The sequence below is a fragment of the Apus apus genome, chromosome 5 (genome assembly GCF_020740795.1).
Source record: "Apus apus isolate bApuApu2 chromosome 5, bApuApu2.pri.cur, whole genome shotgun sequence".
Lineage (NCBI taxonomy): Eukaryota > Metazoa > Chordata > Aves > Apodiformes > Apodidae > Apus > Apus apus.
Window position 1 is genome coordinate 41,762,906 of NC_067286.1, and position 243,213 is coordinate 42,006,118.

Sequence of the window (243,213 nt, forward strand, 5' to 3'; positions counted from 1 at the left end):
GGCGTGCAGCCCCCGGAGCCCTCCCGGCCGCCCGGCAGGCAGCGAGGCACCGACTCCCGCCGCGGCTGGAAGCGCTCCGGGGAGGTGGAGCAGCCCGGGTGTGGGGTCCACGGAGCAGGAGACACGGATGCCGGAGGAATACAGGGCTCCCCTCCCAGCAGCTGTGAACTTCTGGAGCTGCGTCGGCTGCACCAGCCCTCTTGCCGCTCTTGATCGTACCTCCCAGGAGAAAAGCACAGCAAGTGGAAGAGCCTTGTTTGCCATCCCACCCCAGCTACAGAGCTTTCAGATCCCCTCAAACCCGACTCAGGACTTTATACGCTTACTTGCATAGGTCCAGGCTAGAAAAGGACCTACCTAAAAGCTCCAGGTCTTTCAGCTAAGCAATCTTGCAGAAGGCGTTTCCCACCAGCTTAGAGTAGATGTCCCTCCCTCTGCCCCTCTCTCTTTGTGGGCACCTGGAAGTCGAGGGATGACTTGAAATAACTGCTTTATTCACCCTGAGAAAGACTAAGGGAAGAGTAGGAGACAGGAGGGGCAGAAATCCCCTCTCAGCCACACTCCAGCTTGGCCTTGTCCTCTGCCACATCTCTGCTGCTTTCTCCCACCCTTGGCCATCTTGGGCAGGGAGCAAATCCTCCCAGAAGAGCACAGGCTCACTCCCAGCTCAGCAACACAGTGTATTTGGGGCGGGCTTATTCTGGTGCACAGCAGCATCTGTGAACTTGGTGGGTAGCTAAAGACCTCTCACTGCATCTCTGTGCGCAAGGAGGCAGAGGAGGGCACCGTGGGTGCTCATCGGAAGATGCTCACTAGCATGTGCTCCTGCAGTGGGTCCTGTGGCCAGTAACACTTACCAACCCATTTTCATCATGCCAAGCTCAGGCGGACAAAAGGTGCACCTCACTTGACATCCCAACCCTGAGCACAGGGGCTAGATACCTGTGGGAGAAGACAAGTTGTGTGCACAGAGTGATCTTTGGGTGTTCCCTCAGCAGCCTACAGGGTAGGGGCTCCTTCAGCCAAATGCTGCAGCTCAAATACAGTGCTCAAGAGGCAAACTGTCATATCAGCCTGTGAATTTATTTAGTTTATTTTGTCTCTTTGATGCATAGAGTGGCTGCAACATAGAGCACTGGCTCTCCTTCCATGCCTGCTGCTCCCTCACCCCCTTACAGCAGCCTGTCCCACTGACACTCCTCTCCCTTCAGCCTCTCCCACTGCAGGTGCCACCCTCCTCTAGGCCTTACCAAGCCTTCTGCTTCCCAAAAGTTTTGTGGCAGAGAGGCCCAGCTCCCCCAGTGCCTCCCCTCTGGCCGTGAACAGTTGCACTCCTAAAGCCTCTCTCATTTGAAGCCAGTGGCTCTGGCTACATTCTTCCCACTGCCCCTTGACTTTTAGGCCCTCTTGGACAACAGCCATCCCCTCCTTTAGATGGGACCACTGCTGCCTGCCCTCTGGGGTGTAGAGGAGCTGGGAAAGAAGTCAAAGGACGGGGAATCCATCCCCTGAAAGCACGCTGGGTCTGAAGTGGAACCGAACCCCATCACATCCACTATGACTGGGGTCCTGAAAGTGAGAGGGAAGGTTATTTGGCAGGTAAATGCGACAGCAGCCAAGTGGGTTCAGCCTTTGACCTTGGTGCTGGCAGCAGGTTTATGGGGCAGCAGTGCTAGAGGAAATACCAGCGTGTGCTTTGGCACTTCCTGGGATGCTATCAGCTCACCCACTTACTCGGGCAGAGCTGCTGTTCGGGCAGGAGCTTCCATGGCCCTGGATGCCATGAGAAGTGCCTGATAACAGCAGTGGCTCATTTCTTTGTTCTGAGGAAGAGGAATGTCCTTTCCATCCTCACCTAATTACTTTCGTATGCAGCAGTGGAAAGAATGCTTCTGCCTAAACCTGACACGAGAAAATTATCAACACCATAAACAAAACCATAAACAAAAGGATCCAAGAGCTAGGACAGTGCTCAAAGCTAGAGCAAGCAACCCCAGAGCTGGCTCACTCAGGCTGCAAGTGGATTCCTCCTCCCTGGAGGTGCCAAGTCATCCCACGGAAGAAGGACACACAGCATCCCTGGGGAACTGCACCTCCACAGGCCCTTGCATTCAGGACCCCAGTGGTGGTGGGGCTGCAGGAGCCTGTGCCTCCCTAACAGGGCCAGGCAATGAGATGTGCAAACCCAACAAAGCCATCAATGGCTGCCAGTACCTCCTGCAGCTGCTCCTGGCTGCAGTGGAGTCTGGCTCAGGGAGCTGGCATGCCTTCTCAAATGAGACTCACTCCATGTTTACAGTAACCCCCCAGAGCCGGACATGGAGCTTCTTCCAGCCTTGCACATGCGAACACTTGTTTTCTGTTGCAGGAATGTGCTAGTGCCATTTGACCCCACCTAAGTGCTGCGACAGGGCAGGGCCTGGCACAGACACAGGCTCAGATGCCCTGGGAGGGGAGCAATTGCACCCCTCTGGGCAGGTGGGTGATGTGCAGGTGCTCTGGCATGGGCTTGGCTGCCCCCCAGCACCATGGCTCGTTTCATATTTGGCCATCCCTGAAAACAAACCCCTTAGAAAAGGGGAAGCACAGGGTGCATGGGGAAGCATAGCACAGGCTGGGCTTAAGTATGCTGTTCAGTGGGGGCTCGGCAGGCAGACATGAAATACCTCATTTCTCAGGAACTCATGCAGGCAGAGCACAGAAAGATCAAATCCATACCTGGGAAGAGATAAGAGAGAGGACGGAGTAGCAAGCTGGCAAGCAGGGCTTGACACCCCAGCCCCCATCCACTGGGAGCATAGGGCTCCTCCAGGGGAGTGAGCTGCAGGTGGGCAGCTGGAAGTGCTCTTTGCTGCCTTCACTTCCTCTTAATTCACTGCATTAGCTTCTAGGCAGCAGAGACAGCCCCAAAATAGAGTCTGGGGGCAGGCACAGTTGCAGCACCTCTCCACATCCACACTTTCCAGGGTCAGGGCACTGAAGTAAACAAGGCAGATCTGAGAGCCAGCACAGAATGGAAGGAGCTCCTTGGACCTTGCAGAGGAGTGGAGCAAGGGCAGACTGTGCAAATGACATGGCCCTTCTTGCCTGCTGCTGCTATGGCAGAGGAGGAGGAGTGCATGGGCAGCTGAGGACCAAAGCCACAGGGCCAATGGCCAAGGGGTTAACGTGGGCTGTGCCCTGGAGAGATCACAGGTCACATCTCCTTGAGCCCTCTCAAAGGACAGGGAGAAGGAGTTCTTCAGGACTGTGCTGATGGGGGTCTCTCTGTGCCAGGACCCCTCCCTCACACCCTCATTGCACTACCCATTGGGACCACACCACCTCTGCATGACCCCCTTGGGGGAGTAGCACCTGGGAGCCATGCTTCTAGGGCCAGTTGGCCCCCAGATGTGGCTCCTGGCACCATATCCCTTAGATTAATTAGCCCATTTTCTTCTTCTTCAGAAGGGTTTGCAACACACATGTGCTTCTTCCTCCACTGTAAGCAGAACCCTAACGTGCTGCAGATGGGACACATTCCATGGATTCAGGAGCTGCTTGCAGCTCCCGCAGAGGAAGAAGGAGCACACTCCCTGCTTGGGGCTGAAGAGCAGGGGAAGGTTGGCCAGCCCTACTGCCTTAAGAATCAGGGTGTGGAGCCAGCATCTTAAACAAACAAATCACAGCCTCTCTGAAAAGAGCCATCTCACACTATGAGGGAGGACACGGCCGTTCTGGGGAGGTAGATGAAGAAACAACTTCGAGGCAGGAGTGCAAACAGACCTCTGGAGAGGACCTCTGTAACCATGGGCGTCAGAGAGATAGGAAAAGCAGCTCCTGAGTTTGTGAACTCAGCCAGCAAATCCTCCGTAGACACCATTTCCTCCCCCTGTCTTTGCTATGTGACACAGACAGCTTGGCACACTCATCCTTACAGCACCCAGGAAAGGAGATCTTCACCCCAGACAGAAAAGCCACTCCAGTTAGACACACACCTTGGCCCTTGAACCACCTCCACCCACTCTTGGTGTGTCCCTCGGAGCCTTGGGACACATCCTGGCTTCTCCCTGTGAGGGGGAGGCTAGCAGGCAGCCAAGCACCATGTAAGCCATGGTTTGTTGTCAGAAAACAGAAAAGAAACTGTCCAGCAGCTTGTAGTTAAAAGCCAAGGTTTGCTAGTTTTATTGTTCCTTCTGCTTTCATTTAACCAGGACCATTCCCAAAACGGAGGAGGGAGGCACAGACCAGCCAAGTGGGTGTCCCACAACTGGACTGCGTGGTTGTGTTGTTGTCTAAGCATATGTCTGTGCGTTACCTAGGGCCGAGACCACACGCTGCAAAAGAGGTTACAACAAGAGACGAAAACATGCCTCTAGGAAGAGGAAACCTGGAGAGAGGACCAGACGGCAGAACCCAAGGGATGTGAGTGCAGAGTGAGGCAGATAGGAGGTTGCTGTGGGCTGCTGCTGCAGAAAAGCTCTGGTGAGTCTGGCTGCAGAGCACAGCTGGTTCCTTATTTATCCATCACACTATCTGAAGCCCGTTCAGCAACTCTTCAGGAAAAAGTAAGTCTACCTCAGCTAGAATGTGACTCATGCAGAGCTACTGCAGCTCAGGGGAACCTGTCCATTTATAATTAATGAAGTCTTGCTTGCAGTGATCTGACTTGCAATCTCCCCTTTCCCTAGGAGGCTGAGTCTGGCCTCTCTGCTTCTTCAATACCTGTAGCTGGAACTGCAAATGGCAGGGAGAGGGGCCTGGAAACCAGGAAAGCCTGAGTATCCCCCAGGAGCACAGAGGCTGCCCTGACCAGGAAACCCATTCCATCACACATTCCCTACAGAAGGGATGCCTGCTCAGGACATCAACCTGATGGGGGACACTTCAATCACAGCACTCATTAGGCAGCTGTCCTCGCTAAGGGAGTGAAGGAAAGAAGAAAACAGAACTTCTTGCCATTTGTAAGGGCTCTGACCCACAAAGAAGGAAGGCTCCCCATCTGATTGGGGCACTGCTAAGAGGAGTGTGGAAAGGGCCTCAGTGGTGTAAATTTCTCTAACCTTCTCTTCCCCTTTTCACTGGAGTCTTCACACCAGGAAGCTTTTCCCAAGGTGGCCATCAAACATAAGCTTATCACAGACTGGAAGGGAGAAAGGAAGTGGGAGTGACAACTTGAGGATATGCAAGGAGTGCGAGGTGCTCTCCTCAGTGGAAAGTCTCCCTGGTGTCTGGTACCACTTCACAGGCAGCACATCCCAAGGAGCCCACCACCTGGAAAAGAGAAAAGATAGAGATCCAAGCGAGAAGACCCAACTTCTAGAACAGAAGAAACCAGGCAATTCCCAGACTGTGCTGAGGAAGCTTGTCCAGGGAAATTCCTCCCACACTGAACTTCTCTCAAAAGCACTGCATTTCTTTTGCATTAGCTTAAACAACAAAAACACAAGTAAAACCAAACCTGAATCAAACTTTTAATCCTACTGAGTGTTTGGGGTTAAAGAATTTCATTCCTCCTTCTGATTCCAACACAGTCTTACTAAAAATAAATTACTCTAATTTCCTCCAAGTTGCTGTTACTTCCTTGAGACCCTCACCTTGGTTGCCCAGGGTACAGGAAGGTTGGACTGGAAGTCCTTCAGCCCATCAGCATTTCAAGTCAGAGGAAAATTGATAATGGCCACAGAGATCCTGAAATGGGAATGATTGGTTGGGCTGATGTTATATCTGTATTTTGGTTTGGTTACTCTGCCATCCTGAAATTGCAGGCCCGCTACCCATCACAGGATTTTAGGTGCTTTCCTACCAATTTGGGTGCTGGAATGGCTGTGTGAGCAGTGATCTCAGCTCATTATAATGCAGTGATTTCAAGTGGATGTTTAATAGCTTATTAATAGGCAAATCTTGGGGAAAGGCAAAAAGTGGCAATTATTAGGTGGCTTCTATTAGAACTAAAGTAGTCAGTCATCAAGCAATAGACTAGTTCATTGACCCTTTACAGTACCACTGGGTAACTGTTGGGATTAGGCTGAGTACCCAATTTCCCAGCTATGATTTCACAGGCTGGGAATCCAGCTCTCTGATGACATCACAGCTCCAGAAGTCTCCCTCACCAGTTGCCACGCTGACTCTGCTGTCACCCACTCTACACATAGGTGTGGCACATAGCCTTAAGAGAAGGCCCAGACTCTTACAGGAAGTAAGAATAATGAGGAGCAACTGCAGAAAAGAAGAGCAAAGCCCCTTTCCATGCCACACAACACCAGGTCATAATCTTTCAAGAAGAGCCCTTGCTCTTGAGATGGGAAGCATCTACTTCCTACCCAGACAGGGATCACACCAGGCACAGAACTAAAGTCTGTAACAGGATGATACTCATGATCTTCCTGCCTTTCCCAGAACTGGGTTTGGAGCTCAGGGCAGAAGCAGGGACAATGCAAGCCTGCCCTGTCTGCTGATGAGTACTTTCGCCCCTGAGCCAAACTCTGCCATGTACTTTCAGGCCATGCCTCTGCCTTTGCTCCCTCTCCCCTTCTCCTCTCTCAGCCCAGCTAAGCAGACAAGGCAGCCTCACACAGCTCAAGTATGCAGCCGTGCCAAAGGCCCAGGTGGCCATCTGGAAGATGGCCTGGTCTACAGGCAGGTCCTGCCACAGATGAGCAGGAGGAAGGCAGGCATGGGCATGGAGCAAGAAACGTATTTGCACAAGCCAACAGCACAACCTGGGAGCAGGTGAAAATTAAATAACAGCACCGGCTTACCTTATGCCCCCCAGAAGAGATAAGGGGATGCTGAAGGCTCCTGGCTGGGCACAGAGCAGAGACAGGAGAAAGTGCTGTCTGTGGGGTTCCCTCTCAATGTCACTTTGGTCTCTTGTTCCTTGAAAGCCTGGGACTGATACAGCCCTTGGTTTTCCTCAGCACTGCCTCTGGCCTGAGTTACCTCTGCCTTGCTGCCCACTTTCAGCAAAGCCAGCGGCCCATACTTTGCTGCTCTCAGTCAGGCTCTGCTTCCCCACAAGCTTGACCACCTCTGCAGGGGCTCTGGAGGGTACAAACACTAGTGACAAAGCCTTTAGGTTACACAAATCACCCAGCCATACCAGTGGAGCTAAAATCTCATGAGAGAGCAAGTTGGGGTGTTTGTGAGGTAGGGGAATAGACCATCAGTGTGGCGCTCACCTCTGAGCCTGCAGTCACTACACGTAGCTAAGGTGGTGTGGTATCAGCACCTTGTGCCCTGCCTCATCCCCACTATCCACAGGCTTCGTGACAGCCTGCACACAGGGCTGGCTGTCCTCCCTACACCAGAGGGCTGGTGTCCTCTCTGGCAGTCCACTGCTGCCACCTGTCCTCCCATTGGGACTGCACTTCTCAGCACAACTTTCAGGAGCCAGATCCACAACCAGCATCAGGACACCTTCCCCAGCCCAGGAAGAAAGCCCACTTTTCAGGTCAAAGGCACACATGAAGTTTGGCCCAAGGAAGCAGCTGCCCCATTTCAGTTCCCTGGCAATGCTGGTTAGGAGCTGCTGGGACCTGCAGTGCCTCCTAGACCAAGAGCTGCTGTAAAGGTCAAGGAAAACCACAGAAAATACCACAGATGCTGGTGACCAGCTCTAGTCCTGTGCCTCTACACCAGGACAGGTCCAACCAAGGCTGATGCATGCCATGGTTTCCCATACAACCAGGGTAGCCTCTCCTGAGACAGCTACAGTGCTGCTAAGCAGAGGCTGAGGATTAAAGGATATTCTGTCATGCCCTTTTTTTCCCTCACAGTCTGACTTTGGGTTGCTGTGAACTACGGCTGACCTACGTCTCTCTGCCTCACCTGTCCCTGCCCCCATATCCATATCCTATATGGCACCAGCTCCTTGGCCCCTGCTCAGCTCAAGCCTCCAGCTGGCTTTGGGGCCACTGCTAGAAACATTATAGCACACCTGTTCTTCAGATGAGGGTTTACAGCCAAGGCTAGCACATCTGGATTGTAAAATAGACATTTGGAAGTTTATCAACATTTCCAAACAGTCTGAGTATGGCAGAGACTCTGTCTCAATGCTTCAGTGGAGGAAGCAGCTGGGCTGGAAGGATGGTTCAGTGCCCTTCTCACGCCCCGTGCAGGCTGGGCTGAGCCCCACTCACACATGCACACCCTAGAAACTGAACTGCCTCTTCCTGACACTAGTGCTCCAGGAAGTAGTGTCAGCAAGGTTCTAGGAGGGAAATGGGAAAGTGAAATCCAGTGCCCTTCCCACCCCAGAACCCACTGCTGCAGCTGCACTGCCTTTTGGCTTTGGCCAAACATCTCCCAGAAACACCGCCTGCTCCGAAAACTGGTTGTGAATCTGCACCATATGTGCTGGCGGGGAACTCGGGGGAGAACTGACTCCATCAGCTTGGTCCTGTGCAAAGCTCGGCTGCCAACAGCCTCCAGGGCTTTTGCTCTCAGCAAAGTCCTGATCAGCAGCAGAATCAAGCTGCCACTAACGGGTTTGTCAGCACCAAGCAGATCTAAAGACGGAATGTGGCCTGCTGCCGAGTTGTTTCACGTGCACAGCTCCCCTCACCATATTAGTTTCTCAGATGTGCAGCTCTCACACCCGTGCTAACAACAGACCTCCCACACAAGTGTTCAGTAACACACTCTGATTTTGGTTCCTCCCAGCCATCCCTTGCCAACAGAAACACAGCTGATACTTTGAGGTGTGAGTGACACAGTGGCAAGAGATGCAGAAGACCTGTAAAGCTGATGAATCAGGAGGTAGCTCTGCCCTCAGCATGCAGGACAGCTTTGGTAACATAGTGGTGGTTGCTTCCTGCAAGATCTTCAAATCACCTAGGTCTAAGTTCACAGCCAACTGATTCACAAACCTTCTCCTGATAGTAAAGCAAAGCGACACTAGATACAGATGCACTCTCCAAAACTGTTCCTCCCCTCATTCTCACCCTGCAGGAGCCTAGCTGGCAGGGTCTCCATCTCTTCTCATCTGCCATTTTGCTGGTTCAACTGCAGGTGAAGGCAATTTTCCTGTCCTGCAGTAGTGACTGCCATGCTGTGCTCTCAGCAACCTTGAAGGGAGAGACCACTCTGCTAACCCTGTGGCTGACCAGTGTATAAGTATCTACAGGAATTGGCAATGGTGGCACAAAAGTACACAGTTCTTTAAAGCTGGATCAGTCTCTTCACTTCTCTGCAATGAGGTACATTATAAGTGTATTTATACCTATTTTACAGCCCTTTAGAGTTTTGAGCAGACCTGGATTCTTTCATCAGCTCCACCTGAGTGAATCTCTTCCTTCTGCAACTCATGTTCTCTCAGTAATATTAAACTACTTCTTCAGAAGCTCTAATTCAAAGTGGTTCCAAGCTCAGAGCACTTCAGTGGAGGAGGCTGGGGAGGGATGAGGGTGTGAAGGTCAAGGGTAACATCACATCTTCAGACATAGTACCTGCAGTGATGGAGATGCAAATGCATTTCTAGAGCTATTTACGCTTGGCCAGATTCTTCATCCTTATGTATCTGTTTCAAAAGCCTGGAGCTGGGTCTGTGAAGCTCCCAAAAAATCCTGGAAATCCTGAAAAAAGAGCAGCCTGACTTAGGTAAAAGCATGGAAGAGCATCAGCATAGAGAGACATGACAACTTATAAACAGAGCCCATGACTATGGGGCTGAGGCTCTGCCCCGCAGTGCTGGTGCCGGGACCAGAGTTCAGTTCTGGCTCTGGTGCAAGCTTCTTCTGTGATCTCATCTAGCTTCAGCCCTCAGGTACAAAGTGGAAAAGAGATCACCCCACACACCCACTCCCTGTTTGCCCCTATCCTCGCTGGGCCCTCTGGCACTAGTGTGAGTCACACTACACAGAACAAAGGGAATACTGTAGGAGAAAACATCTGAATGAATGTGAGAGCTGTACACAAACCACTGCTTAGGGAAAGCAGGCATGTTTAGCAGCACCTACCACCAGGCATGTATAATGTTATCTGAAGTCCACGTTAGGACCAAGTTCTCCCCTGAATCCTTCTTCCATAGGAGCTGGAGAACCTGCAAAGATGCTAGCAACAATTCAGGGTGAGAGGCACTGTGAGACATGACAGAGGACACCAGGTTGGAAAATAAGGAAAGGGAATTCAAAACATCATTTGGCTCTTACTAAGCATTCCCCTCTTGCATCTGGATATGCCAGTGAAATCATCTACCCAGACCATCCCAGATGGTGTGTTTTTACTGACAGAGGAGGAAACATAGTTTTGCATTTCTCAGTAAATTGAACTGGTAACCTCTAAGCTTCCAGGTCACCTGGTCTTCTTCCTCCCCCCCACACCCCCCAGAGCATAAATCTGACCCCCACCCCAAGGCAGGCAGGTCCTGCTCATGACAGCCAGTGCTTTGTTCAGCAGCTAAGCCAACACTTCCTCCCAAGGGAGAATGTAATTCTGCAGAGGCAAAGGTCAAGTGTGCTCTACCCAAAGCTGAGGATTTCCCTTTGCCACTTAATCCAGGCATAGTTCTCACAGCTGGCAGAGACCTTCTCCTAAGGCTGGGAACACAGCCTTCATGGGCAGAGGAAGGAAAATGCCTGGGGCACAGGCAGGTATGAGGGGACAGATGGAACATCTGCCCTTCACCACAAGCCTTCAGGGCACCAACAAGGAGGCAGTTAGAAAACCAACCCTCCATAGATACTTCATTGCTATTCTGCAAAATAACCCTGCCACTGCCCCCACTAGTTCAGGCCTAAGGCTCTTCGTGGGTAACATCCACGTTGCTTTACAGCCCTGCCTCCTTTAGGGATGACTGGAGGCAAGCCAGCTTCACCACAGCAGTGCCCAAAGGCAGCAGCTCAGACGCCTTTCAACAGTGCCCAGCTGTGCCGAGAAGTGCTCCTGCTCTGCAGGGCACAGCCACAGTCCTGCAAGGACCAGTGTGGGCAAGGGAGTGATGAAGAGTCCCACCACTCTGGTTTTGCAGCGGAGGTGAGGAGGAAACTGACTACCACTGTCCTCACCTCAGCCAGCTGTGAGCCTTCCAGCCATGGCCAAGCATGCAGGTGGTCCTGGCAGTGCAGAGCATCCCTTGGTGTTCTCTCACACAATCACAGGCTGGTTGAGGTGGGATGGGACCCCTGGAGGTGGTCCTACCCAGCCTCCTGCTCAGGCCAGGACGCTCAAGGCCTCGTCCAGTTAAGTTTATTGAACTCCTTTCAGGATGGCGGCTCCACAGTCTCCCTGAACAACCTGCTCAGCATGTTTCACTCTGATCTGGTGGCCATCAGCCACATTCACTGCAATGGGTTTGGTTGCCACCAGAGGAATTGTGGGAACCTCTCCTGCAGACATGATACCCATAGACCCATACAATGGGCTTGGTTGCATGCCCTGGCTCCAGTCCTGAAGGGACTTCCTCAACCCTCAAGTTACAGAGCCATGTTTAAGAGATGAAGCCCAGAGCAAAAGTGGGGAGTCCGCCTCATTTGCGCTGACCACACAAACACAGAGATAGCAGATCTAGCCCTTGCTATTTTCCTTCATTTCTTGCTTTTTGTTCAAGGCAACTGAAGAAGCAGGGGGGGAACAGGACACAACAGACAGACACATCTTTTGGCAGGAAAACCTTCTTCTTTCAGAGCTCATTGCCTCTGAGATCAAGGAGGATTAACCCCTTCTGCCCTTCCATAAACACCAGACTCCCCCTTGGCCATCCCCCCTGCCAGCCCCGCAGTCAGTGTGGATCCACAAGGATCCCAGGCCCACAAGCCTGTTTTCACAGATCTATGCCATTTTACCTCCCAGTGCTTTTCTGGTTCTCATTATCTCTGCAGAGCTGATGACACTTAGACATTTCATCTCCCTGGAGGCTTTTTCTGGTACTTTGAGTCTGATTTATGCAACGTAGCCGATCACCCATGCTCACCTCTGGCTTGTTAACACCGTAGCTGGCCAAGGACCCTTCCCCTCCCACAGGCAGAATCCAAACAAGGCTGATCCTCTGCACCGACTGGAGTTAGAGCCTTGGCAGCTTTCTCCTCCTATCCCTTTCCCCACATTCATTGCTGGTCATTAATCACAGCAGCCTCTTTTCATGGGGGACCTGCCTCCACAGACCCAGACCTGGCCCTGCAGCTGCCAGGGGAAATCCCAGTGGCAGGCACCAAACAAGGGCAAACCCAATTAGCAGCTGTCAGGTAACACTACCAATAACCTTAGCCCTGGTTTGGAGGGCACCACCAGGACCAGCCCAGCAGGATGTTTTTCTGGTGGGGGAAGCAGTCTCTTCCCCAGCCTCATGTCTTCTGCCTTTGCTAGAAACCAGTTCAGAAACACAAAAGTTTGGGATCTAAACAGCGCTTAACACTTATCACTGTCTGTCCCCAGAGGCAAATCCAAATCCTAAGTACAGCTACAACACATGCATATCTGTTTGCAACACCTCATTGGAGGAATTAAAGAGTGACAATGATACTGTACTTGGGACATGATGACAACTGCTTCCACGTAGCCAAACAAGAGCGAGGCCAAGGCTGGTCCAGCCTACTAAATGGTGCTAGAGCTTCAGGCTGGGCTTGGTACCAAACATTACAACGGAGCCCCTCTACATGGCCCCCACACATCTTTGCATTTGCAGGCCTGGCGACCTTTCCAAGCTTCTCTCCACCATCCTGCTATTTCGTTTCAGGCTGTTTCTTGCTCCTTGTCCACACTGCCTGTGCAAGTTATTTTGCAGGAGGAAGGGTCATCTCTCATGAGCCGTGTTGTACCTAATGCAAGGCAGGGTGAAGTGCCTCTGCAAGGCAAACCTTGCACCTCTGTGTTGTGCTTGGACACATCTGTCTCGCTTGTGTTATGGGAAGGGCCCATCCTCTGTTCCAGTTAGGTGAGGAAGGGTGATGATGCTATAACCTGGGTACCTCACACATTCCTTCTGAGACCTTTGCAGCACTCGCATCCAGCTAAGCCTGCCGGGGAGGAGGATTGAATGAGGGCAGCTGGACAGGAACCCTGCGAGCCAGCCAGGCCTCTACGTACTGGCCACAGAATTTGCATCTGAAGCTGCTAACAAATGAGGTGAAGGAAAAGCCTGGAACAGGGACCAAGACTGGTCATGGTTTGAGTCCTGACTCCAGAACAGCTGGTGCAGCCTGGCAGGCAATACACAACTCAGCTATCCCAAACACCCTTGCTGAGCTGATCCTCCAGTGTGGCCCAAGCGTGCTGTTCCACCTCCTTGAACTCCTGCAGCCTGATAAAATTACGGGTAAGGAAAGGGCCCTCTGACCCCCTCCCAAAGCAGACTTTATGCATCCAGGGTGCAAAGAGGGATGGAGTCAAGAGAGCAGCTGCCCAGAGTGGTTTGCAGTGATTCACCTCAAGGGAACATCCCCCCATCTGAAACTCATAGGGACCCAGTCCCCAACAACACATAATTTAGAGCAAAAGTGTTCCTCAGCTCTCGCTGTGCCATGAGCTCCCCTCATAACACGGGTGCCCCTTCCTTCTCTGCATGAAGAGCTGGGACAGGCTCTCTTCCTACTGAATGCCATCCAGAGCCTCCAATGAGGTTCAGAGAAGGGAACAGGAGGTGCTCTTGAGGGGTGGGAGAGGGGACATGGAGGCCAAGGCTCAGGGGTTAAGTGGCATTGCAAGAACTCAGTATCTGTGAGTGTTGGGGTGAGAGGTACCATGGGGTCAGACCTTTCTATTGCTACAGCTTCAGACATTTCCCTCTTTCCATCTGCCTTCCCATCTGCTGAGACGACTGCAAGGGAGAGGAGGTTTGCAAGGGTCACTCTGGGGCCAAAGCAGATGGAAAGGACCTGCTGTGAGTATTATATTAGAGATGGGACGGACAGCTGCAACTTACTCCTCAGACCCACAGAAAGCTCCCTGGATCATCCAGCACATGGAGAGTACCAGGGCTGAAGGAGCTGGCTCACAACTGCACATGCTGCCTGGAAGGCTGGCTTGCAATGACAAAGGGTCTGCAGCTGGACAAAGGACTGAATTAACAAGCTGTTTAAGTCCTTCATTGCAGGCCTGAATGAACAGATGCTGCCAGGAGCTGGTTTCTCCCCCACCACCCCGGAGACTGTCCTTCTGGTCAGAGATGGTTTTTCACAGTGCTCCCCAAGGGAAAGAACGAGCAGCACCTTTGTTTGCTACACAACTTTCTCCTCCCCCTGCACCTTTGAACGTGCTCCAGACTTCTCAGCCCTGCAGGCCTCCAAACCTGGCCTGCTGTGGGCCTAATTAACTCCCTTGTTCATTTATGGTCTTTTGCCGCTAAAGCAAGTAATTGGTGCATAGGCAGCAGCTCCTCATGTGTGCTTACAAGGACCTGACTGCTCCCTTTCGTCTGCTGGGGAAGCCCTCTCCTGCTCACCAAGGGTGCCCGCAGTCCCTCTCTGCAGCCAGCCGCTTCAGGATCATCTACAGAGAGCACACTGCCTCCCTGTTTCCAGCAAGCTCCCTCAGTACCTCTGAGACCACCAGAACAGAGTGCTCTCGGGTAAGACACCTTCAAATTCAAGCAAGAAAGTTTGCCTGGACTGTGGACTGCACCCGAACCCCATTTCCCTCACCAAGACACTGCGGGGGTTTCTCACCACTCCCTGTTGTTCACATGGGTGCACACACGCAGGCGCAGGAGCCTCCAGCTCAGCGGGCAGGCACGGACACCAGGCCTAGCAGTGATGCTGCCCCTCTAGTTTCTCCCCCCCATTGGTACTCACTCCAGTTTGCACACAGCCGGATGGATTTAAGAAGAACATGACCCCACTGCTCTTTTAGCCACTACCCCCGCCATGTTCCCTTTAACCCCTGGCACCACAAGGATAGAGAGCAGCAGGGCCCTCTCACAGGGGGATATCTGGGCAAGATTATCCCAGGGCTCCTGGACCAAACAAGCAGCTCCTCAGCATTTGGAAACCTCCCTTGCCTTTGTTCCTTGGCCTTCTAGGGTTGGGGGAAGGGATCCCAATGAACATGTTTGTGCTGTTCTTCTTAATAGGGTGTTGTGTAACACAGAGGGAAGTGACTGCACCGGGGACCCCAGCTGAGAACAGAGACTTTAATCCTGCTGCCCAGGGAAAACTTGGAAAAAATACTTACATCTGTTCTGTTGCATTAGGCTCATGGCTCAGAGGCTGACAGCTGACCCTGGCTGCTCACGATGCCAAGGTACGGCCCCTGCCAAACAGTGCCAGGGTAAATTACCATGACTGATTAGAAAGGCAAAAGGCAGACAGAGAAAACTGGGGAGGAAGGTGTCCCAGTGCAGGTTTTCGGAGAAGTGAGAAGGCCAAGCCAGACTGCGTCAGGGCACTTTGTCTCCTCCACTGCTACACTGGCTAATTAAGCAGAGTAGGAGTGACACTGGAAGACAACAGGGCAGGGGATGAGATGCAATGAGAGGGATGAAGGTGAGCAGCCAGAGAAGAAACCACAGCTGTACCTACCTCTTTCCATGGGGTTCACCAAGAACGGGACAACCCTCTTCTGCCTCATTGGATCTGTGCTAGGCTGAAACTATGGAGAAAAAAAAAAAGTGCTCTACAAACAGGCTTCATGGCTCGAGAACGGTAGAGGGCAGATGCTGGCCTTGCATAGCAGTGCTCCCCGGGCCGTGAGTCTGCCAGCTCTAGGGCATGTAAGGACACAGGTGTGGTGCTCCTTGACCCTGCACAGCAACACAACTCCCTTCAAGGCCTAAGGTCTGTCATCACATCTATCCAACAGCTCTGAGTAAAGTATAAAGGAAATAAGCTATCCAGAGAACAGAACGTTACCACTAAGATTTGGCTGATAGCAATACCTAGATGCACTGGAAACATGTCAAAGACTTCTCCCCATACTTGGCAAGGCTCTACATTGATACATCCACTGGGAACATGGTAGGTGCTGCACTGGGACCACAGGGCACAAGGGAGAGCCCCTTCTCTTTGCAGCCCCTCTTACAGGCACAGAAGGATGCTGTGGGTGGCCCTCCTCTAGACAGGAGAGGGTTTCTGGAAGGCCATTAACACTCAGTTCTGAGAAGGATCTGCCTGTTCCTTATTCAAGTATTAAATTAGCTCAATCCTAATTAGCATGACATCTCTGACAGGATTAAAGCAGATTCTGCCTTCCTCTTCCTGCTTAGGGCCACCAGCTGCCAAACATTCCTCCAGGTCAGCATCCTGCACAGGAGAGCAGCTAGCTTCAAGAGAAGCAGAAAGAAAGCTCCTTTCTAACTCCTGTCAGTCAGAGGCAGCTTTGGCCCTGAAGCAGGAAGGTTTGTTTGCTTTAAATCTTATTTAACCATGGATGTTTTCATTATCCTCATCCATGTCACAGTCTTCTATCTGCCTTCAGGAGGTCAGGGAGGAAAGCTCTTGCTTTTCTCAGTCCATCTGTGGAGCAGACAGCTTTGATTAGCCACGTGCTTGTTGCCTTTCGATCCCTGCAGGCTCTCGTTTTGACCTTGTTCAACAAGGCAAAGGGATCAGGACAAGCTGTTTGTTTTCTCAGCACCCTTCAGCCTTCTATAAACTTCTACTTCAACACCACAACCTTGTATCAGAGTCTCCACAGGCTACCTCTTCACACAGTCCTAAACCTCCAGTGCTGAACTGAGCGCTGAGGAGCAGGGATCCTGCTGAGAAATGCAGCCAGACGGCTGCCTTCTAATCTGTCAGCATTTCTGCTCTAGAATCTAAAGATGCCTTTTGGGCCCAACACCACCAGTCCTGTGACTCTCTATCACCTTCCTTCCCAGTGCTGTTGCTGTTTGACCTGAGGCCTTTCCCTCTGCTCTTTACACTGCTGGGGAGCAGATATGTCAAGGTCAGAGCCGCAGGCCTGAGCTGGCTCGGCAGCACCAAGTGCATCACACCTCACTGATGTGTTTGGTTCCTGCCACTTTGCACTTCAACCACAGCTCAGCCCTGCTCAGGAGAAGGATCCAGAGGGGCTGCGACACAGCAGAACCAGCTCCTAGAAAGACATTCCCACAGCACTTTCTGAAACCACTTCCAACAGGCCACTGGCACCACTCACTGCAAAGTGTGAGGTTAGCTGGGTCAAGCCAGCTCTACTCAAAAACAACCTGATGCAGAAAATGTCTAAAGCAGACACTGCCTGTGCAGGGACCACTTCAGGACACTTGCCCCGAGAGTAGTAACAGGGTCCTTTTTTCCTTCTGTCCCTGGAGCTGCTGCACTGCTCCAGTCACCTACTAAAACTCATCCAAGTGCATGTCAACTTCTACTTCCTCAGGCTCTCTGGAAAGACTAGTGGTTCCTGCAGTTAATAAAGAGAGCCCATTTTGTTATAATGAGCCCTAAAAAGAGAACATCAGTTCTCTCTGTGCATCAGTCCAATTCTGCTTTTCTGGTCCATGCATTAAAACACTCTCTCCCCTTGCAAACTGGTGAGTAATCCATGTCTCAAAGCCTGAGGGAACACAAGTAATCTGGTTAGTGTTACTGCTGTTGTTTGTTCACATTAAGAACATTACTCTTACTAAGCTGTTTGTCCTAGGTCTCCTGAGAGAGTGCTGCAGGTTAATCATACATATGTAAATCCAACTTCCTTTCATAATTTCAAATGTGTTGCCTGTTGGAAAACAAACAGACAAGGGGGAGCTGTGCAAAAGGGACTTGTGCAGAACCGGGGGATGCTTCCTAGACGCTCACTTCTCATACACTCCAGTTTAGGGATGAGAAGCACAGCGAGAGAATCTGCCAGCTAACTTGTTTGCTAGACTAAGAGCTCTGCTGAGCAAAAAACCAAAAACCCTCAGACAAGAAGAACCCAAACTGCAGGGTTTCAAAAGAGCTGAAGTTGGCCACTCTCGAGCCTGACCAGCTCAAGTTGACTGTCGGTCCCCCTCTGGCGGCCAACCGGCCGCAGTCCCCTTCTGTCGGCAGGACAGGGCTGCCACGTTGCTGCTACCCGTCCGTGCACCGAGGCACCTCGAGCACCCCCGAGCCCGGAGGACTGTCGAGGAGCATGACTTCAGAACACGGATCTGGGTCAGGGAGCATGGCAGATACGGAAACCTGGCCAGATGTCATGAAAATCTAGAAAGTTCTACCAGAAGAGTCACCATCTGCCCAGTCCCTCCAACTTGATAGCCTTAGGCTATCTACAGCTAGCCCCCTGATTTTTAAATAGCAAGACTGTGTAGCACTAGGATCCCCCATCTTGAATCAGCGCCCCCATCGTGCAAGGGGCTAGCTATACAACATCTGGACGCAGACTATCTGCTCTTTGGGATGGGGAATGAGATGAAGAGAAAGGACAGAAGATGAACAAGAAAAGAATGAGCAGAAGGAAACAAGGTAATACAGGTCAGCATAAGAGATTGCAATCAATGAGATGCTCTCAAGGGGCAAGGACACGAAGCACAAAGACAACAGTTCAATGTCTTACTAGAAGACACCAAGGTGACATTTTTGTACTATAATTTTTCATTTCAACAACGACTACAGTTGCTAGCAGTGTATTGTGAGTTGTTCCCAACATAAAAGGGTCTAAATGGGGGAAGGCTGTGTACTGCTCCTGACCGCTCTAGTCACAGACAAGAAGGGACTGCCAGTTTTCAGGAAGTAGGAAACTGAGTCTGTGCCACACCAGCAGTAAGGACCTCTGCAAATCTGTGCTAGCCTCTACACAGCAAGCCACTTCTCTAAACAAATCTGAAAACCCCCGAGTGAGCTTCATCATCTTATAAGAGGACTGCAGATAATTTTATTTCCTTGCCATAAATGGCACTATCTCATCTCGAGGCAACCTTGCACTTCAGCTACAAAAGCACAAGAGAGCCTCAAACAGCTGTTCCTTCCGGTAAGAGATGAGATTTCATCAGAAAAACTCAGAAAACTTCATGAGTTTACAGGCCTTCAGAATTATGTTAACATAAATCCCTAAATTAAGGGGTGGGTACAGGCCAACACACTTCTTGCAGCTTATCAGAGAATTGCCTCAAGATGGAGAGAAGAATTTGGTTTTGGCCACTTCAGAGTCACTCCCCCAAAAACTGCCCAAATACACTCTGGCTGTAATGTGCCTCAAAGAAAACTCTGGAGCAGCCTTAGGCCAATTCCAGTTTCTCCATCCCTCATATGGTGCAAGAGCTCTGCTTCCTTCATCTGTATTCATTGCCGCTTTATACCAAGGCTGAGAAGGTTGGCTGTCAGCCTCACTCCCCACTTCCAACCCCATGTGCAGTTGCCCATGCCTCAACATACTTTGTAGCACACCATCCCTTCAGAAGGGTAGCTGGAAAAGACTGATCAGGAATTTTGGGTCAACTTCAGCTGCAGCTGTTTTGTTTTACTGCAAAAAAAGTTATAGCAAATTATGTCAAAAAATGACTACATTCATGCAGTAACACCTCCCTCCTACAATCAAGTTTCATGCTCTGGAGAGCAGAGTTTAAGGTTTCTCACGCATTCAATAAAAAATCCAAGCAACTAAATCAAAACAAGGAAAGAGTTTAAGAGGAAGACTCTAAAATCTCAGATTCTGCACTATACAGCTGTTGCCAAGACAGGCTGAGGTTCTGGTGGACTTTGCTGCTTCCCCTAAGTGTCTTCCTTCTATAGTTCCCATAATGACATGTTCAAACTCTCTCTACTGTCATGTGCCAGGTCAGAGACAAGATGGCAGCAAACCAGCCAAAATGATACACATAATAGTAATTCACTAATGGAACCAGGAGTTACAGCCCGTGTCAACTGACCAATGCAGCCATAATGCTATGAAAGCAAGAAGAAAGTTTGTCCAAATCAAGTACAATTTCTCCATTTTGTCATTGAGACATCTGAAGAAATTTCTTCTCTGTAGTTCAACAATTGAGGCAAATAGAAAGCTGAACAGAGGAACTGAATGCACAGAAATCCAGTTTCACAAACAGCACATCTTGACACATGTCAGGCCAAGTGACCATGTATGGAATCAAAGATCCTAGGACATCAGACAATTCCTTGCTATTGCTGGAGACGCAAGATGGGACATGTAGGATTTCAGCATGAAGTACATGGGCATGTTGTCTCTCCCAGCCAGGATAAACAGAGGCTGTAGAGTCAGCAACAGGTCACTGTCACCACTCTGTCTGCCAAGACATCACAAGAAACTGGTGATCAGGACAGACAACATGGGCACCCAGATAGTATCATCCATCCAGGAACGAGAAGCAGAAACTTTAGAACCTACTTCATGCTGAAGTAATTCAGCACACTGTGCTCTCTCCTCCACAACCAAACAGACAGAGTTTCTGAAACTTGGCCCCCTTCCAATGAGTAATACTGGTCACAGTACACACAATACAAAGTACCCATCCACATGGTTTGCTGTGTATTATTTTGCTCATGCCAGGTTTGCAGTCACCCACCTATTAGTGCCCTGACCCTAACTCTGGCACCTCTAGACTCACAACCTCTGCAGTTTCCAGGGGACACTGGACTTCAGATTCTGGATTCCTCATTATGCTCACTACTGCTTTATCTAACCTCTGTCTTCTCCAAGTCCAGCATAATACAACTTTGTTCCCACAGGGAGCTTCTCCACAATACATGGCCCAGCACCATGCTGCAGAGGAAATCCCTGAGACTCACACGCACTGCTCACTCTCTTGTTTAGCTACTGCTCATGGCTTGAAAGCCAGAATCAAGACTAGATGCTGGTTTCACAATATGTGAGAACATCTGCCTAATTTCAAGGTGGAATGCATGCAGCCAGCCAATGCTATGCTGGCTGAAGACAGGCTAAAACTTTGTACAGCCCAGGAAACTTTCATCATTCTACAGGCAGCAATGTTAATGGACATCACATCATGCTGCAGAATCTTCTCAAGCATTTATCAGTTAATTTTTAGTTAGTTTTAGAGTTACTATGTTAATATGTTAATCCCTAGGCTACAAAATTTTAAAAAGTCCAAGGAAAACCAGTGATAAATGGACTGCCTTTTGTCAGAGCTAAGAACAGCTCAAAGCTCATAGAACCACAGAAACTGGCTATTGCCCCTGAAGGCAACAGGCTGTCAACTTACCAGTTACTCTATTGTTTGTTAGCAGACACTCGCAGGTGCATTGTTTCCACCCTACAATTTCTGAAGTATTTTGTACAACTTAAAAAAGGTGCAAAAGACTCAAACACTCCCTCTTCTCCTGGCTTCATCTAACCCTCCTGTCAGTACAGTGAAGCACAAGCAGTACAAATACCCACAGCTCAAAGAGTCAGGAATACCCAGTGAGATGAAAAAGTAATTGAACCAACTGCACTATTAGTTTACATGAAAAAGTCCTTAAAATACTTTCTGGCATTAACAGCTGCTTCAGCCCATTTTCCAGCCTACTGCAGAGATGCCTTACAGTAGCCTGTGAGCCTCAGGCCAGAGTTGTGCCTCTTCCCAGAAGCTCAGTCAGACAGCCTGAAAGGCTGCCTGGAGAATCATCCTCTCCCCCCTGCAGCAGACCTCACTGAGACACCTGAAGACCTGGAGATGCTCCTCGCCCATAGACAGGACTAATCTGTTTGATTCCCTCTGTACAGGCCCAAAAGAATGCCGAGCTGAGAAGGCAGCATTTTTAAAATATTTTATTTATTATACAAACTATTTACAAAATCAGCTACTACAACCACAGGCTTCCAAATTTTGGCTGAGCTCTGCCATAAATTCACCAGTGGGAACTAAGATTTGACCTTTATCATCCACAGCTCCTGGTTTTTAAAAACATGCAACATGGCCCACAGGTGCAGGCTGAAGACAGGCCCTCTGCACCTCAAAGAAGCTTCAGGAAACCCGGAACCTGTCTGAGATGATACCAGGATCCTAAAGAATGGCCTCTATTAAGTGGGAATAAATAAAGGGTAAAAAGAAAAGTAACGAGCCTCTGCCAGAAGTAACATACTGTATGGGTGACCTAAGCACATCCCCATTGCCAGTGTTAGGGGCAGCACAAAAAGTGATTGCACTGGGAAAGGGGTATAAAGCCAGAGACAAGTTTAGAAACATTGTGATGGATCTCAGGAACACAGGACCAGCTAGGAGCCTGTGGCACCTGTGATGTGTAGCACCCATCACAGTCTGACTGCACTTGTATTAAGAAGAAAGTCCTTGGCATCTGCACAACTGCTGGGAAGCATGGGGTGCTGACTGCAATGCAACGAGAAGCATTTAGAAGCTCTTTCCAGCAGAGGAAGACTGCCCAATGTCCAGCTACTTTGTCCTTAGAATAAAAAAGTCCAGCTCAAGAGAAGGGAGAAGATTCCTGAGGAAGATGTCACTGGCAGAGTTCGCCCATAGTTACAAAGCTGGAAACACCCTCACCAGGTGAAACTGCAAGACAAGGCTACAATGTGGGAACAGCACCAAGCTACACCTCCCAACAAACAGGAGTTAAGCTAAACACCACCACTTCCTTTGGGTCCCTGGAGAAAGCAGTGAAGTGGTGGCATGGGGAATACAGGAGCTGTAACTCTGCTGACCATGGAAACCATCTGCAGTGTAAATAAAATGGTACCATAGTCTCCACCCAAAGGAGTTCAGGACCTTGCAGAATGGAGCCTGCACTAAAAAAGGGAGAAGAGCCACTACTCAATTGATCTGTCAGAGCACAACAGTGGCAACTCTCAAACTGGCAGCCTCCCAGCATCTCAGTGCCAGGGAAGGAGTGAATTCACAAGGCAAACAAATCCCCCTGAGTAGTCTCAATGCTCAGCTGGCTGCTTTTTGGCACCAAAATGGCTTATATTTTTCTGTATAGAAGTAACACACTCAGCCCAAGAATGGCTAAGATGCTGCCTTAAAAACATTTTCTAGATGCAGAATGTTTCCCTTCAATTCCTAGACAATTCAGCTAAACTATACTGAAAAAGCACACACATGTACTTAAAATATCCACATCATGCAGAATTCTGCCCAGATCAGCTTGAGGACAGCAGAAAGGGACTGAAGAGGATGATGTGACATTTTATCTAATACAGCCTTCTAAAATTAGCTCAGGGATGCCAGTTTGAGGCTCCATTCTGAAGAAATCCAGCAAAAGCTTACCTTGCTGGCACTAGCAATGCAGGTTTCTCACACTTGGACACCTGCATGCATCGGACTCCTGACCTGAACTAAGGGACTGCTTAGAACTTAAAGATCTTGAATATTCCTTCACTGAAGAACTCAAAGATTCCCAGATTCCACTTCCCTTTATTTCCCTGGGAAGGGCTGAAGGTTCTGCCAGCAACAGCAACGCCCCAATCATAAGCTTACTGCCATGCTGGCCTGCCCACTCCTCTCTCCACAAGCCAGACAATGCTTAGTGCAGGTTGTTGAGTGATCACTTGAGTGAAGTTCTAGTTAACTTTTTGTGCTTTCCAGCAGCACTGAATGAATGGAACAGGAGGAAAGGAGAACTGAAGAAAGAAGGGAGGAAGATTGCAAGGACAGAAAGCCAGCTGCTGCTCTCCAGGCATCAGCACCCCTCTGGAAATTCTGTCTGAAATGCAGTAGAGAAAGAGAAGACTCAGGCTGCTGCATGATAGAGGTAGAAGCCAAGACCCTGTGAATGCTGGGCTGGAGGTACCATGTTCTGCCCAATACTGTCATCCCAACAGCAAACACAAGCTCAATGCACACTGTAGCTGCTTACTGACCTGTCACTGTTACCATATAACATACATACCCTCAAGGTGAATATGGGATAGGCATTGGTGCTCAGCATTGAGGGATCACACACACACCCCTACTTTCTCTCCTGCAAAGGGAAAAGAAGGCAAGGGCATTGGACAACTTCCTGTGCAACATCAACTGTTGGAAACACTAACTGGAGGAGAAAATCCTCTTCCAGTTCATTTGCAGAGGCTCATTACCAGCCACTGCTGGAGAAGGATGCTTCTGCTGCTGGACCCTGGTGGAGGTAGTACAGGATCACTGTCAGGGCCAGCACTTGTGCTCCCACAAGATTGTTCTCCTCTTTGAGTTACTCCCTCAGTGGATACTGCCCATTTTTCTCTGTGGCACAGGCAACAGCAGCATCCAGAGCAAGATGTAGAAAGAGAACCAGAAACCCTTCTGGGTCAGGTGTTAAAAAGATGGACAACCCTATAGTCTTCATAAGCCACAGAGTTAGATGAGCATCAGGGAGCATCACTGGGGGAGTTAAGCCAAGACATGGAAAGTTACTAAGGCTTTCCACGAGCCAGGCTTCCAGCAGACCTCCATGCTGGTCTTCCCCCTTCCACAGAGCTATGTAAAGGTAGCCCAGCAGATCTTCATTGCCTCACTGAAACTTCTGTTTATGAACTTCATCTTCTTATTGAAGGATGGGTGTGCAGGGAAATCAAGTGCAATATCTTGATGAATGCATCACAGTCCTTTTCCTGTTTCACATTAAATCAAAGGGAGTATGAGGGAAAACTCATTTTTTTAATGAGCTTTTTGATGACATATCTGGGATACAGAAAGGCCACGTGACATCTTCTGGATGATAAATTCCTTTACATAGAGTGTTTGCTCTGCCTCCATTGCCCATGTGAAGGAAAGGAAAACAAGCAGAGGACTAAACCTGGGTCTTGCCACGAAGAGTCAGGAGGCTAACTGGTGTCCTGGAAAGGGGAAATCACAGCATGCCAAAGCCCTCACAGCCCTCACTGATAGCTAGCTGCAGCATCTTGTGCACTTCTTCATAGGAGTCATAAGTAGGGAGGCACAGCTGGTTAAAACTGTAAAACAAACAACAAAAAAAATCCATTCAGACTAGATCTGAGAGGAGACCATCCCCATCAGATGCTTTTAGATGGGTTGACGTGAGTGTCACACACACTACATGTTGCAGGTGGTGTCGCTCCCAAAAGCACAATGCAGAAAGTCCTTCCACCCCAGGATACTTGCCAAGTGTGGGCTGTTGGCAAAGTGCTGTGAGTTGGAGCTGCGATGATCTGGAAAGATGGACAGAGTGCAGCAAACCCTCCTGGGGGCAGCTGGGAGGAGCCAGTTGTGAATTGAAGGAGCCTGGCCAGCTCTTCCTGTGTGAAACTGGAGACCACGGTCCAGAACCACCTCATGACCTGTTAGGAAACAGGAAAGGTAAAGCTAGGTCAGCCAAGCAAATGAAATAAGCATATAAGTAAGTGGTAAGAAGATCAGTCAGTTGTCCTTGCAAGCAAGTGCTCTGCTAATAGTCAGAACATTTTTGTTTTACCAGGATGACACATAGAGGCAAGTATTACATTCTTATCAGTTAAGAGATGTCCCATGCTATTACCTTCCACCAGTCCTTTCCCTTAAAGCAGAAAGACTTATGCTCTCCCCACAGAAGTTTTATTTTTAGAAATACCTGAACAGCAACAAGGTAGGTTTACAAGACAGAAGCTCATTCTCTTCTTGCACTATGCTAATCTTCTGCTTTTTCACATCCTCTGGTACTTTTGCAGGAAGGTAGAACCATCCCAATGTCACAGCTAGAAGCTTCTACTCCCAATCTCTTTTTATCTTGGGTGCTTTGGCAGCTTCCATTATTTTTCTAAATGAAGCTGATACCATTCCCATACCCCTCCCACCAGGAAAGGCAGGAAGGGATGGGAACAATTACAGGGTACAAATTTAGACTACTACATCAGTAGTCTTTGCCACAGCACTGAATTCCAAACACTTGACATGGGCTTCAAATACAATCTTCAAGCATCCCTTAGAGATAAGTATATCACCATGAACATCTTCAGTAGCAGTTATTCCCACCAATTCCTCCTGATTTCCTGCTAAGCCACTCTTACTTAGTGTTTTGTTGGATTTTCTCAAAAAGACCACTGCTGGTGACTCTTACCTGCTGATCAAGCATCATTTCTAGTCAGCCAGGCTGAAGGATCTCTCTTGGGGGAAACATAATTTTGTAATGTGTGCAGTTCTACTCCTGACCCTCAAATATTTCAGTTTGTCCTTCTGGAAGCCTAATTTCCAATCAAGAAATCTCTTCCCAGTTTAAGTTGTCCTCTGCTGTAGCTGTGATAACTGGTTTCAGCAAGGAGGAGGGAGAAATCTTTCCACTTACCTTCTCCCGGAAGTGCCAAGATCCTCCTACCACTACAGCGTGTGCCTTGAAGTCACAGACACTGATATCTCCAGTACCACACATAAGCAACTGGAAGGCAAGAGTCTGCAGTCAGAAAGTCAGGAGCCAGGGAAATAAGGCAATAGCTACTGTGCAAATTACAAACATTTCAAGTGTTTAGAAAAGAAATATTTTGGCCTTATTCCAGATCCAGAAAGCACTTTGTTTGTCAGAGAGGAGGGAAAGTAAGGGTAGAGATGCTTAGGGAGGCAACAATTACCTCAAGCTCATTCTCATCAAAAATAGCCAGAAGGTTCTCAGGAACTAACTCGTTAAGACCTGGAAGAGATGATGAGAGAAGAACAGCAAGTGCCATCCCCTGGGAGATAAAGATAGCATGGAGCAGGAAGTAGATGGCCTGTTACCTTTCAGGAAGTGATCCACCTCTTCTCTAACCTGATTGGCCAGCCTGTACTGTGCAAGCAGATTTAGATACAAGATTTTGTTCTCATTGGTCACTGGTACTTGAGCCCCTCCTGTCACCAGTTCCACAACCTGAAAACAGGAGATCACTTGATGTGAGTATGACCAGCAGCACTCCCCAAACCTTAACTCCCAATGAGAATAAACCCAACCAAGGAGCTACTGCTCCAGAGTAAGCTCAGTTTTCTGGGGCATAAAGCAGAGCTACAGAATCAGAATGGTAAGGGGTTGGAAGGGATATCTGGAGATCATCTAGTCCAACCTCCCTGCTAAAGCATGTTCACCTAGAGCAGGTGGCACAGCATCACATCCAAGCAGGTTTTTAGTATCTCCAGAGAAGGAGACTCCACAACCACTCTGGGCAGCCTGTTTGAGTGCTCTGTCACACTCAAAGTAAAGAAGTTTTTCCTCATGTTCAGATGGAACTTCCTGTAATCTAGCCTGTGCCCACTGCCCTGTCCTGCCACTGGGCAGCACTGAGAAGAGTCTGGCCCCATCCTCTTGATACCTGTAGGGGGCGGTAAGCATGAATAAGAGCCCCTTTCACTCTTCTCCAGACTAAACAGACCGGATCTCTGTCCTTCCTCGTAAGAGAGATGCTCCAGTCTCCTGATCATCTTTGTAGCCTTTCACTGTACTGTCTTGAGTAGTTATTTGTCTTTCTTAAACTGGTGAGCCCAGAACTGGATACAGTGCTCCAGATGTGGCCTCACTAGGGCAGAGTAGAGGATAAACTCCCTCAATCTGCTGGCCACACTCTTCTTAATGCATCCCAGGTTACCACTGGCCTTCTTGGCCACAAGGGCAGATTGGTTAACTTGCTGACCACCAGGAGTCCCAGGTCCTTCTCTGCAGAGCTACTCCCCAGGAGGTCAAACCCTAACCAGGTCGCTGATGAATGTGTTGAACAGGACAGGACATAGTACTGACTCCTGGGGGATACCACTAACTACAGGCCTCAACTGGATTCCATGCCACAGATCACAGATCAACTCTGAGCTCTGCCGTTCAGCCACTTCTCAATCCACTTCACTGTCCCACTCATCTAACCCCCACTTCCTAAGCTTCTCTATGGGAGACCGTGTCAAAAGCCTTGTGCTAGTCAAGGTAGACAACATGCACTTCTCTCTCCCTATCTACCCAGCCAATCATGCCATCACAGAAGGCTATCAGATTGGTCAAGCACAAGCTCTTCCCTGCTACAGACAGAAGGGGTTAAACTGTTCCATGTTCAGGAACTGACTCCCTCACCTTCTCCAGCTGTCCTGTTTTGCTGTACTTCTCTTCAGCGAAGACCAGATCCATCTCACTCACATCATTGTTCAGTATGAAACAAACTTTGGATTTATAGAATTCTGGGTCATCTGTTTCAAAATACTGTGTGAAAGAAAAAGAAGGCAGAGACATAGAGGGGAGGAAAAAAAAACCAACATACATAGTTAACCAGGATTCTGGATGTACTTCTACCAGACCAACTTCCAACCTCTCCCCACACCAATACAGGCTTCAGACAAGGCTGGGAAGCTTTACCTTGTAGTGCATACGAAGTCCTATGATCTGAGCCAGGAAGGATCGGGTGAAGCGAGCTCGAACCAGTTGCTTGTAAGCACCTCCCAGAGATGATTCATAAAGACACTTCCCTACTAAGCGGCCTGCAAATTCATACAGTTTGAGTCGTAAATATGTGGGACGTCCTGGATTTGGATGCACCTGCAAAGAGGATGCAAAATGACGTATCCAAGTAGCAGGCAAGACTAGCACAAATAGCAAGTCAAGTCACTGCATCTCTCTCAGGCTGCCCCAGGAGCTTTAGTGCAATATCCTCAAAGCCAAGCAACAGAAATAAAATGCCTGAGCCTGCCTAGGAAGAATAAAAAATATATCCCATGCCCAGGCTAGAAGCTGTATGAGAGGAGAAATAGATTCTGAAACATCCAGAAGCAACAGAACCTCTAGACACTCTGATGCCACCTCCTCTTGCCCAGAAAAAACAGCCTTTCCTGCTGACTGGCTAACCTCTGCTGTTCATCCAGCCAGTTCTTTGACACTTCAATGGGTCAATTAAGTAAAGCTTTGAGAAAGGCACCGGAAGTGACTGTGCAGGCAAGCTGAAGAATGGCTAAAGTCACACACCACTTACTAAATTCAGCAGCAGCACAGCATTATTTAACCAGCAGCATGTCAGTGCACACAGTTCTGCGCATGCAGCATAGGAACTGCAGACTCACCAAGGCCTGGTTGTTATCACTGAAGCGGGTAAAGAGTTGATTGGTGGTATCAAATAATGCCTTACAGATGAGCTCAAACCACTCTCTGCGTGGACCTCCCCAGTCCAAAGCTACAAGATAAAACAAGCTTGGTCATCCATGGGTCATCAATTCAAGACAGTTTCATGCATGCTGCTTAGTATGACCTGACATGAGAGCTCATTGCAGTGAGCAGCTCCATAGCAAAAAAGCAACAGACAGGGATTACGGAACCCTAGGTTCTGCTCCCAGACCTAGTCCTAATACTTTTTATTTGGGCTTCAGGTATCTGTGTAAAGTAGGAATAGAATAGAAAAGTACCAGCAGGATAATTCACTAACATCAGTGAGAAAGTGCAATGGCTGGAAAGCCACAATGGATAGTCCTACCACAAGAAACCAGAATTTCAGACTGAAACTACTTCAGAGTAATTTGTTTCTCCTCAAATATATCCACAGGATGACTCACCTTCTTCATCCTGAAAAATAACTTCAAAGTTTTTGCTCCAGTCAGAAACAGAAAAATTCCGTGTTGCTTTAAAAGACTGCAAAAAAAAGAGAACAAAATAGCAGCAGCCATTAGTGCTTAGCACTCTGTAACCAACAGGCAATCCTATGCATATGTACAGGCAATTTGAGCAACACAAAAACCAAAATACAGTCTAGTACTCTGAAGTACAAGTTACGAACTCCTGAGGTCTAATTCTTATTTGTCCAAAGCCACAGAAGCCAATTCCTCATTTTCTATTATAAAACACATTATCCACATAAATACAGCTCATCCTAAAACCAGGGTGAGGTCTTAGCACAGCACAGATGTATCCCTCTCAAGGCTGCAGTACAGCATTGTTTAAAGTATTAAAATGCCTGTGGGAAGGAGCAATTTCTGTAAAGCACTGTCAGCCCACGAGTCAGATTTAAGAAAGGAACGTTCCAGAGAGCATCAGAAAATAGCTTGGAGGGTTCACAGAGTTCATACCTAAAGAAAGTCACGATGCAAAAAAGTAATAAAATATTTCAAGTGCCTAGAACTTGTGTGTCCCAATTCTGGATTGCAATTAAAGAATATTTTAAAAGCTACACAACAAGTCCTCAGTCATACCAGCAGCTTTTGCTCAGCTCATCTTCAAACAGCTTAAAGCACCACACTAGTAACACCTCTGGGCTAATAAACACATTGGTCACGTTCACTTGTGCCTGTCAATGTTGGACACTGAAGTTTACATTTATTATGATGGCATTATTTTATTTTGTCTTACTAGGCTGTAACACTGATGCTCTTGACAGCACAGGAATTTCCAAAATAGCAGAAAAAAATAGTCATAGGAATACCATTTAGAAGTGAAGTCATTCTGTAGCAAGCTATTAACCAAAACATAACCTCGTAAACACTGCAAACTCATACGTGCAGAAAATATTTCAAAACAGATTTACTGAGAGCAAAACAAGGAAAATCCCAGCCACTCCTGCTTTCTCCAGAAATGTTCTTTTCCATCTTCATAACATTACTGTTGTGAAACACATATGGAAACAATAAGCCAGGATAACTGCCTGCCCTGTGTACACAGTATTTAGAATGTCAGTGAGAACTGTATAATATGCATGACTCTTTATTAAACTCTATTTCAGAAACACATCAGCTCAGGTCACCATCAGTGAAGACTTAACTCAAGGACTCTACAGAGTATTTTATCATCACACTGAACCACTACGAGAAGCCTGTTGATGCAAGAGTATCATGCATGCAGCTCAGTACCCCAACTTGTCAGCTTATCTCATTTAATGGCTTTGTACCACAACAACAGTAAATACTCAGAGCTTCTAGGTTCTGCTTCCAAATCTGGTCCAGGTAGACAGTCTCTTTCTGGGCCTCAGGTTCCAATGTAAAGTGGGGACACGCTAAGCATGCATTTACCCTAGACAATCTCAGGGCTTGATTTACTTTGAGGATTTCCTTGAAAATTTATCAGAGGTGAAGTTTCCTAATTACTTTAGAAATTGATCTGATCTTACTGTCTGTAGAGAAGGAACACAGCATCCCACACAATACCAAACCTGAACACAGAGCAGCTACCTTGAGATTACTTTTTTTTAATTTTTCCCATCTGAAGCTGTCTACTGGTATCTGCCTTGAAACAAATGGACTAATAGTTTTCAGCATGGTTGCCCTAGCACATGCCAGTTTGGATCTCTTTAGAGTCTGAGCAGAAGAAAAGTGATGGAAGAAGCATTGGGCTTCAGCAAAGTGACCTGTACACTCACCGACTCCAGCAGGCAGTGACGGCTGACCTTCAGTGTGACCTTTGAGTGAGGTCTTTTCATATGCACCTGACGTAGCTCTCGCTGAAAGAAGTTCACTTTGTCCTGGAAGGTCTCCGAGCCTCCTGAAAATAGGGAGAGTTTCAGTCAAGCCTTAGCTGTCAACACCTTGAACATCCAGAAGGCATTCCTAAGACTAACTGCATAGGTCAGCTTAACAGCCTAAGGATGAGTTTATTACAGCAAAGTTTGGAAAAAGAACTCTAAAGGCAGTTTGCAGGTAGTCCTGCTGACATACAGATACTCACAGGTGCATTTTTTAAGACCCTGACAGAAAAGCCAAACTGAAAAGCAACAGCTAGTATGATCATAGAATCATAGAATGGTTAAGGTTGGAAGGGACCTTTAAGATCATCTAGTTTCAACCTCCCTACTATAAGCAGGGACACCTCACACTAGCCCAGGCTGCACAGGCCTCATCCAACCTGGCCTTGAACACCTCCAAGGATGGGGCATCAACAACCTCTCTGGGCAACGTATTCTAGTGCCTTTCTACCCTTACGGTGAAGAATTTCTTCCTAATACCTAACCTAAATCTACCCTCTTTCAGCTTAAAACTGAAAGTTCTATCACTATACTCTATGGTAAAAACTTTCTCCCCAGATTTCCTGTAGGCCCCCCTCAGGTACTGGAAGGCCACTATGAGGTCTCCCTGGAGGCTTCTCTTCTCCAGGCTGAAAAGCCCCAACTCCCTCAGCCTGTCTTCATAGCAGAGGTGCTCCAACCCTCTGATCATCTTTGTGGCCCTCTGCTGGACCCTTTCCATGTCTTTCCTGTGCTGAGGGCTCCAGAGCTGTACACAGTACTCCAGGTGTGGCCCTCACCAGAGCAGAGGGGCAGAATCCCCTCCCTGGCCCTGCTGGCCACACTTCTTTTGATGCAGCCCAGGATGTGGCCGCCCTTCTGGGCTCCAGCGCACACTGGCGGCTCATGTCGAGCTTCTCACCTATTACCACCGCCAAGTCCTTCTCCTCAGGACTGCTCTCCAGCCATTCTCTCCCCAGCCTGTATTTGTGCCTGGGGTTGTGCTGACCCAGGGGCAGGACCTTACACTTGGCCTTATTGAACTTCATGAGATTGGCACTGGCCCACCTCTCCAGCCTGTCAAAGTCCCTCTGGATGGCATCCCTTCCCTCTAAGGTGTCAACTACTCCACACAGCTTGGTATCATCAGCAAACTTGCTGAGGATACACTCAATCCCACTGTCCATGTCTCCAACAGAGATGTTAAATAGCACTGGTTCCAATACTGACCCCTGGAGAACATCACTCATCACCTCTTTCCACTTGGACACTGAACCATTGACCACAACTCTTGGTGTGGCCATCCAGCAAATATTTATCCACTGAGTGGTTCATCTGTCAAGTGGACCACTGTCATGATGAAATACATGCATTGGAAGCACCAACAGAAACAGAACATGAGACTCCAGGAATTAGAGTTCTTCTCATTGAGGTCATTCAGTGCTGACAATCTTAATTTCCAAGGGAAACTACAAGACTCAAGTGCTAACTGCCTGACTAATGTACCCACCTCATCACCCCTTTACCTATGTTTTTATGCAGAGAGCGAATGAAAGTGGCTGCCAAGATGTTCCTCTCCTTGCAGCTGAGCTCCACAGGGGGCTGGATCCCATCATCCACCACCAGTGTCAGTAATTTGTGCACAGGGTCAGGACCAAGGTACGAAAACTAGCAGCAAAAAGATGCAAGAAAGAGTAAACCCACCATGCAGAAGGCACAGCACGTTCAGTAAACAGAGCAACACCACTTGCACTCTCAGACTTTCTCTGCTCACCCATGCAGATACAGATAACAGGAACTATGTCAAGCATCAGGATTCCAGTTAAGAGCCTGCTTCAGACTTCACACCCTAGCCTCGGGGTTTCAGTAGACACAATCACAGCATTTTAGCACAGTTAAGAGGAAAAAAAAATAAAAGCAAGAGAAATGCAAAAGAAATCTAGATTTTTGCCTAGGATTGGGACAAAAGGCAGGAAGAAGTGATACAACTGACTCCTATTGATACATATTAGCAGAATTTAGGCACTGAGAGGGAATTCTGAAGTCTGAATTTTGTGCAACAAAAGGTTGCTCTGTGGGTGGCAGCCCCTCTCTCTAAAAGCAAAAATCAGACTGTCATTCACAAGGCCCACAAGCTAGTAAGGTGGAGATGCAGTGACAGCTACAAAGAAAGATGCTCACCTTTGTGCCAGGACATACTCTAAAGGTGAAAAGGCGCCATGGAATGATCTTCAGGTAGAATTCTTTCACGGAGAATTGCTGAGTAACCACAAAGAAAATAAAATATTAATGGTCATGCATCTATTAAGGGTTGTCCCTGAAACACAAGGCACAAGACAGATCCAAAAGACCAGACTTCCCTCCAACCCTGGGGATGGGTTTCTGCAACATTTGGTGACATCCCCCTCTGGCAAAATACATAAAAACCTTTAAAGCAGTAAAGAACTGTGAGCAGTTTATCAGTAAGACCTCACTGCATGCATTTACAATGCATGTGGCATACCAACATGACACAGTTTACAGCAGTAAGCCATTGTGTTCAGTAGAACATTTCCAGTCTAACTGGCAGGTAATTTAAGTACACTTGAGAAGCTGAAATCAGGACAAGACTGCAATGCACTGAATAAAAGGTTTTGAAAAGTCCCACTGCCTAACAGAATTATTATTGCTACTCCCTATTTTTCACAACCATTTCAAAGAACTTTTAAAAAGCACTTTCAATTGCTAAATCCAGAAGAATGCAGAAATTTCCTCTCAGTGTATTTCTGCCAGAACAAATGACTACTAACTGTGGAACTGTCACCTTCTGGAGAGCTAGTTAAGATGAAATTTTAGCATCCTTAGACAAAACACAAAACCATTCCTGCACAAGCCTATTCTAGCTGCAGCAACTGGAGCAACATTTCTCCAGAAACAAAGATAACAGAACAGTTACAGCTATCTACTGTACAGAACAGATGCTCTAGGTATATAGAGAGATATCCAAGGATACAATTATGCAAGCATCAGAATCACTTTAATAACTTTGGCACCTAACAGGAATGTGTAACAGTACTCACTTCTGGTGACCTCCTTTACCAGGTAATGCAACAGAAAAGAGTACAAAAGTCCAGAACAATGCCTCAGGGATGACAGGATGCTGAGGTCATGAGGACCTAGCTCAGTTCTTAGACCCACATGCAGCAGAGATTTAGAAATCTCTAGCAACGTCCTTCCATCCTGTAAGTGTTGCTCAGCCCTCTTTTTCCATTTGTCAGAAAAGCAATTCCTGGATTAGTCTTTCATTTGGGTATCTATCACTGCATTTTTCAGAATGCATTCAGATTGGTAGATTAATCATACAACAGTGGAAGGGACCAGGCTGGAAGGGACACCTTAAGGATCATCCAGTCCAACCTTTCTTGGCAAAAGCACTGTCTAGACAAGATGGCCCAGCACCCTGTCCGGTTAAATCTTAAAAGTGTCCGATGTTGGGGAATTCAGCACTTCCCTGAAGAGATTATTCCCATGGCTGATTCTTCTCACTGTGAAAAATTTTCCTCGTGTCCAAGTGGAATCTCCCTAGGATTAACTTGTACCTATTACCCCTCATTTTTTCCATGTAATTCCTTGTCAAAAGGGAGTCTCCATCTTCTTTGTACCTACCCTATAAATACCAAAACATGGCAATAAGGTCTCCCTTAAGCCTTCTTTTCTCAAGGCTGAACAAACCCAATTCTCTCAGCCTTTCCTCATACTACAGGCTTCCCAGTTCTTTGATAATCTTTGGAGCCCTTCTCTGGACCCTCTCCAGCCTGTCCACATCTTTTTTGTATAGTGTGGACCAGAACTGAATGCAGTATTCCAGATGTGGCCTGACAAGTGCTGAGTAGAGTGGGATGATGACTTCTTTATCTCTGCCGGTGATACACTTGTTGATGCAACCCAGCATCCCATTAACTTTCTTTGCACTGCAGCACACTGTTCCCTCATATTGAGCTTGTCTCCACCAGGATCCCCACATCCCTTTCCACAAAGCTGCTCCCAAGCCAGGCAGATCCCAGCCTGTTCTGCACTCCTGGATTATGTCTTCCCAGGTGCAAGACCTTACAATTCTTCATTGAACTTCATAAGGGTCTTGTCAGCCAACTCTTCCAGTCTATCCAGGTCTTCCTACAGGGTGGCTCTTCCTTCTGAAGTGTCCACTTACCCACTCAGTTTGGTATTGTCGGCAAAACCCATCAGGGTACACTTGATTCCATCATCCAGATCACTTCTGAAGATAATATACAGCGATGGGCCCAAGTAAGACTGACAGGCTTGTAATTACTTGGATCCTCGATTAAGCCCTTCTTGTAGATTGGGGGTCACATTAGCCTTCTTCCAGTCTGCTGTGATGTCACCCAATCTCCATGACTTCTCAAGGATTATGGAGTGCAGACTTGCAATGATGTCAGTCAGCTCTCATAACACCCTGGCTGAATATTGTCAAGGTGAATTTAAATGTATTAGTAGATTTCATGGAATCTTCTTTCTGGTTTCTCCGATTGCAATAGTCAGGCGTAATACTTTCTGTTAACATATTATTACTACTAGAGAATCCTCAGTTTCTCTTGACTTCCTTGAATCCTGCTTCTTCTAGCCAGACATTTACCCTGTCCACTGACCATTTTTTTTCCTTTTCTTTTCCCTGAAACCTTCAGGAGATATGACATAGACCTAAAATCTGAAAAGCATTTTCCTCTAAGTTCCAATCTACAAGTATCAAAAACTGAGAATGGGAACTGCAGGTCTGACCTCACCAGAGCAAAGAAAAGGCAAACAGAGATCTATAGAACAAACAGTGAAAAAATTCCCAGTAGGGTTTGGATCAGACCTAGATCTCAAGTCCTAAAGCTTCTAGAAGCATTTTAAAATTATTCTCAGCCATGAGCTCCTAGCCTTAGGCAAACCTTTTTTAACCAAATCTGAGACACCTAAATCTGAAGCTAAGATATAGGGCCCAAGAAGTGTCTTCAGCCGCAGCGAACTTTAAACACGCATTCAAGAGTGGTTACTTTGTGACATCTACCTTAGGTGACACATAGCAGTACACTTTTTTAGGTTTCTTGACTTTCTCAGGGGTTTGGCTGTCAGAGGGAAAATCTTCCTCTTCATCCTCAGTTGCAGTAGAAGGACGGCGCTGGGAGGAGCTCAGGTGCATTGGTGGAAGTTGCCACTGAGTGTTGGTATAACTAGGAGCATCATAAAGGTAGGCTTCAAAGTAAATACTGACACCTGAGGTGGATACATTGCGTTCTACAATGTTCTTTTCATTCTCTGAGGGGAACAGATAAAAGAGAGTTGTGTAAATCTTAACGGAGACCAGAACCAAAAAGGAAAGAATCCACAGACCATCACCAAATTAGTTACTATGATTTTTAAAGAAAAGGCTACACACCCAAAGAAAAACCTGGTCAAGTGAAACTGATAAAGAGAACCTAGGAATGGGATTAAAAGATTTCAAGACAGCAGTTGGACTGTCCTGACTTCAGTTGACTGGTTCAAGAAAAAAATGAAAAAAGGCATACAGAACCTCTGCCTCAGAGCACCAGCCTGAAGGCATAGACAGTCACATTGCAGACTGGCTCACTCCTGAGGAAACCAGGCATTATAAACTCGTAAAAAAGCAGTGCTCTTTACCTATATAACTTAACATAGAATACGTGACTGGCTCACTTATGGTATGGCTCAGATGCCAAGTACTAGCAAGCAATAAAAATTGCCTAATTTCAGAGGTCTGTCTCTTGTGCTTTTATCTGCTGATGGAACAGAGTATCAGCCTTCGGAGATCTCCCTCGTCAGCAGCAAATTCATTTATGTTAGCATGTTTAATGAATGGGCATTCCCTGAGCAATTAAGCAAGGGCAGCCTGCAGGGAAGCCACATTTAGCTCTGCTACGCAAGTATGCAAACCATCTAGCAAAAGGACACCCAGAGAACAAATACTGAGTAGGTCTTGACTCACCACTTAGAACAATGATGTCAAAATCACCATTGCTTATGGGCTGGTTCTGGTAGGAGATGCAAGCGTGGAAACACCCCCGAGAGTGCAAAGTGAGTCGGAAGAACACTTCGCAAGTCTGCCGATTGGACACCACAGACTTTTCAAACACAACGTCAGAGCTCTCTTCTTCTTGAGGACCCAGCTAAACAGAAAACAAATTTATAGAGGGGGGGGCTCTCTAGCTCACCTGAAGTCAAGCAGCAGGGGATGAGGTTGCACTCACCTCATGGATGGAGAGGCTGTAATTGTGCTCATCTATCAGGGACACAGAATTGCTGGTGGGATTGTCATACTCATCTCTGGGAACTATCTGCAGAGTGTGCTGCTGCCCACATGTCAGCACCAGAGTGGAGAAATGACAGACAATTTTGGTTTTGGAGGGAACCACCATCCCTGAAGCAGACAACAACAGTTTAGAGTCAAACAAATTCCAAGGTGAAGCTACAAAGTTAAAAGGAAAAGAAACTAGGGGCACAATATCCTTGAAAATGGATCAAAACATATTCTATGCCCTTACATTCAAAAAACAAAGTATCTGAGCACTGAATTACATAGTGTGGTGCACAGGGGTTGCCTTGGGTGAGAAACTCAATACTGGTAAAGCAAACCCAGTTACTAGCCTGCTAAAGAATGCTTTTTCCACCATTCTAACCTTAAGCTCCAGAACTTGCTCCCCTTGCACATACAAAGTACAAGTCAGCTGATATCCAAGGAAACCTCCAAATTCAGCTTACCAAACAAATGCTAGCCTGGAAAGTACCTGAGTTAAATCTGAGCTTCCTCTTTCTGAAGGGGTATCTTAGCAAGCTTCACATCTATTCACAATGTAATGGAATAGGGGCACTTTCAATGAACATGCACATGAAATACAAAATAAGCTGACTGGGATCAAAAAACAAAAGTAGAAGGATACAAGTTTAAAATGGATAAAAAGGGAATGTTTTTTAAGTAGTGTATAATCAAAGGTATCAGCTGCTCCAGGAGCTTAAGGGAATAGAGTAGGGTATTTGAAAAAGGAAGAATCATGACAGCATTTCCAATTCAGATACAAATAACTCAATACTTTCACAAAAGGCATCCTCTGACTAGTAGATGGATTTTGAAGAAGTTAATACAAAATGAAGAGCATTTAAAAAGTGGTTAGGGAGTTTAAGGAGCACTAATGACTTATTTTGTAAGGCAGTTTCAATTTTGCCACGTACTGGTAGTCACAACTAAGTTTTAGTCATGTGTCAATTGCTGGGATCTATACATGGCAAGAGGAAAATGGTGAAGGGTAACCCTTTCCCTGTCACCTACCGATTTTAGCTGGAAACACATTTATCTAACTGCCTCCATTACCTTCAAATCTACTTTGCATCAGCAGAGGGCCACTTAGACCTTACCTGGCTGGAACACCTTGTAGTAGGGGCTGTAGGCAACATTCAAGCCACCGAGTTTTACAGTGATCTCATATCTCCCAGCCCTGCGCACAGTGAAGGCCACTTTCACCACATTGGAATTAGGCTCCTGAAGAACTTCCTGGGTTACAGGAATATCAATTGCTAGCTCCACATGGCAGATGTGAACTCGCAGCCCCACAGGCCGGTGAGCAGGGAAGGGTTGCCCATTTTTATAGAATAACTGCATGGGAAATGGAAAAGTCCAGGTCAGCAAAAATATGCAGTGCACAGAGGAAGAGAAAGCAAGTTGCCTTGGGGAAGCAAGGGCAAGAACCCCAGCTTGGCAAAGGAAAAAAAATACCAGCCAGCTCTGTCACACAGACTGTGTTCTCCCAGGAGAACAAGTCACAAGTGGGCATTGAGCTGCCTCATTCTCTTTTGTGCTGGGGTTCTAATGAGTGCCCTGAAAAGAACATGCCTCCAGGCATTTCTTCTCTGCAATGCCAGAGCAGAAATCAAGACAATCCACTCGTGAAAGGAAAAAGCGAAGCCACATCCTTTCAGAGAAACAAGCAGATCTTGTCCATTTGTACAGCTGAGCTCTGGAAAAGCTCTCATCAGCTTGTGATAGAAAGCAGTGTGGAGAAGATGCTGACCTAAGGAACTGACAAGAAGCATGAGCACAGAAACAACGTGTTAAGGTAAAATCACAGGCAGCTCAATCACAGAAATGATGTACTGGACAATTTCAGAAGGTAGCATACTTCAACAAGTACTTCCTTACAAAGAAAGAATCACAGCTTGAAACCCTATGTGCATGGCTCTTCAAGAGCCAGCAGCTTGTGGGCCAGATCCTGCCAGCCACCTGCACCAGCCTGCAGTCAGCAAAAGGTTACTATTATCCCATTTCTAAATAAGGGAGGGTGCAGGGCCTGGAGGAGTATGGATCTTGACTGTCAGCGGGAGAAACTAATGCACGTGACAGCTACTGTTGATGAGTCAAGGGATAAGCAAATGGGAAACAAGCATGAAGTGCAAGGGCACACTGCTGGAGCTGCCATGAGTGACAGTCAGTAAGGTGAAAGGAATAAATTCAAACAGCAGGAACAGAACAATCCCTTTCCCCTCAGCTCTTTTTCCACTGCCTGCCCTGGAGTTAGAACTCCTCACTCACGCTCAAGCAGAAGGATTTTCCTCACCTTCCCAAGAGGATGGGTATGGCAACTTAGCTGAACCCTTCTTATTTTGACACTCTTCTGAGTGTGAGGAAGGTGAGGCAGAAAGGTGGACACATGAGCCCAACAAAATTTGTTAAAACTTTCTCCATGTAGCTCCACTGCCCTAGACTTGGCCTTTTGGGATTGAAGGGAACCAAGAGTCCTTAGTAGGTTTTTCCAGGTCAAGCAGAATAACACGCAATTTTGGAAGAATGGGGAGCAACCATGAAGCTTTACAGCTCTTGGATTGATAAAATGCCCACTCCCAAATTCAGCTGCACAACCAAAACATAGCACCAAGTTTGTTAAAGGCAAGGCTCAGCCCACTCTCTCCCCTGTAAAAAAAACAGTAGATAGGTCAAGCCTGGTCTCCAGTTCTTCAGAGGATTCTAAAGAGAGGCAGATAAGATTTTAAGGAGTGCAAACCTAAGATATGCACTTGAAGTTCTGCAACACAGTCACTGGAAGCAGAAGACATAAACAGATAGCTTTCCTACTCGTAAGTTACATTCAGCTTAGCCCAGATACAGAACATTTGAAGAGCCCACCCCTACATCAGACCTCTACTCCTGCCCCCCAAATTGCATGGAAACAGAAATATTCCCTTACATGCACTCGGAAGGCCATGCTATGGCCCACCTCATAGGGGTCCTTCCAATCCCAGGAGATTTTGCAGGACCGGGGATCCAGGTAGTTGCCTCGCACGTAGTCATAGATAGTTCGCTCCCCTCGGCGCTCCCGGTCCTCATGCTGAAGGAAGCTGACTATACGTGCGGCAAGCTCAAAGAGGAACTTAATGGTGAAGAAGAAAGCTACCACAGATACCGTGATCCCACCTGCAGCAAGGAGAGAAGAGAAGGTGGTTGCAGCAGCACGGCAAAGTCAGGCACCAAAATCCCCTCTGCATCAGCCCAAGATGCTTTTGATTAATGACATTCTACTCAACTGCAAATTAGGTGTTAAAGGCAGAAGCTATTCAGTGAAAATTTACGGTTTGTGTTATGCTACAGGTAAGGTTAGAGAGTAACAAGTCCCTTAAAACACTGCAAACAGGTGAAATAGATAAAAATGGTAGAGTCTCAGGTATTGCTAGCAGACAACCCAGAAGAAGCACAGAATTCCCTTGGAGCTGCAAATCAGAACTGCAGAGATTCCTCTAAGGGAAACAGTCATAGAATCACACAAACCCTGCATATCACATTAAGACTCAATTAAGAAGCACCACGGAGGCAACAACCCTGCACTAATTCTCAAAAGAAAAAGTAAGGGGATGGCTTAGGAGTGAGGTCAATGGAATAGGAACAAGAAGAATGGTGGAGAGGCAAGTCTGCCAAGTGGTGGGCACAGTGTGGGGTGACAGCAACTTCATGTTTGTTAGGTGGACTCTGAACTAACCTGAAAGCATAGGCTTTCACGAAACCCTTCCAAAGTCTATGGAGAGGTCAACAAATACAGTGGCAGCCTTTCCTTCACTTACCAATAATGTAAAACATCAGGTCCCTTCGGTGAGACACACAGCCGAGGATCACAGCTGCATCTAGAACACAAAATAGGCCAAGTCCAGTCCAATGACTCTTCCTCACACACATTGGCCTAAATTTAATTAATGATTCCTCAGACAAATACCTATCAATCATCTTTCTTCCTCTCCAAGGACATCCCTAAAGCATTATTCCATAACACTGTAAAAAAAGCAAACAGCACAGCATGCTTCAAGGAACAATTCTCCCTCCATCACAGATTCCCATTCAAATTCAGGAATCTATAAGAAGGACAACATATCATCCTCAGAGATCAGGCTCTGGGTACTGTGAGAAGGAGCTATTATTTGCAAGATGACCAGCTTCAACAGCAGTGGCAGAAAGCCACCCATCCAAACTCTCACACCTACTTGCTTCTCCAAGTCACAAAGTTAACTTCTAGTCTTCCGTGAAAGCACATCACAGAGTCACCACTAAAAAATGGACAGAAGCTGACCCTCAACCAGCAACCTTAGAAGAAAAGCTATGGAATGGAAGGGTTGTGGACAAGATCATCCCCATTTGTTCAGAACAAATGAAATCCTTCTAGGGCAGAGCTGTAACTCTACTACAGAAAGTATGAATGCAACCAGAACACAGTCCATCTCTATTTTCCTACTCACTTCTGCAAAGTGGATGGTCTCTGCTGAAACTCTTGCTCATCAACACATAAGCTAAAATCTTGGCTTTGTACACTATTAAGATTACAACCATTTTTAATGACACCAATCTAGAATCAAGTTGTCACTGAGGGGACTGCTAAACAAACATGTAGTAAAACAACCACACCCAGAAAAACAACATGCTGTTTGGTTGATAAGACACAACTGACAGATGGAACAAGAGCAGCAGCCAGGAACATCTGAGACAATTAGACAAACAATTTGGCATACACTAATGCATACAATATAGCTCGCTGTGTCACCATTCAGTTAGTGAGGAGCTACGATGTGCATTGAAGCCGCTTTTTCTTTTTTTAAACAAACAAAAGGGGACTTATTAATCAGTCATCTCAACAGCAGCAGCAATGGATATCAGCATGCAGGAAGCTTAAATGTGGTATTTCTCCCCAACAATAGCCATGACTTTCCAGCCCAGCAAATCCCCTTTGTTGGCCTCCACAGATACTCCATCCCTCCAGTCAAAGAGCAATGACATACCTTCACACAAGTGCCCATGTTCTAAAAGCCGAAAGGGAGGTGCCCATTCTCCAGAGTTCTTCGTCTTTGTGCCCAAAACTGGGGCAAACGTCAGCAAGAAGAGGCCATACAGGAGATTATCAGAGAAGGAGAAAGCTGCATCACAGAATCACTGCTGAAAGCTAAGGACTTGAGCAGAACAATTTATTCTTTTTTGTGGAAAAGGGCTGGCCTGCAATGCTGCTCCCTGAAACCTGTTGTTCGCTAGCTTTCCTGGAAAATGAAAAAAAAAAAAAGGAGAAAGAAAATTTAGATCTTCTCTATCTAGCAAGTTGAAACACATGAAAGCTGTAAGATGCAAGAGGACCACTAGATGTCAAGTCCATAGGAGAGGTGCTATAAAGGTACTGCTGTTGATGAGGTGCGAGGCTGCAGTATATCCTCAACCTCCACCTGTCACAGTCTTTTCATTTTATGACCCCCTGAAACCAGCAGGTTCAAGATCCATCCTGCCTCCATAGGCTTCATCAGGTTCATGGTTTTCACATGGGAGCAGCTAAGAACCTGTGTGCTATTCAGAAGTGCTAAGGATCAGCTACCACTTCAAGCCTTCACACCCCACAAAATGCCATGTAGTAGTCACAAACTGATTTTGCCCAGATCTAGAGGGCTGTTTATAGTCAAGCCTGAAAAAAAAAAAAAAAATCTTTGAAAGTTCTTGGACCCCAAAGCAAACTAGATTTATTTATTTATTTTGCTGCTGCTGCTGTTTTACATATTCAGGAAACTGGTATCCTCATTAGGTAATTCAGTTTCAGCAGAACTAGCCACTAAATGTCAGTTTACTGTCAGGATTGAGATAAAAAAATAATAATATAATAGCAAGGATAGATGGAGCCCACAAAAATCAGGAAATACGCCAGAAGAAAAGCCACAGAGCCTACACAGTCAGTATCTACTCATTCAGAACACAGATTATATAAAGGAGTGAGAATGAAATGAACAGGCTCACCAGAGCAGCTGTCTGCAAACAGTCACCTCTTCTAGGGATGTAAGCAATGTGCTTCTCCCACCTGTCATACCACCACCTCAGATGCCACCTTCTCCTTACTGCCCTCTCATCTACCTTCCTCTTCAGATGTCTCTTACTTCCCTCCAACCCAATAATCATACAGATCTGGTTTCCTCTGCACTTCCACTAAGCTCTCTAACACATATGAAAATGGACAGGTAAATGCACAGAGCTCTCTGATTGCACTGCAGAAGCGACCAGACTCTCCCTCTTTCCTCTGTCACATCTCAAGGAAAATCCTACCCACTCAACTATTTTCTTTTTTTATCTGCTTGAGTAAACAGTGTTGCAGTCCCCAGGGCATAAATTCTCATTCTGAGAGTCCAGCGCAGAGCCACAAAGATGATTAAGGGAGTGGAACATCTCCCTTATGAGGAAAGGCTGAGGGAGCTGGGTCTCCTTAGTTTGGAGAAAAGGAGACTGAGGGGGGACCTCATCAATGTTTACAAATACGTAAAGGGTGAGTGTCAAGAAGATGGAGTTAAGCTTTTTTCAGTGATGACCAGTGATAGGACAAGGAGTAATGGATACAAATTGGAGCATAGGAGGTTTAAGGTGAATATCAGAAAAAAATTTTTTACTGTGAGAGTGACAGAGCACTGGAACAGGCTGCCCAGAGAGGTTGTGGAGTCTCCTTCTCTGGAGACGTTCAAAACCCGCCTGGACGCCTTCCTGTGTGATGTGCTCTAGATGACCCTGCTCTGGCAGGGGGGTTGGACTAGATGATCTTTCGAGGTCCCTTCCAACCCCTAGGATTCTATGATTCTATGATTCTAGATGAAGCTTCAGGTTTCTAAACTCACATCTCTGTGTATTAAGAACCACAGACCTGGTCACTTCTCTGATATTTTAGTTCTTTAACAGACATATCCAAGATGTTCTGTAAATGCCTGTTTGAAACTCAGCACCAGCTTGGCCTGGCTGCGGAAGGTTTCTGGCTCCTCCCCACAAAGCTAAGGAATTTTACAGAAACTTACCAATGTTTGGGAATCTACAGATCTCCCACCAGCATCTTACCCAACCAGTCTCTTCCTGCCACTGAAAAAACATCAACACTAAACTGGCCCTGCAGGTTCATCTACCAAATCTATTTCTGCTTCTGTCTTTAACTTTTTCCCTTCCATAAAGTGTACCACAAGTCACACAGCCTCTCTCTCAAAAGCATAGAAATCCCATAATTTCAGCTACAAGGGTTTTTTAAGTCAATTGAAGCCTGAGACTCTTGAGGTGGGTTGCAGAAATGCAGAGCTCACTGGACACAGGGAAGTACTTATCTCCCTCAATCAGCACATCGACTTCTCATTTTATTATCCCTCCATGAAGTGGTAAATTAGACATCCAATCAGGTGGCCACCAGAGTGGTGGCTGTTACACAGTCAACTTTCCCCTAGCATACACAGTGCCAGCAGCTTCAAGGATGCTCTTGCAGCTGGGATATATTGGGGTAAAGAACCTAGTTGTAAGTAGCTGGTATCCAAGATATGTTGCAGCTCACTTACCAGAATACAGATCTAAATTAAAACAGTATCTGTGCTAAGAACTGCCAGCTAACAATCTGGGAAATTAATTCTGAAAATCAGCAATAAAAAGTGCCATTGTAGCTAGGCTGGGAAAAAAAAAAAAAAAAAAAAAAAAAAAAAAAAAAGCACTGAATTGTCCTACAGGTCTTAGTGATCTTGATCCAAGGACAGCAATGGTCTCCTGCCATCTACAGGGAAAATGGGCATGTGGAAAGCCTCACCTTGGTTTGACTCTGGCATAATGGGGATAGACAGCATGGACTCATAAACTATATTAGTGTGATTGCTTTTCTCAAGTCAGCAAGGAAAGGAAGGCCAGTAATGGGAACACATTTTGTTTCTATCACTGCTGCTGTGAAGCCAGAGGAAACACAGTGCAAAGCTCCAGAAGGAAGTACAAGTGTAGCTGCATGTCCAAAAGGAACTATAACACAATAATGGCACACTCACATGGCTACAGCTGCAAAGCCAGGTGGGGGCACGCTACACAGAACTGATTTACTGAAATCTGCTGTGCCCCTTGAGGATTTCTGGTGTACTGGCAAATTTATCTGCCTTACTTCTCTCCCTTGACACGTTCCAAAATTCAGAAGAAATATGGGTTTAAAACCTTTCTGCAGGTTGACACTACCTCACCCAACCACGTGGAAAGAACCCTTCATCTCTGTGCAGAACATCCTCTGATCCACATGCACAAATGTCCACCACCAATGGAACGATCATTTCATGGCATACACAAGATTACAATTGTCTCTTAAGTGAAAAGGCTTGGTATTTTCTCACACAGAGTAAAGCATGCTCAAACCAAAAAACAGGAATGCCCATGGGGACCTAGCTTTAAAATACACCCACAGAAGACTGAACAGTCAGTGCAAAAGGCACTGAGCAGGCTCCAGTATCAGCTGTCAAGGACAAAAGCCACATCAATGGTCCATACAAACCAGTCATTCTCTCATAAGGGCTGGAGTCTGTCATAGGCATTTAGACACAAGCCAAATAAAACAGCAGCAACAGAGGAAAAAAATATGGGAGAATTTTGCCAACTGCCTAAGTCTAAGGCCTTCTCATTGCAACTGAATCACCGGCAGGGCTGTCAGCTCCTCCCGACACAGCAATTCAGCCAGATGGCAGCTTTCAGGCCAGTCTTGTCTTGACACCAGATCTGCTTCCCAAGGCACAACATTCAGCCACTTGTCACCCTAGAGACCCGTGGGGGAAGCAGATCATCCTCTTCCTCCTTGATTATTTCCTTCACCCAAACCACTCAGGTCACTTAAGCAGCATAAGGGGACTCCACCAACTGTTTCCTCAACCAACAATTAAGTGTGGCACAGTCACCCAGGCGGAAAGCTCAGCCGCGGATTGCCTAACAAATCCAGTTCTCCTTTCAGTTTCAAATTTCTCCCTGTTAGAGCCTCAGCCACATTTCTACTGAGGGCAGTGCTTCAGGAAAAATCTCCTGCACAGTACCTCATTGGCTGCACAGCTGCTTTTCTGACCAGCACAACAGATAAAACTGGTTGCATCTGGAAGATACCAAGAGCCACAAGCTGTCTCTGATCCCAGAAGCTTGCAGGAGAAACAGAACAGGGAGGCCTCTCTCACCCTTCCCCACACTGGGTGCTAGAAACCAAGTGCCTAAGAACGTAGAGAAATGTTTCCTTACCTCTGCAGAAACAGTGTGTTAGGTCAGACCACAGCATTACAGCTGCAGAAAGCACAGCTGAAAAACACGCTCGTTTCCTAGGATTTCAGGTCCCAACCGCTGGTGAGATCTACAATGACAGCCCACTGCTTTTCGTGCCGAAGCTCACGAGCTGGAGCGCAGCAGCGTCACAGCAAATCCTCCCAAAACCCCGGCCCAGCCCGCCTCGGACAGCGGGCTGCAGACCCCCCCAGCCCCGCAGGGCAGCCAAGAAGGGGGCGGGGCGCCCTGGGTGCCGCGGATTCTCCCCTCCCGCCCGCACCGGCTGTGCCCGGGGCCGACAAACCCCGCGGCTCTTCCACAGGCGCCGGTCCCCGCCGTGCTGCGCCGGGAGAACGGCGCGGCCGAACCAAAAGAGACGACGGGAGGCGGCCGCGCCGAGGCAGGCACCGCTCACCGGGAGCCCCGGCCCCGCCTGTCCCTGCCGTGACCCCCCACCGCTGCCGGACATCCCGCTCCGCAGCGGCCCCGAGCTGGCCTCGGGGCACCACCCGCGCCCCTCCCGCCGCCGCCCGCGGCCGGGCCGCGCCACCGGCCCCCAGGGGACGCCCGAGCGCTGCGGGGCGGCCGGGCTGCAGCCCCGGGAGCCCCGCCGCCCCGTCCCGCCCCCCCGGGGCAGCGCCGTTACCCAGGGCTCCGGTGGCCGCCGCGGCGTCTGGCCCGGTCCTGCGCGCGACCAGCGCGGCCCCGCTGCCCCGGGCCGGCGTCCGGAAGTGACGCCGCTCCCGGAGCCTCCCGGGGGCGGCGGCGGAAGCGGCGGCGGCTGCAGCAGCAGCAGCAGCAGCAGCAGCAGCAGCAGCAGCAGCAGCATGGTGAGGCGGGCGTGGGCTGGGGGTCCGGGCTGGGGTCTCTCCGCCGCTGACGGCGGCAGCGTGTCCGTGTCGTTGCAGGGGAAGCAGAAGAAGGCGCGGAAGTACGCGGTGATGAAGCGCATGATCAGCCTGCGGGACCAGCGCATGTGAGTGTGGCCGCGGCTGGGCCTGGGCCGGGCCCGGGCGGGACTGGCGGCCCCGCGGCCCGCTGGGGGTCCCGGCCCCGGCCTGCCCGCCGCCCCAGGAGTGCCTGTGTTTCCTTGCAGCAACGAGAAGGACCGGGCGAAAGCCCGCGAAAAGAAGAAGGAAGACCCGAGTGCCATCAAGGAGCGAGAGGTGTAAGTGCTGCCGGCTCGTTAGGGATGGAGGGCGGCTCGGGAGGCCACTGGTGGTGTTCCTGAGCAAAACTGTCCGAGTAGGAAATGGTGCCCCTCAAATCAAGGGATTGGGGCTTGGAAGGCAGGAGGGCTGACAGGTCACCGTCCCACGCTGCCTTGTTTCTGCTTGTCACCTTTCTTTAATTCTGTGCAAGTTGTAGGATTGGATATGTTGTTAAATGCAATTAACTTACTTTAATTTTTTGTCTTCCTGGCAGCCCCCAGCATCCCTCTTGTTTGTTCTTCCAGTATAATACCCAGTTGGGCCCCCCTTACCACATCCTGGTTGACACTAACTTCATCAACTTTTCCATCAAGGCCAAGCTGGACCTGGTGCAGTCAATGATGGACTGTCTTTATGCCAAGTGTGAGTGTCTGCATTACTTGCAGCTTCTTCTGGACTGCATAGTGCTGCCACGTGCTTGTAGTGTGCTTTGTCAGCCTCATACCACTTGCTGATGCTCACAGAAAATCTTAAAAAAAGGACATGTCCTTTAATGGTTGAGCTCATTGTTCATGGCTGTGGTAAAGCTAGATCTGTCTATAGTTTCAGTCAAACAACAGTCTTAAATGATAATGTCAATAAATGTAAAGTATTAATAACTTAAAAATCTAAAATTATCATGGCATGGTCAAATTCAGTGGGTCTACATTCTGTAACTTCACAACCTCACCACTTCTTGTAAGCTTAAAACTTTTAAGTTACATGTTACAGAGTTCCCTGATAGTTAACTGTTCCTGGGCAGATGGGCAATACTGTAGAGTTCTGTAAAGAAACACTGCTTGGTTTTAACACAAGATTTTTTTGCATGTAGGCATTCCATGTATCACAGATTGTGTAATGGGTGAAATTGAGAAGTTAGGACAGAAGTACCGTGTGGCATTAAGGTAGGTGCAGGGTGTTCTCCATTTCTTGAACTGAATGTTTTAATATAAATAAATTAAAGTATTTCAGTGATGGTGCTCTTGCACTAGCCAGTACTTAGGTTGTTACAGAGTCCCAAACTTGATTTTGTTTCTCCAGCTGTATAAGGTCAGTGTGATGGCTCGAGTTATAGATTATTTTTTTAAAAAACTAAATGCTGGATATGAGTGCACAATATTGATCTGTAAATAATTTTTCCCCCTAAGAATTTCAAAATAACACTTCCTCCTGTTACTCAAAATAGTGTGTTTCTTTTCTAATTATAGAAATTTATAATAAAGAAGTGACACAAATCTTACAGAAACTCATGTTATTCCTGTAGGAGTAGGTAGCACATACTGATAATCTAGAGCCAGGTTATTGTGTGATCTGTACAAAACCACTCCAGTGTAGTTTCTGCCCTCCAGATGTACCAGTCAAATGTATTGTTCTTTACTTTTACTTTGGCCTGTTGTCTTGTAAAGTATCTGAGTGCATCCCCTAAACAGCTTTGATGTTCCCCTTCAGAGAGGAGGTGAAGTGTTCTATATACATGGTATGAAAGATGAGATACCAGAAGTTCTAGTTCTTCCCACAGATAACTTGTTTCAGGTGACTTTGTTAGGCAAAAGCCTAACGTTGGGGATGCTGAATAAAACTAAAAAGTACTAAGAAATACTTAACCTATAATAATTAGCCAGACAGATTCCATTCACTTTTTGTTCCCCGTTTCAATTGATTGTGGTGTACCATCCACTCCATCCCTTCAGCCCTTGTTTTGAGAGGAAGCTGCTGCATGTCACAGGCAGGGTGTTCCTGTTCTCTGTACTGTGTTGCTGCACACTGTGGTCTGACTGCTGGCATGCTGCCTTATCTATCCCCTCAGAATTGCCAAGGACCCTCGGTTTGAGCGCTTGCCATGTACACACAAAGGAACCTACGCAGACGACTGCTTGGTACAGAGAGTCACTCAGGTATTTCTGTTTCTGAAAGTTACTGTGCTAACATACTAAAAATTCCTGAGCCCTCCTTGTTACTGATGACTTAAATTTCCGACGAAGTAACTGTAAATACTCAGCAAGGGGAAGTTTCAGTCCCTAGAACAACTTTATTTGAAGGTACAGCCTTCCCTCGGTGTACTTGTTGTATAGGACAGCATCAAGGAGCGCTTGGCATGGGAAAGCTGTCAGCTGGAAAGGCTTGACAAACTTTGGATTACTATTTTGACAAGCAGAAGTCTGCTGTGGAGTTCCATACCAGTCCTAGTAATGCGTCCCTAAGGACTCACAGGCCTCTTGCATTAAATGAGCTCACTGAGTAGAAGCTTTTGCTCAGCTTTGTCTCCTTCTGTGGTTTCACTGGTGTCTAGTCTGACTCGCCTCTTTTTTTTGCAGCACAAATGTTACATAGTGGCCACAGTGGATAAAGAGCTCAAGAGGAGAATACGAAAAATCCCTGGAGTACCTATCATGTATATTTCCAGGCACAGGTAAGGGACCTCCAACAGGAAGGAGTGGTGCCTGGCAGAATCCTTGTCTGACAGGGACTCTGCCACCGTGTACTTCTCTTCTGTGCTGTCTGTAGTGGAGGGTAAAGGGCGAAGTGTTTGCACAACAGGAGAAGTGTAGATGCTGCTGGGAAGAGACTGGTCATAGATCCACTTTTATTGCAATCTACATGCTCACTTGCTTTTACCTGGAAAACTAGTTCCTTTGAGGCCACTGTCTCTATAGATCAGTTTTGTTTACCAATAGCAGCAGGACTACCAGACAAATGCATTTACAGGTTTGTGAGGAAAAGAACCATTCTTGTTTCATGTAGTATTTCTTAGGTTTGTTTACCCTCAGCTATGAGATTGAATTTGCTTCTTAGATAAAAAGCAAACCAACTTGGAAGTATACAAGTGCAGCAATTTCTCCAGTATCTACAAGTACTGGTTCACTTTGTTATTTTTTTAATATGCAGTAGGACCAGTGATCCCACTGTAAAAACATTTGCTTAAATTAATTTCCTGCTCCTTCCAAAGCACTCATAAAGCCTCTTCTAGGAAGACTTTACTTACTTTTGTTTATCATATCCAGTGTTTTAATATTTCTTTTACATCATGTACAGCTAGGAGATTTATCTTGCATAGAACCTGTGCTAAAACGTTTCACAGTACTCTAGCTTTGTTTGGTAACATGGTAAGGATAGAGAGAAGTCAGAATATGGAGAGGAAAGGACGAAAGTCTTCAAATGAGATGGAAGAGATACTAGAAAGGAGGCAGTTTTGCTAGCAGCAGAGACAATGAGTCTAGTTATACACTGAGAGAGCAGTATATCAGAAATGAGGAGGTTGATTGCTATAAACTTGTCAAGTCTTAATTGGTCTAGAATTAGAACATGTCTCGGAAGATTTTTTTGTCTCAATACATCTTTGCCCTTACTCAGTGTGGCCATGAATTGTAAGTTGAATGGACAAGTGTTTTGTTGTCCATGGTGGTTTGCATTTAAATCCCAAGTCAGATCTTATAAAACCACCATTTTTTTCCTTCTCTGGAGATTGTGAGTTTTAGATATGCCTGATAATCTGAGTTTGAGGTAAAGGATAACAGTGACCTTCTGAAGGCTTTTTGCTTTCAGAAGTAATTTTTCTTCCTGGGGATCTGTGCTGCAGATAGAAATGCAGCAAAGGTTCTTGCTGTTCATTCTGCCTGAAAGCCTGTTGCTGTGTCGGGAGGGGAGCAATGTGGAGTAGGTCATCTTCATAAGTTTTCCCTCTTTATTTCTCAGATACAATATTGAGAGGATGCCGGATGATTACGGAGCTCCTCGGTTCTAACCTGCCTGGCCAAGCCATTGATGCCAGGACTCTGAGCCAGGATAAGGGTCCTTCTGGTTCCAACCCTCCTGCTTTCTTACTTGCTGAGACTCTGCTCAAAGGACTGTGGGTGACATTGGATTTCATAGCCTTGATCCTCTAAGAGAAAGCCACTTGGAAGAGTCTGTGTTTATTCATCCTTATTTTGATTCGGCCTGGTTACCTACAGTTGGGAAAAGCATATGGGAAAGAGGGGACAGCAGTGCTCAAAACATGCCTAACTCCTTCTTCATTGGGATCAATGGAAAAAGTGATTTCAGCATTCTGAATTAAATATTGGAGATGTAACTCTGCTTGAGAATGAAACCACAGAAATTTTAGAAGTTTCATATTGCTGACCCTGCAGCAGGACAAGTGTTCCTCTGGGAAGCTCCCCCACGCCTGTCCCACAGCAAATCAGAACCTACGTTCTGGAGAAAAGCCTTCAAATTTGCAGCAGTTAATGCGCCTTTTCTGGACCAGTGGTCTTGAAGATTTTAATCCAAAATTAATGGGTTTCTATTCAACTGTACAATGAATGGAACTGAGTTCAGTGTCCTGGTCAGATTCCCATGTCTGTACTGGGTTAGCTGGCAACTTGGTCCTTTTGCTTGTATGCAGAGAGTTGGTGGGAGGGCTGGGCTGCTGGGTCAGGACAAAAGTCTCCCTCTTGTTTGCTTGGCACCTAAGCACCTCAAAGCCTCATCCCCTTCCTTAGGTGTCATGGAAGAGAAGGAAGGTATCAGACTTGGACAGAAAGGAGTCAAACTGTGAAAGTCATTACTGTGGGCTGGGAGCAGAGTACGTGAGGGGAATCAGAGCGATGACTGCAGATTTGTGTGAGTCTCAAGAAACCAGCAGCATTTGCTGTAGGGAACTGGTCAGAGGATGGGGGGGAAAGAAATCATTAAGCCACCTGGAGAAGTGCAGTGGAAAAAATATTTCAAAGCTGTAACTGCATTCTCATCTCTTCTCTGTTACTCTTTAATTTTTAGCAGTATAATTTGTTCTGATTTCTGCTCTGGAGTGAGAAGAACTGAGAGATAAGAGACTACATGAGGGTCACCAGGGGCCAACATGCTGTAGGATGCTTCCTGGCCAAAATGCTGGAGCTGGGGCAAAGGGGAAGACTGAAAACTTAAATTCTTGGTATAATTAAGAACATTTCCAAACTTTAATAAAGCTTTTATCCTGTGGTGCCTTACAGTGGCTCAAGCTGCAGAGAACAGCTGAACTCTGATGTCTATGCTGGGCAGCATACAGTGGAGAGTAACACCTCTCCTCTGCTAGTCATTTCATGTCCTTGTGAAATGCCCTTACATGCTAATAACTTTCATGCTAGCATTGTGCCTCTGCAGATGCTGCAGGAAGCTTTGGGAAGATACCAGTCTTACCCTTGCACTATCTCTTAGCTTGCTGCAGGCACATCTACTACACTCGTCCCTGAAAGAACAGCATACTAATACTTTGAAAACAAAACCCTTTCCGAGCTATCACCATTGAAGTTTATCTTCACCTCCGCCCAGAAAGAGGGTAGCCAACAACCCTTGGATTTTATACTTGGTGCATAACTCTACATTTCAATAATAGTATCTGTAGTTTTCTTCTCTCAATCCAGCTCACATTTCTTTAAGCTAAATATTTAAGCGAACATGTGAAGACCATGTTTAGTCAAATGAGGACTGAGAAACTGTTGTAGGATTAGATCTGTGTAACTTGGTTTTCAGATAATTCTGGTTTTGAAAGACTTCTTCAGGTACTAGAGTTAGCTCTAGTTAACTCTAATTAGTAACTCTAGTAGAATTGTTCCTGTGCAAATAACTTCACTTGAATTAACCTTAATAGGAGACCAGAGAGGAAAGAAATGGATGCTCATAGTAATATTTGATAGAAGTCTTTCTGGTGCTGGAGAAGAGGTGAAAGGCACAGCAACATGATGAATTTGGGAATGTCTGTCTGCCAGCAGAATGCCTATTGGAGGGATTTAACAAAAATAAGTGTGTAGCATGAACCATGGGTAGGAATCAAAGCAAATGTGCCTGTTTACCAGTCCTTTACTCCTTAAATTAACATTCCTTGTAATGTGCCTTGCTTGTTTTAGTAACAGGCATAAGGCCATTGTGAAGAAGTGTTAAGAGGGTCAGCGGATGAGCAGCAGGAAGAAAACATTGGCAGTGAGCAAACCCTTCAGGAAATGTACAGAAATTGAGTATAATTGGCAAGACAGAAAAACTTGTGTATTAAGGCAAAGAGCCTGATCAGAAGAGAAATACAGGACAGGGAAGAACCATCCCAATTATCAAGTGCTTCTCCTGCTGTCCCAGGGAACCTGTGTGCCAGACCCTTAGTTCGCAGGGAGGCATTTACTCCATGCACACCATGGCATCCCAACCTCAGATCCAACTTGCAGTGTGTCAAAGGAGGAAAGTTTGTTTTCTGTATTACAGATATCGAAAGTGAGGAAGCTTTGATGTTCCTGTGAATACAGAACTCTGCTAGTCGAAACCAGAAGAGAAATTCCTTCTGACCTGACTCTGGCAGTTGGTTTAAGCCTGCACACGAGTTAGGTATCAAACAAATGCCTGCAGTGTTCCTCAGTAACTCCAGGGAATCCAGCCTCCCCCTTAACATCCTGTCTCCTGCTGTAGCCAGTTTCCATAGCCTCAGAAGAGAGAGAAAACAACAGAAAAGCCACCAAAAGCAAAGTCTGAAGTCATGCAAAGAATAGGAGAAAATCATTCCTGCCTTTCTGGGGGCCACCTGAAGGCTCAAGATCACTGCATGTTATCACCAAAGTGAAGAAACTTAAGCTGCTGATCCAAGATGTGACACTGTTTAATTGGGGGGTAACTGAAATGTGCTAGAATAGCATTTAGAGGAATGAAAAGCATTAGCTATTTGAAAATAGAATTAAAACCAGCAGGATGGCATACTTTAATGTTACAAACTGTAAAACAGTAAGAGTGCATAATGCAGACATGGTTGCTTTAGGACAAGGTAACATTGAGTAAAGCCAGTGTCTCAGGGCTGGCAGGAGCCAACTCTGCTGCTGCCCAAACGAGATTTGGGTATTGACAAAAGCATATGTCAGATTATTTGGAAGTTACTCTTCGGCCACCTCAATGTAGGCTGGAAAACAATTGCCACTGAAAATGGCTAAGTACATGTATTTCTTTGTAAGAGGCTTAACAGATTAATTTATAGTGTTAAGTAACCACAACAAATAGCAAGAATATTGGCAGAGACCTGCAGGCGTGAAATAACCTTGAGTAAACTCACCACAGGAGAACTTGCTTTGAGTGAATCAATCAGGAGGATAAATGAAGTTTGCAAGAGGAATTCCCTAGTTTGAAAGGACAGACTTTCAAAAACTTAATCAGTGAGTAAACTGGCCCAAAGACTTTGGTAATATAATGTTAAATAAGTGTACAGTGTGGGAGGAGATGGGGGCTGGAACTGCAAATGTTGTCTGGAAGTCCAGTTCATGGTGACAGAATCTTACAGAGCACTGCCCTAGACAGAAAGGGATCAATAATCGCCTCTAGATGAAAAGAAAGTATATTTATAATAGAAAAGACAGTTATGTGTGTATTAAATTAAGGTGTTTTTTTTATTGTGCTCATAATGGAGTTCACACTCTGCTTGAAGCTTGTTGTAGATTCATGAGGTGTCACATCTGTGGATTCCCTGGAATTTAAAAGCAAATGAACAAGAAGTCCCACTGATGGAACATCACAACAGGCCCTAGGTTTCACTGCCCAGCTACTAGAATGCACATGCACAAGCCCTTGTGTATTTTCTCTACAATTAGAGTTCAGCACCCTGCAGAAATCTTTGCTACCTGGCTAAAGAATATATCTGTGTGTTTAACTCCTGCTTAAGTGGGGAGAGAAACACAAGGAAAACAGCTTTTCTGCTCCTCAGGGCAGTTCCTGCTGTAATGGATGAGGCAACTCGCACATCCGCCGCTCCAGTCTTTTCCCTCTCGAGGTTCTCAGCAGCACATTCGCTAGACCCGAACCAAGAGCGTTCACATCCCTTTTAGGCGATGGAATTGCTGGCACGGCCCCTGGCCCCGCGCAGGGTCTGCACTGCCCCTCAGGGGGCTGGAGCCCGCGGCGCCGGTGTGCCGGCCCCGGGCCCGGATCGGCTGGGCTTGTGCCCACGCTCACTTCACCCTTCGATTCCCGCGGTTACTGAGCTCCGCCACGGCACCAGCGCCGAGGTGGCCGTAGCCCTGCGGGGCTGAAGCGGCACGGCCACGCCGCCGCGGGCCCGAGCCGCTGCCGGCAGACGCACAGCCCCTGACAAGGGCGGCGGAAACGTGGCCGCGGCTGCACCGGGACAACTACGGTCACCGGCGCCGCCGCCCCGGTAGCACCCGCGCCTGCTGGAGGCTGCCGAGCCAGCCCTGCAAGGGCGCTTGCGGGCCCGCGGAAGGACCCGGCGGCACCCACCTGCTCGTCGCCCCCCTTGCACAACATGGAGCCCCATTTCCCGGGTGGCTCTCGCCCGTGCCCGCCTGTCCCCCGGCGGGACCCGGCCCCGCACCGGCCCCGCACCGGCGCCGCCGCCCCTCCTCCCGCGGAGCTTGCCCGCTAGGCGGCGCGCTGCAGGTGCCGAGCAGACGCTCTAGCGTCCCGCTGCAGCTCCACTGCCCGGCGGGGCCTCGCGCCGCCCCGCGCAGGCGCGTTAGGCCGCACGCGCCGCCGCCGCGGCCTGTGGAAGCGCCGAGCTCCGCTCCGCTCCCGCCGCCGCGGCCCCGCCATGTATCCGGCCTGGGGCTTGTACGGGGCGGCGGGTTACCCGCCGCCGCCCACCTCCATCCCGCCGCCGCCGCTGCCGATCCCTCCCCCCAACGTGCCGCCTCCCGCCGTCCCGCCGATGCCGCTGCCCAGCTACCCGCCGCCGGGCCCCGCGCCCGCCACCGCCCCGCCGCCGCCGCCGCCGCCCACCGGGACCTCGGGATTCCTGAGCCTGCAGGAGCAGCACCTGGCGCAGCTGCAGCAGCTCCAGCAGATGCACCAGAAGCAGCTGCAGTCCGTGCTGCTGGGGCCGCCGCCGCCGGGGCCGCCCCCGCCGGGGCTGCCGCCGCCGCCGCTGCCCGGCTCCTTCACCGACTGGCAGCAGCCGCCGCCCCCCGTGCCGCCGCCCGTCCGCAGCTACCAAAAGCAGTTCGCCCACCGCGAGCCGCCGCCGACCCGCAAGCCGCCCGCCGCCATCCGGGAGCGCGACGGCCAGGAGCTGCCGGGCGGGCACGGGGACTGGGGCGAGCCGGTGCACTCCTCGCCGGTGCCCATGGACATGGAGCTGTCCTCGCCGCCCCAGTCTCCGCAGCCCGCCGCTCAGGCCTACCTGCCCCCCGCTCAGGCCTACCTGCCGCCCCCCCAGGCGGAGTCGTACCTGCCCCCGTCCCAGTCCCCGCCGCTCCAGCCCTACCTGTCACGGGCGCAGGCCTCTCAGCCGCCCCCCTCCTTCTCCGAGCCCCCGCCCTCCTACCTGGAGCCCCCGCCGGCCTCCGCCGCCCAGCCCTACCTGCCGCCTCCTGCCCAAGGCTACATGGCGCACCCCCAACCCTACCTGCTCCCCTCCCAGGCCTCCCCTTCCCAGCCGACTCAGTCCAGCCTGGCCCCCTCCATCCCTCCTCCGGCCAAGCCATCGCAGGCCCATTTTCCCCCGCCCCAGGCCTCCTTGCCCCTGCCCACCGCTGCCCAGCCGGAGACCTCGCAGGCTGCCGCCAAGGAGGCTGGTGGCACCGAGCAGCCGGACCCCTCCACCATGACCCCCCAGGTAAGGCAGTGCCGCCTCCGCGCTCGCCCCTGCGGCCCCGGCAGTCGCCAGGGCAGCGGTGGCGATTCATGAACCGCTGGCGGGCACCAGGTGTTGCAAAGGTCTCCGGGTCAGGGCAGTTAATAAACACTCTCTATTCGCTTCAAGGGTTTGGATGCAACTCTTTGAAGTCCGGGAACGGCATGGCTCAGGCGAGGCTTCATAAATGCTTCTTTATCCGGTGGCACTGGTTGAGATATAACAAATTGTCGTTTTTCAAGAGCAATGTAGTTGTTTAGGGAAAAGTCCAACTCCTGACTGAATTTAATTTGATTGAGGAGCTTGTTGGTCTCTGAAGAGTTTTCCAAAGTACAGCATGTGGGCAACCTGCGCTGAACCTCTGCTGGTTTCATCCAGCCTATTGTGGGATGTAAGCAGTCGGTTTGCATTTTGCACGTTGCAGGAAGAGTGCCCCTTGTCTTCATTGCTTGCTTCATTTAGTTTTCTCATGGGCTGTGTTTCAGTTGTCTGATCAGTGTAGAATTGAGACTATTTTAGTCTTATCACACATAACTAAAGCTGCAAAAGTGTTTTTTGTCGTAGTACGTAGTTGCCCTTTACTTAAACATTTGGTGCTTCATGTGATTGCCATTCCAGTATAAAATTGTATGGGCCGTGGGAGAGAAGAACATTGAAGATGTTCTGAAATGCTTTTGAGATGAAAAATATTATTAGTGTTAATGCTGTGTGTGCACGAGGACCAAAATGCCTGTCTGTATGTGACCTGTTCCAGTGAGCTTCACATGACCATTCCTATGCATGGAGCTGGAGACAGTCCAGTTGCTTAAGGTTAAGTGTGCACAGAGACATGCATGTTGAGGTCCATCTGAGGTCAGTCAGATTCTCTGAGGCTTTTACATGGGTTTAGAGGTCAGCCTGTAGAGATCCAGATGCAAAAGCAAAGCTGAAGTGCATGCCATAAACTGACTTAAGTTTAGAAGATATCTGTTTGTGGCAAATTGATCTTAAGGTTCTGATTTGAAGCTGAGCTTGTGAAAATCTTGCTGTATCATATTGAAGTCACCGACACTTCAACTTGGTTAATCGTATCCATTCAATTTCATAACAATATCTGATATATTTGGGATTGTATATTTTAAAATTTTGCACCGTAGAATTTAATCACTGCCTAGCAAAGTGGGTCTTTCAGTTCAGTAATTCAATTTTACAGAGGTTATGGGCAGTGCTGTTTGATCATTTGTAGTGATAGCAAAGGGACTCATTAAACTTCTTAATGTCAAAACCAAAATCTTGAAAAATTGCACGTAGAAAATTATGTTAATTTGGTAGTGAGGCAGCTTGCTGCCAACTTCTTAAATTATTGAACTCAAAATCAAAAGGTAAGCTGTAATTCCTGCCCCCTTAGGTAGCCTAAATTGTCAATAATGTTATTAAATTATTCCTCAACTACTTTGTCCTTTCCACAAGAGTGGCAAGTAATTAGTTATTGTGGTGCACACTTAGAAGAAGCAGAATACTGCTGAAGTTTACAGTGTCAGGTTGATGAGTGTTTATAAAAGCAACTTCCATCTCCAGTATTTTGTTTACTATCATGCAGTCTTCAGTGTTAATTCAGAAGGAATATGGTGCTGGTCATAAATTTGTTAAAACAGATTGAGATTATGTTGGCTGTCCTAGGCTGTAAAATGAGACAAGATTTGGAGCAACAAGTCCTCACACAACAGGAATAAGAAAAACCAAGCATAATGATTCTTTTTTGCTAATGATCTTAAAAGACAATTAGAGAAATACTCTAATTTGTCGTTTAAAAGATCCTGTTAAGCCTTTGTTTAAACTGGTAATTGAAAACAATTCTTTCTGTTCTCATCCCAAGGGAACAGTGGCTGCAGCCAACTAGATCAGTGTTTGTGTCTTAACATAGAAAATATTATGCAATTTGCCATGAGTTAGTGTTTCATTATTTCCCTTTCCTGTCTAAAAATAAGATACAGCTCTTTACCTTGACAACATTTGAGTTTAGCCTAGCTTCTTACATAGGTGTACAGTTGGATTAAATTGCTGATTCTTATGTTTCTCTACAGTCAGATTCATCTTTTGTCAAGTCCTATTAAAATACCTGTGGTGTTTCATTAATACTCTGATTAAAGCAGTCACAGGTTCTTGGTGGAACTGGCATAAGGGCACAAGAATGGTTGCAGCAGGTCAGACCAAAAGTACAGAATTGTATCATTCTGTCTTTGACAGTGACTAAGAGCAGATGCTAAGAGAATAATAGCAATACTTCCTAAAATATAGGAGCTGCCTTAGCTGCAACTGCTGTCTTTATTTTTTAAAATATTTTTTCTTCTGTGAGCTTATGGAGATGTATCTTAAATCCACAAAATTTTAGCCTTTGCAATGTTATCTGGCAGGGACTTTGGAAGCACAAAGCCATCTCAGGTGAAGAGCTGCCTCCCACGTTTCAAATCTGTGTCCTACTAGCCTGATTTGATGCTGGATATTTCTTGTGTTGAAAGAGATACTGAACTGCCAGTTCCTATTCTGGTCTCTTTAAGAGGCACACTACTTGAGTGTTGAGATAACTTACCTTTAGTCTTTTGTTCATTATGTTGGTGACATCTTACAGTGCTTTGAAGCTACTGTCATCTGCCTAGAGTACTCTTAATTCTATCCTGAAATATTTAAAACTGAAAGCTTGTTCCCTTCTTAAATGGTTAATTTTTTGGGTGCAACCATATCTATTTACCTCTTCAACTCTTGAGTTAATCAGAATTAATGAGAATTGAAATGATAAATAATCCTCCCTAAATGCTGGTTCTGATTGTTCTTTTTGCTTTCCGCAGCCTTTATGTGAATGCCTCCACCACAGTTTCTCAGCTGTCATTTTCACTCGACTTGATGCCTGTGTTCTCTGTCTGTCCTCTTCAACATTTTTGCACATTTCCTCATTTTTCTCTTTACTGCTCTTCTATTCATACTTGTCCTCCACTTTCCCTTCATTTTACCTAAGCAAGTCTCATAATAAGTACCTATAGTTGTTAGGAGTAATAAGCACTAAATAAGTATGGTACTTAGGTCTAGTAATTTGGCTTATTATTGGCCATCTTTCTGCTTTTCATTATTGTTCTCTTTAGTTGTAAGCTCCTTGAGGTAGGAAATAAATTAATCTTTGGGTACTGTGCCTCACCATAGTGGTTTCTGAATTTTGATTCCATCTTCTGACATCTATTGCCATTCTGTTGATGAAGTGAGTTTTCCCTCTAAACAGATTTGAAAACTTTATTCTAGAGTATCGTTCTAGTGGCTGTCATGAATTAATCTTCATTATTTTTCCTGTGAAACCTGTCTTAGAAAATTTCTGTCTGTTGTAGGAACAGCAGCAATACTGGTACCAGCAGCACCTGCTTAGCCTGCAGCAAAGAGCAAAAGCCCATGCTCAAGGACAGCAGCAAATGAAAGGTCCAGTGAAGGATGCATCTGAGCAGAGAGCAAAGTCTGAAGAAGGGAAAATGAGTGCATCAGCTCAGCAGTCTGAACCTCCTCCACTTAATGAATCCCTGCCTTCAGCTTCCAAAGAAGATGAGTCTTCTCTTATATCCACTGAAACTCAGGTAGGCTTTGTAAAGTGATGTAATTTCATTTGTTGTGGTAGATAGAACAAAGAAACAGGAAGATAATGCCATCAAATTCTCATTTATATTGTGTAACAATAACTAAATATGGTAAAGCAGTATTAAAAGAGCATTTGCTAAGGCTGCACCAGTTTAAAAAAAAATTACAGTTCTTGTAAATAGACTTAGTTACCCACACACGCACAAAGTAAGTCTTACTTGCACCTTCCCCAGCATTGTCATACCTAAGTGCAAAATCAGGTGCTTGGTAGATGAGGAATGCTACCCCTAAGACACTATTTCTTAGTTCCTCTCTGGCAGTTTTTCAGTTCTGGCTCCTTCTCTGTGTGTTATAGTTTGTCTGAAAGTCAAGAACTTTGCAGAGAATGTTTTTTTTCAGCATGTTTAATAACAATTACTGTATAATGGATGGAAGTAATGATTGCTGTTTGAACAGATTACTGTAGGGTAGTTGATTACCCTACAGCATGTGCTTTAAGTTAAAAGTGTGTGAGTTCCTACCAAGTGGCAAAAATAAGACACTTGAAGTTACTTTACCTCATGAAAAAGCACTGTTGTCTCATATTTGCTGGGAGTAACAGATAACAGATCTGCATTATTCTCTTTCCTGTAGGTGGTTTCTCTGTGTATGAATACCTTAATTGCCATCAACCTAACCTGTTGACATTAAGAATAAATGAACTAAAAATCCACATTCCAGAATCTGTAGGTGGCCAGAACACCGAAATATAGAGTGATAAAATAACAAACAGTGAAAAAGTTACTGTAAAATGGGTAGTGGTCAAGTACGTTTTTCTAGTGACAGAAGAAGCTTTCCTTAATTTATAGTATTTGCCTTTTTCTCTAGCTCAATATTGAACCTCCTGATGACCCTGAGGAAGATTTGAGATTGCAGCAATTGCAAGCAGCAGCAGCTCAGTGGCAGCAGCATCCCCAACAGCGGGTTGGATTTCAGTATCAGAGAATAATGCAGAAGCATGCCCAGCTACAGCAGATAGTACAGCAGTATCAACAGATCATGCAACAGCCTCCACACTTACAGGTGAAACATTAAGTGTTTGACTGCTAGGTCAGCCAGGAAGTACATCATAGTCTGCTAAAAAACAAGTAGTTGACTAATTTGTCATGGTTGGCTCATTTGTCTGGCTACTTTTTTTTCTGGGGTAGAAGTCTATATCCCCTTTTCCTACTGTCACTCAAGTTCAGAATGTAAAAAGAATTGATGGATGGTGGTGAAGCTTCACAATGTTGTGTAGTATAAAAATAAATATGTACAACAATGAAGTAAACATAGATGTCAAAAATACACAGTTAAAGTAATTAAGAAAAATCACTGCCTCATGTTATTTTTCATTCAATCAGTGAAACAAAATATGAAGTCTTAATAAGTTTGGATAACTTTATCAGTGTTGTAATCTTTAAGCCTTTAAGTAGAAGTTGATTACTGTATTAGAGATTTGAGTCAGCTTTTTCTGGGTTGCTGGAGTTTGTACATAAAGCATTTCTTTGTAGCTTGGGCTGTCTGCTTTTTTAAAATAAATCTCTTAAGTGTAAACCCTAAAAATGTCAGACAAGATCAAGTGGTGGATGTTAGAACATGTATCTACACATAATGAAAGACAGTACCACTTTGAAGGAGGCTTCATTATGCAAATAAGAATATCTGGCAGAGGCCTGTTGAAGAATAGTTGCTGACAATTGAAGGTTAATAGCAGAAACTGTTACCTTGAGAGATAGCCATGTACTGTATATATTGAAAGCATGAAGGCTGATCTGGGCTTTAGCCATTGTTAGTGTCCAGGAATAATACAGCTGAGAGGCCTTTGATTATAGCTTTCATCATCTGTCATGTTTATAAAAAAAATAGTGCCTTTTATACTGAAATGTCCTCTAGTCGTAAAATGTGTAAATTGTCACAATTACTTTAGAAATCACAGTTGGTGATGGCTTTTGTTTCAGTGTAGATCTTCCTCAAGCTTCTGCCCGTCAGAAATTGTGGTATTACAAGTGATACTGAAATATGTGGCTCTGAGAAGAACTAAGATGGTGTTTTGAAGCTATTCTTGTCTTCTCCTTGCAGACAATGTCGGTGGACATGCAGCTGCGACATTACGAGGCACAGCAAAAACAGTTCCAGCAGCTTCATAAAGATTGGGAGCGATCAATGAACCAACAGTGGCAGCATCAGCTTCAAACCTACCCTCATAAAGGCCAGCTTCAGGAGTATGAGAAACAGTGGAAAGCATGGGATGAACAGATGAAGGTCACTCAGTCCCATCTGCAGGAGAAAGTGAGCTCACTCCAAAATTTGAAGAATCAGTATCCTGCAAATGTGTCACTGCCACCTCCGTTTGTTCCATATTCTCAAACCACTCAAGGTGGCATTCCTATTATGCCTCCAACTTTACCTTCAGCCACACCGCCACTGGTCCCTCCGCCTCTCTCTTCTGCTTCCCAGCTATCTAATTCCTCTGTCCCTTCAGGATCCAGTTCTCAAAGCACTCAGTCTACTGAGACACCAAGGCCAGCTCTGCTTCCTACCCCTGGTACCTATGCATCAAAAATAGGTAGTTCAACTGTCTATTCACCTTATCATTCTCAAGGAAGTTCATCCTTTGGCTCGTCGGATCACGGAAAGTCTCAAGTTTATCTTGGTAAACAAACTGTCTCTGTTTCATCTGAGCAAGGGTGTGGGGAACTGAAAACCACTTCTGCAGTGTCTTCCACGCATGCACCTACCATGCAGGATAAACCAGTGAGGTCAGGTGGATTGCTTCCAGATCCTCCCAGATCAGCACGTTTTGAAGGCCCCAGAGGTCCTAGGTAAGGATGTTTTTGTTGGTTTATACCAGTTCCATGATAGAAGACTTCCAGTGAATATATTAAGAAATGAAATATGTATTTTGTTCTCAGATCTTCCTGAGGTCATGTGAGGTGTGCTGCTTTGGTGGTGATTTTGTTTTTAATGGATGTATACCATGCTCTGCATTTGTCTTATTAAAGCAAGGAGAGATACATGCCTTTCATCTGAGCATTATCTAGAGTAGAATTCTTTTTTTTTGTAGTGAAATGCTCCAGCACACTGCACCCTTTTCATTCCCAGAGACATAATATCCCTTTTGTGAGAACAGGAAGGTTGTTGGAAATATTTGATATCTTTGCTGTCCTTAGCTTGAAGATGGTAACTCACATTTGAAAGAGTGATCCTATATGAAAAGTTATTTAAATTCCTGGCATTTTGTCTGTAGTACTTAGAACACAGTTTAGGAAAATCTAAAGCAAAAATGTTGAAGGATTGTTTTTCAAATTGTTACTATATATGGTAGCACTTTAATGTAGGCATTGTGAAAGGGATTCAGATATATATTCAGTGGAATGTACTAATGTAGCAGTTATTGGCAATTTAGATGCTGGTTGTTTTTTTTTTTAGAAATGGTAAAAAGTACTATTTGTAATCCAAGTTTTGTTGCGGAAATGAAGATTTTAAGCTGTTCACCAGTACTCTTCTAGTGTGAGAGAGTTGTGCAGCTGTACAATTGTCTTATTCAGTGCACTTTTCAAAATGGCCATTTGGTATGAGAGGTGGTGCTTGTCTTAAGTACAAATCAGTGGTTGCCACTAATTCTTTTGCATGACATTGTGGTCTTAATTTTGAAGGCTGCTGCCTTTTATCTTTTGGTAAGATACAGTTTTTGTCGAAGTGGATGGCCTGCTGCCTTCGTGTAAAGCTACCCTAAAAATCAGTGTTCTGTGTCCTTTACGTAGTTTTATATCTGCTGTATGGTTTGATCCAATAACTTGGAATGTTTTTCTTTCTTACTTGACATGGTATCAGGTTGCAAAAACATCTGTTCTCTCTAGTCCTTAGTTCAAGACAGGTTGAGATGCCTACTGAATCAGAGAACATAATTGTTCTGTTATGTTTTTCTATCCTTACATACTTTGCTAGACTTTACAATCATATCTTCATGTTTGTTTCCCTTCTCTTCGCTTCCAAGGTTATATTGAATAATAATTCATTAATTTCTAGCAGTGTAAATGATTTTTTTTATTACTTAGAATAATTTTCTACTTCCTAATGTTTTTTAAGAAGTCTTGTTTCTGGTCTTGGGGATTTGCTTGATGTACAGTTCTGAACAGACTGTTTTCATTATTTGTTTTTTGGGAGGGTTGCTTTAGAGCTCAATAATGTGTGATGATAGGCTATGGATAATCACAGATACCTAGAATGCACATGCAGGACCTCTGGCTTTGAGCATACTTACAGGATTTAATTAACACTGGAGCTTTTGTGCATTCCTGTGTTGTGTTTGCATGACTACGCTAGGGTTTTATCAAAGCTTTCCCAAAAATATGTTTATTTCTTCTCAATATAGTTAGTAGTAGTTACAGTTAGTAGAACAGAGAGTCCAGAGACACAAAAAAACACACACAAACCCTCCACTTCTTTTCAGCAAATAACTTTGCTCAAGAAACTCTAAAGAATGGACTTAAATGAATTTTCAGAATTTTGGAGATGAAGTGTGGCTTACAATATCCAACCTTCTTGTAAAAGCTGATCCTTGCAATCTAAGTTATCTTGCCACTGCACTTTGTAATTTCTTATTTTTTCTCTTCCTGTGCATCTTGACATGACCCTACTCCCAAAAAAAGGCCATTTACTATATTAACTTATTAGGATTATTAAAATTCTTTGAGGTTGTGTAGATGATCATTTGGTAAATTGCTTACTGAAACAACAAGTTCTGCAACAAGTCAGCCATTGTTGGTAACCATACAGTAATTATTTAACATCCACAGAATCATAGAATAGTTTGAGTGGGAAGGGACCCAGAGGTCATCTAGTCCAGCCACCCCTGCAATGAGCAGGGACATCTTCAATTAAATCAGGTTGCTCAGAGCCCACTCCAGCCTGACCTTGAATGTTTACAGGGATGGGGCACCTCTCTGGGCAATCTGTTCCAGTGTTTCACTACCCTCGTTGTATTTTTTTTCCTTACATCTAGTCTAAATTTATGCTTTTTTAGTTTAAAACCCTTTAATTTAATACCCCTTGTTGTAATGCAACAGGTCTTACTAAAAAATCCCTCCCCCTCTTCCTTATAAGCTCCCTTTAAGTACTGAAAGGCTGCAATAAGGCCTCTTCAGAGCCTCTCTTCACCAGGCTGAAGAACCTGAACTCTCTCAGCCTTTCCTCACAGGAGAGGTGCTCCATCACTGATGATTTTTGTGGCCCTCCTCTGGAGCCACTCCAACATGTCCATGTCTTGGGTCTCACAAGAGTGGAACAGAAGGGCAAATCACCTCCCTTGACCTGCCAGTTGTGTTTGTCGGGGGGGGGTACACTTTCTTTGACCTTCCTTTTCTACCCACAGAAGCCCTTCTTATTACTCTTCACATTCCTTGCCAAGTTCAGCTCCAGCCATACTTTGATCTTATTTACCCCATCCAGTGAGAGACAACTATGAATCATTCAAGCAACTTGACTTCAGAGTTTATTTGTGTAAAAATGAATTTGATTTGTTGTAGTCTATTCTGTAAACCAGTATATGAGCAGATGCCTAAAGGCTAGATCAGCCTCATTAAATATGGTTACAAAAATTATTCTTCATTAATTTGTCTGACCTGTTTCCTCATATTAAAGCAATAGCAGTTGTACGTGCTTTCAAAAGGAATTTAAAAAGTAATGCAAAAATAATGTATTTGTTTTGTAAATATTATCTTACATGAAACTGGGTGATACCACAGTTTGTTGCACTTTTCTAAACAATCTGTATTTAAAGATTTTTGTAGATGGCATTCATCAGTTAAGTAGGCTTGTTGCGTACCATCAAAACAAAAGCTCAACAAGAGTTGTTGATTGCACCAAAACTTCCATTAAACAACAGTCAAAAGTTGTTTTTCAAGTGAGTTTTTTAGCTTTCTTTGTCAGTCAGATTTCAGTCCTGAGATATTGAAGCCAAATTTCCCTTTAGGGTTACATAATCTTCATGTGTCTTAAACTAGTCTTCAGTGGACAGTATTGAATTGAAGAACATACCTCTTTGCTTCTGCACTGGTTCAGTAGGATTTGCTCCTAAGGCATCCTAGGATTCATCAGTTAGAAGTGACTTTTGAGGGGGGATGAAACACTCTCTCAGAGGATTTTAATTTGACGTGTTCATTTGAATAAAATTGCCATTATGTCATCTATAGATTTGATGGACCTCGAGGAAGAGGATATGACAAATTTGAAGGCTCAAGACAGAGAGGGCCTCGTTTTGACTCCCAGCGCTCAGAAGGATACAGATCACGTTTTGACAGACAGAATACAGATGGACAGTCTTCAAGTAGATGGGGGACTATCCCACGAGGACCTGCAGCACAGTTTTATACTTCTTCAAATGCATCACATGGACATGGTTCCCGACCTAGTGGTCCACAATGGAGGGGGCCCAGGCCTCATTTGGGACAGCAACAGCAGCAGCAGTCACAGACAGAGTCACAGTCAGAAAACAAAGAAACTTGTACAGACGCAGGTGATGATCAGCAGGCTGTAAGCGGAACACAGTCTGCTCCCGATGCAGAGAGTGCGGGTCCCATTGAGCCAAACCAGGACCTGACAAGCACTCAACAGGAACCATCCAAACCTGAAGTCAAAGAAACTAGTTCAGACCCTCCTAAAAAGTGGACATGGAGTTCACATGATCCTAATGAGCAAGTAGAAGAGTCCAAAGCACCTACTCCACCTATTCAGAACCAGAATTCACCATCCCTTTCTAGCAATCCTATAGCTTTGCAGTCAGGTATTGCTAGAACAGGTGGTGCGGTAACCCCTGTAACAGGAAATCAGGATTTGGATTCACCAGACAGCCAGTTGGTTGCCTCAGATAACACTCAGGGCGTACCAGGACCAGAAAGCAGAGGGAAGGGGCCTTTTATGCATGAAGATAGAGGCAAGGGACCAGTAAGCAGGGGAAGGGGCCAGGGCAGACTGGATGATGGCCGTGGCTGGGGAATGGGCCGTGGCCGTGGGATGGGAAGGATGGATGGTGGCAGGGGAATGGGAAGGATGGATGGTGGCAGGGGAATGGGAAGGATGGATGGTGGCTGGGGAATGGGCAGGATGGATGATGGCCATGGGCGTGGAATGGGCAGGATGGACGAGGGCCGTGGCAGAGGGTATGTATACAGGAACAGAGGGCAGGCTAGGCAGGCATCCATCCGTGGCAGGGGGATGTTCAGGAGAGCAGGCAGCAGGGAGAGGATGACAGATAGGCGGTCAGGCAGCAGGGAGAGAATGCCAGATGGACGGTCTGGCAGCCGAGAGAGAGGACTGGGTGGACGGTCTGATAGCCATGAGAGGGTATTCTCTAGCCGAGACAGAGAGCTAGCTGGGCGGGCAGGCACCCGAGACAGGGGACGGGCTGGCAGCCGGGAGAGAGGTCCAGTCAGGCGGGCGGGTAGCCGGGAGAGGGAGCCCATGCGGCGGGCGGGTAGCCGGGAGAGGGAGCCCATGAGGCGGGCAGGTAGCCGGGAGAGGGTCCCCATGAGGCGGGCAGGTAGCCGGGAGAGGGTCCCCATGAGGCGGGCAGGTAGCCGCGAAAGGGGCCCAGTCAGGCGGGCAGGTAGCCGGGAGAGGGGCCCCATCAGGAGAGGAGGTAGCCGGGAGAGGGAAGCAGTTAGATCTGAAACGGGCAGTATAGATAAACCCATTCACCTGGGAGATGACCCTGACAAATTGCCTCCATACCATCGAGATGAGAGGGGTTCTTGGAGTCATGAAGATGATATAATGCAGGAGGAATTTCCTTTAGATAGTCAAGATGGACCTTCTTTGGAGCATGAACGATTGGGTGATTGGGAAAGAGATCGATACTGGAGAGATCACAATGATTATCAGGATGATTCTGTAGATATGTATGACAGAGATGACAGGTTGCAATCCCACCATTCATTGCCTCCACTATCTCCCCTACCACCACTACCTCCTTTATCATCTGATCATGACAGACGAGATACATGGTGGGATGACTGGAAAAGGCCAAGACAGAGGGAACTAGAGAGAGATTTGGATAGGACTGGAAGATCCTCAGATGTGTATGATCAAGATTTAGACAGAGAATGGAACAGAGACTGGGATATGAGACCGATGGATGACAGAGAAATGGGGAATCGTGACCTGGATATCCCCCCTCTACCGCCACTGCCACCTCTTCCACCTCTGGACAGATACCGTGAAGATAGATGGAGGGAGGATAGGAGCAGAGATCATTATGACAGAGACCTCCGAGACAGGGGGGAACTGAGGATTCGAGAGTATCCAGAGAGATATGACACGTGGCGGGAGAAGCAAGACTACCTTCCTGAAAGGACTGACTGGGAGAGGGAACGGTTATCGGATAGGTGGTATCCAGATGCTGGAGACAGACTGCGGTCTTTGGATGATCATTCAGATTCATCGCTTCCTCCACCTTCATGTTCCTCTGATATGCTGGGAGCAGATTCAAACCTGGACTCTGACCAGTCCTTGGGTGGAGTGATGGTCCTTAGCCAAAGACAGCATGAGATAATTCTGAAGGCTGCCCAGGAGCTCAAAATGCTTCGGTGAGTTGCCCAGTTCTGTCACTTTGGGTGGGAATCCCATTCTGTGGAGATCATGCTCCTTTCCTAATTCATTATTTGATTTATGCACTAATGGCTTAATTTCTGTTTGGTACAACATGATGGTAGGAACTCATGTGGAAAAAATATTTGTAGTTATCACAGCTTTTGTAGATGGACTTTTTTTTCTTCAATAGGTGGTTGTCCCTTTCCCGATGAATATGGCGTTCCCTGTTTGTTACTTTGCAGGAAGAGATCTGTCCACATCACCTGACCAATCTTTTTGTTATCCTTGAGTGAGCTTGTTGGTAATTGTTTTCAGTCTTTTTGCTAGTGTCAGATGAGCTCGCTGATGATTTTGTTTTAATACTTAACCTGTCAAGATCTACATTGCTATGGTTCTTAATTCACACAATAGGTCCTATTTAATTTTTAGATACTCCTTTTAATTAAAGCATATGTGTGTTGTTGGGTTTTTTTCTTTTTACTGTTCTCCCTTGTTTGAAATCCAGCATTGTCAGTGAATAATTTTGTACAGTTTTTTGGTTGATCTTATTTCTGAGGATCAGCATAAAAGCAGTGATAACAATCAGGATTTGAATGCAAGAGTTCACCAAGACCACATCTTAGGAAGCAGCTACTAAACTTCCTAAGGCTTTAATAGGTGTTAATTTCAAAATAACTACAGGAATATCATCTTAAACATCAGAAACATTCTAGGGCTCAGAAAATTAATAGTATTCGAATGAATGGAGCTGCCTTTGTGATTTGGTGCATGGGTTTATATGCACTGAATGTATTTTAAAAAAAAAAAAAAAAAAGGAAAGATAAGTTTCCTTGACTATTTTCAGTGAAGGAGATTTTTAAGATTGTAGAGGAAAGAGGAAGCATCTTAGAGGCAGATTCATGTGGTTCATCCTATTCATAAGTTACTGAGAGACAGCTAAAGTTTGATGCCTAGTAAAGACAGAGGTTTAGTTTCATAAAAAAGATACTATGCTAAAATAGTGGGCAATTAAAATGAATGTTTGTTTATTATTACATTTACATCAAACTATGTTGAAAGATACAGAGACATTTTGCACTTCTTTTGAAACTGTTTTGTTTTCAAACTCATAAGATTGCTAAACATCTCCCCATACGGAAAGCACTAGTTGCACACCAGAATTCAAGGAAAATAATTTTTAAAATTAAAGAAGAACTTTTATTCTGAAAAATTTAATCTTTTGCTGTGATTAAATTAACTGGCGTTAGTATCCATGTAGTCTGTGTTATAGAGCAATATTTGCCAGAAGTTAGGAGCAACAAATAATTTTCAGTTTCCTGACTTTCTTGTTGCCTCAGGCGACCAGGCATATGTTTTGCAGTTTAAAGTGACTAGCTGCAAGCCAGTGGATTTAATCTAAGGACCACAATTTCGGAATCACTGCCTAAATGAATAATTTATTAGAGCTAAAATATTTAAACATGGAAGTGAAAGCATTTTATTTAAGAAAGCAGATACATACACCTCTTTCTAAGCTAGTAAAAAAGGAGAAAGATAAACATCGTACTCACTGTACTGATTTTTAATTTAATACAAGGATAATCTTAAAAATAAGTTACATTGGTGCTTCTTACCAGGTTCTTATAAGCAGGTGACCCCAGTCTGAACAGTAGGAACAACTTCAAGAAGACTGCTTATTACTTTTTTTTTGAGCCAAGAGTCATACCAGTAGTGTGGTGCATAACTGCTTCATCTGGCTTTGCTTTTGTTGTATATAAATCTGCATACTCTGAGCTGAATGCAGTTCTGTGTTTATCTGGTGTATTTTTTCTAAGCCAGGTGTAAAGAAGAGCTTTTAAGTGGTAGCATTTGCTCATTTTATGCAGTGTACTAATGCAGCACTTTGGATCCCTTTCAGGGGGTCAAGTTCCCCTTGCACTGAACATTGAACAGATGAGTTGCTAGCCAGCATGGCCTCTGCTGTTCCTGGTACAGAAGGATCCCATTCTTAGTTATTCTTTGGGCACTACATTGATACACTGAATTAGTATGAACAGAGTTATTAGCAATAAAAAGATGAAAAGATGCAAACAAACTCTGAATGGGAATTGTATTGAGTAGATAGATCTTTGTAATCCAGGGGTTGTAGTATTCACTACTGGTCCTTGTCCCCCCTCCATAGGCTAGGTAGCATTTTGATACATAAAACAAGGAAACAAAAGCTAACATCACCACTTTGTTTGTAGGTGTTGGAGTTCCTGTTGCACTTTATTGGCCTTGATCCTCTTACTCTGCAGAGAAAGTCACTGAGAGGACTTAGGCACGCATCTCTGGGTTTCTGACTTGTGGAAGGTGGTGTCAGAAACTAAAGCATAGCTTTCCTTTTTACTGTCAAAGTCAAGGGGTTCTAGCCAAGCACAAAAGCATAACTGCATATTGCAGAGGAAATTTGTGATTGAAAAAGGAGACAGCTAATACATGAAATATCTCCATGGTTTGGTGAATGTGAACAGGGATTTCTGACCATGTGAAGCTTGTTGTGTCTGTTTCTGCTTTGACCTCTAATGCTAGTGTAATACTTGGTTTTCACCATGAGCTTTGATTTCTTTAGTTTTTCATTTAAGCTACAGACTGGTAACTCTTCCTTGTGATTCATATGCAGAGAGCAAAAAGAACAGCTGCAGAAGTTGAAAGAGTTTAAACCTGACATTTCCACACAGGACTCTCCTAGATCACAGAACACAAGCACAAGGCCGGGTGCCTTTCAGGTAAATTCATCTTGCATTAATTTAATAACATGATGGGCAGCAATTACTGTTAATGTGTATGTCAGATCAGTTCTGCACTCTGGTGGTCAAACTTCTCTGTGGAATGCCTACTCAGCAGCCCTTACAACCTCGGCAGTCTTCTGTTGAGGCAAAGCAACTTCATACTTACTTTATTTCTTTATTTCTTTAGATTTTCCAAAGGCTTTTTTACTCATTCAGTCCGCTGTGTCTTTGAAGCTTGACCCATTGGATACAGTAGCACATGAGTCTCAACAGCCTAGACTGCTGTGGGATGATGATGTGCAAGCAATGGTCAGCTCTTCTAAAACAGGAGCATAAGGTTTATGTTCCCTGCCTGACTAGGTTCTGATACAGTCTTTAATTCTGATCTTGCTCTGCTTTTTGTACTTTGAGCTCTGCCCTGTCTGAAGAACTTAGAGAGAAATTTGAAGATGGGTGCATCAAAAAACTGAGATGTTTCAACACAGAATGGACATTAGCTTTCTGTTTGCTGTCTTTATTAGGAATTCTCATTACCCTCTGAAGCATCATAAAGTGCATGGAAGCTCACTTTTGTGTACTTCATTACTTCATCTTGCATTGTGATTCAAGTTATTTCCCTGCTGCGTAATGTCCTGGTTGATTCTGGGAACTCTTCTCAGCTGCTTATATTTGTTTTTTTGATAATTCATACACTGTCAGAAGCCAACTGAATTTCTGCAGTCACGTTAACTCAGGTTTATAAATCCTTGGAAAAAAAAAAAAAAAAGGCAATTTTGTTAAATATATTTTAGAGGAGGTACCTGAATCAATTCACAGTCTTTATTGTTCATCATATCTTAACCTTAAAATTACTGGGGTTTCATTACCAGTAAATTTAGCCATAGTGACCTCTGGGTCTGACATTTAGCCACACCAAGCTTTGTTTTTCCCTCCCTCCAGAGCATTATTATGCAGTGAATGAGGCACTGCAAGTTTTCTTTTTACCTAATTGTCCTCTTCCTTGTTTACAATTTCTATAAAGTAAAACAATTGAACAGATTTGCTACCAAGCGCTACAAATGCATTGATGCCTTTAGGAAATTAGTTTAATCAACTTGGATACTTTGTACCTCAGATTACTTCACCCATCTACCCAGAGGTATTTATACAACTGTCTTTCTTGGGATTCCTGCCTTCAGACTTCTGCTGTGATTTGAACTGTTATTCTACAACCATTCTGCAAGTTTTGTTGCATGTTGCTGATAAGGCTGCCTGTAACTTGGCATCAGCTGTGATGCTGAAAAGACTTGTGACACAGCACTTGGGATTCCTTGGGGGTATTTGGTTCACGAAGGAGTTTTGTTCTGTTGCTTTTTCTACTGGGCAAGACCTCCCCGTTTCTTATGTTGATATGATACTGATTTCATTAAGGGGTTTCCTCTGGGAATTTTCCAGTGACTTCCAGAAAGAAGCTGGCCTTATCAATCCTTTTGTGCATCACGAAGTTGACCTGCTTTCAGACTTTTTCAGCCTCCTCACAGACAGCAGGATTCTTTGCAGACAGCAGGACTCTTTGGGCATAAAACCGTAGACACTTTTGAACTGAGATAGGCCTACTGGAGCTTAAATTGGTAAGGTTATTTTGAAGGAGAAAATAAATGCTATTTAAGCCTTCATGTTGTAAACAAACACCAAATTAATTCAGATCACTATTTCTTAAAATATTGTCCTCCTGCCTTGATGGAGGTACTAGAAAATGCTTATGATTTTCTTAGCAATTGCTACTGTGCTTACTGACTTACAGAGGATGAGAGAAGGTTAGTTTACAGATCTACATTAAAAGTGCTTTCTGCATCTAGGTCTCTTCTCACCTATCTTCAGAGGCACCAGTAGAAGCCCAAGCTTTTAAACCTTCTCCTGCTGTTATTATAAAGCCTCCCGTGTTGTTCAGACAGCCCACCCCTGTGACAAGACCAAGTGCCCCACTGACAAGGCCTGCTACACCAATGACAAGGCCACATGCTCCAGTTTCTACTCCAACTACAACCCCAAGTCATGGTCAGTCTTTAAAACCATCACCTTCTGCTGTGGAACAGGAACGCTGGGATGAGGATTCCTTCCACGGACTCTGGGACACAAATGAGGATAAAGGAACAAATACGGAGTACGAGTTGTGTAAACAGGAGTCAATGATGCCTCCACCCATCTCTTCGCCTGTGAAAGTACCGGCTGTTCACATCTCTGTTCCGTCAGCTGTACCAGTGTCCCTTCCTCCAGTTATTCCACCAGTTCCTAAAGCACCTGTGATTCAGCAAACTGTGGATTATGGCCACGGGCGAGGTGAGTATTAAGTGTTATTTTGCATGATCTGTAACGGAGAGCTGATTAGTCCTTGTAGCTTCTTTCTAAAGGCATGTGCCACACAGAGCATGCTGTAGATGTTGTCCAGTTGACCTGTAGGCTGTGTACATTGTGATCTGATGCTATGTAATGTAGTTTTCAGGAGTCTCTAACCTCCAGCTTTGAGTTCAGTGTTTTTTCCAGTAGTGACCTGTTTCATCTGAACTGGATGGTATATGGCCACATCTGCATCTAATAAACACCAACTGATGTGATCGTATGTATGTGTTTTATTTAGGTTGTAACTGATACTTTGCCTTAATCTATTTGTAGCTGTGTGTGGAAATAACTGTCCTAGAAAGTATTTTGGATTTTTACAGTTCTTAGGTGAGATTCAGTAAACTAAAGCAGAATGTAGCTGGTGTTTGCAATGTTTATTTACTGCTTAATGGATGTGAGATTCTGCCTAAACAGGGAGGGATACAGAGTTCTATTTCTGAAGGTCATGTGCCCTAAACACAGGCATTTAACACACAAACAGTGAAATACTTTGATTTTTGTTATTGAACTTCTCAAAGCTAGAATTCCAACACTAGTTTTTTAATAGAATTTATTTCCCTCATTCTTAGTTTTTAACAAGAGTGAAATCATGTTGTAAAGAAGTCCTTACATTGTGCATTGTTGTTTAAAGAGCGTTTTTTCTCTGTCTGAGGTGCCATAACATGAATGGAAGCCATATCCATTCCATTAAGTAAATGTTTTACTAAAATCTACTAGAAAAAATTGTCACTGTTAGGAATCTAAAGTGAGCATTTCAGTTAATATTCTTGATATTTCAGTAGTTCTATGAGTTACTGAAATTTTCAGAGAATTTGAATGTTTATCATCTTTTTATGGTGCCTACTACCTGAACTCATCTGAAAAGGCAGAAGTCCCATTCTTAAGGTAGTGTTACACATATTTACACACACAAACCCTCTTCAGGCTTTCAAAACCACGGAGTTCTGTATGTTTGCATAGCTGTTTTTGCAACATCCACTCATAATAAATTTGGGTAAATTATTCCAGTCACTTGTAATGCCATTAAGCTAATTGCTTTTCTTGGCAGAAAAAAAAGGAAATCGAAGAAGGGTATTTTAAGACCTTGATTTTTTTTAATTATTATTATTTTTAACCAGATATAACTACCAGTAAAGTGGAACAGATTCCATATGGGGAGAGGGTAACTCTGCGTCCGGAACCTCTGCAGGAGAGGCCAACATTTCAAAAAGGTAGGGAGTGCTTGGCTGGCTCTCAGACAGTTAGTTAGCTCTTCAGAAAAGTTGTAGGGCACTAAAAGCATATTTTAAACCAAGTAACTCTTGTTTAAGATAGAACTACCTATTTTTCTTCAGAGGCCCTTAAGAATAACAGCTTGTATTGTCAGGAGGAGTAATGCAGACAATGACCTAGCCACTTCAAAAATTCAGTTTTTTAGCTTTAAGTAGGATTTCATGGTGTGGTTGTCCACCACAGTTTGGAGAAGAGATTTATGGCTGATTAAGTCCATCCTAGCCCTCACATCATATATTTCTATATATTTTTCTTGTACTCTTGTTTCTTACTTTTCTTTCAGAAATAACTTTTAGAAAGGAGTATATTTCATTAGTTTGGATTTCATGGGTTTCTCCTTTCAGACCATCCTGGTCGTTACAACAGAGACAGAGATCGTGAGCCTTATTTTGAGCGCCAAGGCAATTCCAACACAGATCATCGGGATTTCAAGAGAGAGCGGGAATTGCACAGAGACCGTGGTTCTGTGGATTATGAACGAGAGAGATTTGAAAAAGAGCGGCATCCCAGAGATGACAGGTGTGTGGTTTCGGAACACTATCGAAATAAAAAAATTCAGGCTGGATTGGGTAAAAAGCTGTCCATTTTGCCTGTGATATACATGTTCATTTCTCTCTGGAATCTATAGCAGAAATTCTAGAAGTAGGTGAAATACTCTTTTGGCAGGGTTCTTCCTACTACCCCTTCAAGGACTCAGTCTTACCGTGACAAGAAAGACCATCCTACCTCCAGGCGGGGTGGTTTTGATAGACCACCATATGAACGAAAGACGGATCGTCCAGCGTATGATCATGGGCCTTCCATGTTTGGAGGTACAGTTTCTCAGTCTTGAAGCCCTGCTAGAATATTATGAAAAATAAAGACTTATGGAGGTAAAGATTAATTGGGAGAAATTGAACTGATTTGCAGTATTTCTTTGTTCAGAATATATAACTCAGGAAAATTTATTTGGGCAGTGTCATGTGGTTTTGTTTCTCAGTGGTGATGAGATTAGGAACACAGCAGTTACATACTCTGCTAAAAAATTGTCTTTTGGTTGCAATAGGTTCAAGATTAGAAATTTGAATTATTCTGGGGACAAATCTATGAATTTATCCTAAAATAATTGTCTGTTTAAATCAACACAACTGAGTTATGAACATCTTAATTTTTTTATTTTACTGAACTAAGAACATTCTTCTGTCCAAACACTGGAATTTGAAGGTGATCGTAGAAATTTCCCTGAGGAAAGGATTCCTATTTCTGCTCCATCAATACCTCGTCATCCAACACCTGCTCCACGAGTAGAAAGAAAGCCAGAATCTAAAAATGTAGATGATATTTTGAAGCCACCGGGACGGGATAGCAGGCCAGAGAGGGTGAGTATGCATTCTGAAAGCAGCAGTCAGTTTCTACAAGATCTGTGTTCAGGTAAAATGTTCATGAGTGTAGTGTGTTGGGAACAAGCCTACATTTGAGGACGCTCTGGAAATTCTCTTGATTCCTTTGCAAATGCCTAGAGTGTTGTAGCATAGCAATTGGGAGTCCGCAGGAGATTTAAACTTCCTGGGAATGCTGAAATGAAATTCCTGTTAATGGGAAATGTGAATGTATTTTAGACTCTTCTGAGGTACTCATTTGGGTTTTTAATTTATCAGAGGAAAGACTTGGCTTTACACAGAGGTTTAGCAATGCACTATATAAAATAAGAAACAAGACGATTCAGGCTATAAAACATTTAGACAAGTTTCATTTCAGTCAGTTTTATCTAAACCAGAGCTATAACATCTTCTGCAGTATGAACTGCTGAGATGATTAACATAATATGTTCTTATTCTGTAGAACTACTACCATTCTTCACAATCTGGTTTTATAAAACAAATAGGCAGTGACACTTTTTTTGATGATATGCAAAAGGAAGGGTCCAGAGCACATAATTTTCTAGAAGAAAATTTTTGCAAAAGAGGTTCAGTTAAATGTAGTACAGTGTCCCATCTTCTTACATGATCTCTATTTCAGATTGTAATCATAATGAGAGGGTTGCCTGGCAGTGGAAAGACACACGTAGCAAAACTTATCAGGGTATGTAAACAGCTGCTTACTGTGTGGTGTTGCTTGTCTTTTATGTGTGCTTCCTCTGTTTTCTTTCTGTTTGTCTAGGATTTCAGCCTGTTGTTATTTAATGTTCCATGTCTTCATATGGCCTGTGAATCCCCTCCACTATTAGCCAGTATGAGTAATACTGCTCTGTTCTTGTTTTGAGTATAGAGCAGGGAACTGCTGTTTGCAAAAATTGTTCTAAAGATCCCCTGTAGCAGAATGGAATTTTTAAAGCAAGAATATGTTTTCTTTTTGCTTTCCTCCCAGGATAAGGAAGTAGAGTGTGGAGGACCTGCACCAAGAGTGCTCAGCCTGGATGACTATTTTATCACTGAAGTGGAAAAAGAAGAGAGAGACCCAGATACAGGGAAAAAAGTGAAAAAGAAGGTACTCTTAGTTTCTCATGTTGACAAAGAAATGAGACATTCTGGAACAACACACCAGCAATCAGAATTTCAGTCTGTGGCTTTGGAAGAGTGCAGAAGTCTGGGCTGGTTTTTAAAACAAGTCAATATAACTGAAGGGCAGAATGGGCAAATTCTTAAAAGTTGACCTGGAAGATGTTTTTCTCATGCCATTGGACTTTGTAGTCACAACATTTAGCAGTTGAACCTTAGAAATGTAATAGGTGTCCTCTTTTAATTGCTTTTGTCGTTTATAAAGGTGATGGAGTATGAATATGAAGCTGATATGGAAGAGACCTATCGTACCAGCATGTTTAAAACTTTCAAAAAGACCTTGGATGATGGCTTCTTCCCCTTCATTATTCTTGATGCTATCAATGATAAAGTGCGACATTTTGAACAGTTTTGGAGTGCTGCAAAAACCAAGGGTTTTGAGGTAATGGAGCCTAAAATGCATTTGAACTTGCTAGCACCTGTATACTGGGATTTCTAAACTTTGGAATGCAAAGTCCTTCCCACATGCAGGGAAAATGCTGTCATCTACAGTTAAAAATTTACCTTTCTTCAAATGTACAAGTGCAGAGTGCATCACCAGGTGGAAAAAGAGCTCTAAAAATTGATGTACAATAGCCAATATTTTCTTTTTCTTTCTAGGTATACTTAGCTGAAATGAGTGCAGATAACCAGACGTGTTCCAAGAGGAATATTCATGGACGCAAGCTAAAGGACATCAGCAGGGTAACAGCAGGATTAATGATAGTTTTCAGTGTGCTTTCAGGCCTGCTGTTGTTGGAAAACAGTCAACCTCTTTTTAGACTACATGATGCTTACACTTGTCCTCTGAGATGAGTCAGTAGTTATTTCATGGGATTGACCAAAATTACTTCTCTTAAGTACAAATACATCTTGTTTGTGATCAGGAACCCAGTTATACATTGAATCTGTGATATTTTTAGAGGTACTTCATTTTTGTTTGGTTTTTGTTAGATGTCTGATCACTGGGAGGCAGCACCACGTCATATGATGCGCCTGGACATTCGTTCTCTGCTGCAAGATGCTGCTATTGAAGAGGTGAGAATCTCTGCTTGTTAAAATTGCAAATTATGTGGATGTGATGACACTGAAAATAAAAAGCAGAGAAAGGTATGGTCATGACTGGGCAGTTGTACTTGGCACTGTAGAAAGCCAGTATTCCTGTCAGACAAGTATATTCCATTGGTCTTAGCCATTATCCAAACATGAAGGTACATGTGACATCACCTTTTTGGAGCCCAGACTTACACACTTTTGAGTAAGAGCTGAAGCTGCTTTGCTCTTTAGTAACTGTTGAGTACCAATTAAAGAGGATCTTTGATCTCTCATATTTAAACTCAGTGCTTTTTCAGGTTACTGGATTAATTGGATCATAATTTGAGAGAGTAATTTGATTAAATTTGTTTATTTACTTATTTTAATTCCTCTTGGTCCTTGCTTTGAAAAGTACAGACCTGTTGTAGCAGAGAGTGAAGAAATAAATAAATCACATGCAGCAGAAAACTGCACTTGCTGTAGAAGTATGCTACCTTTTTATTCCACGTGCAGTTTGCAGTGACATGCATCTTTGGTATGTCAGCTTTCTGTATTGTTGTGTTCTTCTTTGGCAGATGTTTTGGGAGCTCTGGGAACAAATTAATATGTTAATCATAAGGTCACATGAATGTGCCATAGCTGCATGTTGCTTTCAGAACAGCTCTTGCTGTGGATGTAGAAACTGGTGAACTGCTGAAGCAGGAAGAGAGTTTACTTTTACTGTTTGTCATGAGGTCAACAGGTTATTCTTGAATGTCCAAATTCTTTGTAATGGAAAATAGTAATCTTTAAGGTTACAAAGAAAGCTTTAAAGTAGACTCAGAGAAGGGCAGATTTGAGATTTATTCTGTGTGCATAAAGATTTTACTAATGGTATGAAGAATGTGTATGCTTAGAGAGTTCTAGGTATTCCACAGTGTACTCATGAATCCCAGTTAGAGATGTGTACCCTAGAAAGTATTCCATCATATGGGCAAGGTTAGATATATGTCTTAAAACATCTTTTTCTTTATGATGTTAATATTTTTGGTTATTCAGTGCAATATTTAAATATACAAAAGGTAAAGGCTTGATAGAGATGTTCTGTGCCATTCCAGTGATTTGTAAATGGCAAGTTTGAGATTTTTTTGAGATTTCAAGTTTTGAAATGCGATTGTGTGGGAAGCAAGAGATATGTCCTACTGTTACAGATAATGGTAACTCAAAATAATGCATTGCTACTTCACTACACCGTTTGTTACTGTGTAGCTAGAAGGGAACATGCTTCTGAGGGAAGCCAAAATGGAGCCAGTATGCATATATATTGTATCATACTTTCCAAGACAAATTATTGCTTTCCTTTTCTATTTGAACTTGAAATCTACTTTGCTAAAAAGATAACACTTAGAAGTCAAGCAGTGTTTTTTAAGTCTGTGCTTGTGCTTTGGAACAGGTGGAGATGGAGGATTTTGATGCAAATATTGAAGACCAGAAAGAAGAAGGTAAAAAGGACACAGCAGAGGAAGAAGAAAGTGAACTGGTAGGAGACACATCAGCCATATTTAACAAAATGTTTGTTAATGTGTCTGAAGGAGGATCTCAGTCTTACAAATGTCAACCCACTGCCATTCTTAGCAGTGCAATCTTAATGCAGGCATTTCTAGTTATTTGTTCCTTAGAAGTTTCTAGGAGAACTATAGCATTAAACTATATTATTCCTAACTTTTTTTTTTTTTTAGAATCTGTTAGTATATGCCACAAACAGCATTATCAGTGGAGTGTGGCAACATACCTCTTACAGACACTTATATATTGCAGTACACTTACAGCACTGTCATCCAGATTATGTAAGAATTAGATAACTAGAGGGTTGGGAAGATTGGGCAAAGATCAATTTAGCTTAATTCCTTTCATATGACTAAAGACCTCAACTGTCACAGTATATGACAACAGTTATGAAGAAGAATGTTTTCTCTACCAAGGATCACTGACTTTGTCAGTAGGTATTTCCAAGGTGAGGGATTAAGTTTTTTGGATGGATGAATGAAGGTTAGAGAATTGCTCTGAGGGCTGGCATTTTTAGGTGTGTATTTAAAAGGCTGTGGAAGGCTTCCTAATGTAACTTCTTAGTATGTGTTAGAGCTGCAGCTGGTCAGTGCTTGATGAGTTGAATGTGTCAAACCCTGGTTCCCACAACCAAGCAGTTAAACTCCAGTAAACAGAAGTAACAAAAAATGTCTGAGACAAGCAAAGTCCTTTTTCGTGACGGAAATTTACGGTTCCTCAGGAGCGGCAGTTTAGAAAGCTGTTGAAATAGAGAATAATTTAAAGAAAAAGTTAGGAAGAGTGGATTTTAATAAACATCTGTTTTTTGCAACACGACTCATTTATTCTCTTTACTAAATTGTTCTTTGGCACAGAGTATAAGAGTGTACAAAGTGATGTTAGAACATTTCAGAGATGCATCCATGTTTACAACAATATGGCTGCTAGTCTCATTTCTTGGAAATGAGGCGTATCTAGAAGGGAAAGTTGTCAAGAGCTTTTGAGACATCTGTGCATAAGTGTGTGTGTATGTTTGTGTTTGTGGGCTCTGGGGACTGTCCTAACGTACAGCACATATATCAATAGATCATAATGAGATAAGGAAAAAGCTTGGTGGTGAAAACTATGCAAATTACTAATAACTAAAAGCAATCTACATATAAGAATGTTTTCTGTTCAGATTCACAAGAGATTAAAAACAGCAAAACTTTATCTGCTGTATGTAATCTCTGCTATTCAGTCACGTGGCTAATCCCAGAGAGGTATGTCAGACAGAAAGGTGAAACAGTACACTGAATTTGCTATCTGTTGTCTTCTTGTCAGTTGCTAAGGGTTTTTTAATTCATTTTACTGCATGTAATCCTGTGGAAAATGAGAGGTCTGAAGCTCCTGCTATCTGGCAGATGTCCTTGAAATATACAGCTGTCTTGTACCAAAGGATGAACTCTGAATCTTTTTGTATCCTATCTGAGGGCTGGGATATTTTACAGATTCAGCTCACAATAGGCCATTTCACACCATCAAAGTCACTTTTTTGTTGTTATTATCAACTCCTCTAGGGTTGTTTGTAGCATTCAGACAATTCTTGTTTTTCTGTACTTAATGGTATGAATTATTGATGCATTTAACTTAGTGTTCTCACCAGTGTATCATACATCACTTTGTTCAATACAGGCTTCTAGCTGTGATGTAAGCTTTCTGAGCAAATTTTAGGGTGCAACTTGGTTTAATTTAAGTATAAATATACTAATATACATGAAGTAGATTTCTGTTAGAAAGAAATATTGCAGCACAAACTGTCTTAGTTTGTGTTAATTACAGACTTGATTAAAGACAAATTACAGAAATCTGATAATCTTAATTCACTGATATATGCTTGATAGAAAAAAAGTCTTCAAAAGGATTTTGGAAGACCAATGCTGAGCACAACCAAAACCAGTGTAGCTCTTTGGAATGGTACACTCTTGATTGATGTAGCATTAGCAAATGTATATTTTTACCACGGTGGAGGCAACCTATAAATAGAGAGGAAAGAACATAGTGTAATAAAACTGGCATGTGGATTGTTTTCTTGTTCAAATCTTCTAGAGTAGTGCTTTTCCCTTTCTATTAAAAATCATTCTTAAAATAATTAAATTATCACATTTCACCACATTTGGCTTTTTATGTGATTGCAGAGAAGCGTAAGTAGTTTTATATCAAATCTGAACAGCTGAAATGAGTTACATGGGGTTGCTTAGTAAGGATTTACTTGTCCAAGAGCATGAAATGAAAAGATAAGAAGAATTTACCTAAAATAAAAGCCTTGGGGTTTTTTTTGTTATTGTGTTGTTTTGGTTTTTTTTTACCAAATATAATATCATTGTGCTCATGAACAAGGAAGAAACTGGCTATTGTTCTTTACAAGTAAAACATATAATGACATTATTTGTAGGGTAAAAGTGTTTTAAAAGAATCATTGAACTAGTAAGGTTATTTTAAAATGAAAAATAATAATTGTATCTTAGTGATTCAGCAGATACTCTCATTTAAACTAAAATAATTTTATTTAGTTGTGGACTAACCACTCATGCAAGAATTTCGTGTCTCCCTTCAAAAGCATTATGAAGTGAAGCTTGTGTGTAGTAAGTGTGAATATATTCTTAAAAGCTTATGACTGTGGTAATTCTTCATTTTTATTTGTAAAGCTTGGAATATTCTTTATGCCTGATAAGCTGTGTTGCAATAACTTTGCCACCTGGGATAACGTAAAACAGTAATTGTGCATGCAGCACCAATGCTGTCTGTTAGACTCATTCCGGAGTTCTGTGTTTGCAGAGGACAGCAGTCTTGCAGTGATTTGCAAGGGCTGCTAAGATGACTGAATGGGAAGTGGATGCACAAGTTCTGAAATACTGAGTAATTTGTTTCCTTCATCTGATTACAAGAATTGTGCCTTACAAAACTTCCTTAAGCTCCCATTATAATGCTGTTTCCAGTTCAAAAGTGATATGCATGTGTGTCTCTCTCTAATCCTCCGAGCTTCTCTCTGTGTATGATTTAGGGTTACATTCCGAAAAGCAAATGGGAGATGGACACTTCTGAGGCAAAGCTAGGTGGGTATTTATTTTTTCCTGTTTCTTATAGTTGGTATCTGATGACGTTTGCAAAACCTGAATTATTGTTTTTACTGTGAATCCTTACCAAATACAAACGTATTGATTTCATACATGTGTCTTGAAACTGCAAAAGCATCTATACTGAAAAGAAATAGGCCTTCTGCCAGAGGCAAGGGAGTTACAACTCTCTAACCATCACTGTTTTATATACTCATTAATTGTTCTTCCATCTGTTCAAGTCTTACAATTTTTAAAAAGTATTTATATTCTTTATTCATCTCTTCTGTATTATCAAAAGCAAAGAGTCTACCTACATCACACTGCATTCTTGTTCATACTGCATACCTTTTTTTCAAGCCTAAATGTCGTCAGTAGCTTCTTACTTTCTTGGAGACATGCCTAGTAGCTAACTGTATTGGAGATGTTTCTGGGTCTCCAAAACTGACACGTGTGAGGACAAAGTAGTGCCATGCTTTGAAGTCGGTTCTGGATTATTAGGCTTTTGTGTATCTTTTCAACAACTTAGGTATTGAAAAGTTGAAGGTTATTGTGCTTTACAGTTCCAGGAGAATGCTAGAATTCTTCTTAACAGGATGCAAAATGGACTTTCCAGGAGCACAAGGGCACTATTTTTGCTGCAATTTTTGTACTGATTAGTGCTGCTGGTTGCTTTAGACATAAGTGCTAAAATTAGGAGTCTGTCAAAGTCTTTCATGCTGAAATGCATGCACCACAGCTGTGGTGGAAGGTGTACACATATGGAAAGGGGTTTCTAATAATTATTATTAGTTTGGGGATTTTTTTAACTGAACAGTAATGGTTCTAACTAAAGATTTGACCGATGCAATCTGTATGAAACATCAATTTTCTGTTATGTCTATGGGAAGTAACAAATACCTGAGTGGGACTCAGCATGCCTTAATGTATTGAGGTTTGCTTCTGCATGTGTGGTATAGCCCCGTGTATCAGTACTTTCCAATAACCAAAATCACCATTGCACCATAGAAATAGCATTAGAAGTTCTGGTTTACATAAAGCAGTCTTTTATCTTCTGCTGTTAACTGCTTAGCTGAACCATCTTTCTGCTGCTCTGCTCTCTTGTGAGTCATTTAAATATTAGTGGAATATATTGGCATTGTGGTACCTGCAGTACAACTGGAGGAGCTTTGTTCTCAATGATTCTGGCAAATCAAGCAGCTAGGCAGTTAGAATTCAGAAATGCTCTGCATTTTTCATGTAAGAGTTGATTATTTTAGTATCTTAATATTATTTCTTAGGTTGTTGGGGTTTTTTGCCAATTGTGTATGAAATCATAGTACTGGAAAACTCCATATTTGAAGAATGCTCTGATGCATTGTGTTGTATTGCAAATAACATGGACTTCTGCGTAGTAGGAACAGTTGTATTACACTTCATATGGTGAACATTAAGTCATCCCATGCATTTTGCAAATACCACAGGAGTCCAAAGTGTGTTCTAAAAATATGTAAGTTTTATGTGTAGTTTCTAGCACTGTGGAGACTGTGTCTGCAGCAGAAATTTACAGGTAGCTTTCAAAATGTCTCGTGATCAAATAATGCTATTAAATAGAAACAAAGAACCGTGAAGACACCATAATATAAAATGCAGTATTTTTCTGTGGTCTCCTCTTCAATGTAAAATGGGGAGTGAGCAGCAGAGTCAATTTTATGCTAAAGTAAGTTACTTGCAAGGCTGTTGCAATAATCCTTTAGCAAACTTCATTAACAAACTGTGTGTTAGCATGCTGCAAGGCACAGATAGGTGCTGAGAAGGTCTTTTTATTAAATCTGTATTCATTATTTTACTGTCATAGCTACCCTCTAGATTACTTTTTATAAATATATAGAACTATAGTTTAAAATTAGCATTTTACAGAACATACAAGTTAAAAAGCCAGATATAGCTGTGTAATGAATACTGTTTCTTTGAAAAATAATTCTGAGAGGGGTGACAACTTTTAGCTCAAGGTATGCATTATAAGCACTTGCAGTCTGTGAGTAAGAATTCTTATATTTAATTCTCAATAAAACTTTGTTGTAGGTGACAATTAAAATTATTTCCTGAAAGGCATGTAAACTGTGATATGCATTTGTTATTCCAAAGTTGAGTTATTGTCTAGGGTGTTGGCTTGCCCTTCATGTTTATTGCATTAGTCCCAGAGGGCACACATTTGCAGCAGTGATGTAAGTGCAGAATCCAAAAATAACACTACAACTTGTTTGGCTTTTTTGTTTTCTTTCTGAGTGGATGTTGTTACAGGAAAGCACAATAAGATCTTACTGATGGTAATAAGCCTCCAGAAAAGGTCTGAAAAGTTGGGGTCCTTTAGCTACAGCGCTGACTTGTGACAATTGCCATAATGTATACCCCAGAGCTCCTGTTTTGGTTCAGATTTACTTTGATAGGGGTGATACATTCCTCTGAGTATGTGTGTGGTATATCACTTCCTTATGTGTTGTGAGTGCACAGCCACATTTTTGTTCTGAAGTCTAGTCATTGGTCTGTCTCAGTGCTGCATAGTACACATGGGTTCTTGTATTTAAAATTACAGAAATGGACTCACTTTTTTAAAGTTTTACTGTATTTGAAGTGTTTAGCACAATACTCTTATGTGTATTTAAGGGTGGCTTAGTGGTGAGTTCTACAAACTTTCAGGAAAGGAGAAATGAGCTCTGGCATAGCTGAAGCTTTTATACCACCATAAAATTGTTCTAGAATGCAAATAACATTTTACTTAAAATGTTGTGGATTTTGTATAAGGGCAAAAATTTAGCTGATTCATTCCATTTTTGAAGGAACGAATGAAGTCAGTTTTTTTCTGATGCTTTATTATTAAAATTCTAAAGGTGAGTTTTTAAGTTCTGTGGGTTTTCAGAAATGCAGCTGCTTTGTTGCTTTTAAAATTGAAATGATAAAATGATGTTCGATAGTTTTAACACTTAATCATCTGTGGTAAATATTCTTGAGAACTGTTGTTAAAAAAAGTGACACCTTGTCTCATTTTCAGAAAAGACTATTCTGAAATAGTGCTTTGTGGTAGGCTTTTGACATTTTTATAGTGTGTCTACTGCATGGCACTTGTACCTTGAACCACCATAGTATGGATGGAAGCAGATCCCTCTGGAAAGGCAATCCAACTTCAAACATGGAAGGAGAGAACATTCTAAAATTAATTCTGTACAGCGGTAACAAAAAAGTGACAGAGGGAAACCTCATACTCTGAACGCCTCCTGAGCTCCTCTGTTGATGTTTGAGTTACACATTCTTGCTGACGTTTTCAGTTGGTCTCTGTGCAGCAGGGTGTTGGAGACTGAACACTTTTTTTCCATGCTGGTAATGAGATGAGCTTGCATCGTAGTATGTTGCCTGCCAACAGGAGAATTTCTGTGTACAGATACTTGCCAACAAGAGAGCTCCTGAATTTTCAGTGCTTCGTGTTCCTAAATGACACCAGTGCATTTGTTGCTCTGCTTCTCAATGTCATTTTTTCTGGAAACCCTTATTCTGTGGATGATCTACACTGATTGATCTGAGAGTAATGCTGAGGAATAGTGCAAGTATGTTATGTGCTGGAATAACAGTGGAATATTGTATAAATTAATTCTGTCTTTTAGAGGGAGTGCCATCTTTCTGTGGAGATTGAGCTTCAAATTTAGCAGATTTAACTTAGAGCAAAAGAACTGCCCTAACTGAATTGCATAACAACATCATGCAAATACAAATATCCCGCACAGTTTTCTTAAATGTTGGGGTTTTTAAAGGCAGAGGGGGATTAAAATGTTTTTTAGAAGAAATTCTGTGTTGGTTGTCCAGAGAGGTTGTGGAGGCTTTGTCTCTGGAGACATCAAAACCTGCCTGGATGCCACCCTGTGCAACTTGCGCTAGGTGAAGCTGCTCTGGCAGGGGTGTTGGACTAGATGATCTCCAGGGGTCCCTTCCAACCCCTAAGATTCTGTGATTCTATTCCAGGGAAATGAATTAAAGGTGGAGTCTTTAAAAACTTTAGAGTTGTATGAGAGAGAAATTATTTCATTAGTTTATGATATTTCTATTATACTAGCATGTCTACATCACCATTACCTCACATTATCTCTGTTGTTGCTATTTTTCTCTGGTATTAACTCATCTCTGAACTGAGCTTCTTCAGATACATACTTTCGAACATCCTTTTCTGCTACCCAGAAAATATGCTGCCTTGTGTTTGGTTTATTTTTGAGGCCTTTTGTGAGTGAATTTAATTACATCAGTGACTTTTAAAACAATATTACTGGCACCACTGGAAATTATTTACAGAATGTAACTGCTAAGCTTAGTATTCTTTCTGCATATACTCAGTTGTTGGTTTATGAAATGGTAGCTTACATCAACAGAAGTACTAGGTTTTCCTTTGAATTGTAAAGCCATACTTTGTTTTCGTGCTCTGTTGTTCATAATCTTCCAATAAATACTTCATCTCCTTTCCAAAAGCAGTTTGCCACATAATTTCAAGAAGGTGTTGTTTTTTCCTGAAAGTAAGTGTCCAGAGAGGAACAGAATTTTAGAACCTAGGAATAGAATTGTTTCTCCTCGTGCCTTATCAGTTCAATAAGAAAAAGAAGAAAATTATAACTGTTGAACAAATGTACTGCTCAAATATGTGACTGACCTCTTACACCGTGAAACAGAAGTTTCTGAGATTTTTTTTTTTTTTTTTTGTCCTGGAGGATTTTTTTTTTAAGTATATTTTCCTTGTGGGGAGAGAAGAAAGGATGGGGGGTGATGAGGCTTTTCAAGGAGCTTTTTGTTTAGCAAAATTGGTATCTCAAAAACTTGTCTTTGATACATTAAATTATATGATCATCACTTGTTCCTTGATAACTGCATGTATGCCATGTTTGACGTAGTATTAACCCCCAAATCTAGGGGAAAATACTACAGCTTTAATTCTGTATTCAAATACAGAACAGGTGGATGTGTGGTTCCTAGCTATTGGCTATATTGTAGCTGTAGAGACAGACTCCATATAGTACAAACGTCCAGAAGAGCAAGATTTTCTCCCTCATACAAGTAACAAGACTGAGTGTTATTGCCACACAGTTAATGTGAAAGATCAATAAAACTTGAAAATGGTGTTGAGTCTTCTCTAGTTTATTTCAACTCTCATCATTCTACCTGTCAAGACAAGCTGGATGTACAAGTTCTGCTGCTCATTCGTTTGAAAATTGTTCCACTCTCGTCTTGTTTGTGTGAAAAATCAAAAAAAAAATAATCTCCTTTAACTCTGAGGCTCTGTGTTTGTTCTCAGACAAGCTGGATGGGTTGCGGACTGGCACTAAAAGGAAACGTGACTGGGAAGCAATTGCCAGCAGAATGGAAGATTATCTGCAGCTTCCAGATGACTATGACACACGTGCTTCTGAACCTGGAAAAAAAAGGGTAATAAGTTTTCAAATGACTTACTGTCTGTATGTGACCATTTAACAGTCTCTGTGAAAAAGAATGTTTATCAGGTCATTCAGAATCTGTGAATATGGTGGTCTCACTGACTCACTTTTCATTTTGCTGTTGCATTATGCTCTGTAAGATAATATTCTTGAGAAGTAGGGTTTTCCGGGGTAAACAGATTAATTATAACAAAATGAGGAATTGTAGATAAAGATGAATTATGCTTGGCATGGCATTGCATATTGAGAACAAAATTGTGTCCTGTTTCTGGCAGGGGAAGATGATGCACTTTGTTTCAGAGCAACCCACAGAGTGTTCTCTATGCTCTGTGGTGAGATAGTGTGGTATCAGTGCAGAATCCAAGATTATTTTACTAAGTTATTTTTTTAATTGGTTTTCGAATAAGTAGACAGAGAAACAGTGTGCTGTTTTTATATCCAAAAAGATTCAGCCAAGGAAAGTATAAACTATGTAGGTTTTATATCACCTAAGTCTTGTAGATGCTACCTCCTGTGTATACCTTGCATAAAGCCTGGGAGATGATGAATAAGACATTGGCTTCAATCATGTTTTAAGTAGTTCTGTTCTGAAAAAAAAAATATATGTTTTTAAATACTACTGTGAAAAACAGGGCAAAAAATCATAATGGAAGATTAAAGAGAGGTAATAGGAGGAGGTTTTGGGGTTTTTTTTGTCTCTCCAAAATAGAAAGACCAGCTTTTGCTACTAGAAGTAATTTGAGTTCACTATTGGTGTTTGGGCTTTGTTTTGTTCTGTAACGCCAAATAGAAAACACGGGTGGTACTTGACAGCATGCATGAGAGAAATGGAGATACTAAGGCATTGGCAGAGGAAGTGATGGTGAAAGAAGCAGGCATTGCTTATTGGCAAGAGCATCTGGGGAGATGCAGGTAGAATGTGGAACAGTAAGGCGCTGGCAGAAAGGTGATAAGGCTAACAAATCAGCCTGAATAGGACTAATCAGTTAGGATGTCAAGGAAGAGCTCCTTTACTTACTGTTTTTTCTTCTCCAACAATGATGTGTTCTAGCTGAGTTTCTGGACTGTAACCCATCATCATCACCTCCCTTGCTACCTCCCTGTTGCATTCCTTCCCATTGGTGTCAGGGTTTGCAGGTGAGGGACTGACTGTGGTTGGACAGGATAAACGCAAATGATCTGCATGACCATGAAGAGCCACAGAGGACATAACTGCAGCTATAAAGATGGGAGATAACAAATGCATAAAGTTACTTCGTATAAAGAAATAGTGCAAAGATTTAAATAGAATCATAGAATAATTTTGGTTGGAAAAGACCTTTAAGATCATCAAGCCCAACTGTTAACCAGCACACTGCTAAATCCACTACTAAACCATGTCCCTATTTTACATCTACACACATCTTTTAAATACCTCCAGGGATGGTGACACAACCACTCCCTTGGGCAGCCTGTTCCAGTGCCTGACAACTCTTACAGTGAAGAAAATTTTCCTAATATCCAATCTAAGCCTTCCCTGGCCATTTCCTCTTGTTCTGTCACTTGTTACTTGGGAGAAGAGACCAACCTCCCCCCCTCGCTACAACCTCCTTTCAGGTAGTCGTAGAGAGCAGTAAGGTTTCTCCCCTCAGCCTCCTTTTCTCCAGGCTAAACAACCCCAGTTCCTTCAGATGCTTTTTGTAAGACATGTCCTCTAGACTCTTCACCAGCTTTGTTGCCCTTCTTTGGACATGCTTCAGCACCTTAATGTTATTGTACTGACGGTCCCAAAAGTGAACACAGTATTTGAGGTGTGGCCTCTCCAGTGCCAAGTACAGAGGCACAATCACTTCCCTAGTCTTGCTGACCATACCATTTCTGATGCAAGCCAGGATGCTGTTGGTCCTCTTGGCCACCTGGGCACACTGTTCACTTTTTATTCAGCTGCCCCCGGGTCCTTTTCTGCCACACAACTCTCTCCAGCCACTCTTTCCCAAGCCTGTAGCATTACATGGGGTTGTTGTGACCCAAGTGCAGGACCCAGCACTTGACCTTGCTGAATCTCACACAATTGGCCTCAGCCCATCAATCCAGCCCGTCACAATCCCTCTTAGAGTCTTCCTACCTTCAGAGAGATCAACACTCCTATCCAGCATCATGTCACCTCCAAATTTATTGATGCACTCAATCACCTCATCAGATCATTGATAAAGATATGAAAAAGAACTGGCCCTGGTACTGAGCCCTGGGGAACACCACTTTTGACCAGCCACCGACTAGATTTAACCCCATTCACCACAACTCTTTGGACCCAGCCATCCAGCAGTTTTTTACCTAGTGACACATACACCTGTTCATACCTTGAGCAGCCAGTTTCTCCAGGAGTTTCTCTGGGTTGTTGAAGGCTTTACTAAAGTCTAGGTAGACAACATCTGCAGCCTTTCCCTCATCCACTAAGCAGGCCACCTTGCCATAGAAGATCAGGTTGGTCAAGCAGGACCTCTGTTTTATTAACCCATGCTGACTGGGCCAGATCACCTTGTTGTCTTGTGCATGCCATGTGATGGCACTCAAGATGATCTGCTCCATAATCTTCCCCAGCACTCAAGTCAGACTGACAGGCTTGTAGTTTCCTGAATCTTCCTTCTGGCCCTTCTTGTAGAAGGGGTTCACGTTTGCTAACCTCCAGTCAACCGAGACCTCCCTGATTAGCCAAGCCTGCAGATAGATGATGGCAAGTGGCTTGGTAAGCACTTCCACCAGCTCTTGTAGCTCTTCTACACCAGCTCTTCTACACACATCTTCTACGTACACAATGTATTACAGAAGATAGAGAAGAAAACCATCCCTCATTCAATCAGTCATTGCTGGGCTGCTCTTTAATACTGTCTTTCTGTCATTTTAGAGTCATCTTCTAGATGTTTCCACTGTGCAATTGAAAGGTTGTACAGAAAATCAAGATACTAAATGAATCTTTGATAATGCTTCCTGCAAAAAGCATTGCTTTGAACAGAAAAATAATTATAGTAATTGCACTTCAGCTCTCAGAATTATAGCATTGAAATGGAAAAGGATAATAATCTCTACCCTTCTTCTACTTCATGGAACACCTGGGATATTCAGTCTAAAATAGCATAACTGGTGTAGTTTTCCTCTTTTTCCGTTGGAGAACAAATTAATACTTACCTGTTTGAATAAAAAATAGTACAAATTAGAATTCTTGTTGTTTTATCTGCAGTGGAAAGCCTATATGTCTCAGGATTTTTTAGGAGATTGTCCTACTGATGGTCTGTTCTCTATAGGTGCGGTGGGCAGATCTAGAAGAAAAGAAAGATGCAGACAGGAAAAGGGCCATTGGTTTTGTTGTTGGACAAACAGACTGGGAGAAGATAACAGATGAAAGTGGTCATCTTGCTGAGCGAGCCCTCAACCGCACCAAGTATATATGAAAAAGTGGTTAAATGGAATTTTGTGCCTTTAAGGTAAGTATTCAGTCTTCCTGCATGTTTGGAGCCTTGATGTTTTTTCAGGTTTTTTAGGAGTTGAGGTTGCAGTTCATGTCATTGTTAGAGTCCTTCCAGACAGGATTATTCGTTTTGAGCCTTCTTTAATTGATGTTATCTTGTGCCCATGTCAAGGTGCACCCTCCTGTGCAGCATCTAAAAATAAAAAGATTGCCAGCTCTCAATCTCCAAACCTTAGTAAGAGGGAGATTGTTTGTGTTAAAAGAGTAGTTTAGCTGTGTGCCTAGTCCTGTCTAGTTCAGGCTTTGCTTACTATATAAGTCTGACCATGTTAATTGCTGTTTTACTTGGTTTAACAAACTTTTCTTTTCTTTACAGGCCATTTGCTCTGAGGAGAAGTGAACCAAGGTGTCATGAGCATCTTGCATGAGTCATGTCACTCCCACCTTCACAGTTTTTCTTTTGTTACTTTAGTTTCAGCAGTTTTCTTGAGATATTGACAGATAACCAGTGCCCTCAAACAAACCAACGAATCCCACTGCTCCTAAGTGAGAGACAGTTTACTTTTTAATATTTTTGGAGGGGAGGGAGGGGGAGGGCCAGTAGTTTTAGCTGCTGTTTGTGGGATAAAGTGGAAGGATTAGACAGACGTTACCTCCACTGTACTGTCACAAAATGTTTATCACCTTTGCTTTGTGGCTGTTCTCGTTTTATACTGTATGTACCTTGTAGCTTACTGTATTAGGAAGCAGAAAAATAAATTTCACTATAAACTCGGTGTTCTTGGTGGACCATACAACATGGTTTTTGTTTGACTTCTTAAATGCGGTCTGTGTTCACATGTTGACAGTGCTCAGAACTGTCCTTACCTGGATGAGATGCCGTGCTCATATTCTGGAATGTGTCCTGTCATCACCTGTTTTTCTTTTTGCAGACATCTCCATTAAGGCCCTAGGTTTTGCTGGCCCTTAGGAATCGTACTGTTCTCATTCTTCCTGGAGAGCAGGAATGATCGTTATTGTTTGGATCCTAGTTTCTCAATGTCAAACTTCCATTACTCCATGAGTATAAATTCTCTTGGTTGGCTCTGAAATACTCAAGGTAGTAATTAATGAAAAGCATTTTTTTAATGCTGAATGTGAAAGCAGGTACTATGGAGCTCTCTGGAGGGCAGCCTAGAAAATCCCTTTTGGTCTTACCATATCTTCTAGTCAACACTAATCCCTATCGGGGTGTTTAATTCCAGTCGTAAGTCTGCTGTTTCACAGAGAAGCATCATTAAAAGAAGCAGCAAAGACCAGAAGTTATACCCTTCTACTCCTTTAGTAAATGTGTTTAGCTTGCTAAAAAAGATACATTAATAGCAGTCCACACTATTAAAAGTGGTACAAATTCTTCATGGATGCTGGTATGTTGGTTCCACACAATGTCAGGCTTGCAGATGAAAACTTTCTTTTGTCCTCTCAGGTTTTGAAGCAGATGCTCTTTGCTAACAATGTTGTAACCAGGCAAGGTGTTCAAATCTGAAAAGAACTGCTGTTTTACTGGTGAATTGAGTATTTTCTCCTGATCTTTCTGAGGGAAGAAAACAAAGTCCTGAATTTCCTTCTCTGATACTCTTTGTTACTCTGCTGAGTGATTACATTGGGGTTTGCATCTAGGCTGGTAAATCAGCCAGTCCTGGGAGCCATGGTGCTAAAAGATGGTTTTGTTTGCCATTCTAATGTTCTGGTTTATTGGATGTTTCACAGCCTTGTCAGTGGTGCATGCTTGAAAGCTCTTTGATAAATGAAGAGAATAGCTGAACTTGTGTTATGCCCTGAATGTGTTTCACGCAAGAAAGTCAAGCTCCCTTAATGCAGCATTTTTAAAATGTAAGGTAATAAATATGCATTTTCTCTATTATGTAGCATATATACTTTATTTTTTTTATGTTGCTAAGTACTCTTTGAATTCTGACTGAGAATTGTCGACAAAGGGAAACTAATACTTAACAAGAAATCGGTATTACGTGGAAATCAGGCAATCTTTGCTTCAGAGAAGTTACTCTCTCAGGTATGTGTAAAGCGGGTTTCGGTCTGTCCTCAGCTGTCCATAACAAAACTGGAGTTCTTGTGGCATGTCATTGTTACAAGTTGATACTGTTTCTTGACTTTGAAGAACTGATAATGTTGGGGTTTTGTAGTTTTGGTTTTATACTTGAAGCAGATCCTGTTCTAACATGTTGCTTTCCAGGCTCAATAGTATTTCTAGAGCATGCAAATGGTAGCGTGTGACAGAACTGATCGTATTATTTACAGTTTTTAACAACGTTGAAAATTATTTTAGCAGATAACAGTTGTTTTCCTGGTTTTCTAAAGTTCGGAACTTTTCAATCTCTGTAGTGCAGAAATACCATTCTGTAATATTTGCCATTTGTTTCAGTTGATTCTAATGTTTAGCAGGTCAATCTTCGTCTGCTTGATGGGAAGCAGCTCTCAAAGAAAGTAACTTATACTAGAACTAAAACATGTAACAGATTCTGCATACCCTAGTCCTTCAGTGAATGAAGAAATAGAGCAAAAAGGAAAAATTTATCATTGCTGCTGGCAGAACTGAGAGTAGCTAGGTAGGCCCATGCGTGACCGATAGTCAGAGGTTGGTGACCTAGCGGTTTTGCTTTTGTCTGGAAAATCCTTCACTACAGAATCCTGTAAGTTTTTGTCCTGATTCAGTGTTTACTCATTATCTGCTCACTGATACTGGCAGTAGAATCTTTCACAGCACTGAACAGAAAGAATACCTGTTTTCATTGATGGCTAAATAGGAAAATATGTATCCAGAGCTCATGGATAATGATCCATCTTTAACCATGCATGAAATTGTGTTAATGCCAAGTTAGACTGTGCAGTGCATCACATTTAAAAATACAATTCTGAAAAAAACATCAGCTGCTGCAGAATGGAGCTGCTACCTGGAGCAAAGTTGACTTTTAAAACAGTATTTCCTGTGAACTACATTTCTTAGGCACTTCATTTTTTCTCAAGACCATCTGCTTTTTAAAGCATCTTGAAACTACCTGTCTCATGGTAGAAGTACATGTGCTTTTTGCAAGGGAATGTGCAACTTAAGATGTGCTGCTGCTGTTTGAATAGAGCTTAGTTGTCATCTTAAGTCACCTTGCATTCTACTGTACAATTGCTCATTAAGCATGATGGTCTGACGATAGTATGAAAGACTGAAAATATAGCATAGAATATGATATCAGTTCTGGAAATGTCATGTTTTCTATTTCTTAAATGTTCACATCAACACAGATGAACAACTTAGCTTGCATTATTAGTTCCAAATCTTTGGAAGGGAAGAATTTGAATTGGTACAAGTTAGAGTTTCACTTTTCACCCATCAGGTTGAGTTTGGTATTTTTTGGACTTTCCTTCAATCATCTTTGTGAACTCTGTCCATTAACTTATGCTCCTTGCTTGTCTGTTGATAAAGAAAATACATTGCTGTTACTGTCTGTAAGGCATTGTTTAAACTGTTTGCTGAAGCCTTTTCATTTCTGAACCACCATTTAGATACCATGGAGATCCTCAGTAGGACTTCAGTAGTGGTTTTTCTGAAAGGATTGAATAATATTACACTGAAGCAAATTGATTAGCCTATTGCAAATAATTTGTACCTAATTCCGTTAATAGTTAAAAATTATGAAGAATAATGATTTGCAAGTCACATTAAGAAGTATGGTTCCTGCAGAAGAATAGTCTGTCATTAGTGTGCTTTTAAATGAGAGAGAAGAACATATCCTCACCAGCCAAAATATTTTTTTTTTCCCATTTGAGATTTCAGCATCGTTGGAACACTCTGACAGTCCTTTTAAAAGGAATGAAGTCATTCAGCCTCTGGAGACAGCTTGTTGCCACCTAAACAAATCTGTTGTTATCAGGCAGAAAAATATTCTTTGTCCATTTACTTCATGCAGGTGTCATGGTGAATTGTTTCATGCTCTTGGGGCACAAATTCTCTTGGCAGATTGTGCCATTTTATTATTCATATTCCTGCCATGAAATTTTGGAAACCCATGTGATACTAGACAGATCTCAGGACTTGAAGAAAGCATGGTTGATCTGGTTTGGAGGCAAATGGGGGTTTTGCTTTGGAGTTCCTATTGTGTCTGCAAGCCTGCAGCTAGGTAGCTGTGAGTTGATTGAACTGACACCCAGGAACTCTCTTGGAATACTGTAATTCAGCATAAGTCTATTGGAGAGGGGGAGCAGTACTGAGTTTTCTGTGCCTGTGGAACATGCATATGGTTTGCATCCTCAGGAAGCCAAACACTGGTGGGTATCTGGTTCCTTTTTAATTATGCCTATCTTTGTTTTTAAATGTTTCCCAGATACTTCTGGGAAATCAGAGTTTCAGTACTGAACTTGAGGTCACCTGGCAATTTGGGATCAAACTGCACCAGGACAACCTGCATACTATGAGATAATGTATTTGAGGAGCAGAGGTGGTCATCTCAGTTGAGATTTGCAAGTTTGCAGCATGAACTATAAGTGGGTAAAAGGAAATGCAAGTTGTTACAATGTGGTGGGGTAAGACTGATTATATTTAGTTTTCTCGTTAATCGTAAAATGAGAAAAGAAAAAACAGAAATTTCCTAGAATTTAAAAAGTGAATGGCACAATTCTGTTTCTGTTTTGAGTCTCTAGGGCAGTCATCTTTATTCTCTCATAACAACTTGATTCAAAGTTTTCTTCTGCTCGTTTGTGTGCAAGTCAGAATCCTTCAGCTAACTAAAGGAATACCAAGTAAATCTTGTGACTTCTACACAGATTAATAACTCTCTTCTTCACAGCGAAGCTGTTTTGTTTCATTCTTACCAGTGAAGTCTTCCAGCAATTGCAATGCCTTTCTACCATTTCGAAATTTGCATGGTACTGAATCTGTAGCCTTTAAGTCTTCCTGATGCATGTTGGTTGGAAAACTGGTAATGACAATACTTCATTCTGGTGGACTGTCACTTTCTAGCTGATTGATGCTGTTTGGAAGCAGAATGTGCTCTTTTATCCATGGTTTTGCTTAAACCAGGTAAGCATGAGTACTGTTGCCAAACAAGAAGTACAGCAAGTTACTGGATCTGGAGAGGCAACTGGAATTGGAGGTGTTGGAAGTTGCTTATGCAGGAGGCTCTTCTCTCTTTGAATTGTATGATTTAAGTTTTGAATATGCAAAACCTTAAAGCTGCCTGGGTGGTAATGGCACAGTTTCGGGTTTTTTCTAGCATTTTTCTTGACATGTGGAACTCTCAGATGGAATCTTTTTGGAAGTGGAGGCCTTTTCCAAGGTTTTTGTTCTCTGGAGTGTCAGTCATTCAAGTATTTCTCAGTACTGCTTCCCTTCTATGTGTGTGCAGGGACAAAGTTTGTTTTCTTAACTGGTCAAAGGTACACATGTATGATGTTGAGCTTTACACAAGACATTTCTGATGCTTTTTAATAGCACCTGAACCGATGGCAGTGACCAGTATATTCCTGTATGAAGTTGCCATCCCTGAAGAGTTGGTGCTCTCAGGGGATTACATGATGACTGCAAGATTGGTAGCACTTTACCAGTTCCTGTGATGTTGCTGTCTTGGGAGAGAAAATATAACTGCAGTGCTCCTTGCAAAAATAGCAAGCAGCCAAGACCAAAACTAAACAAGCATAACTGAAACAAACCTCAGAAGTGAAAACCCTCCATCTAAATGAAGAATAACCAAAACAACAACAAAAAAAGGAATTCAGTTAGTTTTACTTACTTATCTGAGCTGGAACCTGCCTTGTGTGGCTAGAATGTGCTAGCGGCTCCACTGTTCTGAGGCATCTGCTTTAGCAACTGGCTGCATATATATTTGTGGAGGAGAATCTGAAATTAATCCCTACCATTTTTTGTCTGCAGGACCAAGGTATAGTTCAACAAGCTGATTTAGAAAGCAATTCATCTTGAAAAAGCCCGTTAAGAGTGATTTGAAAGTACTTTTAATTCTCTTTAAAGCCACAAACCATTAGCAGATTGCATGGAAATTCAGGCATTGCTCCACCCAAAATAGAAGCATCTTTCTACTAAAATAGATTTTTTTTTTTTTTTCTGTATAAATCATGTAGGACGTTTCTTCTCGTCTCTGGAGTTAGCACAGAAAGGGAACAGAGCTGCAGTTCTTCCCTTCTTCAGATTGTAAATGGTCTTATAATACAAAAAAGGTCAATATTTGTTTTGTCAGGTAGGTAATAAAGACAGTTACTTTTATTGGCGCTACACCGTATGTGGATGACAAGGTATTTTGAGCAACATTTTTAAATTCTCTTTTTATTCTCTTTTGTTAAGTCAGATGCAGATGATAATAGAAGTTTTGTTTGACTACTGTTGCACATCCAGGCACTAGCATTTGTACATGTAGCTTCTGGGTTTTGAGAATACTGTATTAGTGTTTGAAGCACAGAGAACAGCTTTGCCAACAAACACCTGCACTGTTACAGCTTGCTCGTTTGTGGATGCTCAGAATTCTTATGCAAGCAATGAGTCTTTACTGCTGTTTTTTGAGGTGTTCCTTTTTCCATTTCCTTTGAACTAAAGTTGCCAGATTCTCTTCTTGGAAGAATCTGTGGACAGATTAACTTGTCTGGTAGCAGATCTCACTGTGCCTTTCAATTAGAGTCACACAAATAAAGATTTTTCAGGTGATGACAACCAGATGGCACTAAAGTTTTGATTTAATGTTAAGATTACCATGGAGAAAAAACAAAAGCTTTACATTATTTCCACTATAATTAAATGTTTGTGGTTTCATCTTGCCTGGAACAGTTTTAAACTGTTAAATTCTACTTCATGAAAGAAAAAGTCACCACTTTTCTATGGAAAAAATGTCAGTGGATTAATGTTGCACTATTGTGTGAAGTATCACTTGCAGTCCACAATCAAGATTTTGCACTCCATTGAGGTCTGTGTGCTCCCTAAATATGTAACAAGATTTTTCTTCTGCCAGTCTTTTTATATCCTTATAAAAAACTTGACAAGTGCTGACATCTAATGGAAAATGGGATTTAACTTGCTTTACATAGATTGTATCAAGACAGAACTCTTCTGAAGTCTTCCAAGGTTTCTTGTTGAATCTTTTGCTTTTTTCTTCTTGGAATGAAGAAAAATAAGACTGAATATCCAAAGCAGAGCACTAAAGATACTTCTGATAGAAGAACCCACTGACTTCACTCTGAATCCAAAGTCTCAGAACTTCAGCTTGATCAGAAACGCTGCTGAGATCTCTCACAACGAAGCCTACTTTAAACTTTAACATTAACAGTTCAAACAGGATTTCTCAGTGAATGATACTATGACTGCACATTTGTGGTAGGTACTTCGTAGTTAAGGAAGAATGTAAATACCCTTCCCCAAGAAGTTTTACATGTTCCTTTATTAGGAATATAAGGATTTGTATCTTCTTTTCCTTCTCCCAGCAAGTCCTGAAGTAAATTTAGGTATAAATTTCCTCATGTTTACTTAAAAGTCTCTTACAACCTCATTGCAGTATATATGTTTCAGATGTAGCTTGATAAGAATATTCAGATACCTTTTAAGCAGTTTACCTACAGCTCTGTTGACACTAACATGGTGAGTATGTCACATTGCTAGTGATATGCCAAGAGCGTATGTCTGTATGTTGTACTTGAAGAGCAGAATACAATTCTAACTAAAAAGCTACATTTACTTTAGTAAAACAAGAAGAGGCTGTTTGGCTTTGGGTCAGTTTGGGGAACTGAAGAAACCTGTGACCTTCAGTAATAAATATTTCACCACCACCTTCTTTCTCAGTTGTGCCCAGTACCAACTTGTAGAAGATTGTCTCAATCCTGAGGATTTCCATCCTTCTCTTGTTCTTAAGCTGAACTGACAGTGTGCAGTGTTGAAGGAAAGGACTATCTAGAAATTGACTGGCATGATTTATGTTTTGCTAAATGCAAAAATGCTGATCATATCATGTTGTCTCTTTGCACTCTGCTTTAATAGTTTCTTGGATTCTGCATCTAAATCATTCTTAAATTTCCTCTGCAATGCCACAGTTGTCCAGATAATTTTGCTTTCAAAGGCTGTTCTCCATTACATACTCTGCGTTTTGGAGATGAGTTCCTCAACAGTGTCTGTTACAGCTGAGCAAGTTCATAGAGACTGTGTTCTGAAGAAGTATTGCATAATTTCTCTCTTCATCCAGACATTTCTCAGCATCTGACCTTTTTGGTGCTAAGTCCTGTAAACAGAAAATAAGAGTGCTGTGTTCTTTTTCATGGATAGTTTACCATTTCTAGTGAAGCAGAAGTTGAGAAATACACATTACTTCTAAATATGTGCAATTGATGTGAGGTCCAGGTTTGGTGAGGAGGTGCCTGCACTTCTGCAGGAGTGTAATTTCTGTATGTTCATCTGGGTGTTTTTTATTCATAGAGGGATTGATTTCAAATCTTACTGCCTTGGAAAATACTTTCTGTAGCAGTTCAGTATCAGTCTCCTATTTAAATGAATGCTTTAGGCTGAGACTTTGGTATATTAGCTCTTCCAGCTTAAGAGATTTACCTTTCTGAGATAAAGATTTATAGTTTATCTTTTGTAGCATGCATTGATTTTCCTTTTCTGGACTACTGCGCCATTTCCTCTTACCTTGGTTTGTCCTTGACTACATGCATCAGGAGGAGGGGAAATCTGTTTTCACAGTGAAAGCTACTTGTTAACCTTGATGTACAAGAGAGACAAATAATGTACTTCTCACCTTGTGATAATTAGCCCAATTGGGCATTTTTTTTTCAGCATTTTCTATCAGTGGTCCTAAACAAATGTGTAATGTACCTCATATGTATATTGTACAAAACAAATATGTGATGCTGAAATCAGTTTCCTTTATGTTCACTTCTCCATCTGGATTAGTCCAGCAGGGATTTAAGAGATGTGCTCTGTAGGCCTGCAAAGCCTTCTGCACTGCTAGTTTTCAAGTTTCAGTTTTTGCTGTGATTTTTTTTTTTCTCTCTGTGTTTGTGTCAAGTTATATAGACCTGATGAATACAGTGTAGCTGAATGTATAGGTGGAATCTGTGCATTGTAGAAATATTGCTAACTTTCTACATTATGTGGTTGGGGTTTTTTTAATATTACTGGTTTCATTGTTCCCTACCTTTGATACACCCGCTGTGGAGGAGGAAGACTTTGGAAATAATGGCACTAAAATTGCATTGAGTTAAAAGTCACTAACATTGTTAAAATATTTTACAAACGTGCACCTGGTTGACATCTTCCCTGGCAAAGGGGATAAAAGTTAGCAGCAAAATCAAGACTGGACAGTATTCTAGGGAATTTTGGGAAGTATAAAAAGGTAGAAATACATTGCAAAAAAGTAAGTATTTGGATTCAGCATTCAGTATCAGATTCCTTATCTTAGTTGACTTCCTGTGATAAAAGTTCAGAGGTTTTGAAAATAGGATCGTATGTAAAATGCTGCTTTTGCTGATCTTAGGGAGAAGATTGTTCAGTAGCAATTAGGCACCTGTTTTTGACTCGCAGTGTTTATCATCTGGGTTTTTTTGTTTGGCTGGGTTTTTTTTTTGCTGATGTCATTGTCAGAGAATTTGGTTAATTTTAAGAGCAGTTGTGCTTTTGGAAGCAGCAGCCTACCTCCAGCAGTGTCACTGACATGTTGCCCTTGAACCCTATGCACACAGGGATTCTGTCCTGCGCCCGGGATGCGGCTGAGCCAAGCTCTGAACAGTTAATGTGAAGCAGATAAAGCCCTGTTACCAGAGAGGGAATGGCACAGAGATACATGTCTTCAGTGATGCTTCTCAGAAATCACCTTATAACTTCTCATAGACTAATTAACTTGATTTTTATTAAGGTGTTTACCCTTGCGAGTCAGTCCTCTTCCATTTTGCAGATGGGCTGGGGGGATGCTGCATCTCAATGTGCGCTGGTGGGTGAATCACATGTACTTTTCAGCTGTCTGTAGTGTGAATTCATGTGCTGGGGAACACTGCATATCCAAAGCTACACTACAACTGTATGTACTGATAACACACCTATGTACTAAACCTTAACAGTGCTAAACTGAGATGCCATGGCAGGGGATTTTCCCAATGCTACAGTTCTGTTTTAAGTGTCTTATGGGAAAAACGGTCATTGGAGAGGTGTCTGCACAAAACCTTCCTTTTAATCTAAGTTCTCCTTTATTTGTACCAGGATCTAAGGCTGTTGTATGTAGATTTTTCACATGTAAGGCCTGATTTTATTTTATTTTTTTGTAACACCGTATTTACCTTATATTACTCAATTGCTTTTATGGATTTCTGTTTTACACCTGTATATGAGTTACTTCTATAATACTTGCATTTATCTATCCTCTCCACCTTTCTCTCCCCCAGCTCTTTTAATTGTTACTTTGTGTGTCTGAGAATTCTTTCTCAACCTCAGCCTCCAGTGTGCATTGCTGTGTGGGGGGGTCTTAACTCTATGGTTTCTTCCAGTGGCACAAATGCTTGCAAACACATAGCCATTCACTAATATACTGAATAAAGGCACTTGAACTTGCACCAGAAGGTTTATAGGAGAAGCTTTGTGAGATGGTGAACTGAGTTCTGCGAAGTGCTGAACTATGAAGAGCCTTGGATCACTGGAGCATGTTGCAGGGAGGATGCAAGGGCCGGTAGATTTTTCTGAAAAGACTTTTTGGGACATTACACACTGCTTTCAGTTGATGTCAGTGCTCCCAAGGAACACCTTCCCCACTGGTTCCAGCATTGTTTGCAGAGGATTGCTGCTGCCACCAGTTGCCAGAGAACAACTTCTGCAGAAAGAACAGCTGGATGGATCTGAGACTGATGGTGGGCTGTGCTTGACATAACAGGCCATACAGCAGTGTTAGGAGAGGTAAGATGGTAACTGCCAGTCTGACTGAGGCCCTCATATTTTGTTATTTGTTAAGAAAGAGATCTTGAGAATTGTGTGGTTAGGGTGTTCCCACATAAATGTTGGCCTGTGGTTCATGACACACTCAAAAGCAAAACTTGCATTTTTGTAACCAGTAAACTTGGAGGCAAGTGGTCACATATGGTGGTGTGGTGATCTGAGTAAATCAATATTATGAGGAGATGGTAGGCTTCGTTATGACTGTACTGATGCAGACAGACCATAGGTTGTTAGCAAGGAACAGGATAGCCACTGGTGTTCCCAGATGTGTAAAGGAAAGAAACAGACATCTTTTTATTTGAAATACACAGAACAGTTTTATGAAAAAAAAAAACTTGAAACAACTTGGGAGAAAGGATTCTGTAGTTTTGTCTCGGCCATTCAGTTCACACAGCAACAGTTTATTTGGCACCAAACATGCTCTGTGCCGTTGCAATCTTGCTTACGGTAGCTGTTGAAGAAACACTGGTCTAAAGATAATTGCTTCCAGCATGAGGTGGCCCCTTCTCAAAAATGAAATTCAATCCCCTTTGATTAAGCCCAGGATCTGCAAAGGTTTTGTTTTCCTAATTGGTGTGACTGTGCAAACACAGAAAGCATTGCCACCAGCATCCTGGTTACGTTGTAGGTAAGGAAAATTCTTACATGAGCACATTGTATAGTGTTAACGGACATGTCTCCAGTGAAGTGCTGACATATGGGTGAGTATAGTATTGCCACTCCTTTGCACTTCAATAAATAATCAAGGCTCTATGCAGTTCTTAAACAGGACATTTGTCACCACATCAAACATTCCTGCCCTGTCTTGGCTTGTTACAGCCTTGGGAAGCCAAGTCCCTGTGCCATGAATACAGAGACCTTCACTGACTGGACCATTATTGAGATGGTGTTTCCAACTTCCAGATGTTGCCAGTCCTGCAAAGAGATTGCTCTGGTCTTTTGGATAACTTTCCTCATTAGAAGCTTAGTCAGAAACAGAGGTGAGATTGCTTTGAAGCTCAGGGGTTAGAAATAGCTGCAGAATAAATGGTCAGTTTGAAGTGGTGGCATGATGAAAACGCAGTGAAGGCCTTTACCTGAGCTCTGACAGCAGCGGTGATTCCAGGTGCTGCACAGGGGCTTGTGTCCTACCCGGGGGTTCTTTGAAATCCACTGCCAAGTAAAAAGACCCTGGTGTTCTGTGGCCATTTGGAAATGCCATGGGCATGGCCTTCCACAAAAGAAACAACAAACTGAAAAATCTCTGGGCCAGCAGTTGTCAGAGCTGAGAATACACAGCTTTGCTGCTGCTTGGCAAGACACAGCTGCAGCTTGGGACATTTCTAATTCTGAATAAGATTGTATTCTGCTCTGTAAGGATTGCTCAAGAGAGAAGAGCACTGTGGCTTATAAAGATGCCATTTCTACAGCATTATATTTTTTGTAACTGTAGCTACTATTCCTAAAGTGTTTTATTTAAAAAGAGCCTTTGTAATTGTTTTTATTTGAATACAGCTTGTGCTGCCAGTCATAGGGACTTCGTAGATGCAGACATGCATAGGGCTGGCCTCAGTTTTCCCTTGAGCATGGATTCATGGTGTTTTCAAAAGTTGTCCTTATTTCTACTGTTTCTTACTCTTACTTGGAAATTAGAAATGGAAAACAATTATTTAAGCTGTTGAATATTCTGTGCTCACTTGCTGAGGACCAAATGAGGTTTTATATTGAGATGTATAGATATGTATATATATGTTTATGTTGTCAGGCATTTCACTTAAAATTTTAAAATAATACAAAGTATTTTTTTATAATTTCTGTTCTTTGTGTAAAGCTATGGATGACATATACATGCTTTGGGAAATCCAGTAAAATATTTTATTTGAAGTTTCAGGTTTTTTCCTCTATCTTATATTTTTCATACTCCCAGATTTTCTCTTCACCATTTGCTTTTAGCTGCTTATTTTCCAAGTTTGTGATAAGACAAAAAGATTGATCTGTCAGGTAAAGGCTGGCACTTTTAAGAACAATCCTTGTTAATCTAGTAGAACAAGTAGTGAGAAAACAATAAAAGCCTGAGCAATAAACACCAGCAGGGAAGCTGCCAGATTTGGCTCATGCCAATTGGACTTCATGCTGTCATTAAGAGGTTGCTTCACAAGTAATGGGAAGTAGCCACAAAAAGTGTTTATATTGGCTGTTTTATTGGAATAGCAAAACCAAGAATGGTGTTTGACCCTAATACAAAAAGTGAAAATTGCCCTCTTCTCATTGAAAGCCTAGTGCTAAAAAAACAAATTACTAAATTTGGGAAGCCTATAGAAATAGTGCAGAGGCTGATGGTAGGTGTGATTGATACTGTAAATAGGCTGAAATACATCTCAGAAGGAGAAAATGGGAAATTTATCAAATTTTAGGTCCTTGTAATGTTCGTGTTATCAGAAAAACAGAAGGAAAAAAAAAAAGTTGATCATGACGTGGGCCTTCACCTGAGAAGCAGTTAGGATATAAATACAGACTATCCTCACATGTGTTGTGTTGACCTAAATCTGCTTTTCCTTGAGATTCATGGCACAACTTTCAGTGGCTTGACTTAATAGTTGTTCTTTAAGCATTCTTGATCCACAAGCTCAGACCTGCTTTTAAAAATGGATTTACTAGTTAGATATTTATCTACACACGGACACAAGTGCTTGTTGTCTGGCAGCTGCCTCCTGTCTTCTCCCACCCCAGCTGCCTCCCCTCCAAGATGAGCATTGCCCCAGGCAACCTGCCGGCTGTGTGCCCTGGCAAAGCCGAGTCTGCACTCGGCAGAGGTGGGCTGTCCTCACTCCTTTGTGCACCCTTACTCCAAGGAAACTCCTCCCTTGAAGGCCCCTGGGCTGCACGGTGGGTCTCCCTGTCCCAGCTGCTCTGCGCTCTCTGGACAGAGCTGCCTGTGAGACATTTCCCTCCTCCACCCTGCTCATCTCTGCACCTGAGCTTTAGTGCTTGCACCCCAGCTGCTGCAGGCAGGATGGGGAGACAGGGCACCCCAGAAGGGAGAGGGCAGCCCTGTCTGTGTGGCTCCATTGCCACATCTCATAAAAATGGGGCTTTTCATTGCATAAGCCCAGGGAGAACAGCCCAACTACTTGCTGTCACCAGCTCCACCTCCCAGTTCCCATCCCCTAATCCATGGCTCACACTAATGTATTTCATGGTGTATGGAAAGAAAAACCTTTTTCTACCAGCTAGAGATATCTATCTGTCCCAAGAGACCCCACAGGGTATTTTATCCTTGAGACTGATCTCCCCTGGCGTGGTGCCAGGTCTGCAGCTCAGGACAGCTCCGGACACTAGAGGCAGGGGAACAGGTGTTTTATCCAGCTGAAAAGTGACCTTGGGTTTCTCAAATGTGTTATTTGTACTCTGACCTGGATTAATCCATCCTTCCAATGCATATAATGGGACAGCAGATGTTGCTGAGATTTCATGAGCATGGGCCACTGGCTCACCAGTAATGTTTACCTGGAGAGAGCTGCCCTCATGCCAAACATGAATCTGAGATGCGTATTTGAGGGAAGGTTCATTTCAATAACACCTGCTTGAGCAGGGAACCTCTAGGGCTGGTTTGGTTGCTGCAGACAGGTCTGAATCATGAGCAGGAGTAAAGAAAAAACAGAAATGTTGTATTGCTTGTCAGAGTTTCCTTCTCAGCTATTATGGCACATGGCATGAACATTTACTAGCAACTTCCTCAAGCTCTAATTAGCCATACATGAATAATAAGGGCTGTTATGGTAGTTAATAATAGATGAGTATGTAAAGGCTCTCTGGGCCTTGACAGCTTACTTGACGTGGTCATATCTCCGTCTTTTGGCTGCTGGAGGACACCAGCAGCCTGGAGGCAGGAAACAGCCATTTTTAGTGCTTAGCAGCTGCTGCTGCTGTTTAGCTGAGCAGAGTGGGTACGTTGCTGTGGGCAGGCTATGAATGCAGTTAGCAAATTGGTCTCTAGGGGTAACTTAAACTATGCATTTATTTTAAAATGGGTTGAATAAATTCAGTGTTGGGGTTGTAAAATATACAAGCTTAAGAAATGAACATACAAAGGCAACCAGGAAATGTGGGTAGCCACACTCGTAAAGGGGAGAACCACTGTAAAACTGCTCCTATTTCAGACACCCCACCCTGCCCTGTCATTATCACACACTGCCTGCGGATCGCCCCATACACTCGTCTGATGCTGGAGCTGTGATTTTTCATCTCCCATGTTGCTTGAGTACCCAGATGGCACCTCAGCACATCTTGACCTCTTCCCACTCCTCTTCTCCCTGAGTGTTTTGCATGGGGCTGTCATTGCTCATCTATAGTTAGACACTGCTGCCCTCCCAGAGCCTTCCTCCTGTGCCTTTTCCAGGACCTCACTGCTTTTCAAAGCCTTTCCCTCCCCACCACCATCTCTGACAGGATGTGAGAGCCCTTAACACAAGGCACTTCAGCATGCTCTGTCAGGTGGAGAAATGATCACTGACTCCCAGTCACAAGGAAAAGAAACCTCCTTGGGTTTACACCCCTGCAGCAATGAGCCTGAAAACCTCTGGGCCAGCTCCTCACCAGTGGGAATAGCTTGTGTTAAACCCCACAGGGACTGACAGGTCCCAGGTAACATGCTTCTTTTTCACCATGGGCAGGTTCCAGAGCTGAGACGTTCAGGGCAGTTTCACCAGCAGCAGCACAGTGTAAGGGTACGCATGTCGACGTTCAATGTGGTGCTTCCCACCAAGCGATGGGCCAAGGAGGCTGCTTGTGGGGCTGAGCGGGGCTGGCTGTATGCCCTGTGCTCCTTCAGCATTGTGGTGATGCTGCTGCTGAGACGCTGCTGCTGGGATGCTCCCACCAGCACATACACTCACCTGCCTGGCCCCGAGGCACAGCTGCATGGGGGGGCTCTTGCCAAACAGCACGGTGGCGTAGGTGCAGTGTTTGTGCTGGCTATCACCCAGACAGGGTCAATCACCCTCATGGAGTGCTTGAAATGCTGGAATCCACCAGCTATTTTCTTTGGACACTGGTGTGTTGTATCTGGACAGAAAGAGAGGTGTGCTGTTGGGCCAGGCACATCCACTGGTCTGCTGTGCCAAGAAAACTTTGCCCGCAGCTAGGACCTCTAGCATGCTTTATAAACAGAAAGGCTCTTTGCCCTGACCTGCAGCCCTCTGGAAAAGAGAAGGAAGCTGGGGCAGGGTGATTTCCCAGGCTCCAACCTAATGGCTTAATCTCCCTCCCTCTCTTCCACGGGTCTCCAGCAGAACCCCACCAGCTTTGAGCAGGAGAATTGAAACACACAGCATAAAATCCCAGCACGTGAGGTGAGCAATACACCTCACCCAATCAGCTGTCTTACAGGACAGAGAGAAAATAGCCAGAATAATGGATGCTGTACAGAGTGCCCAGGAGTGCTTAGCACATGGTGGCTGCACACAGGTCCTGGAGTTGCTTTCATGGAGATTCAGCTGCGGAGAAGTTCCTGGGAACAGCCTGCGGCCTTGAAACCTTCTGGGATGTCACTGTCCAGTTTGGAAATGATTTTGTAAATGGGTTTCTTCCAGGAAGGGTCGGCATCCTTGCCTGCCCTGACAGCGCTGAAGAACTCCCGCAGCGTCAGGCTGGCCACCTCCAGGAACCGCCCCGGCACCTGCGGTGAGATGGGCATCAGCCCACAGCACTGCCGGGTCCCCATCTCCCCCTCGCCCCAGCAAACCCCATCAGCCCCACTGCCCCTTCCTCCCCCTCCTCACCTCAAAGTCGTTTCCCTTGTTGTAGTGCGTGTTGAGGGCACGGAAGAGCTCTGAGTCCCGAGACACCCGGAGGGCACTGGCATCCACAACACCCTCCAGCAGGGCCTGCCGGGCAAACTTCTCCACCTGGATGTAGTAAAACTCACGGAAGTTGCTGAACCACTTGATGAGCTGGGAGGTGATGCAGCGGCTGAACTGTCGGGGGGGAGAGCCAGGGGACAGGTGTTATGCCAGCTTGGAACCTCCTAACCCATGGGCCCAGCAAGCCCAGCCACGTGCCGCTGGCCTGGCCCCACACCCAGTCCTGCCCCAGGACAGCACCGGCGGGGACTGTGACGTGGGGCTGTCTGTGGTGCCTGCCCCCACTGAGATTTGGATCCCACGTGTCCAGTGGTGGGGATGCACATCCGTCGTGTCCTTGAATCCCAATCCTTTGATTGCTCAGAGAGAAGGCCTGGCAGCCCAGGTCTGCCATGGCCCCGAGCACCTGCTCCAGGGCAGCCCAGGCTGAAGCACGTGCTGTCCCCCTGCTCCTGGCAGCGAGATGGGAGGGACACAAGAGCATCCCCTCCCCTGTGGCTGCCCAGCCATGTGGGCTGGGTACCACACTGCAGAGGAGGCCTGCCTGCCACCAGAACGGGGTGCTGCTGTGTTACCTGCACATCGAGGAAGTAAGCTTTCAGCAGAGTGGAGCTGGGGTAGCGAGTGAAGAAAAACATCAGCTTGGCCTTCTTCAGGTGGCTGGGGGTCAATGCGTCCTGGATCTGCCTTGAGGTCAAGGAAAGCCTGCACACAGCAGCCCCGCAGGCCTGACGCACCCCTGAGCACTGGCCCTGGCACGCACACTCCTGGTGCCTGTGAGCACCCCTTCCCATGGGCTGGCAGCAGGGTGGAGGGGCTTTGTCCATGGCCAGGCAGCCACTGGCTTTTTCCTTTGGCATGCCCAGGGAAACTGCCATTCCCCATGGCGCTTCCCAGGCTGGTGGGAACAGGGATATCCATGAGACGCATGGGGAGCACAGTCAAGCCCAGGGACCTCTCTAGCTCCAGCTGAGCCCAGGGACCACCCCAGCTGCCGCAAAAGGATATATGGGTGGAGGTGAAGGGCACCTCGTCCATCGCAGCCTGCAGCTCCCCGCAGCCGTCCCTGCCAGCTGGCAATAGTGCCAGGCTCTCCACGTCGGCAGGGCTCAGGGCCAGGGGACGCTGCTGTCTCACAAGAGATGACCTCAGTTTGACAGTTCCCCAGTGCAAGTTGAGGGGCTCCAGAGAACCACCCTCCGGAGCAGTGAGGGTCCCACCAGAGCTGCTGCCCCAGGGGCTGTGCTGGCTGCAGCCCAGCAGCTGGCTCAGCAGCTGGCTGTCCTGGACGGGGGCAGCTGAGCCCAGCGGATAACCCATGCTGGGTACCTGACAGGGTTTTCTGACCCCCTTTGAACTGAAGGAGCCACCATGAGAACCCAGGCTCTTCCCTGAAGCCCCTGGCAGGACTGCAGCCTGGGGTGAGCCCAGCCACCCCGGCGCATTCATGGGGGACGGCTTAGCAAGTGGCTTTCTGCATTTCTCAGCAGCAAAATACTCTCTTCTATTACCTGGCCCTGGCACCAGGAGGCTGTGGTGCTGCTGCAGGAGGTGGCTGGCTGCCTTCGGCCACACTGTCTTCAGGACAGAGTCCACCACGTGGGATGTCACCCCAGCCAGCTCATTCTTCAGTGCCTGCGAGAGGACCCTTGCAGCTGAGGACAAGCCATTTGAGCTGCCTCTGCCCTCGTCCTCCTCCTGCCCATGCACCCCTGGGGTACTCCTCCAGAGAGGCACTTTGCATGGGTCATTGGTGGCAGCAGCACTGTCCTCGTCCAGTCTGTCTCCAGGCTTTCCAGGCAGTGAATGCACTTTCTCAATACCTTCCTGGGTTTGGGCAGCATCACCAGAGTCACAGACCTGGGAGAACTTCTCCTGAAGCCTCCTCAGCTGCTTCTCTAAAAAGCAGAGCTGCTCCTTCAGCTGCTGGCAGCCCTCAACATGCAGGCTACCCCCTACAGGGGCCACTCGCCTGGGCACTCCCATACCCTGCTGGGGCACCCTGGTCTTCCTCTTGCTCTCCCGGGGCAGCTCACTATCCCTCTCATGCCCAGAAGCTGCCTCCGGGCTGGTGCCAAACGCTAAGGGGGTTGGTGGGAGACTCATGCCTTGGATGATGCTCTCCACCCTGGCCCGCTTGGCTTGTAGGTGCTGGTCAGAGAGTTGGTCCCGTAGGTGCTGATCAGAGAGCTGGTCCCTGTCACCAGCACAGGGCATGGAAGCTGGGGCATGGGTCCTGGGGAAAGCCAGGGCTTGTGCTCCTTCTCCAGGAGGTGCACCATACTCATAGTCCTGAGGCAGGGCCACTACCTGGGAGGAAGGGAAGAGGATGCAAGGATCCAGGCTCCTGCCAACCATCTGGTGGCTTAGGAGCTGTGATACCAGGGATGTGCTGGGGGAAGGCAGGAGAGAGTTGGTCTGGAAACAGGGCTCCATCTTCAACCCCTGGCTGTGCCCTGAAGTGGCATGGTCTCTGTCCTGCTGAGAGGCAGTGCAGCCATCCATTCTCTCTTCTTCCTGCCTGGACAGTGGAGAGCTGCCCCTCAGCTGGTTTGGGATCCTTTCCAGTAATAGACTGGCAAGCTTCCCAGGTGTTTGAGGTTTCAGCCTGCTAGAGGTGTGGAGCTGGAGAAAGAGCAAGAAATGTCAGTGGGCAGGACATCCTACAGCAACTCTGCATGCACTTGCCTAGGGATTTTTCTCCTAGATTCCAGGGCATCCCTGTTGCCTGACCACTGCCTGCTCCTGGCACTGCCAAACCCATGAGTAGGTTCTCAGGTGTTGCATGACAGCCACAATGCCCCAGACACTGTCACAGCTGCCACCTACCAGCCAGGCATTCATGGTGCTTGGAGTTCATTTCACACAGTTTGAGCCCTGAATGGGCATGGCAACATGGACTTCCCACACTGCCAGCTGCACCTATGCCAGAGGCCTTCAAGGAGACTCCCCTCTCGGCTCCTGGACTTGGATTCAAGGGTGGTGAGCACCAACCAGAGCCATCTGCTACACATGCCTGGGCAAAGATATTTTGGGGTGCTCCCAGGCACTGGCAGGGAATAGGGATAACATCTGTATCAGCCTGGAGGGCACGGTGACAGGCAGCAGTGCCGGGGGGCTGGGGCAGCACACACAGGCTGCTGGGAAGGGGCACAACAAGAGTGAAAGTGTGATGTGACCTGCTGTGAGCAGGACACACTGGGATGATCAGGCTAACACAGCACAGTGCGCCTAAGCGCTTGTTAAAACACAGAATAAAAGGAATGGGGATGGGGATTACCAGGGAAGAGAAAAACTACTGAGCCAGCAGCCCCCAACTTAAAATGGTTGTGCTGACTCCAGGCAGCGATCCCCCCCCTCTGCTTGCTTGCTCGCTGGGACAGCTTTTTAAGAGAAGGTGCAAAACCTCATATCCTGGGCAATTACAGAGTAACAGTCCCTCTGGGATGCTGCTTCTTCTTCCACATTAATTAGCAGTATCTTTCCACGCCTGAAGTAGGACAGCTTATGTCTTTTGCAGACACCTTGAATGTGTCTGAGATTGTTTTGCTACACGAGGAAATGTCTGATCATTTTCAACACCATCAGTCTCTTGACCACATGACTGTCTGCCCCACTCACTGGCTTTAGCAGGTTGCTCTTCTTTGAACAGCCTTTTGTTCCAGGCAGGTGTCTGGGAGAGCTCTACCTTTTGCTGAGCTCTAGTCTGGACAAACCCAGTATTTTCTGAGTTGTCCAACACACTTGTTGCTCTCCCATGTTGAGTCCCCACCCTTCTCAACCATCAGGATTTCATTTTTCTAACAATCTGTAGTGAGGGGCATTCAGAATCCTCGCTTTACCGGCAGCCAGCAGGAGACCCTGGGGCCGGCAGCTCCCGGCATCACCCCCCACCCCTGTACAACCAGCTTCACTGTCCCTGCCTCACAGCCTGCCAGGTGCTTCCAACCAAGCCACGCAGCAGATGCCATCCACTTCATCCACTCTTAAGCTCTTCTGCACAGCATGGGCACAAAACAGCTTGTCCTGCAGCCTTGCTTTTGGATCTGTCAGTTTGTTACAGAAACAACCTTCTTCCAGCACTTGGAGGAATACTCATCCCCTGTGCTGAGGCTTCCCAGCCCCAGAAGCCCAGGGCAATAGACCCCTCATAAGCAGATCAACTCAGAGCTAGCCAAGAAGTTCTTCACTTGCCTAAGGCTTCCAGCACCACCACCTTTCTTCCAGAGATTTGGAGAGTGGGGGCAGAGCCTGCAGTCCCAGGCCATGGCAGCCCACTGTGGGTGGCCTTGTCTCCCTCCTCACAACCTCCCCAGTGGCGCAGAACCAGGAGGTCCTGCCCAAGCAAACTGCTCCCACTGATGCAGCCCTTTCCTCGCTGAGTTAGCAGACATGTACTTTGATTCCTTAATACCAGCCTTCACCAGGGCCAACTTCCAAAGCACTAAAAAGCAGCTGAGACTCCTCTTACCTGAAGAAAAAGACTGAGGAAGGAAAAAAAAAGATGCACAGAAGAGAAGGCAAGTGTGTCCTCTCCAAAATGGGAGCCACCCGATAGAGGGTCTCCAGGTGTTCCTCAGTGGGAGAGCCGTGCCGGGAACTGCCTGCCGCCTCTCCAGCCCTGCAAATATCCCCCCAGAGCCTTCCCCAGTCGCTGCATCCCTCTGTCTTCAGCGAGCCGCCCCCGAGCCGAGCTGCTGGCACCTCTCTGCCCCACTCACCTTGGCTCCAGGGGTACAGGGAGCGCCCCGAGGGCAGGCAGCTGGGGCTCGGGGGGCCAGGGATGCCGCAGAGGCAGCGCCGGAGTGTCCTCCTGCTGCGCTCAGGTCCTTTAAAGAGGGAGTGGGGAGGCCGGAGGCAGCCAACCGGCTGGGAACGACTCCTGAATATGCAGATGGCCGTCCAGGAGGTCAGGTCCAGCGCCGAGAACCAGCCTCACTTCTCAGCCCGTCTCCCAGGCTCACAGTCCTGGGGGCCGGGCAGGCAAGGGCAGGTGCCGAGCCGCTGGCTGCCCAGGTGGGCAGCGGGCCAGACGGGCAATTCCCCCCTACAATTTGGTCTGGAAACCCCATCTAGGACCCAGGATGGTGAACTGTTGGTGAGGTGATGCAAATACACCAGGCTAGGGGCAAGAAGTGCCGAGGGCAAGGAAGGAGCCAGCCTGGAGCTCCGGGTGCTGCCCAACTCCCATGGCAAGAGCCCAGGCATTTCCAATATCCCCTGCCATGGGGACACGGAAGCACTTTGGCTGGCCTGGAGGTCTGCAGTGTAGGACACGGGCACAAAATGGAACAACACAAGAAAAGCAGCAACACTGAGTCCCTTGCGTACCACGGGGTGCTTTAGGGACACTGGCAGGCAGCAGAGCCGGCTCCGCTCCCAGCCGAGCTGCCTGCCCCAGGGGCACACGGGGCTGTGGGACACTTCATGCGGGAGCTGTCAGACAGGTGGACAAAGCCTGGCCACGTCTACCGCTCCTGTGGCTTCATCTGCTTTGCCTCCGCACACTGACTGAACGTGGGGATGATGCTGTATCCAGTGGGTAGGCAGGAGGCTGTGGGTAAAAGCAGTTGACATCAGATGGTCTTGTTCAACACTATTAGCCCTCGAAAGACAACGGAGGAATCTCTGGCAGAGAGCCTTCTTGGCTCTGTTGATTTTCATTAAAGCAGTCAGCACATCCTCAAAACCTCAGAGACTGTCCCTTGTTGATTTTCATTCAACCTCTTTTCTTTGAAAATTATCCCAGGGATGTTTGTTGTGAATTTATATTAGGAGACTGTTTTGAAGACTGCAGTTTATCATTCATGTATTATTAAGCAATGGCTAAATTAAGGACGTGTGCATAATGTAAACTTAGCTCCTTGGGAGATGCATGGCTGCCAGACAGCCTTTTATGACTATCCCAAGCTAATTCTCAGATTCTGCAATTGGGTTCCTTAGGTTTTCTTCCACCAGTGGTTTCCCACCGGGAAGCAGGCAGAAAACAGAAGCTGAGTGGGGGATTCTCTGATCTTTTCCACATACAGACCACACGAGAGGAACAGGGTTTACTCATTTGCCTGTTTGCCCTGGTGAGGTGGTGAGATGACTTCCTTGCTCATTTCTAGCCAAGCAACCTGCCACAGGCTGCTGTTCGTGGCAGCATCCTGCCGTGAGCCCAGCCGCAGGATTTGCCAAGGCAAGCAGCCAGACCTACTGCACCCCCAGCGCTCGACGGTTCCGTGGAAAGCCTCACGAAACAGCACCGTTTGGGAGTAGGCAGGCCCATTTATGTGCCAGGAATTGCAGGTGACAGGAATCACAGGCGATGTTAACTCATCACCTGAAAGCTCCGGTGTCTGCGTGAGCTGGACGCGGGCAGGCCGGGGAGCAGGACGCTGGACAGGACACAAGGCACACCCAAAGGGCCTGCGGGCCCGCTGCCCTGCAGGGCTGCGGAAGACAGGCTCGGTGCAGCTCCCGACACACGGAGCTCCCGCGGTACCGCGGGCCGCCCCCGCCCCGCAGCCCCGGCCGCCCCCGCCGCGGGCCGGGCCCCCGGCCGCGCTCCCCCCCGCGCCGCGCAGGTTGGTCTGGCCCCGCGTGCTTCCGGCGCCCGCCGGGCCTGCTTCCGGTGTCCGCCCTCCGGCTCCGCCGCCGCCGCGATGCTGCTGCTGTGGCGGTCCCGCTGCCTGGGCCGGGCGCTGGGCCGGTCGCTGCGCGCCCTCCGGCAGGTACTGCCCGCCGTGAGCTCCGGCCGCGGGAGGGGAGGAGGGAGGGAGGGAGGGAGGGCGGCGGCTGGGCGGGCGGGCGAGACGGCGCTGCCGCCGCCAAGGGCACCGGGACGCGTCCCCCCCTGCTCTCCGCCTCTGCGCGAGGAGCCGCCGCCGCGGGGCGGGCGGGGCGGGCGGCCCCTTCCCGTGCCCGTGCCCGGCGCTGTGGCCGCCGCTGCCCCGCGCCGCCCGGGCCGGGCCCGCCGTCCCCTGGGCAAGGCGGTGTCTCCCGGCGGCCTGTCCGCGGCGCGGGGCCGGGCCGGGAGCGCTGCCGGGAGCCGGCGCTGCGGCGGCTGCAGAGAGGGGCTTTCGGTTGGCAGCCCCACTCGCTTCGCACCCCCCGCCACGGAGCCTCCCGGCCGGCTGGGCCCGGCGCGGCGGAGTCCGCAGGCACCGGGGTCCTCTTGCGTGTTTAGTTCCCGTGCTCGGTCACAGAGCGGCGGGGGGCACTGGGGCTTGCGGCGCCGCACCGGGCAGAGCCGCTGCTGGAGCCCGCGGCGGGGCGGCCCGGGCCGGCTGGGCTCTGCTGGCGGCTGCTGCCGTTTGAAGTGCAGGCGTGCGTAGCTCTGTGCACACGCACACGCGTGTGCGTGCCTGCAGGAGGCAAGAGGTCAGTGCTCTTCCCGGTGACTAACTGAAACCTTGGAGCATGAGATTTGACTTGAGGCATCATGTGAATGGAGGCGGGCGAGTCGTGTGGTGGGACGTTTAGCCACGTCGTGCTTCCCCAAAGGGCTGCTGTATGTTAAGTGCTTGTCTCTGGGCACTACAAACACGTTTCTGTTTATCAAGATGCATGTGTGTATATAAGCGTGCACTGTAAACAGTTTAACTACATAGTTACCATTTGCTATATGTAGATACAAATTGATTATAGCACAGTTTAAAACAAGCTAATTTAAGGGGCATTTTAGCAGTGTTTAAGCTTTGTCAGCTCTCAGTGGTGCTGTGTAATTATACAGAACGGGGGGACAAGCCAAATGGAGCATTCAAACCTTTTACAAAACTAGTCAGTAGCTCGGGACATTACACGAGCTTGTAGTTGACTACTAGGAAGGGGAGATAATTTTGGTTAACCTGCTAGATGTATTCAAAAAGTTGAGAAGTCAAGACGGTGGTAGTAGTTGGATTCCCATTTGAGTAGGGATATGGGAAGTGAGTTTTGATGAAGGGACTAATACAGTCTTTTTGGAGCGACAGAAAAATGCCATAATTTGTTAAACCTGTGATGGAAGAAGAGCAATACACATGTACAAAATTCAGAAGTGTGGGGTTGACTGGGAGAGCAGTGGAGTCAGCAAGAAACAATGAGGGTAGGGAAGAGCTGGCTGGATTTTGCGTAGAAGAGAAAAAGATTATGGATTCATATATCAAGTAGAAAAAATGAACGTGCATCAGTAGCCTGCATCCAAGCATGTAAAACTCAGGAGTGTGGGAACAGCAGCTGTTGAAGGATGACCTGAAAAAGTCCAGAGAAGAGCTAGTCTGAAAAGGATGTTTTGATCAGGAGCTGTGTTCGGTGCTTTGAGAAGCAAGGCCATTTATTTATTTGGGGAAGAGTTTGTTAAAAACTTTTTCTTCCCTGTTTGACCTTCCTGCATGCTGGAGGAGTTCATGCTGAGTGGTAAAGGATACTGTTATCTTCATCCCATCTTTGCATCTGGTCTGCCTACTGTGCATAAAACCCATCAAAGGTGTGCAGTGGGACTTTTTTTTTTTATGCCTAACAGTGGTTTGCGTTAATCCTTGTTAAAGCAGCAGCTGCTTTGCTTTGAAGAAGCCATGGCTGGAGAACTGACTGCTGCTTTGCCTGTGGTCAGAGCTGCCCAGCACTGGGCCTCTGCTTTGCCCTTGTTGAAATTAACTGTACCTTCCTGCTCAGTTAGTGACCTCAGCTGAACTGGTCCCTGTTCCCACTGTGGGAGAAGAAATGTAGGTTTACAGGCTGTTGCTTTAGCTGATGTATTCTGTAATTTATTTCACTGTGTGGTGACCTACTGGAAGGTGATGGCTCCTTGAAAGGTGTGGCCTGGGACACTGTGTGCCAGGGTCACTTTGACTTAATAGCAGTTATAAAAGCAATTCTGAGAAGTCATGTGAAACATGGGGCAAAAGTAATCACTTGGTATGTGAGTAACTAGCTAATTAGATGAAGACCTAGTTCTCCAAGTAAAGGCTATCTCTTTAAAGTGACTGAAAGTGCTAATGCCAGCTAGCAAAACCTAAATGTTCCCATTTTCACTGAAAAAGCTCAAAGATCAAGCAGAGGGCAGACTTAGTGATTCCTTTGGGGAAAAAGGGAACAGGAAACAACCCTGTCAGGCATCAATCCAAGCTGCACACACATCTCCAAGGTGCTATGGTTCAGGGTTGGACGCAAGACAGAGGGAGTCTCTGTCTTTCATTAGTGGCTTCTTCCTTGCATTAGAGCTCTTTCCCTCATTGCTGCAGAAGGATAGAGGGATACCAGTTTTTTCCTTAATTTTGCAGCAGTTGTGGCACATCTGATGGAAGAGACCTGTGGATGTGTTTTCTCACAACAATTTATTTTAGGACAGGCCTTCTAAACTTTTTTTTTTAACCTTATAGTAAACTGGTCCTGAGCAAATAAAATTGGCTGTTTCTGCCTCAGTCTGGGCCTGTAGCTCTTTCTTAAGTTCTGCCTGGGATGCAAGGACTACCTTTACCACTTTTTTTTATAAAGCACCCAGGAGAACATTAGTAGGCAGAGGGGAGCTCAAGTTGTTTATTTGTGATTGACTTTGTATTATCTGGGGCACTACAGGAAGTGGGAAGAGTTTGATCAGTACAGGAACAAACATGTCCTGAGGATTGTGGTGCTTTAGATACTTGACCAAGCAGAGTTAACTTGAAGTTTGTCTTGCTGATCCCAGCTTAGGGCAAGCTCTAGACAAACCAGATCAGAGTTAGCAGGGGGCCAGTGCTGCACCAAGATTAGTCATTGTAGCATTCGCAATGACTCTGTAAAGGCTGCACAGTGCTCCCTGCTTTCCCTTCCCCAGCCAGACCTGGGGCAGGGCCTCCAGTGGGTGCCAAGGAAGCTGGTTTTGCAGGATTGTGCGTCCAGGATGGCTGGTCCCTGCAGTGGGCCAGGAAGCAGGGTGGCTGCATGGTGCTGTGCTGGATCTCCTGAGCTCTGCGGGGCTCAGGCTGGCTTAGCAGCAAGTCAGCCAAGCTGCCTGTGTCCTCAGCCCAGCTAATCATAACCCTGTTCAATTATCAATGAATTCATCAAGCGTTTATATCTGAGAAGCCAAATCCATCAATAAGTTTGGGTAACTAAACTGCCAGGGGGCGGATTCCAGACCTGTTGTTAGTTTTGATGATATGAAGTGGTCACTGAATATATTTTGGTATGCTACAACACTCACTCCTGTAGACAGTGTGGTAAGCTTAAATAACTCTTTGATCTTTGATGTCTATGTTACCTTATCAGGCACAGCTCCAAAAATTATTTTTATATTTAAGATCACTTATATCCCATCCTGCTTGCTCTGGTGAAGCTGAAATCAGGGCTTATATGCAAACTTCCCTTCAGATACTGAAGGTGTGAATGAAATCTATTTTTTACATCTTACCTCAGCTGCTGGATAAGGATGCTTTGAGCTGCTGAGTAGCTGTGTTTCCAGAGCAGTCCAACTGTGTTTTAGTCATGGTTACGGTGATATTTTCCTATAGCTTTTAAAAAGTTTTTGGTTCTCCATGTCTGCAGGTTTGATGCTAGAGAAATGTGTAATAACACAAGGGAAAGTAACTGCAATACCTTGAAATGTCTTTTGAGGAATGTTATGCTGAGCTAGGAGTGCAGTCAATGATTAAGTACGTGGGTATGAAGTGCCATCGAGGGAAATTCTGGCCTTGTGGAGTTCAAAAGCTCCATAGCCTTAAAACAAACAAACAAAAAACCCCCAGATGCTGTATTTGTGACTGTAGGAGTAAACATTATGAGATGTTTTTTAATCGTATCCAGTAGCTACCCTTGACCTTCACATTTATAGCACATTTTAGTGAATGAGTCTTTAGAAATTTGTTCCCTCTTAAAGAGGAAAGTGTCCATGAGAGGGTCAAAACAGCTGGAGCCATACTTGAGAACCAAGTGCATCGGGCATATCGTCACTCCACAGGAAAGCATCCTGGAAGCAGACAAAGCAGAGGGCATAGATGCTCTCACCATCTCCCACTCTTGCACACTGGGAAAGTTGCATGCCTGCAGTCTGGAGCATGGGGATGGTGGGTCCTGTCTCTTATCCAGGTCACGTGGGAAAAACAAAGTAATTTTAGGGTGGGTCCATTTTCTTGCAATGATGATAGTTCCTCTTCTCTCTGACAGGGGAACTGTACTCTGGCAAGATGCACTCTGTCTGGTGAGTTCCACACTTCTACTTGTTTCAAACTACCTAGATGGAACAGAGCTGATGATGGAAGTTGGTAATAGGTTTTATTTGGGTTTGTTTCTGTCAATCATGTCATGAAGTGTTGGTGAAATGAGCTGTGTTTCCATGTGAGTGCCTCCCCTTGCCTATTGTCTGTGCTGCCCAATCCATTCAGCTCCAGTGAAGATTTCCCAGAAGCAGTAGCACAGTGTATTTCAAGCACTGCAGTGCTTGAAACACACTCTGTTGGCAGAGACCTGCTCTCTAATAAACTCCTTCAAAAATGATGGGTGAATATTAAGTGGCATATCAAATCTAGTATGCCTCTGAACTCCTCCTCAGTGCTTAAACTGGATTTTGCCACACTCTGCTTTTTCTAGCCGTACTGTGTCTATATAGCATTACATTCACTCACTTCTGATTCCACTTTGAGAAACCAGTTAAATCTGCTTACCTTTTCTGGTTTCTCAAGTTCCAGTATCAGCTCTTATTAGAGAATAGTGTCAAAACCATATCACTTTTTTAAAAAAATCAGGTGGGGAAATGATTCTTCTGGCATTGTGTAATCAAGACAATTCTCCAGTTGCTGTTCTGACTCTTTAAGATCAGTCAGGAAAACTGCCCAGTGCCCTGAAAGAGACGAAGGACAAGAGTTCAGTGTCTAATCAAAATTTCTGCACCAGGGCATGTGAGCAGTGTGGGAAGAGGATGGTGGGGTACATGAAGCTGAGAACATATGCAAGCACCTCCCTGCTGTCAGTTTTGGAAGTATTCTTGGGCCAGGGAGTGGACAGAGAGGAGGGACGATGGTGGCTTGCTGCTCTGCACCCTATTTTTATTCTGTTTTTCCTCCTTAACTGTCCATGCAATTGTGAGGCTTCCTGAGGGTGCCTCTTAGGGGACTGATGCCTTGCTTCTATGAGGAACCCCTTTGTATTGGTGAGGATAACTCAGCAGCAACTAATGTTTTAGCAGTCCTGAAGGTGTCCCTGGTAGCTGGTTTTCTGGTTTTGTTCTGACTGGGGTAGCTGCTGCTTTGTTAGCTCTTCAAGGCCAACATGTAAGTCTTTTTTTTCCATCTTTTTACAAATCTAAATGAAGACAAGACCACCATTCTTGGCAAGCTCTGGGCATGTTTGCTGGCACTGAAGTGGCTCTGTATGGCTCTGTTCCCTGCTTAGTCCCAAGCTTCTTTCAGGGTGGACAGTGGTGTCCTCTGCGCTTTTTTAGCTGACGTGGGCACTTGATGGCTGGATAACGTTCCTGTGCTGTAACACCATTCTCATTCACAGGTGTGGCTGGGAGCCAGGGACTGGCTTACACCAACAGCAGGAAGCTTGTGTAAGTATCCCCAGGAGAGCTGTGATGTTGAGAGACTGAGGCTGCTCTAGTCCTCATAGGATTTGGAGACTGGGAGGCAGAATATGGTTGTCTGTCATAAAATCCCTGTGCACATTGTAGGAACATGGAGCTAGGCCTAACGAAATCCAGGTTTTGCAGGTCAGAAACTGTGGCATGCTTAAAATAAGCTTTACCTGGAACCAAATATCTAGGGAAGGGACAGGAATTAGGAGATCTGTGATAAATGGATCTCTACCCTTTGATTATCTGACTAGAAGTCTTACTTGCACCACGATGGCCTCCTGGTAGCATTTCTGACAGGAGAAGTGGGTGGTTCATGGTGCTCTAGTTCTTATGGCAAGGTCTAAACTGCTGAGGTGGTCTTGTAAAAAATTCTTTGGGGAAATAACCTTGAGAGCGCATCCATAAATGCCTGAAATGCTGTTCTCTTGCACCAAGTAGCCTGTGTTAGAGGAGGTGCTAAAGCACACGTCGTTGGGAATGCTTGGGATTGCCAGCTTCCTGTGAAGGGACAGGATGGAGAGAAGTAGCTGTTTTGGATGTGTTACCAAAAACAATTTATGATGCTTTCTCTTTTTTTTTTTTTTGGGGCAATTTAGCAACTTTTATAGAGATGAGAGTCCTGATCTGGAGGTAAAAAAATGTTTACTGCCCTAGTCTTGGGTGTAGCGTGGGCTGGCTGGGTCAGCCTTTTGTCGGTATTTAAACCACAGAGGTTCTCTTGGTGATTTCCCTAAATTGAAATTCCATAATCATCAGTTCTTAGAGTTTCTGAGAACACTAGTGATTGTAGGCTGTAATGTGTCCTTTCTTCTTAGTGAGATTGTTGCAACTTGAGCAGTAAGTAGGTGTCCTTTGGAACAAATACATCAAAACAACTGAGCAGCCTTTCAGATCAGTTAAGCAAATGTAAATTCTGTACTTCAGCTTGGTGCTGGCAGCCTCCAGAACATTGTGCTTCCATGTTCATAACTTTCTCTCTCTCTGCAGAGTAAATAGCTCCAGTGTCTTCACTGTCCGTTACTTCAGAACCACTGCGATATGTAGTAAGTAAAAAGTCAGGAGTCAGCAAGATGGCTCTTGTGCTGCCTATGGCCAGGAAAATGATCAGAGGGCTGGAGCACCTCTCCTGTGAACACAGCCTGAGAGAGCTGGGGTTGCTCAGCCTGGAGAAGAGCAGGCTCTGGGGAGACCTTATCAGCTTTCCGGTACCTGAAGGGGCTACAGGAAACCTAGGGAGGGGCTTTTTACAAGGGCCTGTAGCAAGGGGTAGGAACACGTAATGGATTAAAACTTGAAGAAGGAAAGTTTAGACTAGACATTAGGAGGAAATTCTTCACTATGAGGGTGGTAAGACACTGGAACAGGTTGTCCAGGGAAGTTGTGGAAGCCCCATCCCTGGAATTGTTCAAGGCAGGGGTGGATGGGGCTCTGAGCAATCTCATCTAGTGGGAGGTGTCCCTGCCAGTGCAGGGAACTTGGATCTAGATGATCTTTAGGGTCTCTTCCAACCCAAACCATTCTGTGGTTCTATGATTCTGTTGCTGTCCTGACAATAGCTGAACCTTTTAATCCTTGGTCTAGGCCCACTGCTGTCCCACCTTAGTGAATGGCTGAGGGTTTATGTCCCAGGTGCCTAAAGATTTTGTCTGACTTTCTTGCCAAAATGTTACTTTGTCAGATGGGAGTTTATCTTGGGTTTAAATATTAATAATTGCTGAAAGAAAAAGACCAACATTTAAAGTCTGTTGACCCACCCCCTCTAGTAGAGTCCTGATGATAGGAATTAACCAATGCCTTGAGATTTGAGCTCTGAATGCGTTCAAGTCTCTCTGTCTTTCTCACAGGGGATGACGTGGTTACAGTGAACACACCAGCCTTTGCAGAGTCAGTCACAGAAGGAGATGTCAGGTGGGAGAAAGGTAAGCCATTGCCTCTTCCCTGAAATTCTTAGCACCTTTGCTGCGGTGCTGGATGGCTTAGGGATGGATTGTGGTTCACTGACTGACAGCCTGCTCTGTGCCTTTCAGTCTGTGACAAATGAGGCAGTTAATTGCAGTTCTCCTAAGGGATGAGGATCGCAGTTACTGCCTTGGCACCTTTCTGTCATGGGTAATATTGGGTGAAGGGTAATGCTTAAACTGGAATCAAACTCTGCAGTAGACTGAGCTAGACTTTTCCTTTAGAAGTTGTGGAGAACTGGGGTGAGAAAATTCTGGGTTAGTGGGGGAGACTGCTGTGGCTTAAGAGAGGAGGCTGGAGCACACCTCCCTACTCACAGTGATCTTCATATCTATCATGCAGCTGTTGGAGACACAGTGGCAGAAGATGAAGTGGTGTGTGAGATTGAAACAGATAAGGTAGGAGTTTTCTGGACCCAAACTTTTTCCAGTTTTGTAGCAGGTACCCCGTATGGTTCCTCTCCCGTGGAGAGCTCCTAGAGCCTGCAGACTCTACTTGTGTCTCTTGCTGCCTTCATGGAGAGAAGCGTTTCTCATCTAGTATGAAAGCTGGCTATGCCTTGAGTGAAAATTCTTTGATAAATCTTCCTTCCTCATACAAGTAATTAAGTTTATCAGTGGTGCTGATGTTTGTTGGAGCTACAGTTCCACTCCTTCCAATTTTGATGCTCTAAGCTCTGAAAGCTGTTTGTGTTTAAACAGGAGGAATCTGCAGAGCCAGGGGATGTTTAGAGATTGTTTTAAATTTAGTCTTTAAGCTCCCTCACTGCTTAAAGAACTCTTAATCTTACAAGTTCTTGTTAAAACTCCCTGCCAAGTTCTGCTTCCTGTGTTGCTGTCAGGCAGATGCTGGCAGCAGATCACTTCTTGATTGTACCCTAGAGCAGGAGGATCAGGCTATATGTTACACTGCCAGCATCTCCTAAAACTTCTAAGTATTGGCACAAAGTCCTAGTGAACTGTGTGAAAACTGGTGCAAATGGTGTGAGACAGAGCCACTGTCTGTGCCAAATTACAATGTGTATTTGTGCATATTGGCATTTTCTTTTGGGCACTTATTCTCCATCAAATGTTTGGGGGAATTTCACTGATTTTCTTTTTTGCAGACATCAGTCCAAGTTCCAGCCCCAGCAGCTGGTGTGATTGAAGCCCTTCTGGTACCCGACGGTGGCAAAGTGGAAGGGGGGACACCTCTGTTCAAACTCAGGAAAACTGGAGGTAAGTCAGGCATGTATAACTTGCACAGGCCTTCCTGTTTCCACCAGTCTGTGTTTGAAGATAGAAGCAAGGCATTTAGAGGAACCTGGGAGGCTAAATGTCTTCTTCATCTGCCTCTGTAGATGGAATAAAATATTCTGTTATATTTTGTTATCCATTAGAAGAGCATAATTTTAGTCCTTCTGAAGGGGTAATTTCCTTTTCTCTCCCTTTGGAGGAGACTGCAGCTCTAAGCTAAAGGTAGTTGAAAACACTCCTGACATAACTCCCTTCTCCACTCTCTTCTGTTTAGCACCCAGTGTCCTGCACAGTGAGGAGATCTAGGGTGTTGATGAGTTAAACACTTTAATTATGGGATCCTCTTGCAATGGTGGCTCCTGCCATTTCAGTAGTGCCAAGAACATAAAACCCCTGTGCCAGAGGCTGAATTTTTGTCAAGTTGGTTGGACTTGGAGATCACTGACAGTGGAAGCTGTGATTGTCCGTACCATGGTTCTTCTTTGTCTTTCAGCTGCTCCTGCCAAGGCCAAACCAGCAGCAGCCCCTCCTCCTCCTGCAGCCCCTGAACCTGTAGCTGCGGCTGCTCCTCCCCCTCCTGCAGCACCAATTCCCACTACGATGCCACCAGTGCCACCCGTGTCACCTCAGCCCATCGACAGCAAACCAGGTGAGGCAACAGCTGTTTTCTCCTAGCTTCAAGCCTCTCTTCCTTGTGGAGAGTGTATGAAGTAAAAGACAGCAAACGGTCTGGTGTTTGTGGCAAAGGCTTCCCTGCATGCTGCAGACGGGAGAGCTCAGCCGTGCCTGGAACCTGTGCAGCCCAATTCAAACTGCTGCATTGCACGGGCAAGAGGCTCAAATGGGCTTTCTACCTCAGGGCACTGTGGCCAAGCCCCTCCTTCCCTTTTTGACTGATGTGTTCTTTACCCTCAGTGTCTGCAGTGAAGCCGGCTGCAGCCCCAGCGGCAGCCCCTCCTGGGGAGGCAGTGCCCAGCAAAGGTGCCAGATCAGAGCATAGGGTAAGCTGTGGGAATAGGGGCCTTGCCAGCACTTCTGTTGCTGGGTAACAATCTGTTCTGGCATAAGCCTTGTGCTTTCCACATGTATCCGTATCTACCTGTTCATACCCAGTTCACTGGGGCTGTAGCAGATGGAGAAATTCTGTACCTGAGGGCACTGCTTAGGGATGGGGTGGAGGACAAGCCAGGTCTGGTCTGACAGAGCTCTTTCATGGCAGAAGTCTTATCTTGAGCTTTGCTGACTGAGCACGGAAGGCTCAGTGTGATCTGCTTGGGCTGTCCACAAGCCCTCAGCAAAGGACTGAGGCCACTGCACCTGCCTTATGCATTCTTAAGAGAATATGGTTGAGCAGCCTACTTTCTTAGCAGTCTTGCTTTTCTCACACTAGCCACATGCAGGAAGCCTGTGCATGCTTGGAGGTCCTGAGGAACACATAGGTCAGAAGAAGTCATACTGTGACAGGTTTCAGCACTGCTTTTCAAGTGAACAGTGTGTTGAGCTGGGCAGCTCCATAGTTAAGTCAACTCCTCAGCCTGTCATGCTCCTTAGAGAGATCTCAAGTGAAAATCTAGGCCCTGGACATCTAGTCAAACAGATGGCAAGAAGGGTCTTTTGAGTTTCTTGTGCGTTTTACCCCTTAGATGAACTTGAGGCAGCTTCTGCTTATATCTTTTTAATTTTCAGGTGAAAATGAATAGGATGCGTCAGCGTATTGCTCAGCGGCTGAAAGAGGCTCAGAACACTTGTGCCATGCTGACCACTTTCAATGAGATTGATATGAGGTGAGGACCAAACCTCTTTTTTCTTTTATGAGTAGAAATAAATGCAGGCAGTCATCTTTAACTAGCAGCCAAGGCCTTGCTGATACTCTTTGAAGAGACTGGCAACATGTATTTTGGGACCTCTTTCTTAGGTGTGTACCACCATCTGCACAGCTGCATCAGGGCCATGTTGGTGTGACAGGGTGTGTGGCTTCCTAACAGGCTGTCATTCCTCAGGAGTCATCTGCTGCTTGTAAAAGGGGTGGTCTGGTTCCTCATCTGTGTGGTTCTTGGTTGAGAACTGGTAGATGTTGAGCAGAAGACAAGGAGTGACTAGTGTCACTTGTGTAGTAGCTATTAGAAGACAGCAAGATGTATTCTGCCACCCCACCAAGTTACTGCTTTTGGAGGGGGGCATCTTTAGCTTCCAATGAGATGCTTCCCCAGGGCTCATGGGCTTTTTCAGGTGAGCACCACATAGCTCTGAGGCCCTTGCTGTTGTATGGTATAGCTTTCTAGAGATGGACTAGCATCCTTCCCCATCCCCTCTGGGCAGGTGGGGGTCTCCTGACTCAAGTGCTTGCACAGACTGAATGCACTAATGGCTTTGAAGGGTGGTAAGCTTATGTTACAGTGCATTAAGGGGAAATTGTGCCCAAATCAAATTGCCTTGTGAAATCCTATTCTGCTCCTTAAGACAAAACATGTAAATATTTGTGTCTCAGAACAATAAGGTTGGCAAAACAGTCTTGATTGGAGGGGAAGTGCTGCAGCTTTATCTCCTCTCAGAGGCTCATTGAGGTGTCGCTTTACGCAGGCCTCGGGCTCTCATTGCATCTGGTAATCTGGTTTGGATTGATTGCTGGGATTGTGACTCGTGGGGGCCTGTGCTGGGGCCTCCTTCTTCCCACAGGGGTCAGCATCTGAGAGGAGGAAGCCATAATGAGCCAGTTTCATAGCAAACCTTCTCCTCATTGCGGCAGTCCTTGTGTCTTGGGAGGCACTAATGTCTTTGGGCAGTAATCCTAGACCTAAACAAGGTTAGGCGCAGGAAAACAAACACTCTAAACCATGGAGACCCCTGCCCCTTGCTGAAACTGTCTCTTCAAAGAGTTGAGGTCTCTGGAGGGGGAAGGGATGGACCTTGCAATTCCACTGCATCTGGTATTAGCTTGGAATAGGCAGAGCTTGTAGCAGTAGCTTAGTACACTTTTTGTAAATGGCCTCATTTCTCATAAATATGAGCAGAGGGGAAACATGACTTCTGTGGTGGAGGGTTGTGGTTGGGTTGACACCCACTGCCATAGCACCTGGGAAGATTTCTTTCATAGTTGTTCAGCTCCCAAAGCCAAAGAGCTGGGTATGGAGGCATCCTGGTGCTGGCTGGTGCTGGACTTGTACAATGATTTAAGTTTTTGCCTTGATCGCCACATTCATCTTTTCTGCTGTTGTCATTTCCTGGGTTTTCACTTCTGGGGCCTGCCCAGCCACACGTGGAATTGCCATCTGCTGTGCCCACCAGTACCAGCAGTAGTGTCTCCAGAGAATTGGTGACCGACATCAGGCCTCAGCAGGAAACATGCCATGCCCCATCTTGCTTTTGTGCCTTGCAGTGTGGGCCCTGCAGATTAACCCTGTCCTGTTGAGTTTGTGGTCCAGGACCAGTTCCTGGTAGATCCTTTGGTGGGGTCCTTAGAGCCACCCTCAGCCCATCGCAGCTGTGGCATTTGAAGGATTTTTCAGCAGACTGGGGGGTTGCAGGTTTGCAGTCTTTGGAGCTGGCACTGAAAGTTGTTATGGAGTGAGGGAACAGTGTTTTCTTGGACTCCATGCTGACCAGCACATGGTGTGTTTTGCAGCAACATCCGGGAGATGAGAGCCGTACACAAGGACCCCTTCCTGAAGAAGCACAACCTGAAACTAGGCTTCATGTCAGCTTTTGTGAAAGCTGCAGCTTTTGCTCTGCAGGACCAGCCTGTTGTGAATGCAGGTGAGTGGTGACCCTTGCTGGTGAGCTCCACATCTGACCAGTGAACATGGCAGAGTGGTGCAAAGCAGGTGGCCAAGTCCATTGCAGGGCTAATAGCTTGAGTAAGTAAGTTAAATATGCACAAAAAGGGCACACAGCCCTGTGTGCTGCAGCTGGTTTTGCTAATGCCACGTATGTAGGCAGAAAAGAGCTTGCAAAGAGGGACTCTTATTAGGAAGCTGTTGCCTTGAGTGGAGCATGAGCCATGCATACCAGCCCACAGAGGGAAGAACCTGCTGGTTGAGGTAGGTGTGATGCAGTTCCTGGGTGGGGTGTCAGAGGTGTTTGCTGAAACCCAGAAGATGGGAATAACCATGGAGATGTCTGAGGAGGACTGATCTGGCCTGCATTTCCTTTCTGTCTATCATGATGCTTCTCCCACAAGTGCAATGAGGGCTCATTCTTTTCTGGAGCTATGTTTAAGCTACAAATGAGCAAGTTCTTACAATTTTTTTGGCTACTTCTGGCCCCTTGAACCCTTGATCTGGAGTACTGCATGTGTAACACAGCTCTTTTCTCCTAGTGATTGATGACACGACCAAAGAGATTGTGTACAGGGACTATGTGGACATCAGTGTTGCTGTAGCAACTCCCCGGGTAGGTACCTTGGATGCTCTGGCTGTGGTTCCTCCATCCTTGGGTCTGTGAGGATCGTACACTGTGAGCCAGCTCAGCTTTGAGTTCCTCTGTAGCAGAAACTTGCTGATGAGACTGATGTTCTAAAGGAGACATCAGATACATTGCAGACTCCTGAGATGGGTTTTGGGAGAAAATGGAGGACCAAGAATATTCTGTCACCGTACGAGGAGATTTAATAACAAGGTCAATATAGGTCTCGGTGTGGTTAATGAGTAGGGCCAAGTTAAGGAAACACTTTAGGGTATGACCTAGACAGCAAAAGCTGTACCTGTCCTTTGGCTAACCCTGCTGTGCTGTCCCACCGTTTCTGTAAATCACACTGCTGCTTCAAAGAGATGTTCCTGTCCAGGGAGAGTATGGGCAGGAGACACAGTTGTTGAATTAGCTGATTCTGTTGTGAGGCAGAGTTTTGGCCAGGACTGACATTCTGTCAGTGCTCCCAAAGTCTAGGGGAGGTCTGGCACAAAGGGATTCTGCTCTTCTCATGTAGAAAAAGGCAGCTGAACTCTGCCCAGTGCCTCACCTGCTTTTATGGATGTGGAGCTGGATCCAGACAGGCTTGGTCAATTTTATGAGGTGGGCTAACAAAGGCAAAGAGGTTGTCTCATTTACGGTGTCAGCCCTTGGTGTGTGTTGTGCCAGGTTTCCTGGCAGGCTGCCAGGGTGGGAGGCAGCTCTGCCAGCTGCCTGCTGCGGGCTGAGGAGGAGGCAGGAGCTCTGCTGGGCTGAGGCCAGGCTCCTGCCTGATAACACTTATCTGTGTGTCACGGCAGTGAATTTGCTGATCATACACTTTGCTTCTCCCTAGGGTCTTGTGGTCCCTGTTGTTAGGAATGTAGAAAACATGAACTTTGCTGACATAGAGCGTGCTATCTACGAGCTGGGGGAGAAGGTAAGGAAAGCTGGAGATTTTTCTGAACAGAGTTGAGAGGAATGTGAAGAATTGGGGTTGATGGATAGGCATGGGTTGGTTTAATCCCTCTGTCGTCATCTCTGACCTCTAACACACTGAGTTGGGCTATGGGGAATGATCCAGTTACAGCTGTAGCTGTGCTCATGCCTTGCAGCACAGGCCTATCTACTCATTGCCCTTCCAGAAGACTGCAGGCTATGCTTTAGTGACGTGGTGTGTCTTTACCTTTGTCTTTAGAGACCAAGGCTGCACTGCCCTGTGGTAGGAGTCCCTGTGTCTGTCTCTTGCAAAAGCTGGGGTTAGAAGCAAAAGCGAGAGAATCCTTCTCCAAAGCCAGTGAATGTTCAGATCTATAGACAAGATGCATTTTCAAGTTAATTTGTGCTGGTTTTCAGCTGAACAGATCAATAAGTGAAGCTCTTGCCATCAGCATTTATTTCTGGAGAGGGTGAATGTCCAAACTCTTGTCCTTTGCCTTTTGTGATTTATGTGCCTTTCTGAGATCTTTCTTTTTCTTGTAGGCACGGAAAAATGAACTGGCCATTGAAGACATGGATGGCGGCACTTTCACAATCAGCAACGGAGGGGTTTTTGGGTCACTCTTTGGGACACCTATCATTAACCCACCCCAGTCTGCCATCTTGGGCATGCATGCCATCGTCGACAGGCCTGTTGCTGTGGGAGGCAAGGTTGGTGGAGCTGTGCAGGTTTCAGAGGGGAGGGCTCAGTGGGATGAAGACCGTAGCCTGTATGCTTTTTCTAGAGGGCTGCTGTCATCTTCTAAAAGGCTTTACTGTGAAGGAGGAGCAGAGACTAATGGGTGTAGGGCAGCTTTACTGGCACTTGCTTGAGGTGTGCCAGGTACCTTGTCCTATCTGTGAGAGGGAGAACTGGATAATCTGCTTAGGTGTGGGGAGGAGGGGGAGGCTGTAGCCTTTGTGATAGAAAACAGCTCCAGAAAGGGACCTAGTTTTGTGCGGTGTGGATCCAGCCTGGGTGAGTGAGTGTGGGCGGGTAATCCTGCCAGGCAGGACACATCCAGAGGGGCCTGAGCCCTGGAACAGGGATAGGAAAAAGCCATGTTTTCCCTGGGTTCACAGGATGGCATCATGCAGGCAGTAGGGCTGAGCTCACCAGTGCCTGTCTTACTCCTCCCCTGCAGGTCGAGGTGCGGCCCATGATGTTCGTGGCGCTGACGTACGATCACCGGCTGATCGACGGCAGAGAGGCCGTCACCTTCCTGCGCAAGATCAAGGCAGCGGTGGAGGATCCCCGCGTGCTGCTGCTCGACCTGTAGAGCAGCCACACCCCCACACATCCCACCCAGGGCAGGGCCGCAGCACCAGCAGGGACAATGCAGGGCATTCAGTAACTGGCAGGGGTCATTCCAGTCTCCCTCCGCTGTGATGGGAGCTGTCCCACCGGGAATCATGGGGATAGCTCCTACCTCCCTTCCTGTTCTGTTTCACGAAGGTTCAGTTTCTCACTGGGATTGCTATGCAGTGGGACAACCACTGAATGGCACTGCCTTTCCAAAGCCATCTCTGTGGCATCCTCTTCCTCACAGCACCAAACTCTCACCTCTAGCTTGTCCTGTACCACTGGAATCTGCTCGCTGCTGCTGTGCTAGGGTACCCTTCCCTGCTGCTCCAAGCAGGGTTCAGCTTTATTTCCTAGCACTGATGTTCCTGGGAGGGAGAGGAGAGGAAAGGCTGCTGTTCTCTCCCTGTTTTGCTTGAAAGTATTTCACACTCATCTGCCTTGCAAGGACAGTCTGGGGACCCCCAGGCTGCTTGCAGCAGAGGTTTTGATCAGAGCAGGGCTTGAGGTAGGTGTCATACCTCTGGTAGTGCCCTAGTTACACTCCCTCCACAGACAGGAACGCAGCGGTGGCAGCTCCCCTGCTTTCCCTTGGAGATCATTTATCTCTCCAGCCTGGTCACTGTGGCATGAATGCTCATGTCCAGGTGGGCAGAGCCCATGACCTCTGTGGAGGTAGCACCATTCCTGGGGGGGACAACCCTTTCACCATTACATGCCTGACACGGGGGTAAGAACCAGCCCCCTGCAGCTGTCCTTGAATTGCAGCTCACTGGTGGTGGATCCAACTGCTGGCTTCCTGCGTGTGAGAGCTTGGCCTGCTACCAGCAGAGACAGCTGGAGGGGGCCAGGTCTTTCAGTGTAATGTATATCCCAGCCCAAGGCTGCTGGTTTTGGGGGGAGGGGGGCAGTCCTTAATCCAATAGCGCACACATGTATCGGGGAGTGAGGGGGTTGCTAGTGCCTGCAGAGTATTACTCTTACCCTCTACACAGAACTTGTAACTAAAATATTTAACACAGCAGATTTTAAATGAAATAAAACTGGGCGATGACTGCAAGGTGGGGTGTGTTTGAGGAGCAAGCAGCAGCTTCTGGGGGAGGAGCAGCATCCCTAATGTAGCATAAGAAACTTACCTGATGGTGTGAGAAAAGAGGGAACGGGAGCTGGGCCTGTCCCTGATGGTACTAAATTGAGGCTTTTCTGGCTGTGAGTTCTACTGCCCTCAAAGCCTCTTTGGCACAGAATTGGCTCTTCCCAGCAAAGATGAGGATTTCAGGACTGGAAATCATCCTGTTCGTGGTCTAGCAACAGAACTCTGTAAGAGGGCAAGGAAATCTCAGTATTTGTTACAGGGCATGATGGCTCTTAAAGTACATGGGTAGAGCTGGTTTGGTTTTTCCCTGATAGAACAGGAGTGTTGTAAATCATGAAAGTGAGAAAAAGGCTGTTGAGGGTTGCAGAGAGAGAAAGTATCTTTAAAGAACTGTGAAGCAAAAGCTGTCTGTGGTACTGAGCATTTCCCTGAGGAACCATCCCTGTTAATTGTTCCTGGATCATGGCAGGGTTTTTCCAGCTCTGACATCAACTTCAGAGAATGGTTTGCCCTTCCCGACTACGAGTGAGGAAGGCAGCCCCTTTTAACAGAAAATGATTGCTTTCACAGCTGGCATGCTGACCAAAGGGAGAGCAGTTCCTGGTACTGGTTCCCACTGCTTCCTGCCAGATAAGGGACAAACCAGTGCTTGGAGCTGGCTTTCCTCTGGGTGAGGTAGAAGGTTAGGAGGAGAGAGAAAAAGTCCCTTCCTTGTACAGTAAAGGAAGGTTGAAGACTCTAGCTGCTTTTGCACAAATTCAGTGAATGAAAGAGAAGGTTATGACTAAAAAATGCTGCTAGCACCCCATGCCTCGTGCTGGTTGAGGATACAGAGAACCCAGCTTGACTTGGTATGTGAGCCCGGGGAAGGGAAATGCCTGTATTCTGTCTGGAGCTGCAATAAATGAGGCCTTTGAACTATCTAGGGAGTGAATGTACAGTCATGCTCTTAAAATGACAGCCTGGCAAACTGTAGAGGGTCGTGCAGCTGCTGTGTTTGAAGCTTACTGTTTTTGCCCCTCCTGGGTGATGCCCAGGGCATCTTGCAAGATGCCATCCTGTGGCTTCTGCCGCAGGCCTGAGTCAGTCCTGCTGACCCTCCTCTGACTCGGGACTAGGAGGCTGGTTAAGTGGGGAGCCTGCTGCTTGGGGGGTTCAGGCTGCTCTGGAGAGGAAAAGCCCCAGGCTTAGCTGGTCCCTGGCCTGCTCTGGCGTTAGCGCTCGGCTCCCCGTTTCCTCTGCGCAGCTTTTGCTGCGTTCCCTGCCTTTGCTGGGGCGGGAGATGAGCTTCTCCTGGATTCTGCTCCCCCCTGGTGGACAAGCCCTCCTACTGCCGCCCGAGAGCCAGGCTGTCAGGAGCAGGGTGTTGCTGCTGGTGGCAAGCAGGAGCTGGAATCGGGTAGCCACGGGAAAGTTTCGCTGGTGCCATTAATTCGTTACTGTCGGGTAACGGGAGGGAGTGGTGGGAGACCAGGGCCAAAACTGCACTGCTGCCATTGCCAGCTGCTCCTCCAGCCTGTGGCTTTGACCTGGAAAAGGGAGCACAGCAGCTCCTGCCTCAGCTGTTAACAGCCCCCTTTTGTTCATGCTTCTTTTTCTTCCACCCTGGGTTGTATTGACTCATGCTCCTTCCATCAGTGCTGGTTCTCAGCGTTCACCCCTTTAACCCCTTGCTGTTTGTCCTACCAGGAATGACTGCTCAAAGCACAGCAACGAGGGCAGCTGCTGTCCTGCCAGCAGAAAGAAGCACCCAGGTGCAGGAGGCTGGAGCCAGAATGGGTAATGGCAAAAGGCTAGATGAAAACAGGCCCACTGCATTTTTTTTTTTCTGAGCCCTAAGATGCATCTGCATGGCTGCACATGCAAGATGCTGTGCAGTAGGCAGGGGCATGAGAGTAGCTGGCCAGGCACTTGGTGCCACCTTCTGGGTTTTGGCTGCAGGGTGCTGCCAGCCAGTGGACAACAACCCAGGCCTCCTACCCAGGCTGGAGAGAGATTTGGGGTCCTTCACTGCTCAGCCCAGGCCTCCCTGGTCTTGCTCAGAAACAAAGGGACACTTCTGCAATCCATAATGAGTGGTTTATTCTTTTCAGAGGGCCAGAGGGAGAATAGAGGCCTCCCTCCCATCTTTTCCCTGCACCAGACATGACACACACACACAGAGCAAGGGATGGGCACAGACCCTGGGCTCAGGCACCAGCCAGCGGGGCCTGGAGGAGATGCACTTGGAAGCCACAAGAAATAATGGGAGGTGGGGGAGGGGTGGGGGTGCTACTGTGGTTGCAGCAGAGATAAAAAACATAGGGTGGGAGCCCTAGGGCATGGTACTAGGCTGAAGTAGGGATGCCCCAAAAGAGGAGTGTGGCCTCTCCTCTGGGTAAGCACTTGGGCTGCCCTTCCCACCAGCGAGGACCTAGAGAAGACAGCCCAGATTGCAGCCTCCTCTCTCAGAGATGCCAACAAACACAAGCAGAGACAAAGAACATGTAAGGCTGCAAAACTTCACGTGTACTTCACCCCAGGGCAGCCCTTACCGGCAATTTCCCCACTCCTCAGCAGGCAGAGCTGCCAGTGCTACCCGGGGTCACCAGTGCCAGGGACAGTGGCTGTGTGCCCAGCTCCCTGTGGGAAGGACAGCCTGCCTAGCCCACCAGCTTGTTCCAAGGGATAGTGCTGAAGAAGGAGTGGGACTTCAGTTTCGTCATGCCACTTTCTCCAGAGCCCAAACGCTGCTTTGGGTTGTACTGTAGGAGCTGCAGAGAAAGGGGATGGGACAGTAGGATCATAGAATAGAGTCACAGAATGTCTTGGGTTGGAAGGGACCTTTAAAGGTCATCTAGTCCAACCCTCTACAATAAGCAGGGACATCTCACACTAGAAGAGATTGCTCAGAGCCCCATTAAGCCTGACCCCAGGGATGGGGCCCCCACCACTTCTCTAGGCAACCCATTCCCATGATTCACCACCCTCATATTAAATAACTTTTTCCTAATGTCCAACTTAAATCTACCCTTTTCTAGCTTGAAACCATTACCCCTTGTCCTATCATTTCATACCCTAGTGAACAGGTCTTCCCCAGCCTTATAGGCTCCTTTCAAGTACTGGAAGGTCAGTATAAGGTCCCTCTGGAGTCTTCTCCTCCTCAGGCTGAAAAGCTACCCAGGCTGGACGCGCTGGCCCCATCCTCCCTCCCATCCACCCAAGCCCCCTACCTCAGTGAGCAGCGACTTAGCGGCCATGCTGAGCCCCTCTGGCAGATGCAATGGGGTATGAGGTTGAATCCCTGAAGGGTGGTTTTGTGACAGTGGCTGCAGGAGGCAGAGAATGATGGTGAGTGGAGGCACTGAGAAGGGTAGGAGCACCCTGCTGAACCTTCATCACCACACAACCCCAGCTCTACACAGCAGGATTTAAAGCCCAGGGCTCTGAACACCCAGCAACCATGTACAGGCACTAGGAATCACATGCCTGAAGTAACCTGTCATGGTGCTGAGGTGCCAGCAGGGCAAAGCACCCTTCCAGCCCTGCATGGCAGGGAGTTCCCGTGCTGTCATGTTGCCTCCTCCCCCCACTCCTTGCACAGCTCCTCTGCCTCTTACCACTCCTGTCAGCAACTCGTACAACAGAGAGCCAAAGCTCCAGCAGTCAGCTGCTTCAGTGGGCTCCAAGATACCCCCCACTTCTGCAGAAAGAGCCAGAGAGGTGTTAAGAGCTGGAGGCAGGGAATACTAGTGTCTGTGCCATGCTAGGCACATCTCACTGCCTGCAGAAGCTCCCTCTCCCCCAGCTGGCAGTGCTGATCCGAGAGCAGAAGAAAGCAGGGGATGTGTCCCTTACCTGGGGCACTGTACAGCTCTTCCTGTGCCTGGCTGCAGCACTGGGGTTCTATCTCTGTCCACTGGCCAAAGAAGGTGAGACGGACATGACCTGCAGAACAGTACCAGAGCCAAAAGCAGGGAGATTAGGACAAAGTGAGGGACTTTGGTCAGAGCACAAAGCCTGGCTACCTCCCTGCAAATGGGAACAGCCAGGGCACTGGGTTCCTGCTGCACCCCAAACACAGAGGCACTGCACAGCCCCCAGCACTGCACATCCCACCGCCCCCCCCCACTGCACATCCCCCAGCACCGCACACATCCCACCCCAAGCACTGCACATCCCTCTGGCACTGCACATCCCACCCCCCCCACTGCACATCCCCCAGCACTGCACATCCTACCCCCCAGCACTGCACATCTCCTGGCACTGCACCTCCCTCGCCCTCCCAGTGCATGCCCCAGGTGCCCAGCAGGCCTGTGCAGCTGGCGAGACTGGCAAGGTGGACTCCAAGCTTGGAGACCTCAGGGCTGGCTGCAGTGAAGAAAGCAGCAGTGCCAAAGGGAGGAAGGCTGACTTTCCCCTTGCACAGCTCTCTGCATTTTTCTTTCCCTAAGCAATTCATAGCTCTCCAGTTTGCCCCAGCTGTTGCCAGCTGAGCAGGGATGTGTGCTCAGCTTGCACTGACACTAGTATCCATGGCTTGAAGGGATGGGCAGGCTCTGGAATATCCCAGTAAGCAGTAACTACAAGCAGGGGAAAGCTGCAATCTCACTAACCTCGGGCCCAGATCAGCTGGTCTCAGCTTCCCAGTGCTGGGATTTCCCAAGCAGCCAGTCCCCACATGGGACCAGGGGCAATGCATTCCTGTGGCTGCAGCCCCAATTCTCCCACTGCAGAGCCATCTCTTGTAAAAAGCACTTGGAAATCCCAACTGAAACAGCACTTCCAGGTTCAGAAACAGCCAAACCTCCCCAGACTCTCACCCTCCCCCAAAGCAAACTCAAGCAAGTCCCTGGGAATGGGACAAACAGTAGTCTAGCAGCCTTAAGGCCAGCCTCCTCCTCCTTGGACAGCAGCCTGGAGCACTACCTACCAGCTGCATCAAGTAGCAGGTTCCTGGGGTTGAGGTCCCGGCACAATACACCTTGTTGGTGAAGTCCCTCTAAGGCCAGGAGGATTTCTGCTGCCCACAGCTGCACCTGCTCCTCCTTCACAGCCCAAGCTCTCCGGCTGTGCCCATGGGAAGCCAGAAACTGGCACTGTCCTGAGAGTGGCTGCTCTCTGAGCTGGCCACAGGTCAGGCTTTCTCCCCGCAAGGAGTCCCGTACTGCTGGGTCAGGCCCATGAGCCTTGCCAGAGCTGGACAGGGCAAATCCTGCATGGAGCTGCCTCTGACCCAAGGAGGTCAGGAGATGCTGAGCCCAGGGGACCTCAGACACTTGCTGAGATGGCAGCTCCTCTGCCCCTGGCTGGCCCACTCTCACAGCCTTTGGTACAGGGCCAGGTGTCTGAAGAAGCTTTTCACTGGCACATTGGCCTGGATATTGTTGGGAAGCTGCGCTCCCCGATCCACAGCCCGTGCCACCGGTTTGACTGTCCCAGGGGTAGATGACAAGGCCCTGGTTGCTAAGGTGGCCAGGGCCTTTGGCTGATGCTGCTGGAACATGGTTGATAACACCAGACACAGCCTGGGTCACACTGAGATCCTGCCCTCCAGGTGCAGCCCTCATGACAACAGCAGGAGCCAGGTGAGGCTGGCAGTGGTTCCCCAGGCTGAGGTCCCTGGGGTTGGGGGACTGCTCCTGAGGGGACAAGGCATCCGTGCTTCCCAGCGCTTGATGGGCTGCACAGCCTGGGAGGCCACTGCCTGTCTGAGCAGAGAAGATGGAGACTTGGCTGCTGTCCTGGGAGCTTCCCACGCTGTCAACTCTGCCATGGTCTCTCAGGGCTTGAATGGTGTTTGAATAGGCAGAGCCCTGCTGGACACAGTACTTGGAGCGGAGGTGAGACCACAGCGTCTCCCCTGGAAAGCAGAGAGAACATGTGATAGGGCAGAAAGCATCCCTGGTCCCCTGGCTGCAGACACGGTCCATTTAGGCACAGGGGAAGGCCCACATGCTGGCAACGTCACCAAGATTTGTTAACCTCCCCAGCAAAGCTCAAGTCCATGCAGAGTACTCCCCAGCCCTACAAGCATACCTGCTCAACATGACACCTCCTCCAGGATTTGCCAGACCAAAGGTTCATTCCCCTCTCTTTCAGCAGCCCTGATCCCCCTTCTGCACAGCCTCCTTGATTGCAGCTCCGCCACTCAGAAGTCACTGGCCAGCTACATCTTCACACATGCCCCTGATCCCACCACCATTCTCACTTTCCCCTGAAAGCCTTTCCTCCCCACATGACAGCCATGCTAGAGAGGTCTCACAGCATTGGCACAGAGCCCATGGGTCAGCAGTGAGCCAGAGCAGTGAGGCCTGGAGCCCATAGCACACTGCTGGAGCTTCCCAGCCTCACCACATTCAGCTGCTGGCTGCTTTCTGCAGTCCCTCCTACTGTGACGCATGAGGAGCTGATGCTGTTCTCCAACACATCAGCCTCCATCAGCTGCTGCTCCCTACTTAGCCATGAAACCAGCAGAGAAGCTCCTTGCAACAAGCCTCCACCTTGTCACACTTCTTCACCAGGATCTGGGACAAGCCCCAACTTTGCCTCTTTGTTGCACTCGAACCCCAATATGCTCCCTGCTCTTTATGCCCTCCATCTCCTCTTTTTGGTCAGATTCCAGTGTGGCCTCTTCTTTTGTAACCAAAACAATGTTTTAGAAAGGTCTTATCAAAATAGTATTTTGTTTTGTTCTACAACATCCAGGCAAACTACCTCACTTGGTTGTCCTTCTCCATCACTTTTCCGTCATGGGCAAAAAAATGCCAGTGAAATGAAAAGGTTTTTCTTTTCAAGACACTGGACCACAACAATCTCTACCTCAAGGCATGACTGTTCCCTCCCATGGGACACAGTGGTCTCTAAGGCTAGTTTCCACATAACACCCCTACACACACACAACCTCTTTCTCCTTGCAGGTCTCCACAGGCCCATTTCTAGACTACTTCCCCAGTCAGTTCTTACCAAAGCTCCAAAATCCCCCATACAGCTAAACAACTCCTTCCATAAAGTCTCCAAGCCCTGGTACCAATCACCCTTCTATGAAGAGGACAGCTTGTGCTGTCACTATAAAAAACAGTCCCAAACCAGCATAAGAAACATATTTGAGACTTTAAAGAAAGGGAGGCTGGGGATAAGAGCAGGATGCTCCACAAATGGGAGGCAGTGCTGTCCCTACTCACCCTGCACGTGCTCCAGGTGGAGGAAGATGGAGTCCTCACTCACGTAGTAGCACAGCAGCTTGACCATAAAGGGGACCCCATGAGGGATGATGGTCTGTCGCTCACGAGTCTCAACATGGGATTTGCGGAGGCTCTGAGGAGGTACAGATGTGTTACAGCACATCTCCCTGCAGCCTAGCACCTGGCAGGGCAGGAGGCAGCCAGAAAGGCAGCCTGCTAAGCCCCATGGCTGCCCCCCTGCATCACCTGCAATGGAACTCCCTGTCAGCCCCCAGCTGTGAACTGGCAGGGCTCTGCAAAGGTCAGCCAAGGCAGAGTGCTCCCCACCTGCACTGTGGGACCCACAGGACACTGCTGGTCCAGAGCAGTAGCCTTCCCCCACAACTGCCCCTACTGCCTTTGGATGGGAACCCATCATCCTGGCCCTTTCCTCTCTCCCCTCTGAACTGATGCTTCTCCCTCTCATGTCAGAGCCTCCTTATCCAATTATTAAAGTCCTTTATTTTTAGTTCCAAGGGCACTGGAAAAAGCCCTAGGACCTGTACTGACCTCGCCTACCACCCATTTCAAGGGCTGACTCAGATAAACATGGACATACAGCTTGGCTTGCAGGACTACGAGGCAGAGGAATGGATGACCAAGGAGAACCTCTTCCCTTCCAATCACAGAAGATGGCTGAGACAGCCAAAAGAAGCTTTATGAGCAATGAATTTCCTCCAGCATTTCTGTGATCTGCTAGTTTTTGGTCCTCTCACCTGCCCCGGTCATCTGCTCTGGAATGACAGGGAGAAACAGGCAGATGAAACTGAAAACGCCCACCTTGAGTATAAAGGTCCCACCAGTGGCTGGATCCTGGACAATCTGCACCTGGGAGCAATATATAAAACATTGTTCAGAAGCAGTGACTGCTCCCACCCCAACACGCAACCTACGGGAACGACCCATGCACTCAACTCCAGAACAAAAAACTCCCACCTAACTAGAAGAGTCTGGTGGTGCTCAAACCCCTACTCTTGAAAGACAAAACACAGGTGAGATAGCTATGGAGACGGGGATTAGAGAGTTAATTAAAAAAAGAGGTGACTCCCACACCAGTTTTGCTTCCTTCACAACAAAGGGTTTTGCACTCCTGGGCCCCTTGTGGTGCCCTGGGCTGTCCACCTGGGACTTGGCAGGACAGGAGGACCACATCAGTCCTGACAAACTGAGATGTGTGAATGGCAGAGGAGAGCAATGTGTCAGTGCGTGTACGGAGACTGTGAGCAAACTTCATGCCAAGATCATGAACTAACAATTGCTTGATTCATCCACATAGTTTGCCTTCTGCTGAAGTCTAGATGATCCATTAGAGTCCAAAATCATGGTACCGAAGCATCAAGCATGATTCCATGCATGGGAATGAACTGGATGCACCAGCCTTCTTGTAATTATCTTGCTAGATCTTATAAGCAAAAGGAATGGGGACGCTAACAGATTTCCCAGCTGACCCCTAGAGGGTCTTGCATCCTCACCTGTGAATTTTCCTTGGTGGGAATGGTGTGGATGGTAACACACACATTTCTCAGTGGGTAGGCTGGGGGCCAGCACCCCCAGCCCAGCTGCCAGGATCCTCCAGGTTACACTTCCCTTGATCTAGCCCCATCCTCACCCCCTCAGTTGCAGGCTGAGTCATTACCTTATCGATCACTCCCACAACCTTACATCCTCTCAGGTTCTCCACTGCTGAGCTCAGCGTCCTGACGGGCCGGAAGCGCAGGCTGCTGTAACCCTGCAAGGTGGGGAAGGGAAGATGAGGAACCTAGAGATGCTGCTGTCTGTGAGAGTGGGTGGAACAAGTCCCTTCATTTCCCAGAGCAGGCAGCAATACTGCCAGGCTGGTAAACCTCCAGAGATGACTCTCCAGCTGTAGTGGTTGATTCCTAACATCAGCTGGACTGTTTTCTTGGCCAGCTCCTGGATTTTTTAAGCTTTCAGGGAAAGCTTGCACCTGCAGCAGAGGTAAAATCACTGCAACCTAAACTGCCTCAACACTAAGGGGATCTGCACAGAAGGCAGCTGTTGTTCTCCTCTTCTCCTTCTCACCACCCCAGACCCTGCCCTGCTTCACTCCCCTCTGCCTTCATTAACCACCACCTTCCCACAGTGCAGCAAGCAGCCATAGTCTTTGGTTTCAATCCAGATGGGAACAATGACAGGGAAGATGGCATTCTTAACATCTGACAAGGTGGTTCTCCCTGGTGGCTTCAGTCCCACCAAAAACGCTAATTTTCACTATGACGGCCACAAGTTAAAACATGCACATTGATAGGGGTGTTGCAGTCCTGGGAGCACACCAGGCAAGCTGGGCCCACCTCTGTTCTTTGCACCAGGCAGAGCAAAAGGCTGCCAGCTCCCTCACAGCCACCAGCATGCCAGGACGCTCTGCACCTGACGTGCCTGCCATTTTCTCTATGCCACCTCACCACGACATCTGGTAGAGGCAGCTGAGGAGGCTCAGCAAGACTGCTTTACGTGTGCATCCCCCCAGATCTCCCAGTGACGTGGATCCACTGCCACCCCGCCCGTGCTGCCCCACGCCCGCCCCTCACCGTGCCAGCGGGGTTGCCATCCCCCGCAGCCCGCTGGAGGTGGCAGTTGAAGATCTCCTCCGCACGCCTCAGGTACTGCGTGATCTTCCGCTTCACAGCCTCCCGGCGCTCCTTGTTGGGGTCAACTGCGGGCAGCGCAGAGGGGGGGCGTGAGGGGCCTCCTGCCCCCCCGCGGGGATGCCCCGGCCCCCTTGCTGGTTTCCCTGGAGGGATGCCCCCGTCTGCTGGCTGCACTCCCGCAAGGATGCCCCTCACCCTCCGCTGGTTTCCTCACAGGGATGCCTCGGTCCCCTAACTGCGCTCCCCGCAGGGATGCCCGGCCCCCGGCCGCCCTGCACGGAGGGGTGTCCCAGCCCCCGCCCGCCCGCCGCGGCGGCCCCGCGCACCCTGCACGCCGCGGAGCAGCACGTCCACGCCGTTCTGGTAGTGGTTGAAGGCCTCCTCGTAGTCCTCGCTGACGTCCCGCTCCAGCGCCAGCCGCAGCTGCCGCGCCGCCTCCACCAGGTAGTCCCGCCGCCCGCCGCCCTCGGGCCCCGCGGGCGAGACGCGGCTCCGCAGCTGCCCCAGGAGAACGCGGGCCTCGGCCCGGCTCATGGCCCCGCGCCGCCGCCCCGCGCCGCGGCGGGAGGAGGGGCGGGGACGCGCGGGGAAGCGCGCCGCTCGCCCCGGGCCCCGCGCCGGCCGCTGCCCCGCATCGCCCCCGCCCCGCCCCGCCCCGCGGGCACACACCTGGGCGCGCCGCCGGCAGCAGCCCCGGCGGCGCGGGGCGGGGCGGGTCCCCGGTGCGGCGGGGCTGGGGGCAGCGCGGATTGGCTGGGGGTGACATCATCACCCGCACACGCAGCCCCCCGGGGGGCTCCGGTAACGGCGGGGAGCGCCATTGCCCTGCTTGCTTCACCGTCACCGCTAGTCACCAGTGACTGGTCTAAGTTAATAAAGCTCCCTCTCATTAACTACTGCCTTTGCTGCCGAACTTCCTCCCCTAGCACGTAATTAGCCGCGCTGTAAATACCTTTTGCCTCTCCCCACCCCCGGAGGTGCCCCCTCCCAGCAGCTCCCTGCCGGGCCGCGCCAGGAGCAGGGACGGGCTGGGACCTGCCCCTTCCCAGGGCACCGGCGGCTCCGTCCGATTTGCATCTCCCGAGCCCGGGTCGTGTCCCGCCTGCCCTGGGCTCTTGTCTGGCCCCTTCACCAGCTCTGGCAGGCTCATCTGGTTTTACCAAGTTATTTCAAATATATAGAGCAGGGAACATCAGAACAAATGCATTAGGGTGCAGCAAAATGACAGCATAGTCAAGATCCCCGCTGGTGGGTAACAAATGCTTTGTACTTGGCTTGACCTAGAAGGATACATTCCTGACCTGCCTTGTTCTTGGAAGGCCAGGCCTGCAGGGCCTGCTGGATACGGCAGTTATCAGAGAAGGAGGTGAGCTGGATCAGGAATGCTCTGCCAGTTGTGGCTCAGGCCAAGGTTTGCTGCCTCTGTGGGATGCTGGGTCCAGATCCAAATGACTCTCTGGAGGGGTGGCAGGGGACCTGCAAAGGGAGGAAAGCTGGAATGAAATTCCAGTGATACCCTAAGAAAGCCCGTGCTAAGATTGTCTGGGATGAGGGAGGCACCTGCATCTTCGTCCATCCCCTGCCAACCAATGGGTGCATCCCGTTGCAACAGGAAATGTTTCTAAAAAGGTAGTTTTGCTTCAACAGGAGCTGGTTCTGTGCCATGCCAGCCACACCAGCTTTGATGGGCATTTCCTTCAGCCCCTGCTGGAGCTGGTACTTGCTATGGGGCTGGCCCCAGCCTTTCCCAGGGAGTGACCAGATAGCATTTGAGCCCAGAGCAGAGCAAGGGCCCCTGAGCCAGGCTGGGATGCTCAAGGGGGCACCTGTTGGTGGTTGACCTGTTACTTCATACCCTGAGCCCACTGATGGTGAGGGATCTCCCCTGTCTCAGCTCCTCTGGCAGCTCTTTTTGCACAGAACAGGCTGTTAACAACAGGACAGGAAAAGTAAAGCCTCTGCCCACAGCTCAGCTCAGCATCCAACAACCAAACGTGCTCTTACAAAGACCATTTGCTTGGAAGTGTAAAAGTTGAATGACTGTGCCTCAGCATGCAGATCTGGTAGGATGCAAAGGGGTCTGCTTTGTAAGACAACCCTCTGCCCAAACACCATCCATGTGCTTGGTCCTTTGGTTTCTTCTCAAAACACTTTCAGGTTCCGTTTTGCCATCAATCTCTACCCAACAGAAACAATTTTTTTTGACTCATAGAATGGTTAGAGTTGTAAGGGACCTTAAAGATCATCGAGCTCAAACTCCTAGATCAGGCTGCTCAGAGCCCCATCCAACTTGGCTTTTTCTGCCCAGCTTTTTTATGCTCCCCACTCTTTAGGGCCTTTTTATTCCCATCAGATCCCAGGGGATTCCTCCTTCAAGAGAAAAGTCTGAGCAGGCAAGCAGAGAAGCCAGGCCTGGGATGAGAGCAATGACTCAACCAGCACAGTTCACCTGCCTGAATTCAGCAAATCTGTGTGGTCCTGGAGAGAACAGGGGCCACTGGTAAGCTACAAAACCCAGGGGGTGGGTTTGGATATCCAGGTGATGATGATAGAGAGATCTGTGGAGTTGCGGGGAGGGGAACAAACATCTGGTCAGTTCATCCCCAAAAACCTCCTTTAGCCTGCACAGAGATAACCCAGCCATTACCCAAAGTCACATTAGGACTGTATTTAAAGCATTTGGTTGCTTCATGCAGTTAAAACTGTGTCCCCTCGGGACAGGAAAGAAGGGGCTGGAAGGCACTCGTTTGACGTCCTTTTGGGAGCTTTGCAAAGCTGAGGGGGCCAGCTCTGGGCAATGTTGGGGTCGCTCAGCCCTGAGCAGTCACGCTGTGGGGCCAGCAAGGCAGAGGGGACAAGGGGCAGCACAGAAGAGAGTGAGCCGAAGGTGTTGCCAAGGAGAAGTTCCCCAAGGGCTGGAGAAAGAGCCTTGCAAGGGGACAAGATGTGCCAGCACTGAGGCACAGTGCCCCTTACCTGTGAGCTTCCTGTTTCCCATGTCATTGCTGTCTGGAGGATGTCAAATTTGGGGCATTATTTTTAGATTAACATGCTGAAGACCTTGTGACCCTTGTCAGGAAGTGGGAACTTCCAAAGCAAGACCAGCACTGACAAATAACAGGGAGGGGAGTGAGAGCTGCCCTTTTTCTCACAGCCTAAAATAGACGCATGAGAGCTGGCAAAAGCTTAAAACACGCTGAGACAGCAAACACTGCTGGCTGCAACAAGCAGAAAGATTATGCCCAACTATGTGAGGATCCAAAATCTTGTAAATCATAAGTGAGAGCTCAGGACCTCAGCACATCTTTATTTGCATGGAGACCTGCACTGGCACAAGCAGGGAGAAGCTACTGGGAGGCAGCACTCTGCTGGCATCCCAGGAGTGAGGAGGCCAGAGAGTACCAGCAAAGCCTGAACATCAGGGCTTTATCAGCTACAAAGCTACATCTCCACATCATCTTTCCGGTACTTCCCAAAAAATATGTTATGCTTCATTGCTAGTGCAGCCTAGAGCCCAGATTATGTTTTGTCTCTCCTATAACTTGATCTTCCTGAAGTTCTGGCTCCTAAATCCTTATTGAACAAACCTTTGCCCTGTAAGGCTGGAAGGCACAGGGAGCCCAGGGATGCTGATAACCCAGTGGCATGCTGCTCCTGTGAGATGGCTGCCCATCTGCAAGAGGCATGCCAGCAGAGGAAGGATGAGAAATTTGGGAGCACTGGGGGCTGGGGCACATTTGCTACCTCTCCATGGAGGATCTGCCTGGGGTTGTTCTGCTCCCCACTGGTGTTGGGGCTGTGGTCTGTCCAGGTTCCTTTACAAGGGGACCAGTCCCATCCTCATCCTGCAGCCTGGCTCTTCTGCACCTGGGGGACATGGGGTCCTGTAGATGTAGCTGCCCATGTCAGGATGCTCAGGGACACACCCACTGTGGCCAGTGGGGGATGACAGAAGCTACTGGTGTAAGCCTCCAAAAAAGGCATAACTGGGAGAAACAGAGGGAGGGCAACAGGCAGGCAATGGCTGGCCCCCTTGGGAGGGAGCATAGGTACTGGCTGTGAGCCTGAAGGGCAGGAGCCCCTCTCTCCTTCTCAGGGCAGCAGGCCCCCACCCTGACCTTCATGTCACCTCTGGGTGCAATGTCCTGCTAGAAGCCCATTACCATGAGATGAGGGGGGTCCCAGGACTCTCCCTTCTGGCAGAGGCATGCAGGGACAGGGAAGGGGTGTATAATGCCTGCAGCAGCCCCAGGAGCATCAGTGAGCTTCTGGGGCTCACTGAATCACCCTTGCCTATGAAGCCTCAGTGAAACATGCCCCAGGGCTGGAGAGAGCCCAAGATCTGGAGATGCAGCTCCCAAACCTCCAGTGCTGGCAGTGCTTTCCCCTGCTCCTGCCACAGCTGATCCTCTCATTGTTCCAGCAGTGAGACAGCCACATCCTTCCCAGGCACCCACATCCTCACCATCCACCCCAAGCCACAGAAGGAGGCTGCACACAGGACCCAGGGGGCTCAGGTGATGCAGGAGGAGAAGTGACACAAGGAAAGAAACAACACAGGGTGGGAGACAGGCAGCCAGCCTCACCAGCTCTGGGCAAAGCTGCCTGAAAACTCTCAGTGCCAAGCAGCAGCCCAAGAGGTGCCTCCTGACACCAGGAACAGTTAGGAAAAGCTGCTGGAGGGGTAGTTTGTTTGAGGGGGGTTTTAGCCCTAATCCCCACTCTTGACAAGCTTATTTTTATTACTTAACATCCTTGGGTTTATGCAACTTCCTTTTTAAAGGTTTAATACTACTGCAGTGAAACTTTTGCTGCTAAAAAAATATTCAGGAACCATCATGTTTGTCACTCAAGTGCTGCACACAGTTCTCCTTAGCCTCAAAGCACAACATTCCAGGCTGAAATGGCATGTGGGGCTAGGGAGACCCTGCACAGACCAGGACAGGCCACTGCATAGGGTGCCATGGGGCTCACACAGACCCTGCACAGTGAGTCCTCCTCATCCATGAGGCAATTGAGGAGCTTCCTGGCTCTTGTTGAGACAGAGCTCATGTAGCCTGTGCCCCAGTACAGTGTGGATGCCGAAAGCAGAAGTAGGGCCTACAGGATACCCAGCAAGCTCCTGGAGGATATAGGCAGCTGCACAGGTGCAACTCACCCAGACCATGCCATGCTGCATAGTGGAAGCATGGGGGTTCACATCACCTCAACACCCACCACCAGGGTTCCCTGGCAGGGTATCATTGTCACAGGACCTGCCCTGATCCCTGTGCCCTTGTGCCAGCCTCAGGCTACTGACTGCCACATCAGATGTGGGGAAGAGCTGCCTTGTACCCAACATCTGCTCCACTCTTGTTCCTCACCACAGGATAAACCACACCTCACTTCATTTGATGGTAACATTGAAGCCTCTGTACATCTTGCCCTCCAGACTTTCACTTGAAGCTCTGAAGAGCAACTCTTGATTTTAACTCCATACCAAGGGATGTCTCACGAGCATGCTGGTGTCCAGCTCACCCTCAAGAGTTTCCAGCTACAGGCACTGCTCCAGGATATGGCTTGCACAGAACAACATAGGATGCATTTGGCAGCCAGCCCCAGCCCCCTGCAGTGGGGGCAGGAAAGGGGAGAAGGAAAGCCCATGGGACACAGCTTAAGGTAGACAACCAAGGACTGGGGCTGCCCCTTGGACCTTTGCAAGGATAAACAGGAAACTGCAGCACCCACAGCCACCTTGATGAGGGCCACCAGCCTCCTGCACTACCCAGGATGCTCCCAATGAGACAGGGGCCCCAGGACAGCCTGGCCTCACACTGGGTGAATGAGCCTTGGTGGAAAGACCCACGAGCAGCCTGACCCCTACTGCGCTAACCAGCCAGGGAGAAGGAAAGACACAGGACAGGGAGCCAGACATTTGGACTGGGGTGAGAACAGGATGGAGATGGCAAATAGAGAGAGGTACCAGTCCAAGAAGGGTAGTTCCCCCAAGGGTCTCCCAGTATCCACCTGAGCTCCAGCACATGGGTAGCCTTCAGCCTGGGAAGCAGCTCCTTCCTGACCAGCTGGTTGCCCATCTCCAGCATCACACAAAAGGCAGACCCTTGGGTGCTGCAGGAATTGGTGCTGGACACAACACCTGTGCCACCACAGGACTGCCCTCCCCCAGCCTTGGTGCATGCCCAAAGGGGAGAGCCATGTCTGCAGCTGCTGGAAAGCAGTCAGAGTACTCACACGGCCAGCTCCTGCACCTGACCACCAGGTTTTATTGAGCAGGGCAAGGCTGGGATGTGGCTCTGAGTAAGCGAGGAGCCAGGGCAACCCCGATTCCCACCCCTTCTCCACCAGGAGGACTTCCCATGCAAGTTCCCTCGCACCCTCTTGGGCTGCCCCCAGCCAAGGCTGGGATTGACACAGCCCTGCAAGCCTTGCCCATCCCAGGTTTCCTTCCTCTCCAGCTGCAGGGCTCTGGCAGGACAGAGCAGTTTTGCAGCTGCAGCCATCCAAGCTGTCTCGCCTCACCCCCCACATCATGCTGTCCCCAGCCAGCTTCAGCAGCACATCCACCAGCTCTGCTTCTCGTTGCCCCCAGGATGCCCTCAAACACCAACCATGCTGCTTAAGCTCCTTTATCTTCAGCCCCAGGCCTGCTCATGGGTCCTTTTGTCCTGCTGCCAATAGTGTAGATTGGGCAAGGGAGTCCTCAATTCCAGGCTGCAATCCCACCAGAGCCAAGCAAGAGTTCAGTCAGCTTTTCCCTGTCAGAGTTCTGCTCCCCACCGTTGTTTGGAGGGGCATGGCTCCACAAGTTCCCCACACCACGGGGAAACACAGCTGGCTCAAACGCAGGCAACAGGAGCGAGGCCGGGGCAGAGCGAAGGCTACCTGCGCGGAGTCCCACACCTGCAAAGACAGCATGGCTCGAGGTGAGTGCTGCCAGGGTGGAGCTGAAGGGGAGCACCAGGACCTCCCATCCTCACCCACTCTGCCCTGGCTGTCCCCTCCCTGTGTCCAGGCTCTCCCACACCAAACTGTGGGGTAGGTACCTGGTCCAGGGACCACAGGCAGCCTCTTAAAGGGGAGAAGTGAGGCCAGCTGTCGGTGTTGAGTGAGCCCCAAGCAACAGGCTTCAGACAAAATGGGCAAAACCAGTGGAAAAGTGCCAGCTACAGGCACCACACCCCAAAAGTGTCTGCAGTAAGAGTCCAGCTTGTGCTCTTCAAGCAAATGCTTTGAGACAGTCTGATAAATGTAATGAAGAAAAAGGTAGAGTAACCCAAACAACAGCTAGTCAAGGACTGCAGGAAGGACACAGCTGGCAGTGAGATAAGGCTGAAACTAGCAATTCATGGATCCAGGAAACCCAGTGTGGTCTGTGATGGCCATAGAGTTAGCTACACACCATCAAGTCACTCAGCCCACCGACCCCTAACCCGGATGGGACTGGCCAGCTTTGAGCAGCTGAGCCTGGAGACCACCAAGCACTTGTTGAGCCTTAAGTAAAAGGTCTTTTTCCCCACAGCCACCCACTGTCCCCTCCAACCTGCTTTCTCTTGTGTCTGCTCTGCACAAACTCTGCTCACAGTGTCACTAAAGGCTTAAGCCTCAAAGAAAAGAGCCCAGAAGACACGAACCGACACTTCTCCTTGCTCACTTACAGTTCACAGTCTTTACGTCTCCTCTTGACTTGTCTTCTCTTACCTCGGCCCTTGGACCTCCTCCTTCAAAAGGAAAGTACCACAAGACAGACTGATGTGTGGGAGGTGAGACCCACAACCCCAGTTGGTAACACTGTCCCTAATGTTGCTTACCTGCCCAACCTCATCAGGTCCTGCCGAGGCCTGCAGGGTGGGAAAAGGGAAGAGTGAAGTGGTTACTTGGATAATGCTGCCTGTTGAGCTGCTGGAGGTGGTTTATTGAGATGCCCAGTGTGCAGCACAATCTACCTGTTATCATTCATGCTTAAAATGGAACCAATACCACTTCTCGCCACATTATCAACTCCTTAGCCAGGAGCTGATTGCAGTTGGCAGAGAGAGCAAAAGGGCAGGGAATGGTCAGCTTTGGTAACTCCCTGGTGACATGATATTTTGCCCATGAGGCTGGGAAGCACAGGTTCAGTTTCAGCTGCTCTCAGTGACAGCCTTCATAGCTCAGCTGGTTAAACAAGGTGCAACGTCCCAAGTAACATGGGATTTGCTGCAAAGTCTCAGCAATGGTTCTCAGACCATAGCCATGACAACCTCAGCATAAGCATCCCCTTCAGGGGCCAAGGCCAGAACACCCACCATGCCAATGCTAAACTTCAAAGGGGAGCATTGTAAAGGTGTAGAAGGTGACTAAGGGAGAAGCCAAAGAGTCCTGCAAGAAGTTTACACAAATTCAAAGGCAGCATGTACAACTACTTGTAGGAGATCCCCCAGGAATTACCCTGTGTAGGAAAACCACAACAGGCTCAGGAAATTCCCTGCATGGAAAATAGCTGGAAGTGGAGGGGAGGAAGTAACACATATGCTTCTTCCCATTCCCTCTTCTGCAACCATTGACACATGCTCCAGAGATGGGCCTTGGGCTCACTCCAGCACAGCTGCTCTTGCAACTACAGGGGAATACCAATCCAGGGATCCTCAGGCTCTTCTTCCAGGCAAGGATCATGTCTAACAGCTGCCCAGCAGGATACTCAGTCCCCAGTTTTCACAATACTATACACCAGGACTGCCATGCAGGCGGTGTTGGAGAGGCTCTGCAGCAGGGACCAGCTGTGGACGGCACTGAAGCCACTCCCTACTCCCACAGCATGCCAGCCCCTGAGCAAAGGCCCTGTTCTGTCCAAGCTTTCACCACTTCTGGGACACAGTGAGCATCCCAAGGAGTTACCTATGTACCAGGGGCCAGTGGCAAGTTGGTGCTGTGCATCCATCCTTGGGCAAGCATTGCGCATCCATGCCAGGTTGGCACTGCATGTTTGAAGCTTTCATTTGTCAGCTTAGGTGTAAACCCCTGCTACCCCCATCCTGGATGGGGCATTCTCCTTTAAACAGAGGCCCAAGGCCCAACCCTTCAGCTTTCTCTTTGGGCCATGGTCTCACTTGGGTATCCCAAGCCATGGAGCCCTCTGCTGAGCCACCACCTTGGGCATGCAGCCCCATACCAAGGACCTGCCTCAGAGCCACCAGCTTTGCTCCATTACCAACAGGCAGTTCCTCTGGCTGGAGGAGCACATGCCAGGCATGCCAAGGCAGCTGCAGGGATGGGGGGCACAGACATCCCCACTCAGAGCTGAGGTGCCACAGCAGCTGCAGCCCTGCTGGCAGCACTCAGTGCCTGCCCTGGCTGCACAATGCTACACTCCCTCTTCGCTGCAGAGGCACAGGTGCAGTCTGCAGCTAATCAAGGGACATAAGCACCAGCAAACCCCAGCGCCAAGATAGAGGGGGTGTCCCAGCACAGCTGGGGTGGCCCCAGGGCATGCTTGTCCCACATGCAGGGTGAGCCGGCAGAGTTGCTCTTGCTGGAGGGACACAGGGGTGGAAAACGAGCCTGGGGGTCCCTACCTGCACTCGCACTTCTTGTGCTCAGTGAACTCCATCTCCACGTAGGGTGCCTCCCCATTTGGTTTTATCTTCAGGAGCTGAAAGAGGAGCAAAGGTTACTTCCCGACCGGCAGCCGGAGGGGGCTGGAAGGGCTCCCGCAGCACTACCTCGCCACCCCAGCCTCTCAGGCAGACGCATGTCTAACCTGTTCCTCGGGACCTCCGGCAGCGGAGACTCCACCTCCTCACCCAAACAGCACCAGCCAGGCCCAGCTGCCCCAGCAGTTTGGGAGGCTCTGCTAGTGCTGCCCTGTGTCTTCAGGGCTTCCATTTAAGTCCCGTGTTCTCAGGATTTCTCAGTCTTAGAGGAGATTTTTCTGTCTCTGCCTTTGTGGAGAGCTTTCACATATTTAACCACTTCACACATTTCCCCTCTCTGATGGAAATATCCCCCTAGTTGTGTTTTCCAGACCATTCTTGATGCTGCTTCTTCCTCCTGGTCCCTTTTCCCACAGCACCAAGCCTGGAGTAAGTACCATGGAGCCTCCCCAGCACAGAAGTGCAAGATTTGTCCTCTCACCTGTCAGTCCACAGCCCAGCCCAGAGTTCTGGTTGGACATCCAGGGGCTTCACAGGGTATGTTCATCATTGTTGTGACCTACACCAACCCCTGCAGAAGTGCCTGACATGGCCAGCCTGTGTACAACCCCTCACATGGAGGGAGACCTGTGCTTAGGGTGTTACCCCTCATTCATGTCAGGTAGTTACTCCACCTCAGTCAGGTTTTTTTTGGAGACACCCACCCTTGCCTTACAACATGATTTCAACCCTCGAGGGATCAAAATCACTGGCATTGTATTCCAGGCATTCTCTAGTCTGTCACCTATGGCAAAGCATAGTTTTTCCCTGCTTCCTGCAGGGGGTTGATCTCAGGCAGTGCAGGCAAGGGCTGCAACGTGAGGCCAGCAGCTGCCTAGCATTCAGGGAAGCTCTGACCAGCAGCTTGTTTGCAGCCTGGAATCTCCCACCCTACTTCACACAGCTCCCACAGCAGGGACTGGAAATGCAGCTCACACAGCCCTTCACATTTCCTATGCTCACAGCACACATTCACTGTCAGCACCACCATGGGCATCTCCTGATACTCAAGAGCATCACTTCCCCCTGTGATGCAAGGGTGGCACCTGCTTTGCCCCAGCAGGCAGTCACAGGCAACTAGGACATCCCCATCACAGGACAGGGAAGGTCTGGAGAGGTGACTGCAGTCAGCAAGATAGACTATGCAGAGAGGAGAGGGCAAAAAAGCAGGGAATGAGGCCAGCACAACCAGGGGTGAAACCTGGCCTCAGGAACAAGCCCAAAGAAGGAGCATAGGGACCCTCCTGGTTGGCATGCATTTAAGCAGTTGTGAGTAAGCCCTCTCCCCCGTTACTCATACTGCTATGATATCTGGAGCACAAGTTCACCCCTCCCAGCGCTTGGCTCGGAGCCTGCCACCTCCCCGGGACAGCCACTGCCCCGCAGCAGCAGTGCTTACCTGCACGATGACTGTGCTTGTCTCCACAGGGACACAGAGGAGACCCTCATCCCCGCAGCAGCCCCCACAGCGCTGCAGGGAGACGCAGGAGGGTCTGAAAATGTACTCCACCTCGTTGGGGAACTCGGTAATGACGTCCACCAGCTGCTCCAGAGGCCTGCAGAAACTACGATTCCAGATTTCCCGAAAGCTCAGGACTGCAAAACACCAGGGTGGGGGGCTCTAAGGAGGCATCGGGAGCGGCTGAGCCCAGCCAGCCCACTGCCAGGGAATGCACAGCAGCCACGGGTTGGTGCTGTCTCCATCCCAGGGATGCAGAGGGGCCCCTTGTGCCCCCAGTAAACCCATCACCGCACTAGTGCGGGGCTCACACAGCTACCGCACCCACCCAGACGTGCTCTTTCTCCACCTGCCCGCCAACTCGTCTCCTCCTTCTCGAGCTTCCCTCCCGCCCCGGCGGGGCTCCCCTGTCTCCCCTGCCCTTCCGCGGCAGAAGCCCAGCACCCCCCAGCACAGCTGACAACCGTCCCCTCGGGTTTCCCGGCGAGGAGAGCCTAAGGGAGCCGAAGCGGAGGTTTTCTGTCCGGGACCTCCCACCCGGCACCGGAGCCGCTGTAAGCCCGGCTCAGAGCTGCGCTGCGCTCCGGCCCGGGCGGTGCCTGTGGACGCCGGCTCCCAGGGCAGGCTGCGGGGCACGGGCTGCTCCGAGTACCGGCGCAGCTCCCCGCTGCCCCTGGGAGGTACCGAGCCCCCCCAGCCCTTCGCGCAGCCGGCTCCGGGCTGCAGCCCCCTTCCCACCGGGGCACCGGCGGCCGCCCGCTGCCAACTCACCGGGCGGCTCCGCGCTGGGGGTCCCCCGCGACTCCGGGGCCTGCAGGGAGGGAAAGGCGGGCGCTGGCGGGGGCGGCACGGGGTGACCCGCCGCCGTCCCCCCACCCAGCGCCGGGAGGAGCCGTCCCGGCTGTCAACGCCAACCCGAGCGGTGGCACCGGCGGGCCGGGCTGCTCCCGGGCTGCTCCCGCCCGGACCCCGACCCCGCTCCCGCCCCCCGTCTCTCACCGGGGCGGGCGGCGCCCCCAGCGCCCCGGCCACCAGCAGCCGCAGGAAGGCACTGAGCAGCCGCATCGCCGCGCCCGCCGCCCCGGCAGCGACTCGGCCCCTCCGCTACCGCCCCAGAGCTGCCGCCCCCGGCATGCTGCCGGGCCACCGGCCCGCCGCGCCGCCTCAGCCGCCGCCGAGCCATGGGAGCGCGCCCCACTCCGCTGCCCTATTTCACCGCCGACGCCCCGCCCCGGCCCCGCCGCGGGGCGGGAGCAGGTGCCCGGCCCCGGCGGTTGCGGGAAAGGCCGGTGCCCCGGGCGCGGTGGAGCCCCCCGCCTCCAGCCCCGTGCACCGGCACCGGACGTTCCCCTACCGGGCTACCCCACGGCTTCTACGGACCGGCCCGTGCCCAGCACAGCCACGGGGGGCAGGAAGCGGCGGGTCTTGTGTCGGGGCTTCTCAGCTCACGGCACTCGCCCGGTTCTTGCCCACCTCTCCCAGGGTCAGCATGTGCTGTCTCCTGCCTGTTCGACCCCCCGGCTGACTCATACCCTCCCAGCCACCCCTTTCCCATCCGTCCAGTCCCTTCCTTTGCTGTTACCCTGTGCCCACCCAGGCACCCCATGCCAGCCACCCATCCCATTCTCCTCAAGCTGCCTTGCGCCTGCCCAGCCAGCCCCTGTCCCCTCAACCCCAGGGACAGCATCGTGGTTCTGTCTGCCATGGGAGGTCCCTCTAGCTTGGGAGGGATGGGAACACAGAGGCTCCCTGGAGCAAGTCTAAGGCCAAACCTTGCTGCTAAGAGTAAACCCAAAGGAGCTCTGTGGCCTTTTCTGTTCTATTTTTAAGCCTCAGAGCCAGGGAAGCTGGAGCTATGGGAGGTGGGAAGGGAAGAGATGCCAGTGGGCAACACGATCCCCCACGGGCTGCAGCTCTCAGGGGAATAACACACTCGGTGTCCCTGCCATGATTCACGTTTCTGTCCTCCTGGGAGTGCAGACAGGTCGCTCCAGGGCTTCCCTGCCCACCTCTGTGTGAGGTCTGTCCCTACAGCATGAGGACAACTGTGGCCTGTTTGCAGCCCGTGGGATCTGTCCCCAAGGGATGCAGAGCACACCAGCTGCCTGTCCCTCGCCCCGCCGAGCCATGCAGGTGGCAGCAGCTCAGGCATCAGTGGGAGCTGGGCTCTGGCTGCAGCTCCCAGGTACTGCTCAGCATGTGAGAAAGCTGCTGCAGTGGGGCCTGGCAAATTAGCAGAGAGATGCTGCAGAGATAAGCACACAGAAACCCCAGCTGTGCGAGGTGGGGGGCGGGTGTGCTGCAGCTCGTCACTCAGCAGCACAGCACAGGGGCTGCCAGTGGGGTGTTCGGTGCCTGTTTATGCTTCGACCCCTGGGCAGCAAGGAGCAGGTAATGTTCCCACTGTGATAGCTGGAGCATGCCTGTGCTCTCTCCTTGCCACCCACTGACCCTCCTGGGCCAATGGGACACCCCCACCTCCCCAGGCATGGTTTTGAGATGGGGGATGAAGGGAGTGTTTCCTCCTACTCGAGACCCAGGACCAGAGGCTGCCCTGAGCAGAAGCTGCTGCCAACTTGCTGGACAGACAGAATCCTGTTATTGCAAAGACCGTGACCACACAGGGCCTCACGCCGGTCTTTGCAGGAAGGTCCCTTGGGGCCACCTCTCAGACACAAGGCCAGCCTCTGGCACTGGAGCAAAGGGCTCCCCCCAGGAGCCATGTGGCTGGGGAGACCAGCCCTTAATTGCTGAGTGCAATCCTGTTCCTGGTCTGAAGCTATTTCCTCAGAGGCCTTGGGCAGAGTTTACATTCCTGGGATGTGCATCCCCTTTCTAGGCTGCACGGAGCAGAGACAGGAGCAGAGAAACACTGGTAACCTGTGACCAGCAACATCCTCCTGCAAATGGGAGAAACATCCATCTGGCTGGGGCCACGGCCGCTTGCTTTCCCCTCTGCCGCACTCCTTCCCCAGGGGCCGAGCCTACCCATCCCCAGCTGCAGGACAGGGCTGGAGGTCGATGCTATAAATGCACTGGTGTGTCCCTCACACAGCCTGCCACTGGGCCCTGGGGAGTGAGCTACAAACTTTGGGAACAAGGGACAGAGGAAGCTCGAGGGACCAGCCAGGGACATAAGGCAGAAAGAGATTTCCTTAAAGAGCCACTCCTCCCATGAAACCCCATCCTTCTCACTGCACGCAAGGTGCCTCTAAGTGCCCTTTTCCATAGAACAGCCCCATTTGAGCACCAAAATCCCCTCGTGGGCATCTTCTCCCTTGCAAAATCTCACCTTCAGCATCTTGAAAGAAAAGAGCCCCAAAAAACCTTATCCCTGTGTCACTCTTCAGCCAGCTGCAGTCAAGACCTCCTGTGTGACCCCCGAGGCCCCTGGAGAACACCTCTGAAATACTTGGGGCATTGTTTTTGCGCTGCTGCTATTTAGGACACCAGAGTGAGTCTGATCAGGGCTGGAGGCTTCCACTGGGGAAAGTGCCAAAGCTCCTATGGTCCAGGGCCCAGCATAGCCACCCCCTCAGGTAGCTGTTGTCACTCCTGCCCAGCAGGCAAGAGTTCCCCCCCCAGCAGCTACCTACATCCTACACTGTGATGGGACTCCCAGGGTGAAAGCAGCATGAAGATATAAGATGCTGGGCTCTTCATGCCTGCCCTTCACCCCAGAGTGCCCATGTTTCACCCCTGGTGTTTTGTTGGATGGCTTCCTCTGGCCCCGAGATCTGGCTCTTAGGCTCTCTCCTACGTTCCCCTACCAGTGAGCACAGAGTACATGGTTCATAGCTAACCCTGAGACAAACCAGTTCAGCCTTCTGCAGGTTGTGTCTATGTGGAAGGCAAAAGGCAGAGGGCTGGAAACTGGCTTGTTGGAGCTGCATGCACCTGCATGTCAGAGTGGGAAAGAGGATGGGCATGGTCTGGCAGGGGCTTTCCCAACATCAGCCTTTCTGAGCAGGAAAACACAGGCCTCTCCATCAGGAGACTGCTGCTGCTTTCTTCCAGGGAAACACAGGGCTCTCTGGTGCCCTTGCAGGCAAGCAGGGCTGCACCAGTGATCCCTGAATGGTCAGCACTGCTTCTCAAGGAAACAGCCTGCAAACAACCTGCCTGGGCCCCTGGGCCCTGAAGGGCTCCCCAGAGCCATGCTGCAGCAGCTTTGACTTTGGAGAACGCTGGTGGCATCACATCCCTCGTTCCTGGCAGCTGGCTGCTGTGGGGTCAGTGGCTGCTCCCAGCCCAGGTGCACAGGGGGATGTGTTTGCCGAGGGGGAGGCTGACAATAGGGGGAAATGGGCCGGGCCGTGCACCCCGATGGTGGTGGCTTGCGGCTCCAGCCGCCGCTGCCCATGGCGGGCGGAAGCGTCCGGCCTTAGTCAGCCCTGGCCGCACGTGGCAGGAACTCTGCTGTTTGTTTTGGTTCCTTGGGAGGGGAGGTCAGCCTCCCTGGGGACCTGCGACTGAAACCGCAGGCACCTGACGGCCCAACCCTGTGCCTGGGGAAAACAGGGTCTGTCCCCTCTGGGTCACAGGCACCAGGGCTGGCTCAGGTCAGACACCAGTTTCAGAGGGGCATGGAATGGGCATCAGGGCTGCCTGACCAGCAGGAGACCTGGGCAAGGGGAACCTGTGGCAGGCCTGGCTGCTGTTCCTGGGCATGGCTTAACCCCCCAACAAGGGCAGGGATGATGCCAGAAAGAAAGTCTCTGGGACTGCCAGACCCAAGACCTGGGAAGCTGTAGCCCTCAGTCAGCCAGTGCTCCAGGAACAGGCCGGCAGGTGGCAAACCCAGCGCCGCTCGGCTTAGTGCTTCATCTTTCAGCACAGGCCTAGTTAACTGCTGAGGCTGAGCCTGGGACAGGGGCAGAGCTGCCTTCCCACCAGGGCAAAACTGCAGGCAGGCGTCGAAGCGATGTCAGCAGCAGATGGGAGGGTTTATGATGACCAGCCATCTCCCAGCCCAGTCAGCAGGGAGGTGACGGAGAACTCACGTTGCCGGGCACAGCGCTCAGCAGCCGGCCAGGTAGCCCCAAGGAGCAGGGACTGTCTGGGCCACAGGTGTTCTCAGGAGAGCACAGCCCTGGAGCAGGGCGAGGCACTGGGGAGCCCAACCGCAGCCCCGAGCAGACGTGGGTGCCTACAGGTAAGCGTTGTGTCAGCAGCCTGCACAGGGCGGGCAGCCACTGCGCCGAAACACCAGCCCCCTGCACACTAGGTGCTGAGAGTCAGGAACGGGAAGGGGAGACACAGCACCCACAGCACGGCAAACCCCACTCTGCCTGAGCTCTTCTCCTGAAGAGCTGGCTGGGAGCAGAGCCCCCCAGACCCCAGAATGCCTGCAGGAATTTCTCTCCGGCAGCTGCAGTGCACTGCACTTGGGAAAGCCCAAGCTGGCTGTGGCCAGGACAGGCTGGTGCAGCAGTGTATGCACAGCCCTCCACAACTGGCAGAGATGATACACCCCAGGCCCCTGTGGGACAGGAGGGATGGGGTATGGCAGCCCCAGATGGACTGCACTCTCCCAGCAGGCAGGGAGCAGCCCCTCTCCCCAGGAAAGATACAGATGTTACTTTTCCACCGGAGAACCAAGCATACTCTGTACAAGTATTGCGTTTCATCTCCCCTGGGAAAAGGACAGGGAGCACTAAACAGAGAGGAGAAGCACACTGGCACAAACCGCCTGCTGCTCTGCTGCTGCCCCTCGCCTCCCAGCTCTCCCGACCCAGCCAGCCCGTAGGCAGGGGCTGCCAGGCGCTTTTCTCCCCTGCCAAACTCCAACCCGATCCACACCCAGTCCAGAGCTCTGGCCGCTTATCATGTGGATGCAGTTCTCCTGCTTTTAGCTGTCATAATATTGACACAAAGCAAAATAATAGTGATGGTGAGACTCTGCCTGGCTCTGGAAGGCAAACAGCCGAGGAGCCAGGGAGCTGCAGGCTCTGCTATTGTGCAGGACGGGACAGCAGCCTGGGCTGCTTCCAAGCTCTGCTCCCTGACATCACACCTCCTGATAAAGCGGGGATGTGGGATGCAGGCAGAGGGGGGAATGCAGGCTCCATAGCACGCTCTCCCCGTCAAGGAGTGAACGTGTGCATCGGCAGGGCTTCGTCTCAGAGGCTTTCCCAGAATGTGGGTGGAGGAGTGGCTCATCTCTCCCTTTCCCTGAAACCTGGCAGCCACTGAATAGCTGCCATCACCCGCAGCAGACAATGAGCAAAGCAAGCCCAGGGCCAGCTGCAGCGCCAGGAGCGCGTGAGCGGAGGAACTGCGGGGAGCTGGATGGTGACCAGGAAGCAGCCCAGACTGCTGGTGTCACAGGCCCCTTGGTGACCACAAAGCAGCCAGGGCGTGCTTTGTCTCACCCCAAGGGCCTGGCTTCCTGCAGCCACGCCAGGTTTGCTCAGGGGCTTCTCTGAAGCCAGCCTGGAGGGATGGGCCCCCCAGCATCACCTCCTCCCTGGCCTAGCTAGGCTGCCAGGTGCCCTCCAGGCCACAGCCAGCACCTGCACAGTGCCACCAAGATGCCTGAGCAGCTCATGCCTTAGGTGGCACTGAGCAAAGCCAATGCCTTTTCCAGATACAGAGACCTAACACACCGTTAGCAATGCCAGTGCCAGGACTTCCTGACCAGCCCCGCACCATGCTCCCTTGTCCCTTGCTGCGGCTTGTTTTCCTATATGAAACACAGTGACTTCCCACACTTCCCTTGCCTCTTCCTGACCAGCCTGGCCTTTGAACCAGCTGCCTCCAGCTGGCTGCATCACGAGAGGAGACCTGGGGAACTGACACAGATGAACAAGCCAATGAGTGAGGCTCCACATCCAGGGGACGCATTTGGATGCCAGCTTCCCATGGCTCTGCCAGGGCCCAGGAAGAGTGAAGGGCACCCTAGTCTGGCTAGGCTGCTTCAACCACAAGCCCTAGAAAAACCTTCCTGCTTCCCAGCCTCAGTCTTTACTTTTTAAGGCTCCAAAAAGGGTCCCCCTGCCCTGTTCACCATGCAAATGGTGAACTTGCTGGAAGGGGAGACGGTCCCTGGGCCAGATTCAGAACCGCCTACTCACTTCCCCTTGGGATCACAGACTCCGTTGGCACCACAAGGGTCTGGCTATGGGCTCTGCTGCGTTGCTGTGAGGATGAACCAGCAGCCACTTACGAGGCGCACGTACACGCAGGCTGCTGAGCAAGCAGCTGCATCAAATCCTTTACTAACCTGAGGCACTGATTCTATTCTTTTACCCCCCAAAGCAAGCCCTACCTGTTTCTCCTTGGCCAACCAGGTGGTTATGGCAGTCACTTTTCTGAAGACGACCAGTTTAGGGGACAGATGTTACCAGGGTCATCAGCAAAGACCAGCAAAACACGTGCCCTGGTGCCTGCAACATCAGCTGTGAATTTCAAGGATGCTAAAACTGCTGATGACTCAGGCAAAGCATGCGTGTGCCTCCAGACCCACAGAGCTTTGAGCTATTCATGTACCGGCTTTTGATCACCCGCTGTTTGTTTGGGTTTTTTGTCTCCTTTCCCTGGAAACTTGAGTTTTAAACATGCATGCAGCACTAGGTTCAGACCACCATTTCCACCACCTTTGCTTACCAAGTGACCTACTTTCTCGCCTGTAGCAAACAGAGAACTCAGGTTTGGGTTCCCTCAGCCCTTCAGCAGATTCACTCCTGCCTCCTCACAACTCTGCCTCCACATCTGTGACTGCAAGAGCTTTGGGCTTGGGTCATCCCCCGTTTTTGTCTCAGGCCTGAGCATGAACTTTCCAAAGAGCAATTGTGTCACACTGAAGATACCTTTGGTGCAGCCTTCTCCCTAGACCATGCCCCATGTTCCCCCTACCCCTATGCACCATGCCATTCTTAACTCAGTCACTCATGCTCAGCAAGTGGCTTCAGCACTCAGAGATGATCCTGCGCTGCTCCTTCCTGTGTCACCTATCCCATCCCTGCAGTCTGTGCTGTGCTGACAGCCTGTGCTTGAGTGCTCCTGCTGGGCCGTGGCTCTGCCAGCTCTTGCCTCCTGGCTCCTTCCCTTCACAGCTCACTCTGCTTACCCAGGTGCTGCACATGAGTCCAATTACTGGAGTTCAGCAAACTGATTCCCCTCCCTGGCATTTCTTCCAGCCCACTTATCCACTGAGAGTTTCTAATCCAAACAGCCTCCCAGCACACAACGTTCCAGCGCTCTCAGGCTCTACCCAGCTTCTGTCCTGCCTTCTCCTCCTTCACATGAGCACTTGGGGGATGACATTCAACCTCTAGGGACACAGAAGTCACTGGGTAGAGGGGAAACTGTGTCTCCAGCAGCCATCCCTGATGGTACAAAGCAGGATGCCATGCTGCTCAGGCTGTCACCTCTCTGAGATGAGCCAGATTTCAGTTCCTCTGCAGGCTTAGAGAACGTGCTGCCATGCTCAGCTGGTCAGCTCATCTCCTGCTTGGCTCTTTTGCCCACAGCAAAAGCACTGTCTGCAGTCATCTCTCCTCTGCAGTCATGTCTCCTCACTTGCTCATGCACCAGCTGGGAAGCCACAGCAGCCAACCCTGCCCCAGGGGACCCGGATATACTGAGGAAGGGAAGGAGGGTGTGCTGTGCAGGAGGCAGCTGCCTGTGGCCACAGAAGGAGTGGGGGTCCTGCTCCACAATGGCCAGCAGCTGTGGACCACCAGGTGAGTCCCCTTCCAGCTGCCCACCACATTGCCTCTGCCACAGAGGCCAGCACAGACTGCAAGGCAGCGAGATTTTTGCTGAGTGCACCAGAACACCGACAGGCATCTTTCCAGCTGCTTTCCCCACTTACCCCAAGCTCCCTGCGCTGCCCTTGCTGCCATTCCTCTTTCCCTCTCCCTCCTTTTATGTCCTCCTAGGCACTCCTTGTCTAACTCACTTGGTCCTGGCAGCAGCTACTGGCTAATGACAACCAGACATCTTTTAGCCACGGTCCCTCTGAGCAGCCAGAGCCTGGGGTTTGCCTTTCAGCTCTTCAGAGAGTAGCAGGTTCTGGCTCAGCTCAACAACATGGAGCCAACAGCTCCCAAAATTCCCATTCTGAGGCTTTCATTCATGAAACACACAGCAGCAGACCAAGCACAGGACTGCGCCCCTCAGGGGACCCCAGACTGCCAGTCAGCTTTGGCTGGCTGTGGCAGCAGTGCCTGGTGGAAAGTGCTATAGGGAACAGGGCAAGAACAGCACGAGCAGGGAAAAACCTCTGCAGCCTGGCAAGACGCTGAGAAGAAACTGTCCTGCAATAGTTACTGGGACCAGAGCAGGGAATGTAAACAGCCCAGCATCCACAAGGAGGTCATAACCTCAGAGTCCGGTTTCCCTTCCTCTTCTCCCTCCTGCCTAATCTCCAAGAGCTGCTCTGTTTACTAGTGAGATAAGTAAATAAACAAAGGAAAGCTCCAGAGCAGAGATTTATTTTATTTTTTGGCCAATTCACTGCGTGCCCTGGTCCCAGGGTCCCCGCACACCACGGCAGCGGGTGCATGGCACAGGGCGCACGGCACAGGGCGCACGGCACAGGGCGCACGGCAGACAATGGGCACGGGCTGCCCTCCCCTGCCCTGCCAGCCATGCAGCTGAGCACTGGGGCAAAAAGGGGAACAGGGCTATCCCACACAAAGCTAGAAACCAGCAGGCCTTGCTCCAGGGAGCCCCCGGTCTACACGAGATGGAAGAAAACAGACTCTTAAAAGCTGGGGAGAAGGGGGAAAGAAGGCGGGGACGTGCCTGGTCAGCACAGCAGGGCCCAGCACAGCCAAGCCATTAGCAGGCAAACCCTGTGAGCCTCGAGTGACTCTCTCCAGAGGCAAAGGACAGGACAACCTCAGCAAGGAGGGAAACTAGTTTCCAGCCAAGGCAGCAGCACCCCCCAAACAAAGCCAGGCAAATCCATATGTGTGGCCTTTCACCAGGCGTTTGAGCGATACAGCGACCTTTCTTTGCCAGACTGGCAGGCAGTCTGGCTTCTGGGCATACAGGGTCACTTGGGGAAGCAGCAGGAGAGTGGTGTGGAAGGACTTTCAGCCCAGCCCAGGTGTTGGGTGACAAACCACCTGCAATACGTCCTCAAGACCCAGCACACCGGTTGTTGGTATCCTCCTGGGGACCCAACAGTCCCTGGATGGCAGCTGGCTGTAGGGCGAGTCCTAAAAGGGTAAGGCAAGCACAGAAAATATGTGATGAGCACTCAAGGCCTTACAGGCCCCTGCAGGAAGCGCCCACTGAAACCATAGCAGCATAACCCAGTTTGCTTTGGTTTCCTAATCTAAACCAACAGGACACAGAGCAGAGCCACGGAGCAAAGCAGCACTGCAATGAGAATTACACTGTGGCTCCTGCCTGCTCCCTGGATACAGAGCTCCAGGAACTGGACACAAAGGAGCTACATTCCTGCCTTATCCAGGGCCGGTTCTGGCTCTGCCAGCAAGAACAATTGGACTGCCAGGAACTGCGCCTTTCCCACCCCATTTGCTTTGGCTCTCTGCATCTGGAGCAGCACTCGGTCCAAAGTAAATCCCCGCGCACGGGCTCTCCCCGCCGCTCGGCACAGGCCCTGCTCCCCGTCCTGCCCCGCAGCACAGACGCCGCCTCCCCTCTCGCCAGCCGTTCCCGCCGCCGGCCCGCAGCCCGCCCCGCCCCGCCGCCTCACCGGGGCCCTGCGGCCCAGGCGCTCCCACCGGCGGCGGCGGCAGCTGCTCCGCCCGCGCCGGCCCGCGGAGCCCGGCCTGCACACCCCGCAGGCCGAGCCCCCCGCAGGCCGAGCCCCCGGCCCCGCCGCCCCCGCGCAGCGTCAGGGGCACCGCCCGTCTCCCGGGTTACGGGAAAGCCGCCCCGCCCGCCGCATGCTCATTGGCTGCGCCGCCGCTGGGGGCGGGCACTCCTGGGCAGCTCGGCCAATGGGGCAGCGGCAGGGCGGAAGCGGAAGCGGTGGTGCAGGGGCCGCAGCGCCGCCGCCATGCCGGGCGCCGCCGAGCGCGGCTCGGAGCTGTCGGAGCAGATCGAGGCCTTCGTGGCGCGGCTGAGAGGCGGCGGGGAGCGGCCGCGCTCCGAGGACACGGCGCGGCAGACGCTGTCGCTGCTGCGGAAGATCATCGCGCACGGGCGATGGAGCCGGGCGGGTGAGGACCGGGCGGCGATGGGCAGGCCCGGAGCCGCGAGGCAGCGCTTCTCCCGGGCGGCTGGGGGAGCGGCGGGAGGGCGGCGGGGCCCGCGCACGGCTGTCGGGTTTCTGTCAGCCCTGCGTGCCTGGTGCCGCAGCCCCGGCCCTGGCGCGGGTGCTGTGGTCCGCTCTGGGCAGCGATAGCCAGGGCCCTGCCTTCTTTCAGGGGAGCTGATGGATCTGATCCGGAGGGAGGGCCAGAGGATGACTGCCGCGCAGCCGTCGGAGACAACCGTGGGCAACATGGTGCGGCGAGTGCTGAAGGTCATTCGGGAGGAGTACGGCAGGTGAGGTGCCCCTCTCCTGCTGTCCATGCCCCTCTGGGAGCCCAGAACAGCTCTCCTGCACAGCGTGTTCTGCTGCTTCTGTGAGCCCCTTCAGGCTCCATCCCTCTGCTCCCGCCTCTCCCCTAGAGGGATTCAGCAAGTTTCACACCAGCAGAAACTTGTCGTTTTCAGTGTAGCTGAGGACGTTTCTTCTAGCGAAACTTCGCTTGGCACGTGTTGGGGGTGCATGAGAACAGTCCGTCCCATGACCTCAGGCTGTTCTCTCCGCTCTCAGGGTTGTTCCCAGGAGGGTCTGTCCTGGAGCAGCAGCCTTGCATCTGCTGCTCATCTGCAGTGCTCACCTGTGACTTAGGAAAGCCCTTCCTGGCAGCACTTTGGGCATCTTTATGCCAAAGACAGCTAGGGAGGTTCTTTGGTGTGGCAAGGTGTGCCACACATCCTGTGTGTGGTTTTCCTTCCTCTTTCATATCCAGGTGTGCTTCCCTGTGTCAGCCTGGCCGTGCCCCTCTGCTCTCTCCCGAGGCTGAAGGGCTGATTCTCTCTGCAGGCTTCATGGACGCAACGAGGAAAGTGACCAGCAAGAATCCCTGCACAAACTCCTGACTTCTGGAGGACTGAGCGAGGATTTCAGCACCCCTTATCCTCCCCTCAGAGCTAACGTTATTGAAGCTATTAATGAGCTGCTAATAGAGCTAGGTACGGATGGGTCTGAACTGCCCTAGGAGTGGTGCATCTTATGGGATGGGACTGGTGCTTCCCCCTCCTCTTAGTGAAAAGAAAACAGCAAGGATCTGGGAGGCTTAATCTGAAGGAATTAACAAACTGCTGCTCCCAGGACTTGGTTTAATTCCTCTTTGGCTTACAGGGAGATGGGTGGAACACTGTGGAGGGAACAGTATAGGGAGTATTGGCCTGTGCTCTTGGTCTTCTGGGACGTCAGAGTCCTCTGAAGAATAGTATAAAAAATATGCCGAGGTTGGACTTAATCCCTATGCACGTATAGACTGACCCTTGTCACAAGCCCCGTGGTAACATTTTTCTGTGGTCCTGTGACACATCAGGCACCTGACTCCAGCTGAAGCCCAGGTTGCCTTGCCTCTCCTCTCCACATGGTTGTAGAGGTACTGACCTGTAAAACTACTGAATTTCTGTCAGTAGTTGTTGTGTGGTCTCTATGAGTAGCTAGGCAGCACGGGGCATTCAAAGGACTAGCTTCTTGCTCCCTCTCCCCTGGTGAAAAAGAATGGGGAGAAAAGCTGCTCCTGCTCCACCTGTGCCCATGGCACCCTTTAGCAAAAAAATGTTCTTGTTGGAGAACAGTCCTGGCAGCACAGGTGTCTTTCCTGGCTGCTTGTCTACTCGTGGCTTCCTTCTGTTTCAGAGGGCACCACAGATAACATCGCCATGCAGGCCCTGGAGCACATCCACTCCAACGAGGTGATCATGACCATCGGCTACTCGCGCACGGTGGAGGCCTTCCTGAAGGAAGCGGCGCGCAAGCGCAAGTTCCAGGTGATGGTGGCGGAGTGTGCGCCCTTCTGCCAGGTAAGGGCCCGGCCTGTCCGGTGGGCTGCCGAGCTCCTGCCTCTGGAGCAAGCAGCAGTTCCTCTGCAGCAGAGAGGCTGAAGACAGCTCGTTATCCTACCCCGTGTCCTTCGGTCAGAGGGCTGTAGTTGTGCTGTGTTGGTTGGTGTTGTGGTTCAGGCAGGAGTTGGGTGCTCATATCTATGGGAGCTGTGTCCCAGGGGACCAATTGGGTTCTCCCTCTTTTTAGGGCCATGAAATGGCTGTCCGACTGTCTAAAGAGAACATCGAAACTACTGTCATGAGTGATGCAGCCATTTTTGCTGTCATGTCTCGAGTCAACAAGGTAAGGAGGGCCTAGATGTCCCAAACCAGCTGCAGGTCCTAGCAGTGAGGGACGCGTTTCTTCACTGATGAGTCAAAATTGTAATGCTCCCTATTTACAGCTGGGGTGGAGACCCAAGTCAGTACAATGACTGACTGCATAGGGATAGGTTTTGCTGCCTTAGTGGCTAGGAGGCAGAACACAAGAAATCAAGACAGCAAAGCCTCAAAGGATTAACTACCTTTTTAAAAAAAAAACAAACCTTGGAACAAAATCCAGCATTTCCAAAGGGTAGGAACTCCCTTTGTGTGCAACACAAGATGAGTGGTGAAGGGAATCACTAAGGTGTGTCTTTTTGAACAGACCTGTTCTGTACTTTTATAGAGACAAATCACTTGTACAAAGCTTACTTTGCAGGCTTGTAGAACATCAGGGATCACAGCCCAGCTTCTGCTCTGTGTTCCCTGCAGTAGCACTTATGTTTGTCCTCTAAAGTTCTCCCTGCTGACCTCACCATGCTGGAGTCCAGTTCTTGTTAGAGAAGTACATCTCGGTTCAGAGCCAGTGCCAGATGAAACAGATCAGGCATCCAGCTGCCCTACAACTCCATCCAGCCTTTGGCTGGCGGTTCTGACTCTCCTCATCCGGCAGGATCCGAGCCAGGAAGTGTTTCTTCTCCAGTTTGCCATGGAACATGCTATCTAATGCTGATTTGCCTTTTAAGGTCATCATTGGTACAAAGACAATCCTGGCCAATGGTGCCCTGATTGCAGTGAGTGGGACTCACACTCTGGCACTGGCAGCTAAACACCATTCCACTCCGCTCATCGTGTGTGCCCCCATGTTCAAGCTTTCACCACAGGTAAGTGCAGCAGCTCTTCACGAGTGCAGCTGCTCTACATAGAGATGGAGGGTCATTTTATGCTTGTAGAAGCTCAGGGGTGGAGTGCATCACCTGTCCCAAGGCAAGGTTAGTACATGAGCCATCTGTCCCATCTAGCACTGTTACTTCAGATAGGAGATCCTCGCCCAAATCTGGCACACCTCAGGATCCTCTTGGAGCACCCTCCTCTGCCACATGTGCCGAGTAAGCAGTGCACTGGGGCTGCAGTGCAGGATGTAGACCAGTCCCTGCTAGAGACAGATATCACCATACTTAGTTGCTTCCAACTGCAGTGGATTTCAGTGTGTATCTTCAGTGTCAAAAGATCCTGACAGAGGAGATGCTCCAGACTGATTCTTGCACTCCATACTTTTCCAGTATTGTCAGATGAAGTTGCAGACCAAGGGGGTCACTTTGGCTTTGCAGAAGGTCAGCCAGCCAGGTCACAGAAGGCTGTAAAAGCTCTGAGGAAGAACCTTTCACCTGTAGATGTTATAGGCACAGACACTGTTAAACAGATGTAGTGTCACCTAACAAGTCGTCTTCCCCTGCTTTAGTTCCTTCCAGCACCCAGGATCTGTTTTGACCAGAATAATGAAGCAGCCTGTTTTCCTGACCTTCCTCTCCTCTTTCTCATTTAGTTCCCTAATGAAGAGGATTCATTCCACAAGTTTGTGTCACCGCAGGAGGTGCTGCCATTCACAGAAGGTACTGGCTCTCTATACAGACTGGTCAAGCTGGTTCAGCCTATAATTTTTACTTTTTTTTCATAGCTCACGTAAAATGTAAACATAAGACAGTCTGTAACTCAAGACAGAAAATCCTTTCCTATTGTCTAAAGTGCTGGGGACCATCCTATTTTATACTTAGCTTTCTATTACAGATAGTACAGGAAAAGGATTTCCTTTGAACACTATCTTTGCACTTTTCCTTCTGCTCTGAAATAGTGTTTTATTACAGCATTGTGATAATGGTGCCAGGCAGGTGGCAGTTCTCTGTGGGATGGAGCAGATGCCCAACAATGAGGGCAGCTTCCTTTCCTTCCTACAACTCCACATTAACTTCGTTACATGATCCACTTGTTGAAATCTAGTGTCTCTGCAATGGGCTTTCTACCCAAGTGCCACCTTTAAAACAGCATCAGTTCCCAAGCCCATTTCCAGATAGTGAAGTCTTTTTCAAAGCCCCATTTCTATGTCACAGACTTTTGAAATGAAGATACTTGGTTTGGCACAGGGTTTTATTTTTGGCCTTCTGAGCTTTTATTGAAATAATAACTTTGGCAGCATCAGGATTCTTGCATTCTAATTACATACTGGCAGGTTTTCTGGCAATTAGTGAATCTGCACCAGAGGGGATCTGGAGTTAGTAAAAATTACCAGAAGAGAATGCTGCCACTCATCCAAGGTTGCTGTACACTTGTAATTCAACAACAGTGAGGAAGCTGGATGTCCCAGTAGTGGCTTTCAGGTGGCATGTTTCTTCAGGGGCTCAGGAAGACACACAGAAGGCTGCATTTACTTTCTTGGAGCCGCTTTGTCTAATGTTGCTGCTTTTCACTTTACAGGGGAGATCCTGGCAAAGATCAATGTTCACTGCCCAGTGTTTGACTACGTCCCTCCAGAGCTCATTACTCTCTTCATTTCTAACATTGGGGGTAACGCGCCCTCCTACATCTACCGCCTCATGAGTGAGCTCTACCATCCAGATGACTATGAGCTCTAGAGCTGTGAAGCGCTTCACTCTCCAGACGTCTGGCTTTCTCTTGAGAGAGATGCCAACGGCTAATTAAAATGTGCGTTGCAAAGACAGGTTGCTGTGGGGAATCATTGGGGAATTTGCTCAGCAGTGTCTTTCTTCCCCAAAAGCCACAGAAGGCAGAGCTCTTGTTCAGGTATTGATCCTTGTGCTGTGTTACAAGCCACATGGAGCTCCTAACCCACTTTGGTTTTGAAGCAGCAAGGCATATGTGTACCACTCCTGGGCAGCTAAGCTGTTGCTTCAAGGTGTGCTGCAATAAAGGCTGTTTACAGTGGTCTCACTGTTAAACATGTTCTCTATATACAGTTAATTTGTTTATTTAGCTAGCAGGAGTTTTGCTGGTGTAGTGAGATGCCTGCACCTATGACGCAGTTACAGGCTTTAAGGTGTGCTTGCACATATGAACGTGATAGAAAGCCACTGGCAATTGTCTTCAAAAGGGATTTTTGGGGTAGGATTTTCTGAGAATTACTTATATACAAACCGGCTTTTGTACAATCCTGGAACGGAAATTCCATTTGTGATGAAAGGCAGACCTTCAGAAGTCCTGTCAGCTAGCTTGTCCACCTCCCTGTCAGAAGGCAGAGCTCAACCTCTTGCTTTGCCTTTTGTACTCTGAGGGTCTTTCCTGCGCTACTTCACTGACTACACTTACTCTTTTTGGCTGGATATCTTGTCTCATTTGTAAAGTTATTGATTTTTGTGAAGGGCAGCATGGAACATCTTAGAAATCTCAGGCTCTTGCAGGTCAGTCAGATCACTTTTGCTTAGTCCCTTTTATCAATGTATGACACTACCTTGTAAGCCAATTAAGGCATCAAATGAGAGCATTTTCCACTCCCTATTTTGCTTCTGATTCAGATGTCAGTATCAGATTTGATTTGAAGTTGGATGTCTGTGATTAAACAAAGACACCATCTTCTCTTACCATTTTGAAATAAACTCTATTCCTCTACCTTAGACTAAGACACAAAATTGAAGTGGAACCTGTAAAAAAAAGTCTGTCTATTGTAAAAGACACTGTGGGCTATTCAGTTATTTCTATGAGGGTAGGTTTCCGTACCCTGAGACTGGGACTATGCTAAGATTTAGAAATCTCTCACTCAAGAATTCAAACTGCAGGGAGCTGGAGAAAACAGCTGGGTGTGTCATTTGCTGCCTAGTTAAATAAAAAGAATGTTTTCTGATCCTAAGTTGGCCTGTGTAGACTATGAAGCTGGTCAGTCCTCATTCCAATCACTGCCATGAGCCCAAGGAGAGTTTAATGTTTATTTTATTAATAAATATATCCCCTTTTTAAAGGACTATAAAATACATTAATTAGAAATATCTCTTTTTTGCAGAGAAAAAGCACTGCAGTAACTGTGAGCAGCTGGAATTTCTTGCCTCTCATAGTCAGGGAGTGACATAAGGTGCAGGCTTAAGATATAATTGCTTAACATTGAAGATGCTTCTCCAGGCTACACAGGTGGGCTCCTCCTGCCATGTTCTCCTGGCTGGTCTCTACTGCTTAGGTCAGTACTCGGAGCAGAACTTCAGTTACTCAGGAACTTGGCTACACACAGGGTATTATGGGGACCTGCACCACTTGCAGTGGTTGCTGCTTACACTCCTCACTTTTTGATTAGGGTCTTTTTTTCCCAAATAGCTGCCATGCTCGCGCCATCTTCCGCAGCCTAGCCAAGTTAGGTTTAGGCTGGAGGGAGAAAAAATAAGAAGCACTAAATCAATACTAAGTAAATACATTTCAATGCCTTCATACTCTTTGCTCTAATAATCATTCCCAGATTTTTTTAGTATCTAATTCACAGTCCCACTTGACTTGCAACATAATTCCATTTCATAATTTAATTTAGCACAGTAATAGCAAAAAGGAAGAAGTAATGATTAAAAAAACAGCTATTTAGATACTGCTATTTCGTTGCCTTCTCCCCCATTTTATAGCATCTTAAACTTTGGGGAAGTAGACATTTGTTTAATTAGCATCTTTGCCACTACTAGAGTATTAGAATGTACATGTTTTCCAAGTTTTACACTTAAAAATTGCAAAGACTTAAAAATACTTGCTTAACTTAGAGGACTAGTTGACCCCACTAAAGTCCATGTGACCACTCAAATGAAATATGCTAAGACCCTTGCTGAAGTGTTTGCAGGACAGAGGTTTAATGTTCTGAGGTTTTATTTTATTGGTAACAGCTATGTAAAAATTCAAATAAGATACAGGCAGTGGCGATGGTTTCAAACTGGTCTGTGCTAGCTCTAACACACACATACATGACATGCGTCTGATAATCCAGAGTCTGTTTTATCAGGTGTAACTCTCCCACACAATACCTGCTTTTCCTGCTGTAGATGGTCTGTGTCTGCAAGAGGCATCATGGAAGGTCTTCCATGAGCACACTGGAAGGGCAGATGGCAAGATGACAAAGTTTCAATAAGCTTGCAGCTTTCCTCCAAAGTCAAATGCTCATTAAACTTAATAGCTCCTGAAAAAAAGATACGAAGTCTTACACTCACTGCCAAAGAGAATTCAAACCACCCAGCAGACCTCCTTCCACATGTAGCTTTCACAGAAAGCAAGGCAGAACCCAAAGATTGGCTGGGAGGCTGCAAAGGCAGCCCAAGGCCTGTGGTATGACAGACTTAAGACTTAGTTCAATTAGCCAGCCTGTTGCGTAAGGAACAGCTTTCCATGGCCTGAACTTTCACCTCACCCAAATCTGATGGATAGTAATGTTATTTTTTGCTTTTCATATGTTGCAAGAGGTAAATGGGCTGGTTTTGTTGTTTGGGTTTGTTTGTTTGTTTGTTTGTTTGTTTAATTGAGTGTGTGACAGCTGAAGGCACAGCTGCTTAACAGGTCAAAAAGTATTAAATCATAAGATGACTAGTAAGTTCCATAGGCTTTATCAGTTCTATGTGCCTGCCGCTGATAGGCATCAGTTCCGAAACCCAGTGCCAGCCCTGCCACTTAATGGCATCCAGAGGAAATCCAGTCGGAATATTAGGGGTCATTTCAGAGGTGTCTGCAATCTTTAGCCTTCACAGATGCACGATACCATCTGCAATCTGCCTTTCAGCCATGGGACTTTTTTAGATAGTAAAAAGAAATACATACTGTCTGCCATTTGTAGAATGCAGTGACACTGTGAAAACAGACACTTTTGGTTCACGTTTACCCTTTCAGCATAACCTTCTTAATACTGTATATGGCACAGGAACTGTGACAAGAGGCTAGAGCTGCTGCATTCTACACCTGTAAGGTCTGCTTATTTCCAGGTGGTGGAAAACCATAGTCCCTTAGAAGATATAAATTCCTACTGCACTCCTTCCAAAATACTTAAAAGGTCACAGGCACATTTCAGCTAGCAGTTGTGATATTTACACGAAATGAAACATGCGTTTTGGGAAGACTAAGCATTATTTCCTGCTTGCTTTCAAGCAGATTCCAGCACCCTTGCCCTTGCACAGAGCTCACAAAGACACATCTCAGAATGGTATTCAGTGTTTCATGTGAGGGGATTGGAGAGTACATTAGGCCCATGCATGAATAAATCAGTGCAGTATTGCTTGTCCCTCATAGGGCTTTCTATGAAAAGACCCATTATCTCCTCATCCCTGTGAAACACAGGGCCTGTAATCCTGAAATTCCTGCACATTCTGCTGCCCCTGCCCCAAGGAGAATGTTGTGTAGGAACAGAAAGGGGGAAAAAAAACCAAAACCAACCAAACAAAAAAACCCCAACAAAACAAAACAAACCACAAAAAAAACGGATGAAATAAAAGTACAGTTCCCCTACCATGACAGGCCTGGGAAGCTAACACCTTCAGATAGGTCAGAGGCAGTGTCCCTTGTGCTCCTCCTCCTGTGGTCTGCACGAGCTAAAAGTAGTAAGGGAACATCATCTTACTTTCCATTTAACATAAGAGAAATGAAGAACTGTAACAAAATAAATTAAAAATGAGGACAAGCTAGTGGATGACCTACTCCACCTCCTTCATTTGGGGCTTAACACACTTTCAACCTTTGCTTCATGCAGTAAGCTTTGCATTATTATAGTCAACTTTGGAAGCAGAGAGCAACTCACCTCAACTTGTTCTTGAATAATCTCCTGGAAAGAAAAAGGGGATATAATCAGTTGCTATGTCTCCCTTTTATTATCTATTACCCTGCTTTGTCTGCAGCTGTGTATAATTTACTGTGTAACTGCCAGAAGCAGGAAAAATTATGCTGTGGCTAGTACACTGGCCACAGTGTGAAAGATCTAGGTGCAAGTCTTGACCTCTCATAAGTATCTTACCAGACTTCAAGCTAATCACTGGGTTTCTCTCTGCATCAGTTTCCTATCTGTCAAATGGGTATAGTCGAAATCTTATACCTCAGAGTGCCATGAATGTGTGTTATCTTTGAATACCTACCCTTTCTTCTTTGGATAACAGCCCATGTGGATTTAATTTCTCATGTCTAAAATGTCACGAATTCATAATAAACCATGAGTAGCTGCTACCAGTCCTAATTTAAATAAAAAGGACTGCAGAATAAATCTGCCAAAATGCTCATGAGATCTTGAGGCATCAGCTAAGAATGAGTGCTCATGAGGCACAAACCTGATCCCCTCCTTTGACTCTTTTGGCTCCCAAATGACAGTAGGAGAGTGCAGTTTGAGTTCTTCCTGATTTTAGGAAGGCTGGAAAAGAAAATTTAATCAGATAATTCATCTTCTCCATTTCTTCTTTTTGTATCAAGAGAGATGTCAAGACTGGACTGTTCACAATGGCTCAGCCTAGTGGCTGAATATGGTACTCCAGAAACAATTTTTAGGGAGTTTGAAGCAGTTATGGCTATGGAAAATTGTTTACAATGGATATTGTAAGTAATCGGTTCAGCAGTTTCTTCCTCAAGCTGCAAAACATCTCGAACTGCAGCTTTTAGAATGCTGCACTGCCCAGAGAGAAACTTCTTGAAACCAACTTTAAATACTAACAAATACTCCTGCATCAGCAATACTAATTATTTTACTGTTCATTCACGCATTCATGAGCAGTAAACTGTTGAAACTAGTATCTGCCTAGATACTACTTTTCTTAGTTTGTCCACTAGCCCAAGTCTGAAACATTCTCCTATTGTTTCTGTTACAGTTCAGGGATTTCAGTTGTGGGACTACTCAGCTACTAAAATGGATGGCACCCACAGTTGCCAAGGACTTGTCTGCCTCATAGCAGAGGTACTCTGATACCCTGGGCTGAACACAGAATGAGACCAAATATCACAATTTCACCCATATCCACAGCTGACCTCCACGATGCTTTTAGAGACAGGTTGTCTTTTCCGTCGTACTTCACCAGCTTCTCTTTCTATAAAACAAAGTGGCACTCTCCTCACTAGAATCAAGGAGCTATTGGTCTCAGGAAATGATAATTCAAGACCCAAGTCCTCCATTTTTTTGTAGCAGCATCTGAGGAAAAAAACCCAGCATAAATAAGACATCAACCACAGTAGCTCTGTCTCAACAGCATGTGTAAATATTTCTGTATTCCCCATATGTTACTTCCTGCCACAGTTTCCAATCTCAAAACTAATGCATCAGGAGATTCCAAGTAATTTTGATTTTCAGCCTACATTCAGCCATATTTTTTTACTTCAACCAACTGTGCATACTTCAGGTTCCACGACCACAAGATCTAAGAGTCTGTGTATTATGAGAGAAACTTCATATCTAAATTTATAAATCTGTATTTTCCAAAGATGCATGAGGTGTCTGGTTCAACACACAAACACTCCAAACACTGAAATTACACAGCATAAAGACTCCTTTAAGTCTAATATAAAAAACCCTGGGATTTTGATTGACATCTAGCAGCAAATCCTTATGATGGGAAAAAAAATATTGTAAGAAATTTATGCTAATTTAATGAACTCACACCCCTTTAAGCAAAGAGAACCCAGGAAAGAACAGCCTCTAGTTAATCTGACATACGTCATCTTCTGGATGGAAAAATACACACAAAAATTGGACTTCCCAGTCAGGTGAGAACTTGTCCTCAAAATTAAAACAACGGTAACAACATGTAGTTTTATTAACTCAGAAAATATTAACTTAAAACAAAGGTGGTGAAGGTCAATTTTAGAAAAGAGATTATTTAAACAAAAAAGAAGCTAATCTCAACTTACTAAAATCAGTTATGAGAGTAATACAATTGCTACATATGGAGATGACTTGTAATTCTACCCCAAAAAAAAGAAGACATGTATGGTCTTCAGCAACAGCAGAGAAAGACAGAAAAAGCCCATTGTGGTGAAATGACAGAATGCAAGCAGCTATTGAAATCAATCAGGTCTTTTTTTTTGTTGGGGGAAAAAAAAAAAAGGAAGTTCAAGAGAGTCAACAGAACAATGCATTACTACAATGCTTAGTAGAAAAATAACAAAATCAAAGCTGCAGGTGAACCAGAGGTCCAGCTGAACTATTAAATAGCAAGCATAGCTGAAGAGATAGGTCTTTTAGGGAAGTTAATTTATTTAATCACATCAAACTTTTATCATAGAATATAGTCATGCTCTGCCAGCAACAATAACAACAGAATATAGGTTTCTACATAGTAGTTTTAATTTGTAACTGATTAGTAAGGACAGTCTCACCGAGTGATTGTAAAAAGATGAACTGCCAATAAATACTGATAAAATAAGACACAACACAATAAAAGCCTAGTAAGCCAGCACCAGTAAGCTTTTAAAATCCATTATCTCAAGTGATAACTGAAAATCACAACTGGCATCCCACTGTGGTGAATAATTTCACCACCATCCTTAAAACGATGCCTCTCTGATTTACTTTATCTTGCTGTTCTTTGTAGTATGTTTGTGATGAAGAAAAGCACCTCACAAAATTTATTTGGTCTTTCAAAAAGCCCTTGATGCCATCTCTTAAAAGTGGCTAGAAATGCAAACACAAGAAGTTGCCATAGCTAGAGAAGTCACATTTGTCATGATTTAGAGATCATGGAAAAAAGGTATGCTGGCAATAACTGGTCAGTGCTCAACATGATACAAGTCCTGATCTGTATGTTCGTAATTGTTTGTTATTGATGTAGAAAAGGAGGGGCATGGTCAAGCAGGCAAATTTGTAGAAAACACAGTATCATTAAGGTTAGCTGAGACTATGTTGAACTCAGCTGGAACAAGCAGAAAAATGATGAATTAAATCAGTAGGATGAATGAAAAACGTATAATGAAAAATGGACAGAAAAAATTAATTAATGGTTCCTAAATATAAATAAATGGAAATTACCAGCAATAATTTGACCTATTTATACATTTTGTTGGCTTCTATATAAATAGCAAAAATAATTTTAAAAACCCCACAACTCTGTGTTTCATTTGCATGACAATTCAATAAACAAGCAGTTCATGCAAATAGCAGTAGCCAAAAAGCAGACAAAGTATCAGGAGTGGATATAATAGACAGAAAATGTGGGCACAACTGCAAAGCGACTGTACTGGGATACCCTCACTTAGTATATTGTACTAAATTTTGACCATCCAGTCTCAAAAGCAAATATAAGAGAAATGGGAAACATTCAAAGATGAGCGCAAAAATAATTCAAAGTTGAATAAGAGGAATTACAAACATTGTGATTTTAGTAAGAATGTCACTAAAGAGTTGGGAACAACAAAGGTATCCAAATATTACTGAAGTATGACCAGCAATGGTTACGTTCTCACATTTTTCCCTAAGGCAGGTGGAACATAATACTGCTTTACACTTCCATTTGGAATTTCTGGTATTGGCCATTGTCACACAAAAGAGTTACAACTGGATACAGCAGTGATACTGTTGCAATTGGAATGCACCCAATAAGGGCTTTACACCAAACAGGTGTATCCCTATAATGGGCCACAATCTTAACAAGGAGTGACTTAAGAGTTTGCCACAGGCATCACAAAAAAAGCAGTCTGAGAATAATGAGATAGTGCTGGGAATATTAAGATAGAACTTCCCCTGAAAATGAAGAACAATGCAGGGTAAAAAAACCCACAAATGTATGTGGCAGGTGATAGACAGGAATTTTTTGGGAAAAAAGTTTTCTTAGTGCCAAATAGTTCTGCAACAGACCAAAATCAAACCTGTAGCCAAATTCCTGCAGTACAGAAGTTAAATATCCTAATAGTAGCTAGGCCACCATTCTGAAACATTTGGGAAACAGTGCTCATGAAGTACTCTTGGCAGGCACCTAGGATTAAGGAACGCATTTCTGAAGTATTCACAATACAAACTTTCCATGTCCCATCCTGCTCTTTGCAAACAGTGCCTGTTAAACCACTGACTAGATGGACACTATGGGCACTGCACTCTAGTGTGCACTCCAAGTCCTGAGCCCCAGACAGTAGGATCTGCTGGCAGCTGCTTTGGCACTCTCCAGGCCCACACATGGAGGTTTACTTTCCCAGGAAAACCAGAGCACATTTCAGAGGCACAGCAATGGCACACCACAGCCTGTTGTCTTGAGATGCTGTAATGACATGCCTGAGAAGCACACCTACTTTCCTCAGCACAGATATAGCCAATTGGGCTTGGCTCAGGAAAGAAAAACAGCTTCTATCCTGAGTTTTGTGGTAACCTAGCAATATGTACAGATCTTCCTGGTCAACACAGGCATCCCCAAAAGTTTAGACCTATTGGCCAGTTACTAACCGTAGAAATCTTCTTTGTTCTTCGGTAACTTCAATCTCCAAAGGGGGAGAGATGGCAGAGGACAGCAGTTTCTTCTTGCCACATGCTGCAGCTTCCTTCTCATAGGAATCTGTGAATGAATCATTTAGAACTATCCTCTCTCAGAATATTTATGTAGGCATTACCCTTAATGACCCTATAGTTTGGCATGTAATCCTCTGTTTGGATTAAAAAGTGACCACAGAATGCCTTCTCCTGAAACTTGCGGAGGACTGGGAATGTCACAAACCAGACATCTAGACTCTGGGGAAGGGTTTGTTAATGCCACTTTGTTTTTTTCCCACCAGTTCCAAAAAAGAGTCACTCAAAATAGCAAAAAACACTGATGGTATATTTAGTGCAACTCACAGAAAGCAATTTTTCCACAGAAAAGTCTGATGTGAATGGCATTAAAATACTATTCATTAAGCATTTCCCCCTGCAGTCTTTAACTTTTTTCAGTACCTGACCAAAAGGAACAGAATTCCTGGAACCCTCTCTGTAGGAACTGCACAGTCTTTATACATGAAAGAGAAGGTCAATGATGTTTAAGTACTTGGTGGATAGTTATTGTGCTTTTTAACACTGAAACCAATGGCTAATGAGCTTACAAAGACCATTATCCCTTTGCAAACAGATTCATTTTGTGGAAATTTTGGGCTTTAAGTACAGTATTCAGCTAAAAAGGATCCAAACGAACTATGCTCTTTACTCTGCATCCCACGTCTTATTCTTCACAACATAACCACATAATCTTATTGATGTTGTTCTATTTCCTCTTCATTGTTTTTCCTATCAGTCTTCCTGCTCTTTCATTATGTGAAGACTATTTTAGTATGATAGTTCTGTGGGCAGGGAGTAAATCTGCTATTTTTGGAAACGTAACAATTTTCAGCTCCCAGTATTATGACTGCTACAGATACTGAATGTCTGCACGCTCCTAGGATAAGGTTAAATATGACAAATCAATATCCTATTGGTTCCATATATCCCAGATTTATCCTTGTGATAAGTTAGCTGGTCAGATTTCCCTTTCAGACAGCTTGTTTGTACTTTTCTGTGCACTGATTATCTTCTAGGACCATCTGAATCCTCACCTGCAATAAGCTGCTCCAAGCGGATCCGTTCATGAGCTGCATGTTGGTCCACCAAAACCAAGAGGTTTCCATCTAAAATGTACCACAAGTGATAAGAAATGGGCAACTTTCTACCAGGCAACAGCACAGGTTGGAAATAATTACCACTTTCTAGAGGCCATATTTAGAAGATAACAATCAGCCAGTTTTACAGAAATAAAGTGAGGAGGAGGCTGTGTTGGCAGAACATAAAGTTACTACTAGAACAGAACTTTAGTGATCCAAGTTGACATTTAAATCAAGGTAATTAGATTGACTCAGAAAATCTTGGCTATTGACATCTTCATCTGACTTCAGAATAAGAGCTGAGGTCACCCATAAGCTGTTCTGTTTAATAGTCTTTAAAAATGTTACAAAAACTACTGGGTTTGAATGCCTTTTTTGTACTGCTTCAGTAATGAATATGTACAGACACTGTGAACAGAGTCTGAAAGATGTTAGTAATATGAGTACAATCTATTTTTGTAACGGTAATCTGAAGGCAGCAGGAACATTCAACGACATCCAAAATAAAGAAGATCCAGGAAATTTCAAGTGAAGACTAACATTTTCCTCTAATCTCAATATCATCCCAAGGCAAGAAGAGAAACCGAACAGGACAGTGTTCCCTCTGCAGTCTAACTGGACTTGACAGCCACTTTAACTTCATGTTAATAACCACTCTTACCTGCCTTTTTATCCATTTCATTCCTAGTGTTTATTACACAAGCGATAAATTTATTGTCCACTTGCTGAAGAACCTGTAAGATACTCAGAAAGATCATTACTCAGTGGAAAAATTAGGTGAAAAATTAAGGTAAACAAAAGAAGAGGACAATCAAAATGGATCACACAGTGCAACAAACAGCTAGTAGAATGATTAAGGGAGCAGAAACCACATCTTTTCTAATCCTTAAAGAATTTGACCGAACAAAACTGAGACATGAGAAGGTATATAATTACTCTTTATAAATACAGTGGGGGGCTAAATATGGAGAAGGCAGCAATTATTTAAGCTAAAAGACAGTAATGGCAGGAAGTAAAATGACCATGAATTGGTCACGAAACAGATTAGTCTGGAACTAACAGAAAGTTTCAAAATATCCAAGAAAATAGTTCCGGATCACTTTTTTCAAAGAGAGTAGTAAGGGCAAGAGCTCTAATTGTTCTAAGTTTGAGCTGGAAATTTACAGATTGGCTTAAATGCTCCTGTAGTAGCCTCCTTCAATTGGGAATTAAAGCTCTGTACAGCAACCTGGAGTGTTTGATTTGCTGATATCACCCAAAGAGAATGTAAACAACCCTTTTCAATGCGCTTTGTGTTTAAGGACTTGTGCTGATAGTCTGTAGGAGAAGGGAAGCATTTTTACCCCTCATTTTCTGATGCAGAATTTGCCTCTGTGTCTTGATTCTACCTTCCCCTCAAGAATCAGAAATCAACCAGAGCTACAGGGAATACTAAGGAAGGATGCACAATGCTTTCAGTATCTCATTGTTAGATTTAATTTAACAGATGTGTTATGGAGGAATTTCTCCCCAGGTCACATAGGTCACTCTGAATTCTCTGTCTCACAACATGTGCATTGTTCACATCCTAAAATGGTAAAATGGTAGATAAATGAAGGTAAAAATGAATAGATAATCCTATGGATGCAGGACATTTATGATTATTTTTATTCTTTTCCTATGTCATGATGCAACATTTTCTGGTTTTAGTCTTTTCTACAGAGATTCTCAAAATTGCTATAGGGTACTGAAAGCAATATTCAGCCCCTTCAAAGAGGGGAAGTGGCAATTTCTTCTAGCTTTGTCTTCTTGAAAACATACAAAGAAAAACATTATGCAGAAGTAAATCACAGAACCACTCATTAAGTTTGAAAGAACTGTTCTTATAATGAAGAGTGAACAGAAAAATGGTACCTTCCATTGTCCAGCTCTCCCAGTTTTTTTGAAACATAATCTGTTTACTCTAGTAACTTTATTTACTCCTGTTATTCTTGCATACACAACGTAAGTAAAGGAATAATTTGGACCCTTGTCCACCGTGGAGATCAACATTACCATTTCCCACACAGTCAGAGCCTGCAATCTCCAAGTCAGCAACCTGACCACATGAGAACAATGTTAACTGGGCTTGTAAGCCTTTTGTCATTAGGATGGAAGAGCAGGAAGAACCCACTTTGGTGTTTCTATCCATGCAAACCATTAAAGAATGTAAGTTGAAGCTGTAAGTTCACATTAGCTTTTAAGCTAACATTCAAAACTTCTGATAAAGCACCAAAATTTTATGCTTATGTGATTTAAGAAATTACATTTCAGTGCAGACATAAATCTTCAAGTGAAATTTCAAGTCTTTCCATGAAATCTGGGATTAGGTTTTGAAATTACTCTGCTGAAATATTACATTTCTAAGGTCAATAAAAATGGAAAATACAGGACACATATGTCGGAAGAATACACACTAAGCAAATACCTACAATAAATATAAAAAACTGTGCACTGAAACATCGTTTAGTTAGCAGTGTTTTTAAGTCAGAGTAACATGGGCTGCCTCTTGATTTAACTATACAGTTAAGGAATTTTAGAGTCACTTGCAGACAGCTGTTTAAACATGAGATGATACTGAGATCTAGCATGATATACGCGTCTGCCTGTATCACACAGGAACCAAGAAGTCTCTTTGTGCTTGTGAAAATTAGGCACATGAACTATATCCCTGAATACCTCTTTCCTACGAGGTAGAAGCAGAAACATCAGCAAATCCCATAGGCTGAGTGGGAACTTGAGGGTGAAAACTAGTAAACACATCATACTGTACCTGCATTGAATGAACCATGTCTTTGGTGAAACGATAAGGATACAAGATATTGTGAATTTTCACAGCCAGATCATCAGCCTGACTGCTGGTCACATCAACAGCAATCTGTAAAAACAGAATTAGTGATCAAGGAGGCTATAAAGGGTATGGCAAAAAAAACCCAAACACAGAAAACACACCCCCAGCAAACCAGCTTTAGGAAAAACTGGAAATAACTCTGCATTTTGACAAACCAAGATTTCTACACAAGAATAGCACTAGCTAAAGACACCATCCAGCAATCTGTTTGCTTCCATCCTCATATACTTTCCCATCTGGATATTTCCTGCTAAGTTCAATGCATCCAGATGATTTCAAGTACCTACCAGAAAACCTGAAGTTAATTATCAGCCTACACAGGCTCTCAATGGATTGCAGTAAAGAAGATGTATTACCCTGAAATGAGTCAGAGTACACATCACAGCAACAACTGAACAGAACTGTTCTTTTTCAGAAACTCACCAGCAGGTGGTTTGCTACTCCATCTCTATTGTTTGCAGGTGGAAATGGTTACATACATATGTTTACACACACACAACATGATGATTAAAGATAATGCTACCTCGTGACTACAAAGGAAGTTTTTCTAAAAGCTCCAACATTGTTTCCCTCTCACATGCTATAATCCTGCTTGGCTATAAAAACAAGTGTAGTAAAATACACTGTTAAGACACATTACATCCCAGAGGAAAAAAATGGGTTATTTTTTAACCCTGTCCATGAAGAGGACAGACACTGTATTACAATTTTGCCATCCTATAACTTTTAAGATTACTATCTCTGTAGAGGGAAAGACAGCTTAAAATAATATTTTGCTTCTGAAATGATGTGAGACAAAAGATTAGCCTGATACTTGCTCCTCTGACTCAGAATAAATCCACAAGAATGACTTACATATAAGCAGTCTATAAAAGTACACAACTGCCAGGTCTACAGTCTGATATATCACTGAATAACTTGTATGCAACAGTTACAATACTTGCAATTTTGGTCCCTATGTCAGAAAATAACAGAAGGCTAAACTAACTCTGATTTTAGCATGAGATGCAAGATATTACTTACCTGTGGGCAGGGGACAAAAACCGGATTATCCCATTCTGAAAGCAATGATTGGAGAGACCCCCCTTCAGCATCTAGGAAAGAACACATATATAATACAGGCACTACCACCATCTGGCCATAAAAGGTGCATTGGGTACCTCTACCTCCACAAGTTCTTGGGTTTTTTTCTACCATAAAACAGGAGAATGTAGAAATAAATAATGGAACATGCAACTGGGCTTCTCTATTGTCTGCTCTAACTAGGAAGGAGACTGTGCAGCTTTTTGATTCCTAAACATGCTGCAGCACAGTTCAACAGACCCTGGAAATGGGGCTGTGGGGAGGGAAAGAAATACCCACTTAGCTACCTGCTCCCTCTGGAGAAAGCCACATACCAAAAAGATTATTTCATCCTTTCCACCACAAAAAAATATTGTGAGGACTGAAGCTATTTTTCACATTCCAAGGTTGGAATGAGTACAAAGAAGGGAGTAGGTAATTATTCTTTAAAGTACTGGCACAATTCAACAAAGAACTGGGTATTTTATCTGTAAATAAGTATCCCCTAACCTGCCTTCAACCCCAAATGATTTTTTTTCCAGTTCTAGATTTGAGATGACTCACATGGTCCTATTGTTAACAGACCTTGAGTAATTCTGGGTTCCTGTCAGGACATCTGGGAGAATTCTTTGATTTGATTTAAATTTTTTTTAATACAGAACACTATGTCCTGGAAAGCTCACCCTACCTCTCAGATCCTGGCTTGCTAGAGTCCTCTCTTTTCGAGGTCTAGGAAGGAAGGGTAGCACAATCTCACTTCTAAAGGGATGGCACCTGAACTGAATCCCTAAACACAATATAAATTTACTGCTGCAGATTAAACACCACGCAAAGTTACAAAAAGCTATACATTTATTATATTCTCCTAAATGAGCATGTGCTTAGCCCTGTACAAAGTAGAGTATCCCACAGACTCTGCAATCTAACATTCAGAAATAACACAACATATGTATAAAGCTGAGAATTATTAGACACACTTGCATTAGGAAATGTATTATTTTAAAATACTACTGTGGCTTCTGTGAGACTGTCCTTCTTAAAAATTGTCTGATGCTTTAATCACTTAAGAATTATTTCTGGAATTAGTGCAGTCAGAAGTGTTACCTGAGGAAAGAGGAGACATGTAGTAAAGTCTGTCAGACACCAAAACACTTTTAACTTCCCTCTGTTAAGGTGTGGCAAAACCGTCAGTCTATCACCACTTCTACCAATACTAAATACAGTCATCAGCAACTTGTAAAACTGAAAACTTCAAGTCAGCGAGACCGCATGAGATATCAGAGTAAGCCTAACAACATGTTCCTACCCACCCAGAAATGACTTAATGATATTACAAACCAGCACTGTTATCAAGATTATTAAGAAAAGTGGCTCAGTATTCTACCACAGCAGTAAACATTTCACCCTTCCTTTGGTACAATTCAGACTGCTATTCTTTGTGAAATAATAATGAATTAATATAAGTTCCTTTTTACTAAGAAATTAGGGGTGTGCATTCAGGAAGAGTGGCAGAGTGATAACACCAAAGAAAACCAGCTGCATGCTGATAAGCTGAGCATGAAAGCGCTCCATGAGATCCTCGGCCAGTCTGTAGACTCCTGATGGTCCTACCCTGGGCACAGAGACTCCCTTGAAGAATCCAAACTGCCAGCCCAGCACAAGAGAGTAACTCAGCATCCCTTTGTCACCAAACCCAGAATAGAGGACAAGGCAGCTTGATGTAGTTCCTGGTAAACTGTGGCAAGTTGAAGAATGCTACTCAATTCAGACTTTGACAGAACTTTTATAGCTATTGTTATTGGAAGATACTATCCCTCAAGTTCACAGAAGAATCTATCATCTGTGTGAACAGAAGTCCAGTACTGTATACCAAGATCCACTTCTCTGCTATTTCTGCAGGGAAAATCCTTGTTCAGGAGATACATTTTTTGGAAAGCTAGGCTTCTCTTGCCCAAAGGCCAGTGAGAATTCAGAAGCTGGCAGAAATACTATTAATGATTTTTCTGTCACATAACACCAGAAAAGGTACAGAGGGTAATAATACATCTATATATGCAAACCACATATTATTACTATATTTGAATATTAACTTTCAGTTGCCTCAATTAGATCATTAAAATGCACTGATGTAATGGCATATCTGTTAATAGTGTAATAAAAGTAAGAAAAAATACAAACCTAGGTAGTACAACAATGAAGACCAAGTGGAACTGGGATGTTAATCTAGTACAAATTAGATTAAGCAAAAAGGCATCTGATGGGGAAATGAAGCTTGATACATTTTCCTGTAGCAATCAGTTTAATCAATACAAAATCTAGCATTTCTATTGTGCACATGGCATGTGACTGGAAAAAACAGCAGATGGCTGCTCCTTATTCTTACCTCCTTCCACCTGCCACGAACTAGTGTAATTTCCTGAAATTTGTTTATGAGAAGCTGTTCTTAATAAATTATGGGCTTATGAAATTCCAAGTCAACACCACAGGGTTACTTACACTATTCTAAAAAGCAATATGAAAGCATACATAGTAAGTGAAGAAATTATTCCATTCTTGGGTCTTAACAGCAGTCCAAAACAGTGCTCAACATTGAGAGATATGAATGAGGTGTTAGGACACAGTTCTTTTTATTGCCGTGACCAAAATGAATGAATATCCTTTTCTTGAAAAACGTATGAAAGAGCATGTTTATTGAACTTTGAAAATCTAAGATCTCTAGGGCCTAGCCAGAGTCCAAACACCTTGTTAAGGTTTGGGAGGTCTGACCTTCAACCAAAGATATGCAAAAAAGCTGGAGTAGACATCTCACCAAAGAATAACACCATTGCCAGGGTTAAGAAAGAGTGGTACCATTGGTATGATGGAGAATAACACCAATGATAAGCCTAAGAAAGAACAATGCTATAAGAGGTAAAAAGATGCAACACAATATGTGTCTTCACAGACTATACCTAGTCTGAAAGCATAACGGTATTGGAGGTATTCTCTTCATTAACATGAATGCACCATCCAAATATTATGGATAGAAGGTCAAGCTCCACATCTCAGTGCCTTCACTGGCTACTGAACAGCACTATGGGCAACTGAAATTGGTAAACCACAGAAATGAACAGTGTTAGACAAGGAGTGTACATTTGTGCTTGCAAGTAATTTTACCTGGTAAAAAGAGAGATGTTTTTCTCCTTGTAACACACTTACTTCAGTGGAACACAATAGATAATAAGAATTATCAGCATCAATTATTATACTGAAAAGGGAAAAAAATTAAACACCTACTGCACCAGTGTTTCTACAGCTGGTGATACAGAAGGAAGTAACAGACAAAAATGGAACAAGCCAGAAGATACTATGATTGATTAGACAAATATTTCCCAGGAAAACTACCTAGAAAGAAGTTCCAAAGTACTTTTTCAAAACAAATTATACAGTAGAAAATACGGTATACAAGAAGAATGGCTGCATCTTCACTCATAAAATCTGTCTATACACACACCAATGAATCACATAGAACAAAGACAGATGCATGCAAGGGAAAGTTACCAAAGACACTATTCTGTGGAGCCAGATCAGGAGGACACAAAAAGCGAAACCTGACACAGATCAGTGAAGACTCAAGAACACCACATCCCTGAAAAAACAATACGCTGTAGTGTCTTGTCACGCCTGGAAAAGCTTCACCATCAAACCATCAACAATGCCATACAACACCTACAAGGCTAAGTATGAAGGAACAGCTTTCCAAAATCTGTGGAAAAGAGACTACACCTTGTCAATGAAAGAGGTATATTTTTCTTCATTTTTCAAAGGTTGTTTTAAATTTTGTATGCTGTTAAGACAAAATATTAAAAACCATGGAATTTTTCTAGTACACATACTTTAAAGTGTTCTTCACTTTATGTATGACAACAATTACATATAACTGTCATCAGAGTATGTCATGATGCGCAGGCAGGTGCCTAACTGACGAGGTGTTGACATTTCTTTTTATTGTCTGATTAAAAAATATCTTTTAGTGTCTTGAATGTTAACGCATTACTGTCTCCATAGTCTACCACACTCCCCTGTTTTACATACAGCTATTACAAGGCAGTGGATTTCAGTATAAACTGCCAGGTGCTGTCAGCAAGATATTTTACCCACCTAGCAGAACACAAACAGGTTTCCTCATCCCATTTGTATAACAACCACCACCACCCCTCTTACCATTCTCTGAGACAATGTTCACAGCCATCGTTGTGATATCTTGAATGCAGGCAGCTTGAAATCCTTCAGCAGGAGGAGTGCCGTAGGTGCTCAGTCCAGTTGCTTTATTGATGTATATCGTCTTACCTGATGAAACATCAAAATCTTGGATCCAGTCAGACCACAAATCATTCCTGGGATCACCTGTGCTTGTGTTGTCTGCAGAGAATCCCAAGCTACTTGGGAGGGTCATATGGGAAACGTCAGTATCTTTCAAATTTTGTACTGAGGATTCAGCTAATGTACTTTTATCTTTACAGATGATGTTAGTGCAATCCTTTTTAGCAGGCAGTGATAAAACACTGCTTGAAGAGACTGTGCACTCCCCTTCTATGCTGAGTGGTGATGGGCTGACAGGACTTTTCATGAGCTCTGCTGTCATACCATCTGACTGTGAGCATGAAACCCCCTTCAAAATGCTGTCATTACATTCCTTCGTATTTTCCACTGAGGATTTATATGTTTGACAAGCATTGTACAAAAAATCATCTGAAGATTCAAGATCAAAACAGCAGTCCTCTTTTCTACTTGAATCTGTTTGGAAGTGTTCACCAAGTTGTCCTCCTTCCTTGTGGTCACTTTTTATTCTGGACAATTTGGATGATAATGATTCTGGAGATCTTTTACAACTTATGTATTTTTTACTACCCCGAGAATAATCACACAAAGTCAAAGGACTCTGACAAAGGACTTGTTTGTCCTGTGAAGTTTCTCCACTGCAGAATAAAGTACCTTCCAAAGAATCAAACACTTGGCTACTAGTATGAGAATTTGTACCTTCCACAGTTGGAGTTTCACAAGTGCTCACACTACCATGGTTGTCATTCTCATTCTTTGAAAAGTCACAATTAGCTTGCAAATTAAAAACACTCTGCTCTGACAATGGTGCTGGTAGCGTACACTTGACCCTCCCATAGTATCTTCTGAACTTTTCTAATGATCCCAGCTGTGTGCACAAGCTCAGCTTCTTCGAGGGCTGAGGTCTTGGCACAGCTATTTGTCTTCTAGTGCTTTTTATAACTTTATTGTGAGGAATACCTGAAGAAGCTGCGAGTGGCAATTCTGCAACATTCAATGTCTCACAGTGTCTTTTGCTGTTGGCAGTAGGCAGAGCTGTCCCCTCAGTCACCTGATTTGACACAGTTTTGTTCTCTAACTGCTTGTTACCATGAGCCACAAATACTTCTCTGGTGTAAGCAGGTGTGTGCTTTTTACTTGTATTACTGGAAATATCCCTAGCATTTAAAGACTGACTTGGAAAATTCACTTTGTGGCCAAAAATACCCTTGGCACTGGTAGGGCCAGGTCTACACTGTGTTTTTAATGCAAGATTTGTTTCTGTTTTACCACATTCATGTGGGGGCTCATTTTCCACAACACATGTTCTGAGGCCTGTAGAGCACAAAGTCAATGGTCTTGAACTAACAGCCCCTCTCCTACCACCATCTGTGGTGTCAGCAGTTTCCCTGTCTCCTCTTCCTGCATTACACAGTCTCATCAGAGAACTTCCAGAGATAGTTTCTGCTCCTATCGCTGTTTCACTAGAGTCTTCACTCTCAGGTGGTGAATGAGCATCATCATTATTGAAGATACACATCTCATTGCTTTTCTGCACTACTTTGCCTTGCTGCCTTCCCACATCTTTTATGTAATTCTCTGCACAATGCTGCAGCTCAGCACCACTGTCTACTTTTCTTGTTTCTGATCTGGCACCTCCACTGAAAGAGGAATGAAGATTTGCTGAAGGTTTCAGATCAGATGCTTTTTGGGAACTGCTGGTGTCTTTTGGCTCCTGCTTGGAGATACTTGATATAATTAAATCAGAAGCCGTGTCACCTTTGCTGGGCAGTGGATTCTGCGCTTTGTTGTTTCCACATGGATCAGATGATTCAGCAATCTTCTGACTTGGGGTGATTTCAGTTTCCTGTAGATTTTTATTTGACTCTGTAAGATTTGAAGATTTTTTTTCAGTCACAGATTTCCTTTTGACATCTTTTGATTGCAAGTTACACATTTCATAGGAATTCACAATTTCATCACATGCTTTCTTAAAACTCTCTTGGATGTTCTTCCCATCATAGAGTGAGGGCTTCAGAACTGGAGCATTACACAAACAAAAGTCATTATCTTCATTAAATTCCCTGATGTCCTCGTTACATGGTTCAATAAATAAATATTCTCTTTTCAAAAATATTTTTACTCCTTCCTCTATGCAAGTTAGAAGGACATCCCAGTTCTGGAACTCGATTAGTGTTTTTGCAGGTTCCAGACACACATCATAGTCACTGTACGCACAGGTCACATTGAGAATAAAGATCCCGTACAACTCCGGGCCACAACGATGGCGACCAGGACTTGAACTAGCCTGTCTGCTCACAGGGCCACTTTTTGCCTTGCAAATGACACTTTCCTTTCTTAATAAAAAATCAATTAGTTTATGTATTCTTGTCTTTAAAACAAGCCTTTTATTCACATACAAGAACTGCATATTTTTGTTGTAATGTCCTTCAATACTGATATAACCACTTAGTTCAAATCCCCCAGACTTGTGATTTATTTCTCGTAACTTCTGTGATCTGCCCAGTCCAAAAATTTGACAAAAGCGAGAATACACATCTTTTGTTTTAGGGAGCTGAAGCACCGTAGAGCAAGAAGCATCATTCCTTAAGGAAAGTGAAATAGAGGGATGCATCAGTGAAACAGCCTCTACTTTCTGTCTCACCCTCTCTAATTCCAACACAGGATCCATACACTTTCTCCTCACTGGTAACTGATGGAACAGATTACATACAGTCACTGTAGTTCCGCCACTTGGTCTGTTCAGTTCAGCTTCACAGGCTTCCAGTGCTTGCCCACTGTGAAATAGTTTCACAAACGTTTTTGCTGTCTTGCTGGTCTTAGATGAAACTTCCACTACACTGGCCATGTTGGCTATGCTTGCTACAGCCTCCCCTCTAAAGCCATAGAATGTCAGGTTCTCCAGGTCTGCCACTGAGCTGCACTTGCTGGTGAAGTACTGCTTTCCCATTGCATTTAAGTCCTCTCTCCCCATTCCGGAGCCGTTGTCCACCACCTGGATCTTAAAAGCTTCCAAATCCACCCTGACAGCTATACATGTTGCTTTGGCATCAATACTGTTGAGGACAAGCTCCTCAACACACTGCCCCAATGAGTTGATAGTCACTCCAGAACGCAGCCTGGCTCGCACATCTTCCACCAAACATTTAATCATGTTAAAATCAGACAGATGACAAACTCCAGAAACTGCAGGGAGCTCACTTCTCCATGTTCCTTAAAGCAACTCCCTGGGTAGAGAGAGAGAAAAAAAAACCTGTAACAAATTAAAAGGCCTGAAAAAACCACTTAATTTCAGGTATTCACTCTCATAAAAATACTTTTGTCAGTTTTCCTGGCGTTTGAGGTTTCTTCTGTGATTATTTTCCTGCTCAGTCAGGGTAAATGACTAGAACGTGCACCTATGCTCCTAACAACATACGTGATTCAGATTTAACATACCTAAACCAAACCCTAACCCATGATAAGGTTAAACTCAAATGACCTGCAAGCAACAGGCTTCTGCTTTCATTTGTATCACAAAGACACAGAAGACTTCGCCAAGAATCCGGTGCTGCTTTCCTCTCGTTTCGAGCTCATTCTGCTCACATAAATGCACAACGCCTCACTCTGGCATGGGTGTGGGAAGCGAGCATGCTGTGCCTGTGGAAGAGAACCTGCTACGTTCCCGTCCTGTCCCCGGTGACTACTGGTTTCTCACCGGTACGCGGGGCCCTGGCACAGCGCTCCCCGCGCAGCCTTGCAGGAGCCGTTCGCCCTCCCCGCCGCGTGACCGGCACCCGGGGCTCCCCCGCCCCCCCCCCCGCGGTACCCGCCGCCGGGGCGGCCCCACAACGGCCGCGGCGCGAGACCAACCGTCGCGGGGCGCCGGGCCCGCGCGCGGCTCCTGCAGCGGGTAAGGGCGCGCGAGGCCGCGGGCAGCGCGCACATGGCGCCTGCGCAGCGCGGGCAGGGCGGCCCCCGCAGGGCACCCTGGGAGCTGTAGTTCCCGCCGCGAGGCGCGGCGCCCCGGGCCCAGGCCGGCCGGGGCGGGCAGAGCGGGAGGGGCGGCGGGAAGCGCCTCTCCCCGGGCCCTTCCCCTCTGTGCCGCAGCGGGGCTGCTCGCAGCGCCGCCCGGCCCCGCGGCGCCAGCCGCAGGATCAGGCTCGAAGGGCTGCAAGCCACGCAACCCGTGTACGACACATCCAGCGCACACAAAGAGGCAACCCCCAACCAATTTTATTCTAAAGAAAAAACAAACTCCCGCGCCAAACCAAACTGCTTCTGAGGGGTCTAGAGCAGAGCAATGACGCTTTTAGCAACGTTTAGCACGGGCGCGGGCCCACGGCCCCCGCAGGGCTGCGCAGCCGCAGCGCGGCCCGCCCCTGCCGCGGGACAGGGCTCCTCCTCCGCCTGCCGGACCTGCGGAGGGGCAGGGCTGGACTAACGGCAGCATGAACCAGTACATTAGAAGTGTGACAAAACGAACTCCTCTAGAGCTGCATATGGGCTGACTGAACAAACAGGGGGCACGTCCTGCGAGGGCAGGTCATGCTCCAGCTTTTGAGTCTTCCTGGGCAGAGTTACTTGACGATCTGGAACTCCTTGTGCTCCAGCTCCCCGATCTTCTTCTCGTTGCTGAACTCGGCTCGGCTGATGCGGGACTGGGGGCTCCCCACCTTCCTGAGCCATTCCTGCAGCTCCTGCACCCTGACAGCAGGGCCCTGGATCTGCCCTTGCACGGTGCCACGGCTGGTATTTTGGACCCAACCAACAAGCCCCAGCCTCTTAGCCTCCCCCTGGAAAGACAAGGCAAGGCAAAGCGAGATTAACCCAGACTGCAGGAGAGCTGCAGAAGGACGTCAGTGTTCGGGAGCCAGCGTTCCAGGACACACACCTCCAGGGAGGTTTCTATGGCTCGGGCGGCAGGACAGCCGCAGGGGGCTCGCCCGCTGCTCGTTATATTATTTCACATGAAAAACTAGGGCTGAAATGGGCTTTTCAGCCGCGCTGACGTGACACGGCACAGGCCACCAGCAGCACTGAGGGACAGGTCCCCAGGCAGGAGCAGCCGGAGCCCGGGCCGTGGCCGCGACAGAGGACACCGCACACCCCCGCAGCCCGCCCGCCGCTCCGCCCCGCCGCGCACCTGGGTGTATTTGCGGAAGAAAACGCCCTGCACCTTGCCGGACACCTCGTAGTCCACGGAGATCAGCTCCTCGCCCTCCGCCATGGCGACGGCCGCACCGCCTCCCGCCGCACCGCCCACTGCGCCTGCGCGGTGTGGGGCGGGGCCTGCCCGCCCTGCGGCCCGGAACGGTGCTCGCGTGCGCGTCGCTAGGCAACCGCGCGGCAGCCGGGATCGGGGCGGGGCGGGGCAGTGCGGGGAGGGGCGGGCGGGGCAGAGCGGGGCGGGGAGGGGCGGGGCAGTGCGGGGAGGGGCGGGGAGGGACAGGGCGGGGCAGTGCGGGGAGGGGCGGGGCAGTGCGGGGAGGGGCGGGGAGGGACAGGGCGGGGCAGTGCGGGGAGGGGCGGGGAGGGACAGGGCGGGGCAGTGCGGGGAGGGGCGGGGAGGGACAGGGCGGGGCAGTGCGGGGAGGGGCAGTGCGGGGAGGGGCGGGGCGGGGCGGGGCAGTCAACGCATTTGGAAAAGTCAGAGGGTGGGAAGAAGGTAGGTAAGCTGTTAACTTTTTTGCAGCGCACAGACTGCTGTGTTCTTCTGTCCTTGGTACCTGCGCTAGATGATCCAGAGCTGCTTCTTGGTCCTTGCTCATGCTCTGTCCTGGTTGTTGTAGCAGTTTAGTTGAATAGTAAAAGCTGTGTAGGTAGGTTTATCCCACACTTGTTCTGCAGCAGCCCAATAGTTTATTTAAATTCTTTTCTGGAATGCTGGCGACAATCCTTGGGCTATGTCTTACCAGATGAAGCCCTGTAACATCATCATGTAGAAATCCAATGCGACATTGTTTGAATTCAGAGATGTGGGAGGTGTATTACTGAGTGCTTCCCCAACATAAGATGCTCAGGATCAGAAAGTCAGGGGGCTAAAAAAGCTAGCAGTAGCAGGCACTTACTGTCTGAGTCCGTGTATCTATTGATGTACACAGAACAGCAGAGATACTCTGAACTGGCCAGGCCCCTGGGACAACAGAACAGCCATCCCAACATGTTACTTACCACATACAATAGCTGGGACTCAGCGTCAGGAAAGAGCGGAAGAAAAAATATTTAACTAAAGAATAATGTCATGCACAATCAAAAATAGGTCATGAATGAGCTCAGACTGGAAATTAGGTTTCTAACAGGAGAGGAGTGAGGTCACTGAAAAACCTTCCAAAGAGATTAGTTCAGGGAAGGAACCTACATTGTTTCAAGATGGACTTGGAGAAGATCATGGGAGCATAGGGCAGGAGTCAGAAATTAAGAACTGTGACACAGAGCGTTTGTTCCTATGACCAGGCTTCTTGTATAAAGTGCAAAGAACAGATCAGTGACAGTTCTGTGCCTCAGTGTATCACTTCCTGGAGCTGAGAAGTCATTTCCTTCTCACAGAAACCTCCCCTCTATTCCTGACTTGGCTTCTTGTTACCTTTATTTTTTAATTTCCATCCAGAATGTTGAAGAACTGCAACAGCCAAAAAGAGCCAAACACCCCCTGCCCCCAGACAGTACACTAAGGAACTTCACATTGGAAAACCTGTTAGCTGTTTCACTTGTATGTTCAGGGTTAAATAAACAAGTAGATTTAATACTAAAAAACCCAGTTTTACTCCAGGCCAAGTTGCCAGGAACCTCTAAAACACAGGGCTTGCACCCTTCCTTGAGTCATCTGCTTATTTTCATCTCAGCTGCTGCAGTGGTAGGGAATTGTGAAAAAAAACCAAACCCTTCTTTTTGCTTTCTTCTCAAGATGTAGGGTTGTTCTTGGTGATTTTGGCCACATGGCCAAAGGCCATTTTTTTGTCAAGTACTGTTAAAGGGTCTTTTGGGGGAAATAGGTGTCCTACAGACCCTTTTAGAGAATCAGCTGCTTCTAACTGGTGACAGTTCCTGCACATTTCTATGTCAGTTGTTTTTCCAGATTCTGGTTTTTAATATATTAGACTAGTTCTGTTGTGTAAAAATTGTTTTAAATGGTCAGAGTGGTTTGTGTTCTCAAAGTAAGAATAACTACTTTGTATGAGAAAGCTGCAACAGGAAGCAAACAAGGAACAAAAAATTCCAGCAGCTCCTTTTCCAAGTCCTTCAGTAATGTAGCAGCAGCTCATAGGACCCTAGAAAAAGATAAAAAATTGACTAAACTGGATGTGTCAGAAGCCAAATATGAAGAAACACTCCAGCCTTCAACAGGTGGACCAGATTCCTGAAAGAAATTGGAGATCTTCTGCCTTATAGATAGCTGGGCAGAAAACTCAATCCCTCGGCACACTCCAGAAAAGCAGGAAGGTCCCAGAAGAGGTCAGTGCTGCACTTTTCCATCCAGGTACAAGTGTGTGCAGAGAAAAGAGAGAAAAACAGACTCAAAACAAGGGAAAATAAATTAGCCATACCAAAACTGATTGGAGAAGGAAGACCAATGCTCTAATTTCAGAGCTTCAAAATACAGGATAACAAGAAGTAACCAGAGGCAGGAAAGGGGTAAACTCAAAGCTTTATGCCAGTCTCTTTGAATTAATGAAAGGTGAAACTTAAACAAAGAGTAGTTCAGAAATTCAGTACCACTGCCTATCACAGAATCATGGTATTTTCAGAGTTGGAAGGGACCTCTTAAGATCATCTAGTCCAACTCCCCTGCTAAAGCGGGATCACCTAGAGCACATTATTCAGGACTGGATCCAGACGGGTTTTGAATGTCTCCAGAGGAGGGGACACCACAACCTCCCTGGGCAGCCTATTCCAATGCTCTGTCACCCTCACTGTAAAGAAGTTTTTCTTCATAGTTAAATGGAACTTCCCATGTTCCAGTTTCTGCCCTTGCCCCTCATCCTGTCACTGGGAACTACTGAGCAGAGTCTGGCTCCATCCTCCTTGCACCCACCCTTTAGATACTTGTAGGCATTCCTAAGGTCTCCCCTCAGCCTTCTCTTCTCCAGGCTAAAGAGTCCCAGCTCTCTCAGCCTTTCCTCATAAGGGAGATGCTCCAATCCCCCAGTCATCTTCATTGCCCTGTGCTGGACAATCTTTAGTAGTTCCCTTTCATAATATTAACTCTGTTTCCCTTGCACTGTGTTTTATTGACTGTTTAGTGGACCCTAAGAGTCAGCAGAGAGCAAACAGCAACTGGGTTAGATACACACAAAAAAGCTTTTGATGTTGTAAAATAAATCCATCTGTTAGAGACTTCTCTTAAGTGACAAATTAACAGCTAACACTGACATTGAAACTGTAAATTAAAGTTACTGAAATTAAATCACCAGGCTTCATTTGTTATCTTTGTTTCAGAGCTAATCATGGGCAGTTCACCATTCTTAGCTGAGCTGTTGTTTCAGGTCAAGACAGCCAGCAGTATGCAGAAAGTCTGGTAACTGGTTTAAAACATAGTAGCAGGTTAACCAAAGCATGGGGCTCAGCACAGAGCTCTACCTTCCTTCTTTATTATCACAGTTAAGTATTGCCCTGGCACTGCTCAGGCTATGTTCATCATGCCAGCTCATCTTCCCCTCCTGCTACTGCAGTAAAATCCCCCTCTCAGAGACATGTTGCATTTTCACTATCCAAATCTCTGGTGGCTTATGAGTCTTTAACCCAGCTCTGTCTCTCAAGACATTTCACAAATAACTAAAAACCCTGATAAAAAGTTAGAAGTGACAGGCATTAAGTACAGCCTGCACCAACAGTTGGCTGAGCAGGTGTGAGGCAGGGTCCTGCTTCTGTAGGCCTTAATGCCCCATAGAAGCTGTTCCGAAACAGGTACGTCTTCCCTTTGAGCCTCTCTCTTCCTGTTACTCATTTCCCATTTGGCACTCAAACTGTTGAAATAAACACACACACAAAAGCCCCCTGACGTCACTAGGAGGAGATGCAGCAGCAAGAAAAAAAGAGCTTTTGTTTGTTTTGTTTTTTTAATGAAGAGACACAGAACCTGACTTTTTTTTCCCACAGCAAAGAACCTGCAAGCCCCTTGCCCCTCTTTCTATAAGAAAAAAAAAAAACAACTTAAAAAAATCAAACAACAGAATGCTATGAAACCAAATGCATATTTCCCCTTCTGCTCTTGGGAAGAGAAGAAACAAACAAAAACCCCCAACAACTCCAAACACAGAAGAATGAGTTTACACATTTATTTAAACAGAAACTCCAAACCACTACACCCTTTAACCTTTCAAAAAAAGACAATGACAAACTAGTTTTCAGCCAGTGTCAGAGCAGGCATAAGTTGTGTTCCACTATAACAACTCAGTAGCAATACTAGCAGGAGACCAACACATATGGAGCTAGCACTGCAAGAAGGGGAGAAGTAAAAAGGGTTTGAAACTGCTCAGAGGTACTTCTGCCCACTTGCCCTTCCATTTTCAGCCCAAGACAAGGGTGCTGGCTTTAAACTGCTTTTTTTGGTTACATAGCTGGCTGGTGTGAAATCTGTGGTCTGTAACAGGCACAACCTGGATAGCGTGACTCCTCTAAGGCACATATGAGATTGCAGAGCACAGGGCATCCTCTGCCAGGGGCCCTAATCCTCCACTAGATCCAAGGGGAATCCAGTCTGTGCACCTAGCTTCCCAACTGCAGAGCATTGAGAAATGAGGATAGCAGTGCACTGCAGGAGAGCGACTCCCATCAGCTTGGCATTTGCTCATTGGACATGGCTCAGGCTCAACTTCTTCACTCCTCAAAGGCACTGCTGCAACGTGACCAACTTGATCATTTCCAACTGCAACAACAACCCTCAAACTGGGACCCTAACCTGAGAAGTGGCTCCAACACACACAGGGGGAAAGGAAAGCAGAGTCACGAGGGCAACCAAGCGACGTGGCCATGCCAGGGTCTCCAACACTCACCACCTCCCAGGAGGGCTCTTCTCCTAGCCTGGTAATGATGGATGGGAACACTGGTACGATCCTTGCCCTGGACACTGCACTGGAGAGACTGCACTTGATTCAGCTCCAAGATACTAGCAATAGGCACCACAGGAGTATTTAAGTTACAAGCAGAATGGTTGTAACCATTCCCAGAGACAAATGGGGAATGCTAGCTCCCCTGGAACAGTCTCTCAAAAGATGAAGTCTAGGAGAGGCAATAGGATATCCAACTCCAATAGACCTAATAATTCTAATAACATGTTTTTGATAGGGATGGTTTAACCCTAATGAAATCACAACCCCAGCAAAGGCGAAAGGGACGCAGGACTCCCAAGAGGCTTCACAAAAGGCAGGAGAGGCTAGCTGCTCTCAGGGATCCTACCAATCCCAAAAGCTTAGTTCAAAGTCCATTTGCTAATAAATTTAAGGGGAATAAAATTAACCTCAATCTCTAACTGGAAATGGGGAAATCTTGCGCATATGACCATGCTTCTTCCCATCTCCAATTTTCTTGGGAAAGCCTCTTGCTTCTAGAAAGAAGGTGAATTCCAGACAGAGACTTGATCGTTCATGGTCATTGAGGAAAGCTGCATCCTGTGACCACAGCATTACGACCTATTCTGGGTAGGAAACCGCATTCCAGCTTCATCAAAACACTGAGTGGAAAAACACTGACTCTTCCCACACCCCCACAGAGTGTGGGCACCAGGGGCTGAGCAGAACAGAAGCCAAGCAGGGAGCAGCTACAGGCTTATGCCAAGAAACGAGAAGCTCTGGCACCCAAACCAAGTTGAGCAGCTGCAACAAGAAATGGGTGACTTGGTCTGAGGCCCAGATGCTTGTCATCTGGTTGGGAAGCAGGTGGTCTGAAACCGAGAACCAGAGATCCCATCTCAGACAGTCCTCGCTACTGCAATTGGAAACAACACCTGATTCACTCATCTCGGTGCATTGCCTGGAAGTTGGAAAGCTCTAGGCACCCAGAATAAAGCCTTTAAACTCTGTCTACACAGGCCACTGGACACTGCCATATGGCCAAAAGCTGTGCCTTGAGGCCAGGGACATGCTGTCTACCATAATCTCCCTAACAGGAAGACCTCCACTGCCTCCAGAATGAGACATTTTCTGCTCCCTCTGCCCCTGAGCAGAGGGGAGCAGCCTCACTGGCTGGGCCCTACCATGTGGGAGGGAGAGGATCCTAGCCCTTCACCCCTCTCAAGTGAAGGCAGCAAGTCTTAGGGTTCAGCCAGCTTCAGTACAAACACGTCTCCTCCTCTCACCTAGAAATGCAGTGATGAATACTGGGGTCCCAAAGGCAGCTCCCAAGAAGCAGTGAAACAATGAAAGGGCCACAAGCTGCTACTGGAGCCATCGCCATAATGGGGCCGTTCTGCCTCACGTGCAGAATTGATAAGGTACAAAGAGGAGCTGCTGCTGCTTCAATCACTGAGCTGACCTAGAGCTCAGGGGCCCTTCCCTTCTCAAACTCACTCCTAGTTCATATCAAACGTACATGGGTGCTGCTCTGGAGCCTCCGGCCTTGCTCCTTGTCTGCGAGTGACCTGAAGCCAGGAAAGCCGCTCTCTGCATTCGGTTAGTGTGCTGTGAAGTTAGATGGATCCCAGTGGGCTCAGGAGACTAGAGGCTGGAGCGGCACGAGTCAGTTCCCAGGAGACACCAGGAATCTGAATCCAAGTCAGGTTTCGGATCCACTTCCATCTCCTCTTTGGCTGTCTGTGTTCCTTTGGAATGAACCTCCACCTGCCAAAACACACAGCAATTACCCAAACAGCTTTAGGACTAGCTGCAAAGAAGCTAGGAGCCACACAAGGCACAGCTCCTACTCCCCATAGCCACTTGGGACTCTCCACAACATCTGACTGTCCATCCCTTCTCACTAAGAGAAATAAAGGGGAATCCCAGGTCCCTCAAGGACTGGGCTGTCCCCATAGGAAACTGCCTTTTTGGCTGCATTCCTGCTGCTACTACAAGCCTGCAACAGCAGGGCACCATGCGCAGTCCCCTCCAGCTCTGGGAGAGCTGCTTCTTACTGTGCAGCCTCTACAATCTATGCAGGAAGCAGGATCAGCATGGCAAGCCCTGAAAATGGATGTGAACCCAGGTGATGGGTCCTCACCTGCTGCATCCCTTCTGTCCCCTTGCAGAACTGCTGGAGCTGGGCACTCAGACGAATGGTTTCCTGCTGCAGCTTCTTCTGATCTTCCAGACACTGTAAAACCAGGCCTCGGAGGTGCACCACCTCCACTTGCAGAGCACTGCACATGCAGCCTGCAACAGGAGAGCCAGCCTTCCCTTCACCACATGGCAAGGTTGGACTCAGGCAAGTAGGCTGTGGAGATGGAGGTCAAGCCATGTCTGAGTACAAGGCCAGGAATTGTAAAAGCCACAAAAAGAAACCACGCACAGAAAGTATCACCCCAGCTCATTTCTTGAATTCCCAAACTTCTAGCAGCCGATGTCAGCAAGCTATTAGTCATTACGTCTTCAGCACAAAGCCACTAATTTTCTCCATTTTCTGGCAAAGCTGCTCCTGTCCTCCTATTACCAAAATCCATCTGGTTTACCCCCTTTTCCCTAAACCTGGGATCTGTGCCTCCTCATGGAACAGAAAACTTGTGGAATAAGGTAGTCTCACAAGTTGTAATTTCTCAGTGATTTCCTGTATCAACCCTTCTTCCAATCTCCCAGCAATTTTCTTTCTAAATTTCTAGCTTCTGCTAGGCTTCTGGGTCCTAGGCTCCTTTTTTTTTTTTCCCCAACTGCATTAACCATTTTTCCACAAAACTGATCCCATTTGCAATCTGACCAAGCCCCAGCTTTGTGTTCCATATTCCTGTGAATTTTTGTCTTTGCAGCATCACCAACACCCCTCTTTTTCTCATCCAGATGAATTAACACCAATCCAGCACCCTCTTCTCAGCTCTCCCTCTCCCCATAATCCAAACATTGCCATTTATGGTTCTCAACAGCTTTTGGCCAAGCATTCACTTGGATAACATTACCCAAGGCTCCATTTTGGGCTTGTTTAATCCAACAGGTTCCTCAGGGGCCACTTTGAGTCCTTGAAGTTTCTGGTAAGGGAGAGTCTCCTTCTCGGGCTCTGAAGATGCCATACTCAGAGGAAAGGGACTGTCGGGCATGGGGATGAATTCAGCGTTCTCCAGCTCCTGGATACACAAAAGCAGCACTGTCAGACCTGCCTGCCCTCCTGCAACTGACTTCACCACCTCAACCAATGCACCAGCACCCTCTCGTGGCAAAAAAGACAGAGAGATCTAACAGGCTCCCCACGCAGAACAGCTGACACATTCAGGAGCATCCCCTAAAGGTGGAAGGGGCCACTCTCTTTTCTCCAGCCTAGATCCCTATTTTAAGGCATTTCAGAGAGACCTCATTACCTTCCGCAGCCAGCCAGGGCAGGAGCTGCTGTCAGCACTGTTGCCTCCCTTTGCTTCTGTGGTGCTGATCCAGTCCCCCAACTCACGATCTGCTTCCATCGTTCCCCGAAAACCTCCACTGGGATTGGGGGTCTCTGCTTCCTGTTCATTATCCTCTTCCTCTCCTCCTCCAGTTGTGCAGCTCTGAGCCACTAGCAAACAAGAGGAAAAACATTATACTTCCTCCATCTCTGCTACTCCTGCTGCCAAATCCCAGCTGGAGCAGAGAAGATGCAGAAATTTGGGTTGTATGGCCACAACAAAAGCATATGCTAGTGGTGTCTCCCCTCAACAGCTTATCTCCTAACACTACCTGCAGACCTTCCCAGAAGGACTTGTGCACAGCAGGCTTCTGCAACTTGTTCGTCCCAGCCCTCCCACAGGTCCAAGAAACTGGACTCCATCTCTTCAGCAGCTGCTCCACAGCCTTCCCCCCCTTATCAGCTTCCCTTCAGTGAATTTCTCTAGGCTCTTCCTTGTCAAACTGAAGTTCCTCAACTACAAAGGCTTCACTGCATCCATGTTCTTGGTCCTCCATTTCAATTCTCTCTTTCCCAGTTTTGGGACATCCCTTCCCATGCACAGCACTGACTAAATTTCATCCCTTTTTGCTCTTCTGTGAGGCCTTTCAAACAGAGAGAAACAGTGCTGCAGGACCAAACTGCACCCAAACTAACCACTGAATGGATGTAAGCCACAGCTCCCCAGGGCAGGTTACTCACCCGTACCAATGGACAGGCCACTGCTGTTGGATCGGATTGTTTTAGAATTCAATACCTTTTCTGCAAGGAGAGAAATACGCTTCCAGTTAGAGTGCCACTTGGAAAGCAACACAACTCCTACAACTGCACACAACACAGTCAATGTTGCAGAACTAGAGCTCAGAGCAACTTGCCACATTACCCCACAGCAACCTCTCCTGTTCCCAGGAAAGATTTGTAGTCTAGGTCCTGGCAAGCAATACAGCATCACAACCAAGATTCTCAAATTTAATCCTAAACTTACACTTACCAACAATTATGATGGTGTGCCAGCCACGGCATGACAGGTCTGGAACATGATGCAACGATCCAAATATTGGCCGAGGCCATGATGTACAAATATCTGAGCCGTGAGCCCTCTCAGTCGATGTCATCGCCAGACGCCCATTCCCGCCATTACCCCAGGCAAAGATATGGTTGTCTGAGGAAAGAGAGATTCAGGAGCCTCAATTCACTCCCTCCCTCCCTTTCCGCCTGTAATTGCTACACGGACCACAGCTTCTCTGCTGTAACTGCAATCCCAAAGTACCTGAGCTACCAGCTCCATTTTGCCAGTGGGAGAACAAACTGATAGCAAATCTAACAGGCAACCACCAAGCTGGCACTCTGTAGCCCCAGGAACAGCAAATGCTTGGAGCTGGACTAGGACAACTACCACGGCCAGGCAGGCCCAGTCTAGGAGGATTTATTTATTTCAGTACAGTGCTGGGGGTGGTCTAGTAAATGGTCAGTGCACACCAGTCAACCACCCTGCAAATCTAGTTGAAAAGAACCCACCGCAACTTTGCAAAGACCCACTCACCGTCAGTAGCAGCTATGGTGAACTCATCTCCACATGAAACCCTGATCACCTGCTTACCCCCCAAGGGGCCTCCCAGCAGGTTAATTCCCAGGTGCTTCTTATAGTCCCCAACACCCAGCTGTCCGCACTTGTTGGAGCCGAAGGTCAGGAGGCGGCCTCGCTCTGCGAGGAGGAACGAGGAGACAGTCACAGCAAGGGCCCAACTCTGGAAGCAGCCAAGCATGCAGGGAACCTAGCAGCAACAGCCCATGACCAGGAAGGACTCTGCTAAGAAACCAGCCAGGCTGAAAGGGGACAGTGCCAGCCAAGAGGAATGGCTTCAGCCTGGAAGAACCTCCCCACTCCCTTCTCTCATTGCTCCCCTTTTCTGATCCTGGGGTCTGGGACTCCTCACAGCCCCCTGACTGGTGTCACTGGGCAAAGCCTAACTCAGTCATAAATTATTGCTCTGCTATTCCAGAGCATGGTTCTTCTCCACACATTTCTTCCCCTACTCCCCTTTAAAAAAAAAAAAAAAAAAAAAATCTGATCCAGAAGCTGATGTTGCTATTTCAGCTGCCCAGGAGGCAACACTGCTGAGGACCAGGAATCCTGGGTTCCTGGAGCAAGCATGATCCTTGCTACCAAGAGCACAACCCTCAGTGTCAAGTGCCAGGCTGAAAGGGAAAAGCTGATGTAAAGTAATTGAGCAACCAATATTTACTGCTTATTACATAGGGCTCACCATCAATGGAAGCTGTGTGTGTCTTCCCTGGAGAAATGGTACGGATCTTATAGAAGGAAAGCTGCTTGGCCAAAGTAAGGGAAGTGGCATATGGCACCTCACAGTATGTCTGAGAAAAGACATGGGTAAGGACAGAGTGAAAAACCACACATTCATCAGCTAAGACCTACTCAAGCAAGTCTTGGCAGACCACAACATTAACCTAGACAGTCCCAACTGGGTATGGTCCATGTCACTGGCTAAATCACCCAGGAGCAGCTTGCTATCTGTTTCACTACCTCAGATCTGACGTAAGCCCACAGGGTAGACAGAAAACTGAGGAACAAATTACCTCTTCCCACGATCCATTGTCTTGTATTGGAACTAACAAATTGGCACAAAGCTAATGAACATTTTGTCACTGTCACAGGACCTCCATTTACCCATATAATGGCTGCTGGGAGCTGAAGCCAGGGACCCAAATGCACTTACATCATGGTTGATTATCCCTGATGTGCACTGATTCAGGCCCAGCTTGTTGAACTCATTGAGTCCACAGGCCAACACTTTGCCTGTCTGGGTGAGCAGGAAAGTCCCATCACAGCCACAGTGAACTGACACAATGTTTAAGGTCTTCGGAACATCCACCTACGTGGAAGAAATATATACCAAGAAAATCAAATTACCAACACCTCGTACATAGAAGCTGGCACATGGAAAACATCTGGGGTTAGAGCAGTGATTCAGCTGCTCAGATTCATTCTGGGCACTGGCAATACCCAAAGCAGTTCTTTTGAACAAAGTTGCAATAATATCATCAAGTCGACAGCATAGTGAAACCCTGGTCACAATGCAGAAATTTAAAGAATTCTAGAACTTATGTGCAGACACCAATGGGCTGGCACAGGAAGGAGAAACATGGAGCACAGGCATCCTGGCCAGCTGGGGTCTACAAGCAACAGACTCAGTCAGCTGAGCAGGGCTAGGACTGTTTGGTGTGGATGTGATCACAAGTATTTGGCTGCCAGGCACATCCTTGTTGGTTTCTAACCCCCAAAGGTTTAAATCACCTCAATTACCCCTAGCACTGTATTTCAAGAGGATTTTACTTTCAACGCATCTTTAACTCATTATGTCAAATTTGAAGACTCCTAGTTGTTTGCACCGCTGTGAGTTTCCTCTACAGACCTGAAGGATGCAATTTGGTATTTCCTACGATTTCTACAACATTAAGTTTGGCATTTAGAGTTTCAGCTTGGAGGGCAGAGCAATGAAGCTCAAAGTCATGGATGGTTTGGGAGTTGCATGCCCCTCTGTCATGCATGCCCCCCATGATGACATCTATGGACAAATGATCAAGATAGAGTGAGGATGTAAAATTAAACACTTGAAAACTATATGGCACCTCAGAAAAAACACCTGAGCCTCAGACAGTTAATATTTCCAAAGAGCAATGAATTCAGATTTGTGCCCATGCAGATTTTGAGAAGTAGTCACAGCCTTACCTTCTGAGGGGTGTAGTGATCTTCCTCTGAATCCAAGCCCAAGCGCCCTGCATCAGTGCAAACACTGAAGTTAGAAATGGCCTCAGGAGGTGCCCACCCCTATGAAATGGTGTTCTCTCCATAGTCCAAAAGGAATCTCTCTACAAAACTAGAAACTCGCACCCATAAATGCATCATTGCCTGCCAATCCTCAAGATAACCCAACCCTACTCACAGAACAACTGCCCCACCCACAAGGAAGCCAAGTGGCATGCTAGAGCTTCCCAGAGTGAAGTCCAAAGGGCTCAGTCCTCAGTTCCCCATTCTTACAAGGAAAGAAAGCCTCAGATAAACAATTTTGCCCCCAAGGACATGACAGACAGCTCTCACCCAGGCCTTGCACTACACACCACACCTGCACCAAGCTGCTTTGTGAAGCAGGCATACACCAGTATCTTTAGGTTCCAGGGAGACTCTACCTACCATACTCTCCACAGCCCCACGTGTAAACTTCTCTGTTCCTGGTCAGCACTGCCACATGGTTATCTCCACACGAGACCTGCTCCACAGGGTTGGTAAGAAAGAAATCCAGCTGCAGGGGCTCAAGCACTTCAGAGCCATAAGCCTTGTCAACGCCAATGCATCCGTAATAGTCTGAGCCAAATGCATACACCTGGCCCTCATCTGAAGGACACAATGGAAGCTTGGTCAGCACACAGAGCTTGTACTTTAGAGCTGCATACTAACCTCTTAGGACATGGCCAGAGCAAACCTCCTTCCTGTAATCAGCATCCTCTTTAGTGCAGAAGAATGTCTTTGGGAGAATATGGAGTCTTTTATTATTCATGTTAAGATGGATGACCTTGCACCATGACCTGCAACTATTTCAGGCCAGCAGTGTCAGAAAATCTTGGGTTGAACCTGCCACTTGAACAGAAACTCACAAATTGATCTTGTTCCTAAGTCCCTCCTGTAGAACACTAAGCATTTGATATTATCTCTGCCAAACCTCTGCTTTTCCAGCACTGGCAAAATAAGCTGGAAACTTACTGAGAACTGTTGAGAATTATGTTTTCATGAGTAAAATGAGATTCATATTCTTCCATAATAGACAACACCACAGTTAACACATAAAAGTATGAGCAGAGTTAGAACTAGACAAGCTTTCTGAATTAAATAGCAATCTCAGATGCACATAACCTTTTATCATCTGCTGCCTCTCTTCCCACAGTGTCCAAAAGGAGTTTCAAACACATTTACATTCTTGACTTCAGGCTCCTGTGTCTTTAATATGGGCATGTAGGGAGGCAACACATGCACTGGTAAGAGGAGGGATGCTGAACAGCTACAAGAAGCAGTGCTCATCACCCAGCTTCATCACCAAAAAGGAGCAGCACACCCCTAGCAAAACACCCAGCCTTCTCGGGAGTCAGTATCTTCCTCAGTGTGATAATGTTGATCTATCTCCACTACCACACCACCTACTATCCTCGAAACTCAGGCGTAAGTAACATACAGGACTTTTTCTTTTGTGATCAAAAGCCCTCTGCTAATCTTACTGTGAAGGCAAAGATCACAGCGCAGCAAAGTGAGGGGCCAGTGGTCCCCTTCCAGCTCTCACCTGTGATGCACACTGTGAAATCATCTCCACAGGACACCTGGCGAATGGCTTTTCCCTGAAGCTTCTCAACATGCTTTGGCTGCCGGTAGGAGGCCCTGTCTCCATGTCCCAGCTGCCCGTGCAGCTTGGTGCCCCCTTGCATATTCTGCAAGACAGAAACATCTGGTAAGGTGACATATCCATAACTCCAGAAATGGTGCCAATCATTACAGCACCTCAAAAGAACAACAGAAGAGAGCACAGAGCCAAAGAAAGTGTTAGCTACCCTGGGGTAGGCCCTGCTATGTGGCATAACAGCAGGCAAAATTCTAAATGGCAGCACAAGCCTTCAGGCAATTATGCACTAATGAGGAGTGATCCAATCTCAGGCCACCAGCTGGTGAGGAATCCCTGCTCCTTTCTCATCTGTCAGGTTACCTGCTCCCTGCTGCAGGACTGAATTCGTCTGTCAGCTTTTTGACCTACTTTTCTAAATCCAAATGGCTGCAAAGAAACTCATAACTTGAAACATGTCACTGAAATGGCCAGACCTACCAATGCTACAGGAAAAACAAAACAACCCTGAGTAGTATTGAAGCTAAAACTACAATACTAATAGTCAGCTGGAAGTCTTCAAGTGGCCATTCTTGCAGGAAGATCCAGCAAGTGACCTCAAGTTGCTCTCTTCCCATTTGGATCTCTTTGTTCTCTCACCCCCCTACCAGTATTTTCTAATTTGTCTTAACAGATTCTGTATTGTCAATAAAAAAGCCTGTGGAAGCCTCGAGATGCAGAAAGCCTCCATGGCACTGACCATCTAAGCCCAAGAAGACTGGATTCAACTATTTTAGATACATTATATGCCAGCATTTTTAAAATTAATTTTAAACTATTAGAGAATTTCCACTCATCATAAAAAGATTGTTGCTTAGTTCAAAAGATCTCTGATTTCATCCACAAGCTGCCTCACAGATGAGGCAGATGACATCTGTACTACAACAAGGTCACTCATCCCACCCATTCTGATCTTGGAAAACCTTCCTCAAAAATACAGAAGGCAACAACAGAGCACCACAAAGCCTCCAGTGTGGTTCTAGTAGGCAGGAAGGGGAGGAAGAGATATTTGACTCAGTGTCTGTGCCTACAAGTCCACCACCTACAATCCCCAAGTATACAGGAAGTCTCCAATATACTTCCTGTCATGGTGGAAAACTTCTCCCAAAAACTTGCTTGCCTTGGGACCCCTCGGTCAGCCCCAAAGCAGATGGCCTTCCAGTATCCACTGCAGTCAGTTTTCTCCTTTTCCAAGCTGCTTGCTCATCTGATTCTACCAGGTTCCTGAATGGTCAGCAGTGGATCTGGACTCTCCCCTCCCACCCTTACCCCTGTCCCTGCAGTTCCGCTCACTTACCACCCAGGTGTAGAGCTCCTTCTCCACTGTCACCACAGCAAAGTGAGTGTTACCAGCACACACCTGGCGTGCACTGCAGCCGCTTTTGATGGCATCCAGCTTCTGGGGGGTGGACTTCCCACCCCCCCAGACATACACCTCGCTGGTGCGAGAAGTCACCACTGCAATGGGAGCCTCATTCATGGTACTTGACCTGCACAAGAGCCCCCCACAAAACACACCTGCTTTTAATACTGGGTTTGTGTTCACTGTCATCACTCATTTTCCTACTGCTGTCTATCAGTTTCCCCTCCACAATCATTCATAGTTTTTATTTTCATAAACTGTTGTTGAGTGGTCGTAAGGCTTCAACTGCTACAGAGAGACTCAGGATCAAACCAGTCTCAAGGCAGCAGAGAAAGCAGCCCTCAGGAAGCATTTTTAAAAGCCTAAAATCCAATTTTATGTAATTTTAAAAGACTGGGCTTTCACTGAATGGCCATGGGGCTGTTCTCTTTTGTCAAAAATGAAAGCCTTAAAACCAGTCATTAAATCTTGCTCAAAATACGGAAGCATCCAAAAGCTTCTTACTTGCCTTTCTCCTCTTTATTTAAATCATAGGCTTCCATCTGAGGGCAAAAATATAATTCTTCAGTGCAGGTAAGTCTCAATTCACAAGCAGATTGCAAAATGGAAGCTGTGATCAAAGCAAACTGTGAGCAACCTATGAACTGGAACAACTCCACGTAAAGTTCTCAGCACGTCCAAGTTTATGAGGAAAAAAAAGGTCAATTTCTATCTGACAAATGAACAGAAAAACAGCTGCACGTCACAGATGCTCTGTGCTTCATGGAGCAACTCTGCTTACAGGGGACTGTGGAGAATCTCTACATAAGTCCAGTTTTATGAAAGATATTTATATTCATTTAGTATTCAACATTCAGACAATCGTGTTCTTCCTGCTCAATGGAATCTGTGTGAAAAGAGGGATCTATATTATGTCCTCAGATATGCAGGCTGTAAAGACTACACATTCAGAGGGACAGATTAAACTGTATGGGACCTGCTGAGGTAAGGCTCCAGTCATACAAATAAGAAGGATGTAAAAGGCAGAGTAAAACATGTGACAATAACCACGTAGTACCTATGTCAAATTCCAAGCATTTGGGGATCTTCTAAACTGTACTATTCCAGTAAGGCTATCACAGACTAACACTCTCAGCAAAATGCTGTTCTCTCCAGAACTCCTTTCAAACACAAATAATTACCTTGGTCGCTTATTTGGCCCATTTAGCAGCGTGACTTTCTCTTCCATCTCTCTGTGATAGGAGAAAAAGCATTTTAGGAAACAGTAACATCACCCAAAGCAATTTACTGACAAGCAGCACACACAGACTGCCTTCCTTTCCAATAAAATGCTGCTCCATCTTGGAGGAAATATGGCAGCTGTTTACCAGCTCACAGAAATACGCAGTAAGTAGGGCAGAAGTAACGTACCATGTATCTAACTGACTTCCAGGAGTGCTGAAGATATCAAACGATGTATATACCAGAATGTAGCCAAGCAACATCCACATTGCACAAGAATGACCTTACATGGCTAAATATTCTCAGGATTTGGGCTTCTACCAATGCATACAGAAAGACAAAACTCAAACTTTGCTGATCACCAAGTAAAAAAGTCTTGGTATAAAGGACTAAGCCTGCTGCCTCCCAGAGCAACCAGTGCCATATGAGGAGAGGCTGAGAAAACTGGGTTTGTTCAGCCTGAGAAAAGGCAGCTTCGAGGAGATCTTATTACCATGTTCCAGGACTTAAAGGGTGGCTACCAAAAAGATGGAGACTCCCTATTTACAAGGAATCGCATGGAAAAGACAAGAGGTAATGGGCACAATTTGCTCTTGGGGAGATTCCAACTGGACACAAGAAGTACATTTTTCACTATGACGAGAGTCAAACACTAGAATAGTCTCCAAGGGGAAATGGTAGATTGCCCCATGCTGCAGAGTTTTAATTCTCACTTGATAGGGTGCTGAGCCATGTCACACAAACTATAGCAGTACCTAGAAAGGTTGGACCAGGTAATCCTTGAGGTCCCTTCCAACCTGGCATTCTATGATTCTGTGATTCAGGGTGGGATACAGCCAGTCCAGAATTATGGTCCACCTTTCACAAAAAGACAGTATGAGCAGGCCGATGGTCAGACTAAGCTAAAATGGGCCCCTTTCAATGCAACTCTCTCCAGAAGAGGAAGGCAACAAAGGGAGAAAGCAAGGATCTCAATATTGCATGATGTGTATTTTGAAAGGCCTTTCTCACGATTCCCATGCACCAACAGAATACAGGGATTGATCAGATGACAAGACAGCAAGAATGCACTTCTAAAGAGGATGAAGTGTACTTCAACAATTGCTTCAGGTCAGGCCAAATTAACTTAAGAGCTTTGCTACAAAAGCATAAACACCATGGGTCTGTACAAACCCTTCTGCTCTCCCTGACACCTATCCAAGCAAAACCATCTGATTACCTCCTGCGTTTGCTGAGAAGGGGATGTTCAAGCAATTCATCTGCGGTGGGTCTCTTCTCTGGATCCTGAAAGACGCAAGTAACAAGTAACTCTCTGGGAAATACCCATAATCTACAATGAAATCTTGGGCCAGAAGACCTCACTCAAGCTGACGTGGACCTTCTTCCCTGACTCACATCAGAAGGGAAAGGAATTAATTAAAATACTTTGAATGAGTAGACAAATGCCAGGGATGTGGCAGGAACGGCTTCCAGGCTCTGAAGGTATCAATACTATCTTTGCTTTCAAGAAATTAATTATCTACAGAAAGCCAGAATCATGGTGAGAAAGCCAGAACTTTAAGAGGCTGTACTGTGGCAATGCTCCCACCTCAGCAGCACTGCATCAGAAAAGTATTGCTTCTGCCAATCCATTAAACAATTGTTGCCAGAGTAAACCCAGCACCCCCCCAGAACCTGCAGGACTGAATGGCAACTTGAGGCAATGCTTTTGGAGAACTGGAGGAAGTCCAGCCTCAATGATGCCTCAGGCCTCACAGAAATGACCCTGCATCAACAGACCTCATGCTGAAACAGGCATGTCATTCCCCTTCACCCCTGAATTCCATGGCTTAGGCAACTGGGAAGGGGTGTCTGAAAATTAAAAAAGTATTTTGTCAACCTGATCAAGGCAGAAATTCACCATCTGGATCAACTCCCGGGAGTAGACAGTAGAATCAACCTCCATGGCACGATTTCCCTGTACAATCTTCACACAAAGGTTCAGGGGATTCTAGGCAGAAACCAGAAACCAGCTGTAAGGGAACTGACCTAGACAACGTATCCAATGCAGAGAGATGCTACAAAGCCCCTATAATTTTCTTCCTCCTTGTCTGATCAGGACAAAACCTTGTTCTTTGCCCTCCACAAACCTAATAATAATTCCTGCAGAAACTGTGCCTCAGATAGCTAGGAGTTGGTGGCAACATCTGGCTTTTCACCAAACTCCCTAACAGCGGAGGGAGGATAGATTTTTCTGCACGTCATCTCCTGCTAAGAGTATTGTCACTGAAACACCACACAGCAGCAAAGTTACTGGGGATTCAGTAGCCATGGTGAGAGGAAGTTAGCAGAGAATGGAATTTTCACATTAGTTCTTTTAAGAGTTACAAAATCTTGTGCCATGGCAGCTAGCAGCTTTTCCCATCTCACGGCACAAGCTGGCAAATCCTATATGTCAGGCAGCATTGCTGCCTTTCACCCTCTCCATGCCAGCCTGGTCACACTTCTCTTACACTGAAACTTTGAGAAAGAATAACAGGATTAAATCCTGTGAAATCCGAAGGCTGGAAGTTTTTGCTACAGAATACTGCACAAAAAATTCACAGCTAGTAACACAGAAAAAGGCAAAAAGGACTACACAATCACAAACTTCTTCCTGGTAGAGAAAAGGATGGTTCATTCACAACCATGACACAAATTAGTACAGCTTGCATTCTGCCTCTGGTAAACACGAGGCTATGGACAAGGGTCGCAGAAGACAGAGTGGCACCTGCAGTGCAGTGTAGGAGGAATCATGCAGGGAAAATAATCTTCTCTGGCCATAGTTGGCACTCCCAGGCCACTGTTTTCTTTATCAGCAGATTTAAACAACAATGACAGACAAAGGTTTACAAAAGCTATGAGCCAATCTCAAGGTGATGAAAAATAGGGTTACTCAGTCCATCCTATTTTGCAGACTTACAGTAGCATCAAAGGTCCTCTTCAGAGTAAGCAGCTCAAAGATGACGCATCCCACAGCCCAAATATCTGATTTGAAGTTGTATTTCACACCCTGGCAGAGTTCTGGGGACATGTAATATGGAGTTCCCACCAGCTAGGAAAATAACATTTAAAAATCAGAAATGATCCAGTAGCCTTCAATTCAGGAGCTCTGCATCTATCATGTTCACACAAGCCCATGAGCACCAGGGCTAGACACAGCTCTGACACAGCACTGAAGTGACACAGATGACACACCCCACCACCATGCTGGAGGGATGGGAACAACAAGCAGGTTTCTTCCCTTCTCATCCACAAGCCTGTGCCTGTGTTTCTTATAAGATCCTAGGCACCTCTGCTCAGATCCTGATGTGGGACATACTTCTCAATAGAGCAGCAGTCATGAGAACACAGCAGGGACTTTCCCCTCTCTTAAATGTACTACATTTAGAGGTAATCATGGGCTTATGTACTGACCAGACACATGGAAACCCTCATAAAAGGTTGAGGGAAAAGGAATTTAGCAAAGCTTCCAACACAGAGCCACTCTGTCTGTACTGCCGGGACAAAGGCTACTTTGTCTCCAACAAAATAGGGTTACTTTTGGGTCACCAAGGAGAAAGCTGGCATGAGTCCCTCCTGAGAGGCTTTCACTTCAGGAGGGGTTTCTTAACAATTAGTTTAAAACAAGCATCTCCCACCACACAAAATCCCAGACTCCAGCATTTAAATATAGAATCACAACAGAAATAACGGCATAGCTCAAAGTCACAAGAAGACGACAGAGAACAGACATGGTAAAAGGTGTAAGAATGAAGCTGTCAGATAAATGGGAGCTCATTCCCTAGCAAGGAACAAGACAGTGAAGGAAAATTAAAAAGACAGAACTTCGAAGGGGAAATATTTATAGTTGCCCTCTTTTCAGTGCCTTCAGCAAAGCTCCAAGGACTACAAAGCTTGGCTTTCATCAGGCTCTGCTAATACACTAGATACCTAACAGGCACATTCAGAATCTGCCCTCTCCCTCCTATTTCCTGTCACAGAGCCTGACAGCTACAGAGCTACCCAAGTCCCAGCCACTGGAAGGTCTCCAAGCCCACCTAGTTGGAGTCTCATATGGAGAACTAGGACATTGCACCTAAACCTTTTTTTAAGCAAAGTATAATGTAAGCTTTCTGTAAAACACAGACAGATTTGCTAGGTCTTCCTTGGTAAATAGGAAAAAGAACAATAAATTAAGAAATCAGCATTTAGTAAACAAGTCTTAAGCATTTTACAAAATCCTAATTTGACTGTTACGATTACAAATGCTGACAATAACATGTTTTGCAATCATTTTACAAAGAATGACTTCCAGACTGCCACTGGTCATTAGATCACAAACTGAGCAACAAGCCCACAGCACAGCCAGCATATGCAGAATGAAATACAGTTGAAGTTAAAACAATTTTCAGAAGTGAAAAAGGAAAAAAAAAAAGCTTGCAGGGTGAACACACACAACATGGGTAAAAACACATCTGGAAATTCATAGCACAGACTGCACTTTCTCTGAAAGCCAGAAGGCCATGAAAAATGTGACAAAAGTGATTTTGCTACTGCCCAGCTTATGGCTTTATGCAGTAACTTTCTGTTCCCACTTACCATGTAACTGCACAACAGTGCTCCATGTTCTGGAAGGCGGTTGGCAAGTACTTATCTACACATCCTAATAGAACACCAACAGTTGCATTAAATCTAATAATATGGCCTGGTAAGGGGAAGTGCAAGCTGGCTTGCATCCCAAGCTAGAACAAAGGCCTTTAGCAGATAGGAGCTCCAGACAATGTCTCCCTTTCCAAGCCTAGTGCTCACCACAAAAATTAATGGAGCTGGGAAATCAAAGCTGAGCCTTTCAGGTGTCTGCAATACAGCTTACCCTAGGTCATTAACTACGGTTGTGAAACTGCTTTTTGGAAGATTCTGGAACAAAGCCAAGCTTGACAGCCTTCTGGTAGAACTAATTTTTCCTTCAAAGCTTTGTTCCCCTCCAAGACATGACCAGTAAAACATACACCTGGTTACGAAAAGAAGCACAAGTTCTCTTCTTGCTTCTTTGTCACTCAATTCAGAGTCCGAGCATGAAAGAGAGAGGAGACATATCTGTGGTGTGGTGCAATGTTAGGCAAGCACACACGAGCTATCTCAGATCCTGGCAAGGCAAAATGCCCCTGTTAGCACAACAGCATGACCAAATTAATGTAACTTGCTAAGCTGAGCTTAACTAGCCCAGAAGGAGAGAGCTGTACTGATGTGACTACACTGCTGTCTCTGATTCTTCAGATAGCACCACCTTCGTGTTACACAGGTTCACCTTTGGAAGTACCATGCCTAGATACCAGGGAAAGAAGAGCAGTGCACTCTAGCACAGCTATACTGGCTCTGGCACAATTCCATGCCCGTAGTGGCACTTCTCTTTGGTCTACTGCTGCTTTGCAGAGAGACAGACCTCCAAAAGGTAACCTGGGAGCAAGAATAATTGCAGGCTACAACACACCAGCTAATGTGCTAACGTTAGTGAAATATGATTGAGGGAAATCAAGGGGAGAGGGAAAGGAAAAACCCAGAAAAGCAGCACCAAGAATGTACAACACCCCTGGTCTTCTGCAAGGCATGCAGAGATGAAAGAAAAACACAACTCCATTTGCACACAGAAAAGGCAGATACTCACAGTCTCAGCCATAGAGTATTCAGAGTTCAGCTTCTTTGCCAACCCATAGTCTCCCAATTTAATCAGGTTTGCCTTGGTTAGAAAGATATTTAATGTCTTTATGTCTCTGAAAGGAGAAAAAGAAATGCAGACACTCAAACACATTTCCAGATTTCAGAGTTTTACACACACTACTATACCTCTCCCCCAAAATGAGGTACTTGCTACTCTGCCAGCACTCACTCTCACACGCACAAAGCTCTCCAAAGGCAATCTGACCTGTTCCTGGACCTCTAACTGCAGTTATTCATGTTCTACCACATCCCCACACAAACACAGCACAACCTAAAAAGCTCAGACTCCAGACATCTATGTAAAAGGCCACAGATCAAAGATAGTTCTTTTCCCCCTCTCAGTCTCTTCTCACATGAAGGTCATTGAGCAGATCTTATTTTTCCTGGTTTTATAAATAGACCCAAGCAGGAGTTGCTGAGCTCACTAAAAATGTAAATGTATGCATGAATATGTATGTATGCAAATGCAAACACACACAAAGAGGGTGTGAAACACACGCCACTAATAGAACTTAAGCATTAATATCCTGCTAACTTATGCCTCAAGAACAACTCTTTATAACATGACATACTACGCCCAAAAGATCAAAGGCTGATAGCCACAAAAATGCTGAATTCCGAAACTCATTTAAAACACTCTCTCCCAGACAGAATAATTAATATGTAGCTTCACAAACCAATAGAAGAGGCTGTAAATACAGAGTGGAAGCCCCTGCAGTATGATATGCTTCCCACGGCCAACACTTCACAACACCCCCTTTTCCTAACGTACCATCAACAACTTCCCAGTGTAGATCAGGACAACAGCAAGTAAAGCAGCACTTTGCATTCATCCACTTGGGGCATCGCAAAGTCCTGGGTCACTCTGACAATGTCTGCAGCAGAAGGAAATCACTGCAAACAGTTAAATAACTGTTCAATTCATTATTATGGAAGGACCTGGGGCCACACATGTTCCTAGACTGTGAACTCTGCTGTGAAGATGGGCAACAGAGGTGGCAAGCAGGAACTCACTGCAAAGCAGGACAGACATGACATCTGCTTTAGGCGAAACCCTTAGGCACTACTTTGTTGAGTGCAGGGTACCAACCCTTCATTAGCAAGGCTTGCCAACTACCAAAGATTCAGAATGGCAGCAACCAGGGATGCTATCCCACAGAAAACATCCTCACACAGCTATGCTCATTAGTTAGATAAGGACATTGTGCAGCACAGGATCCAACCATGCTGGAACCAGCTGTACAGGTGCGCAGTACTCCCCAGAACATCCCAGCCTCCCTGAAGCAGACATAAGCCATGAAATTTACCCCTCCCAAACAGAAAAGGGCAACAGAAGAAGGTAAGTTGCTACTCATTAAAATCTCAGAGCCAGTGTCAAGATTACCACTACCAGCTAACAAGCTGTATTACTTCCTTAAATAACAGGCCGAAGAAATGAGATTGAGCCAAATGCAGAACAAATCTTTGCAGGGGTTATATTAGAGCAACGCACTAATGTAAAGTCTCCAGCACTGTCAGCCTCCAGGAATAACAGGTGGATGGATGATCATGTTGGTTTGAAGCTATTAATTGCAGAGCAGGTAGGAAGTACCTTTGGCCTGTGGTAACTGCTCTTCCTATCCACATTAGCAAACACCATTTATGTGGTATGGCAAAAAAAGCCAATTTACTTCCTTCCTACATGGCTTAACTCTTTGTTCACAAAGCTGCAGCATCAAAGAAAACAATTCCATTTTCACGTGAAAAAATTCTTGCACAGTTATCATAAGATGGTTTCTAGCCCAATAAAACTTCTTCACAGAAGTGATACTTAACATCTAAGACAGTCCAGCTACACTTTGGAGACAAGCTCAGTGCTTGCTTTAAACACAGAAGCACAGGCTACTCAAAGGAGTTCTGCACTCACATCCATGAGCCACACTGGTTACCTCAGCTTCACCACATGCCACACTTACCTGTGAAGAATTCCTGCTCGATGAATGCAGCTCACAGCTGATGCAATTTGAAAGAGATACCAAACCACCATCTGCAAAGGTAGGAATAAAAGCCTTACATGAGTCTCAAAAAAGCCCTCCCAAAACCTCATGTGTCCCTATCACGCTGAGGCACAGCAAGAGGGCCCGATGGTACCATTCAGATGCTCTTTCAGGAGAATTAAAATTTAGAATTTCTTGCTTTGGAAATCTATGAAAAGATATTCCAAAAGATAGATTGTTCTACTGCTGTTCATAGTACCTGTCCTGACAAGAATCACAGAATTCAATGAGTGAGAAGACTTAAGAATGACAGGTAATGACCACCTGGGAAAGATCTACAATTGGGCTCTCGGAAAGATGAACTGTGACCATTTAGTATCCACCATGAGTCCGAAGAGTTTAAAAGTCATATAAGACAAGTAAGTGTAATCATTAATCAGCTCAGCGTGAGGTAGAAACAGACAGCAGAAAATAAGTTTTTTTAAAAAGAGAAAGAAAGAGAAATCTATGGTGAGACAGACTCAGAAATGGACCTACAAAAGGGTTAAGACAGGAGAGAAATTGAGTAACAACCAGGAAGAAATTTAGACAGAGGTTTTAAAGTTAAATGTTAGCCAACATGATAAGGTGACCACAGTCAGTTGAGCACTCTCTTTCATTATTCCTCCCTTAGAAGTTTATATTGCTTATAGCCAGCCAAAAAGGAAAATAAGAAGTTTCTCATAGTCCATACATTCTTGCAATGTTGAAAAGGAGAGGGAGAATATCAGTCCCCAGGTATGCACAGAAATCTCCCACCAGCAACATGGAAAAAATGTTATATAAATAACCAGACATCTGCAGAACATTAGGCCAGCCCCACTGCTCCCTCATAGCAGTCCAAATTACCTCTTCTTCAAATAATTTGTCTTTCTGTCGCAGAATCTTATCGTAGAGGTTCCCTCCTGTAATTGTAAGTTAACAAGACAGAGATTAATCTTAGTTAATGGCAGCAGTTACTCTGCTGGGAATGCACAAATCCCCTAAGAGATCTGATGAACCACTACAGCTGTCCCTCAGCACTCTTCAGTTAAACAGGTCAGCCACCCAAAAAACTAATTCTTCTTCCATCTAAGACCTTCACTGGCAAATCTAAGCTTAAACAGAGGTGATTTTTTTTTTAGCGCCACCATTTAATACTCAAAAGTATCAAAAGATAGTAAATATATTAATATATGGTATATAGTCTATATAAAAGGATATAAATATGATATATACAATATAAATATATAGTATATATAAAAATGTATACAAAAATAAAAAGTATTACTTCTTTGCCTGCAAGTGTTTCTTGGAATATAGTAACATTTATAACCTGTACACCAAATCACATGAGATTGTTCTGCTCAGCATTATCTATAAATAAATAAATAATACATTTGAGAAAGAAAGCAATTTTAAGTTCATAGTAGTCCCTGAAAGCACAAGTTACTGCCTTTTCCCACTGACTGCCCAGCTCTGACCTGCCTCTCCTCCTTCATCTGCCCTGCTAATGCATAATTCACAAAGCACCGACAACAGCAGCACAACCAACAGAAGCCTGAAATCAGCAGACTCTTCAGGGCACCTCACAGTTTCAAGACAGCAGTCTAAAACTCAAGAAGAACTGAAAGAAATGATGCTGAGGGCTGCAGGCAGTGAGACTCCCTGTCAGATTAACATCCTACCAGTAAATCCCAAATCTCTGATCACATCCTGTTGTTATTCCATTTCCCAATTATCATATATCATGTTCTAACAGCAACAGACCACCAGGCCCTTTCCCACTCCCACAGGAATGGTGCAAGAGAGCTTTCTGCTGCATGATTTCCAGGCGCCTGTCAAGTCGTAAATGTCCAAAGCAGGTCACAATGGCTCCTCTGCCTCCTTGAGGGACTTACTTAAGGCTTCCAAGTTAGGATGATTTTTATGATATCCTAATTAAGATACCCTTTGTTAAATTTCTTCTCATTCAGCCTTGCTATACCCTCTCAATGTTTCATTTTTCTGCCTTTCATTCACAATTGAAAATTATCTGCAAATCACTCTTCACATTCACAATTTAACCAAAGTACTCACTTCTGCCTCTTCTTATTAACCTCCTTCCTAGCAATTCAGACTATGCACTTCTGGTGAATGCTGTTCCCCATCTTTTTATTTTTTGCTACCTCTTTTGCAGTTTTTCTGAACCAAAGAGCAGCATGGCATGTACAACATCAACAAAATCCTACACCAGGAGACAAACTAGCTCTTGACTCAAATAACCAAGACCTCTATCACACATACTAAAAAGAGAAACAAAGTACTTTCTGCTTTGTTTCATCTAATTACATCTAACCTTTGTCACTCTATTCTCTCTTCAACAAATGTATTTTATGGGATATTTTTTGTCAAATCTATTTCAGATATACTCACTGATGGTAAATTCAGGTCTTATGGTACTATAATATACATACAAAACTACAGACAAAAAAATCAGTAACGTGGCTTCTTCCCCCATAAAACAGGGACAATATTTACTCAGTTTTGAAAGTCTTTCCTAGATCTCCAGAAGAGACATGCCAATTAAGTAGTAAAACCCCTGGGTTCTGAGGCGTGCCTGATAGCAACTAGTCCAGCCTCACTTTAAAAATTACTCACAAATCATCTTGGACTTGTGCACTGTAAAAAAAGCCACAGAAACACCTATTAACACACTGGCAAAACCAATATCCATAAGTTTAAATGAGAGTCCCTCTTTCTAATGTCCGTAGTTCTGTACCACTCAGACATATTCAATGCAGGCTATATACTGTTATTGTCCCAAAGTAAAACAAAGAGTTTAGAGACATTTAATAAACATGTTCAGACGTCAGTACTATGAATTTTCTTCTATAACCTCAAAAGAATTTATAATGGCTCAGGTTATGCAGTCTTTTCAGGGCAGCTAAACAACTCACACAAAGTAACCAAAGAGCTAACATTCTCCTACTCTTACACTTGACTCCACCTTGCATTAGAACAAGAAGCAGAGAAGCAAAACCAGCTTTGGCCAACCTGCCAACCAGCGTGTTTGACACCCTTCAAAAATACTTGCACAACTCTGTTGTCCTCCCCAGCCTGTCCCAGTGAAAGCAATCTGTCTAAAACGGTAAGAACATGATGAAGGCCTTTTCCACCGCAAGAAGTTCTGCTGATGAGCCAAAGCTTAAATTAAGCCCCAAACACACACAGGACACACCTAGCAGGGGAGCTGTCCCACTCATCCAAACAGGAATTGCATTGTAGGTCTAGTCAGGTATCCCGTTCCAGCAGCATTGGCTGCATAGGACCTCTTCTTCCAGATGTCTGAGAGCAGCTGCAATGCAGACCCCCTTATCAAATCTTTCTACCTCTCCATCCCAGCCGGGATTGTTTCCCCTGCAAAATCCCAACAATACCACCTGATCTACTCTTTGATGGAATTATAGTTTTCTCCAACACCAGAAGGAAAATAATAGTAAACACAGAACCTGACAGTTCAAGGCAGAAAAAAGTCCTGATTGTAACGTGTCAGTAGATTTTTAACCTTTGATTTATAACTGCCAAAGGATAGGGTCTACTTAAGTAACACTACAGAAAAACAGCTCCATTCCGTACTGGCAGAGAGGCCTGAATATTCTCATGGTCTTTTCCCACCATCCTCCTAAAAGAACATAAAAGGCACATCTGGAAGGTACATTACCAATAACACACTCCTTTCCCTGCACCGGCTACTCGCAAGACTCAAGAAATCATGTAGTTCCTGAACTGCCTCCACTAACTACTGGGCTTCTTTCTTTGGCACCTGAGACATAAATCACTCAGAAGGGTCTTCATTCTCTTCTTCAGGAGCTACCCAGCACAATTCCTCTCCACTGCTCTGCACCCCAGAAATACTCCCTGCAGGTTCTGCAGGGGGCTGACCCAGCAACACAGCAGCCGCCTGTTTGTCAGCGGGAGTAGGGGTCTCACCATTACAGTACTCCAGCTCGATCAGCAGCGTGGTGTTATCCATGAAGTGATTGTAGTAGGCAATGATGTTCTCATGCTGCAGTAGGGCAAGGATAACAATTTCATTCAAAGCATCACGACGCTCCTTTTCCGACAGCCGGGTCAGGTCCACCTCCTTCCACACTACCAGTGAGTCATCCTGAAACACAAAAACATCTTTTAATTAAAAACACACTACTTCGAAGAGAACAATATGTGCCTTTACAGCAGGAAATTAAAATTTCAGGAAAGGTAAAGAGACTTTCCTGCCTCTTACATGTTTCAGACAAAGATTCTTCACAACAATAAGTTAGGAGGTTTTCTGTTTGTCACTAGGAATAGTGATGGCCCCAAGCCATCTTGCTAGCTGGCCAGCACTCACTTTGAAAAAGAAACCAACAACCAAACAAAAACCCATGCTAGAGGTTCACAGGGAAAGACAGACAGATAGTTTTGTTTAAATAAAGATTAAAAATACTTCTGTTCAGTAAACGGAGAATAGTGTATTTCCAACCCCATAACTGTAGGATATTGTATGTGACTGCAAATCATTACAAATACTCGGGTATTCCTAAAATATATACATATATATACATTAAAAAAAAAATAATCAAGGAAATGAGAGCAAATTGAGTTTGCCCTTGTGATGCCCATCCACACTGTCAGACGCTAGGAAGGATCTGTTAAGTGAGCTGTTCAAGCCATGACACCTCAGGGCTGCCTTCCCCCTGAAAAATACTGAAGAGCTTCCCTTGGGAACCAAGTCAAGCACTTTTCTCCGACAGCCACTAAAAGCAGAACTACAATCGAGCAGGATGGGATTAGATGTCGGGAGCAAAGGGAGGACTGGCTCTTCAGCCAGTGCCCCTTGATTATGCTGAAATGCTGATCACATCAGAGTTACCTGTAGGAGATGCCCCCAGGACCTCTGCGACCGGAATAAAACACAGAAAAACAAAGAATCTACTACCATGAGTAGGGTCTCCACATCTCCCACTGAAACTTTATGGCACGGAGAGAGTGGCAGCGGGCATACGTCCCAAAACCCACACCCTGCTGAACACCGAGGGCCGAAGTCGTTTCTTCACGCCGGGGTTGTTCCTCACGGGGGCTGTGTCCCCCGGCGGGGCTGTGTCCCCCGGGGGGCTGTCCCTTCGGGCACGCAGCCTCCGGACACCGCCCTGCTCGCCCTGACAGCAGCCCCGGGCCCCCTCCCCGGGCCGGGAGGAGCACAGGGCCCCTTCCCCGCCGCCGGGGCTGCCTACCTCGGTCCGGCGGTAAAGGGTGGCCTCGCCGAAGGCGCCGCGGCCCAGGGTGCGGATGGGGATGTAGTGCAGCTCCTCCTGCTCCCCGGGCAGGCTGCCGCCGCCGCGGGAGCCGCCCCTGCCCGAGGACTCGCTGCCGAAGTCGGAGCTGATGGAGTCGCAGTGCCGCTCGTACTCGCCCAGCGACATGGCGGCGGCGCGGCCCCGCGCGGCCCGGCGCTCCCTCACAGAGGCCCCGCCAGCCGGACGGGCTCCATGTTGGCTCCCGACAGCGACCCGGAACCGCTTCCTGCCGCCGCCGCGACCTCCGCGCTCCGCCCGCCCGGCCCGGCTGCCGGGACGGAGCCCGAGCGCCCGAGGGCCGCGCTGCGGGGCGGTCCTGTGCGGCACTGCTGCCCGCAGCTGCTCCGCCATGATCCTCCGCGCTCCGGCCGCAGCCCCGGGGCCGCCCTCCTCCCTCCCGCCGGTGCCGCACAAGCTGAAGTCGCCTCAGCTCTTGACAGAGAAGTTGTTTCACTTCCCAAACAGTCAAGAGTTCAAGGTGATTTTCCTCAAGAAACTGGCTGAAGTACCCGATTTATATTAAAAATGTCATTATCTTACAGTTGTTAACTTTCCTTTTTGCTTAACAGTCATAACACACGTTATTCAAAAGCAATTGCTACATGGGAGAACACAGTGATAAACACCAGGTCTGCATCCCAAGCTCCAGGGTCTGCTGGAAAGATGAGGGCACCTGCAGGGGACACATACTTGACACCATCAGTTAAACATAATGGCATCCCTTACCGTGTTACAGTTCACGACCTTTCTCTAACAAAACTGAAATAAACAGAAGTCTTCATAAACAGCATTTTGGCTCTGGAGCTGCAGTAACTTCCCCGCCAGAAGGAAGTGTTAGCAACCTTAATCTTAGGCAAGTGATTTATTTTCTTTATAGATAATGTACACCATCACAATGTCAATATTTTGTTTTCAAAGAACCCGGTCACAACCACAGATGGAAAAGTGGAGTTCAACAATGGGGGATGTTCATGCCAGGACAGGTGATCCTATACTTACCAGAGATGTCAGGAGCTGAAGCACAAATCCCAAAAACCAGGTATGATAAAGCCTGGTTAGCTCTTATCGTCTGCCCTGGGGAGATGCTTTATGGCTCTGAGCATGAAACAACAAACAGGGTTCCTTGCAAGGTGATGAGGGTTAAAGAGCTGTTCATCATTATACGCACCTATTTTAAAAGTGAGCAACTTATCCGTCAAAGTTTATTTGCTGTCCATCGTAACTAATTCCATACAAAGATGTTGTCCTTCCAAGTAGCAAAGGCAGCATAAAGTCTGTGGTTTTGGGACAGGAAGGACAGAACAATAACAAGCCTGACAAATTTTTCAGGTGGAGAAGGGACAGCAGACAAAACTACCAACCCTGAACTTTCACAGTCTTCACCAGACCCAACCTTTTTTCTCCTATGAAAGATGCATCCATCTCAAGTTTGTGCTCTCTCCTTTGCAACAAGCCACCTTCAACGTATCGGAAGTTCATTTCCCACAAACTTTGTTCACTAAAGGCAAAGCCATCTACAGCATCTGAAAGCACAGCAGAGGCACACAACCGAATATATGAGACAGACAGAATACATCACATGGACTGACAGGGTGAAGAGGAGCCGTGCTACCTTCCCAAACCTCTCCTGTAGGACCCCATGAAATGCACAGGCAGGAATCCCCCCAGTGATCTCATCAATGAGTTTCCAAAAGGTCCCTGATCTGCCAGTTAGGAGACAATACAGACGTTGTACACTTGGTTTATTTCTCACATATCTGAGCAGCTTGTAAGAAACGAGCAGTGTGTAAAACACTCATCCCCTCACACATACATACACAGAGCAGCTGCAGCAGGCACTTTGCTCAGGGTGCAGCCTACGTTGGCACAGCAGGAGGGAGAATATGCAGAGATAAACCTTACTTAGGAATACTCACGCAGGGTGTTAAGTTGTGTGATAATTAGCTCGTTAGTCACATTGACAAGTGGGTGGAAGAGGCTGGAAACATCTGATGCAGTTTGCTACAGGCAATTATAATAGCGATGCATCTGTCACACACAAAGATGGGCTCAGACCCAAGTATCTGCAACAGCTCAACTTTAGCCCACTTCCCAGAACTAAAATGGAATGAGACACCAGTTCTGCATCCACAGTACTCTGAAACAGCCCAGACCCACTGCCAACCTACCGCATGAGAACAGCTGTAAGATTTCACAAACTCAAATTTTCATCTGGGCAAGAATTTGCAGGGGCTAATCCTTATCCAAAGATCTGGGAGTTTCCCATCTCAAATTTCTCCCTGATAATACTGTTTAGTTATGTAGCTCTTATACCATGTAACAGGACTGGGGTACAAATCTCACTTGGCCATGTGACAAAAGGCTCACAGGCTCAGCAAAGGAAATATAACAGCAGTTCAGTAAACACTTCAGTAACCACTCTTCAGTAAGCTTCTGACACTCACATAGGACCAACTCACCTCCATGACAATTTAAAATCTCCTCTAAAGCACAAAACTGAAAGTAATTCCATTTGTCTTAATGAACTAGATTTTACTTGGGAGCCAACAGTGAAAAACTGAATTCTCATGCTTTAGAGCACCAGCCCTGTTTCACTATCAGCTTCAAAATTCCCACACACAGAGGGATATAAATTGGGAAGGGGGGAGGAAGAAAGGAAACAAATCTCTATTACAGACACCTCGCTTGCTGTGCTAGTCCTGCTCTGCAGAGAAGCCTGTGCAGCCAGTATCTTTATTATAGAGTCTGTAATTCTCCAATTTACCAGTCTTTACCAATGAACTTTAACTTGGGAAACCCAAAGGCTTGTGGAGAGTCTGTGTATTTGCTGCTTCCTGCGACAGGTCAGCTTGCAGGAAACAGCAATCAGTAAGAATGTGCACAGAGCGGACAAGACTCACACAGACAACTAAGGTGGATTGTTTTTCCCCGAAGAAATTTTATTTGAGAAAACTGACAAAATAATCCCCCAATCAGTCATTACAGGTAAATCCACACCAGTCCCCCCAACCTGTTCCCGAGTAACCATACAAGTACAGTGGAGATCAAAATGCAACACCAGAACAATGACAGCGTAACAGTCATCTGGGGAACTTAAGGCCTCACCACCATTTTTTAGACAAAGATAACTTTGATAAGGATGGGGAGAGGATATCAAAACAGACAAGATTGGAAAAGCCCCTTTCTTGTATTGTCTTTCCAAGTTATATAAAAACAAAAGCAAAACCTTAACAGATCTATAGGCTTCAAACTGTAGGACACAAAACCACCGTCAAATGACTTCCGTAATTCAGCCCTGTGGCATCGCTGCTGCTCTGCAATGTAACAGCTTTCAAAACCATACAAGGATAAAATGGATGCAAGGGCAGAGGAGTGGACTTGGGTTCTTAATATGGCTTTATCAAAAAAGAAACTAATTAAAAGCAATCTATGCACTTTCCAGTGGAACTAACAACTCCAGGAACTTGGCAATGGCAAAGGGGAGGCAAAGTACCAGTGTATTTAGATGACAGGCAGTCATGTTTTCATCCTCTTTCCCATTGCCTCACCCTGGACAACTGTTTCCTTCCCAGCAATAGATCAGAATACAGTCAGAAATTATAAAACCATGCTTTTTCAAAATGGTAGGCTAGGCCCAGGGCCATGACAACCCTTTCCCTGGCCAGTAGTGTCTAGGCACGTAACACCAGAATGCTGTGCTGCTGAACCACTTGTTTCAAAGAAATGCAGAGAAGGTGAAATAATTTTAATCACTGCCTAAAAACTGCATCAGGTAAGTCCAGGAAGTTAACCTGCCGGTTGTTGTGTTTTGTTTTTTTTTCCTAGCTTGGCTTATTTAACATCATGCCATTTGGATGGCCTCTCTGTACTACCACACAGAGTAACAATTCTGTTGAGAGCACTGTTCAGACACCAACTCCCCTCCAACAGCATTTTCGTGTTTCTACCCTGTACTGCGCTTTTGAGTTCATCCACATTCTTCCAACAACCCCTCTGCCAAGTTGCAAAGCACCCCTTGCACCCTCAGACCTCAAATCAGGACACAAGTCCTCATGCTTCACAGGAGCAGCAGCCCACCTTGCTTTGAGGTCTCAAAAAAATGAGATTCAGCCAGCTGCCTGCTGGATAAACGCTACACTATTAGATGAGAAAAGTCTCCGGCTCAATGTAAGACTAAGTTTTCAAGCATAACCTGCTCCTGCTTGTTCTGCCTGTATCTGACTGAGGCATCCTGTCTGCAAAAGGCCAACCCTGACCAAGGTTTTCAGGAAAACTGCTGAATCATTTTGAACAAGAGAGGCAAATCCAAGACAAACACATGGAGCAAGGGCAAGACCAAGGCTGGACAGCTTATTTGATCAAAGCAGGGTTCTCCCTTCAGCTCAAACACATTCCGAAGCCCTCCTTCCAAGGCTCCCCTTTCTCCAGGCTGAATCACCGTATGCTCAAGTGCCCTCACCTGTCAGCACAAAGACACTGGCTCCCACAGGGAGAAAAACAGAGGTCCACAACAGGGACCAATCCTTGGACTTCCCTCTATCCTCAGGCCCTGCTAGAATGATGAATCCTATTGTTTTGCACTCAGGCCTGTTTGCACAAGGCTTAGATCCCAGCTGGTCAGAACAAGAAAGCCCCACTCTGCCCTGGTGCCAGCTGCACGGCACCTCGACAGCTCAGCAGGGTCAAGTGGCTCAGAGTAACACTACAGTCACAGATGGGAGACATAATCAAGCCAATATTATTAAAAGGAGAACAGACAGCGCAAAAACTTGCTGCAGCTGTCATGGAAACAATTTTTTTATTTAATCTCTGCCCCAGGAATTGCCAAACCTATGAAAACCTCCCCCACCCTCAACATCCAACAGGATTTCACAAGTCCCCCGTTGCCTCCAATGTTTAGGCTCCCCTCCCCCTTTAGGGTCCAAGTATCAGCAGAAAAGCTCCAGTCAGTGGGTGTCATCTGTGAGATGGCTCCAAGGGGCCATGGCTGGGTCCCAGCGGTGTCCAGCTGGGGCTGAGAGGAGGGGGAGGAGGACTTGCTCCTTTACTCAATCAGTTTCTTGGCCTTGAAGAAACGACGCAGGTAGAAAACCTGCCAGGTGGCCAGTCCGATGAGACAGCACATGGAGAAAATACTGAAGTATAGAACTCGGGTGTTTGTCGACTCTGAAACAGATAACAAACCATTGCACAGGAGTCTGACATCACAGGATGCACCTCAAGAGGGAAAAGCTCCTAGGATTTTCTCTCCCCACCCGTGTGAAACTGCAAAGGCAAGGTATCATATAGCATGAAGGTAAGGGCACCCAAGCACCAGCAGTTCTTGAAAATAAAAGTGAAGGGTACAACAAGATAGATAATGAGAGGGAACAAGGTAAAACTGTGGTTAATGAGCAACATTAAATGGTACAGAGCAGTTCACATTAGGAATGGAGACAGCAGGTTTCCCTTATTAGGAAGGGAACAGGCAGAGACCACTGTAATTGCCTGATCTCCAAGTTCTGCTGAATGTGTTACTAGGACAGAAGTAAGGGGTCTTAGAGCTCCACATCTCTGAAGAAGTACAGTCTCTTACCATTTGTGTCCCTCATCTCCTCTTCTCGTTTCTTCATATAGGCAAAGTCATTAACGATGGACTCTGAAAGATCTTCCAGACGCCTCAATTCTACTTCCAGAGGCTTCAATTTCTCCACTTTTGCAATCTAGAAAACAGAAGAGTCAAACAATCACTGAGCCAAACTCAAAAGGCTCCACATGGGTCTCTACTGCCAGTTTTAGCCAAACCTTCTTACATAATACAGAACTGGGACAGCCATCCCCTTGTAGAGGGAAGCACCTCTACAAGCCAAAAACTACCATTGCACAAAACACTACCACTTTTCCCACCTGTTCTCTGAAACAGACTTTCCTACTACCCCTCCCACACAACGCAGGAGCACAGTATGCACACAAGCACATTTCTTCCTTATTTGGCCTAACGTTAGCTTATTCACAGTTGGCTTCTGAGGAGTGGGTAGAAGAGCTTGCCACATGACTACACCTCCAGTGAATACAAGTCACACACTGAGGTACAGGTGACTAACTTACACACGCACACAATACTATTTCACAGGCACACAGGATATTAGCACAGAGGCTCAGTTTCCCAATTGTCGCCACACGGCCCAGAAAGCCCGGGCAGCCTGATTCTCAGTAGTAATGGTTTGATGACACCCACAAGAGCTCAGGGCTTTTATCACTTAGACTGACAACCTCGAGAACAGCATAAGCTTTTGGTAGGGACCAGGCAGCTACAAAGTGCTTCATCTCCCTCAAGCCACCAGGCGACGCTGCTGGATTACTGATGGGACAGAATGCCTGGGAGCCAGCTCGAAAGAAAAATGCACTTCCCTCATAAAACCTGGGTTTATAGGACATAATTTTTGTGCAGAACACGCAACTCACCGTCCTGCAAGTCACACACTTGTATGCAAAAAGACAAATCCACAGGGAATTCAATTACAAAAGCACAGTCCACAACAGCAATCACAGCTGAATGTGTAAACATGTCCCTGCCTCAGTCCTGGCTATAACCTGACTACACATCATGTAAAATCTGTGACATAAGAACATTACTGCTAACTGCAATTCCTGCCACTGCTACAGCATAGGGTTTGGGTAACTCTGGTCCTTGTCACTATTACCAATAATTACAGGCCCCCACCACAAAGGCTTGATGCCATGTGCCCAGGTAACACAGCAGAAGAAAGATACACTACCAGAATCATTGCAGCTCACCACTGGTCTCACTGCCACACCAGATTACTCAGATATAAGTCTCAGGATGGCATCCAGGTGCCAACAGGCAAGGAACAGGACTCCTAGGGTGCAAGCATCCCCAGAATTCTGCTTCCAGAGGCAGCTGCCTGGGCATCAGAACCCATCTGAAAAGAGGCTTGTGACCAGGCGAGGTCATCAGTCATTTCACTGAAGGGTCTTCATATGACACACACATCCTGGCAAGCTGCAGGCCATCAAACAGTCATTTGAGGATCTTTATGCTGAGGCAAGCTGTATATTACAGCTCTGCAAGCACAGCAGTGTCAATTCAGAGTGTGTTTGTGAGGAGGAGTAAGAAGCAGGAGGTTAAACCCCTCTCGCTTTTTATCCAAATAGGTTGTACTAACAAAACCCTGTGGCCTTGACATGTATCCGTCAGCAGAGCTCTGCTCAAAAACTGGCACCTAAGGTAAGTGTGCCTATGGCCAGACTCTGCTGACACAGCTACAGTAGCAGGTCTGTGACACACACAGGTCTCAGGCAACTCTACTGACCAGCTGTTTCCACCTTCACCAGCTCCATTATACTAATGGAGGCACTTTTCCTCACTCACAGGCTACAAAGGTTCCACCAGGGAAAAAACTGCTCCATTCTGCATCCCTTCAGCTGCTTTTACTAGGCGTAACTAGAAACACCTGATAGCTACTTTTAGTCCTGCAGGTACTCTGAGAGACACATCGTAGAACCTCTTCATCCCTAGTGAAGCCAATATGCACAGCTGCTACAATGGATTTCGTAAAAAGCTCTCCAAACATCTGTAATGCTCCTAGAAGGAACATGTGGACCACCAGAACAACCAAAACAACTCCACTGAACTACTCAGGGATCATTCAAGAATTTGTCAAACCCCAACTGTCTCTCTAGCACAGAAACAGATACGCTGTACCCAAGGATTGACAAGTAGCTGATCTGAAAAGGAATGTAAATCACCAAGCCTTCTTGGTGCCCTTTGAAAAATCTCTTCACTTTTTACTAGCTTTTTTTTCTACTTATTGAACGGAGAATGTTATTCCTTCCTACCCCAGAGATCTAAGGTATGACACTGACATGCAGTTAGGTTTTCTAACCCAGCTGACTCTCCCAGTTCCTTTGCTCCAAGGACGTCGGGATCTATGAAAGCTTATGAAGCTAGACTTGGAACATCACCCCTCCTCTCACTGCATATATATCCATGCACAAGCAGCACAGTGCCTGTCACCCTCGTTTAACTCTTTACATCAAGTCTCCTTACTTCCTACTATCCCCTCTCTTCAACAAGAAGACCTGTGGAGGAAGACAGGCCACTGGTACTTTACAGCAGATGAACATCACAAGTAAAAGGCTCCAAAAGGCAGCAATTCCAGGAGAGAAACCTGAGCAACTGTCATTCCCTCTGCAGCCGTACAGCAACCTGTCAAGCCAAACCCCACAAATACTACAACAACCTGGGAAGGAAGAGGATGAAAAAAAGAAAGCACACTGCAAAGCAGTGTGGCTAAACATCCGTAGCAGCTGTACGAACAGTAAACCAGTTTGAGTTCTTTGCAGACACGCTGCTCGACAACGCTCAACACAGTCTGCCACTCTTGAGGTCCTCACAAGTCAAGGCTGCTTGCCAATGCTGCCAAGATTGGCATTTGGTATCAGGTGGGACTGCAAGTCTAAATTCTTCCTTTTTCCTGTTTGTCCATGGACCTTTTCCATCGATGTATCTACAGTGATGAGCATAATGGATACATACTTTCATTCCAAGACAGCTGTATCAGTACAACCTGTGAGTATGCAGGCATATGGGCCTAAGAGAACCTTTCTGCATAGGGGCAATAGTTGTTGGTAGCATTATAGAAATGTAACTCAAGAGTATGCTGTGGGGTTGTATTTAAAGAGATTGTGCAAATGTAGTCACCGTCATCCTCCGTTACGCTCTCAGGGGTCATCCCCTAAGATTTCAACATCTTGTAATCCTTCAGTAGTTGGTTGCCAAAGAACTGGACCAAAGACTGCTCTGCTCTTCCCTGACCCCCAGCGCTTTTTTACTGCTTGTGTATAATGTGATCTAGACTGACTTAAGCAATAATTGTTCTGCTTTTCCCTGACACAAAACACTTTCTTGCTCTCTGCATAGGATGTGCTCTAGACTGACTCAAGCCATGCAGGACCAGCTAGCCCTAAGCTCAAAAGTATCTAAAATCTCCAGCATACCCATCTTAGAAATTTGCTCATTTTCTAGCACCATACACAGCCTCCTCTGTTACCCACTATTCTCCCTAAGGCATCTCCTGTGTTATTGTGGGCAGTGGACACAGCAATCTTCTGCAAGAATATTCTCCATCACCAACTCTAATTTTCAGGCACAGGGTCTGTGTTGGGGGCTGACTGACCCAATTCTAGTAAGCCAAAAGAATAGCAACATCCATCAAAGTTCAGCACCCAAACCAGCCAGGACTGCCTGAGTCACAAAGCAACAGCTATTCCTCACAGCTGGCTCTTGGGTCTAAGACAGCTATGTCCTCCTATGATGGAAAAATTCAGGTTTTATGCCTATTTGCAATGTCACACCTTCAAACCAAATACTCATTTCACACTAGCTACTTCTCTGCCCAACACCTTTACATTGACACAATGTCAGTTCTTAGAAATACACCATTTCAGGGCTGCTGAGCCAGTACATCTTACAGTCAGGAAGCTAAGGAGGTAACAATGCAACTTGACCTTTAGAAGGAACTGATATTAACCTAAAATGCCCCCACTGCTGTGACTGGGGAAACTTCACATCTCAGCCTCCGGTTGACTCTTAATGTCTATGCCCAGAAGCTGGGTCACGCTGCCCTAGAAAAGAAATTCACACATTAGGCTCCAGTTCCCAGAGTACAGAATTAATTTTGGTTGATGTTTGTCCTTTTTTTTTTTTTCCTCCCCTGTCACACTAAGCTCCACTGGAATTGTAAGTTGCAGACAGGCTTTCATCACCGCTGGGAAAACAGCTTCTCATCATGAGCCCCAGATCTACAAATGGCATCACGTGAATGCTGGGAAAGGGGAGTCTACAGTGCAGGCAGCCAGGGGACATACCTCCTCGTAGTTCTTTGCTTCAACTCCATGCTTCATATCCAGAACCACGAGCTGGTCCGGCATCCTCCCTGTTCCTGGAAGCATAATGAAAGGATTCATTGTGCAAAACATTCCGCCTGCCAGGAAATCACCAGCTTTCCCCACCACTGAGGAAGGACTCACAAGATCCCTCCCCTCCCTGCATGTCTGCAGCTAAGTGCGGAGGCAGCACAGTCCAGCCTAAAAATACAGAGACTTCACAATAAATCCTGGCTGAAGGAGAACCTCCCAAAGATAATGAGAACAAGCTGTAACTAAAAATGCTAAGTGTGTGTAGGATGCAAATCACTGTAAAAACTGCAGAGGATTAGAAGATGAATACCAGCTGCTGTGAGACAGCCTGGCAAAAGACAAGTCACCAAAGGGACAAATGTTCAACTGGGAAGCCCACGTTCCTCCTAGCAGGAAGTGCATTCACAACTTGTCAAGGTTACTGGGACTGTAAATTATTTTACATTCAAAGGAGCAGAAGGTAGACTGGTCTAATTGAGGGATATAGCATATGAGGACTATTGCAGTGTCTGCAGAAATGAAGGCAATCCCTTTACCAACATATTTTTTCATGGAAAGAACAGCACAGATGTCTGAGACCCACACTGCTAATGCAAGCCCCCTCTGAAGCCAGGAAAACGCCCCTTCAGGGAACAGCCAGCTGGAGCCGCACAAACAGCGAGTAGGAGAAGGCTGCAGTCAACAGCACAGGAAGTATCTTTAAGGCTGTAGCCCCCAAAACTAGGAGACTTAGGGCTAATGGCTGCTTTTAACTGCTGCAAACTGTCACATCTGGGAACATACAGGATAGGCATATAGGATACCCTAAAGAATGCAGCATGTCTGCTGACCTGAGTATCATATTCCACTATACCACCCACCAAGGACATGTCAATACAGAAGACATTCCCAAATCCCAGCGCTTTGGGGTCATACAATTGTCCTCAGCTGGCTGACAGCAAAACACAAGGTCTGAATTCACTTATATTACGAATTCCAGAGTCTTCATTCAGAAGCATGTCCAATACTCACACTTTGCCTTAGGAGGCTGCCAAGTGGACATTTCTTCAGTCCACAAACAAATTTATTTTCAAGTTATTCTGGGTGACTCCAGTCAGAGCTAGGAAGATATTCCAGATCTTCAGTACAACACCCTCACATTTTCTCTCTACCCACTGAACAGTTCTTCAATGCCTGAGTAGAATCACCTCCACCTTCTACTTCTAGCAGAAGATGGAATAACATATCAACAAGATGGTCCATATCAACTACATACTGTTTCTTAAATTTCCTGAGGGATACAGGAGCTCAAAATTCAAACCCAGCCATGTAAGACCATAATGGATAAATTAGGATTAGGATGGAGTTTTTTGGTCATCTTATAAAAGATGAGTTACTGTAAAAACAAACTCAAGCCCCACAACTGTTACTTAACAAACAGGCTGTATACAACACCCAGTGCTCCTCCTCCAACCCACAAGTTTTGACCATCATCCATATCTCTGCATGCCTGGACAATGGCAGATAGGACAGCCAACAGTAGCTGCAGAAGAAAATTCAAAGCACGAAGTTCAGTAAGGGTTTTTTTTAATGTTGTTTAAATAAGAACAACTTGGGTGGAGAGCTGGAGCTTCCAGGAAGAGACGAGAAAGATGAAAAGGCCAGTAAACAGGAGAATAGAACTGTAAGGATTAATTTGTCAGGCTGGGAGGGAGAGCTGCCAAGAGGCAGTAAGGAAGTAGAAATCTTAGGGCAGCTGAGTGCAAAGGGATGGAAAGCAGACATCCTGCAAGAGGTTAACATTGTCAGGGACTGGCCTGGAAAAACTCAAGCTGCTCTTCTACAAGTTTACTGAGCCCAAGGCACTAGGCAGCTCCCTTCACGCTCATCAGATCCTCAGCAACTCCCTGCTCTTTCTGCATTCAGAGCTTACCAGAGCAGATTGAATCAGCAGCAAAGAGAAAAACATTTAAGTCCTGAAGGTCTTGAACTAAACTCATACCTACATCCCCCAGGAGGCCTTCAAGATGTCATCTCACTGGAGTCCAGAACTGTTCCCTGGGAGATAACTGGAGCTCCTAATTCGCAAAGTCAGTGGAAAACAGTATGGTTGGACTAGATGTCAAGAATTTTTCCCACAGGAATTCCAGAAAAAAAATGAGCCATAACATTCTTAAGAAAGTCTGGGAAGAGATGGATTACAGAAAGAGCAATCAGGCAAAGATCAGCACACAATAAGAGCACCTCCAGGGGAGCATGTAGTGCTAGCCAGGCTGTTCCCTCTCAGAGGTTTGCATATGGTGTGAGAGCAAGTGTCCCTGGGAACAGGGAACTGATCAGGAAGACAGGACCCTTCCACCTTGGAAGAGGCGGAAAAAAGCCTGACATGCAACCACCCATAGCTCCAAGAAGCACCCTAAGAACACCTCCACTCTTATAAGGTGGACCTTCTAAATAGGATCTCCTTCTCACTTCCTCTTCCTCATTTCTGTGGTTAAGGATTGAGAAATCCCAGTTGCTTAGATCCTTCAGGACCCAACGGCTCTGAGCTTCCTCTATCAACAGTTTTTCTCTTCCAGTACTCCACACCAACACCCTCCTTGGCTGCTATACTACAAGTCCTGACCACTTACTTGATAAGACTGTGAAATGAAAATAAACCAAAATCAAACAACCTGTAAAAAGAAACATGGGGATGAAGCAGCACTTAGTCTGTGATCCCATTCCCATGCTGACCTTAGAGAGGAAACAAGGCTCTTCCTTTTGATGTGGTTACTTCTCCCACAGTACCTTAACCAAGTCCTGCATATAATCAACCTTTGCAGTGCCACCTCCCTTTAATACTTCTTTGATTACCAGCATGGAAATCTGGACATACTCATCACATAGCATCCCTCTTTAGCAAGGAATTTGGGGCATCTGGGTCCAAAAATAAAATGGCAGCTTGAAGGCCCCCAAAGAGAAAGCCCCCAGAAAAGGATTCAGCTGCTCAGTCGAATGGCTCTAGATTTTGCCACCTAATCACCCCACTGGTCACCAGGTAGAAGCTGCACTTTGAAACACTTTCTTCTCATCAGTACCAAAAGCTTTAAAACAAATTTGCAACAATACAGGGGAGCCAGAGAACAATCACTCTGCTGCCAGCAAAAGAACCGTAGAGGGCTCAGTCTAAGCAAGAAATCTCTGGTCATGAGCACTGAAATATAAGTCTAGACACATGTAAAGAAAGAAGCCTTTCCCACCTCAGATTGTGATCACACAAAAGCTACCAAAGGGTTTGTGGGACTGCCTGGAGACCTCCCAAATATCCAGGTGCTGGACAGTAAACAGCATGAATGTCTTCCAGATAAGTCACTAGTGCCTGCATATTTTGATGCATTAAGGAGCATTTGGAAGCTCTACCTTTGGAGTGAAATAAAAGCAAAATCCTTAGCATTTGGGGTTACTGCCTTATCTCTAAAATACTAGAGTTGGGCAAAGAACATAATGAGGTTCAACAAGGACAGGGTCCTGCACCTGGGAAGGAAGAATCCCATGTACCAATAGAGGTTAGGGGTGGACCTGCTGGAAGGCAGTTCTGAGGAGGACCTGGGAGTCCTGGAAGACAGTACATTACCCAAGAGCCAGCAACGTCCCCTTGTGACCAAGAAGGTCAATGGAATCTTGGGTTGAATAAAGAAGTGTGACCAGTAGGTCGAGAGAGGTCATTTTCACCCTCTACTCTGCCCTGGTGAGGCCACATTGGAATACTGCATTCACGTCTGGGCTCCCCAGTTCAAGAGAGACAGTGAACTACCAGAGAGCGTCCAGCAGAGGGTGACAAAGACGACTGGGGGATTGGAGCATCTGCCCCATGAGGAAAGGCTGAGAGCTGGGACACTTCAGCCTGGAGAAGAGAAGGCTGAGGGGAGACCTTATTAATGCCTACAGAGTGGGTGAAAGGAGGACGGATCTAAACTATTTAGAAGTTCCCAGGGACAGGACGAGGGGCAAGGGCAGAAGCTGGAACATGGGAAGTTCCATTAACTATGAAGAAAAACTTCTTTACAGTGAGGATGACAGAGCACTGGAACAGGCTGCCCTGGGGGGTTGTGGATTACCCTTCTACAGAGATATTCAAGACCTGCCTGGATTCAGTCCTGAGTAATCTGCTGTAGGGAATCCTGATTTAGTGGGGAGTTGGACTAGATGATCTCTAGAGGTTCCTTCCGACAATTCTGTGATTCTGTCATGCTGCTATCAACTGCTCTGTTAAAAGCTCTGGGATCTTTTAGGATAAGACTTAAGAAGAATCAGGTCCAGGGAGCAGAACTCTTGACAGTGACCATGAGAAAATGTGAGCACTTATGAGCTTGCATGCACTCACACCACTGCAAATGGAGCCAACGTGGTGGCTGTTTTCAGCACGTTTGTCCTGCAGTTGAGCCCAGCCACTCAAGGCAGCACATGCGTCACACTCACAGGAAACGAGCCTCAGCGCTCGTTAGGCAACTGTCCCTGCAGCACAAATGCAAGGCTGACGTCCTGCTCATTTCCCCTTCCCTTTATTGACCACCAAGAGAGCAGCTGTGGGTGCAAACCAAGGCCGCGTTCTCTACACACACTGCCCACTCCCAGCTGCAGAAAGTGGTCACCAATCCAACACAGGATTGCTGCCATGTACACACTGTGGAGAAATCATGTTCCACCAAATGGGGACAGATGGTTAGCTGGGGAGAAAGACAGGATGCTGGAGATGATGGCATCCTGCTCAACTGTGAGATGGGGAGAAGCATGAAAAGGGCAAGAGAGGTGCCATTTGCTCCCCGGCATGCCACTTGTTGCAATGGTGGTGAACTCTGTGGGAGGAACATGTGATTCCCCTTTCAGAGGAAACCCAAGTTCTCTACATGACAGCCACAGAGGATTACTTAGCTTCAAACGCAACCCCAACAGCAGATATTCTGCAGTGAGACTGCTCACAGCCTCCTGAAGAACAGGTTTGAAAATCAGTGTTCTGCAGACCACACTCAGGATCACTTTACCATATCCCTAATCCATGTATCTATGAGGACTTGATCGGAAGGTGGAAGCAGCCAACAGACCTTTCACTTCACTTACCCACAGGAAGCTTGCTCTCAAAGCACGCCTCAAACATGTCGTAGTCTTCAGTGGTGAAGGCAAACTTGCCCTTAGTGGCATCTTCCTTGGCATACAGGATGTGCCCAGCTGAGTCAGTTATCTGTAAAAGAGACAATGAAGGTAAGAAACACTGTGCCTCACTGACACAGGCTCATGCTGCCTGTGCAGGAGTTCTCTTAGCCTCCCCTTTGGATCTGCTGCCTTCTCTTTCAACAGTTTCCCTCCTTCCTTCCAATTATATCAATTCCTCACCTCCTTATCCCCACTCCAGGAGTGGACAAAGTCAGAATGCCTCTAAGGTAATTATTGACTTTCACATTAAACAACCAAAAAAAAACCCCAACAAACCCCACCAAAAAGCAATTAATCAACCAACCAACAAAACCCCAAAACCTAAAAACCACACTAATTCCTCTTCCTCCTATAACCCCTGAATACAGACTACATTTAGGAACTCTAGCTGAAACAAACTGTTATTCATCACCTTCATTTTGCAAGCAAAACTCATAAATTCCCATAGCAACAGAGATATGGAAAAGCCTTATGGGACAAAAAAAGACTCATCCCCCAGAAGATGAAATGGCGAAGGGTACATCTACTCCTCTAGAAATGCAGCATCAGGATGGGCCTGAGTTGTACAAAGTTTGAGTGCCAAGATCTGTAACAGTGGCCACTTCAGAGGACAATTCAGACTATGCAGGCAGAACAATGACTGCTTTCTGCAAAGTATGAAATTACTAAGAATAGGCAAAAACTGTAGAAGGTCTACAAAAAACACTTCAACAAAGAGTAAAAAAAGGACACACATTTCATGACGCAGACTTGATGCTCAATTAAAGGCTCTGTCCAGTTGAAATACACTGACGATGCAGAGGGGTGAAAAAAACAGAAGATGTTACAATACTGCAAGAAAATCATCAGAATCTGTTCCACTGGAATGTCCCTCAACTGTATCCTTCAACAGGCATGCTGGAAAAGCACAGGTGCTTTTAAAGTCTTAGAAGTAGAAAGGCTGAAAAGCTTGGGCGTAATAAGACAGAAGAACATAAAATGATTTGTGGTACAGAGAAGGTAAGTCAAAGTATCTCCTTTACTCCATCTTAAACAGTAAAACAGCCTCGTTTCCTGTACAAAGGCTATATAAAAGGACTATGTACAGGAAATCCTTCTAAGGAAATGCTCTTCTTTCTTATTAGAACACCTAATGAATTCCCTGCCACAGGGTACCACTGATGCCCACAGTCAGCTGGATTCAGAACAGGTGCAGACCTTCACATGGATAATAAGAGTTGCCGCATAAAGCAGGAAAAATAATAAAGTATAACAACCCTCATGCCTCAATGTATAAACCAGAGCTGGCAAGACATCAAGAACAACCTTTCTCTACCTATAGGTTATCCTGCAACTGTCTACTATGGGATTTGTCGTAGCCTCCACTGCACCATATGGTATTTACTGGCATCCCAGAACAACTTCTGTGCTGTAGTTCCAGCTCAGAGCTCCACCTGTACTTGAGCAGTGAGCAGATAAAAGCATGCCTGCACAGCCAGGCACAGGCAGCTGCATTGCAATCCCCCAGACACAAGCCACCAATACAAGCCATCTCCTGTCTGGAAGCCACCAGGCTATGGGAAGCACTCAGCTCAAGTAAGCAGAACCTGTTGGGAGAGCTGGACTGTCTGTGTCTGAGCATGCAGACATGGTGTAAAAGTGTGTGTTTTGGCCACCACAGGATGCTCACTGTTCAATGGAGCAGTCCCAATTAAGCAAGACACCTACCTCATCAGGGTGAGATCATACCATCTGCACACCGGCTTCTCCAGCCCAAGAAGTGGTGATAAATACACAGTAAAGAAAACTTTCAAATGTCCCCATTGTTTTGAGCCCATTCCCTCATGGCTTTCTAGAGATCAGAGCTAATCTTTAGCTAGGGGATATTATGCAGCTTTATCTGTTTTTGCCCTTTGCAGCTCTAGCAACTGCCTGCTTATGAACAGGATTCTGGGCAGTAAAAGCCCTGCTACCCACTTTCATCAAAACTGAATAGCATCACCCAAATCGGCCAAATACACTGCCCATTCAGCCAGGCGTGCGGGGGTGGAAGAAGCTGCTAATAGCTCAGCCAGAACACTTGTGGGGGAGTTGACCTGAAAGGGATTTTTCATGCTATTCTAACGTTATTTACGGTAAGGCAATCCCCTACAGACAGGGCATTGTTCGCCCTTGACAAACAGCCTGATGGTTCCCCAAACTGCCAGCCTCGACAATGGGGCAGAGGCACATGGCCAGGCCCAAGCCAGACCTCTGCCACCCGTGGGCAGCCAGCTGGCACAGCCTGCAGATTCCTGCAGAACAGAGGGTGCCACTGTTGGCGCTCAGCTATCGTGCACACAAAGTTCTGCTCACCGGCACGTCCCGAACTGAGCCCGGCCAGGGTTAACTGCCAGCCTCCTGTGTTTGGTGGCCCAATCCAGGGGACTAAAAGCAGGCCACCCAGTGCAAAGAGATACCACATGCAGACATGCTGTCCTGAACTAAGCTTTCCCACACGAAAGACACGAAAAATAAGTATACCCCTAATAGAGGGGTTACAGCACGTTACAACAGGCCTAGCACACTGGGAGGCCACAGCACACCTAAACAATAGGAAGGAAAGTAAAAATTGCATAGATTATTCTTTCTCCTTTGTAGAGGACTCCTGAGTAGAGGACTTTATATTAGTTTTATTTCACAGTTCCAGTAAAACAGAACTTCCATGAGCAGGCCTACCTGAACACCAGCTTAAGAGCAAAGCCAGATTAAGACCCAAGAGTGGGATTCATTGCTTCGCCACCTCCCTAGACAAGTCCTCTGTCATGTAAGTCAGTTTTGGAAGGGACTGTGGGGTCAGTTGACCTAAGAATGGGCAACCAAAGAACCAGGAGCCTCGATCACCAAGCAGTAATAGATGGGAACATGGTACTTGATCTGAAATACAAGCAACTCATCAAATACTATAGCAACATTTTAAACCATTAAAGCTGCTTGGCTCCACCTACACACAGGCAAGCTTCCTCTTACAATGATGCAAGAACAAGAGAACATGATTTTTAAAAAAGCAAGACTCCAGAAACAGCCTTCTCTAGCCATAGCCAAGCACTGCTGCCAAGAATAACCCAAGGCCTTTGGGTGCATGTTGGCAGATGCTAGAAGGGCAACTTGATTTCAGGAGATCTCAGATACTCACTGAGTGAGACTCAGCTCGAGATGCCCAAGCAGACCATCCTGTCTCAGTTTGTTTGCCTGCTTACTTTGGAAGCCTTTGGGAGCTTAGACAGAAATAAAAATCAGACAGAAAGGTGTAGCGAACTGGTTACATGGCAAGAGACCTTACTCAGCTAGGTGGGAAATCTGAAGAAAGCCTGAGGAAGGCAGACTGTGCACAGAATTCAAGTGACAAACACCTGTCTCCTTACAATCCCTGCAAGCCATGGCATGGCACAGCAAGACAGCAACAGCCATTTTTTGTACCAAACCCTTCTTTCCAAGCCTTCCCCTCGCCCTTTCCCTGCGGCCTGCTGCTCCATCCCGCCGTGCCAGGCCCTGCGCGGGGAGGGAGCCCTTGGAAAGCCACGTCACCCTAACTACTCCTTGCTCGCTGTGGGCAGGCTCAGTACGGCCTTATCGCAGCGGCCCGGCCAGCAGCACGCCTCTGGCACGGGGATTACACGGCGGCCAGCGGGACGTGCTGCAGCAGCCAGATCCCTGGGGGAAAAAACCCGGTATTTGGCTCAAGCCAAAAGGCCACCCCGCTCCCTCCCTGCCCCGCACACAGAAGGCAAAGGCCCTGGCCCTCGACGCCAGGCGAGTGCTGCCGCATCCCTCCCTCCCTCCCGCGCTGCGCCACAGGCGGGAGGCCAGGCCCACGCGTGGCTGGGCTGGCGTCACGCGTGGAACGCGTCGCCCACCCCCGCGCCCCGCCCCGCCCCGCACGGCCGGGGAGGCGGGGCCGCGCCTCCCGCCCCGGCCTGCCCCCCGCGCCCCGACCCGCCGGAGCCGCCGCCGCGGCCGCACCTTGAGGTTGGCGGAGGGTCCGGTGGAGGAGCCCGGGGGGGCGCTGATCTCGTACTCGCCGGTGACCAGCGTGTCGCGGTGGATCTCCTCCCGCAGGCACTTCCGCGCCTTGCCCGGCAGCTGGAAGGAGATGGGCCGCGCCGGGCCCAGCAGCAGCAGGAGCAGAAGCAGCGCCTGGAGCAGAGGCTGCCCGGGGCGGGGGCGGCCGGGCAGCGGCAGCGGCAGCGGCAGCGGCATGGCGGCGGCTCCGGCTGCGGCGGGACGGGCCTCCGCTGCCCCACGTGACCGCCGCCGCGCGTCACGGCGGGCGGGGCGGGGCGGGGCGGGGGGGGGGGGGTCACGGGCGGCTCCCGGTGCGGGGGGGGGGGGTCACGGGCGGCTCCCGGTGCGGGGGGGGGGGGTCACGGGCGGCTCCCGGTGCGGCGCTGGCGGGGCCCGGCGCTGCCGCCGCTCCCTCCCTCCCTCCCTCTCTCTCGGGCGGGCGGTGGGTGAGGTTCGTTCATTGAAAATCAACGCTAATGATTAATAACAACGTCATTCATTAAAAACATGAAAACATGAAAAACAATCGAAGGATGCTCCAGCGCGGCGCAGCTTGCTGAAGGTGGGCGAGCAGAGCCTCCCGCACAGCGGGGTGCCCCCCCCAGGAGCCCTAAGCTGGGAGACAAACGTCCTGTTTAATTATTCTTTTAAATCTCTGAGTAATTTCCCTCTTGTCCTCTTCAGTAAAAAAAAAAAAAAAAAAAAAAAAAAAAAAAAAAAAAAAAAAAGTAGTCTTATCAGATGTATCTTGGGTCAGCATCCTGCACATACAATAGCCACAGAGGTATGGGAGCAGTTTTGACAGCTCCTGCACCTGGCTCAGGGCACAAATACATCTTGGGTGGAAAACTGAGAACAGCCCAGAGGAAAAGGACTTGGGGGTGCTGGTCAGTGGGAAGTTCAACATGAGAAAGCAATGTGTCCCTGCAGCACAGAAATCCAACTGTGTCCTGGGCTGCATCCAAAAAAGTGTGGCCAGCTGGTGAAAGGAGGTGATTCTGCCCCTCTGCTCCGCTCTCGTGAGACCCCACCTGGAGCACTGTGTCCAGTTCCGGAGCCCCCAACACAAGAAGGACATGGAGCTGCTGGAGCGTGTCCAGAGCAGGGCCATGAAGATGATCCGAGGGCTGGAGCACCTCTCCTGTGAAGACAGGCTGGGAGAGCTGGGGCTGTTCAGCCTAGAGAAGAGAAGGCTCCGGAGAGACCTTAGAGCAGCCTTCCAGTACCTGAAGGGGCTAC

General features: G+C 46.8%; 12 protein-coding genes across 32 annotated transcripts; 4 read left to right on the top strand and 8 right to left on the bottom strand.

The window, feature by feature from the left end:
* Nucleotides 1-21,539: 21,539 nt before the first annotated feature.
* On the bottom strand, nucleotides 21,540-47,384 carry AREL1 (apoptosis resistant E3 ubiquitin protein ligase 1). 4 transcript variants are annotated; one of them, XM_051621342.1, is made up of 21 exons: nucleotides 47,277-47,384; nucleotides 46,610-46,718; nucleotides 42,373-42,624; nucleotides 41,170-41,229; nucleotides 40,332-40,528; nucleotides 38,479-38,716; nucleotides 37,317-37,486; nucleotides 37,055-37,235; nucleotides 36,119-36,366; nucleotides 33,250-33,327; nucleotides 32,595-32,736; nucleotides 30,988-31,109; nucleotides 29,195-29,270; nucleotides 28,709-28,818; nucleotides 28,011-28,190; nucleotides 27,732-27,857; nucleotides 26,423-26,552; nucleotides 26,278-26,336; nucleotides 25,998-26,087; nucleotides 24,842-25,017; nucleotides 21,540-24,672 (listed from the first exon to the last, which is right to left on the bottom strand). In XM_051621342.1, exons 4-21 carry the CDS (start codon nucleotides 41,183-41,185, stop codon nucleotides 24,570-24,572), a joined length of 2,442 nt encoding a protein of 813 aa, XP_051477302.1. In that variant the 5' UTR covers nucleotides 41,186-41,229; nucleotides 42,373-42,624; nucleotides 46,610-46,718; nucleotides 47,277-47,384; the 3' UTR covers nucleotides 21,540-24,569. The 4 variants fall into 4 exon arrangements, with proteins under 4 accessions (XP_051477302.1, XP_051477299.1, XP_051477301.1 ...); XM_051621339.1 differs by having other exon boundaries at nucleotides 40,302-40,528; XM_051621341.1 differs by lacking the exon at nucleotides 46,610-46,718 and having other exon boundaries at nucleotides 40,302-40,528.
* Nucleotides 47,385-47,399: 15 nt separating this feature from the next.
* Nucleotides 47,400-52,784, top strand: FCF1 (FCF1 rRNA-processing protein). The gene is made up of 8 exons (XM_051621345.1): nucleotides 47,400-47,460; nucleotides 47,539-47,606; nucleotides 47,727-47,798; nucleotides 48,056-48,204; nucleotides 48,653-48,725; nucleotides 49,628-49,715; nucleotides 50,136-50,230; nucleotides 51,514-52,784. The coding sequence occupies exons 1-8, from the start codon at nucleotides 47,458-47,460 to the stop codon at nucleotides 51,560-51,562; spliced, it is 597 nt and encodes a 198-aa protein (XP_051477305.1). The 5' UTR covers nucleotides 47,400-47,457; the 3' UTR covers nucleotides 51,563-52,784.
* Nucleotides 52,785-56,291: 3,507 nt separating this feature from the next.
* YLPM1 (YLP motif containing 1) lies at nucleotides 56,292-103,989 on the top strand. Of its 11 annotated transcripts, none has more exons than XM_051621326.1 (22): nucleotides 56,292-57,370; nucleotides 60,742-60,981; nucleotides 61,850-62,044; nucleotides 63,083-63,825; nucleotides 67,198-68,543; nucleotides 68,610-69,588; nucleotides 72,234-72,339; nucleotides 74,181-74,661; nucleotides 75,840-75,932; nucleotides 76,338-76,512; nucleotides 76,660-76,805; nucleotides 77,164-77,351; nucleotides 77,992-78,054; nucleotides 78,340-78,459; nucleotides 78,736-78,912; nucleotides 79,131-79,214; nucleotides 79,464-79,547; nucleotides 80,977-81,063; nucleotides 84,112-84,163; nucleotides 89,472-89,602; nucleotides 92,892-93,071; nucleotides 93,432-93,832. In XM_051621326.1, exons 1-21 carry the CDS (start codon nucleotides 56,348-56,350, stop codon nucleotides 93,036-93,038), a joined length of 6,660 nt encoding a protein of 2,219 aa, XP_051477286.1. In that variant the 5' UTR covers nucleotides 56,292-56,347; the 3' UTR covers nucleotides 93,039-93,071; nucleotides 93,432-93,832. The 11 variants fall into 11 exon arrangements, 10 of the variants coding, with proteins under 10 accessions (XP_051477286.1, XP_051477294.1, XP_051477284.1 ...); XM_051621334.1 differs by having other exon boundaries at nucleotides 77,197-77,351; XM_051621324.1 differs by having other exon boundaries at nucleotides 67,198-69,588.
* Nucleotides 103,990-109,416: 5,427 nt separating this feature from the next.
* Nucleotides 109,417-114,924, bottom strand: PROX2 (prospero homeobox 2). The gene is made up of 6 exons (XM_051622027.1): nucleotides 114,792-114,924; nucleotides 114,574-114,681; nucleotides 110,861-112,500; nucleotides 110,428-110,535; nucleotides 109,772-109,966; nucleotides 109,417-109,668 (listed from the first exon to the last, which is right to left on the bottom strand). The coding sequence occupies exons 1-6, from the start codon at nucleotides 114,922-114,924 to the stop codon at nucleotides 109,483-109,485; spliced, it is 2,370 nt and encodes a 789-aa protein (XP_051477987.1). The 3' UTR covers nucleotides 109,417-109,482.
* A 1,533-nt stretch (nucleotides 114,925-116,457) lies between these two features.
* Nucleotides 116,458-134,241, top strand: DLST (dihydrolipoamide S-succinyltransferase). The gene is made up of 15 exons (XM_051620478.1): nucleotides 116,458-116,568; nucleotides 120,959-120,992; nucleotides 122,294-122,342; nucleotides 123,354-123,409; nucleotides 124,211-124,285; nucleotides 124,668-124,723; nucleotides 125,431-125,542; nucleotides 126,054-126,209; nucleotides 126,476-126,561; nucleotides 127,247-127,344; nucleotides 129,183-129,313; nucleotides 129,876-129,949; nucleotides 130,800-130,883; nucleotides 131,426-131,593; nucleotides 132,067-134,241. Exons 1-15 carry the CDS (start codon nucleotides 116,500-116,502, stop codon nucleotides 132,199-132,201), a joined length of 1,383 nt encoding a protein of 460 aa, XP_051476438.1. The 5' UTR covers nucleotides 116,458-116,499; the 3' UTR covers nucleotides 132,202-134,241.
* A 1,270-nt stretch (nucleotides 134,242-135,511) lies between these two features.
* On the bottom strand, nucleotides 135,512-143,680 carry RPS6KL1 (ribosomal protein S6 kinase like 1). Of its 2 annotated transcripts, XM_051620476.1 has the most exons (10): nucleotides 143,458-143,680; nucleotides 143,072-143,196; nucleotides 142,159-142,251; nucleotides 141,303-141,350; nucleotides 140,484-140,616; nucleotides 138,233-139,162; nucleotides 137,158-137,247; nucleotides 136,920-137,002; nucleotides 136,533-136,628; nucleotides 135,512-136,073 (listed from the first exon to the last, which is right to left on the bottom strand). In XM_051620476.1, exons 1-10 carry the CDS (start codon nucleotides 143,663-143,665, stop codon nucleotides 135,963-135,965), a joined length of 1,917 nt encoding a protein of 638 aa, XP_051476436.1. In that variant the 5' UTR covers nucleotides 143,666-143,680; the 3' UTR covers nucleotides 135,512-135,962. The 2 variants fall into 2 exon arrangements, with proteins under 2 accessions (XP_051476436.1, XP_051476437.1); XM_051620477.1 differs by lacking the exon at nucleotides 136,920-137,002 and having other exon boundaries at nucleotides 136,005-136,073.
* Nucleotides 143,681-144,452: 772 nt separating this feature from the next.
* PGF (placental growth factor) lies at nucleotides 144,453-155,418 on the bottom strand. 3 transcript variants are annotated; one of them, XR_007889592.1, is made up of 8 exons: nucleotides 155,258-155,418; nucleotides 155,030-155,069; nucleotides 154,199-154,395; nucleotides 152,683-152,759; nucleotides 150,940-150,969; nucleotides 150,787-150,849; nucleotides 149,740-150,031; nucleotides 144,574-144,607 (listed from the first exon to the last, which is right to left on the bottom strand). XR_007889592.1 is itself a non-coding variant. In XM_051620479.1 (7 exons), exons 1-7 carry the CDS (start codon nucleotides 155,321-155,323, stop codon nucleotides 144,508-144,510), a joined length of 573 nt encoding a protein of 190 aa, XP_051476439.1. In that variant the 5' UTR covers nucleotides 155,324-155,418; the 3' UTR covers nucleotides 144,453-144,507. The 3 variants fall into 3 exon arrangements, 2 of the variants coding, with proteins under 2 accessions (XP_051476439.1, XP_051476441.1); XM_051620479.1 differs by lacking the exon at nucleotides 149,740-150,031 and having other exon boundaries at nucleotides 144,453-144,607; XM_051620481.1 differs by lacking the exon at nucleotides 144,574-144,607 and having other exon boundaries at nucleotides 149,327-150,031.
* Nucleotides 155,419-165,214: 9,796 nt separating this feature from the next.
* Nucleotides 165,215-170,513, top strand: EIF2B2 (eukaryotic translation initiation factor 2B subunit beta). The gene is made up of 8 exons (XM_051622312.1): nucleotides 165,215-165,402; nucleotides 165,610-165,730; nucleotides 166,278-166,426; nucleotides 167,112-167,275; nucleotides 167,505-167,600; nucleotides 168,304-168,441; nucleotides 169,104-169,170; nucleotides 170,030-170,513. The coding sequence occupies exons 1-8, from the start codon at nucleotides 165,240-165,242 to the stop codon at nucleotides 170,185-170,187; spliced, it is 1,056 nt and encodes a 351-aa protein (XP_051478272.1). The 5' UTR covers nucleotides 165,215-165,239; the 3' UTR covers nucleotides 170,188-170,513.
* Nucleotides 170,514-171,478: 965 nt separating this feature from the next.
* On the bottom strand, nucleotides 171,479-191,535 carry MLH3 (mutL homolog 3). Of its 2 annotated transcripts, XM_051622306.1 has the most exons (12): nucleotides 188,211-191,535; nucleotides 184,696-184,794; nucleotides 183,969-184,039; nucleotides 182,868-182,972; nucleotides 180,738-180,810; nucleotides 180,032-180,103; nucleotides 178,917-179,025; nucleotides 175,520-175,679; nucleotides 174,312-174,335; nucleotides 174,024-174,105; nucleotides 172,558-172,709; nucleotides 171,479-171,919 (listed from the first exon to the last, which is right to left on the bottom strand). In XM_051622306.1, exons 1-12 carry the CDS (start codon nucleotides 191,479-191,481, stop codon nucleotides 171,848-171,850), a joined length of 4,290 nt encoding a protein of 1,429 aa, XP_051478266.1. In that variant the 5' UTR covers nucleotides 191,482-191,535; the 3' UTR covers nucleotides 171,479-171,847. The 2 variants fall into 2 exon arrangements, with proteins under 2 accessions (XP_051478266.1, XP_051478268.1); XM_051622308.1 differs by lacking the exon at nucleotides 184,696-184,794.
* Nucleotides 191,536-192,523: 988 nt separating this feature from the next.
* Nucleotides 192,524-193,586, bottom strand: ACYP1 (acylphosphatase 1). 2 transcript variants are annotated; one of them, XM_051622314.1, is made up of 2 exons: nucleotides 193,453-193,586; nucleotides 192,524-193,102 (listed from the first exon to the last, which is right to left on the bottom strand). In XM_051622314.1, exons 1-2 carry the CDS (start codon nucleotides 193,534-193,536, stop codon nucleotides 192,887-192,889), a joined length of 300 nt encoding a protein of 99 aa, XP_051478274.1. In that variant the 5' UTR covers nucleotides 193,537-193,586; the 3' UTR covers nucleotides 192,524-192,886. The 2 variants fall into 2 exon arrangements, with proteins under 2 accessions (XP_051478274.1, XP_051478273.1); XM_051622313.1 differs by having other exon boundaries at nucleotides 193,486-193,582.
* Nucleotides 193,587-197,570: 3,984 nt separating this feature from the next.
* Nucleotides 197,571-223,082, bottom strand: NEK9 (NIMA related kinase 9). 3 transcript variants are annotated; one of them, XM_051622309.1, is made up of 22 exons: nucleotides 222,796-223,081; nucleotides 221,513-221,690; nucleotides 218,411-218,466; nucleotides 217,502-217,572; nucleotides 215,494-215,599; nucleotides 212,770-212,901; nucleotides 211,708-211,818; nucleotides 211,048-211,112; nucleotides 209,789-209,839; nucleotides 208,542-208,734; nucleotides 207,152-207,296; nucleotides 206,014-206,214; nucleotides 205,552-205,598; nucleotides 204,539-204,694; nucleotides 204,068-204,176; nucleotides 203,344-203,505; nucleotides 202,792-202,962; nucleotides 202,503-202,562; nucleotides 201,742-201,932; nucleotides 201,346-201,510; nucleotides 200,460-200,672; nucleotides 197,571-200,083 (listed from the first exon to the last, which is right to left on the bottom strand). In XM_051622309.1, the coding sequence occupies exons 1-22, from the start codon at nucleotides 222,982-222,984 to the stop codon at nucleotides 199,961-199,963; spliced, it is 2,895 nt and encodes a 964-aa protein (XP_051478269.1). In that variant the 5' UTR covers nucleotides 222,985-223,081; the 3' UTR covers nucleotides 197,571-199,960. The 3 variants fall into 3 exon arrangements, with proteins under 3 accessions (XP_051478269.1, XP_051478271.1, XP_051478270.1); XM_051622311.1 differs by lacking the exon at nucleotides 200,460-200,672 and having other exon boundaries at nucleotides 222,796-223,082; XM_051622310.1 differs by lacking the exon at nucleotides 203,344-203,505.
* A 2,694-nt stretch (nucleotides 223,083-225,776) lies between these two features.
* TMED10 (transmembrane p24 trafficking protein 10) lies at nucleotides 225,777-242,216 on the bottom strand. The gene is made up of 5 exons (XM_051621411.1): nucleotides 241,933-242,216; nucleotides 237,859-237,979; nucleotides 232,729-232,802; nucleotides 228,434-228,560; nucleotides 225,777-228,024 (listed from the first exon to the last, which is right to left on the bottom strand). Exons 1-5 carry the CDS (start codon nucleotides 242,167-242,169, stop codon nucleotides 227,903-227,905), a joined length of 681 nt encoding a protein of 226 aa, XP_051477371.1. The 5' UTR covers nucleotides 242,170-242,216; the 3' UTR covers nucleotides 225,777-227,902.
* Between the last annotated feature and the right edge of the window lie 997 nt (nucleotides 242,217-243,213).

Excerpts from the sequence above, each read along its gene's own strand:
- TMED10 (XM_051621411.1), bottom strand. The coding sequence starts at position 242,169 with ATGCCGCTGCCGCTGCCGCTGCCGCTGCCCGGCCGCCCCCGCCCCGGG. Across the intron at positions 237,980-241,932 it reads GACCCTCCGCCAACCTCAAG|ATAACTGACTCAGCTGGGCA; the intron begins GTGCGGCCGCGG and ends TCTCTTTTACAG. Across the intron at positions 228,025-228,433 it reads GGAGATGAGGGACACAAATG|AGTCGACAAACACCCGAGTT; the intron begins GTAAGAGACTGT and ends TATCTGTTTCAG.
- FCF1 (XM_051621345.1), top strand. Across the intron at positions 48,205-48,652 it reads GGACTGTCTTTATGCCAAGT|GCATTCCATGTATCACAGAT; the intron begins GTGAGTGTCTGC and ends TTTTGCATGTAG. Across the intron at positions 49,716-50,135 it reads TGGTACAGAGAGTCACTCAG|CACAAATGTTACATAGTGGC; the intron begins GTATTTCTGTTT and ends TTTTTTTTGCAG.
- YLPM1 (XM_051621324.1), top strand. The coding sequence starts at position 56,348 with ATGTATCCGGCCTGGGGCTTGTACGGGGCGGCGGGTTACCCGCCGCCG. Across the intron at positions 76,513-76,659 it reads CGGCATCCCAGAGATGACAG|GGTTCTTCCTACTACCCCTT; the intron begins GTGTGTGGTTTC and ends CTCTTTTGGCAG. Across the intron at positions 89,603-92,891 it reads CTGAACCTGGAAAAAAAAGG|GTGCGGTGGGCAGATCTAGA; the intron begins GTAATAAGTTTT and ends TGTTCTCTATAG.
- MLH3 (XM_051622306.1), bottom strand. The coding sequence starts at position 191,481 with ATGATTAAATGTTTGGTGGAAGATGTGCGAGCCAGGCTGCGTTCTGGA. Across the intron at positions 174,336-175,519 it reads TCTCTAAAAGCATCGTGGAG|GAGATTATTCAAGAACAAGT; the intron begins GTCAGCTGTGGA and ends TTTTCTTTCCAG. Across the intron at positions 172,710-174,023 it reads AGCTTCCCAGGCCTGTCATG|GAGCTATTAAGTTTAATGAG; the intron begins GTAGGGGAACTG and ends TCTTTTTTTCAG.
- PGF (XM_051620479.1), bottom strand. The coding sequence starts at position 155,323 with ATGCGGCTGCTCAGTGCCTTCCTGCGGCTGCTGGTGGCCGGGGCGCTG. Across the intron at positions 150,970-152,682 it reads CACAAGAAGTGCGAGTGCAG|GCCTCGGCAGGACCTGATGA; the intron begins GTAGGGACCCCC and ends CCCACCCTGCAG. Across the intron at positions 150,850-150,939 it reads GACCTGATGAGGTTGGGCAG|GAGGAGGTCCAAGGGCCGAG; the intron begins GTAAGCAACATT and ends TTCCTTTTGAAG.
- EIF2B2 (XM_051622312.1), top strand. The coding sequence starts at position 165,240 with ATGCCGGGCGCCGCCGAGCGCGGCTCGGAGCTGTCGGAGCAGATCGAG. Across the intron at positions 167,601-168,303 it reads TCATGTCTCGAGTCAACAAG|GTCATCATTGGTACAAAGAC; the intron begins GTAAGGAGGGCC and ends TTGCCTTTTAAG. Across the intron at positions 168,442-169,103 it reads TGTTCAAGCTTTCACCACAG|TTCCCTAATGAAGAGGATTC; the intron begins GTAAGTGCAGCA and ends TTTCTCATTTAG.
- AREL1 (XM_051621341.1), bottom strand. Across the intron at positions 38,717-40,301 it reads GCATGGCCTTCCGAGTGCAT|TTATTCTATAAAAATGGGCA; the intron begins GTAAGGGAATAT and ends TTTCCCATGCAG. Across the intron at positions 36,367-37,054 it reads TGACATCATTGTTCTAAGTG|AGAATGAAAAGAACATTGTA; the intron begins GTGAGTCAAGAC and ends TGTTCCCCTCAG.
- DLST (XM_051620478.1), top strand. The coding sequence starts at position 116,500 with ATGCTGCTGCTGTGGCGGTCCCGCTGCCTGGGCCGGGCGCTGGGCCGG. Across the intron at positions 123,410-124,210 it reads CAGAACCACTGCGATATGTA|GGGATGACGTGGTTACAGTG; the intron begins GTAAGTAAAAAG and ends TCTTTCTCACAG. Across the intron at positions 130,884-131,425 it reads TCTACGAGCTGGGGGAGAAG|GCACGGAAAAATGAACTGGC; the intron begins GTAAGGAAAGCT and ends TTTTTCTTGTAG.
- RPS6KL1 (XM_051620476.1), bottom strand. The coding sequence starts at position 143,665 with ATGAGCCGGGCCGAGGCCCGCGTTCTCCTGGGGCAGCTGCGGAGCCGC. Across the intron at positions 142,252-143,071 it reads ATGGCAACCCCGCTGGCACG|GGTTACAGCAGCCTGCGCTT; the intron begins GTGAGGGGCGGG and ends CCCACCTTGCAG. Across the intron at positions 137,003-137,157 it reads AGAGCTGTACAGTGCCCCAG|AAGTGGGGGGTATCTTGGAG; the intron begins GTAAGGGACACA and ends CTCTTTCTGCAG.
- NEK9 (XM_051622309.1), bottom strand. The coding sequence starts at position 222,984 with ATGTCGCTGGGCGAGTACGAGCGGCACTGCGACTCCATCAGCTCCGAC. Across the intron at positions 208,735-209,788 it reads GGGCCAAATAAGCGACCAAG|GTCAAGTACCATGAATGAGG; the intron begins GTAATTATTTGT and ends GCTCTTGTGCAG. Across the intron at positions 201,933-202,502 it reads TGGCCTGTCCATTGGTACGG|TGGCTCAGAGCTGCACAACT; the intron begins GTGAGTAACCTG and ends CTTGTTTGCTAG.
- ACYP1 (XM_051622314.1), bottom strand. The coding sequence starts at position 193,536 with ATGGCGGAGGGCGAGGAGCTGATCTCCGTGGACTACGAGGTGTCCGGC. Across the intron at positions 193,103-193,452 it reads TCTTCCGCAAATACACCCAG|GGGGAGGCTAAGAGGCTGGG; the intron begins GTGCGCGGCGGG and ends TTGTCTTTCCAG.
- PROX2 (XM_051622027.1), bottom strand. The coding sequence starts at position 114,924 with ATGGGGTTTCCAGACCAAATTGTAGGGGGGAATTGCCCGTCTGGCCCG. Across the intron at positions 114,682-114,791 it reads CCTGGGAGACGGGCTGAGAA|GACCTGAGCGCAGCAGGAGG; the intron begins GTGAGGCTGGTT and ends CCCTCTTTAAAG. Across the intron at positions 109,967-110,427 it reads CTTACTTCCTCGATGTGCAG|TTCAGCCGCTGCATCACCTC; the intron begins GTAACACAGCAG and ends CCCCCCCGACAG.